The sequence below is a fragment of the Hesperophylax consimilis genome, chromosome 7, assembly GCF_061612785.1.
Source record: "Hesperophylax consimilis isolate HC1 chromosome 7, BYU_Hcon_1.0, whole genome shotgun sequence".
Lineage (NCBI taxonomy): Eukaryota > Metazoa > Arthropoda > Insecta > Trichoptera > Limnephilidae > Hesperophylax > Hesperophylax consimilis.
The window spans coordinates 9,719,000-10,000,000 of NC_142842.1; the positions used below are offsets into that span (position 1 = coordinate 9,719,000).

Sequence of the window (281,001 nt, forward strand, 5' to 3'; positions counted from 1 at the left end):
ATATTAAACGTTTTTAATAACTCATCGGTAATGTTAAATTTATGTAGGTTGTTAACTTTGCTTTAATATGTATTCATTTTTTTATATTTATGTAATACATCGGGCACCTAATTCATGTAAGTCATATTAGGAAAGTTATAGATTATTCACGATAAAAATAAATATACGGATGAGTAAAAAATAATTTTGGCTAGCCAATTGTCAACAGTAACAATATTATTGAGGGGCTATTGAAAATATAAGTACATATAATATTTTTAAAAGACTTAAATAATTCACGGAAGTAAATATCAAATACAATAAACCTTACAAAACATACGGAGATCAGAAATAGCAAATATAATGAAACCAAATACAGATTAAAACCGAAACAACTGAACTGCACTAAAAATACACCATGTAATATATTTATTACATAAAAATACAGATTGAAACCGAAACCACTGAACTGCACTAAAATACACCATGTAATATATTTATTATATAAAAACAAAATACTTTTTATACACGACTATTTAATCAAAAAGGTTCGACATGTTTCCAGGCTTTTTCGTCAGTATAAACATAATATTTATAATGAAAATTAACATATTTTAAAGTTGATTTTGATGAAATAGTGGTAAAAGTATTTTGTTTTCCACGAAGTAATTTTGCAATTATTGGAGAAGTAATATATTTATAATTGTTTCAGAAAACACCCTACACAATATATTTATAATTACTTTACAACGAAATTTTAATAATGTGTAAATGATATATCAACACCAGTGACGATTTCATTATCACTATTTGTTACAAAAAAGGAAAATATATATTTTTTTATTATTATAATGCATTGTACTTGCATTGAGAGTAATTAAGTATTATAATATCTTCCAGCTGTATAAATGGCAACATTGCGCCGTGTTAACAGGGTAGGTAGATACACTAATTGACTTTTTACACGATACTTTTTTTCGTCCAGTTTCGTTACGGGTCGCCTTTTCATGTGGGGTTCGGAGTGACAAAAATAATGGGTTCTATTTTGGTACCAATTTTCGTACAGTTTGAGATGGCGGACATTATTTAATTTTTCATCATCTGTCATTGTTTTAAGTAACTATATTATGTGAAAATATTACATGTTTATTTCGTTTTATATTTAAAATATTGCTAAAATGACTGCAAAATTCTGCTTGTGCACTTCTATCACTGTTCGGTGGGTATTGTGAATTTTGCGTGTATGTTTGATGGCAAAGGAAAATGACAAATATATTATTATCTATGAAATTATTGATAATTTAATTATCTTTGTAATTTAATGAATTGTTTAAGTTCTGTGAAACAAATACTAACCCATAGCTAAATTCCGGACTATTAACGTCAATGATATTATAACTAAAGCACTTCTGGCCAATTACCCTCCACAAATATTGATTTCGAGTATTAATTTAGGAAGATAAGATAATGCAAAGCATCCGGATACTTATACACCAAAGTCATAAAGCTCGTCAAACGAAAACATATTTAATTAAATATTAGGAACTAAAATGTTGTGCATCAATTTGCTTTCAAATCTGCCAGGTTTTTTTCAAATCTGCCAGGCTGCTCCGGTAATATTTTTTTTGTTTTTCTTTTTTTAAATTTTATTTTCCAAAAGAGAGATTGTTGTTGTTGTTTTTTTAAATTTTATTTTCCAAAACAAACAAAAAACTTTTTACATACTCGTTCACTTAGCCGAGTAGATGTTAGAACTCAACTGTCCAATAATATCTACAAAAAATGAAATGTTTTAAATTTTTTTTAAAGTTATAATATACCTTAGTGTCAATCGGTTTAATTGTTGGCAGATGAATCATATAAATGCGTTAAATATCGACGATTAATTTCATTCATTCATTTAGGATATACTAAGGACGGGTTGTTTCGGAGAATTTGAACAATTCATCAAATTTCAACTTTCATTTTCGGGTTCTGTGAAAGTCCTATTCAAGTTCTGTTATTGTATCATTGTAGGCTAGTTGCTTGACAAAACTGAATTAAAAACAGAACTTGAAAAAATCTTTCACAGAATTTGAAAATGAATGTTGAAATTTGATGAATTGTTCAAATTCTCCGAAACAACCCGTCCTTAGAGATACTTGCAGAACTTAATAATTATATTATCAAATTTGATTTTAATTAAATTAAAAAAAAAAAAAATGGATTTCAAGGAATTAAACACAAAAATAATAAATATTTAAGATGTATATCCAGTTTGGCCGCATATTGCACCCGTGTTCTAAAATTAATATAAAAACCCACTAATATTATAGAACTTCCTTCTTCTTCTGGCATTAGTAAAATTAGATTGTTAATGTTAGTTGTAAGTTATATGTCATTAAGATAGTAGTTATAGGCCTTAGTCGTAAGACAGTACTTATAGGCCTTAGACGTAAGTCACTAGATATAAGTCTTATATGTAAGTGACTAGTTTTAAGTCAGTAGTTCCAATATTAATTATTTCATAAATATATTTTTACAGCGTCCTTGAGGTGATTTTTCACGAAAACGGCGCTATATAAATTAGCCAAATATTATTATTATAGTGTCATCTACATTTCTTACTCCAAATATCATCAGAAATCACTGATTAAATTAAGTTAGGTACTTCTCTTAACACCCTTTTAAAGTTTTCATACATTTTCACTCGCCTAACACTCTTACATAAAAAAGTCTATCATAAATATAAACAAATAATAATATGAACGGGTATAGATTAACACCGTTTTACACGCTCCCCTGATTTATTAGACTATTTTTCCAGCCTCGCGCCGTGAAGATCAAAGGCTGTATCTTCGTATGGGAACCGGCGCTATTGGCTGGCAACTTTGATCGTTCCATGTTCCATTGCCTTCAGTAATATCGTATTCAGTATTCGTTCTTCATTCAATTTCAGTTTCGCGTTGCGCGTAGTCCGAGTAGGACGTGTCGACTTTTTGTTTCCTATATTGAGATCCACAATCGTATCGCAAGGTATGCGGCATTACTCTCGTAAACAACTTGTCAAGACTTTCGTGCGATGACAGTGCGCTATTGAATATAAAATAATTTTAACGATTTGCCATGCTCAAATAATTTATTGTAATATTTTTTACGGACGTGGTTTTGGTGTACTTTGATGTGTATTTTTTTACAACTACAATCTTGTACAAATCAATGAGAACATTGATTGATTTCACTGATTTCGTGTAACTTTAAAATTATTGGACTCGTAAAAAATGTATATTGACGTCAAACTGTTATTTGCTTATTAAAAGAGTTTTTTTAGTATTGTTTATGTGGTTATAGAATTCAAATAAATACCCATAGGTAACTAATCCACACAATTTTAATTCTTGAAGTATCAAATTGTAATTCTTAAGTATCAAATTTTTATTCTTGAAGTATCAAATTGTTATTCTTGAAGTATCAAATTGTTATTATTGAAGTATCAAATTGTTATTCTTGAAGTATCAAATTGTTATTCTTGAAGTATCAAATTGTTATTCTTGAAGTATCAAATTGTTATTCTTGAAGTATCAAATTGTTATTCTTGAAGTATCAAATTGTTATTCTTGAAGTATCAAATTGTTATTCTTAAAGTATCAAATTGTTATTCTTGAAGTGTCGAATTGTTAATTTTGAATTATGAAATTTATATAAATGAATATAAACAAAACAATATTTTTCATCAATTTTGTTATTTTACTATGAGCTAGGTTTGATTATTACTCTACGATTATTTTTCCGTTAGTTAAAAATCCTTTCAACTCTCAATAAATTTTAGCTACTCAATTTACTGAGTGCAAAAATTAATAATATGTTAGGATACCAAAATCACCCCTAAACTTGTCAATAAATTCTAAGTGATTTTGCATTTTACACCAAAATCTCTCCACAACGTCGTGATTTTCGTCGAGGACAAATCAATATCGTCCTTTAGTCCTCCACTTTTTTTTATTGATTTTTCAGTTTTTTTATCGACAATCGGTAAGTTTAAGATTTTGCGTTGATTTCTATTATAAATACAGATAGTAGGTACATTAATTGTAGGTGTTTTGCTAACAATCGGTAAAAAAGTGATGAAATTCAAGTGTTCACTCTTCATAACCTGATCTGATCTGGTTTCCACACTACTCAACTTTTCCTGGCTGCTGACAGGACCTGAAGATCTGCATCCATTCCTCAAACTCCCGAATTCTTCCGATAAAGCATTCCTCAAACTTCAGGTGAGATTCTAACATTTAAATAATATGTTAAAACAGTTTTGATACAAAACTATCGTAGACCCTTGAAATTCACGGGTGATGAGAATACGGCTGGTATACGCATTCCCTGCGATTATTATTATTTGGTTTTACGTTAGAGTGAGCTTTTCGAACAAAACTGTGTCCCAGGAGTGATCATTTTTGAAGTACACGAATAAAAAAAAAATTATGTGCATAACCATTGTTTTCTCAAAATCTAGCAATGTAAAAATATCATTATTTATTCAATCATAATAATCAAGGACTTTATAGTACGGCCATACTCCTTGTGGAGTATTTTGTTCTGGCCGTAATAGTACGGCCATACTCGCCGAGAGGTCAACATGGATTATAAGAACAATATACCCAGTGAGCTATTGAAAGCAGGTAAAACAAGTAAAAGTAACATAAAATAAAATAGAAACTAAAACAATAATTATGAGTAACGTTTTCCACTATCAAGACCTTATTCTACCGTATAATATTTATACCGCGATTATAAGTAAGACGGTGAATGTATATTTCTAATAATAAAATTTGAAGGTGTACTTCGCCACCTTTTAAAAACAGTTTTAGTTTTCTTACACATTAAGAAATATTCCATTTATTTGAATTTTATTGCAAAAGAGATGGGAAGTACTCTGACCTTCTGACAGAATATGCCAGAGGCCTGAGGGGTTAAACAATTTGTCCAAACAAACGTAATTCTAGCAGATATCGAAATATAATCTCCCAAATAAACAAAATAACATAATAATATAAAAGCGAATAAGAAAGTTCATATAAATACGACAATTTCACTTTTGAAAAAATTATATTAGTTGAACCATTAAGATGGCCACCATCTTGAACCGGAAACGGAAATTAGAGACAGACAAAATGCAAAAAGATCGCTTTAAAACAGGACTTCGCTACGCTTTGATAATAGGTAGTAAAACGTAAGGACGCTTTTAATGGTTGAGAACCGTAGACATGATTTGGAATGGACTTAAACGTTGTTTTCGCCGTACGATATAAAAAGTTATGAACTTTCTACCCTTTCTCTTCCTTCTTAATTTTCTTTCAACCTACCTATTGCTTGCGCGAATTGACCACCGTCCTGTAAACTCAGTTCCACCTCACGGCGTGTCCATATTCCTGGAGTAAGCTCAATTATTGGTAAAGTTTCCTTACTCCGCTTACTACTAAATACGCCAAAATTTGGGTTATTAAAATAATTTGTGCATATTTAGATTGAAGCAGAACCTTTCGGCAAATGTCACTTCATACTAATAAAATCCAACATGGTGGTTAAAGATGTAGTGAAAAGGGACATATTAAACTTTAAGGCTTCGCTATAAGCGTTCAAAAAGAAGAATAAGATTACCTAAGATTGTTTGAAAGGTTGATATGTTTTGAAAGGGTGATTTGTAAATACGAATGATAGAAGGAGCGCGCTAATATAATGAAAAACTCTTTTGTTAATTGACGAATATTTGAGACATTAAAATAAATTATTTAATAAAACACTGCTTATTTAAAATAAAGCAAAAAATCTTTTGACATCTGAGTTAAGTAACATTTAAAGACACATGGTGAGATTTTTCATACGTATAATGTTAAATAACAGAACCAGATGGTTTTTTTTTTTTAAATTTTTGAAGAATGCTTTGCGATTTTTAACATAAGAATAACATATATTTTTAAGAGCTTAAATATTCTTAAATATTAAATTATTTTTTACTTAACATATTCGCTTTCGTTACCATTGATATTACCGATTGGTCCGCCCATGGGAGTGATAGGCAGTGAACCGGTAAATTTTTTTTTTAATAAGTACCCCGACGTAAATAGTTGTATATTGTAGTAATTCAATAAGTTTGGCGTATTTAGCAGTAAGCCGAGTAATGTAAACTTATCTAGGTACTATTAAATTATATCGTATTGCTCAATTAGACAATACTTACAATTATAACAGATTCTAGAGGCATCGCATTATTAAGAAAAAAAATTATGGCAAATACTAGATTAAAAAAATCAGTTTATTTATTTATTTATTTATTATTCATTAACGCCCTATCGGGCTTTTACAGAGTAAATTGACAGTTTATGTATGTAAGTGTAATATAACACATGGATAATAGCATAACTAAATACAAAAAATAAAAATCAAATGCTAATACTAAGATTAACATAAAATCCAAATAAAATAATATTGTAAATAAAGAAATGTTTCAAGTATAAAGTAAGTATGTACATTGTACATTCATAATATATGCATTTAATTATTCATGTTTGTTGCAAAACCATTAAGACTGAAAAGAGTAAAATAATTTACTCGTCAGGTAAATAGAAAATAAATATAAATAATATACTGATATGTATTATAAAACTAATGTTTTAAAAAAGAAGAAAAATAATGTTTCTATAGAGAAAAAAACTAATAAGTAATGGAAAAATACCAACGCCGTAATTAATATCGAATTTAAATAAAAGTACTTGAATTGGTAAAGTATATCAAAGTATAATATACATATCAAGTATGACTGTACATGCATACAGTCATTAATATGCGTCCAAAAAATTTATAACAAATAAACTAAGGAGTATGTGAGTTCAACGTAAAAAGGTATAGAGACAAGACTTTTTTTAAAGCTAATAAATAATACAAATTAATAACTAGCAAATAAGTCTGAAATAAGTCGCCTTTTGAAACTCACAAAATTATTAACACCAAATCTATCAATAAGTTCACAGTATTTGTTTGCAAGGTGATGAATTCTTGGAATTGGTGAATACATAGAGTAGTTGTTACATTTAACAGTGTCTTTGCTTCTAGTTTGTCTGGCAAGTACATTCATATAAATTAATTCCAATAATTCAGGGCTGTCAATGAGGGATTTGATAATTTTGAATAAAAATAATATATCAGTTAAAACTCTTCTATCTGATAGTTTGAGAAGTCTCTTTTCGGCACGTATGTTATTATAATTTATAAATTCGATGGAAATATTCATTTTAAAATTGATGTACCGAAGAAATTTATTTTGTACCTTTTCTAAGGCTTGAGAATGGACTTTGTAGAACGGTGACCATACTGTTGAATTATATTCTAATTTACTTCGTACTAATGAGCAAAATAGATGTTTTAAAGTTAAAACATTTTTAAACTTTGCCTCCATTCTCAAAATAAAACCGAGCATTCTCATTGCATCGCTTGTAGTTTCATCGATGATATATATATGAAATCACTATTTACATTAATTTTTACTACGAATCGGTTTATATTATGAACACCAAAAAATATGGTTCGGATAATTTGAAGCTTTTCCTAACATTTCGCTTGAGTAGAATTAAAATAAAATAGTTAATTACTTTAAAAAAATATGAGCGTAATATCTATTTTTTTTGTTTTCACTAGAAATGTATGTACGGATATAAGAAACAACTTAAAAATACGATATTATGGTTGAGATTATCTGTGACAGTTTCCCTTTATTAACTTTTTTCTTTCTTATAAAATTATTAACAAAATAAATTAAAACCACTTTTGTACTTGAAATCGAGCGTTTCTAAACTCCGTTTGCCAAGCGATTTTTGTGCATATTGTCTATATTCGTGACGATATAAGGTACACTAATAATATACAACATAACACGGGCATGTGCCATGTGGTCTAAACATGCCTAAAAATTGTAATAACCATGTCAGTGAATAAAGAAAAATTAAAAAATATAAATATACACATTTTTGGCTGGTGGGTTCCTCTTAAAAGCCAAAAGAAATTACTACCGATTTATTAAAAGTATCTTTAAGTTATTGAAGATATCGATACTTTTGTTATACCGAAACGTAAATTATATTAAATTTAAAAAATCGCATAGTAAGCTCCGAAAATGATTTAAAACACGTTTTATTCTGTTCTTTAATATGTTATAGGCATGAATAATTCACAGTGTATTTTTAAATGCAACAAAAGCATTTGTTGAGAGATTTGCTCTATATTTTTTTATTGTTATTAAGTTTAATTTGTAGAACTCCATTTTATTTTTTTATTTTTTATATATACAATAATATTATTATTGGGTTTATAAAAACAGTTTATTTTTAAACAAGTTCTGCTGTGTAATTATTATTACGCGTGACAGCTGTTTCGCCCTCTGAAGGCATTATCAAACTGTTTGATAATGCCTGTTTGATAACAGTTTGATAATGCCTTCAGAGGGCGAAACAGCTGTCACGCGTAATAATAATTACACAGCAGAACTTGTTTAAAAATAAACTGTTTTTATAAACCCAATAATAATATTATTGTATATATAAAAAAAAAAAAAAAAAAAAAAAAAAAAAAAAAAAAAAAAAAAAAAAAAAAAAAAAAAAAGATTTGCTCTATTTCAAACGAGTCGTGTTTTATTAAATATTTTCACAATTTTCGCTTAAGGCGATGCCATACGTAGTAATGCAAAATTATGTGTTTTTTGTTTGAAAATTTCGTCGCCTAGAAATGTTTCAGATGCTTTAATTCAATACTGCGAGTAGAATACATCTTGGCCTTTAATCGAGTATTTTTATAAGCCCAGAAAAAATAATGTAATCCGTACCTAATAATTTCTGATTCTCACCTCCTCGTCCTTGCTAACTATTTTCGAAAGATTACATTCTGTTCGGTAACCATAATTTAGGTGCTTATATACACACATATTTTTTTCTTAATTATTTCCCTATAATATTATAACTTATATTTTTAAACGTTTAAATTACATAGTCGAAATTAAAAGAATGAAATTGGCGTATATGCTGTGGTGCAATCATCAGTATCTTATGGAATTATTGGATGGGGGGCGTGTATAATACGCATGTTAAGCCACTAGAAACAACGCTAAAAATAATAATAAAGATATTGTTGCATACAGATACTACCCCTGCCTGCAATTATTCCAAGAAGCTAAATTGTTTGAGATAAGAAAAATTTACTGTTTACAATGTTCAAAATATATATTTGCTCGAAATATCCTTTTTACAAAAAATGAAAACCGATTTAGTAATAGGTTAAATAATGTTTTTAACACTAAAAATGTATAATGCTCTCTATTCGACTACAGAAGTAAAAATAAATCCTTCTACAAAAAATATAAAAATGTAATAAAGTCTTGGATAAAAACAATTGATACAAACATTTACTTGCTGTAACATCTGAACTGATGCATCTTAACATTTTTCTTCTTTTTTTCTTCATATTTTTCTAATCTTATTAATGTATGTATGTGAGTAAAATTCTCAAGTTTAACAAATGGTTGGTTTTTTGGTTTTGTTGTTTTTTGGTTATTTTGTTAAATGAGTTTTACTTTACTTTTTAACTGTTTGATGAATCATATTGAGTCTTGGATAAATACCATTGATACAAACATTTACTTGCCGTAACATCCGACCTGCTGTAACATCTGACCTGTTGTAACATTTTTATTTTGTTTTTTTTTTTTTTATATTTTTCAATCATGTCTTTTGAATTGTAATTCAGTAAACACTGATTTTTTATTTTTTCAATTTTATTTTCTAATCTTCTACAAAGATAATGTATGTATGTGAGTAAAATTTTAACTGTTAATAAGCACAACTATACCCACGAACTGGCGATACCTATGTGGGATTTTTTTGGTTAATCTGCTAAATGTATTATTCTTTACTTTTTAACTGTTTATATAAAAAAAGTGTTTCCTTTATTGTAAAATTATACCAATGTATGTACCAGAAAAATATTAATAAAAAAATAAAATAAATGCAATATCAAGCAAGTTGTTATGTAAATTTTAATGTTACGGTAAAGTAATGTAATACCCATGAGGTGATTTATTCACAAAAACAATAAAAGTTATCTAATAATAATAATTATTATATAGGTATATTACCTATATCCATCCCGCTGTAAAACTGCGTCCATCTCATAGTTAGCAATAAGCAGTTTCCCGTTGATCTCGCCAGGCGGCTTTCATCTCGTCATGATTCCGGCCCTAAGAGATTCCTTGTCTTATTTATGTTGATGGTTTTAATCGGGGATGCAATGGACCTCGTGCGTTTTTGATGTCTTTCGCTTTAACGACCAAACCCGGTAAGAGTCCCCCCCCCGCCTGCCGCGCATCTCGTTTATAGCGCCTTCTGTTTGCAGTTAAATCTGCAATCTGCGGCCGCTCGCCGATAATTTGCATCTCTCGTGTTTGGTGTTCGGAGGTCGCATGGAGGACTCTGGCTTGGTCCGCTTTGAGTTTTGACCGAATAGTTGTTACTTTAAGGTATAACTTAAATTTCTCTTCAGTCATTGTTTTGATGGATTTACCTTGATTTTGACTACGGCATGCCTTTGAAAGGAAATATGTTCGTTTCGAGCTTTGACTGAGTAGGGTCTCCACGCTACTTTTCAATATACTCAAAAATTCAATGGTCGTGTTTAACCTTCATAGATGAACGTCGTTTGACTTTCTACTTTAGACTTATTTTTAAAATTCAAGCTTTTATTTGAATTTAACTTAATCAAAGATATTAGAAGAACGAGATGTGCTATAAGCAGTTCATACTGTGTGGAATTGTTTTGCTCAGTGTCGCCGGTTTTGTTCACCAATACTACTGCACACCTTCGCTTATGCTAAGGTATCCGCACTAATACATAGAACAGATTTCTGTGCGTACACGTCCCGATAGTATTCAAAGTACCCTAATTAGGTAGTACTCCGCCTACGGTCCGGCGGCCAACATAGCATATCTCGTTCTTCTAATATCTTTGGGTTTAATGAATGAAGTTTGGTTCAGTTACTATTTTTCTTCAATTACTTCCAGTTATTTAAACTTTTACATAAAACCTTTTAAGTTTTGTATTCTACAGTAACTTAGTTTGCCAAGAGACTATTACGATAGAAGGTTTTGATTTCTATTTGACTCTGATGTATCGTTCGCTGGAGTGGGTTGGGTTTTGTGTTTTTAAAATTGATAGAATGGAATGAGCTGGACGCCTGAAATCTTTGAAGCTACGGAGAAGAAAGCACTTGCAATATATATCCCTTGATCCCTACGTCAAAACACAGAAGTTATCCCTGCATCATAGATCCCGTATCAGCATCAGCCCTGTTTTGGCTTCTCGGAACATTCAACCGAGTCTCGGATAGTGTAATAAAACCTCGTCCAGTCGCACTCGGTGTGAAATACGATACTTTAACCGCGACAGGTTAATGGCGAACTAGTTTGGCTGCTCTATGCTCTGAGAAGTTGTGATTTGTGAAGGGATTAAATATAATCTCCGCCCATTAAGAACATTTAATATTGTCTCAGTTTGTGCCGTTAAAATAATAGTTTCGGGAATTAAATGCGCCATTATAAAAGTGCAAAAATTGAGCTTACTCTTTCCGAATGTCGGTAGGTACTCAATAATAATAATAATAAAAATTAAGCTTACTCTTTCCGAATGTCAGTAGGTACTCAATAATAATTATAATAAAAATTGAGCTTACTCTTTCCGAATTTAGGTAGGTACTCAATAATAATAATAATAAAAATTGAGCTTACTCTTTCCGAATATCAGTAGGTACTCAATAATAATTATAATAAAAATTGAGCTTACTCTTTCCGAATGTCAGTAGGTACTCAATAATAATTATAATAAAAATTGAGCTTACTCTTTCCGAATGTCGGTAGGTACTCAATAATAATAGTATAATAATCTATGTTATTACTAAATTATGTTAGACTATGTAATCTCCTTCACATTCTTCTAGAAATGGGAATAACAATTTGTTCCATGTTATTTGAGCTATATTACATGTAAACAACTATGTCACGTGTAAATAGCTATATTTTCTGTAAACAACTATATTACTTGTAAACAGACATATTAGAAGTAAACAGTTAAATTACCTGAAAGCCGCTTTACTACCTGTAAGCATCTATATTACATGTAACAGTTATATTAACTGTACAGACCTGGAAAAGGAATAATTTTCAAAACTATCTATCTTAACTACGAATCAGAAATTTGTTTTAAAAACCAAAAATCTCTCGAATGTGAAATCTGGCATCATGTAGACATCACATCTTTTTGTATCTGTAATTTTTCTAAGTTACTATTTTTTGTAGCAACGTAGTCCAACTTTAAAGCTTTGAAATTGATTTTTTTCTCAGTTGTCCGTGAAAAGTTGTGAAGTCCGTTGATAAAACTTGGAATAAGTTATCTATACTAAATAAATAAATAAAAAGCGAACTATTCCATGGATGCGATTAACCTTCCAACGGCTTTATTATTCATACAATATAGTCGCATTCACTCAATCAATTGACAATCCTGACAATGGACGACTTATAAAAAAATCTAAGATGGCGGCATCGTGTTTTGACAAAATCTTTTCGTGTTTACATTATTGTCTGGCGCCCCGCGCATTTTACATTATTCTAATGATGCCAACAAAAGAAATAATGATTAATGGACCACTCGCACTGACAGCCATTGGAAAATCATAATATATTATTATTGCACCCATTATTTGTCTATGATTTAAAACAGTTGTCAGATTAAAACTAAAAAACTATTTATTAGACTCGCATGGGCAGGCACTGGGAATTAATGTACTACTAAGGTTAAAAAAGTAAAGAGATAGAGTAGGTTCCTACCCGTAGTTTTACATTAACGATTGTTAGGTAGTTAAATAGTCCCAGATTCAGTAAGCAAATCACACCAACATTTATAAATACAAAATAACGATTTGCAACACACTTTTTTTAGAATTTCAGACATTAAAAATTCACGTACTGCGACACTATTTTTAGAATTTAGGTTGGTTTTTGATTTTATTCTGCTGATTTTAAAATTTATTATTATTAAGATTTCTGTCGTCGAGAAATGTGTAATAAGGCCATTCGCCTAAGATACTTACAAGCGACTCAAGATTTGTGCGTGTAGCATATACGGCGCTCTGAGTATCCGCCATAATATTTTGCTAGTATTCGAACATAATGCGACGCGTCGACAACGGGTTTGACGTCTGTTGCACTCTACGCTGGTTGCATACGCATCTACCACTCGTTTGACAGAAATGGGGTTTGAGCATGATTTAAATGTTAAATTTGCTCTGGTGGTGGAAAAATATCCATGTTTATATAGCTACGATTTACCAGAATAAAGAATTTAGCGGAGAAGGCGTGGATTGAGGATGGAAAAGAGTCAATTTGAAATCATTCTCAAGTAGTTCCTTGGCGGCAACGAATGTCCTGAAAATAATATTAATTTAGTTGTGTGGGTGAACCGAAAAACTTATTAACATATTTTTTTATACTTATAATAATGAAGAATAACAATATTGTCTTCATCGCTAGAGTCACTTAACGACGTACTCGTAGTAACTCCACGGCTGCACGTGGAAAAATGATCAAGTTCAGTATAATTCGGAAAGCGCTGTGTACGGAAACCAGCTTTAAAAAGTAGCATATCAGTAAGCGACATGTGGTTGCATCACAGTGACGTAGCTTGTAAGTATATCTGTGTACGAAGGGCCTAAGGGAATGAAACTAAGGGAATTTCATTGCCTTTCCGCGTATCATCAATGTACAATACCGAAGCCATTTTATTTCAAAATTTTAACACCTTACCTACTGTTTGTTATGGTTTTATTACGTGCATTTTCATCATTATTCTGCTTCCACAGCTTCACTATCCACCATTATTAGGTACTGCTCGTTGATAGCTGTCTCCGAGATGCTGGCATGCTAAATAAATAAATAAATAATGTTTTGACACCGGCCTGTCCTGCTTAGGCTAGCAATTAATCACAGAATACTCGAGAGAGCGTATCTTACAATGTACGGGGATGTGGCTTAATCGATGTAGGAAGGTGGGTGGCTCGCATTATCATTTATTTACTCTGAGACCTGAGATCTGAAGAAGAAATGTTTTTTGAAAATTGACATACACGATATACAAGTAGGTGCATAATTTTTATGCCGCTGTTTTTGATAGAGGCGTAAATTTTTTTGGCGAAATAATACTAAGATCTACAATTAAATTTGAGGTTCTACCATTGCAGCGGGATTCACATTATGGGATCGAGTTAAGTCAAGAAGTCTTAACTTCCTGCTGCTCTTGTTTGAAATTTTTCACTTTCGTATTTTCACATATATTCATAGTTGACATAGTGTATTATTATTCACAGTTAAATTGTGGCAGATTTAAAGATTATTTTTCCGATTATAATTACCGTAGGTACTACAAACACGTAATATTAGTATTATCATTCATAGTTATTAATTTTTTGAATAACGATCTAAAACCGCACATTCTGAAACGGTTCCAACTGGCTACAACGTCATTATAACGTATAAAACGCCTGCGTGACGTCAACGCTGCCATATTCACGAACGAAAATGAACATGTTGTTTTGGCGGCATATTTAAAATAGAACATTTTAAATCGTTAAAATGAATTTATTCGTCAAAATAAAGATAAAATAAAAATACTGATTATTTTTATCGTAATTTAAAAAAAAAATGGTAATACCCTATTCAGGTAGTTTGGGCGTGTGCTCAAATAAATGTACCAAGACAAGATAATTCTTCTTGTTCTTGGTGCCCTCTCCTGTAGGAGGTTGGCTATCATTAGGTCCACATTCACCTTACACACGAAGAAAACTTACGGATATAAAATATTGCCAATTTATTAAGAATCTCTCCAAATTATTCGTAATCCGGTAAAAAACCGGATTGCAAGGCTTTAATGAATGAATTGAATTTCAGTAAAATACGAAAGTCTTATCGTGATTCCGGAACCCATGTTCTTAAAAATTCTAATATTTTCGCATTTCGAAATTGTATATTATCAGGACAAACGCATTTACATGAACACGTGTTACTATATATTATGAATTAACTAAAAGTATATTAGGAAACGGCCTGCAAACTCGTTTTTAACAGAATTTCAATAAATTGACAATACTCATTTTTCTTCGTGAAGTCTGCAGTCCGGGACAAATGCGGAACTGCACTCGGAACACGTAGACGAAGAGCGACGTTTTGAAGGCAAGAAATTTACAAAATATATATTTTTTTAATAATAATAATTGGATAATTTATATAGTTTTTTTTTGTGAAAAATCACCTCATCGCGCTGTTTATTAATTATACGCTTCGTAAAATCACGGCGTTTCTTTGCGGCAATAGTTAAGCTGTTTAGAGCAGTCGCACTCTTTAAAATGCGATCGCTGGGATTTATTTTCCTTTGAATAAAATCATAAAAAGTCGAGTTAGCAAACTTGCACGTCCACCATCAATGTGCAACACAAGGCACAAGTAATAGGTCTGTGTGTGACCATGATGTTAAAAGCATCTAATCTTATATTATTCAAGTTATTGTGTGGCTACGATCTTGATAAATCAGCCCTTTGTTGTCAGACCTCAAAGATGTCTCATTCAAAACCAAAACACCAGATAAAGAAACCTACAAATAAAATACAAAGAAACGCTTTGAACAACTTCATTATTCCGGACTGTATAGTAATATAATCAGTAAGTATTGATAATTTCAAAGAAGGCTGGAATAACTTACAATATTTTTTTATATTTTGAATAACTTATAATATTTTATTTTTTAGTATATAATTGGTGGATTTATATAATATTTGTTCAGTGTCGAGTAACATTGTGGTACTGCTTTTTTTAAAACTAGCGCTGGCCCGTAAAAAATCACGTATGCATATAAAATATCAAATAATAAAAACAAAAATCAAAAAATGCCACGAGAATCGATTCCCGATCAACTGCTTGGTAGGAAACTGTGGTCACCATTACACCAACAAAAATTTTACGAACGGCAGCATGAATTTATTATGTGTATAAAGGTACTGAAAGTAATAAGATTTACTATTTTTTAAAATTTTACAACGTTTCGTACTCATTTCGATAACACACAACATATATTATCGCATAAATTATGTTATTTTTACATCAGGCGGGATAATCCAAGATCAATACGAGAAGAACGGGTGACTAAAATCAAATATTAATAATATTTGGATGATTTATACAGCGCCTTTTTTTGTGCAAAATCACCCCAAGGGCGCTGTACAAATCTATAATACATTTCTACAATGATTTATGTTATTACTAACTATATATGCAGTAATATACAGTACAATACTTACCTGGTAGGTCACTTGATATTAACACTTAATTAAAATTAACTAATTGTTTATTATCGAAATTCAGATACAGGATTCAGTTCATAATTGGAAAATTGGATATAATTGGACTTTTCTGGAAAGGTATATTTAATTTAAGGGTATGACATCTTAAAGGGGTAAGTTTTTAGTTTAGGCTTGAATTCCGTTGGACTTCTTCCGGAGGGAGTTTATTCCAAGCCTTCGGCCCAGATGATCACTTATGGTATTATTTTTTACAGTAATTTAAATAAAATATTATGACTATATCAAACAAACTTTGAAAACGCATATACTTCTTTAAAAACTTGGTCAAAAATAAATTATTGAATATATAAAGAAAAATCAAAAAAAAAGAAAAATACATAAATAATAAATGAACAGTATTTCATATCAGTAAGTTTTCTCCGTGTACATGTTTTTTACCCTTTGGAGGAGAATATTTATTAATGTGGTAATTCATGTCGTCTCCCAGCTCGCAGCTGATCGGATCTGCTTCGTCAATTAACCACGTATCTTTACGAGTTTTATCTCGGCTCTCATCTCGCTGGAACTAACGAATCGGAAATAAAATCATGATCTGTCGAATGAATCACTGCCGGTAATAATAATACTAATATTTAATCATCGAAAGAGATAATATCAATAACTCTCAATAAGAAAATAGTATAATATGAAATACATAAAGACACAGAAAATTTAAAGAGTTATTATTAAAATCCAGCGGGTTTCAAACTTTTTAAAGGCGTGACCCCCTTTTAATAATATAAAAAATTACCTCCACTCGGAGAAAATTCACTGATATGAAATACTGTTAATTTATTAATTATTAGGACGGCGAAAGACGTGTTATAAATATTGATATTGTCGCGTTTCGTCATGACATTTATTAGGAAAATAACACGTGTTCTCCATATATTCTGAATGACTAATATTTTAAAAGGAAATTGGAGCGCTATCACTTTTTTAAAACGATCATTTTTCTCCGTGCATGCGACTCCCCAAACAAAAACAAAAAATTTGGAACACGACCCCCTACTCTGTCTAGAACATAGAGCCAAAGTTCAACAAGTTAGTTTACAAGCGCACCCATCGTATTAATTTTGTATTACTTACTTACTTGGGCACAAGTTTCTATATTGAAGTCGCGCGACATTCATTTTGAAAACCACTGCTGTAGTTTTACCGGGACTGGCCTCATTACCCATTGAGCTATTTCCAATTGTAACCTAAGTAAATTTCGTCAATTTTAATTTTATACTTGAATTACTTACATTATCTTCAATAATTTTTTGTACTGGTCTAATTTATATTTTTTGAACAAATTTACCTTGAGACATTACGGCACCTATCCGATGACGTTATAAAAATACAAGTCACGTTATACAGGGTGTATCGGCACGTACCCGACAAACTTTAACCAGCTTTTCCTTAGCACATTTGGAGTAAAAAATGTTATGGGCACTTTGCTGTCCGGTAACATTTTTTCTCAATTAAAAACAAAAAATGATAAAAAAATCCACACTCCGTCTCTGTCATTGGCATTCTTTCTCGTGTTCAACAGCTGTTATTAGCAAGTGTGTCAAAAAGCGTGTTCGCTCTTTCATACACACTAAATAAAAATGAGACGAATGGTGCCATGCCATTTCGTTGTGATCGTAAAAGCGCGCTAATGTAGGTACGTACGTATATTATTCAACGAAACTCGAATAAAATATTGCCAGGTGGGTTTCCAAACTTTGACAAAGGATAAAACAGTGGTGACATGTGGTGAAAATATGAATAGTAAATTTTTTAGTAAAAAAAAATGTTACCGGACAGCAAAGTGCCCATAACATTTTTTACTCTAAATGTGCTAAGGAATAGCTGGTTAAAGTTTGTCGGGTACGTGCCGATACACCCTGTATTAATTCTAATCGAGTAAAATATTCTGATGAAAAATAAAGCCATTCAACAAATATGTATAAGGACGGACCGCTAAAGCATGTCCACTGGACCTAGTTCAGTGAAACCACACGCCTTGTCTCAGTAACGTATCTTCACCATTACATTCATCTGTGAAGCATCGGTGAAATACGTGAACAAAACCAACACACATTTCTAATAAGGAATTATTAAAATTTATTGATAAAATTATTTGGGTACCTACTTTATGGCTTGTCTGATATGATGAGTAGTTCCAATTTTAAAAACTAAAAGTTCCTTTTTTTTATAAATGTTTCCTTCATAGTTTGCATTTTTCGAAACCACTCAAAACAATTGAAATCTGATGGGGGTGTGCATGACGTCATACGTACTTCGGTTTTGTCGGTTATGAAATCAACAAATCCCTATTTAAATATTTAACAGGATTTAAAAAAAAATCTTTTCAAATAATTACGAGTTTACGCTGCGCAACTTTGGACAAAATTGTCTGCATTCTAATGCACGCGGCTGACCGACCCGTGAGGCAGCGGTGTAAGTTTTTTTCACAAGCCGCCGACCAATAACAGGGCATTTTTTACGGTTCTAATCGTTTTGAAATGACGATTTATTATTTCTACATATACAGGTTGTCCGGGGGTAAAGTGCACTAACTTCCGGGGATTCTACATCATTTTAGACGTAAAAAAGATACATAACCTTTTAAAATTCCAAATGTTTTCAAACTGTTGAATAGTTTCTAAAGAAAAACAAAAATTCTTCTATTGAAAAATATTTTTGAATGGGAAAAAACGGAATTTCTTAAAAAGTTATTTTTTTTTACTTCACCCACCTAACGTATATATTTAGAATCAGCGTTTGTTGATCTACATGAATATATGTAGGAATTTTAAGACAACATATTTTTCACACATGTTCCGTATTGCATTAAGCCCAAAATATTTCACAATTCTTACCCATGCACCAACAACCGAAATTAATGTTTAATTTTTCAAATTCACTACAGAAGAAGCCGGGCAAATTAGATATTTATTGAAATTTGGTACTACGTTTGTAATCAGGCTCAAAGTTTTAATCAAAAATCAAAAGCTCTCTTACTGAGTTGGCCACCTCCTTCCTCCTGACATCGAGTGCCGGAACAAATAAATTCTTTTTAGTGTCAACTTGCTCACACGGAGCTGTAAAATAATCAATCACTTTTAATAAATTGAGTTCCTCTGCATTGGTGGTGGTAAGTTTGGTATGCTCCTCGGTTTAATATAATTGAAAGTTGTTTTTTTATCAACGATTTTATCGGATTTTTACATTGCATGTTGCTTCTATATCGAAATGAGTGATTTTTTTTTCATTTTGGAAGCTGTGCATTTATTTAAATACTATTCTCACCCCGCCAATCGTTGCTGTGGTTCAGTCTATCAGTGCAGATAGAGAAACAATAGCGAGTGTTGCTTTTACGTCCAATAGATGGCGCTGTTTTTTTTTTTTTTTAATTTTAAATCATGTTTTTACCTGTTACAAGTGACATCTATATAATATAGGTATATAAAAACACATGCGTATTCAAATGCAACAAAGTTGCGCCATAATTTCAAAGCAATCGATGAAGAACTTTAGGAGATTTAAGATTTTGAACTAAAGAAGGTTTTTATTTATATAGATAGATAGATAATAAAATCGTATAACGCTTCAATACTGCCGATAAATTTATAATATCTATCTATTATTGGTCACTGAATGATAATTCGATAGAAGCGTAGGTACTGTGGGCGTGTCTGATGCAGTTTGGTTAATTTCTCTTACTTCAACTGGAAACGCCTCTGAAATCATAAAAGAATGATTTAATTAATGTTTATTTGTTGTTTTTTTTTATGTTTATCAATTAATTAGTTTACAAAGTACAATAACGTTTGTTATCAATAATTATAAACCATACCTATATATAATATAACGTAACATTTTTTTAGAATTAGGTATTAATAATTTGTCAAAAAAACGGCTTTATCTCAATGAAAATTCTTTTTTCAAATATTCTTCAAGCAGATAGATTCTATAATATTTAAAAAAAAATGCGATTATGAAAATCTAAATAAACACGTCTATTTCTCAATTGAAAAACGAATCTTTACTGAACCATTATAAAGACCACCATCTTGAAATAGAAACGGAAGATACAAACGAATTAACAGACATACGAAATGCAAAAAAGTCCAGTTTATCAGTTTCACAGGATTTCGCTTAGTCAATAAATCGTTCTCAAGTGTTCCTGATAAAATACATATATTCAGTGTGGTTAGGTATTTTGGCCATAATCCATTTTTTGTATGAAAATGGCCGCCTAGCCGTTTCTCTTGAGTTTTCAATATGATTTTTACAAACAACATTACAAAGGTAATAATTAAAAAAAATATATAATTTAGCATGTATTGTACATGAGTATCGTAATTTTTGGCGTCCTGTATTTAATTTGTATCACATCATGAACACCGTACATCGTTAGAAGTAGGCACTTACTAGGTGTGTGTATGATATCATGAAGCCCGCATAATCAGTTATCAGATGAATCTAATAATGTCGTGTGAGGCATGAACAGAACTACCTACCTCCTATACAGGTCCGTATTTAGGATCTATGGACCCCGAGGCTGAAAGTATAGTGCCGGCCCTACTGGGGGAGTCTGAGGGTATTTTATAATCCCCAGTAAAATAAGGGGGTCCGCCTCAGTTCAATTTTTGTAACTATAAACCTTAAAAGAAAAAAAAATAAGTATCATTATTATGATTATTGATATATTAGCAATATTTTTGTAAGAAAATTATTTGTTAATGTGAGCCTCACCCGTGCTGTGGCCTCCGTTTTACAATTTTGTAAGATACAAAATATGTATGTAAATTAAGTGGACTACTATTGAAGTTCTTTTAAATTCAAATATGATTTAAGATTTTCACGGCCAAAAGTATTTTTGCTATTTGTTTTTGGGGTGTTATGCCGTGTTGCGCTAACTCCTTCTTTAGCCAACGTTTCGGACAGCATTGCAGTGTCCATCATCAGGGCAGATGTGTTATTACAATATGCTGATGATGGACACTGCAATGCTGTCCGAAACGTTGGCTAAAGAAGGAGTTAGCGCAACACGGCATAACACCCCAAAAACAAATAGCAAAAATTCTTTTAAATTATATGAAATAAACGAACTTAAATAAATATTGGGAAATAAAATCAAAAAAGTATTTTTTGGCACTGTTGTGAATAATATGTTATAATTAACCATATTTAAAAGTTGAAGATGTGTTGGGATAAAAATTAAAAGATTTGAAAGTCATTAGGTATTCAACACGATTTGTTGACATCGCCACAAACAACTGTATTAAAAAATAACACCAAGTTGATATTCATGTCTCTGTTCGCAAATCTGCAACAATCTGTATATAATTTTTAAATAATTTGTAATAAATTTCGTAAAAATGCATTGATAAGAAATTGTTGTCATTACATAATATAACTTAATTTGGAAATAGCTTAGTAGCTAATTGGTTTGCGCCTACACTTTATACTGATGGTATCTTCACAACTTAACTTTAAACAATTTATGGTGCGGATCCCTTTGTGGTGTGGGCCCATGTGCTGCAGACTTCTGAGCCAGCGCGTAAATACGACCCTGCTTCCATATACCAACACACAATACACAGTACAGTTCTCAGTCTCCTCTATGAATAATAGGAACACGACAATCATTTTTTATGATTACCAAATTATACGTGTCTTCTATCCAATTTGTCGAATTGCCGAATGCACGGGACGATGCTAGTTAAAAAATAATGATTACATTAGAAACTGACTAATAAATAATACTTCTACGTATATTTTTGGCCATTGTGATTTTAAATTGTCGTGTTATTATATGATATTGAATTTTTAAGAAATCTCTCCTTGATTTATGAATTTTTATTGGAAAATAATGTCATACCTAACGATGCAGGTGAATAATAAATGATTAGAAAACATTTGAGTGTTGTTTTAAAAATTTATTTTGTTATAGTGCATATGGAAAGTTTTTTTCTTTTTTATATCTTGAAGAATTCATTCGTTGTACATGTTATAATGTCCAGATGTTTATAAAGTTATGACAGCTGAAAAGCATTTTAAGGTATTTAAAATAATTACTTAGTAGCGTAGTAAAGCATCAGGAATGCCCTAGTTAAAAAAAAACATTCAATCAATGTCTACATGGCCCTCTGCCAATCACTGTTAGAATAAGGTATTATCGGATGGGGCAGCAAAATGAGATTCTAAATCCACTAAAACCCAAATAGCCATCATGAAAGTCCCTGTAAGAACTAGCACTGACGAAATCATCAATAATCTTAAGATCATGTCAATTAAACAACTCTGATTCAAAACAATACTTCTTTGCATTCATAAATACAAAACACAAGCATGACAACTAACACGTATATTGCAAACATTATATCGCAGGGTAAAAAATGTATTTAAACCCGGGAATGATAGTCTTTCTTTAAAAAAAAGAAAGTAAAATACAACATTTTGATAATTTTTTAAATTATGGTACTGAGCTCTATAACAAAATCCCACTCTCTTTAAAAAAAATTATAATATTTAAAGATCAAATTAAAAGCTGGATAGGGAGATCCAAATACAGACTGAAATCGAAACCACACAACTGCACTAGAAAACATACCAAAATGTATTTTTAATTACTTCATATTATTTGTACTTTTAAATTATAATATGTAAATGAAATTCTCAGCACGGCAGATCCGAGTGAGGATATCATTATCTCCATTTTTGTTACAAAAAGGGAAGTTAATAAAACATTTATTATTATATAGGGGATAGGCAATAGGGGAAAAGTACCCGTGATAAAATGGGATGTAGCCCAGTGGCACAGCTCGCCCCTTCATAATATTTGAAGTGTTTCCCTTGAGCCACTGCTTTCGCTCTAGTTCCGCTTAGTTAAACAATATTATTATAATACTCCAAAGAAATGGTACAACCTCAGAACTCCATTGTACCTTTCTATCAAATCAACTGGAATGAAATTAAATTGAAGCTAACTTGAGTCAATTCGTTTGTTTTTATTGTCCAAAGGAGCTTAGAAATTTCTATTTTAGACCAACTTTATTTCAGAAAACCTTAGTGGTGGAATATTCTTATAAAAGCTCAACATACGCCATTACGCCAAAATACATTAATCATTTGAAAAGTTTTATTAGGGCTTTTAAGCAATGTGCGAAATCCCTGAAATGTGTTTCATTCACTACCAAAAGTTGGACAGATCTTTAATCAGACGCGTTTTTTAAATTCTTTGAATTCCGTCAAATTTGACAAGAAATTGGCCTTATTTTGTGAATTGAATTGCTTTGCTCAGGAGCTTTCCCTCGGTTCTTGCCCAAAAGTCTCTACTTCCCAGGTTCTGCATAAAATATAGCGAGTTCCTGACTTCTCCCTTTACCCAAAGTGTCTTTATTTTAAATATACATTTGTCGGAATTTCTCCCGGATTCGTGATGATGGCTCCGGTAAAAGTTCCGCTCACTGCCCGCGGCCTTCCGACTTATGGAGGTCGTGACGTCATGATCTTAAGTAAATCGTCAGGATCACTTGACTGCCGTTGTTCTCGGCTGATGACAATTGCCTGTTGCCTGCAGGTAACGGTTTCACAATTCCACAGTTCCGCTGTGATTGTGGAATCGTGTCAATGCAACTGGTCATCACCAATTCCAGATTTAATGGGACTGCGTGGCGCTGGTTGAGGTATTGGCAGATCCGTGACCGCTGCCAGATGGAATGACAGAACAATCGATCTTTTTACTATAGGCTAAGATTTATTCGTATTATAAGTGGGTTTAATTGAATCATGACGCATAGTGGACAGGTATTTTATAATGCCAAAGGTTTTGCAGAACTCCAAAGTGTAATGGTGTTTTATATTATTTATACTATTTGGTAATTACATTTTTAAAAGACTGAGAAATTTCATGTACAATCTAATCATGTTTTTGTCAAGTCGCTTCCGACGTTTATAGCAGGTATGCTGTTAAGACGTTTTTTACTTTTGCAGTACAAACGCGAAAATATTTTCAACGCATTCCGCATCACTGTACACGTCAGAACTGTGGGTGGAGTACACTGCATCCCAATGTCATAAGCTAAAAGTCGCTTATAATAATGCTTATCGCCAACTATTCCGCTTACCGAGATACTGCAGCGCTACGTAAATGTTCCTGGAGAGACGAGTGTACTTATCATTTAGATCTCGATAACCGATATTTTCGGAATTTTCGGAAGTGTTAAATCGGACAGCTCAAAGCATTTTCTCAGGGCCGATGATTACTTTTCCTACGCTAATGAATTGGTGTATAATTAATATTCAGATATTATTTATTCCGATATGTTTAAGACTTGCCGTATTTTATTTAAAAAATATGAAGTTTTGGAAAAAAACACCCTAGAAATAAATTGTTTTAACTCCAAACCACTTACACCATAGAGATTGTCATATAAACATAAATATTATATTCGTTATTTCAGCTCAATAATTGGTCACTTGGCAAGTGACCACCATAAACGTATATAAGCTTAAACGAAGCAATAAACCTAGCCGCCAAGACCTAGCCTATTAAAGTAATGCGATTGCACGTATCTGTTAATTGAGGTTATGTTTTCAACAGGATTAACGCCATCATCGTCCCTCGAGATGGGATTTGGTGTAATTACTACGAATGAGTAACAATACTTAATAAGCGGACGGAAACAGTGGGCGGGAAGGCTCGCGTGCTTATAGTTTTAATTAATACATTTCTAGGAATTAACTAGTGTCTTAGAGCAGTCAATTTCCACTTTTACAGAGGCAAGCAACGCGTGGTAAACGTGTCTCTTGAGTTCACGACCCATGTAACATCAGTACACTGTATACTATTTTAAAGGTAGGTACTAGGTACCTACCTTTATCGCTTGTATAGAGTTTTCCAATAAGAGGTGTTATTTTGAATAGCCCGCTATTACGGTAGATGTTACTTTTGAAGCTGTCATTTTTTGACATTTAACAAGTAGAAACTACGCCATTAATAAAAATGGAACGATACACGCTTCAACAACGCATTGAAATTATTAAAATTCACTTTAGTGAATCAAATGCAAATCATCTTGAGTGATGAGGCCCATTTCCACCTCGGTGGCTTCGTCAACAAGCAAAATTGTCTCATCTGGGGCTCGGAAAACCCAAGAGTTATTGTTGAAAAGCCTCTCTTTCCTCAACGTGTGACTGTTTGGTGCGGTTTATGGTCCGGCGGAGTCATTGGACCTTACTTTTTTCGAAAATGAGGCTGGAGCAACAGTTACGGTGAATGGATTGCGCTATCGAGAGATGATTAATGATTTTTTATGGGCGGAATTGGATGGTATTGATCTGGACAACGTTTACTTTCAACAAGACGGCGCTACGTGCCATACAAGCAATGAAACCATTGATCTTTTACTATTGAATATCAAAATAACACCTCTTATTGGAAAACCCGTATTATCTTTGTTCTTCACACAATTAGTTGCAATATCTAAAATTAAAGACACTTAAATTCAAAGCATGACTATGAATATGAAGCAAAATTGAACATGATAATTTGACTTCGGAATAACGTACATCACATACAACCGAATTTAGTGTGTTTGATAACATGTACCTATGTATGTATCGTCCTTTTTTAAGGATTTGCCTAAATCACTGTCATCCCTCAATTTACATATTGTGAATAACAGTGAATCCAATTGCATTTCACAAAATTTATAATTAACAACACACACATTTATAACATCAGTTGAGACGCAGCCCTGTGTTAAAAAAAATAATAGTCTTTTTTTATTACTGTTTGAATTTTGAAAAATGTTGTGGTAGACGGAAGAACACATATTTTCTTTAATTATTTAAATAGGAGTTTGTCTGTAGGTAAAATCTTTGATGCTTCTCTGAAAAGTGAATAGAATATTTTTAGAAAAAGTTTGCACGCTTCTGATGAATTTAATTATCATAATAGTAATCTCAATACGTAATAATTAAAATCTTGCATTATTTAATTTGCCTTAACGATGTTTTATTCAATCCTTAATACTATAATGTTTTGTTGAAGTTCCTGGTATAAATTGTCAATGGGAAAAAACAGATGTTGGAATGAACTATTTTTAAATATTTTTCTTGGGTTTTATTTCATGATAATTAATTTGTTTAAGAGATTATAACGCACATCCCGGATGTTCTGCTTTACAATCGTAATATTAAATTGTTCGTCGCCGAGACATAGTTATCAATAAAAAATTACGTCATTGTCAAAATTGATTTAGAATCCAGTGAAGTACTGTTAGAGGAATAAATAGTTTATATTAACGCCCTTGTAGTTGCGATATAGGGGCAAATGCATCGCCTTTAAATCCTCTTTACGTAGATGAGACTTACGCAGGTACTTACAGGTCTTACAGCAAATGCATCGTCCCGAAATACTCCTTACGTAGATGAGACTTACACAGGAACTTACAAGTCGTACAGCAAATGCATCGTCCCGAAAAACTCCTTACGTAGATGAGACTTACACAGGTACTTACAAGTCATACAGCAAATGCATCGTCCCGAAATACTCCTTACATAGATGAGACTTACACAGGTACTTACAGGTCTTACAGAAAATGCATCGTCCCGAAAAACTCCTTACGTAGATGAGACTTACACAGGAACTTACAAGTCGTACAGCAAATGCATCGTCCCGAAAAACTCCTTACGTAGATGAGACTTACACAGGTACTTACAAGTCGTACAGCAAATGCATCGTCCCGAAATATTCCTTACATAGATGAGACTTACACAGGTACTTACAGGTCTTACAGCAAATGCATCGTCCCGAAAAACTCTTTACGTAGATGAGACTTACACAGGAACTTACAAGTCGTACAGCAAATGCATCGTCCCGAAATACTCCTTACATAGATGAGACTTACACAGGTACTTACAGGTCTTACAGCAAATGCATCGTCCCGAAATACTCCTTACGTAGATGAGACTTACACAGGAACTTACAAGTCGTACAGCAAATGCATCGTCCCGAAAATTTCCTTACGTAGATGAGACTTACACAGGTACTTACAAGTCGTACAGCAAATGCATCGTCCCGAAATACTCCTTACGTAGATGAGACTTACACAGGTACTTACAAGTCGTACAGCAAATGCATCGTCCCGAAATACTCCTTACGTAGATGAGACTTACACAGGTACTTACAGGTCTTACAGCAAATGCATCGTCCCGAAATACTCCTTACGTAGATGAGACTTACACAGGTACTTACAGGTCTTACAGCAAATGCATCGTCCCGAAATACTCCTTACGTAGATGAGACTTACACAGGAACTTACAAGTCGTACAGCAAATGCATCGTCCCGAAAATTTCCTTACGTAGATGAGACTTACACAGGTACTTACAAGTCGTACAGCAAATGCATCGTCCCGAAATACTCCTTACGTAGATGAGACTTACACAGGTACTTACAAGTCGTACAGCAAATGCATCGTCCCGAAATACTCCTTACGTAGATGAGACTTACACAGGTACTTACAGGTCTTACAGCAAATGCATCGTCCCGAAATACTCCTTACGTAGATGAGACTTACACAGGTACTTACAGGTCTTACAGCAAATGCATCGTCCCGAAATACTCCTTACGTAGATGAGACTTACACAGGTACTTACAAGTCGTACAGCAAATGCATCTTCCCGAAATACTCCTTACGTAGATGAGACATTCACGGGTACTTACGGTCCCCCACACTTTCGACCATTTTTTTTGTAAAATATGTAATTTGAGTCAATGCTAAAAATCGTTAAAAGTCGGATATTAAACTTTGCTTCCCTGACATCTTGTAAATAGAATTTTCTATACACTTCCATGTTTTAATATCTAATTTATATTCGCTAAACACCTTATAATGAAAGTATTACAATGGTGACTCAGAGTTAGCCGGTGATTTTGGGTTAATCAGTGCGTTGTACTAGCGCAGACCCGTGAAAACTATTGCATACCAATATCTCGACGAAACGTGTTCCACTATTATCATGTGAGTAGCAGTGGGGATCAATAGTTTCCGGTCGTTCGGCGTTAGTGAGCTGGTAGCGTTGCGGGCCAAATTGAACAATTGGAGGTATAAAAATGGATCAATTTTTTCGTATCTGTCTCATCTAGAGAATAGTCTGAATTCTCTACAAATTAGTTCCAATTTTGAAAAGGGCAATTAAAATATTTTTATTTTAAAAATATTATATTATAAGTATGTGCTTTATTGCTTGTCTGAATTCTCAAAACCATTTTTTTTTTAATTTTCAAAACGAATTTCTACCTAATATGAAAAAATTCAAAGCTTCATTTGCATCGTTTATTGAATGATTCAGTTCATTGTACCGGAGTTTCAGACATAGTCACAACCGAAATTAGTATGTTTATAACGGTTCCATGATAACTCAACACAGTGAAAATTCAACACACTTTTAAAAAGTGATATAAAGTCATTAGTAACGATGAAAAAAAAATTTAAACCTAACCTAACCTAACCTACTTAAGGCGATGCCATACGTAGTAATGCAAAATCATGTGTTTTTGGTTTGAACATTTGGTCGCCTATAAATGTTTCAGATGCTTTAAATAAATACTGCGAGTAGAATACATCTTAGGCTTTGAAATAATCGAGTATTTTTTAGATAGGTCTTTTTACTAGCCCAGAAAAAAATAATTTTTGATAACTACTTTAAAGTTCTAAATCTCCTACTTACGAACCCATTTTCGCTTATTATTTTATTGTATAGTGTGGCAAATTAAGTTATTTATAAAACGATCGAAAAAAAATTAAATATTTATGCCTGAACTCCACAAAATAAAATAAAAGGCATTTTTTGCCATGTTTTTTTCTTGCATAAATCAAAACAGGCGGATGGTGTTAAGCGGGAATTTAAACCTTATCGCCATCTACGTAAGGGTTGCTATTGATAGCGGCTCATTTTAAAATATTACACGACGTAGTGTGTCGCCTTAACCCAGTTAATAAAGTTTTTGTTTCATCACTTTCCATGACTTTATATAACTTTTTAAGGATGTGATGAATTATCATTTTGACGATTTATCCGGTCATCGTTTATAACGAACATATTTCTTTTAATAATTTTCACATTAATTATTAGTTTGCCATACTTTTATAAACCTTCTTGTACAAACCTTTCTCGTATTACATTGTTGGACTTTTCCCTGCAGAAGTTTGGGTTAAAACTGCAATTAATCCCGGTGATAAACGACCCTGTCGCTGTATTTACCATATTGTGATTAAATGCATTAAATAAACTCATGAGTGTTCTTGCATAAGGCGCCTTCGTTGCGTGCAAAAATCATTTATCATAAGATTAATGCTCATAAAAAGAACTTTAGACATTTTTACAACTGCGGAACACTGAGAATATTCACGTCCAAACGCATTTTCCTGCCTTGTTTTATCACATTACGTACGTATTATTATTTATGGACCAAAACTTGTCAGTATCGAGCCTTCTACATTATTAGTTTTTACTTTTATGTTATCTTTAGTATTAAAATCGAATATGTAAGTGTTGTACACTTCAAGTGAAGATCGTTTATCCCTTGGGTAAAATGCCAATCGCCAGCTGACACTATTTTCGTAATAACTTGCTTAATCTCTAAATAGTATAAAACAAAGTCGTTATCCGCATCTGTCTGTGCGCTTAGTTCTTCTAAACTACGCGACGGGTTTTGATCAGCTTTTCACTATCATTTAGTGAATTTCTTCCGAAAGGTTTATGTCTTTTATACATGCATATTATATTTATAGAATGTAGAGAAAAGTCAAGAGCAACGCCGGGTACCCGTCAGCTAGTGTGTTTTATATCGAACCTACGTAGTTTCCGCACAATTTATGTTCAGAGAAATGTATTTTTTTTCTCTTGCTATTATTATAAAAAATATGAATATAGATCTTCACAATAAAAATAAGTCATGAACATTTCCTCTGAATAAATAAGTACACTTTTGAAAATCTGAATTATGATTTTTCGCATGAAATTTTTCATTCGTTTTTCATAGATAAAACAAACATGTCTGCAAGTGACGAAACTACAAGCTAGCATAATATTTAGATGCTTTTTTTCTTACAAAGTAATTAAAATATATTTTAGTATGCTAGCACAATGTTTGCGGGGGGTTTTTTAATCAATCTACGCCGTAAAGCGGGCAATTTTTATCATGTTCGCGCGCAAAATTCCGTTTCATGTAAAATAGCTATAACTTCTGAACTATTGATCACATTTAAATAAAATTTTCAGTATTTTACCTTATTCAAATTTTTTTATTATGATCTGGTCACAAATTTTTATATTTTTGAAGAAACAATTACGATATATAAGTTTAAATTTAAAAAAAAACTGCACTTTTGTCGTATTGTCTATTTAGTCATTTTATGCACATTCAACATAGTATATATATATTTTTAAATACACACCACTAAACACTAATATTGTTTGAAAGTATGAAATCGTTGGAAACAATTCCCTTCATGTAAAGGTACATCATAGAATTTACACATGTACCGGGTTTCGCTAAGTATTTTGTGTACCGCGCACACACGACATCGCTTTCGCAGATTCTTATTTTTACCAGGGCCTTCAATCTTTTCCAATATATGTTTTCGCATATCCATCGATAGTCTTCCTGGAGGATCAGATTTTGAAGATTTTTTTTCGGATACCAGATGTTGATGGTGTTGGTTCCGGGTCTTGACTATTATCTGACGAAATCTGATCGGCCACCCAGTGCTCTGCGATTTCCTTAAAAAATTGTTTATATTTTATTTTCCTTTCTTTTACGGAGTTGTACACAACAAATGAGTTGAATAATGCACAATTTATTATATACATCGCTAGCCTTTTTGTCCATTTGGTGGTTTTTCGTAAAAAAGAATAATACGAAAGATATTGGTCTGCTAGGTCAATGCCTTTCTTATATTTATTGTAATCGATTATCATTACCGTAGTCCATTTTATAGGGTATTTTTTATGAAAAAATATCCCTTTATTATGTAACAAATAAATTTTCGAGCACAGCACACAAATACTTTGTACGAAATTTTTAAAGCGGAATGTAGACAGAAAAGAAAATAGAGAACGTCTTGAACGAAACAATATCGCTTTAAAACTGAAGAAATATAAAGATTTAAAAAAAAACGAAACATTTATCTTACAGTTATTTTATTTCAAGTGCATGTTTTATGACCACAGTCGGCCAGCTACCCGACCCAATTCCACGAATTGCCAGGTACCTAGTACACGTGTCACGAGAGCTGACGCATAATTTTTACTTCACAGAGTAACCAACATCATACGTTACTCGTAATATATTGTTACTCTAAGTGTGCCTACAACGCATTTTGGCGTCTCCCGCGCTTTACCAATAGTGTACAAATACGAAAAACGCTTTTAAGCGTCTCCCGCTCTCTACCAACAGTACGCAAAAGACGCTTTTAAGCGTCTCCCGCAAACAATGTGCTAGGAGTATTATTTAAGATTTAAAAAACTTAAAATCTAGGCACGTGCGGTGATCTAATGGCAAATATACGGTGAATTAGTGGCACACTAGGGGTTGTTTATAGATATTACCTAGGTTTCTGTTTTTTGTTTTAAAACGTCAACAAAGCTTGACGTAGTTAAAATACATGAATTCTGATGGTGGTATATTTTTCTTGGTTCCATGATAACTAACTCAACACAGTGAAAATTCAACACACTTTTAAAAAGTGATATAAAGCCATTAGAAACTATGAAAAAAAATAACCTAACCTAACCTAACCTACTTAACCAAGTTAATAAAGTTTTTGTTTCATCACTTTCCATGACTTTATATAACTTTTTAAAGATGTGGTGAATTATCATTGTGATGATTTATCCGGTCACCATTTTTCTTAAATGTTGTTAATAATGTGGTTAAATACTTTTTCTGCATTTTGTTTAAGTGTTTAAGGCGTTTTAATGTATGTAGTAGTAAGTAGAAGTGTCACACCTAATATTGTTTGTTTATATTGTTAACAAGATCGATAAAGACATAAAATATATAAAACCCTTCATTGATAAATGTTTTAGTTTCTAGTAAAATATCTTCGATTTTTCGCATGTCTATGACACTCTCAATTGGGTTATATTATAGGCTGAAGGGAGTGGGAGGGACCGCGGTTGAGGGAGGTTATGAAGTACCTCATCTAACAAACTGGTAACTAAAACAACCATGGCTATTTCATGCTTCATTTCGATTCGATAGAATAGTGATCTTTCAGCAGGGTGATACTGATAGTATAATATACTGCTCTGCATATCATCTGTCCTGAGATAAATGAAAAAGCAAACAGGCAATGGGGTATATAGATAGAGTCAGCTTTCGCGTTCGAAGTGTGGGTCACGCATATCGGATCATTGTCCGATGTACAAGCGCTCGCCGAGCACAGGTTACCTTTCATCGGTAAGTAGGTGTAAATTGACTTATTAATGTTAAAAACTCGTGGAGCATTTGCAAGGCGGCGGGCGGCCGCATGTCACCGTCGACTCGTTCGTTGAGTTCGTTCGCGGTCGGAAGGATTCGGGCGACATCGACAGCCGCCACACCCCCCTTCCTACTTCCCGCACGGCAACAATATTTCACACTGATATTGCAAGGCATGTAGACTCTATTTATATACAGGGTGTATCGGCACTAACCCGACAAACTTTAACCAGCTATTCCTTAGCACATTTGGAGTAAAAAATGTTATGGGCACTTTGCTGTCCGGTAGCATTTTTTATTTAATTAAAAAAAAAAAAAAAAAAAAAAAAAAAAAAAAATTCCACACTACATCACTGTCATTGGCATTGCTTTTCGTGTTCAACAGCTGTTATAAGCAAGTATGTCGAAAAGCGTCTTCGCTCTTTCGCACACACTAAATAATAATAGTTAAAAATGAGACGAATGGTGCCGTGCTATTTCGTTGTAATTGTAAAAGTGCGCCAATATAGGTACACACGTACATTATTCAATGGAATTCGAATAAAATATTGCCAGATGGGTTTCCAAACTTTGACAAAGGATAAAACAGTGGTGCCATGTGGTGAAAATATGAATAGTAAATTTTTTATTAAAAAAAACGTTACCGAACAGCAAAGTGCACATAAGATTTTTTACTCCAAATATGCTAAGGAATAGCTGGTTAAAGTTTGTCGGGTACGTGCCGATACACCCTGTATAACTCAATGCATATAGGCAGATTTTCTGTAACCATACATGCTGCACATATATCATAAAATTTAAACACATAAACTCAACATGACTTCGCGCCTTTTAATATTCCTCAGTGCATCTTTAAAAGGTGAATCTCTATCGATGGCGATTGCATTTTTTATGTCCTGCCCCGGTTCAGTTTTACGAAGAGACTATTATTTGATCGTCTTGTCTTCTCGAGTTTGTTGTTGTAAATGTCAGTCTTATTGAATGAGAAAAAACCGATCGGGAGATAAAGGTACTCTGCTCGAGAGGAGATAGTCAGTGCTTTTTGGATTCCTCCGATTATGTTCTTGGAATCATTATGGCGCGTTTAATGGACAAAGCGTCATTGTTCTGAAAGCTGATCACGATTATTCTTGAGGGGAACGGCTGCGCGGCCTTTTTAGAATAGAAAACTTAAATTTGGATTTTAGGCCAACATACCTAACCAAACTGTTTTTAAATCGAAAGGCATAGCAAATATCTAATACAGATTAGTGCTATATTTTTAATTTGGATTTTTTAACTGTAGAATTTGTGAAGCTGTGGGGTGCGTTGGTCCAACGCTCCTTAGCGATAATAAAAAATTCTAATTTTTGATTTCAGGGGCAACTTTTTTTTTTCCATTTCAGCAACAACGCCTCCAAGACTATCGATATTTTTAATAGTAGCCTTGAAGAATTCAAGAGGCATGTCAATGCCAAAAATCACTATTTATAACTTGTTATTTCTATTATTTTTTCTTTCATTGTTTTGTATCATCTATATGTAGTTAATGTTACATGTGTATTGTAAATGGACACACAGTCTGTAATACACAAAAAAAAACTTTGAAATTTTTTGTGAGTTTATGATAATTATTAAAAATAATGATTTTACTATACTTACCATATAAATATGATAAAATTTAAAATAAATAAAAATGATTGAAATGGATGGTCAAAAAATTTAAATCACAAACGACCGATTTACGGTGGAATACAAATTGGTAGCAGATAAAATTAAATTTCTATCCAAAAAACGCTTTTTTAAGATGTCAATGTTTCATTATATTTACGCAGTAGGTGGGGCAAGATTATTTAAAAAAATATATATTAGAATTAACTCACAAAAATGCCAAGTTTGTCTCCAAAATCCAGTAGCCTATATCAAATTTAAAACACAAATTAACAAAATAGCACATATCCGTACTAGATATTTGCTATAACTTTTGATAAAAACAATAAATATTTAGCTTGGTTGGGTATTTTGGCCTCGAATCCTAATTTATGTTTTGTATGAAAAGGCCGCGCAGCCGTTCCTCCTATATTAATTAATTTATTATAAAGGCATTGCATTAGGTATTTATACAATAACGTTTCAGTGTTCATCGTCAGGGCAGTTAGTTAATAGTAAGTACCTATTCAATCCCGCAATGTTCCTTTGCTAGTAGTTGGGTTGGCTGTCCCGATTGGTCGCGTAACTGACAAACTCCGTTCGGCATTATTGTGAGGGGTCCCATTAATCTCGTCGATTCGGTGTCTCATCAATTATGTTGTTAGTGATAAATATACGGTATAAAGTATTCAGCCCACTGCTGCATTCTCCTTCTCACCTCTCGCTGAATCCGGTACTATAAATATTCCCCTCTCGCCTCGGATGCGTTGAGGTGTCGGGGAAATTGTTACGGCGGCTCATCGAATTATTTTCTCAATAGAAGATAACAAATTGATGATACTTATTTGAGTACTACGTTTGTAAAAGTGACTTTGTTATTTTTAAAATATTTTTTTTATTTGTATACGTGCTTGTAAATTTAAAACTATGTATTCGCAGGCGATACTATGCAAATGTAGATTCATTTAGAGTTAATTAAAAAAAACTCACGGGACGCCTTGCAGATGTATGAACATCGTGATTGATTTTTATTGAAGGAAGTGAAAATGTAAGTAAACAAGTATTTTATTTTGATAGTAAAACAATTATTTGAATAGGTAAACAATGTTATATATTACAAATTAAAAATATTAACATTTATACAATGTGGTTAACTTGTATCGTAAAAGAAATCATTTTTTAATAACGAAATACCAGAGATTATTCAAGAAAATATCGATGATTTCAGTGAGAATATTTGGTTACATGCTAACTCAACACAGTGAATATTCAACACACTTTTAGAAAGTGATATAAAGTCATTAAAAACGATGAATTTTTTTTTAACCTAACCTAACCTACTTAACCCAGTTAATAAAGTTTTTGTTTCATCACTTTCCATGACTTTATATAACTTTTTAAAGATGTGATGAATTATCATTTTGATGATTTATCCGGTCACCAAAATATTTATATTGAAGTTATAGTCGACTTTACCTTAAGGCGCGCCTAAAGATGTTTCACATCAACATTATAATGATTATTTTAAAGAATTACTGAAAACAACTGCATTTTAACATGTCCACTTATCGCCACGATGCAACTCAACTTTAATTTTTATATACTGAAACATTCTCAAGGTCTTATTGATTTACAGTAAATTACCCAATATTCCTGATAATCTAAATATTTCATTTATATGACAGACAAAATATTTTTTTTAATGTATATAATAACAGTACTAAATAAAATAAATAACTAAATAAGAACTAAGATACTCATGGCCAATTATTTTTGACAATTTTTGGGATGTGCTAAAAGTTAACCAATATGTGAATCTAGATAACTCCTTTAAAATGTGTGGCCCCAAGGTAATAGACCATTTCATCCGATTACCCCGTGTTAAGGTGTCAAGGAAATTGCCGGTGATCTCCGAGTTGTCCAGCGACGTTGAAGACAATAGATGAGCACTCGACTAGCGAGCAATCGAATGAAGTTGACTGTGTCAATTAGACACCCGCTCTTTCAAAACGATGAATTTTATAGGTATATATTAATATTACATGCTAAATTCGGGGATAAAAGAGGGCAGGTCTTTCCGGAGTTTTGTTTGGACACATTCATTTGTCATACCGGACAAGGCTAGGATTCATTTTTATGGGTATGGATTATATCTGTATTGATGGATTCCGCGAGATTCGATAAGGGAACTTTCGAATCTCGATGTAATTCAAGGCCTTAAGGCGTATATTTTTTATTCCTTGGTTTGCCCCCATCTTGAATATTCTTGTGTTATCTGGTCTCCTTTTTATGATGTCCACATTCGATGCATTGCATATGTTCAACATCGGTTCTTAAGAGGGATTGCTAGGAGGCTATGATTAGAAAAGGGCAAATACTCATATGATGAAATTGAACTAACTCTAAACCTCTCTCCTTTGGAAGTCCGTCGGGAAAGAAATGACCTCATTTGCTTCTTCAAAATTATAAATGGTATTATTGATTCACCTACTCTACTGCAACTCATTCCCTTCAATATCCCCTCGCACAGACTCAGAAATAATGAACTGCTCTTCCTCAACCATCATTCGACAAATTATGGATATTATTCACAACTGTCCAGAATGTGTAGACTGGTCAACTCAAGTCAAAACCTTAACTTTTTTGGGATAAGTCTGAATGATTTTTGCCGGTCGCTAAACAAGTGACGGATTATTATAAGTGTCCTGTGGTCCTGACCCACGGCGTAGTCTTGACTTGATTCGACTTGTCACTTTATTTTCTTATATTATATCTGCCTTATATCTTTGCTTTTCTGTACCTTTGTCTACTCCTGTATTTTTCATTTTACTGTATTCGTGTTATTATTTTGTAATTTGGACGATGTCCGTTAATAAATGAATAAATAAAATCCAGCGACAAATACCGTAAATATAATGTCAGATCCTGTTTCGTCTGTTTGCTTGGTCTGGGATCCATTATTATTTTTACGTTGTTTAATCTTTGTATGTATGCACGTGACAATTTAAATTAATATTTGTGTGAAAGACTTTTTTCTTACTAATAAAAATAATCCTTTGAGGCCTCAAAATAATCAAAATCAATTTAGAAAAATATCTGAATTACCAATCAAGAAATAAAAATTATACTCCAAGAATTTTAAAATTATTATCTTTATTGTTATCAAGCATAACACGTTGTCTATGTGTCGAAGCAAAATTGAGGTGATGAAGGGATTAAGGTGCACCAATGAGGCTTTCATTTCCTTTTTAAGGTCTTCAGTCAACAAAAATGATATTTCGTAATATCGTTTTTGTTGACTGAAAATTTAGTAAGGAAGCGTTGACATGGGTTTTCTTTTGTACTACGAACTCCAATCTAGTGCATTATTTTTCGATGGAGTTCCTCTTTCTCCTCCATCCGCTTCGCATGATAATAATTAACTGTTGGAATCGATAACCAGCGAGTTAGCGAACATGTCGTTCTATTTGATAGGCCGATTGACCGCGGCAACTGTTATTGGTACTTGTCTGGTTCGTGCCGTTGTCTCGTGTCTTGTTGTCTTGTAGTCACTGTCTTGTTGTGGGATATTCGGATTTAGGTCTTGATAATATTTGCAGCTTCGGCGGCGTTTTACAATCAGTTTGCTGTGTCCATTATCAAGAGAATTTATGTTGATGCTGTAATGTTATTTTATACGTATTTTGTTGTGGCACTATTTGTTTCGTTTTGTGTTTATAGTAAAAATACAAAGACGCCTTTAATTTTATAACACTAGATACAATGATATTCGGATAAATGAGTAAAGACCATAGAGCTATACAATTAGAGCGTGTTCTACTAGAGATAATCGGTGCGTATTGCATGTAGACCGGATTTTGTAGTTTCGGGTCACTCGAACCAGGAACGTTGCACGTTGTACCAAGCAATCTTTACTATAAACTCCTTTAAGAGGAAGTTACAAGCCAAAAATGTGTTTATTCTTGGTATACCTTATATCGTAAGTAATAGGCATTAAAATCGCTTGACAAACGGAGTCTAGAAACGTTCGATGTCAAGCAAAAAACTGGTTTTTATTTATTTTGTAAATAATTTTATAAGAAAGCAAAAAAGTTAATCAAGTTTAACTGTCACAGATAATCTTAGCTATAATACTGTATTTTTAAATTGTTTCCTTTATGCGTTCATACATTTATATTGAAAAAATATTTTTTTAGAAGATTGCATTTATATTTTTTATTAAGTAATTTATTTTTTTATTTGTATTCTACTCCTGCGAAGCGATAGGAAAACCTTCAATTTATCTAAAGTATATTTTTTGGTATTTATAATGTACATATATTCGTTGTAAATATTAATCAAAATAGTGATTTGGCATTAAGCTTCGCCTTAAGCATAAACATCTGTGAGCTCTACGAAAATTTTTCGAACGGTGAACTTTGGCATAAGATAACTCAATGATAAACAAAGTTTTAGATTTATATTAAAAATAACAATAATCTCCCTTCTAAATTGCGCTGTATTATCAAGTAATCAGAACAAATATATAAAATTAAACAGTAAGAAAAATAAAAATTACCTTAAAAAATATATTTTTTATACAAAATATAAAATCAAAGTAAGAATCGTGGCTCCCTTACGAAGCACAATTATTTCTCTTTTCTGACATGACCTTAAGTATAATATTTTGTTAAATATATGTGTAAATGTATCACATATTCTTGATATTACAATAAAAAAATAAACAGCCTTTTCTGGTCGATCCAAGTCGGTTTAGTCGCTTCGAAAGGGCGAAACGCAAATCACGTGAATGCGATGGTGGGATCCCTGCTGAAAGCTTTGTTTCAGAAAACTAAACAGAAAAATCGTGGTTTTTGTGAGTTGTTATCGAAACTTAAAGAGTCTGTCACTTACACCACCCATTTCGCATGGAGTCATCTCTGCGATAAAACACCATTACAACCCCATACTGAGTTCGGCGTGCCACTTCCAGGCAATAAAAACGTGTTGCAAACCCAGTATTTGCGTCTTCAGTTAACTCTGTCACATAACTTGTGATAATAGTTTTATCAATCGATGGTTACCAATAATACTACGTGCGCTTTAGCTTGTTAGCGCATAAGAGAAACGGCTGCGTTCCTTTTTTAATACGAAACTTAAATTTGGATTTGAGGTTAAAATACTTGACCAAACGGAATCATTCATTTTTTAATCAGAAGATAATGAAATATCTTGTACGGATATGTGCTACTTTATTTGTTTGTATTTTAAATTATAAAATATGGGCCATTAAATAATTCAATTCTTCACTTTATAATACTTGACAATTAATGTAATTATTAAAAAAATAATCTTGCCCAATCTCCAATTTTAATATAATGAAATATAAAATGGAAAAAAACCATATGAAAGCGTTTTTTTGACCTAAACTTAAAATTTATATGCGAAAAATTTATGTTCCAACATAAATCAGTCTTTTGTAATTTAAATTTAAGCCCATCAAAATACTATTTTTTATTTATTTTACATTTCAATATATTTTTTGTAAATTATTGTCAAGTCACAAATAATTGCCTAAATAACTAAAATCGTGAAAATCGATTCCTACAATAGAAAATATTTTATAATCTGAAATGCTAAAAATAAAGTAATATATATTCCTACAAGATATTGACTTTTTGGCAAAAAAAAAATATTCAGTTTGGTAGAGAATTTTTGCCTCAAGTCCAAATTTAAATTTTGTAAGAAAAGGTCGGGCAGCCGTTCCTCTTAAGCAACTGAATGGTAGAAAAATAAAAAATATATTTTTGGTGTCAGAGGCCGCAGCTTCCTTTTTTAATACAGTAATATAATTTAATAATATTATTTTAAAATGTTTTATTATTGTGACAGCTGTATCGGCGTTAAAGGCTATTTTAAATGTGATTACGCCACATTGAAACGACTTATAATGTGATTTTATTTGCCCCTTCCTATGTTTAAATATTTTATTCATATTTTCAGTAAAAATCGAATTACCAAATTAGGAAATCAATTCTGTGATGCACTTACCTACCTTTAATCATGATGGTAGGTTTTTCTTAATTGTTTTATGATGAAATGAATACTATTAAAATCTAATTTAAATAATATAAATAACTTTGTATTTACAACTATTTACTGAAAAGTGTTTCAAAACTAATGGTTTCTTCGTCAGGATGAACGTATAATGAATGTTAATAAATTTAAGAATATTCAGTATGTATAATATTATTAATTACCGGATATTATTTTTAAAAAGCCATCTCTCAATTTAGGAGGCGGGTATGGGTACCACCGCCTAGGGAACCATTTATTGAATAACCAACACCCCTGCCATAGGTCACCCCAAGTGGTTTTTTACGTTTGCTGAGTTTGCAGTGGTGCCCTGGTTTATGGGGTGAGGTTTATCTAGGCCTTTGGAGGCGGGTGCGGTTGCCCACCTCCTGTCTGGAGGGCCGGATCGGGAGAGACTGATTAAGGGAGACTCTTTTGACTTCTCCAGCCAAACTCTCTCGACCAATCGCATTACTCCACCGAAGAAGGAGGGATGGATTCATACGTCCATCACTCCTGGACACATTGACCGCCAGATTCCTACCCACGTCTCATTCATTTTTCCTTCCCAGAACTCTCTTTCATTTCCTTAAAAATACCCTCCACACAGCATCCCCAAAGATAACATAGGCTCTCAGAGAATTTGTTGTGTGGAGCCAATGTAAATTGCAAGTTATGCTTCAAAATATAAAACGTTTGTTTGCGCCTTTCTTTACGTACGGTATAAATTGTATCGTTGACTCAATTCAATATTGTATTTGCATGCTTTTCTTGAAAGAATTGAGTTTTTGTGCAGGCAACATTTATTCATTTTCATATTACGTATGTTCAGACGCTTACCACTTGTTTATCTTAAGGCAATGCCATACGTAGTAACGCAAAATCATGAGTTTTTGGTTTGAAAATTTGGTCGCCTAGAAATGTTTCAGATGCTTTAATTAAATACTGCGAGTAGAATACATCTTGACCTTTGAAATAATCGAGTATTTTTTAGATAAGTCTTTTTATAAGCCCAAAAAAAATAATGTAAAAGGCCTATCAAAACTGCTTTTAAGTTCAAAATCTCCTACTTACGAACCCATTTTCGGTTATAATTTTACTGTATAATGTGGCAAATTAAGTTATTTATAAAAAGATCGGAAAAAAATTTAATATTTTTTTCTGAACATCCACAAAATAAAATAAAAGGCACTTTTTGCCATGTTTTCTTCTTGCATAAATCAAAACAGGCGGATGGTGTTAAGCGGGAATTTAAACCTTATCGCCATCTACGTAAGGGTTGTTATTGATAGCGGCTCAATTTAAAATATTACACGACGTAGAGCATCGCCTTAAATTTATTAATACTGAAAATAAAAGTTGCGTTGACCTTAATATTTCCATACAAAAGAAGCTGTGGACATTTCAAAAACTAAAAGCTCACCGTTTATGTGTGCGTGATAAATAAACACAACACAAGGTACCGAAGATTAGTTTTTCCACTTTTTGTGTGTATATTATTTTTACACATGGCACCCATTTACCCTTTGCAATAATGCATTTCGAAATGGCACAATTGGATGGCAAACGTTTAAATAATATAAAAAAACAAAACAAATAACCTTTAAAACTGTTCTGTTGTGTATAGTGAAACTGCGTATTTTAAAGGCTATTTTACTAATTTCATTAATGTAAGTTTTTATATACTTAATTTTACCTGGTACGATTATTTATTGAATAGTGAGGTAAAAATAATTGCATCTATTTTATTACTGACCATATCTGATACGTTGAACTGATGCATAAATGCTGCAGCAATTCTGATGGATTCGTTCCCAGAACATAATGTAATAAGCAGATACAGAGATTCGCACGCTGTGTTTCGACTACCGCATCTACTTCGTATATATCAATATGTCTGTCTTTTAAATCTTGAAGATGCGTTGATCAGTTGAAGCGTTAAACAGTTTGCAGCATAGCCTGGGACCTTTCACCGCTCGCTGCTAACTGAATGTGGGAAGAATAGACAGTTCTATTCATGATTTTCAACTTTCCTTTTTTACATTCTCTACTAGGTTCTGGGGAAAATAATTTGCTTCAAGGCTATGTTATCATTGTGACCCATTTTGTAGGAGGGAGGAAACACAGAGGCCGGCAAATCATTCCACATCAGAGCTGTTGAACCCAATAATGAGTTGTAGAAGTTACAGGTTCTCAGGTGACAATCAACTGTATTAAAATACTTGACGCGCGTTTGGTGCAAAATCTCGCAGTACACTTTTTTAGTTTATACGCCGCCTTATGGTACGTATACATTTGCGAACCTGAATGTGAACCGAGCCACGAATTACGGGAAAGGTACGAAGCAACTGCAAGCGGCGTTTCGTGCCCTTTGCAGTTGCTTTGTTCTTTTCCCACAAGTTGAGGTTCAGTTCGGCAGTTCGACTCGCGTATGTATACGTAGCATTACATGTTAGTTTGCATGTTGAATTGCACATGTCTGGGCGTGGCTTAATACTTTAGGTACAGGTATAGTTTGACGTTGGTAGAGCATATATTTTGGCATTAAGAGGAAACCCGGGCGCTGAGAAATTTGAACAATAGGTATTTTAAAAATCACTTGCTATTTCACTCTGCTCAGCGAGCGCGCTATCAATGTGTAGGTACTCACCCAACTAAGAGTGTGTGGGTGCATGTTACGCTCGACTCCCGCCTCTCCCGCATCCCGCCTCCTCCGCCTCCCGCATCTCCCGTCGTCCGTCCTTCGTCATGTATCTGGTGTTTGTGGTTATCTTTCCAACTTATTTCTCCGTTACTGATTTTGTCTCGGCGTATAATCTCGGCGAAATGGATTTTGATAGGATTTTCACTATCATTTAAAGATTTTCTTCCGAAAGGTTTACACACGTAATTTATAAATATGTATTATATTTATAAAAAGTAGAGGAAAGTCATTGTGTAATCAAGTGATTTAAAATATATTTTCGGGCGCTTAAATTGCTAACGCTGGCTAAACCTTGTGAGATACATCAAAATAATGTACTACTAATTGATTTTATTGCTCTTACTTACTTGACCGGTCAGTGGCTGAGTGGGCATCGCGTTTGGGTCCCACCCGGGCGTCCCATGTTCGATTCCTCGGCTGGCTAAGTTCTCCATCACAACACAAGCAATACCTTCCGCTTAGTGTGGTGGTAGTAGGAGTTTTTCAAATGTTAGGTTATTCGTAACCAGGGAATGTTTGTCTTTCTTTTAAAAATTAAAAAAAATCTTACTACCCATATAGGTACACCTACTAAAATATGTAGGTGCGTACATTTGAACTGCCTCCGTGGTTGAAGGGTAAGGCTCTTGGCTACGAATCCGCAGGTCACGGCGTGCGCAAGTAAATTTTATTAAATTAATTTGTGTCGTTTTGCTAAATTAATCCATTAATAATAATATAAAATACTTGTTTGGACAGATAGTTACCTTTTTTGTTTATCAAAACTTAACTAAACCATTCAAGTTGTTTGAGACAGGGAAAAGTATTAAAATAAAATATTTATTTTTTATTTTAGTAAAATTCCTGAAATCAACAGGTTTTAATTCCCTTGCGATGTTTATTTGGCCAAAATGACCAATTTTTACCACATAAACATCGCAAGTGACCAATTTTCGATATAATATTGCAATTTTTTGTTCACTATTTTGTTTTACGAATCTTATTATTGTGGTTTTTTAATAGAGCCAACGCCAATGCCATTCGTGGATGTCTGGAATTCGTGGAAATGACATGAATGCCATAACACCCTTGCCAATCACCACACTGCAAATCGGATGGTGTGGAGGAAACCTCCATTTTTTCCACTCTACCTCCAGACATGTCGGGGTTCTGAAAATCGGATCATGTGTAAAAATGAACTAGTATTTAAATATCCATGTAACTCGAAAATAATAGAAAATGTCATGACTAAACGGCGCAACTTTTCCTACTATGTTTTGTTATAACAGATCACCACGCAAATGGCATCTTTTTAAAAATGTATATTTAAAAAAAAATTATTTATTCATTGTAAGTTGAGGATTTTTTGACTTTCATGCTAGGTACATGTCCGTGTTACGACCAAATTCTGTATCGGGTTGCTACAGGGTTTTGTTATAATACTCGTCCAAATAAGTCGCGTCTCAACTTGAACGCGCACATACAATAGTCAGGTGGCTTCTTGCTGCTAACTCATCTTCAGTCGTGTCGCGCCTTGAGCGTGCGTTTAGACTGGTCTCCCGATCCGGCCTGCCACGCAACTGGCGGACCGATGCATATATCGCCAAGACCCGGACAATCCAATAACAATACAATAGTGCATATTTTGACGTTGATAGTGCATATTTTGGCGTTGGTAGTGCATATTTTGGAATTAGTACTTCATATGTTACATACGTTGTTGAAAGTGTATATTTTCGCATTGATAGTGAATATATTTGCATTGGTGCATATTTTGACTATGATAGTGCGTATAGTCTGTCTACTGATAATATTAGTAAGTTCTTAGTTCCCGAAGTATAAAAAGGTAAGAGAAATTAAAAAAAAATAGCCTGATACCGTACCTATGTCATATCATAAGATCATCAATGCATAAGTACCTACCTACAAAAAAACTATGTAACAGAAACATAGCACTATCCCGTGAGGCACTTATTCCCTCCTTTCGTTTCCTCGCAGACTGCATTGTTCCAATTTCGTATATCCCAGATTAGATATCTATGTGCTATGGCCCGGTTTACAAGCTTGCCCCGAGGCCTAGTAGTTTGTTGTATCGTTCTACGCCACTGGCTGCTTATAAGTTAATTAATCCTTTGGGATATAATTTTAAACCTAATTGCAACACTTTCCATAATGATGATAACGTTAACCTTACAATGTAGGTGCTACGAATAGAGCGACCACATGTCTATACCTTGTACCACTGAACAAAATATCTACAGAAGTGTGTTCTGTACCTATTTGAAAGAAAAATCATGTCGCCAATTTATATGAGACCCTTCGACTCCTTAGCCCCAGACAGGCCAACAGAAATTGATTTTCTGTTCAGGAAAGAATTTAATAATTTTCACCCGAAGTAAGATAACGTTGACCTTACCTACCTACTTACCAGTGAGAAATATCGAGTAATATCTTCATTAAGGTTAAACATATTTTTTTCATAAACTCGTCGTTCATAGATAGCGATAAATTATTTAAGTATAAAAAATCGCAGTGCAAGTTATAAATCAAAATATTAAGATAAATTGTTACAATTGTTATATATACGAGATAAAGTTCTATGAAAAACTCAATTCTTCAAAGAAAAGTATACAAATACAATATTGTATCGGTGATTCTATTTTATTTTAGTTTATCGGGGAAACAAACAGTTCTTCAATTTTTATATAAATAATTACATTTTACATTAACCAGTGAAGTTTCCACATGTTACATACAGAAAAAAAACATAAATTAACAGAAAAACATAAAAACACCTTAATGAAAATAACTGAGATATCCTAGATATCTTACACACCCTATTGAAAATAACTGAGATATTTTAGATATCTTACACACCTTAATTAAAATAACTGAGATATCTTAGATATCTTACTCACATTAATAAACATAACTGAGATATCTTAGATATCTTAGACACCTTAATGAAAATAACTGAGATATCTTAGATATATCACACACCTTAATGAAAATGACTGAGATATCTTACACACAGCAGGGGAGAGGGTACGTAATTAAAAATTTGATTTAATTTTCTCCCTATGCATTTAGTAAACTGAACTAAGGACAAATGGAAAATATCGGCGTCTGAAAATATATTATTGTATTTTGTGCATGTCTTTCTGAAAAATGAATGTTGTGTGTAGTTAGTTTTTGAGTGTGGGATGTGGAATAGTTTGTTTGACTGTGTGTTTCGAGCTGGCCAGTGGAAATGAACATTTTCCAGAAGGTAGTCAATGTCAACAGCTTTATGGATAATTTTGAATTTATTTTTCTGGTCGAATATATCTCTTCTATCTTCTAATGTTGATATTCAATCCAATACTGTATATGTTGGCCTTTCTAGATATAATTGAGTTTTTATACGGTTATACTTATTCATATCGCTTGTGTATCGTGAATGGTAGCAGAAGTCGGGGACGCCCGAGGAAGACATGGCACGACCAAGTGAATCAGATACTTGAGTCGGGCCATGTCAAGAGTCAAAACAATAGAAGAGTATGTATGAGACGATGTATGAATGTGAATGAGGCAAGAAATGTGTGCCAAGACCGAGTTGTTTGGCGGTCCGTCCTCTCTGCCTACCCCTGCGGGGAAACGGCGTGATGGTTAGTTAGTTAGTTAGTTATATCACTTATATACGGGCGCAAAAAATGATAAATCCTAATATTTTAAAGCGTAACTTGCAAAAACTTTCCTAAAAATAATGAAATTAGCGTCATCTATGAGAGAGCAGATAATGAATTCTTTTACAAAACCCACAATTTCACTAGCCTGTCGGACATAGGAGGCAAAGGTTTGTGACTTGTGATATCAGTTTTCTTTCAAATCGGTAAATATAGATCACATTTCTGGCGATTACTTGTTCAGTGGAATTCTGCATGTTGTAACTATGTATGTTGGGATGAAGCAAGGTGCGCCTGGATTCCACACGGCTCTAAATGCTTTCCACTGGAAGATAATAAATATGGAGATTATTGCTTCGTGTTCCCCATAACTTCTCCACCTGACAGACTCTTACAAATGGCTGCCCGGTCCTTATTCTCTTACTAATACTTATCGCTTCTCGTCCCAAGTCTATCGGTTCGCTTTATTATTATTATTATTGTTATTGTGGCGTATTTTGATAGCGAGGTGGTTTATTGCCTCCTTGGCTAGAAAAATCTTATTATTTTAAGATAAGTAGGTTTGAATAAATTTAATATTTATCCCTGTGAGCTTGGAAAGCTTTGAGAAGTTTTCATCTGTAAATTAACATATATTTTACGTATAGTTTTTATTTTTAGGCCCCGCTTCCTGTGTCCATTAATAATAATTTTATTAAATGGCGCTAATTTAATTATTTTAGGAAAAAAATATTTTTGCAAGTTATGCTTCAAAATATTAAACGTTTGTTTGCGCCTTTCTTTACATACGGTATAAATTGTATCGTTGACTCAATTCAATATTGTATTTGCATGCTTTTCTTGAAAGAATTGAGTTTTTGTGCAGGCAACATTTATTCATTTTCATATTACGTATTTTCAGACGCTTACCACTTGTTTATCTTAAGGCAATGCCATACGTAGTAACGCAAAATCATGAGTTTTTGGTTTGAAAATTTGGTCGTCTAGAAATGTTTCAGATGCTATAATTAAATACTGCGAGTAGAATACATCTTGGCCTTTGAAATAATCGAGTATTTTTTAGATAAGTCTTTTTATAAGCCCAGAAAAAAATAGTGTAAAGGCCTATGAAAACTGCTTTAAAGTTCAAAATCTTCTACTTACGAACCAATTTTCGGTTATGATTTTATTGTATAATGTGGAAAATTAAGTTATTTATAACATGATCGAGAAAAATATTAATATTTATGCCTGAACATCCACAAAATAAAATAAAAGGCACTTTTTGGCCATGTTTTTTTCTTGCATAAATCAAAACAGGCGGATGGTGTTAAGCGGGAATTTAAACCTTATCGCCATCTACGTAAGGGTTGTTATTGATAGCGGCTCAATTTAAAATATTACACGACGTAGTGCATCGCTTTAAGGCGAAACACTATGAAGTAATGCAAAATGATGTGTTTTTGGTTTGAAAATTTGATCTCTTAGAAATATTTTTAATGCTTTAATTACACACTGCGAGTAGAACACAACTTGACCTGTACCTGAACTTAAATTAATAATTAAATAAAACAGTATTTTTTACGATACTTTTCCTTGCATAAATCAAAACAGTGTTAAGCGCGAATTTAAGCCTTATCACCATCTGCATAAGTAGTGTTATTGTTAGTGGCCCGATTCCGAATGTTACACGACGTGGTGATTTTAAAGCATAATTTGCAAAAAGTATTTTCAAAAAAAATTCTAAAATAAAAACTCATTTCAGTTTCCACAAATCTCTAAAATAAAGTGGGAATCTAAACGACATAAGTGAAGAAGTTGTGTCAAAAAAAATCTCCGCGCGACCTGACGTAATGGATTAAGCCACGGTCGATTTTGCGCTAGCAGGCCTAAAAAATAATCTTTCCATGGGTTTCATTTTAATTATTTCTGATGAACGTATTAAAATCTCAAATGTTTCTAAAGGAATACCTCGGGAAGTTACTAATTCATATTCTAGAAAAATAAAATTTGGTGCCTACCGCTAATTTTATTAGTGAAAAACGTTTTATAAAATTTTCAGACCGTTTTAGATACAATACTTTAGTAGTAAAGTACTGTTTTTATTAATCTCGAGTATAAATAACATACATCAGTAGGCATCAGTCTAAAAACAAATATACATGTAAATATTATCGTTACGAATTCGTCGGAATTAATTAAAATGTGTGCGTCGAGCAAACCTCGTTATTAGTCTTGTATCGCCTTAAGAATACCTATCAAATTAACTTATTACCTACGAGTATCTTATTAATTTTCAAACGAGGTTACATTAAATTATCTTTGGATAGACTATTGATGCAACGATTATTACGTCTCCGATGCATCGTATCGACCGATTCTGGTCATATTGTAATGATCTCGGTAATCGACTTAATCGTAATCTGTGTTGCAATTTGAATAAACGACAGAATTTTAAAAAAATGTAGACACCTTTCATACTGTAAGTAATAAATATTCACAAAACTGTGTCTATGTAATATTATGTTATACTGCTGTTTAACTGCTACTAACCTAATATACAATACTACCGCCATGAGTGGAATCTCAAAGACGATGCTGTGTTTTTACTTATGACGGCATAATAACACTTTATCCTAATCATCTATAAACAGCTCAGCGCAGGATCTCCTAGTGAGGTTTTCTCAAAACAAATTATGTAAACTGTATGTGGGTAGAAACGAATAAATAAATAAATAAAATAAATAATTCACTTCGTTGAAATCAAATAGAACGAGGACCACGAAATTTCTCCGAATCTAAAAAAAGTATTTAAGCTCATACAAAAGTTATTTTTATAAATAATATCTGTACATTAAATTTTCCGAGCTGAAAATGTTATTATAAGAAAGTCGCATGATAGAAAAAAATCGCAAAGTATGCTCCGAAAATTGAAAAAAAAAGAATTGGTTCTTTTAATTTACATGTTATAGGTATGAAAAAAATCACAGTGTTTATTTAAATGCTACTGAAGACATTAGTCGAAAGATTTTTGTTCTATTTTAAATAAGTTAAGCTTTATTAAATATTTTTGTTTACGCCTATATTTGTATTTACCTATCTCCCTTTACAACTATATTCTTCTTCTATTTGAACGCTTACGATCAAAATTGTATATTATTATTCCGGTCGTAATTAATATATACAACTTAAACAATCTAGTTTTCAAAAACAAATAAAAAAAAACTGGATCAAGTCAACAAAAAGAGATTTAATGAAAAACGAACTGGAATATAAATACATATAAAGAAGAATAGTGTAATACAATAATATTGTAATATATAGGCCTCGGAACTGGAATAACAGCTAGTGAGGTTTCTATATAAAAATAAATTCATATAAAGAAGAATAATGTAAAACAATAATATTGTAATATGTAGGCCTCGGAACTAGCATAACATCTAGTGAGGTTTCTATATAAAAATAAATACATATAAAGAAGAATAGTGTAAAACAATAATATTGTAATATGTAGGCCTCGGAACTAGAATAACAGCTAGTGAGGTTTCTATATAAAAATAAATACATATAAAGAAGAATAATGTAAAACTCTCTTTTGAAGCATTTTTTTAACACATTCGATAACGTTCTGTTAGATTGTTGGAATAAATGTTTATAATAATTTGTATTTTTCATCGTATTCAAATCCTTTTACGACACATAATTAAAACCATTTCAAGAAACGCTTTCGAGTTTGATAGTCGCAGACGGTTTGTTTGCAGAGATACTGATAGTATCTTTGCATGCAATTTATTTATACTGACTTTTGAGCTGCTGTAACCAAGTAATGTAACCTCTAACCATAATGACACAGATTTCATATCGACTAAATAAATAAATATGTTTTATATTTTACCTTATTCTTTAATCGTTTAGGATAATTTATGATTATTTCACTTTCATGTACGCTTTAAACATGTCTGCGTTGAAAGCCTTTCATATAATCAAAAACGCGAAGAAACTGATCGGCGCCCCGAGCTTCAAGTAACCTACGACCATAATCCATAATATTAGCCTATTCCGTAAAATCCGTCCCTGTTTGTAGCTTGTATCAATTTTCTCCTTTTATGGTAGCCAAGTTGTGGCCGCGTGCACCTGTAAGTAATACCTGTTTTATCAAAGTCTAAGATAGGAATCGCGGGTTCGGCTATGGATGAGAATGGAAAGCAATGATTAGTTTCCCATAGCGCGACATCCCAAGGTAATTATCTAACATTGCAGCGGGCGATGCCTCCGATATGCCCAACAAGAGAAAGCCTCGACTAGGTGTTCTAACCCAACCTGCCCAGAAAGTCGGCATTGTAAGCAACTAGGATAGCTGTAAGTATCCCGTACTTGCAAACTTTGATTGTGAATTGCTATTGACTTGTTCATTTCTTTGTTCAATACTATTTGTTTTACATTGATTCAAACTCTTTCTACCATCCATCGTTTCAAAAACATCACAGAAAGCTTGTCCTTTACATAATATAGAAATGTCGTAATATCCTGTAGTTGCACAGTTTGTTTGCCTGTTGACTTTGGGCTGGAAAGTTAGCAGTTTGGTGTGAAATTACCATCATTTCAGCTTTTAAAATTTCATAACCGGCCTCGAATACCAACTTATTCAATTTTAAAACAATCGTTGTTTCATTACTGATTAAGAATTATTAACTGTTACTTGTAATGAGTTACTAAGTATATCAATTCTCTGTTCTCATTTATTCTTAATTCTATATGTTTTTCTTTTTAGTTTCATTGAGAATTCGTCGTTTGACTTTTAATTTAAAAAAAAATGGTTTTATGGACAGCCCTGATTCAATCACACTAATTTAAATTAAATCATACTAATCTAAATTACTTTCCAACAACAACTTTTCAATCGAAAATTAATTTTAATCGAAACAACAAAATCGGGACTGAGTCATTTAAATACTAGCTTGTACCTAAATTGCACGCAGCACTTTTGCAGAAATAGTAGATATGTTCAACTGCACTGAATATAGTTACAAGAATGCTATAATAATATACTCGAATATTAATAATACTATCATAGTACTTTTCTTTTGCTTGAGTTCTATATAATTAAATAACAAATTTTATGTCATGATTATTGTTCCACTAAATTATTATTTATATCACATGTTTATAAAAGCCCGTTTGGGCGTATAATATAAATAAACAAAGATTTGCGTTTGTCATAATTCTTCTGGCATCCAACTTTGGACAATGGCAATTAGGCGTTCCTAATTTGTCTCGAGTTTTGCCGATTCTTGATAGCTATCATAATTCGAAGTTTTCAGTTAGTTATCTTTAGGTAGTCAGCCCATGCCCTCTGAAGTCCTCCGTTTCTCTTTCCCGATCAAGGTCGATAGGTAATAGTCGCAAAATGTTCTTGCTTTAACACAATTAGCCTTGGAATTACATTATAAATGTATAAACCTCAAGTAAACTAATTGCATAAGCATTATAAATTATAACACTACTAGCTGCATGAGTTTTGAGTAGGTATCGTTTTCAATGTCTCCCGCTAAAAGCTAAAATAGCCAAGTAATGGAATACCTGGCCCCGTTGGTCAAGTCTGTCTGATGGATTTATCGATCGTATCAAGGAAGATTTGTTCTTTTCTTTTTAATTTTGTCAGGTGATCAATATGGCTCACATAACATAGGTTATTAAACGGTGGATTATAAAACCAATCTTTATGATATCATGTATTATTAATGGATAATTATGTATATGTATATTTTTTAAATGTTTATATCGTTTTCTAACTAGTTTTAGGTTCATATGTATGTAGATAATAATCAACACGTCTTTGTATATCTAAAATTCTTTTAGAAACAATTATGTAAGTTACCCTAGAAGGTCCAGGGAGATGAACCAGGAGATGATCAATGTAATCATAATAGATAGTTGCGATACCATACTAAAGGTGCATTTGGAATTTATATCTATGAAAATTGAGCCAATTTTATGGTACACGAAGAAAACTTAATGATATAAAATATTATTTTTATAAGCAATAATTGTTCGCCTGAAACACTCATCCACATTGAAAAAATCTCCTGATAAAAAATACATGACGCCAACGGGACTCGAACCCGTGTCCATTCGATTTCCGGTCGAAAGCTCTGACCACTGAGCTATGGAGGCTTATCTCTTACCCGCGAAATTATTCAATATATGCTAGTGTTTCATTCAACAATTACTGCTTGTTACATATATAGCACTTACAATGCCTTTCTCATATAAAATAAAGTTGGTTGTTCTCAGGTGAAAAATGTAAAGCAGTAATTTTTGAATGAAACACTAGCATATATTGAATAATTTCGCGGGTAAGAGATAAGCCTCCATAGCTCAGTGGTCAGAGCATTCGAACGGAAATCGAATGGACACGGGTTCGAGTCCCGTTGGCGTCATGTATTTTTTATCAGGAGATTTTTTCAATGTGGATGAGTGTTTCAGGCGAACAATTATTGCTTATAAAAATAATTGTTATCCTTTGTGCTATGCATAAATAAAATCTTGTCTTATAAACATTAATTTATCAAAAAAATAATAATTAATATAAAATATTGCTAATTTATTAGAAAATCTTTTTAAATTATTCGGAATTCTGATAAAAACGGGACTACAGGCCCTTAAAAAATGAATTAAATAATGATTGGATTATTTATATAGCGCCGTTTTCGTGAGAAAATCACCTCAAGGGCGCTAATTGATAGGTTTCATGTAAAAAAGAAATGTATTAAGGCGACGTTAAAACACGTGTTCTTAAAAATCATTATATTTTAACAGGGCGAACGCAGGTGCATACTTACATTTTATTAGGAAGTGGCCTACTGTCCCGTTTTTAACAGGATTTTAATAAATCAGCAAACTCATTGTTCTCCGTGTAACCGTAGTTTATGGTGAGTTTTTTTACAAATGTTGAGAATGCTCCGGTTACGATATATACCTATAATTGATTCGGACTAACATCGCAAGCTTTTGATACAATGTAACTATCAATTGAATTGTTTTCTCGCTTTATTCTGTTTCTTTAGCTCTTTAAACATTCGCACAGCATCCCATTGGGCCTTATGATGCTTAGCCGTTGTGCTTTTATTCAGTCCCCTTTCTTTTACAAGTAACAAGGCACAGTGTTGTATTATGTTTCTCATAACGTTGTCTTTGAAGATGTGGTCGGGTGGAGGTGGTGGGGTGGGTTGATCGTGATTTGTATGACGTGACTTAATGAGTAATTAATTGTCCGAGCGAGCTGACTTCCTCATTAACGGCAATCAGCGGGATTCGAACCAACACCGCATCAACCCGTTAGACCTTGCACTCAGACTGGAGCTCTCAATTATTATTATGATTTTTTTTAAATTAATTTCACCCACGACCGATTCGTAATATTATGTCGTAATAGTATGCCTGTATATACAGTTGCCCTTTTTAAAGAAATAACTGAATTTGTTGCACGTTTTCGCTAGTGATTTGGGTTATTTTCATTTGTAGACGGCCTCCGTTGTTACGATTCTTGGCAACGAATCCGGGTTCAAATCTCGGCGTGGCGCTAGTTAATTTTATTTGATTAATTTGTGTTATTTCACAATTTATTAATGAAAAATAATATAATACTAGCGGCGTTGCCCGGATTTTAGAGAGTTTTTAGGAATTAGTTATTTTCCTCTCATTTTGAACGTCAAGTGTGAAATTTTATATCAAGAAGTATCTAAATTCTGTTTTAAGGCGATGCCATACGTAGTAATGCAAAATCACGTGTTTTTGGTTTGAAAATTTGGTCGCCTAGAAATGTTTCAGATGCTTTAATTAAGTACTGCGAGTAGAATACATCTTGACCTTTGGAATAATCGAGTATTTTTTATATTAGTCTTTTTATAAGCCCAGAAAAAAATAATGTATAAGGCCTATGAAAACTGCTTTAAAGTTAAAAATCTCCTACTTACAAACCCATTTTCGGTTATGATTTTATTGTATAATGTGGCAAATTAAATTATTTATAAAATGATCGGAAAAATATTAAATATTTATGCCTGAACATCCACAAAATAAAATAAAAGGCACTTTTTGGCCATGTTTTTTTCTTGCATAAATCAAAACAGGCGGATGGTGTTAAGCGGGAATTTAAACCTTATCGCCATCTACGTAAGGGTTGTTATTGATAGCGGCTCAATTTAAAATATTACACGACGTAGTGCATCGCCTTAAGGGGTGAGAAAACGGGGTGGGGGTGATTTTTCGAAATCTCATGTAGACAGTGACCTTTATTCTGTTTTAAAAATCAAGTGTGTAAAATTTCATCAATCTCGGAACAAAACTGTAGATTTGTATAAAAAACACAACTACACTGCTACAGACACTCTTCTTTATATATGTATTCATATATACGATATGAATATGAAATGTGCCGCAAATCTTTCGCTTTGAGTTTCAGTTTACCGAGAAACGTATTTTAGAATACGTTATAGGCAGACAGTTGACTGCCTGTTTTGGATGAGTAACTAACTCTTCCAGAATGGATGGATTGGTGCCCATGACTGCCCATTTGATTTTAGTCTTAACACCAAGTCCTACTTTAACTCGACCTTTTTACATTTCGTCTGTCTCTAATTTTTTTATACGCTCCGTTTCCGTTTCAAGACGTTGGTCGTTTTAATGGTTCATCAAAGATTATTTTTTTTAAATGTGAAATGGTTGTTTATTTGGACATTTTTGTTTCGCATTTTTCCAATATTATGGTAGGTACCTACCTAACTACCCGCTTTGAAAAATAAAATGTCATTTAGGTAGTGAAGTTTCTTTTGCACATAATTAAAACATAAACAGTACATAATTACATATAGGACAATAGTTACAAAGTTATACAAGTTAGTACAATAATTGGTACCAATAACATGTCGCTGACATATATACATATGTGGTATATTATACATTTTACGGTTAAGTTACATTTTTAAGTTAAATTAGTTAGTGTGCTGGGAAAGTAGAGAGGTGTGTGTGAGTGTTTGTGCGTGTGTACGGTGTGCAAGGGTGTGTGTGGATGTGTGTTATGTGTGCGAATTCAGTGAAAAATGTTACCTGAAATATTATGGTAATCTTGTTTTCAGAGTAAGATTTGGTTTTGATTTATTATGTACCCGGCTTTGCTCTGAGACTTTTTTCCACTTTCTGTAAATATAATAAGCATGTATATATAAACCTTCCGGAAGAAATTCTTTAAATGTTAGTGAAAACACTATTAAAATCCGTTACGTAATTTAGAAGAACTAAGCGTACAAACAGACAGACGCGGATAGCGACTTTGTTTAGTACTATTTAGAGAAGAGAAAATTAGGAACGTACCTTTTTGCACTCCAAGTATAAACTGTTCACAGAACTATTAGTTATTTTATTTTGATTTATTTTATCAATGGACGTTACAACAGCTGAAAAGCCATTTTTGTAATCTTGACACACTGACCAGTGGCCGTTTAATGTTCCCAGTTAATTGTAATAATAATGATTAGTAAATCAACTGCCGTATGTAATTTTCCAATACCGCTATGCTGGTTTGTATGCACAAAGTGCACGCGCAATTTATTTTATTAATACAGCAACAAATTACCTGTCGTCTGTAATGTGCTGTCAGTTCTTGTTCCTTGTACTAACGCCAAGTTAATATGTTTATAGTGAACTCGGATTTATCGACGTGTTTTCTAAAACATCTTATCTATGGAATTTATGGTTTCAGCAACCACCTTGCCACACTTCTCAAGCAACTGAAAGTGCTCCTCCCTATCTTAAACTCCTTTATTCTACCTACACGGAGAAAACTTACTGAAATAAAGTATTGTTGCTTTCGTAAAAATCTGGTCAAATTATTCGTTTTCCTGTTAAAACCGAGACTGCAGTCCTTTAACTGATGAATTGACGGAGTTCCTAACAAAGTATCAATTAAAAGCGAATGTTTTATGAGGACGACTGAACGCGTGTTTATGCAAATATTGATATTGATATTGACATACTGATATTGTCGCATTCCGTCATAATGCAGGGTTTTCAAATAAGAGGTGTTATTTTGATATTCAACCGTAAAAGATCAATGGTTTCGTTGCTTGTGTGGCACGTAGCGCCGTCTTGTTGAAAGTAAACGTTGTCCAGATCAATACCATCCAATTCCGGCTATAAAAAAAACATTAATCATCTCTCGACAGCGCAATCCATTCACCGTAACTGTTGCTCCAGCCTCATTTTCGAAATAGTAAGGTCCAGTGACTCCGCCGGACCATAAACCGCACCAAACAGTCATATGTTGAGGATAGAGAGGCTTTTCAACAATAACTCTTGGCTTTTCCGAGCCGCAGATGCGACAATTTTGCTTGTTGACGAAGCCACCGAGGTGGAAATGGGCCTCATCACTCAAGATGATATGCATTTGATTCACTCAAGTGAATTTAAATAATTTCAATGCGTTGATGAAGCGTGTATCATTCCATTTTAATTAATGGCGTAGTTTCTACTTGTCAAATGTTAAAAATGACAGCTTTAAAAGTAATATCTACCAAAATAACGGGCTGTTCAAAATAACACCTCTTATTGGAAAACCTTGTATTTATTAGCTTAAAAACAAGTGTTCTCAATTTATTCTAAATGACTAACATTTTATCGCGAAATTAGCATGCCATCACTTAGCATTATTTAACAGGATCTTTTTTTTAAATATGTTTATTTTCAACCGATCAACATATGCCAACAATGTCTTTGCTTTTCACGATCATTATTTTATTATTCTAGAGAAGAAATAATATTTTGGGACGGTACTAAATCGTCAAGAATGGTACCACCTTGAACATAACCATATTTGCCTTCGTCGTTGTCGTCAATAAATCATTGAAAATACACGCGAATTTCACAATACCGAACACACGACGTTCACAATCAGTAAAAAACATAGTAATTTTATCAAAATTTTACATCTAAAACTAAATAAACATGAAAAATTTCCACATTTATAAAAAAATATATAATACGTAAAACAATGGCAGACGGCACAAGGAGAAAAATGAGTGTCAATTTATGAATGCTTATTTATTAAATACTCGTCTAATTATTCGTGATTCGGTTAAAAACGGGATTGCAGGCCGTTTCCTGGTGAAATTTTAGTAAATTCGTAATATATCGGAACACGTGTTTATGCATCTGCGTTTGTCCTGAAAATATGACGAAATGCGAAAATGTTAAGATTTTTATGAACACGGGTTTCGACATCGTGATAAAACATTACTATTTTACTAATAGTTTATCAGGCAACCTATCAATCCATTCGTTAAGGACCTGCAATACCTTATTCAACCGGATTGCGAATAATTTGGAGATATTCTTAATAAATTAGCAATACTTTTTATTCTCCGTGCAGTTTTGAATTGAAAAGCGTATTTGACGAACCATTTGAAAACTGGACGATAAAAAGCATGTTTTCCTCCTCTCAATACTAATTTTGTTTGTTGTTTAACATTGTTTACGAAAAACTGACATTTATTATAAAATTCTTCCTACTGTCGTCTATAAACATTGATAATTGTTGCTTGCACAATGATGGAGGGCTTTCATAGGATTTAACCCGCAATACCAGGAGACCAACCCCTCACTTTGGACAACTCAGTTACAGACAGGTTTTTAAAATCTATATATTTTTTTTCCTAGATATATGTTTTATGAATATAAAATGAATGACACCTGGAAAAAATAATATTGTGTTGACAAAAACGACGGCAAAGAAATGTGTTTCAGTAGCATAACTGGCTTTGCGTTCTGTTGCATAGAGAATGGTTCCAGTTAGAATCTAGGTCACAACGTCATCTTTTATTTCTCCAAGTATTTAATTTTTTTTGCATATTTTTTGCACTGAGCGTAGCGAAGTCCTGTTTTAACTCGGCCGTTTGAATAACGGATGTTTGTAAATTTGTTTGTGCGTTCCGTTTCTGTTTCACGATGGTGAATAAATATTTTTTCAAATTTGAATTCATCATGATTATGTAGACTTTTTATTCGTATTTTTTTTCAATATTATGGTACCTACCTTAATATTGAAAAAATTGTAAAGAAATTGAGATTATGACGTTTCTTAAAATATATGGTTTACAATTAAATAGGTACATACATTTTCAACGTGGGGTCCACTGTTCACAAAACTACTAATTAAAATTGTTTCAGTAGTAATATCCTTAATAAACGAAGTTTTTAAAAAATATACCCTTGAAAAATCCGGATCTGATTTCACTTGTCAAGATTACCCTAAGAAATTTAAACTAATTTTAAATACAGAATTGAAATAATTTCGTGTTAAAATATTTAGGACGGGTTGTTTCGGAGAATTTGAACAATTCATCAAATTTCAGCGTTCATTTTCGGGTTCTGTGAAATACTTATTCAAGTTCTGTTTTTATATCATTGTAGGCTAGTTGCTTGACAAAACTGAAATAAAAACAGAACTTGAAAAAATCTTTCACAGAACTTGAAAATGAACGTTGAAATTTGATGAATTGTTCAGATTCTCCGAAACAACCCGTCCTAAGTGTGACTGAGCGTAGAGAAGTCCTGTTTTAAATCGACCGTTTTGCATATTGTTCTTTTCCGGTTCGAAAATCTGCTGCATCCGCTTTATTCTTAAAGCAAGCTTTACTTTGAATTGATGGCTAACTTTGAATGAGCTTTAAAATATATATAAGCATACTTTTTTGGACGCGAGGTCTACTGTTCACGAAACTACTAATAGAGGTAGGTACTTAATCGCTTGTAAAAGTGAAATTTAAGTAAATCCAATTTTATTGAACTAAAGTTACATGACAGACAGACCCACAACCGAAATTAGTATGTTTGAAAATATACCAATTTATAAATCGACACCAAGACCAAACATTGAAAAAATGTTTAAACACCAGTTTGTTCACCATTACAGCAGTGAGATTTAATTAACTTATAATAACTAACCAGAATCAGCTTAGACAATTTACATTCGTTAACAAGTGCATGGCTGTTAGCTATTACGCCTGCTGCTTGGTAATGATCAAACACGATTACGGCATTCCTTGTTAATAATGAATGCACATTGGCATAAAGACGCAAAGTTAATGCAGTCGCCACCATTGAAGCAAAATTCATGAGATCAACTCTTGCCATACAAAAATGTTTAAGAGGAACGGCTGCCCGGCCTTTTTCGTACAAAATTTTTATTCGGATTTTAGGCCAAAATACCCAACTAAACTGACTAATTTTATTTGTGTGTTTAAATAATAAAATAAAGGCCATTAAAGGATTCAAATTTCGCGATTTTAGAGGCAACCTTGGCAATTGTCAGTTGAAGATAATTATAAAAAAAATCTATATTTAAAAAATAGATTTCTGAAATAATAAAATATTAAGGCGATGCCATACGTAGTAATGCAAAATCATGTGTTTTTGGTTTGAAAATTTGGTCGCCTAGAAATGTTTCAGATGCTTTAATTAAATACTGCGAGTAGAATACATCTTAGCCTTTGAAATAATCGAGTATTTTTTAGATAAGTCTTTTTATAAGCCCAGAAAAAAATAATGTAAAGGCCTATGAAAACTGCTTTAAAATTCAAAATCTCCTACTTACGAAACCATTTTCGGTTACGATTTTATTGTATAATGTGGCAAATGAAGTTATTTATAAAATGATCGAAAAAAAATTAAATATTTATGCCTGAATATCCACAAAATAAAATAAAAGGCAATTTTTGGCCATGTTTTTTTCTTGCATAAATCAAAACAGGCGGATGGTGTTAAGCGGGAATTTAAACCTTATCGCCATCTACGTAAGGGTTGTTATTGATAGCGGCTCAATTTAAAATATTACACGACGTAGTGCATCGCCTTAAAAACGGCGTTTTGATAGTATGATAATTTGTATATTTAAATTACAAACGAGCTGTTTATATTGGAACACATTTCTTGCCTCATTCTCATTCATACATATTCTTCTATTATTCTGACCCTTGACATGGCCCGACTCAAGTATCTGGTTCACTTGCTCGTGCCATGTCTTCCTCGGGCGTCCCCGACTTCTGCTGCCATTCACATTTGCATCATATATTCTCCTTACACTACTTTCTTCGCTCATTCGCTCTACATGGTCAAAACCATCTAAGCGTCCCTTTCTTGATCTTCCTTATTACGCTTACATCAGCCTTGCACTCTTTGGAGATCTCCACATTTCTCACACGATAATACATGGTTTTACCACACATACGCATCAGGGATCTCAAATTAGTCTTATGAAACAAATTAGTCTTATGTAACAAATTAATCGTATGTAAATTAATATTTCCAATCAAAAAACGCCTTTTTTTACAAGCATTATTATTTTTTTAATAATTACATTTAATTCACAAAAAATTACAAAGTTGCCACTAAAATCATTAAAAACTGAATTCTTTAATGGCCTATATATCAATATTTAAAACGCATTTTTTACACCTTTTGGTAAAAAATAATTATTTAGTTTTCTTGTGTATTTTGGCATCAAATCCAAATTTAAGTTTTATTTGAAAAAGTCCGCGCAGCCATCCCTAATGCATAATACATGAAGTATCATCTCTTATCAGCGCTCCCCAAATGTGTTTTAAACTACTAAATTTGTTGCCATGTCGACTTCGGAATTCCGAAGAACTCGTCCATTTGACAATGACGCACAAAAGAAAAGCACAATAATCCAGGTTTTTGGATTTGATGCGAAATTTTAACAAGTGTGTGCAAAGTTATAGAAAAGTTTGAAAATCATAAATGAATTTCGGAAACACAATTTGTTTTTTTTTTTAAACCGAAGCGAGTAGGTAACATATAAATATAGTAAATATATCGTGTTCCAGGGTCGATATCGGCTTGCTGGGGGTCTATGTCAGCGAGAAAAAAAATTGGGGGTCCACGAGATTCAAATGGGGGTACATACGAGCGGACCCCCATTTACCTCAAGTCAACATTTAGACCTAACACAAATATAATAGACTGAGAAATTACTTATTTGGTAATTGTATTTTTATATTTTTTAAAGTTGTTAATTGAGGTTTATAATTAGAGTCTACGTTCCTTTTCTTGTCAGAATTAATATACTCAAGCAAAACATTGCACATTGGAAGCCGCGAATTTTCCTAGTTATCCAACTTGTTTTTGAAAAATGTCCAGGGTAATAATAACGTTCAACATTTAAAAGCATTTCACACAGACTTGAAAACTAAGTTTGAGGACATTTTGACTATGGAGATGGAACGTTGAATAATCGGTATCATGTGACAAGAAGAACTGACCGGAATAAGCACTGACAAATAACTTAAGGGGCAGTTCTGTAGGGTCAGCTACAGAAAGAAATTCCCGTTGCTTATCCTGCTTAATTTTCATTTGGTGTAATACCTCACAAGGGCGCCCCTGTCTGCACAGTTTAAAGACAGAGGAACTATACCGCCACCCGGTCGTTGGACAGGCAAGGGAAGGGAATCTTCTTACGAAAAAGAGAAATGATTATCACATGGGACGTTAATAGTTTTAGGAAAATCGGCAGGCAGGGGGTCTACGGAAAAAAATATATTTGGCAGGTGGTCTACGGGGCAAAAAAGTTTGGGAACCTCTGCACTAGACTAAGGGTAAAACTAATCGAATAGTGTTTTGGGCGTGTTCGTGTGCCCGAAGTAAAGTTTTATTTTCCTAAGTTACCTTAGTCTGGTGCAATTGACATCGGTATAAATCACACTTGTAATGTTATTCGGTGGTTTTATGCAAGCTAGAATTTTAGTTTAGTATGGACCTCGCAATGCTTCGCTATTGCTAATGTCTTTCTGCGATGTCTGACTTCTTCCACCGTTCAGTACTGTATACCAAAATGTTACTGTTAAACTACATTACGTCGAATTTGATCGTCGAACACTCCTGGCATTAATAAGAACAAACTAAAATTTTCAGCGATATCGGTAGACTACTTTTCGAATTTTTTGAGCGCAAAAATCCGCACACATATTTTTTATTTATTTAGGTTCTTTAATTTTATTTCTTGGTTGATGATTTTTCATAACAAATTTCATTCAATGCTTTCGATATTGTGAATTTACCTAGTTGGATTTGCGTCTATGTCTCGCAACAGATTTTCCTTGTGCCTACTTCGGGAGACTGAAAGCAAATTAATAGTAGTGATTTCTGCACAATAATTATGCCTGTCTGTTTTTGTGTGCATAAATCAAACAGTTTAATCAGTGTAAACTGTAAAGCATTTCACCTACTACTGATATTACGAAATATTACCAACGGAGTCTAAATACTCACCTCGTACTCACTTTGTATTTGAGATTAAAATTCCCAACCCACAAATTAGAAGCATGGCAAATAATAAATAAATTCATGAAATTTATAATAAATATAATAATGTGTGTGGACCGTATTCTATTAAATGAATGGACTGTAAACCAAATCAACAAGGATGCGAAAATATAAAGCACATTCACTTGGGTTTGAAAATCACGTGGAATGATGGAAACAGCTTATCTCGAATTCCCATGAATCCCTGCAGTATGGCTCTCGATGAACTGGCACTGTAACAGGGTGAAAATTTCCTCCAAAACGAGATGATAATTTGCAAAACAGAGCACAAAGCATGTGAATATATATGACTCCAATTCACGACGACACAACGAATGCAACTGCTTGCCACAAATGCGAATAATGTACTAACTTGCGACAATTTACAATGCAACAAAAATCATCCTTTTCTTTCCAATGTGGGGGTAAGGCTGTTTTAAGGAAGGAAATGGATAGTAGGTAGATGGGAAATGATGGTAGGTATTATCCCAAACTGTTTCAATAGTAAACAGTGCGCGTTCATCTTAGAGTGAAATCTTCTTTAATTAGGTAGGAACCTAAATACATATAACGTTTCCCGGCTACCTCGGAGAGCCAATCGAATTAAGATGCTTTTTGTTCTTCAATGCTTCTTTTTTTAAATTGTAAATTTGGGACTCGACTGTTGCGAACTAGTTGGGTCTAGTCAACTTAAGAGTGCCAACGCGATACACTAGATTAGGCATAAGGTTCCTTTTCAATGTCACCGTTCACAAACAAACTATGAAGCAAACTTGACAATTGCATAGTTTAACAAACGAATATACAAAAAATGATTTCGACATTTTTAGATTAACTTCATTTAATTTTATCCTAATATAATAAAAAATATGTGCATTAAAAGGCGTCTAGCGAATTGGGTACATTCGGAATTGAAAATAGAAAGAAAACATGTATTTTTTTACAGTAACCCAGCTGAATTTTCGATTTGTTGTCAATTTGTATCTTAGATCAGTATTTTGTTCATTTCTTCAGTACGCTTCAAAAATAAATTAAAGATTTAAGTAATGGGTATGATTTGAGGCTGAAGTAATTGGGATATGAATAAAAAATCTTCACAAAGAAACGGATTGAAAGAGCTGCAGTTAAAGATGAAACTAATAAAAATATTGTAGATATTTTATCATTCGAATGTTTTCGTTTTCTTCCAAAAAAATACTTTAAGAAGTTTTTTAGTACTTAAAATAATTGAAACCTGTATCAAGCGTAGAATCAAAAGAAATGCGAAAATTATAGGTACAATAATAAAATAATATTAATCATACCAACCTTACTGAAAAACGTGGTGTAAATATTACGCGGTGCATAAGGTCAGAATAGTGAAGAAATTGACTTATTACCATGGTGTTCAAACGGTCTGAAACCAGGCTCAAGCCCGGCTTTACAATACCAACGTTGAACGGACGAAATTGCTTTCCGGTTAGGCGAACACCATACTGTGCGAAACACTGGCTTAGATATTTGATTGAATCATTGAATTAACAAGGCCCTGTAGTAAGCGTTAAAAGATGGTTTGAAAGGGAGATATGTAAATTCGAATGTTAGAGGGAGCGCGCTAATAAGCGAAAATGGTGAAAATATTTAATAAAACACGACTCGTTTGTAGGACAAAAATCTCTCTACAAATGCTTTAGTTGCATTTAAAGATACACTGTGATTTTTTTCATGCCCTTAACTTAATTATTATTAAATAACAGTACAAAACGTGTTTTTAATAATTTTTGGAGCTTACTTTGCAATTTTTTTATATCGAAGGAATTTCATATAATTAGCGTAGAAACTTGTTATAAATCGGTAGTAATTGGGAATCCGGGAGCTTGACAAAATTGTTTTAAAAAATTGTCTATAGTGTGGAGCGCCATCATCATTGCGCACAATAGGTATATAGTATCGCGGTTCACCCTACACACTGTACGGTGTGTGTCGCCGTGTCTGAAGGTGTGAGCTTTGGACCAATAGCACAATATCTTCCCAGTAAATCACTGGGGCCACCCGGTTGCCGATTAATTATTACGGCTTGTGGCTTGTATGTCGGGAGGTGGTGCACACACTGCGCACACTTAGGACGGTGTATCAGTTGATGTTAAAGCTTTTTTCCAAGTTTAAGGCTCCGTTATAAGACTTTCAAAAAGAAGAACATTACTGTGAATGATTTGAAAGAGAGATATTTAAATGCGGACGATAGAGGGATCGCGCTAATATTTTAAAAAACGAATATATTGAACGGGCGTAAGCGACTGCTGTAAAAATATTTTATAAACCACGACTTATTTTAAATAGAGCACAAATCTCTTGATATTTTATTTTATATGTTTCTAGAGCAATCCCGATGAGTTACAAAACTCATTGTAGAACGAGAGGAACTTACAATACATAGGTGGGAGTTATTAGGTACAATTTTACACTGGTAATTTCGCTGTCCGGTATTTTAGTTCAGTGTTGACTTTTTTAAAACTTTTTATGTTTAATTTTAAAATTTTAATTCTTTAAAGTATACTTTTAGAATTATTCCATTTATTTGGATTTTATTGCAAAGCCGAAAGACCTTTTGACAGAGTGCCAGAGGCCTGAGGGCTTAAGATTAAGACATTATCATGAACCGAATGGCATCCGATAAAAATATGATTAAAAATACTGTAAACCTTCTTTTCAATCGTAACGGTTTTATAATGCCATGGTCTTTTTCAGGTTGGTATAATTTTTTTTAACCGCCAATCATTGTTTTTTTTAAAGCCTTAAAACTTGGAATACCAAACATAACTATCTATAAAAGGGCCCACATTTCAACTGATGGACGATTGAATTACATTTTTTTAAATTTTAATAAGGTTTGTAAGTTGAAATTCTGTCGCAGAATATAATAAAGCAGCACACATTTCTATCCTGGCTTTCGTCTCGTTCTCATAACACCTAACGCTTCCACCATTCATCACTTGCACCAATATGTAACATGTCCAGGCCATTAGGTTCGTTTAAAGATGCAGGGAAGTTTAATCCAGGGTCGCGTTCCTTACTGAAAAGAGATCAAGATTAGGACAATTCCTTATCCTTCCTATTACTCTCAAATCCTTGATTTTAAAGGGTAGTAAACCCATCAATTCATATCTGTTCTACCAGTATTTCAATTAAAAACTGCTCGACTGTTCTTAACACAAGATTTGCGAGTGAGACAAGCACAATACATATCGTAACGTAAAGGAAATAAAGTTTTAAATTTCCTCTAAGGACATAAATAAGACATCAGATAGGTACATATTAAAAACTTGTATTACAATGTAACTGGATATTATATTATTTGTATCTGATTAATACCTTTAATACATCAAGCTTTTACTGCAATGTTATTTATGAGGCGATGCATGCACGTGAATGAAGCAAGGAGTGTGTAACGAGACAGAGTTGTGTTGTGGTTAGTTAGTTGCTTTTACTATAGTACTTTCTTACCAAACTTTAGAATGGGTCCCAACATGGTACCTTGCGGAATGCTATAATATGATATCTTCTATGTACATCGATGAAAGCAGGCATGGTGCACGGTGCAGTATGGTATTTAGGGCCGGCCCGCGGTCCGGTTAGGGCCGGTCAGATTGCTCGACGGGCAGGGAAGTGGGAGCGGGGACCGCGGGCGCTGGGGGCGTTGGAGCGTCTACTTCATTAATCGCCGCGAAACCGGGTTTATCACGCTCGGTTTCGACGGGACACGGGTTTCATTCATGAAATTCTATTTACCGATTAATAATTGAACATCCACAGCTTCTTCATCCCAACACAGATCTTCCGGTACTGAAGTTATAAAGAAAAGTTTTTTCACACTTCTTCCCTATGTTATTTTTTGTTTCTTCCTTTTCTACTAGAGTGTGGATATCTTCGCCCCAATTTATGTTTGATAGTAGATTACAATGATCTCAATTGTGGAATCATGCTGCTACTCTCTTCTCGATATTTCTTTATCCAGGAAGGCATTATACTATGCATCAATCTTTTTTTTTTGTAATTGGTCTTTTCTACCAGAGATAAGAAACCAACACCACAGTTTGCTTGGGAGTATAAATACTCTAAATTCCCTGTAATGTTCTTAATCCAGAACATCCTTCTTCTACCACCAGCACTTTGATTTCCTTTGGTTTCACAGTCGCCATCTTTATTTGTCATATTTCACTATATCTAATAATAATAATATTTGGATGATTTGTATAGCTAAAATATTTTTTTCGTTTATGGTCATGAAGTCTTCCCGGACTTAATCATTACTGCTGCAGTGCCATTTACCGTACTTCCTATATTCGACTGGAACTTTTCAAAGGATTGTAGCGCCAATGTTATTCGTTAGTTTGCCAAACTAAGCCAATGTTATGCCTTGGTTTGTGACCTGTGAAGGCATTTGTATAATTAATTGATTGAGCATAGCGAAGTCCCTTTTTAACTCGACTGTTTGTCATTTAATCAATATGTTAATTTGATTGTACGTCCCATTTCCGATTTCAAAAATCTACTGCATCCTCTTTATTATTCAAGCAAGCCTTACATAGATAGACTAGATGGCTAACTTTGACTGAACGTTTCGATATTTTAGTACCTACCAGCCCGAAGAAAGTTAAAAAAAAAATGTCATAAGAGTTTGACGTTTCTTTGGACATAAAATAAGTATTTAAGTACTTACTTAGAAATCTTTTTATTCAGAGAAAATGTTGGTTTTGATTTATTACATAAGAGAAAATTGGAAACAAACTTTTTTGGACGTGAGGTCTATTGGTCACATAACTACTGGTATCGAATAAATTTCCCTTTATCCTGAATATTCATTTTAAATTCCTCTCCACCTTTCATGCAGGTAAGAGCACACTTGCTGCCTCAAACTACTATTACACACTTCTTGTTGCCTCACTCGCTGCCTATTGCCGCTTTCTAAGTTCTCCTTTGAGTTGCTCTCCGTTCTTTGATTATAGGTTAAGTAAGAATGTGTTTGGATTATTTAATTAATTTTGTATCATTTCCCATTCCTGCCTCTATTTTATTGATAGATTAATTTCTATAATTTATTAGACTCCGATAGAAGTGCCAGTCCCTAATAACGCTGGCCCTTATGCTTATGCCTTCTACAATGGTACAACTCGGTATAAGTCTATTTTTGTTCGTTTATTAAACGCCACGGGGATAAATTACAAGGAGACGTGTACTAATATGTCCGTTTAAGGACCGACGATGATAGAGGGCGTTTTTAATGCGATACAAGAGAGAAGAACGCTGGATGAAGGAGGATACAGTATGCAAAATGCAAAAGATACGTTTGCAGAAGAGAGTGGAAACGTCTTGTAACTTAGGGTAGTATATATAATCTCTTTCATACAACTTTTGAAGGGCTAGTGTAGTCACGTAGGGTAACCGTACGCGATTGTTACATTAATATTTTTTGTATTATTAAGATTTAGATCATTTATTCCATTCTTTTCTTTACTTATATGATTGATTATTAACGAATCTCCAAAAACGCAAAAATCTCATACGGTTATAAGTCAAAAAAGTTGTAATATAAAGTTCATATACATGTCGATTGCGTACACTTAATCCATACACCGGATAAGCATACGCATATTGTAGTGTAAGTGTTCGCAGTCTGCTTTCAATCTGCTCTTGAGTGCAAAATGATCTCGCATAAAATGTGATGTCTACTTATGACTATCAAAAGATGTGAACTGTTTCTTGAAATGTAATCGCAAATAATCATTGATTTTTGCTAACTTACCTATGAATATTTTAGTCTACCGGTACCTTATTTTGACACTGTTGAAACTCAGTACTCACAATTGTGAGTATTACTTTTCCCAAGAAAATTTGATAAATAATATTTTTATTAAAAATTCTTATTTTGTTGCCCTTATTCATATTATTATAATTAAAAAAAAACTTTCTGATAAGTGATTAAATATTTGCTTGGTAGATCTTATACACACATAACATATAACCTACCTACCGCAAAGTTCTTTAACCATAAAAACAGTGAGAAAACAGAACATTGAAGAAAAGTGAATAAAACGAAGAAACAATAAACCTAACCTGTTATTTTTTCAAGTTTAGTTTTGTCACTGTTCTTTTTATCCGGTTACCGTTACCGTTACCATATTCATGTAATATTTTTAATTCTTCGTCAATATGGTATTTTTACTGTTCTTTTTTTAGTAAAATATTAAGCTAAAAATTACGAAAACGAAGGTATTTTATTTTGACCAATAAATTTTGTATAAAAATTTAAAATGTGCCATTTTCGTTTGGCGCCAAAACGACATGTTCATTTTTATTCGTGAATTCGGCGGAGTTGACGTCACCCCTGGCAAAGTAGATGACACTCTGTCTTACCAGCCAGTGGCGATTTCTGACGTTGCAGCAAGTTGGAACCGTTTCGGAATATGCGTTTTTTTTCAAGTAAATGATTGGGAATGAAATTTGAACATTTTTAGAACAATGATCAGAATCAGATAAATGAACTTTAAAACTTCCACACATTTTTAACTGTATTCATAGTTTGAAAATACCGAATTCTGTGATATATTCCATTAAGTGTTGACAATTTTCGTGTTTCACACTTCGTTAAGTGAATTAAGCCTCATTCGCCAGGGAGTGAATTGTTCGGCGCTGAGACTTCTTGGCGTGGGAGTCGGCTCTCGGCCATTCACACCGAACGCTTTATTGTTTCAAACGCACTGTCACTTTTGTCAGTTTGACATTTACGCTGTTAGTACATACGATCCTCATGAATTTTCAAGCACATGTGGAATCCAGAGTATCTAAATTCATGTTTGTTTCTTTTTAAATGTAAATTATTTTAAAATTCATCCGTTGATTATAATGAGAATTTTTTGAATTTTCGAAGCTTGAAGTTGAATAACTGATGTTACGACTTGCAAGTTACGACTTGCAAGTCGTAACATCAGTTATTCATGTTTCTTATGCAAGTTACGACTTGCGTGAGTCAGATCTACTCTCCAAACTAACTAAGGTAACATTTCTACGATGGTTTCCGTCTTCTTGAAATTTGAAGATTTTTCTAATTTAAAATATGTCAACATAATTTTTTTCAGTTGACAAAATCCTTTGAAACATCCATTTAATAAATTGTTAACAAAACACGTCAGACTGTTTGTTCATTATTTTTCTATTGTTCGATTTGAAAACAGAAGACGAAGCGCTAACTTCACATGGACATTATCATGTTGGCGATAATTGCGTCACTCAAAAATACTCCCTTTGTGTATAAATCCTATTATTTAAGTGGGATTCGCTTGGAACGCTTTAAGTAAAAACACGTATACTTACATATATGATATGACATTTATTCATACCTTCAATAATATTTTTACTGTCTAAACATCGATATTTTTTTGGAGTCACTGCCCATATTTAAAAGGAGTATCATGTCAATGATATAAACTGTTCAATGCGCACTTACACATACCTACAACTATACACTCCACACGTCACCCGGTAATTAATAAATATATTCAGACATACCATATATTATAAGACATAATAAAGAAACATATCATAGGTATCCGCCTTGAAATATTTAATACCTGTAAATTGTTTCATTACTATATGTGTTTTTTGTTTCTATAATACATACCTATACACATATATATTATCAAACATACTAATTTCGGTTTTCTGTGCGTTGTTTGCTCATGTGAAATCTGGTTCAGTAAATTCAAATTTCCTTTGAATTTTAAGCGTCATTTTCAAAATTGGAATTGATTGTGTAAATGATTCAAACAAGCATTAAAGAATATAGGCAATTTTTTGAAAATTCTCATTATACAATCCTATGATTTGTCAAGGATCTGCGGTGGTTTGACATAATTTTGACGCCAGGAATCTAATATTGTATTTCTTAGAAGTGATACAAACTATTGATCTGATGCACGATACATTCATAATTGTTATTTCACCTAGAATATACTGTACAGGGTGGTGTTAAGGGACATACTTGACTTAATTTAACCAGTGATTCCTGACATAATTTTAAGTAAAAAATGTCACATGAAATTTGGGTCTCCGGTGACTTTTTTTAATGATTTTTTTTCTTCAAACCAAATTACAACGACAATTTTTTTTTCCATCACTGGTCGCTCAACGGAGTAAACGCCTGTCGGCCCTCATATCCAATACCTACTGATTTTTCTGTGTTCAAAAAATATATCAAAATGTCACCGGAGACCAAAATTTCGTCAACATTTTTTTTTCCTAATAATGTCAAGAATCACTGGTATCAAGGAATCACTGGTAAGTCAAGGACGTCCTGTAAGGTGACCGGATAACTCATTAAAATGACAATTTAAAACACCTTTAAAATGTGATATAAAGTCATGAAAAGATATTATGAAAAAAAAACTAAGTTAAATAGAATAGAAATAATTAGTTTTTGTCGCTTTTAATGACTTTATATCACTTATTAAAGGTGTAAGAAATAATTATAAGCAATAATTAGTCGCCTGAAATATCAATACAAATTGAAAATATCTCCCGAGTAAAAATAAATGCCGCCAACGGGAATTAAACCCGTGCCTTTTGATGTCCGGCCAGGTCCTCTGAAACCACTGAGCTATGTCGGCTTATTTAAACATAAAATAAATGAATATAATAAACATTAATTTTTGATTGAAGTAAACGTACATATTGAATTATTTGGCGGGTAATAATTATTTGTTATCCTTTATGCTATGCATACAACCTTGTCTTATAAACATTAGTTCATAAAAATATCATTAAAAAAATAAATAATATTAAAGGTGTGTTGAGTTATCGTGGAACCGTCCCTTAACGTTGTTATTTTGTTGAGTTATCATGGAACCGTCCCATAACGCCCTGCATACGTAATTATCTTGACCGGAAGCTTTTAATCAACAAGTAATGGATCTTATTTATTGATGTTCTCGTGACACATTGTCCTGAATCTATGACATAATAATGTATTTATTACTTAGTAGAATTGGCCTAGATGACGGTGTGTACTTATTGCAAATGACACACATTTGGTCTGGAGATGAATCGCCTACCATTTAATCAATATTGATTACTTCCTTCGTTCGTGTAATTTCAACTGATGAAACAATTTAAATACAATGTTACGTTTTTTTTGCACTTAAATTTGAGGAAAATTTCTTTGATAAGGATCAATGTTGGATTGGTCTAGGTAGGTACGTCACTTCATTATGGAATTATTATATCTGCTGATCATTTAAAAGTCACGACGGCTTTCTACCAATCTAACAATCTACCTTCTACCTTCTACCATATTATGAGATTTAAAAAATATATTTTACAAGAATATTTAAAATGCACTGCATATCAGTAGTAATAAGCGAATGAAATTTGTCATATATTTCGATAATATCAAACATACTAATTTCTGTTGTTAGTTAGTGATGTGAGATTTTCCTGCGTAATGATTTTCCAAAGTGAGACTGATCAATTCAGACAAGACGATAAAGTAGGTATCAAAATTGTAGTAATTTAAATATAAAAAAAAAATCAATGTGTATTTCTTTTGTTTACATTTTTGACAGATCTAAATCTGAATCACAAATGGTTTTTAAAGTTTAACTCACTAACGGTGTTCATTCTAAAGGTTATGCTGATTGTTTGTCAACAAAAAATGGAATGTTGACAATATTTTTATTTATTTGCATTGATTCTGAGGCAAATAGTTTCAGCTTCACAAATCATACAATTATTATAATATCCCGTGATTTTTCACGTGTCTGCGCTAGTCGATGATGATTTTCGTCTCAATAAGTCGGTTGTTTTATAATCAAATGATATTTCGAATTAATCTCTTATCTTCGTGAAATGACGGGTTAATCACGTGCAATGACGGGTTAATAGTTCCAAAATTTAACAATAAGTACGGACAGATATATTAATATAACATACCGAAGATATTTAATTTATTACCTAACACCATAAAGCAATGTAAGTTTATTAATAGGCTAAATATATGGTGATAAATTGGCTATCGGAAAAAAAATTACATTAATATGAATGAAAAAAATGTTGAATCTGTAGATATAAGATGTAAATTTTAACTTCTAAAATGTATATGTAACTAAACTTTAAGCACCTGTTGACAAGCCAATTCAATTGGTTTAGCAGTTGTTGTGTTGATATGTATTAACTATTCATTCAATAAAAAAAGGGATTATTTTAATGGATTTGTATTGAACTTTTAAATGTTGTGTAAATGATTACTTATTTTAATTAAAGCCCCGCATTCCGAATTTCTACCGATTTATTTATTTATTTATTTAAGAGAAAACACAGATACAGACAGTTATTAAAAGATAATCTTGTAAAACAATAACTTGAGAATTCGCCTGCTTCCAAAATATTTCTCACAGATTGACTGGTAGATAATAATTTTAATTTATTTTTTACATGTAAATAATGAGAAATTATAAAAAAGAATTATTTTGTATATAGATAATGCTCAGTGTCAAATAAAAGTGTACAAATATTTTTATACAAGGTTTATAACACATTTCTCATGAACACTCAGTTTAATGTTCCTAAAAAAAATGTTTTGTTTTTGAAAATAATATTTATACATTTGTAGGGTCGAAACGAAAATTATATGAAATTCCCTCGACAGAAAATTATATGAAATTCCCTGGACCGAAAATTATATGAAATTCCCTCGACAGAAAATTATATGAAATTCCCTCGACAGAAAATTATATGAGGTGTTGGAGGTGTTTTTGCACAAAAACGGCGCTATACAAGTCATCAAAGTATTATTATTTTATTATTATTATGAAATTCCCTCGACAGAAAATTATATGAAATTCCCTCGACAGAAAAAGTTTTATTAAAAATTTTTGTTCTGTTATTTAACATATTAAAGAAATAAAAATCAAAGTGTATCTTTAAATTCAACTTTTGTCGATTTCTATTCTAAACTAGTTATGTTTTATTAAATATTTTAACAATTTTCGGTTAATTAATATAGTTTTTAATGTAGGTACCCTCCTCATAGCATTCGTATTTACATACCTCCTTTTCAAACCATCTTTTTTTTATCCTTTTACAATAAGACGATATTTCTGAAATGATTGTAGGTATCTAAAGTTTCACGTATCTTGAAACTAATAAAGAATCTCTCTTCCAGCATAGTTCGCAACTGTTGTGGAATCTAATAACAATAATGAGTATTATTACGTCGATCGATACGCTTTAATTGTCCATTGTGCTCTGCGCTCTCGGATCTGGCTCGTGGTCCATCGCTCATCTTGCACGAAGCTGCCGCACTAATGCTGGTTTAACGGCGCGTATACACGTGCGAGCTGAAACAACGGCGGTTTGTTTCTTTACCATGATTCGTTGTTCGGCTCGCGAGTGTATACGCGCCATAGTGCTACACTTACTGTTCCTTCCGAGAGCTCTTGTGCTTAGCTTTAGCATGATGTAAAGGCAACTATGCAACCTTTTTTTTTCGATTCTTCTTCTTCGATTATCAAGAACAAAAGTACTACTGTGACTAATGTTTTGGGTTATTATGCCTTGTTGCGCTTCCTCCTTCTTTAGCCATCCATCGTTTGGACAGTGTTACAGTGAAAATAAAGGATAACCGTCAAATAAAGGATACAAAAATACGGTTACACCAAAACTGAACGCCGAAAACTAAATTAATTTCACAAATTATTATACTAGATATAAAGGATAAGGATTAACGCTTGCATCACGGTTATCACTTCTTCTTACACAACACACTCTTTACCACAATCTACCCATTTGTCAATCTACCGTAGATTTGTAACAGGCGTTTAACAGATCCCCTTGAAACCAACAACTACAATTTGCCACACACGGGTACCAGAACAAAGTTTTAATCTGTCCATTGTTGCGCTTTTTAATTTAGAAACAGTCATAAAATTTAATATTGCGGCCTGCTAATTAATTCCTTAGATAATAATATTTATGATAGGTAAATTACATGGGTAAGTCCGTCCTCTATACAAACTGGCCCCGCCTCGATTATTTATTAGTTATTTTTTATGGGTTGATAACTCCATTAAATTACTTTTGAATTATTCGACTTACCTGCATTTACTGTTTCATTGATCGAATTAATACGTATCTTTATGATTAAATAAAATACTATGTCTTTATCACACGATGTGATGCTTACCCATTTCCAAGTGCATAAAAAATATTGCTCGAGCTTATTGCTGTTCTATAAATATAACTATGTTGATTTATTGATAATTGCTATCAAATAGTTGTTGTCGTTAGTTTCGTTGCTCTATAAATATGTCTTCATAGCATTCTTGATCTATCGAAGTTGTCTCTCTTGTTTCTCTCATATCTTACCATATAATAGTATGTAACCAACACCTCTGCCATAAGTCAACCCAAGTGGTTCGCTCCGTTTGATAAATTAGCAGGGGTGCCCAGGTTCATGGGGGGTGAGATTTGTTCGGTTTTTTGTGGCGGATGCGTCTGTCTACCAGCTGCGTTGCGGGCCGGTTCGCGTGGGAGACCCTTTGACCTATATAACCGGACTCTCTCGGCCCAAAGCATTGCGCCGTAGTGAGAGGATGGAATCATACGTCACTCCCGGACACATTGACACCCTGATTCCTACCCCTCATATCCCGCTCCTTCCCCGAACTTCCTCTCCTTCCTTCCGCACAGCATCCCAAAAGATGCCGTATGCCCCGTGGGAAATTTTTTTCCTGCTTGGAGTTAATGTTAAAAAACCACAATAATATGGTTTAGTTTGTTATTTTATAATATTGTTTTATAAATTACCTGACGACATCATATGTCTGTGCCTGACGAATACTAATATATTTTACCAATCTACCAGACTGCCCCACGAAGAAAAATGAGTATTGCTAATTTATTAAAAATCTCTTCAAAATTATTGTTAATCCGGTTAAAAACGGGATTGCAGGCCCTGAACGAATGAATTGATTGGTTTCCTTATAAACTTTTAGTAAAATACGAATGTATCTTCATTCTTCACGATGTCGTAACACGTGTTCATAAAAATTCAAATATTTTCGCATTTCGTCATTATATATTATATGGCAAATGTGTTTCGATATATTGGGAATATACTAAAATGTTTATCAAGAAACGGCTTGCAATCCGGATTTTTAACCGGATTACCAATAATTTGAAGAAATTCTTAAATAATTAGCACTAGTCATTTTTATCTGCGCACATAATAAGAGTGCAGGAAACACCATTGCAACATAAATGGCAATATAAATAGAACTATAAAAAGTAACCCATTAGAAAACATCAAACACATGCAAAATAACTCCATCATTATAATAATAATTATATTGTCACTACACATTAAATATTAATATTAAGGTATCATAAACATAACACATTTTTGTGATCTTTCTCTTTTGAGGTTTGTGCTTTTTTTATTCAGGTACTGCGATTTCTTTTACTGAAGTGATTATTATCTAATACATCTAAAAGAAACATGAAACAGAACAAGACACAGAAAAATAAAAAAAGTTCTCAACTGAGAATCAGTGTTTCAGTAATCAATATTATTCATTTATAAACTTTCAGAATTTCGAAAGATGTCCTCCATTAGTGGACATTAAACCAAGCTATTATTATGAAAATGCAACAATTTGAAAACAGTTAATGGGTTTTAATAATTATTAAGCATTGATATTATCTGGCTCCCTTTCTCTTCCACGGAGCAGAATGGCCACGGAGTTTAATAATTATAAGTCTAGAATATTATTATTCATTGCTTTTTCGTTTTATTATACGAATACACGAACTATTGGTAAATTAATATTGTTCAATGCGAAGCCATTGCCATTGTGGGAGGTTCGAACCACGATTTTTATAAATTAAACTTCTCCTAATTAATGGTTATATTCTCGTGAAGATGGTGCCTCTTATTCACTTTTGTTTACCAATGCTAAGAATGTCGTTCTAAGATTTTTAATTATTATAATTAGTTATAATTTTAATGTCCGTTTTTAATTATTACGTCAATTTTCTGTTTATTATTTTAAAGTAGGTATTTGTCATCGTTCTGTATGCGAACGTGATTGAATTCTATTGACAGTCAACACAAAATATTCTTGTATATGTGTTTGATGTAGTGGTGAGAGTTTATGCAAATATAGGCACAAAATACTCAGTATAAGTGCATTTTTTATGTATTTCGATTGCTGCTTCTAATTTGTATAGGTAGGTGGTAGATATATCATCTGCTCTTTGTTTTCGAAATATTTTGTGAAGGTGGGTACATTGATTCTTAATTGTAAAAAGCATTCACTTTGTGGCTTATCATAATTTATAATAAAAACACATACATTTGCTAAATGTTTTAAATATTCTCCTGACGAAGGAAGGGATCTTCCGAAACCGGTAGAGTGAAAATAAAACTATCGTGGTCAAAAACAAATTTATGTGTTTTTATTATACATAGACTCTTATTTGGATACGTAATACTCAGTATAAATTCGACATTCAACACTACGTTGGGGGGACGTAGATGGGGTAGATGAAGGTGAGATGTCACTAAACCTAGCTTAAGCCATTTCCAGCAAATTTTCGATTCTGAACGGTATTTTCCCAAGAGTGTGATATTGGGAATATTTTCCACTCTTAAACGAGCTATAAATTAATGCATTGTACTTTAATACTATTTCTGTTCGAGTTCTAAGCTTAAGCCCCGCATTCCCAATTTCCATCGATTTATAAGAAGTTTATCGTTAAGTCTTTGAGTTTTTAAATAAAAAAATCTTATTTTCGAAGATAATAGCTATACATTTCTTATGCCGAAACGTTAATTATATGAAATACCCTCGATAGAAAAAAATCGGAAAGTAAACTCCGAAAATTATTAAAAGCACGTTTTGTTCTGTTATGTAATATGTTAAAGACATGAAAAAAATCACAGTGTATCTTTAAATGCAATTAAAGCATTTGTCGAGAGATTTTGGCACTATTTCAAACGAGTCGTGTTTTATTAAATATTTTCACCATTATCGCTTAAGAGGAAGCTACAAGCTAAAAATGTGTATATTCTTGGTATAACTTATATCGTAGGTAATAGGCATTAAAATCGCTTGACAATGAGTCTAGAAAGTTCGATTTCAAGCAAATAACTGGTTTTTATTTATTTAATAAATAAATTTATAAGAAAGCAAAAAAGTTAATCAAGTGAAACTGTCACAGATAATCTTGGCTATAATACTGTATTTTTTAAAAGTTGTTGCCTTTACGCGTTCATACATTTCTATTGAAAAAATGTTTTTTTTAGTAGTTTGCATTTATATTTTTTATTGAGTAATTTATTTATTTATTTGTATTCCACTCAAGCGAAGCGATAGTACAACCTTAAATTTATCTAAAGCATATTTTTTTGTATTCATAATGTACACCAATTCGTTATAAAGATGAATCAAAATAGTGATTTGGCATTAAGCTTCGCCTTAGTTGTTATCGTATTTTTATTAATAGCGCGCTCCCTCTAAAACTCGTATTTACATATCTCCCTTTTAAACCATCTTTGAACGCTTACTACGGGGTCTTAAGAGCCAACTCCAACACTCGTGGCACGTTGTTAACGTATTGTATACTGATCCACACCATAATGTTTCTATCTTTTATTTAGAAAAATATATTATCACTATGTACATTCACTGCTAACAAAACTGGTGTAGGTACATGTAAATATTTTCGCTGGCATCGTGCTCCTTCGCTCAGGTCCCCGCCCGGGCGGCACACAGTGGGCTGAAAATCGCCTTTCATAGACATAGAGACAATAGTATGTCAAAAAAATACAAATAAATAGTAGTATATCTGTGTGTAAGGATATAATGGTCAACGTTATGATTCCAGAGATAACCTCATTTTTAATGTCGGTGCCATACAAATTTTTCTTAAAAAAATGATAACTCCTTCATTTGCACACGCAATTGCTTCGTACGAAATTTTATAGCATAGTAATGATCAGCAGAATCCATTTCTAGCCAAAAAAATACCCTGAAAATTCAAGTCTCTATGTCTATGAAAGGCGATTTTCAGCCCACTGTGCGACAGTACCGCTTTGCTCCGTTCCCGTAACAAATTGCGCAACAACGCGTTTATCTTTCATATCAGTATGAATTATCAGGTATTATTAAATCTTTTAGGGCCGCTATATAGTGCCGGATGGTGACCGGATAAATCATCAAAATGATAATTCATCACATTTTTAAAAAGTTATATAAAGTCATGAAAAGTGATGAAACAAAAACTTTATTAGTTGGGTTAAGTAGGTAAGGTTAAAAAAAAATTCATCGTTTTTAATGACTTTATATCACTTTTTAAAAGTGTGTTGAATAGTCACTGCGTTGAGTTAGCATGGAACCGTGCCGGAAATACCATATGCGCAAATGGAACATATTACCAGGGCCCAACATTGTAAAAGGCCCTAGGAATACTTAATTATTATTTGTCCAAAATATCGCAAAAGTGCATCAATTCTCTATGTTAATTATTGCAATCTATCATCACGAACCTTAAAATAATTTTTTTATATGTATTTCTTTAAGTTTTGAATCCAGTAGGACAGCATGATAGGTGGGAAAATGATAAAATAAATAAAATAACACGTAAATAAGTTTAAAAAACATTTGATAATTAAATTATCGTCCATCAGGGAGGTCGCGGCATCATCTGCATCCATTGCTTATTGAGTGGAGAGGGGAGACAAACAGGAGCCAGGGAGGGGATGCAACCACGACAATGACGTCGGTTGACTTCCGTGTCCTGCCCCAGGAAGCTGGCTAGTCGGTGGCGAAGTAATCCGGGGAATGAATGCACCCTTCTGTGAACATCGTAGAGGTTCTGCAGAACCTTGGTAGTTGCATAAATTTACAGTTGAGACAAAACGTTTGTTATATTTTTATTATTTACCAATAATATACCGGCCGCATCGGCATCCATGTAGCCATTGCGTGTTTTGCCTAAGTGGTAAGGGCTGTAACATTATATTACGTATGATATTGATTGCATCGTGAGCTCTCCGAGGAAATTGAAATAGATCGGTGTTTATATAAATTCGTCTGCTCGTTTGTAGCAGAGATGTTTTAAAGCGAAATTATGCAATTTGAAATGCAAGTACCTACGTACCGACTTGATGATATTATTGTTTTACCTCGAAAATCGTCATTTTTAAATGATAAATAATTGATAGTAGGTGTTGTTGAGCAAAACTGTAAAAAAGCCGCTTTGGGAAGCTGGATTTATTGATAATTGTGAGGTAGGTACTTGTTATCTTGTTTTATTATGCCTTCAATATTTTTCTTACTTTTTGTGAGCAATTATTTTTTTTTTTTTTTTTAAAGTATATTTTTACTATAATAATAATAATAATAATACTTGGATGACTTGTATAGCGCCGTTTTTGTGCAAAAACACCTCAAGGGCCCTGTATGTTATTTTATTAGATTTAAAGTCACCATGAGGAAATCCATAATTGGTTTATTTTGGCTATATTACACGTATACAAAGTGATAAACTGTATACAGTTAATTCCCGAAAATCTATCTTCTATGTAAATAAAAAAGTAAATTTTCGTTTGTTCTAAATCTTAAATCTCCGATAGTCCTACTTCGATTGCCTAAAATTTTTGACATTGCATTCGAATGTGCGTGTGTTTTTGTGTCATGTGACGGGTAAAAACAAGTTTTTTTTAAACAGTGCCATCTGTTGGACCAAAATGCTTATAAATATCTCAATCTATATGGACGTAAAGCAACACGCTCTATTGTTTCTGTCTGTGCAGATAGAGAGAGATATTTAGTGGATGAATTTAGTAAATTTCCATGAAGTGTTTTGTAGAAATGTTTAAGGCGATGCCATACGTAGTAATGCAAAATCATGTGTTTTTGGTTTGAAAATTTGGTCGCCTAAAAATGTTTCATATGCTTTACTTAAATACTGCGAGTAGAATACATTTGGAATAATCGAGTATTTTTTAGATAAGTCTTTTTATAAGCCCAGAAAAAAATAATGTAAAAGGCACTTTTTGGCCATGTTTTTTTCTTGCATAAATCAAAACAGACGGATGGTGTTAAGCGGGAATTTAAACCTTATCGCCATCTACGTAAGGGTTGTAATATAGCGGCTCAATTTAAAATATTACACGATGTAGTGCAGCGCCTTAATACGCGATGTCAAGATTTTACAGAAGCTTTTTAACTGAAATTATTTTTAACATCGACGTAAATCGTGACCTCTTTCATCTTAGAGCTTTGACTTGCCCGTACGACGTGAAAAATTAATATTTTATTTTTGTATGTAGGTATTGTAGGTGCCTACATTTTTCACATAAAATGCATTTTTAATCTTTGGGATTTGTCGCTTTAAATCGCAATATTTAATATTTCTTCAGAAATATTTATGTTCCATCCCATTTTAAGGCCATATTGACTTAACTATTCTTTCTGGTGTGTATAGGTACAATATGTATACTGTTTTTTTTCTATTAATATTGTGTTGTATTGACTGAGCGTAGCCAGTTTAATTCGGACCACTGTAGCGTTTTGCATTTTGTCTTTCTATCAAAATTTTTTTACGTCCCGGTTCCGGTTAAAGATGGTGGCCGTTTTAATATGTAACATTTCTCTGCATATAAGTAGCTATATAATCCGCTTATGGTGGATTATATACTGCTTTCATAAAAAGCACTATCCTGTAAGACGGTACAATTTACAAAAACTTAATTTTTTTTATGACGCATGGTGAAAATTTATCGTCAGCACACGACGGGTTAGTGGTAACGATCAGTAGTTCACAGACTAAAAACAACTAATAGAAAATATGGCCTCAGTCTGTGAATACTATATGCATTCCTCCTAATATCATAATAAAGCAAATTTCCCGTTGCTTTTATGAGAAATCAAAAGTTCACCATGGTGCGGCACATACCTATTAGTAATCATTTACAACAACACAACCTGAGGTGGTGTTAATGTGTCCAAAAACAACATAAGGGGCAATAAAAGCAAACACCTGATTTATAAGCAAATTATTCAAATGAGCAATTCAGGAAAATAATATGTACCGGTTGATTGAATTTCTTACTGTTAATAAAATGGTCTCGTCCATAATGCTAAAAACATAAAATAGTTATAACACTTCTTTGTAATTTGAGTGGGTCGAATGGGTTGGTTAAAGGTTGCAGGTACCTTGGGTACCATTGGGTGTGCCGCCCAGTTTTTTCTAAAACGGTATTTAAAAAATGTATTTAAAGAGAGAAAAGCGTCTGTAACTCTCCATCTCAGTGGGACCGTGGTATCCCAAATTTTTCTATATTTTGAGGCTAAAGGGAGTGAGAACGGAAAGAGATTCGGTTGAGAAAGGTTTGGAAGTACCATGCTACTCAGATCTGGTCTCCAAACGCGGTTAAAGCCATTTCAAGTAACGTTTTGATTCTGAATTATGATATTTCACCATGGTGCTAGTGAAAGTACTTTAGCACTTTGGAACGTACCACAAGTATAGTAAACATACACAGACCCTTAAAAAATCACAAGAAATATAGGGTTTTCCAATAAGAGGTGTTATTTTGAATAGTCCGCTATTTCGGTATATGTTACTTTTGAAGCTGTCATTTTTTGACATTTGACAAGTAGAAACTACGCCATTGATAAAAATGGAACGATACACGCTTCAACAACGCATTGAAATTATTAAAATTCACTTGAGTGAATCAAATGCAAATCATCTTGAGTGATGAGGCCCATTTCCACCTCGGTGGCTTCGTCAACAAGCAAAATTGTCGCATCTGGGGCTCGGAAAACCCAAAAGTTATTGTTGAAAAGCCTCTCTATCCTCAACGTGTTACTGTTTGGTGCGGTTTATGGTCCGGCGGAGTCATTGGACCTTACTTTTTCGAAAATGAGGCTTGAGCTATGCGCTATGGAGAAATGATTAATGATTTTTTATGGCCGGAATTGGATGGTATTGATCTGGACAACGTTTACTTTAAACAAGACGGCGCTACGTGCCACACAAGCAACGAAACCATTGATATTTTACGATTGAATATCAAAATAACACCTCTTATTGGAAAACCATGTATAATTCCAATTTTAAAATGACAATTAATAAAATAATTTTCTGTTAAAATATTATATTTTAGGTAGGTACCTTCTTAATTGTTTGTCTGAACTGTTCACACAATCAAGTTCCAATTTAAAAAATGACACTAAATTCAAAGTTATTTGAGTTGAATACCAGATTTCATGCATGATAAAAACACAGACAACCAAAATTAGTAAGTTTGATGATTTGATCACTACGGCGATACTTTTTTTTATTTTTTTTATAGTGAATACCTCACAAGAGTCCCAACTGCTCCCGTCTGGAGCCAGTGAGACTATGGCATCCCCAATTGGGGGATGTTGTGAGGCTGAATGTAAGTGGGGAAGGGAAAGAGGAAGGTGGGGAAGTACCTGGCTATTCAGATCTAGTCACTAAACACGGCTAAAGCCATTTGGAGCAACGTTTCAATTCTGAATGGTGGTCTTACACCAGGGCGATACTGGTAGTATCTTCCACTCTGGAACGTGCCGCAAATATACTATATATTATTTTTAATTAATTAATTGTGAAATAACACAAATTAATCAAATAAAATTTATTTGCGCACCCCGGGTTCGAACCCGCGACCTTCGGAATGGCAGTCGGCATAGTCCAATGCGTTACCACTGGACTATGCCGGCCGTCAAAAGGGCATGTTCAAGAGTAGTCTATTATATACTGAGAGTATATAATAGACTACTCTTGAACATGCCGCAAATACAATAAATACTTTACGTTCCATAAATAATGAAAACAAATTAAAACATATGAATAGATATCTAGACTTTAACTAAAAACTAAAAGGAATCGATTTTTCGGAAAGCCGTGGACTTTTTCTGGGTCTACCGGTATATCACTTTAATCATATAATAATGAAGAACAATAATGTAATCCTTCTGTTTATGACGCCGAATATAAAACACCTAAAACTTACTTGAATTACAACTACCTTTATGGCAGACAATCGCTTGCTATTTAATAAAATAAACACTATTAGTTAAAACCCCGTTAATACACCGATAAAATAAAGAATTGTTCGTACAAAAAAAGATTTCTCAATATTCGTGTACATTAAAAAAAAAAATTTTCAGTGTGTGGCAAGCCTACGCACGACGGAAGTGAAACTTTTAGTATTCTTCTCTCTCTCTTTTCATTCCATTCTCTCTTTTTTTCTGTCTATTGACATATTTATAAGTAGCATGTGATAAAAAAATTAAAAGTTATAAAAATATGGGATTCGAACCCGGGTCCTGCATAACGAGTGTCGAACGCTCTGCCTCTAGACCGCGGTTATTACGTATTCGACCAAAATATCATATAGTCAAAATATCTAAAAGCCTTATATCACTTTTAAAAAAAAGCATTTTATCACTTTAAAAATTATTATTAAAAAAATCACAAAAAGAAAAAAAAATAGTTTAAGCGGGGATCGAACCTCGGTTCTTCACGACGAGAGTCGCGCCCTCTGCCTCTAGACCACGAAGCTGAGTTTAGAGAGTGTCCTAAAAAATGTATATAATATTGGCTAGGCTCCTATAGCAAAATGAAATATACATTTTTTAGGTCACTCTCTAAACTCAGCTTCGCGGTCTAGAGGCAGAGCGCGCGACTCTCGTCGTGAAGAACCGAGGGTCGATCCCCGCTTATACTATTTTTTTTATTGGCTAGGCTCGTATAGCGAAATGATCACGGTTTTTCATGACGGTCATGAGTTGGTTTTACTCCTGTCCTCGAAATTGCATAACGCGCGTAAAGAAGTTTCACTTCAAAAAATTCACTGCGTATGCTTGCGATCACAAAACTCGAAAAGTAGTCATTAAAAAAATGTTACCCTACAGCAAAGTGCCCACAACATTTTTTACTCCAAATGAGCTAAGGAATAGCTGGTTAAAGTTTGTCGGGTACGTGCCGATACACCCTGTATATAAAGTAGCACATATCCGTACTAGATATTTGCTATACTTTTGGATTAAAATAATATTTATTCAGTTCAGTTGGGTATTTTGACCTCAAATCCAAATTTAAGTTTTGCATGAAAGGTGCCGCGCAGCTGTTAATCAACCCTTAATATTGATTATTCCAGGATTTGTCAGGTACGTGCCGATACATCCTGTTTGAATCACATATTTTACAGTAAATTAGAATCGACGTTTGCAGTTCTATCTAAATAACATATTTTTGTATTAATTTAGAATCGACATTTGGAATTCTAACTAAATCACATATTTTTGTAAAAAGTCATCGTATTTTTAATAGGAGTTCCTTATTATGATTTGTGTTGTTTATTTATTTGGGTATTTTCTAGGTACGCACGCTCTTAGCAATTCGGCTGTCATACTCAATATTAATATACGGTGTATATTTTGAGTTGAGGGGCTCGGGTTAAGAATCACTTTAGAGATATCAAATATTACTCATCTTCTTCTGATAGCCCCCATAAAATGTGAAGATAGCTAAAACTTCGTGTATTTATGATACAGTATTTCTGAATTGTTTATTCGACACCTTCGCATTATTATTATGGTGGTTATAAAAAGACAGCAGACAGCGCAAGTTCTAATATTATAAAAGTAGTGGTATTACTAAATCCATAAAATTATGGTTTAAAAAGAAATGGGCTCGGAGGAAATACAAATCTCAAATTATACCGAGAGCATAGACAATATAGACATCCAAATTATTGATAGACCAGCCCATCATTGAAACGGGGAACAAACGAAGTTGCGGGGAGGTGGCGTGACCGTCTACTTTTATGTGATTTGTCAATGAATGAATCTGACAGTATACAGGAAACTCGCATTTTAATAATATCACTGAAGTCCTCGAAAATAAAATCGGCATACGAATTTCAAGTCCTTTTTTACAGTGGCGCGCAAATTGCTGGCTGCGTAAAACACTTGACGTAAAAATCCCAAAGCCCTGAGCATACGGATTGTGGAACAAAACGAGATCTTTCTTCCATATGCAGTACGTAGTATATACGTATTTAAAAGAATGACAAATATTCCGGTGTTATGAATAACCTAACAATATTTGTTAACTTATTTCTTAGTAAGTGGAAAATGTTGCTTGTGTTGTGATGGAGGACTTAGCCAGCCGAGGAATTGAACACACTACGCCTTGGTGGGACCCAAACGCGATGCCAACACAGCCACTGACTGGACATAATATGTAGATACCTGCTTCCTCTTTCGGGAACCTAGTTTGAGATTTTTTTTCAAAAAAACAGTTCATTTGTTAGAAGTTGGTGATGATTGATTTGGAATACAATTACGTTTTTCATTTATTTTAGTTTCACGTACAATGTGTTAATTGACCATTATTATAAATAGGTTTTTCAGTTTTAAATACTCGCTACCCGAAGGATTTTCCAGCGATTGGAGTTAAAAATGTTTCATCACACTGCCACACGTCGCAACAGATCACGTGATAGGCGTTCTGTCTAGTCTGTACGGTGCTGTTGGAAGGAGACGGAATACATATCACGTGACTCGCTAGGCTGTAACCAGTGGCGACGTGTGATGGAAAAGCATGTTTTTGTGTTTTATTGAAAAAAATTAATATCATCGGATAGCAAAATGACATTAATCTACATTTTTTACTTCGAATGTGTTCAGGAATCGCTGATCAAAATACTTCGGGTACGTTCAGACTTATTATATAATAATTTATTGATTTCGCTTGTGATTTGTGATAATGAACTAGTTAGTTTCTTATGTCTGGTAAACAATGTTTAAAAATTGTATCGGTAGATTTTGTTTGTTATGCTTTCTTAGCTTTGCTTTGACCATTTTCCCATCAAACAACTTAGCTTTCCCCATTACTTCCTCCGCTAAACAACGCTTTTGAACAAGGGTCAAGCGATGTTCGGATTATACAAGCATTATTTGTGTGAATGTTATTTCCTCGTTGCGTAACTTATTTCTTATTCTTAATATGTTCCGGCGCCCTGTCCGGCGTGGGAGCCAGATAATCTTCACTTTGCAGTTAATCCGGCAATAAAGGGTGAAGTGTCCAGTACCGGGTACATATAGGTTGTGGAGTCAGAGGCGTGCATTCGTAAGCACTGCCTACTTTACCGTTCTCGCCTAAAAGGATAAATAATTGGGCAATTTAGGAAGCCGTTCTCAACAAACACCCGTAGAATCTTTTTGGGAGATATATCTCCCAGCCTGACACGGTTTCATAAAAATTAATCTCATTTTGTATTACGGTGAGATAAAGATATAGTTTACTACAGACGCTCCCGAAAAATAAAATAATTATTTGAAACAACATTTGAAAAAAATGAGACAATAATTTTTTAAAAACCTTTGTCTAATTATTATTTTTTTTAATTTCGTGTAAAGTGGTAATCAGTAAACGACTATTTTAATAAGTACATATTTTTATTTTTATATGTCGATTTATAATATCTACTAATATCTGAAATAGTCATTCATTTTATTTAAAAAAACTATTTTACTTTGAAGTACGTTAAAAAAATAGAATTTATCCAGAAACTAATGTAATTCGAAAATATTTTCCGTGCAATCTACATTCTGACAGTTCATTTAAGAGAAGTACATTGCAAAATGTCAGAGGCCTTGGGGGTTAAATACTATACCAACATAATTTAAAAAAATAAGTACACTTTCAAAATGCGCGTGAAGTTCCATCTGCGAATAGCACCACGCGCCGGGCGTACCCTTCTGACCGCCCTTAACGTAAGGTTTCAAAAGGAAAGAACTAAATATGCCAGAATGCCGCCAACGTCAAAGTAGATTGGGTAGGTACCTATTCAATGTTTACTTTTATACTTCACAAAGTATATACATACATATGTGTGCTGTGAACGCATTCAAGTAATACTAACACTTACAGCCTTACTGAAGAAAAACCACTTTTTTTTTCACACAGTGTATAAAGATTGTGAAAGTTAAGATTCTGGTTGGTACCAATAAAAAATATTTTTAACTGCGTTTTTTTTTTAATTTAGCAAGAATGTTTTTTGCAACTTCACGCATGCGCATTAAAATATTCTTCGACCGCCAAAGCCGCGGTTGACAGCTCTTTTTATTTCTATTGATATATCATAACAGATCGTGTTTTGTTCATAAAATGATCAATTTACTGTTATATTCGTGTTATTCAACATATTAACTATATACAGGATGTATCGGCACGTACCCGACAAACTTTAACCAGCTATTCCTTAGCATATTTGGAGTAAAAAATCTTATGTGCACTTTGCTGTCGGGTAACGTTTTTTTTTAATAAAAAAAATACTATTCATATTTTCACCACATGAAATTTATCCTTTGTCAAAGTTTGAAAACCCATCTGGCAATATATTATTCGAATTCCGTTGAATAATGCACGTGTGTACCTATATTGGCGCACTTTTACAATCACAACGAAATGGCACGGCACCATTCGTCTCATTTTTAACTATTATTATTTAGTGTGTGCGAAAAAGCGAAGACGCTTTTCGACATACTTGCTTATAACAGCTGTTGAACACGAAAAGCAATGCCAATGACAGTGATGTAGTGTGGAAATTTTTTATTTTTTTGTTTTTAATTGAAAAAAAAATGCTACCGGACAGCAAAGTGCCGATAACATTTTTTACTCCAAATGTGCTAAGGAATAGCTGGTTAAAGTTTGTCGGGTTAGTGCCGATACACCCTGTATTTACCCCCTGTGAATAGAAATGCAATGTACATATCTTATATATCTTTCCATGAACTATTTTATGTCAGTTTCAATTAGTAAGGTTTTCGCATATACGTTCGTTTAGCAATTGACTAAAATTTTCACCACGTTTTTTAGTAAGACCGTTAGTGTCTAGGCACAGCTTTTCAGAACAAATTCAATGGCAATCAGTGACATCTGTTGGTAAAGGTAACCAAAATATTATTAAGTAGTAATTAATCAAGGAAGGCCTTTATTAATTACTACTTAATAATTAATAAAGGCCTATCTTTAATAGTAACTTTCTTTCATACACTTGAGAGGCCAAAATATAATCTTTGTTTATATTTCTACAATTAATATAATAACTTTACACAAGCTACTAAAAATAAAATATCTTTGAAAATCATATAGAGTAGCTTAGGTATTCCCGACCGCTATAGTCAGCAGCCGTAAACTTGTTGTAATTCTTTAACTTAACTTAACTTAACTTGTTGTAATTTTTTAACTTAACTTAACTTAACTTGTTGTAATTTTTTAACTTAAGGCAATGCCATACGTCGTGCGACATTTTGAATCAAGCCGCTAACAATAACACCCCTTATGTAGATGGCGATAAGGTTTAAGTTCCCGTTCAACACCATCCGACTTTTGTGATAAATACAAGAAAAAAACATCGCCAAAAATATGGCTTTTATTTTATTTTGCGGACGTTCAGGCACAAATATTTAATTGTTTTACGATCATTTTATAAAGAACTTAATTTTCCACACTATACAATAAAACCGTAACCGAAAATGCGTTTGTAAGTAGGAGATTTTGAACTTTAAAGCAGTTTTTATAGGCCTGATACATTATTTTTTTCTAGGCTTATTAAAAAACTTATCTAAAAAATACTGGATTATCTAGTAGGCCAAGATGTGTTCTACTCGCAGTATTTAATTAAAGCATCTAAAACATTTTTAAGTGATCAAATTTTCAAACAAAAAAAACATGAATTTGCATTGCTACGTATGGCATCGCCTTAACTTGTTGTAATCATATTCGATATTCGCGGTTTTCGTGCTGAAAAAAACTCTGTTCACGTCACTGTGTAGAGGTAACTGAGTAAACTGAAAAGAGAGTAACTGAAAAAGAGTCACTGGGGTAGATGTATAGAGGTGTCGCATGGGCATGGAGGTAGGTGCACATGTGTCGCGTGTAAACTGTGAGCATATTTAATTAAGTGCAGTGTCAGCGCGACCATTTTAGGAGCGGGACTTGGGTGTAATTCACATTCACACGAGATAAGTGGTGTAGCTCCATGGAACTAGGATTCAATGGAAGCGGCATAATTTGTCGAGATGTATTAGAATACGCAAAACCAATGAAGCTCCCATAATTGTCGACGCCCTTGTGGGAGGGGATAGAGACGGGGAAGAGCGGTAAGCGAGCGCGGAGGGGGTCATGGGTCAGAGATAAGGGCCGAACTGTGAACGGGCTGCACATTATTTTATTTATTTTTTATTAAAAAAACATCCATAATTTTTTATCACATTTTGGGCATACAGCGCATTACGCATTATTTGCCAAACAAAGAATGGTGGTAAAAATATAAAATTAACTAGTGCGGAAAGGGAAGTAACAAAAGACATGCATATTGTTTATTTATTTATTGGACCATACATGTTATTGTAAATTACCTAAATCTGATTTCAGGTAATTTTTTTTTGCCAAATCAAGATCAATCGATAAATCGGTTCAGGGAATGTATCTAACAAGTGCAATTGGGTAAAAAACTAACGTTTTGAACTTGCTGAAACTCGCAGCGCCATTCCTTGGTGCTAACATTGCGCAATTCATCAGTTCATATAGATTTTTTTTCTTTATTAGGTAGAATTATTTTAAATAATCAACAGATTTGCAGAGTACAATTTTGTGCATTTTGGAATTGTATCAGTTGCCGACTGAAAATAAAAAAAATTAACTCTGAACCTATAACCAGCTCATTTCTGAATACTTTGAGAGCGTTATTTCAATAAAATATTAATTACCTGGTCAATAGAAAATGAAGGTACCGCATGTCTGTGCAATTTTATGAATCCTTTCGGAGTTGAATAAAAATAATCTTGCGAAAAGTGATGGGAACAAACGCGGCTTGTGTTGTTTGGGAACCAGTCATCATTCCGATTCAAGGCATCAACCCAACTTCTTTTTCTATTAGAGTCTTATGGAAACTATCAATAAGACTAAATAATATTACATTATATACGCCAATGGGGCTTTTACGTAACAATATACTGATTATATAGTTTGAACTATCTGTACCTAGATCGTACTTAAAAATCGAGGTTTTCTGACAAATTGCGCACGTGCGCGCGTCGGTATCACCAGTTTTGAATCACAATTTTAGGTTTCCGCTGGTTTAATGGTGCGTCCTACAAAAAAAACTCTGGATCTTTTGTAGAGGTTTACTAAATCTACACTAATGCAAGTGAAGACAATTTTTTTTTGTAATACGAACTTTTAAGAGTTATTTATCGAAAACCTAAAATAGTGACACACATCTCGTCTTACCGACGCGCGCCCATGCGCGATTGTTCAAAAAACTAGGATTTAAAGTACGACCTAGGTATATATACAGACGGTTCCCTGATAAATCAACACATCGACAATTCAACACTTATTTTAAAAGTACATTATAAAGTCATTAAAAACGAAGAAAAAAAACCTAACCTAACCTACTGAACCCAGTTAATAAAGTTTTTGTTTCATCACTTTCCATGACTTTATACCACTTTTAAAATTCGTGTTGAATCTTCGATGTGTTGATTTATCAGATCACCATACAAGACAACTCATTATAAACGTGTGTTATAATTAATAAAAAATAAAGGTTTGTTGGTAATTTTTAATTATTATAAAATAAGTTGACTGATTCGGCCCATTGACATTCGTCCGCCGCGTGATTCCGACATGGCCGTGCTGGCCTGATGGCGGTTGAAATGAACTCGTCAAAAAATTAACTATAAAATGTCTAATTGAGCGGTGTTTAAATACTTATATGTGAAAGGTAAGACCGTCTTTCTTCTCAATTTTCTTCACAGAATTGCTTTTACACAATTTTACGGCGCAGTTGACCATTTTTCTATGTTTTATCAACGTTTTACTAGGAGCTCAATACGCGACCGAGGTGTAAAAGCTAATGTCAGCCGTCTTCGTAAAATTCCACAAAATTCACACTTGGAGCGCGCGGGCACACTTCACATGCTGTCTCTCTAGTATCCATACTCTTTGTGTAGCTCTGTCGCCCAGTAAACTGCAGCCGGGAGGTGCTACTGTTCATTGCTCCCACATTCCTTTCTTCTGGGGTTCTTTCTCCTGGTTTCTGCCTTTTTGATAAATGTGCACACAGGGTAACGGGCCGATGCGATGGGGCCAAATGCCCGTTGACCGGTCGGTAGCTGAGTTGACAAATGCGTTATTTCCAACCCAGACGTCGCAGGTTCAATTTCTCTGCTAGCAGGTTCGTCCATCGTTGCACAGTAATTAACTTGTAAACTGAAAATGTTTGTACAATAAATCGCACACCCTTTCATAAGCTTACCTATTACATCAATCGATTGGCGATCGATCACACTGTAAAAATATCTTAAATGATTCATTTGGGAGGTGGGTATGGATACCGCCGCCCCGGTAATTAATTTGATAACCAACACTTCAAATCATCACCCCAAATAGCTACGGCTGGCGACTTATTGTTCATTGGGTGAAGTTTGTCCAGGTCTTCGGGAGAGGCCGGTTGAGGGAAACCCGGGATCTGTCCACCTGGACTCTCTCGACCAATTTACTTGCACGTTGACCCCTAAATTCCTACTCCCTCCTCATACCTTTCTCCTTTTCAGAACTTTCTCTTCTTCCTTTAATTAAAAAAATGCCCCCCACACGGCATCGCCATAGATGAAATAGGCCCCGAGGGAAATTATTTTGCCCAGGAATTAATAAATAAAAGTAATTTGACAAAAAAAGTAATATTTAACCCTGTTCCGAAACCGGTCGGTCAACCTTTTTAGCTGGATGGAATAAAACAATCATAGAACGCTAAAACCAAGCACGGCAGACAATTCTTTCGATCTAACTAATTAATGCTGTTTATCATTCGGAAAGTTAAACTAAATTTAGTCAAGAAAATTTCTGATATTTTATAAAGTGGAAACCTTTAAAATGCATCAAACCATGTTTAGTGACCAGATCTGAATAGCCAGGTACTTCCCCACCTTCCTCTTCCTCATCTCCTTCCCCTCCCCACTACCTTCAGCCTCACAACACACCCAATTGGGGATGCCATAGTCTTACTGGCTCCAAACGGTTGGGACTATTGTGCGGTTTCACTTAATAAAAAAAACATAGTTCTTATAAAAAAGCGTTGTGCTGCCAGTGGCGTAGCTAGGTAACCAAGGGCCCTGGGGCAAATTAAAAAATGGGGCCCCACTGCTATGTAAACTGATTAGGTTTTATCAAATAAAAATATGAAATATACAAACACTTTAAAAATGCTAAGCTACTTAAGCTCTTTTTTGTGCACTGCAGGCTGCAGGGCAGGTAATTAAAATATTAAACAGTAACAACATAAATTACAATACTTGATGTAGGTTTGGCTAATAAAACGAAATAGAGAAGATTCAAGGGTTTATTATATAAAGGTCGGGCCTACCAACTGACTAAATAACAATTATATTTACAATTTTTTCCTAGCTTTAGTTTTCGCAAAAGTATCAATGACTTCGTTTAAATCCGTTAAAATCGTTTAAATCAGAGTGGAAGATACTACCAGTATCGCCCTGGTGTAAGACCACCATTCAGAATTGAAACGTTGCTCCAAATGGCTTTAGTCGTGTTTAGTGACTAGATCTGAATAGCCAGGTACTTCCCCACCTTCCTCTTTCCCTTCCCCACTTACCTTCAGCCTCACAACATCCCCCAATTGGGGATGCCATAGTCTCACTGACTCCAGACGGGAGCAGTTGGGACTCTTGTGAGGTATTCACTATAAAAAAAAATAAAAAAAAATCCAGGCTTGATGCGGTTTTGTTTTCAAGTGCTATTAGCGATAAATGTCGGAGTCAAGTTTGGCCCTTCTTATTTCTTAAATAATTTTTTAAATGACCTTTCAGCTGCTGCAGAAGTGACAGGAATTGTAAAGAATAATAACATTAGCATTCCATATTTGCTCATTATTTCCTTACATAATTGGTGAACAGTCCATGCTTGAGTTAGTTGAGGTAAAACTAGATGGTAAATATTAATAAATTGAAGTGAAAAACTAGGGCCTATTATATCTGAATATTTTCTTTGGAATTCAAAAACACACTTTTGTAATAAAGTTGCTTCATCAACATGTAATAAAAATGTTGGTGTTAGAAAATCGAATATATGACAGACTGCACTCATACCAATAAAACGTGTATCTAATTGCGATATTACTGTGTCTAGTACATTATTGAAAATCTCAATTTTAAATATTTTTTCTCGGTTTGGAAATCGGTGATCAGCAGCTAATTCATCAAAATGTTTTTTAACTTTTCTTTGCCTTTTTTCTTGAAAATGGGTATCAATACCATATTTTTTTGCAGTTTCACTGGCTTTGCACTTGAATAATTCGAAATCATTTCTATAAATTTGCAACTTTGCTTTGGTCTCTGCTAAAACTTTACTTGCCTCGCCCAAATTGATGTCGCATTTTTGTAAAGTTTTGGATGCATAATTGATGCCGTTCAATACACTGTGAATGAATTCGCAAAGCAACAGGAACTCGAAATTTAGCATTTTTGTTTTAATACTCTCTGCTTCACTACGCTCATCTTTATTAGGACTCTTTAGAACTATTTCTGATAATGCTTTGATAATATCAAAATAACGAAGTTTTATTGCAGATATCGTATTGACCCTACTGGACCATCTAGTCGGATTTAGTTTTTAAATGTAGAGGTCTGTGGTTCCTCCAAACCCTCCGCTCTTATGTGTGTCATACAAACATCATCCACGTTCACATGATCGACGGCGGAGGTATCTCAAACTGCAATAATTGTCGAATTTTCTTCAGTAGGCTTCTCAACCAACACTGCAGTTACCACATTATTTGAGTCACTATCAATAGAAATATTTTGGCCAGATGTACTTGCAGAAGGCTGACTAAAAAGCTTGTCAATTTTGGGCAATTTTTGTTTACTATCTTCTCTTTCTTGGCGTTGTTTGCGTTTAAATACACCACTGGGTTTCTTCTTTTTATCCATATTTTAAAACGCTACAAGTGTCGTTGGGAAATGACGCACTATCCGTCAAATTGACAACACTGCCAACCTACAGAAAGAATTTAGGGGAATTCCCTAGGCATTACTATTGAATTTCTCTCAACTGAGTTGTCATGATTAAAGTGGGGTTGCAAGTTGCAGCCTGTCATATTTATTTTGAAAATGGGAGAAATTTCCAAAAGTTCAGTTCGATCGAGATTTCAGGTAAGGATTCGAGGGCCCCCTGAGCTTGAGGGCCCCGGGGCACTGCCCCGCGTAGCCCCTAGGTAGCTACGCCGCTGTGTGCTGCGAAGGTGACAATTTTTCTACAAATAAGGTCGAGCCACGAAATTATCTTTTTAAAAATATGTAAAAAAAGCTTTTTATTTTGAGTGGCTAAACCTTTTTGTAAAACAGAGCAAAACCAAAGAAACCGTTGAATATTTTTATCGAACATTTTTTGATATTTTATTTAGCCATGTCCGCCGTATGAAAAGGTTCGCGGGTCGTACGGAATGGTATTGCGGGCCGCGTTTTGCAAATTACTGCTCAATAAAGTGGTGTTACAGTAAATATTTTTTTTTTTTGTAACACGTAGAATGAATATCATGTAAGAATATAAAAGTTGTGTAAATGTTCAGTTCTCTTTAGCAAAAACGTCGATCTTTCAACAAGAAAACAAAACAGATTACATCAGAAATTGGCCCTAAGATAAGAATGGGTGGTGTGTTATATTTTATCTAGAATTATGATAAGATTGTGTAGTTAAGAATTCAACCGCCATCATCGTAGACCGAAGATTATTAAAATGTAAAAGAAATAAGATTATTATAAATTTATGGGTCGTATTATCTGTTATATGATATTTTTCTACATCCCTTATCTTACCGTGTCGATTGATAAACTGAGGGCAGGGGTTGCTCTAGGGCAGGGGTCGGACAAGTCTTTTGGGTGTTTCCCACAAAAGAACCCATGTTTGGAGGAATTTATTACAAATTGTTCTTTTCTTAAATTCTTTGAATCTCGGAAAACACAAAGGTTTTCAAAAATAAGATAGTCACACAAGCCACAAAGTTACACAGCTGTAAATATAAAAACCTTATTAAATTATGCATTTAAAAAAAAAAAATTACAGTCGGACGTTAAATATTTCACTGGTGTTTGAACTTTACTCCCGAGATTTTCATTTTGATCCAATTTTTTTTTAACATATTATATTTTAAATGTTCAAAGAATATTTATTTATTTATTGAAGGATAATACATTACAGTATAATAACAAAGTTATAATGTATTATTCCCAGTGAGTTTACAAAACTCATTTCGGGGAAGACAACATTAGATTACAATTGCAATTACAATTACGATTGAAAAGTCAACATAAATACATAAAAATAAATAAACGCAGATGTTATTATGGAGTTCCAAAGAAAGATGGTGTTAGTCATTAATAAAACTGCTGAGAAAATAGCTTTTAAGAGCTTTTGCCAATGTTTTTTTGTTCGTTGCCGGAAGTTTTAGATTACTAGGTAATGCGTTGCATTGCTTATGTGCAATATAATTATTTTAATTTTGTCATTTTAAAAGGATGTCATATAAATTTTCAAATATAAATGTGAAAGAGACGTAGAATATATTCTTAGTCTTCCTAACTAGGAGATCCTGTGCCGAGGAATGTATCCTTTAGAGAAATTTATTGTATATTCCGCCACAATGTAATTAATTTAGATATAAATAATATTATTTTTAATTAGACGGACCGTTAAACAACTCGGTCTTGGTATACACTCCTTTGCCTCATTCACATTCACATATACTCTTCTATTATTCTTGACATGGCCCGACCCAAGTATCTGATTTTACCCTCCTTTAAACATCGATTAAAAAGTTTGCCCAACCGGGTAAGAATTATACGGTCTCTCCTTTAAAGTATTTAGCGGCAATGTTGTCGAAACCAACAGCCTTGCCATTCTTCATACATAGAATCGATATTTTTATCTCATCCATGCTGATTTCGGTAACATTCGCCGCTGGAATCACTGTTACTCGGGTCGCTTTCGAAGATTTCCTAGAAATATTTCATCCATCTCTATTTTATTTCTTCCTCATTCGGCAACATTTTTTATACCAACAATAATAAGTATGATTTCAACATTATCTGTAAAATAATGTAAATATATCTACCACACGCTATTCAACATACTCTCTCTATAATTTTTACGACGTTTTCAATTTTATCGACACTTATTCTGAGAAACGAAAGATTGCGTATTGTGTTCACAGTATTATTGTAGGAAATACGATTAAGTTTTATCGTGTAATTTTGCATCTTCAAGTAAAAAGCATTGTAAATGATGATACTTACAAATAAGATAAATAATACTTTTGTGTGCAGTGCGGACTATTAGTAAGATATTGACTATATGTACTTAGGCAATCATTTTTTTGGTTTGTATTAATTTTATACATAGTGTTGAAATGAGACTACACGAAAACGTGTAAATAGAGGTTTTTTTTACTACAACTTGCATTGAAGCATAATGTGTTTACATCTTATATATTTTTTGATAGCGAATTAAATTGTATTGTGATTTTTTTTTAATATTTAGGAATATGGAAATTACATCTTGAAATAAGATAATCCGTTTAAGTTCCTTAAGTCGTTTGTACACAAGGTGTTCCAGGTTTCAGAACAAATTCAATAGCAATCGGTGACATCTTATAAATAAATAGAATACTCCAAATATGTTCATGAATCGCTGGTTAAACTCTTAATACGTGCTGTTACACCCTTTATGCTCTGTTACCAACGAAAACAAAAAAGAAAAAAATAATTAATACAATATTATTCTAAGAGCAGTAAAATAAAATGTTTTAAATTCCGAAAATGGTTTCAGATTTTCACGACCAAAAGTATGTATTTATGTCGAAAATATTTATACATCTTGTAAGGTAGGTATTGTATGTTTTTCAGGTACGACCTTTTGCGTATATTTTCAAACTCACTTTTGGAGTGGATTGTCACGTGCAACTTACCTCTTTACATTACGTTTATTTTCTTAAAAATACCACCTTTGAAAAAAGGTAAATTTATGTATTATTCATTGTATTCTCTCCACCTGTTACGTAATTTTAATATTTTACTCAAAATAATGCAGCTAGGTACTCCAGTAAGTGATCTGGTTACAGCTTGTCACGTTTAAGTGTGTAGTCAGTGGTTGATTCAATAAATGGACGTGATTAAATAATTACAATTCCTACTTATTTTTTATGTCCATGTTATGACCATAGCACACACGATCACTGAAATCGCGTCTCATTACAGGAAACTATATGTTTTATGACCGCTTACATAACGTTAGTGTTTATCTCGGTTTGATGTATCAACATCATCAAAACATGAGCCATTATTCTTTATATCGGTAAAGTAGAAACATATATTTTTCACATAAAGTTTTAATATTCTTCAATAGATGTCTCGTGTGTAATTGGAGCTAGGAAAAAATTCGCAGAATATTATTGAAAATATTGGTTAAATTTGCGAAAACAGTTTTCTTCTATTGCTATACTATGAGGAATGTATTTTATCTTTATCAAATGAATCTAGGTAGTGTTATTATGATAACATTGGTACTAATGATAACTGAGCCGAAATACGTTGGATCGTCTTTAAAACTTTTCTGTTGTGCAATTCTTAATTTATTGGGATATTTATTAATTTATAATTATAATATTGTTACAAAAGTGACTGTAATATGCCAATAAAATAGTGTAATATATTTATTTTTAAAGTATTTTTAAGCCAATTGTGAGTTTTAGGTTTTTTCTAGAGTTTTTTAAGTCAGAATCTAAATATCACTTAATATATAGCTTAACACTTGTGTTCAAGGGTGTATGGTAGAAATTCAGAGTGCAGCAAGTAAGTAGTGTATTAGGAAGTGTGGTAGAATTTCAGAATGCGGCGTCTTCAGCAAATAAATAGTGCATTAGGAAGTGTGGTAGAAATTCAGAATGCGGGTCTTCAGCAAATAAATAGTGTATTAGGAAGTGTGTTAGAATTTCAGAATGCGGGTCTTCAGCAAATAAATAGTGCATTAGGAAGTGTGGTAGAAATTCAGAATGCGGGTCTTCAGCAAATAAATAGTGTATTAGGAAGTGTGTTAGAATTTCAGAATGCGGGTCTTCAGCAAATAAATAGTGCATTAGGAAGTGTGGTAGAAATTCAGAATGCGGGTCTTCAGCAAATAAATAGTGTATTAGGAAGTGTGTTAGAATTTCAGAATGCGGGTCTTCAGTAAATAAATAGTGTATTAGGAAGTGTGTTAGAATTTCAGAATGCGGGTCTTCAGCAAATAAATAGTGTATTAGGAAGTGTGTTAGAATTTCAGAATGCGGGTCTTCAGCAAATAAATAGTGCATTAGGAAGTGTGGTAGAAATTCAGAATGCGGGTCTTCAGCAAATAAATAGTGTATTAGGAAGTGTGGTAGAATTTCAGAATGCGGGTCTTCAGCAAATAAATAGTGTATTAGGAAGTGTGTTAGAATTTCAGAATGCGGGTCTTCAGCAAATAAATAGTGTATTAGGAAGTGTGTTAGAATTTCAGAATGCGGGTCTTCAGCAAATAAATAGTGTATTAGGAAGTGTGTTAGAATTTCAGAATGCGGGTCTTCAGCAAATAAATAGTGTATTAGGAAGTGTGTTAGAATTTCAGAATGCGGGTCTTCAGCAAATAAATAGTGTATTAGGAAGTGTGTTAGAATTTCAGAATGCGGGGTATTCAGCAAATAGTTAGTGTAGAAAGTATGGTAGAAATTCAGATTTCAGAATATATAAAAATCAATCGAAAAGTTTCTTATTATTTGTAATTTTTCTTTAAAATCTTATTATTATGATGTATGAGTATGTGTAACTTAAGATTAATTTGTTTTCTTTACAGGTAAGACAAGTTTGCTGAAACCGATGAAAAATAGAAATTTAAATCACTTTGTGTTTAAAATTCTCATGCACACAGGTAAGTTAACATTTAAAAAAATATATACAATCTACAGTTTAAGGAAGTGATGTTTCTGTTTATTTATTATACCGGACATTATTTTGCGGTAAAATCATTTCTAATTTGCTAATTTAACTATATTTCCCTATCCGGTACCAATTTCCGGAATGTTGTGAGATAAATCCATTTACAGCACAAGATAACGTTTTTGAAATCTTTTTTATCATTGTAGCTTTTTACGTCAAAGAAAAAGCCAAAGACATACTACTTCCTAAAATAATGCTTTACAGCTGCCATTAGAGGCATTCATAAATCTACCTGTCAGTTAGCTATCTAAAACACCGATTAATATCTATCAATTACGTTTTTTTTTGTCGGACGTGACTAGAAAAGCTTCGAAAGAAAACTAAATATTTCTTGGCCTACGCATGTTAAAAAAGGAAATTAAAATATCTTGTAATAATTATGACAAAGTGCCTTTGCTTTATTTATGTTTGAGATGATATTTTTGACCCCGTTAATAGCATTCCTCGACAAACGGCCTGCATATATTATAAAATATCTATATATCACTCGATAATGACGTAGAGACTGTAGAGCTTTTTAAAATGGGCTTTTGCATTATTCAGAAACTATTATTTTATTTGTAATGTTGGTTGTTTTAGTGGTACTAAGCTGCGTTTCGCTTTCTCCCCTTTTAACCTACCTAACCACCTAACCTAACCTAACCCTTTAATTGCCGAAAAAAAAAAAAAAAAACGGAATATTCAAAAATTAAAAAAAAAAGTTTTTTGCTTTAATAGTTTATGTGTTCTATTCCCCTTTACCGCTTGTACCACTAGTTTCCAGACACGGTATAGAAGCGCAATTGTGAGATACCACCATACAGAATCAAAGCGTCTCTTAATCTGATATAATCGTAAACTGATATTTGTATTTGGATGTGGGTAATTGTATCTATCACAATTTTGTGACATTCCTCCTCGAGTGCGGTTTGAAATGACGTTAACCCTGTTTAGCTACCAGATCTGAATAACTCGGTACTTCCCAATCTTCCCGTATCCTTTCAATTTATTTTCTTCTCCCTAGAACTTTAGCCACGCAATGCTTCTCAAAATGGGAATTTCAAAAGCCATTGTTTCCCTGCTTCAGTGAAATTGATTCATTGCGAGTCAAACTGAATATATTACCGTTACGACAAAACTGGCTGTGCAGAGTTAAAAAATATACATTTTAATCTAGTGTTCATCTCAAAGGCGTTTAAGAAAAGTTACTTTTTAAATACATTTATTTGAATTTCACGTTTGTTTTCGGGAATGAATTAATGCAAATCTTGGAAGCGGAAATTAACCCACTTCCTGACATCCGATCCATCTGAAACTAAACAGATATACTTGTTGTCGATGAAAATGCATTCTATCAACTTTTGGTGGCAATTGCGTATACGCAAAGACGTATACGCATTCCTGTGAAATCAGATAACATTACAGCAGTTATTATACGAAATAAATGTCGGTCCTATCCGATCGGAATTCGGTGAGGTTGATAGAGTTGTCGACTCCAGTTTCTGGGTAAGAAGGTTCAATACTCAGTCAAACCATTTTTTAAAGTTTTAAAAAACATTTATTACAGTAAAAAAAATATATATCATTATTTTTTTTTAACATTCATAGAAGAGTTTTAGATGCGCCGAAAGTTGATCCGGTAATTGTTTAAACACGAGTCAATTTTTCAACGTGACCGTGCGCCTTAATGATGCCATCTTTAACATACATAAATAATAAATAATAATAATAACATTTAACACGGCTTTCGCGCGAAATGTCAAATGGGACTTAAGTTGGTGCCCAGCGGGAAGCCTAAGATCGTGAACGCAGTTCGAGACTTTCCAAAAACAATACTTATCTCTCCTATTAGCGACTGTCTCGTTAAATTAGTGAGGCATTAATCATAGCTCGTGGAATATCCTATTCCGGCGTTAATATTAGATATATTGGAAATTATTATTAGTTGATATTATTTATCGATTCTTTTCTAATTAGTGAGGTTATCCATTCGGTTTTGGAGTTTACTGAAATCGTGATTAAAAAGAGTTTCAATGTAATGCAGTTCAATATAAAATTCTGCAGATATAAATGAATTAGCAGGTTTGTTTTTGTTCCCGAACGCCGAAATATCGAAATCTTGAATGGCCTGTTTACAAATATTCGCGAAGAAATCCTGAATGACCTGTTTATAAATATTCGCAAATAAATCCTGAACGACCTGTTTACAAAGAAATCCTGAATGACCTATTTACAAATATTCGCAAATTAATCCTGAATGACCTGTTTACAAATTTTCGCAAAGAAATCCCTAACGACCTGTTTACAAACATTCACAAAAAAATCCTGAATAACCTGTTAACAAATATTAGCAAAGAATTAATAAACCGAAAGTAGAATTTTTAATAATAAATAATGCAGTTTTGAACACAGGCGTTTTTATGAAGAAAATAAAATGTTAATTCAAAACTAAATCTATTCATAATGTTTAAATTTTTACCCCTGACCAATGGGCGTGTTTGTGCAGCTGGGAAACAACCATTTACTCTACATTCATTGTTGGTTATCAGTTGCGTAAGGTTTGAAAAGCGTTTATTAATAAGGTCCAAAATCTTACATTATATTGATTAAATTTTATACAAATTAACTATAATGTATTGGTCACCATGAAATAGGCAGTTGCTTAGTATGGTGATTCAATGAGTCGGTGCTTTGTAAATGTCAATTAAATATCACGTATCTACAGGGTTTTCCAATAAGAGGTGTTATTTTGAGTAGCCCGCTATTTCGGTAGATGTTACTTTTGAAGCTGTCATTTTTTAACATTTGACAAGTAGAAACTACGCCATTAATAAAAATGGAATGATACACGCTTCAACAACGCATTGAAATTATTAAAATTTACTTGAGTGAATCAAATGCAAATCATCTTGAGTGATGAGCCCCATTTCCACCTCGGTGGCTTCGTCAACAAGCAAAATTGTCGCTTTGGGGCTCGGAAAACCCAAGAGTTATTGTTGAAAAGCCACTCTATCCTCAACATGTGACTGTTTAGTGCGGTTGATGGTCCGGCGGAGTCATTGGACCTTACTTTTTCGAAACTGAGGCTGGAGCAACAGTTACGGTGAATGGATTGCGATATCGAGAGATGATTAATGATTTTTTATGGCCGGAATTGGATGGTATTGATCTGGACAACGTTTACTTTCAACAAGACGGCACTACGTGCCACACAAGCAACGAAACCAATGGATTGCGATATCGAGAGATGATTAATGATTTTTTATGGCCGGAATTGGATGGTATTGATCTGGACAACGTTTACTTTCAACAAGACGGCACTACGTGCCACACAAGCAACGAAACCATTGATCTTTTACGATTGAATATCAAAATAACACCTCTTATTGGAAAACCCTGTATTTTATAGATAAATAAATAAAATGAAAATAACATTATTATAGCCCAGTTCAACAAAGTAGGCATAATTTAGTAACCCGACATTTGTTGTCGATTTTAGATTCAGATTCAATTTTTCTTACCTATTCAATTTTAGGCCATTTATACACGGAGAGACTTACAAGCGACTCGAGTTTTGTGCGCGTAGCATTCGCGTCGCTCGTGAGTATCAGCCATATTAATTTATTCGTACATAACGTGACGCGCCGACTACGGATTTCACGTCAGTTGCACGCTACTGACAGCGCTGGTAGCACGCTACGCGAGTTGCATTCGCATCTACTACTCGTATGTCAGAAATTACGTCCGAACATGATTTTAATGTAAAAAAATTTCTGGTGGTGGGAAAGTATCTATATTAACATAACTGTAATTTACCTGAAAACGTTTGAAAGGATTTAGCAATGAAGGCGTCAAGGCAATCTGATGTAGTTCCTTGGCGGCGGCGAATTCCCTACAATTTTATTTTGTTGTTTGATTGAACCCAAAATCTTCTTTTAGATCGTTTTTAATATTTGTAAATATAAAGAAGAACAATTTTACTGTCTTCTTTGCTAGAGTCACTTGATATCGTATTAATTCCACGGCTGCACTTGAAGAAATGGTCAAGTTCAGCATAATTCGGGTAGCGGCGTTTACGGAAACCATCTGTAAAGAGTATCATATCGGTAGGCTACTTGTGGTTTCTTCACAGTCTTCACAGCCTGTAAGTACATATATCTGTGTACGAAGGGCCTTATAGCTTTCCGGAAATTGGTCATTCGGTAAGTTTGCTATTCCAACTCTTTCGACTTGCTCGGGATTGCTTGGTACCTCTTACTACCCCCTTTATCATGTTTGATAATAATGACCTACCTACATAGTGTTTGTGTGAAAATTAACTAAATTGTGTACTCGAATAGTTTATGCTCGTAAAGGACTGAACTGCAGAAGACTTAATTATTAATTAGTTCAATATTACCTAATTAAGTAGTAAAGATTGCTATTTTTTTAAAACCTTTTGTATCCAACTGTTTTGTCTTCCCAACAACAATAATAATTACATGTATTCTCTGTTCTCCAATTTAATACCTTAAAAAAACCACCGATTCAATTAAAAATCGTTTGAAGCGGTCCAGGGCGTGATTAGATCTCTACATTTCTTTTCTTCCGCACGATTGAGAAATTAAACTGTCGAATAATAATATTTGAAGTCATCTCCGGGATTTATGTGCGGCTGCAGATGCGAGATGCCTCGCGTATAACCGTACCGGATGATATTAAAAACAATTTCCCGAGTACCTTGTTCGTGAAGTCCCTTGTTATCGGCTGACACTGAATGCACTATTCCAAGATGTGCCATCCATGCCGATTTGAAATAACACTGATGCCTACTCCAAATCAACAATAACGCCTAAACTAAATATTCAATCCCAATTTGGTCATGGATTTTATGGCGTTATGACACTAGCAACAAAATTTCAAAAATTAAGTCTTCCGGTTGACCCTGGGAGCTTGAAAATTGTTGTTTCCCCGCTTAAATTGAAATCCTGTGGAATCCTTCTACGCTAAAAAGCGTTCATAAATAGCCTCGTTCGGTATGACGAATGTGTCCAAACAAAATATAAGGGTCAATCAAATCCTCTGGAAGGATCAGCCTTTCAATTTTTGTACCATCGTCCAGGGAACTATTCGTTGAATAACCCTTGAATCCAGTTGAGAGGGACATTTTGACCTCTCTTGCTGGACTTTCTCAACCCACCCTTCATACCTTTGTCCTTTCCAGAACCTCTTCTCCTTTCTTTCTTTCCAGTCACAGCATTCCCAATGATGACATAGGTCACATGATAATATAGAGAGATTTTTTCCCTCGAGGCTGGTGCGGAGCTAACGTAAAAAAACCGCCATCTATCAAAAAGTAGGCAGAAGAAACAGGCGAAATGATTTCGATATTCTGTTCATAAACGATTTTCAATATTTGAAAGAGTTTGACCAATTTCATCAGAAGTAAATAAATATTAAGCTTACTTCGGGGAAAATAAAGGACAACATCACACTTCTGTCGCTTTATTAGTTCAGTGTCGTTTGGTTACGGCAACAAATAACTGGCAAAAGGTATCGTTACGGCAACAAATATCCAGCGGGGGGAGGATTTATTGCCCTCTCAACGGATAGCGTTAAATAAATATATTCCAAGTCTTACCGGCCTTACCGTTAGCGGCCAACGTGGACTGTTGTCGGGGCTTATTATAGTGGCTTCCCCTCACTGGACACTGGACACTGGATACACTTCTGTTTCACTGGATCCTCACAATCCGAATGGAGATTGATTAATGCATCGAGAATTGGGTTTTAATTGCGAAAATTCCCAGATATTTCTAATCTTAACTATAAAGCAGAAGACATTTGATTGTCAATCAATAAAAAATATATTCAGCTCAAAATGTTATTTTTATAATGATGTATGAAACCTTGAAATGTCAATTTCTTATTTATAACAAATCTCAGGATCATTGCGTTTCAAAAGAAAAAAATACCCTTCGAATGTTAGTGTACTTGAAAAATTGCAGTATCTATCTAATGACATTTTAAAAATATAAGACACGTTATATTAATTATATAAAAAATGTATTAGAACCGCTAACGGAAAGTATAGCCATTCAAAGAATGTGTGTGCGCGATTGAGATGGCTACGTGAACGGCCCTCTAAAATATGTTCACTGTACATACTTTAGTTGTCACAATAATGTACTTCGCTCTATTAATTCATCTAAGCATCTTTCAAACATTTAAACAAAAGAAATACACATTTCAAATAAAGAATTATTAATTAATAAAATGATGACCAATCGCAGGCTGAGTTGGCATCGCTTCTGTTCGTCGTGAGTTCAATTCCTTGGCTAGCTAAGCCCTCCATCACGAAACAAGCCACATTTTCCGCTAACTGTGGTGGTAGTAGGAGATTTTCAAATTATTGTCAGGTTGTTCGTATCACGGGAATGTTTGTCTTTCTTCAAAAAAAAAAAAATATATATATATATATATTTTTGGTACATTGGTATTTGGTATATTGGTATCTTCTTTATTGCTTGTCATATTTATGATTTAATTTTTATATATGAGTTCCGATTTTGAATATTAAAAGTTTATTGAAATTGTTACTGGTACAGCAAACTCGACCTCTATGTGCAATGCGACAAACTTTATTTTGGACTGGTACAGCAAACTCGACCTCTATGTGCAATGCGACAAACTTTATTTTGGACTGGTACAGCAAACTCGACCTCTATGTGCAATGCGACAAACATTATTTTGGACTGGTACAGCAAACTCGACCTCTATGTGCAATGCGACAAACATTATTTTGGACTGGTACAGCAAACTCGACCTCTATGTGCAATGTGACAAACATTATTTTGGACTGGTACAGCAAACTCGACCTCTATGTGCAATGCGATAAACATTATTTTGGACTGGTACAGCAAACTCGACCTCTATGTGCAATGCCACAAACATTATTTTTGACTGGTACAGCAAACTCGACCTCTATGTGCAATGTGACAAACATCATTTTGGACTGGTTCAGCAAACTCGTGCAATGCGACAAACATTATCTTTTTACACTTTATATGTCTTTCAGTAAATTGAAGAAACCTGCGCGGCCTTTTTCCTTCAAAACTTAAATTAAAGATCTTTTCACGGGAAAAATTAATTGCTAAGAGTGTTTTTTTTAATCTATTAACTAACCCACTACGGATCGATAAATGAATAAATCGTCTTTCGTTCCTAACCGCAAGTATCTCATTGAAATGACGTATATTTTATTGAATTTAATCGTGTACTGGAAACATGTGTCGTGATCACCATTATTATGCAATAAAGGAAACAAAGCGATATGGTACGTTTTAATTTAAAACAATATTATTTGTATATGATACCGGATTGTGATTGTAAAAAAAAGTCTTGAATCGTGTTCCTCAACACTCGCAAATAATATGTTTACCAATCGACTGCGAGATTTATTGTTCTGCGGCGTCGAAACTTCGTTTTATTCACAATAGTAATTATTTTTATTGAATATCTGATAAAAAAGTGCACACTCGTGAACGGAGTGTGTGGTTTACCGTTGTTATTGGTGTTGTTAACATCTCGATTGTATCGATAATTGTGTGGTAAATGTGCAAGTCTTCGTTTAATCATGTAAGTTGGATAAGGCAGATGTGGGTTATTTCATGCCAAATCAGAAAACTGAAAATTACCATGTAGGTAATTTTCAGTTATACTTTCAGTTATATATAGTTATATTTCAGGTATACACGTTTGTAACTATGATGTAGGAAATATCTGGGTCTGAAGCAGCTAAAACTACCGACCGGTGTGCTCTGCAATTTGCACAAATTTTTCTAACTTTTAGAAGAATTTCTAGTTCAAAGCAACTATTTTGTGCTCGCGATTGTCATTTTAACCATGTGTAATGGAGCTTTGAAATATCACTACCTATTAGAGACTTAATGCAGTTTCAGTTAATACAAAGTCAGCATGTGAAGGTAAGCAAGTGAAGGTAAGCAACAGAACTCTGACCAAAACTGACAGCTGACAGTGATGTACGAAACTGGCAGGAGGAACGAAACTACAAAGAAAGTATAAAAAATAAAAAGATGAATTATTTGTTTTGATTTTCATTTCAACATGTTTATCTCTAAGTACATATAAATGAGTATAACATCATAAACGAAAAAAATCTCTACAGTGCAAACATGATAAATACGAGTAGTAGATAAGGAATGGTACAATAAATAAAAATAAATAAGTCGAAGCAGAGATAATACTAGGAACGAATATACTAGGGCAGTTTGTTTGATTTGTTGTTCTGCTTGCCTTGATATTCTACTAAGACCTGTTTTTATTTAGTGATTGATGCTTTAAATATGTCAACAACATCCTTATAATCATTACTCAAATTCTGTATACGGCGAACAATACGGTAGATATATGATATCGATGTTGGTTTGCAAGGTATATGGAAAGAAATCAAGTATAATTACAATCCGGGGCTGTCAATTATTGAATTTATGATTTTATATAAACAAGTCATTAACTTATTCCACGTTCGGATAATTTTAATAGATTTGGTTGACACAGTAGATAATCATAATTGACACATTTTCTTGTAACACCCATTTGCAAGTTGATAATTTATTTTGAATTCTTTGAAATCTAATGAATGGCATAACTTGGTGCCCACGCCGTTGAGATGTACTCGATTTGACTCCTAAAAATTCCGTGTACAATTTTTTATGGTTTGAAAATTTAAAATTTGGCTGCATCTAACCTAATCCAACATTTTCAAACCTTTCTTTGATAAAATTTCAATACGATTACTAAAATTTAGTTTTTGATCTTAGTACACACCTAAATCATTTACCTCGGCTACAGTTAGTACAATTTAGATCCCTGAAACTTATGGCAAAATTATAATTGATCAAATTATTATTAGGCTATCAGCTTGTTAATGACGAGAATGTGAAATGATGGGATTCTCAAATAATGCATGGCCGGTGAAAACTTAATCAACATAAGCTGGTAAATATTCAAACGAAAGTTGTATCTGCGCAATCCCATGAATAGCGCATCAGTATTTGATCAATCACATCCCAAATACATAATTCTTATTTCACTCTCGCAAGTATTCGCCCACAACAATGCCGACACTATTTATTACAATTATCTGAAAAGGAAAGTACCATTAAATGACCAAAGTACCTACCGTCGGTCGATACAATACAATGGATTGAGTTGTGCCATTAATTGCGCCATTTCGGGGTATAAAGAACGGCACAGATGCTGCGTTATTTATATTTTTTGATTTGTATTTATGCTTTCGGGATTCCGCCATAGAAAGTCGGAACCGGGGTCGTTTGTTCATTCATTCAAATTGTTTATTGTTGGTCGGTTCGAGAATTCTTTGATTAATGAGGTTCTTAATCAAAATGATGAATGCACGACGGTAGAAACTGCAAGTAAGAAAACAGGAAGCAGTTAGATGCATGCCGTATTGATGAACAATTTATATTATTGGCCAACAACAAATTGTCTGATTTTACCTATAAAAAGGTGGGTATCTACCTACTACAGAGTCTTCCAAGAAATGGTCAAATTAAATGAAAGACAGTCCAAAACCCAAACGCTCTACTCAAGACAATTACTCAATATTCATAGATTGACATTTGAAACGCACTGCAGGTGCTGTTGGGACTATTAACGGGACACTGTTACCTCCTGAGACAGAGCTTTTGGAAGATGAACACACATAAAGCAATGTGAGTGAGGTGAACAAACACATATTCATCTATGGTGTCAATGTTCCGCCCGGTGGGAAGTAGTCTTAGTAACCTTGGCAGCAATGTTTTGGAAACAGACACCAAATAACAACCCCGGTAACTTTACTAACTGGTCCGGACTACACAGCGGAATAAGAAATATGGGATTCAGCACAATGGGACAGATTGCTTACAGGAACTTTACAGAAAAATAGGTAGATATCATAAAGTTTGCTTTTATTTTTATTTGCCAAACATCTCCTAGATAAAAATCAATCACCCTTATGATAATAATAATAAGCCAACTCCGTTACATATACAAAATAAAGGCCGTAAACTCAATCTTTTAAAGCAGTTGGAAATTAGTGAAAATTTTAATAATCCTAAAGCTGGTTTGATAAATGAATGCAAAATTATAATTCGCTTGCCACTCTGAGATATATTTAAGCCGAGTTCAATTATTGTAAAACACAAAAATACAAGTTAGTATAATAATTATGCAGGGAAAAATTATGATTCGTCCAAATTATTAGTTTGGAAACACATTACTTTAACGACCCTTAGTCTAAGTTAAATAATACAATATGTGAGGAAACTTTGAAGGGTAATTGATAACAATTACTTATTTCAGATATTGATATCATTGAATAAATATGACAATTATTATTTTTAGTTATTTTTTTTTAAACTTTGAATGTCTTATATTAAGAAACATTAACATCTTCTTAAGGTCCCGTAGTAAGCGTTCTCAGATGTTTTGAAAGGAAGATATGTAAATACGAATGTTAGAGGGAGCGCGTTAATATTAAAAAATGATAATTATTGTGAAAATATTTAATAAAACACGACTCGTTTGAAATAGAGTAAAAATCCCTCGTCAAATGCTACAGTTGAACAAAAATACACTGTGTTTTTTTAAATGCCTATAACATATTAAATAACAGAACAAAACGTGTTTTCAATAATTTTTGGAGCTTACTTTGCAATTTTTTCCTATCGAGTCAATTTCATATAATTAACGTTTCGACACCATACAGCTTGCCAACTTTTGATTGAAAGGGTAAGAAAGGAAACAAAGGATAAAATATGGGATGTGCAAGGTGCTTTTATGAGTGGAAGGGGGTGCATGGACCAGATCTTCTCATTGCGTATGCTCACCGAGAAGTTTCTGGCAAAAAACCAGAAACTTTTCTGTGCCTTTGTAGATCTACAAAAAGCATACGACCGAGTCGACAGGAAAAAGCTATGGAAGGTGTTGTCCAAGTATGGAGTGAATACGAATCTGACTCAAGCAATTGCGTCTCTGTATGAGGGAAGAGTTGCATGTGTTAGGGTGAACGGTGATTTTACGGGGTGGTTTGATATCACAAAAGGTGTTAAACAAGGCTGCGTAATGTCACCATGGTTATTCAATCTATACATGGATTTGTATGCAAGAATTGAAAGAGGTGGGATTGGGGGCGAATTTGAGTAATTTGAAAGTATGTTGCCTCTTGTATGCTGATGATGCGGTGCTGATTGCTAATAGTATGGATGATCTGCAGTCTTTCGTGTCTAGGATGAACGAAGTATGCATGAAGAATGAGTTAATGATGAATGTAAGTAAGTCTAAAGTAATGGTGTTTGAAAGAGAGAGTACGAAAACAGTGTGCAATATAGCTGTGAATGAGGAATACTTGGAGCAGGTGGATGAGTTTGTGTATTTAGGAAGCATGTTTACGAGAGATGGGAAGGCTGACAGAGATATTGAAAGAAGAGTAAATGCAGGTAACTCCATTAATGGAGGACTGAACGCAGTTGGCGCTAACAAAAAATTGACCAAAGAAGCGAAGTTAGCAGTCCACAATGGAGTGCTGGTACCTACCCTGATGTATGGAAGTGAGGCATGGAACTGGCAAAGAAAGGATGAAAGTAGATTGAATGCTGTTGAAATGAGGTCCCTGAGGCACATGTGTGGTAAAACCATGTATGATCGTGTGAGGAATGTGGAGATCCGCAAAGAGTGCAAGGCTGATGTAAGCGTAATGAGTAAGATCAAGAAAGGGACGCTTAGATGGTTTGGGCATGTAGAGCAAATGAGCGAAGAAAGGAGTGTAAGGAGAATATAGGATGCAAATGTGAATGGTAGCAGAAGTCGGGGACGCCCGAGGAAGACATGGCACGACCAAGTGAATCAGATACTTGAGTCGGGCCATGTCAAGAGTCAGAACGATAGAAGAGTATGTATGAGACGATGTATGAATGTGAATGAGGCAAGGAGTGTGTGCCAAGACCGAGTTGTTTGGCGGTCCGTCCTCTCTGCCTACCCCTGCGGGGAAACGGCGTGATGGTTAGTTAGTTAGTTAACGTTTCGACACAACAAATGTTTAGATATTATCTTAAAAAATAACGTATAATTTTTTGGTACTTTGACTTAAAGAGTTGACGAGAAACTTGTTATAAATCAGTAGAAATTGGGTACGTGGGTGCTTAAGACACGTGCTATTCTCTTGGACTGCAAGACGCTCCGTATCGGAAGCGCTTGTGCTTGTTTCTTGTTCGCGTGTAGTGTATCCGTTCCCCAACTTGGTTTATTGTATCATTGAACTTGTAGCGTATTATTAAGTCCGTATTACAGCCCCATTACTGCGCCACAATGGAAACTGAATCATGTTACCTGTACGAGTGTACGCGCCATATTAAAATCGTGATTACGTATTTCATTTTTCATTTTGTTTATTAGCCCGTGTTACCATCTTGTATTATGAATATTGCGCTTAGGTATCTCTCTTTTCTTTTGCTCACGTTTTGTGTGTTCTCTGCCTCTGGGCACATCGAATGTTACCGATTTGTTTGCCCTTGTTAGGTGTTTTGTTTTGGATTGGGTTTCTATTCCCGATAGTTGTGCTATAATATATATAACTGCTTCTTGTGAGTGCTATTTTTGGACCAATTTCATTATGAGATTAATTAATAATAATAACAATTACAAGATCCTATTCCCTGCCACTCTCAGTTATGAGGACCAGGCTTTGGATGATTTTTTCGGATCTCCGAGAGAGCTTATAATTTGCCACATCTCATTTTAAATCAATGCTAAATAAATTATGTTTTCTTTGATAATTGCAAAATCACTTTAAATAAAATAAATAACTTTGTATGTAGGTAAGACTTCTAGAAATTTTGGAGCTAGAGTCAAGGAGCACATAAGGTATTTGAATAATAATTACATTCTGAATTTGTCAATTACATTTTGGAAAAAAATAATTCATTTGATAAAAATAAAAGGTTAAAAATATAACATACTAATTCAATGGGTTTACAATTAGATCATTTAATTTTTTTTAAAATTACTAAAAGTGTTAAGGCGATGCCATACGTAGTAATGCAAAATCATGTGTTTTTGGTTTGAAAATTTTGTCGCCTAGAAATGCTTCAGATGCTTTAATTAAATACTGCGAGTAGAATACATCTTGGCCTTTGAAATAATTGAGTATTTTTTAGATATGTCTTTTTATAAGCCCAGAAAAAAATAATGTATAAGGCCTATGAAAACTGCTTTAAAGTTCAAAATCTCCTACTTACGAACCCATTTTCGGTTATGATTTTATTGTATAATGTGGCAAATTAAGTTATTTATAAAATGATCAGAAAAAAATTAAATATTTATGCCTGAACATCCACAAAATAAAAGAAAAGGTACTTTTTGGCCATGTTTTTTTCTTGCATAAATCAAAACAGGCGGATGGTGTTAAGCGGGAATTTAAACCTTATCGCCATTTACGTAAGGGTTGTTATTGATAGCGGCTCAATTTAAAATATTGTACGACGTAGTGCATCGCCTTAAGGGTCAATTAAATATTTTATTGATAATCGACTATTTATCTTAAATTTATTTCCACGTATTGATAATAATTTATATTTTTATCATATTTTTTTATTATTTAGATATCTTAGTTACTCCTTGATTCAGTTCATAACAGATTTATAAACTTGTTAATTTCTAAATGTTTTTAATGCAAACATAAATGTGTTAGTTTATATAATTTTTTTCATGTAAACATAAATGTGTTAGTTTACATAAGTTTTTGATTTATACATAAATGTGTAAGTTTGTATAAGTTTTTGATGTAGACATAAATTTAAGTTTATAAAAAAAAACTTTATAAACTAACACATTTCAGATTAACATTTTCACATCAATGTTTTTGCTATACACTCGTACATAAATGCAATAATTACCTATTTGGGGATAATTTTATTTATTATATGCAATGTTTTTTTTAGTATTATAATGATCGCTCATAGTAATATTTTTGTCCATAGGTACTTATTTTTCTATTCTTAATTTGCTTATTTTCAGTATAAATTTATCCCGCCATAGAAACCATGACGATTATTTTTATTGAATAGAGGTAGGTATATATTTATTTTATTATTATTTTTTATTTTTGTTTATTGCAGAAACAAACAGTACATAATTACGTAGATGACAATAGTTACAAAATTATAAAAGTTAGTACAATAATTGGTACCAATGACATGTCGCTGACATATATGCATATGAGGTATATTATACATTTTACGGTTAAGTTACATTTTAAGTTAAGTTAAATTAGTGTGCTGGGGAAGGAGAGATGTGTGTGTGAGTGTTTGTGTGTATGTGTACGTGTGCATGTGTGTCTGTGTGTGGTTGTATGTGTTATGTGGGCGAATTCAGTGTGCTAAAAAAGTTTTTCTTAAATAGAGGGAGAGAATCAAAAAATATATCGGTATTTGTGCTTGTTTGAATTGAGTTGAATGTTTGAAGGATACGAGAAATAGGGGAATTGGCTGCAGCGTTTGTATTATTACTAGTTGTGTAAAAAAGGTTGGTGTGTCGAGTTCTTTTAGATGGGGTGTTAAAATTTATTTGGGATAGAAGTTCTGAGCAGTCTATTTCGTTGTGTATTATTTTATGGAGAAATGTCATGTCAGCTACCGTTCGCCTGGATTTCAAGGATTGGATATATAAAATAAATTATATGTTAATCGTAACACTGAATCGTTATACCGCAAACCTTTATATTTACAGGTGTTTTGGATACCAAAGCTTTCAAGTTCTACTTATAGCTTCAAAAGTGATTGCAATCTCAGCATTGTTTTATCTGAGTCATGAAATATTATCTTATTTGCTCCTCTGCCAGACCATCTGTGCTTTATCATAACCGGATGCACTTAAATCAAGTTTCACGATCTATTTATTATACTCTCCAGTTCATTTCTAATTAATTTTATCACATTTTCTCTAGGATCTAACTTGATTGATATGTCCACAGTAGAGTCATAGCACGCTATTATTTGATTTCATATTTAATTGACTCAATAAGCACTTAATGCACATAACCGATCAATGATGGGCATAAAAATACATACAGCTTTTTCATATAAATAAAACCCATAAAGTATTTTAGTGTAATTCAATTATCGCTGTTCTCATTTTGTACTACCTGTAACCCGTCATGTGTTTATGTGGCTCAGTCTGTCTGTGCAGATAGAGGAACAATAGCGCTTGTTGCTTTTACGTCCAATAGATAGTCTTTAAAAATTAAGAGTTTTTTCCTGCCACAGGTGACAGGCTTCTTTCCCCTAGGTTCTTTAGGGTTTTATCCCTCTTTTTCCAATACTTATCTTCAGGGCACCACCGGGTGGTCGGCTAAGGGGTGTGGAAGTCCTGACCTGCACCAGTCGCCCCAACCACCACCAATTTCTCAACAGGACTGCCAGTCGTGGTTCGGCAAAACTCCCCCGTCACTCTATTGTTTACTTTACTTTTATGTGTTTACAGGTACTGGAGTGTGGGTCCCCTCCACCAACTATCTGCCTGACACTTGAACTTGATTGTTTTGTTGTTTATTTTTCTGTGTTGTCCTTAGTTTAGTACTTGTAAGCGCTTGCATAACGCTTCATAACACCGTATGTGGGGACATTGAAGGCCTAGCTTCATTTATATAAATTGTAGAGCCGTTTATTCAAAAAAATTAGATTCATGCGAGAGCTCCGAAGGGGTGACCATAAGTCACCTATACCGGGGTGGGACAGGGTGGGTGTACCTTCAATGCCACAGGTGACATCTATATAATAATATACGTGTATAAAAACACACGCTTATTCGAATGCACCGTTGTATCAATATTTCAAAGCAATCGGTGAAGAATTTTCGGAGATTTAAGATTTTGAACAAACGAACATTTTTAATGTTCATTTGTTCATGGTGTTCTGAAAACGGTTTACAGTGTGTTTACTCATAGACCAGCGTTTTACCGATTGCTTTTTCACTATCCTAGGTATTCATGTTGTTTTCCACAAATTTGCATATGATTCAGAAAGTTAGTAGACGATTGAATAATCACGTTGAAGTCCTGTTTCAACTCGATCATTTGGCATTTCGCCTGTATGTAAATGTGTTCCAAAATGGTGGCCGTGTTCGGTACTGTATTTTTAACCAGCCATATAATTCGTGTGATTCTTCTAAGAGCTGTCAAATCGGAATAATCAATATTAAGGGTATCAGCTGCGCTGCACCTTTCATGCAAAACTTAAATTTGGATTTGAAGCCAAAATACCCAACCGAACTGAAAAAATATTATTTTAATCAAAAAGTATAGCAAATATCTAGTACGGATATGTGCTACTTTATATATTTTTGTTTTATATTATAAAATATAGGCCATTGGAGAATTAAATAATAATAAATAAATAAAAAAATACTCTATTTCCTGTGAACATATGATGAAATATAAAATAAAAATGAATAAAAAAGCACTTTACTAGGCGTACATATAAATTACAAACGACTGATTTTCGTTGGAACACGAATTTGTCGTTTATTAATTAAAATTTCAACCGACTGATTTTCGTTGGAACACGAATTTGTCGTTTATAAATTAAAATTTCAACCGACTGATTTTCGTTGGAACACGAATTTTTCGTTTATAAATTAAAATTTCAACCCACAAAACGCATTTTTTACTATTCAAACAGGCAACATTATTATTTTAATACTTACGATTAACTCGCAAAAAAATGCCAAAGTTGCCCCTGAAGTCATGCTAAATTGAATTCTTTAATGGAATTTATATCATAATTGAAAACACAAATAAATAAAATACCACATATTCTTTTTATATAATGTTATATGTTTTGGATTTAAATAAAAAAATCAGTTAATACAGGTATTTAGGCCTCAAATATAAATTTAAGTTTTGTATGAAAAAGGTCGTGCACCCACACCGAGAAAAATGAGTATTGCTAATTATTAAGAATCTCTTCAAATTATTGGTAATCCGATTAAAAACGGGATTCAGATTCCTGATAAACTTTTAGTAAATTCCGAAGATATCGGAACACGTGTTCTTGATAATTCATCATGACAAAATGCGAAAATATTAGCATTTTTATGAACACGTGTTCCGGAATCATGATAATACATTCGTATTTTACTAAAAGTTTATCTGGAAACCTATCGATTTATTCGTTACGATCATAAGTCGTGATTTAACCGGATTGCGAATAATTCAAAGAAATTCTTAATAATGAAAAAATGCCTGAAGAAAGTTTGAAAAAAGAATTGGACAATTTTTTAAAATTATTTATTTGAAATTAAAAAAAGTTTATTGAACTAAACGGTTTTATAATTACGTAGGTAGGTAGGTATTTTAGTACCTACTTACAAAACTTATGATTTTCGATGAAATTTAAGTTTTCATTTATTATATAAGAGAAAATAGGGAACCTAGTTTTTTGGACACGAAGTCTACTGTTCACAGATATATTGGTAGATAATTATTAATTATGCTTCGAGCACATTGTTAAGATATTGGGATGTCTCTCGAGCAATGGGCGCTAGGCTTTAGGCAGCGTAGGACGTTGGTAGTCGGGTCAGCTAATCAGCTAGTCAGCTTGCTGCCCGTGTTCCCATTATGGCTCGGGCGACACGTCAATTTATTGTCTCTGCCCATCCTCTGCACTACATACATTATGCTTATTAAAGTCTCCGGCCGGGCTTGTTAACTGTCGGGCCTGCACGAAGTCACTACAGGCACAGACCACAGACTCCCTAAGAGGAAGAGACTGCGGAAGGGCAGGGTTTGTTTTGTCGTAATGGTCTAGGTGCACAAAACTTGACGGGTTCATTAAACCGATCTCGTGTGATGCCAGAAAACCACATAATTTGAATATAACTTTATTTAGTTATCGAAACAATCAAAAATACCAATTTTAGTTTGAGCTTGTAACTCCGATTCGGTGTTCTCTGAAAAAAATCACAAAGTTCGCGTTAATTTGAATTAACACTGGGGATGAAAGGGTTAATAAACGTTTCTCTCTGGCAATTGAAACAGATGGTGACTGTTAGAGCGTTGAATTAACGTCATTCAAACCCACGCATTGTTTACATGCAATTTTAAAGACGTCATGAATGGTTTTCAATACAAAATAGTAACTTACCTAACTAACTAACTAACTAACTAACCATCACGCCGTTTCCCCGCAGGGGTAGGCAGAGAGGACGGACCGCCAAACAACTCGGTCTTGGCACACACTCCTTGCCTCATTCACATTCATACATCGTCTCATACATACTCTTCTATTATTCTGACTCTTGACATGGCCCGACTCGAGTATCTGATTCACTTGATCGTGCCATGTCTTCCTCGGGCGTCCCCGACTTCTGCTACCATTCACATTTGCATCATATATCCTCCTTACACTCCTATCTTCGCTCATTCGCTCTACATGCCCAAACCATCTAAGCGTCCCTTTCTTAATCTTACTCATTACGCTTACATCAGCCTTGCACTCTTTGCGGATCTCCACATTCCTCACACGATCAAACATGGTTTTACCACACATACGCCTCAGGGATCTCATTTCAACAGCATTTAATCTACTTTCATCCTTTCTTTGCCAGTTCCATGCCTCACTTCCATACATCAAGGTAGGTACCAGCACTCCGTTGTGGACTGCTAACTTCGCTTCTTTGGACAATTTTTTGTTAGCGCCTACGGCGTTTAGTCCTCCATTAACGGAATTACCTGCATTTACCCTTCTTTCGATATCTCTGTCAGCCTTCCCATCTCTCGTAAACATACTTCCTAAATACACAAACTCATCCACCTGCTCCAAGTATTCCCCATTCACAATTATATTGCACACTGTTTTCGTACTCTCTCTTTCAAACACCATTACTTTAGACTTACTTACATTCATCATTAACTCATTCTTCATGCATACTTCGTTCATCCTAGACACGAGAGACTGTAGATCATCTATACTATTAGCAATCAGCACCGCATCATCAGCATACAACAGGCAACATACTTTAAAATTATTCAAATTCGCGCCCAATCCCACCTCTTTCAATTCTTGCATACAATTATCCATGTATAGATTGAATAACCACGGTGACATTACGCAGCCTTGTTTAACACCTTTTGTGATATCAAACCACCCCTTAAAACCACCGTTTACCCTAACACATGCAACGCTTCCCTCATACAGAGACGCAATTGCCTGAATCAGATTCGTATTCACTCCATACTTGGACAACACCTTCCATAGCTTTTTCCTGTCGACTCGGTCGTATGCTTTTTGTAAATCTACAAAGGCACAGAAAAGTTTCTGGTTTTTTGCCAGAAACTTCTCAGTGAGCATACGCAATGAGAAGATCTGGTCCATGCACCCCCTTCCACTCATGAAAGCACCTTGCACATCCCATATTTTATCCTTTGTTTCCTTTCTTACTCTTTCAATCAAAATTCTACCATACAGCTTGCCAACTGAACTAAGCAGGCTAATAGCCCTATGATTCCCACATTCCATACGTGACCCTTTACCTTTGTATAATGGCATGATCACAGCCCTTCTCCAATCTAAAGGCGTGTAACCTTCCTTTAAACATTGGTTAAAAAGATTGCACAACCATGTGAGAATTACACGGCTACCTCCTTTAAAATATTCAGCAGCAATATTGTCAAACCCAACAGCCTTACCATTCTTCAAACATTTAATCGAGCTTTCTATCTCATCCATGCTAATTTCGGTAACATTCACTCCATCGTCATTCATATCTGATTCGCCACTGGAATCACTGTCATTCACTTCGCTTTCGAAGACTTCCTCGAAATAATTCATCCATCTCTCTTTTATTTTTTCCTCATTCGTCAACATTTTTCCATCTTTTGATTTTATCACTTTCATGCTTCCGTTTTCTGGGCCACTCCGGGACCTTTTGACTTCTTTCCAAAACAACTTAATGTTTTCTTGGAAATGGTTTGTCATTTTCATTCCTTCTTCCTCTTCCAGGCGTTTCTTTCGTTCTTTCACTCCAACTCTTACTTTTTTCTTACATTCCTTATATACTTCTTTCGCTCGATACTTCTCTTCGCTGGAAGCACTGCCAGCCGCAATCAGACACAACCATGCTTTCTTCTTTTCTGAGACCAGTGCTTTAATCTCATCATCCCACCATGCATCACCTTTCTTCCTACCTTGCGTACTTATTCCACAAACCTCCCTAGCAGATTCACAAAGACACACTTTTATGTGGTTCCATGTTTCGTCTATGCTTAGACCATCCATTTCCTTCGCATTCAATCTTATCTCTGCACAATTCACATACTTACTTCTCACATTATCGTTTTGCAGTTTTTCTATTTTGACTCTTGTCGGAGCTGGTACCGTTTTCACTTTAGAGCGCCAACCGCGAAAGAGGTTTACTCTCGACACTACAAGAAAGTGGTCAGTTTCGACCTCAGCCCCTCTGAAAACTCTTGTGTCCTCGGTAACAGCTCTCAACCTAGAGTCAATTACTACAAAATCAATAATTGACCTCTCATTTCCTCTTTCCCACGTATATTGGTGGATACCTTTATGATCGAAGAAAGTATTCGACACAAACAGGTTCCACTCTAAACATACTTCAAGCATTCTGTTCCCGTTGTCATTCGTTCTTTTATCCCCAAACATACCTAAGACCGAATCAAATCCGTCACGTCTAATTCCCACCCACCCATTCAAATCGCCTGCCATTATAATCCTTTCGTTCATATTTTTTAGTCTCATTACAACATTCACACCAGTCCAAAAATCATCTTTCACTTCATCGCTTTCAGAATTAACAGGGGCGTAGCAAATAACAAGAAACACCCTTGTCAAACCGATTTTAAATCTGATCCACATTATTCTCGGACTTACACATTCATACTGCAACATACATTCAATCATTCTGGGAGACAGTAGCGCTGCAACACCTTGACAAGCCCTCTCCGTATCTGGTCTCCCAGACCAAATGACGAGCCTATCATTATGCTGCATTGTACCGCTACCTTTTTTCATACTCTCTGTTATACAAAGTACGTCCAAACATTTGCTCACCATAGTATCACACAGTTCGTTCATCTTTCTTTCCATTCCTCCTCTAATGTTCCATGTACCAATTCGACATTGATCACGTTCCGTCCTCCTCTTTGCGCCACCGAAGGGTTGGCGATGTGATGGATAGCGAACCTCATCGACATCTTTGTCGGCCATTCCCTTCCAAGTACTACTTAAACATCTTAATTATACAACTTATCATATCGTTACACACATAAAACAAATAATACATATTTATACGCTTAATATAACATTTAACTTAACAAATAAACTACCACTAAAAATAGTTATTTTATCACTATATAATTGTTTTAAAACACTCCATGTAGACAGCAAACCAAAGAGCGCGGGTTCATTCCGATTTCATCCTTCATTTCCGATGTCATTATTCCACGCGCGGAAGGGCACGAGCGGTGGGGAGCGGAGGTTGCGGCAGGGGTTGCATGAGTCGCCAAATGACTCTTTTCTTGTGCGGGTTCAGGGTAGATTCCGAGAAACGATGATTCTGTGGCCTAAGCAATGTCATATGGCCCACATTCTATAACGGCACTGAATAAGCACTGTATGCGTCGGACAGCGGGGTTTGCAGTATTGGTGCGGGTGGACGAGGGGCAAGGGGCAAGGGCCGAAGGGATGATCACATCTGGTGAATGTTCAAAGCACTGATCTCGTATTATAGGCACAGGAATTCACACATCTTAGGATTAACAAAATTATTTGTCACCTTTCCTTAAAGTCGTTATACGTCCACACTGGTCACAGTAAAATTAGTTTTTAGTACACTTAAGCAACTTAAATACAGTAAGGAACATTTATTGACACTTTTAAGGGCGGAATATATGAAATTTCACTTGTAATTGTCGAAGAAAGACGAGACCGACCAAAACGCGTCAGGCTGCTCCGAGAGAGCCCGACCTAAACTTACCTACTGCGTAGCATATTCAGTTTTAGTCCTTATGCGATGCACTTAGCCAAACAACTTTTGGTTTGGATTTATTAGAAACGTTACACAAAACCCGCGAGAAAGAGATACAGGAATGATAAAGCAATACATCATGTATTGCTTTATCTCTGTATTTAACTCGTTGGAGTACTGATGCTACTTACGACAGGTGGAAACACCGTTTCTGTCTAATGGATGCTGATCCCGAAATGGGGCAATAATAATAATTTGTTTATTTTTCCATTTCGAGATCGGTGTACAGTCGGAAAACACGGCAAAAGAAAGTTGGATATGCACTGCATATTATATGGGCTGCATATTATGCAGCCCCCGAATACAGGTAGGATATCAAATAAAAATCATAATTCGTTTAAGATTAAATGATACATTTCGGTTTCTTTCTACTGCAGCATTGGGCTCTTCTTGGGGTTTGCCCCTTAATTATATTATTGATCCCTTGTCCGGAATAACATTGTATCCAACAATATTCTTGTTTTGAGAAAAATGGAAAAAAACGAAACTAATACAGTAAACATACAATTCTTGTGAAGTGGTGAGAAAATGCAGTTAAATTAAAATACAGTACAAGAATTTATGCTTAATGCGTATGAAAATGTTGTAAATGAAAATTTCTCACACAATATTATTCCACAAAATGTTTTTGTTTGTAATATTTAATGAAAAAATACACTTTTATTGAATTGATAAATGACAGCCAACCAGGTCAAGCTTCATAAAGGAAACCATTTATTGTATAACCAACAACCCTGCCATAAGTCACCCCAAGTAGTTCGCCATGTTTGGTGACTTAGCAGGGGTGCCCGGGTTCATGGGGTGAGGTTTTCTTAGATCTTAGCGGCGGGTCGGATCGGGAGAGACTGGTTGAGGGAGACCTTTTGACCTCTCCAGCCGGACTTTCTCGACCCATCGCCTTGCACCGCAGTGGGAGGGATGGATTCATATGTCCGTCACTCCTGGACACATTGACCCCAGATTCCTTTTTCGTTCCCTAACTTTCTCTACTTATTTCCCTTTCCACACACCATCCCCAAAGTTGACATTTGGATTTTTTCCTCAGGACCTCGAGTGTGGAGCGAATGTTAAACAAAAAATATCTATATTACAATGAGAGAAAGAGGTACATAGAAAAGAAGACAACTTATTGGTGACAGAAATATACACAAATAGAAAGGAGATAAAAATTATATCAGGTGGGGTAGGTAAGGGTAGACGGAAATAGTTTCAGAAGAGGTGAATGTAACAAATTAACCCATCGGCATACCTGCCGCCAAGATTGGGGGTTGCACTTCTTTCGTATGAGCATATTGCCCGCCCCATTTAAACACGAAATGCCAACTATAGTATAGGCTCTAGCGCATGACCGTCAAATCACGACGTCAGCTAAGTAAACTTCACTATTTAAAATATTCTAAACACTATATATATTTAATATGTTTGTGGTAAAACAACACACAAATTAGCAGTAACAACGAGTATCCTCAACAATCGCCGCCATTTGCAATCTTTTGTTGTTCGATGGCACTGATTTGAACATGTTACAGACACTTCAAAATACATTTACTCTAGTCAGCCTTGTGCAACACGCTACGGTTGTCGTTTTCAATAGCTTTTGATGCAGCGCATATAATGGTTTCTTTAATTGCGACAAATTTCGCATTCGATTAATCGTGGTTTTTCATTACAATCTATAATAATCACTGCTAACGTGCTCACAAAAAGACATAACGTAATAAATAATTAATGAACAATGGCCATGGGATATAGATTTATTATTATTGTGACATCCTTTCACTATTAATGGAAACCCTAGACGTATAGCAGTACCTACATCTTATTATCTACGGTATTAGGTTTTATCGAGTCGAGATTATCAACTTACCTACCAAAATTAATAGATAGGTATGAAGATTCTCACAGCCAAGTCTCATGTTGTTTTTTTGGCTGAACCGAGGATGAAGTGAAATGCTGAATAATCTTTTTTAGTATTTTGTACTTATCTTTAGCTTCTAAAGCTTTTATTAGCCACATAGATAAAAAAAAAACAACTTGGACCGGGTAGTGGCTGAGCTGACTTTGCTTCCGGGTCCCACCCAGGCATCGTGAGTTCAATTCCTCGACTGGCTAAGACCTTCAACACGACACAAGTATAATAAATAACAACTAAGACGCATATTAGAAACACTAGATCTAAGTTATTTATTTTAGGGTATCGTTCTGTGTTGCGCTATCTCATTATTTAGCCAACGTTTCGGACAGCATTACAGTGTTCATATTCAGGGCTGATATGATGATACCCCAAATATAAATCACTATAACACTTTTGGATGTGAAAATCTCAAATCATAAATAGATCTCAGTGTCAAAAACATATCCAAAAAGCAACTATAAATATAACATACGGGCAAAAAAGCATCCTATTCTATGGTACTTTGGGAATGTGGTAAGGAAACGAATGAAAGAGGTTGTGAGTTCACAGCGTTTATTGAGTCAGTGTAATGGCGAGCTGACTCCGAACTGATGCTCACGCAGTTGGTGGATGTAGTCGACGGTGAATTCTCCGGGCCGAAGATCTACACCGCGTCGGTGGATGTAGTCGACGGTGAATTCTCCGGGCCGAAGATCTACACCGCGTCGGTGGATGTAGTCGACGGTGGATTCTCCGGGCCGAAGATCTACACCGCGTCGGTGGATGTAGTCGACGGTGAATTCTCCGGGTCGAAGATCTACACCGCGTCGGTGGATGTTGTCGACGGTGAATACTCCGGGCCGAAGATCTACACCGCGTCGGTGGATGTAGTCGACGGTGAATACTCCGGGCCGAAGATCTACACCGCGTCGGTGGATGTAGTCGACGGTGAATTCTTCGGGCCGAAGATCTACACCGCGTCGGTGGATGTTGTCGACGGTGAATTCTCCGGGCCGAAGATCTACACCGCGTCGGTGGATGTAGTCGAAGGTAAATTCTTCGGGCCGAAGATCTACACCGCGTCGGTGGATGTTGTCGACGGTGAATACTCCGGGCCGAAGATCTACACCGCGTCGGTGGATGTAGTCGACGGTGAATACTCCGGGCCGAAGATCTACACCGCGTCGGTGGATGTAGTCGACGGTGAATTCTTCGGGCCGAAGATCTACACCGCGTCGGTGGATGTAGTCGAAGGTAAATTCTTCGGGCCGAAGATCTACACCGCGTCGGTGGATGTTGTCGACGGTGAATACTCCGGGCCGAAGATCTACACCGCGTCGGTGGATGTAGTCGACGGTGAATACTCCGGGCCGAAGATCTACACCGCGTCGGTGGATGTAGTCGACGGTGAATACTCCGGGCCGAAGATCTACACCGCGTCGGTGGATGTAGTCGACGGTGAATTCTTCGGGCCGAAGATCTACACCGCGTCGGTGGATGTTGTCGACGGTGAATTCTCCGGGCCGAAGATCATACACCGCGTCGCTGGACGTAGTCAGCTGTAAATTCGCCGGGCGTAGTAGGTCTACCTACTTTACGGAAAAACTTTCGGAGATTTAAGATTTTTTACAAACGAACATTTACATTTTTATTTATATAAGATAAAAGAAAGAAGAAGATAGATGCAAGTGTTCAGCAGACAGAGGGTTGAAATTAGGAAGTTTCAAAGTAATGAAAAAGTATATGTATTGATAACAATTATTTTACAAGCAATAATTATTCGCCTGAAACACTCATCCACATTCAAATGTAACAAGCAGTAATTGTTGAATGAAACACTAGTATATATTGAATTATTTCGCGGATAAGAGATAAGCCGTTATAGCTCAGTGGTCAGAGCTGTCGACCGGAAATCGAAAGGACACGGGTTCAAGTCCCGTTGGCGTCATGTATCTTTTATCAGGAGATTTTTCAATGTGGATGAGTGTTTCAGGCTAATAATTACAAACCATAAATAAGTACAACCATAATATGTTCTTTCAAACGATATGCATAAGCTAAAGATACAATATTTATTTATTTTTAACACTGATTTTTTTTAAATGCATACAATATTACATAACCAAATTAGTTTGAGGTAAAGTGTATTTTAAGTTATCTCTATTTGATTATCGAAGGAAGCAAACACTTTGTGGCTTGACATTATTACACAAATGAAAGAATATCTTTGTTTTAAACCACTTTATTACATTTATAGACGTCGACCGGTTTCGGTTGAACTCAACCTTCATCAGGACAGTACAAATATAAACTAAAATATAATACAGAGGAAGATTATTAAGTAAACAATAAAGAAAGAGAAAGTATATAAATGTGAGGGAGAGAGCATCAGGGCAGCGGAGTAGGTAGTGGGGTCGGGGAGGGGTGGGGATTACCCAGGGAGAAAGGAAACATCTTTAAAATAGGGCTTTTAGTGACGAAACCGGTCGACGTCTATAAATGTAATAAAGTGGTTTTAAACAAAGATATTCTTTCATTTGTGTATCTCTATTTGTTCCAAAAAAGGAAGATACTAATACATTTATAATTATAATAATATTATTTTCCGCTTATTGGGGTGGTAGTAGGAGATTTTCAAATATTTATTTATTGATTTATGTGTTATACGCCCATACAGGCCTTTACAAACATTTACTATACATAATAGTTTAGTGCAACAGCAATCAAGAAATAAAATTTTAGATAAGTAAGCAGAAATTCAATGCAGAAGAATATTATAATGCCTAGCTGAGTTATTAATATTATTAAGGCATGTTACTATAGCCTTCTTGTAACTATATTCTTTGCAGTTGAACACATCCACAATTTAGTCCTAATGAATTTTCGATCGAGTACTTCTAGTTGGTGTCTTGAAGGTGGTTAGGCTTAATAAAGCAGGGCCGTCTATAATTCCAATAACAATTTTAAAAATAAAAGTCAAGTCGGAAACGAGTCTTCTTTCTGAGAGTTTTAATAATTTTAATTATTTCATCAAGTTGTTATAATTTTTAGTTTCTACTGTCAGATTATTCGTAACCCGGGAATATTTGTCTTTATTTCAAAAATAGTCTTGTCGATTCTCAAAAAGAATTAGTTTAGTCAAAAAAATTAATAGTTTTTTGATGCGTTTTTAACATTTATTTGCTAAAATGTAAGGACAAGTTTTCGCACAGCGCTCCACATTAATATGTACTTGCTATAAGTAGCTACTTAAACCACCTCGCTGCAAATAAATGAAGGTTGATGCCTCTTACCAGGTCTGATGATTGCTGCGAAAGCTCAATGATTAAGGCAAATAATGTCCCAATTTCAAACTGATCCAACAATACAAACCGTTGTTCTCGGGTGTTATAAGATTTAACATATTGTTTCAGTGAAACAAAGCCAATGAAATTGTGCTTACGAGCATTTCTCTAAATAAAGAACTCTGGAATTATTAAGTGTTTTTAATTTGTTTAGAATCCTGTGGTAGAATATTTCTAAAATAAAAATGAAGATGGATGTGAGCACGAGGGCTCCCCACAAGATAAAGATGAACCTAAAGTTTGTCAAGATGAGAGCAGGGTTCTTTGAGGTGTCTTCATAAGACCTGTTTATCCGTTTCAACGTGAAGCCATATTTCTTGCGCGCCTCCCAGTACTCGAGTAGACCAGCTTCCGTGAGATGTTTGTGAATTTGTTCTAGTCTACCAAGCAAGGGCCATCCACTTCTAACTACTTGAGAGGAATACATCGTGTTTACTGGTTCTTTCATTATGTGGAGTAGCTCCTTCCCATCTGCGGATACAGTATCCACCACCAGGGAATCAGCAACGTCAAGTGGAGCGACTACACAGGTGTCCCTCTCGTAGCCGATCCGATAGGTTATATTTTGAGCTATAGGATTGTAGATAAGAAAGATTCTTTGTGCCAGGATTTGACGCACTGTGAGTTCACCTCCATTCGAAATGCCAGCATCCATTTCTCCACAAGAATCTTTCATACACCCAATCTTCAGTCCAGGGTATCTATTCCAGAGTCTCTACCACGAATTACTCGCTATGCGCCATCTACTAACGAAAATCTCTACGACTTTTGTCATAAGTTCTATATTTATACATTCTTGAGTGTCGCACGGTTGAAGAGATTACTCTGTTGGCAACTCTGTGAATATTGTCTATGTTTCTGATGTGTTTGAGGTAATCGGCGATTTTCTATGGAGTTAATTTGAAATGTCAAAAGCAAACCGTTGCCGCGTCGTTCTGTCAACGTTTTTATTTGCTACCGCACTTTTTCTGAAATGAATGGCGGTGGTGGATACATATCGAAATGCCAGAAAAATGGTTAAAACAACTTTGCAGAACTAAACGAATCCGATACCAACTTCGAAAAGCGCGCGGGAAACGATCTTTTTTTTGTATAAGGCAATTCACCAGGATGCAATGAGATTTTGACAGTTTTGCCGATCTCTACTGCTTTGACCCACTCGTTGTTTAAGTCGAATGAATTTTGACGTATGGCGTGTAGTATGTACTTTCGGTGAGACTCAAGAATAACAAACTCTACCAGTGTATGTACTTTCGGCGGAAATTGCGAGCGATCGAGACTGGGGAATAGATACCCTGATTCTTTGAGTTGTTCTAAAGTTTCGATATCCGTACTCTTACGAACCGCGAGTCTCGTCATGATCGTCCCCGTGTAGATGTTTGTTATCGCCATAGACCAGACGCTTAAGCTGACGTAAAATATATTTTCAGAAAAGTGTTTCGGTAGCTTAAAAGACATGTTGGTCATAAGACAAATGCAGTCCATTATCACTTGCATGAGGTTGTCGGCTATGGTTGTCCGAGAGAAAATTTTTCCTGTCGTTTTTAATTTTTGCATGCGATTTAATTTGACAGTTGTCCACGATAGTATTATGAACACAATAAACGAGAAGGATATAACTGTAACATTTGCATCTAGAACACTGAACTGAGTTCCGATGATGTTGATTTGAGGAACGCCTTTTGGTGCTAAGATTATTAGGGATGTTTGATATACCGTTCTTAGAAATTTTGAATTATTAAATACATCCTCGGTGAGCATCTTCCGATTGCCAAACATCTCTACAACCCCATCTTCTACATCTCTCATTCCGCCGGTCAAGGACCCATTGGCTATGAACCCTCCGTACATGATTCCGTCTCTGGGATAGCTATAGATTGGAGTAAAGTTGAGGAATTTGACATATTCATTAACGATGTCTCCTTCACTTCCTTTAAATGCAACTATTTTTCCCGATGCATCTGTGGTAGCTTCCGACAGCCCTGTGAAGTTCTGCATTACTATTTTAACCGGAAAACCTTTCAGGTCCTTAGTTCTGTCATCGATGTATGAAAGTAACATCTTCCAATTAGTTTTAGAACTTTTGGCAGTAAATAAAAAAGTTCGAAGAGAAGATTCTGACTCCTTGATAGAAATGAAATACGGGTTATCCACGGCAACGCACAAAAGCACAGATGGATTGTCTAATGATATATCAGCAATAAACACATTGAAGTAAAATAGTTGGTTCCAAGCCTTTTTCAGAAAAATGGCAGATTCTATAGTGTTGTGATTTGGTGGGGTAATAACAATGAATGAATCTGTTCCTTCTTGATTCGGAAAGACCGTCCTTACAATCTCCAGAATATTCCAAGCGTCTTTCAAATTCTCCGCATAAATGATAACATTTCCTTTACGTTTTTTGTCCAACGAACTCTTAGAGATTCTGAAATTTTAAACGTTGCGTTGTTTAGTATTCTAGAATCTATCAAAAATGTATACAGTATATCAGAGTAAAGTGTTTCTATAACCCTAGACCTTTTGACTGAGACGTCGCACAATTTTTAATTTTAATTTTTTATCACAGATTTGAAAATGAAGTCAAGAGGAATAGGTGCACGGCCAAGAGTCCGGAGTCCGAGATGAAGTGGTGCTGTTGAGCTAAATGTTGGCGATTTTGGCCTTAAATGTTCTACGGCAAGACTTATTTTGCCTTTCTGCATTTATTTATTTATTTATAAATTCACGCCCGGCTGGGCTTTTACAAGTTATTTTTTTACAAAGAACATCTAAATAAACACAACAAAATCAAAAAACAAAATCAAAAAGAAAATAGAAGACATAATAAAACACAATCTCTTAAACAAAAAGAATGTCAAAACGAAATAAAGTGCAAACTAGACACTCCACCGTGCAAGATGGAAAATATAATACTAGGAAAATTACTATTTAGACATACATCCGTAGAAAACACAGAAACACTTAATATTAAATAAATTTAATTTTTTACCTTCTACCAATAGAGGTTTGCGTAACTTTTAAATTACATTCATTTTCAGATATATTTAGCATCATGTCCACAAGTCTTCCGTTCATTTGACTTGATGTATAAAAATGTAAAATTTTATTTTGATTTCCAAATAAATTACAAATAAAGCTTGACCAAACAAGAAAAAAAAGGTTATAAACTTCCATATTACTATACGGATCAATTCTCAACTCCAGAGATATTAAATTGTCCATGTTTTAATACTGAAAAATACTAAGGCACCCAATTTCGTTAAAGAGCTTTGTTGAACTGAGGCCAAATCAAAAAAAATATCCCTTTATATACCCATCGTGCTGTATCAAACATTTTGCATATTTAATTTTTATAAAATTAAATGGAGTTCTACGAATTAAAAACAAAAACAATTTACAAAGTAAATTAATTCAGGATTTAGGAAAAATGCTGCTATTAAAAGCAACGTACACGCTAACCTAATGAATCGCTGTGCTTTACTTCTGGGAAGGATTATTAATTATTATTGATAATTTAATTAATCACAATCATCGTTTTATAGTGTGTACAACAGTGGCGCAGCGGTCACTTGTAAGGGGCTCCTTCCATGTAATATATATTATTTAAATAATATTTTTTAATATATCTACCTTACGCATTATTTTTTTTTCTTTTATCTTTGATACTCGTTTCTACCTTTATTTTTTTGGTGCTAACTATCTAAATAAAAGTTATCAATTTCTGAAAACTTTTTTTACTAAAACTTTCTTACCCTACAGTTTTCCTCCCTTTTACAGTAGCTTTGCTCTTTAAATAAGGTTGTAACACGATATATTTAAAAAAAATCCTTGCCTCACGCCTCTGGCATACTTTTGGAGCGTGTAAATAGCCCCAACAAAGGCGGGTTTTATACCCTAGAAAATAAAACAAATGATGATAAATATTCGAGATCGCTGTCCACGGCTAATACGAAATATTTTTAAATAAAACCTTTCGATTCACCGTAATTATTATAAAAGGAAACTGACCACATTTTGGAATTTTTGCATTTTAATTTTTAATTATGTAAAATGAAAATTCGCTTTCTTTGTATGCGATGACAGCCAGAATAATTTCTGTTGATGACATTTTATTATGTTGGTATTCCTGATACTATATGAGTGGCTAGAATTTTTTCCATATACTCCATCAACATTAGGTAGGTACTATTTTGGTTGAACTCGGAAAATAAAATAAAAGTGTTTAGACCTCTCTATGGGATTACTATTATAGATCAATGCTAGATCCTTCCTCAAAAACAATATATGAGTAAAAAAAATTCCAAAAGATCACAATATTGGAAAGAAAAGATTGACTTGAGGGAACAAACCCACGACGTCTCTGGAACTCAATAAAGATTTTAATTTCCGAAGTCACTGTTCCAACGAAGATATATATTACCCCGGATGTCTTCTCAAAGATTTTTCGGGAAAAAAAATTATCCATTCGTAGGTACCTCCACGCCCGTCCGCCAATATTCATTCACTGCTAATTCTAATGAAATTTTGTCTTCCTTCAAACCCACAACGCTGAAAGAAGTTAAAAAAAACAAGCTCGCCAAATGAGCAATGCAGTCTTGGTCCTATACCGACATGGTTATTAAAACAATGTTTCATCTTCTTAGCTCCCTTCCTATACGTTTCCGGGACTTTCCAGAATCACTCAAGTCAGCGGTAGTTAGACCAATACTGAAAAAGTCGCAACTAGACGACGATAACTTAATTATTACGATAAGGAAATTATTGACCCGTTTCAAATTTACCTTTCATGTAAAATCCTGGAGAAAATGGCTGCCGCACAAATAACCATCACTTGAATTCAAATAAATTATTCGAAAATCGTCAATTTGCATACAGAAAGCTCCGCTCGGCAGAAATTGGACTACTACGTATGCTGTCAGACATAACTCCGATGAGTTAGCACGTAGACATGAGTAGCATTTGACACGATTGATTATGACTTAATTATTTAGATATTAGATGAAACATTTGGTTAAATTCTGACATCAAAAATTTTCTGGCATCCTAACTATCCAATCGCTTACCAAGCCGTGAAGGTTAAACTGTCTAACTTCGCAACATTTTCTTCAGGGGTACCCCATGGATCCGTTTTCGGTCCACTTTTCTTCATCCTTTTTACAAATGATGTCGCCAAAATACTTGTCTCACTTCTACGCTAACGATCAAAAAGTTTATTGTTACTGCACTCCAAATGAAATTCATAGTCTCGAAATACGTATAGCTGAATGTCTAGAAGCAAAAACTCGTAGGATGTTTTCACACAAGCTGAAACTGAATCCATCTTTGACTGAGTTTCTCTGGGCGGTCACAAACAAACGTCAATATTTCATAGACCATTCACCTATTTCTATTTCCGGCAGCGTTATCATCCCAAAAACAACAGTCAAACTTCTTGGTGCCAATCTAGATTCGGACTTTTCGCTTAAAAATCATATTAATAGGACTGTAAGCACCGAGTTTTTTCTCCCAAGAAAGTCTTTCCGAAGAATCTTCCTACAGAGGTAACAAAACTACTAATCAACTCTTACGTAGTCTCACGTCTCGACTACTGCGACGGTATTTATGCCAGCCTTCTAAAATATCAAACTGACAAACTTCAATCAGTGTTTAATGCAACAGAACGGCTCATAATCGGGGTCTCTAAATATTCGCACGTTTCAGAACACCTTCGTAACCTTCACTGGCTCAAGTGCCCTGAAAGAATCCAGTACAAATTGTGCTGGATGGTATTTAAATCCAGCAATGAAATGGCCCCATGCACCTTACATCTCTGAATCACATGAATCTATGCATCACAGAAAACACTGGTCTGAGGCAGTCAACTCTGGATGGAAATTAAGCGCAAGCCCAATACTAAGCCCAAATAGAATTCAGGTCTAAACTAAAATTTTGCCATTTTAGGCTCTCATACCCTTAAATTAAACATACCTGCCTGAGAGTAGCATTCTTGTATTTCCTAAAATACGTCCTAATCACACTTTTCTTATTGTATTTACATTATTCGAAATCTGTCTTATACCGAGGGACGAATAACATTTAGCAAGATAAATTCTGATTTAAACCTTGTACTGTTTGCTGTACCGTTCAACATAAATTTTGCTTTTCCTCTCCTAAACACGCTTATTAAAGAACATAAATACATATTATTAAAATAAATACCGGAATTAATAATGGCATTTCAAATTGCATGTGTTACATTTATGTCCTCTGCGTGCGAACCGTATCTAAATTTCTGTAATAAATAATATACAGTGTTAATTTCAAGTTATCTACCAGGTAAGTATGGTCCTGTATATGTACAAAATATAAATAAATAATTATAATAATGTTTTTACATTCTAGCATCACGTTCATTTATCAAATGCATTGTACCTACATAAAGTTTTGTATTAGTGATCGACGAACCGGTGGACGCCATAAATTGATAATAGTTTGACTACTCTATTGTGATTAATAATATAAATCATTAAAAACGGCGCTATAAAAATCATCCAAATATTATTGTTCCTTTCTTTTTGATCGTGGCTGTTCTTGCTATAAGTGTTGTGAGTCCTGGAAAACGTGTTTTGAAACTCAATCAAACATATAGTTCTTATTTTTTTCCATACCATCCAAAACTTTATTATTTTTAATTCATTCGTGATATTTTCCTTCTCTGAATGAGCTATTTACGTCTCTTTCGGAGAACAGAACATCTAAAAAAAGAACATGATAGGCTAAAAATTTTAAATTGAAAAGGTCATTGCATTCCCTTACAATTTCCAATCAACGCATTCGTGCAGCTTGCCAAACCGAGTTGTTGAACGTATTAAGTAGACCAGACACAATAACCCTAAGGGCCGTCACGAGGTATTTCAATCATGAGCCATTAACATTACAGCGGCTGTACTGTGCCGGGTCAATTTAATAATATTATATCTCGCGTTATCCGGCATAAGTGTGGACGGCCCTTAACCCCTGAATGCTGAACGGTCGCTTATTGGTAGCATCGCCTCAATTGCTTACATAATATACAGGGTGTATCGGCACTAACCCGACAAACTTTAACCAGCTATTCCTTAGCACATTTGGAGTAAAAAATGTTATGTGCACTTTGCTGTCCGGTAACGTTTTTTTTTAATAAAAAATTAATTAAACATATTTTCACCACATGTCACCACTGTTTTATCCTTTGTCAAAATTTGAAAGCAACATCGCAACTCTCGCGTGTTGCTGCGAACGAAGCCCGTATTACATAATCCAGTACCAGAAAAGAAATATTTTATTTAACAATAATGATTATTCACATTTTTCGTATGCGAATCACTGATTGTCTTCTTGTATTGTACACATCAGTTTTATTTTTGTATCTAAATTGTTTCACCTCTGGAATGCTTTGGTTTCACCTCTTACGCGTTTCACGTATTAAATAGTCTAATTTTGAAACTAAGAAACTAATTAGTAGATTTCCTGAATTTATAATCGAAGTCCAATAATTCTGAGCACTTTTAAAAACAATTTTCCTCACTTAGGTACTTATCAATAATAATAATTGGATTATTTGAACAGCGCCGTTGTTTTTTAAATCACCGTAAGTGCTCTGTCAAAATGTTACTTGCTAGGCTATCCTACAACGTATATTTTTTAATAAATTTAGTTATTTACAACTTCGCGGAATGTGATTTATGAATATTATTGCTTATGTTAAAAGCCTTCCAGAATTACCGGAATATAACGAGCAGCTTGACACACTTAAGTTTATTTCCACTAATTTGAAGGTACAAAGAATGTATAGTTTTAAAAACAATCCCGATGAATCAAAAAACGGTTCATATAAAACTGCTGCGCAACACACTGAGACAAAGGAAAGCACTCACACAAACGTCATGACTGCATTGGATTGACCACCTGCAAATGAATGCTGCCAGATTGCTAATTTATTTAAACAATAATTATTAAATTTTATTTAAAATATCGCAATTTTTTTAAAAAATCGACAATAAATTACAACTATAATTTAAAAAAAATATTCTTAACCCCACGCTTTTTCGTAATTGATTAATTAATTCAGAATTTAAACGTTGCTTGAAATGACTAGCCGTATTTGGTGACCAGATCTGAATATCCAGGTTCAGAATTTAAACGTTGCTTGAAATGACTAGCCGTATTTGGTGACCAGATCTGAATATCCAGGTTTAGAATTTAAACGTTGCTTGAAATGACTAGCCGTATTTGGTGACCAGATCTGAATATCCAGGTTCAGAATTTAAACGTTGCTTGAAATGACTAGCCGTATTTGGTGACCAGATCTGAATATCCAGGTTTAGAATTTAAACGTTGCTTGAAATGACTAGCCGTATTTGGTGACCAGATCTGAATATCCAGGTTCAGAATTTAAACGTTGCTTGAAATGACTAGCCGTATTTGGTGACCAGATCTGAATATCCAGGTTTAGAATTTAAACGTTACTTGAAATGACTAGCCGTATTTGGTGACCAGATCTGAATATCCAGGTTCAGAATTTAAACGTTGCTTGAAATGACTAGCCGTATTTGGTGACCAGATCTGAATATCCAGGTTTAGAATTTAAACGTTGCTTGAAATGACTAGCCGTATTTGGTGACCAGATCTGAATATCCAGGTACTTCCTCACCTTCCACTCCTTCCCTTAGCCATAAAACTTACCCCAATTCAACATAAAAATTGTTTAAATTATCGGATGTAATGAAATGCATAATAATTAGACCCCAAAATACTTAATTATTCAGGGAAATAAACCCCTGAGTCATCAGTTGGAAATACCAACGACATTAAGTGAAATTAACAATGCAATAATCCTATTATTGCATTGTTTAAAATTTCACTTAATTATTAGCATTAGCAAATAATATTGGGATTAGCAAATAATAATTTACGACAATTTACTCGGAAATCAATAAAGCCAGAATAATAAAAAAAGAAAGTTATCACTTACGTCGTCTGTAAGTGGCTTTACCAAAGTTTGATAATGCCGTCAGAAGGTGAAACAGCTGTCACGCGTAATAATAATTACAACTAGCAGAACTTGTTTATAAACACACTGTTTTTATAAATTTTTTAATAAGACTGTTAAAATAAAAAAAATCTCTAAATTGAAATGGAGTTCTACAAACTAAACTTAAAATCAAATAAATTTATTGCGAAGGTTCAAAGTACTGTACTGTAATATTATATTAAATAATTTTTACGTGTTTAATTATTGTTTAAAGTCAGATTAAAGCGATTAAAAAACCCACCTGGCAATTCTTATTCGAGTTTCGTTGTTTTTACGTATTGGCGCGCTTACAAGCATCAGTCGTCTCATTTTTAACCATTAATATTTAGTGTGTAGGAAAGAGAGAAGACGCTTTTCGACACACTTGTCGAAAAACTTGTTGAATGCCGACGGGCATACTCTTCTACAGATTTTATTAAATATTGATATGTAGGTAATATTGATGTGTAAATGAATGACATTGTGAGAATTTTACCAATAAATAATAAATGAAAATGCGGACATGTAGTTTATGTTAATTTTTTTATTGGAGCATTTGTTCGAAGTGACTACCATTATTTTCGATGCAAGCGTGTAGTCTTGTTATATTTTGATTATTTAAGTTTGCAGGATTTGCTTTAATTTCTGCAGCGGCTTCCATCACTCGTTCGAGCAGTTGCTCTCTTGAGGCTATTGGCTTAGCATACACTTTTTCCTTGAGAGCCCCCCACAGGTAGTAATCCAGGGGGGTCAGGTCGGGTGATCTTGGTGGCCAAGCAATGGCCGGACTTCCACGGCCTATCCAACGACCAGGAAACTCGACATCCAAGTAGTTCCGCACGGCAATCGAATAGTGTGGTGGGGCTCCATCGTGCTGGAACCACATTCTCCGTAGTAATTCGAGGTTCACATCTTCCAGAATCTCGCCCAGTTGCACTTGTAAGAACTCCAAATACATCGGTCCATTTAGTCTGGGAGGCAACTCGATTGGACCGAGTATTTGATTTCCCAGGATTCCTGCCCACATGTTGATGGAAAATCTGTCCTGGCTCGACGACTCCCGAACAAGCTTGGGGTTTTGTTCAGCCCAATGGTGCAAGTTGTGCACATTTAGCACTCCTGTTTTAGTGAACTGTGCTTCGTCGGTAAACAATATGTTTTTCATGAAGTCTGCATCTCTTATGACATTATGCAGCATTCTTCTGCAGTACACGACTCTGGAAAAGTGGTCATTCTCCATGAGGCCTTGGCAGCGCCTATAGTGAAAAGGTTTGAGCCCGTGCTTCTTCAGAACTCTCCATACCGCCATGTGTTCCCTGTGTCCTATCATCAGAGCGACCCGACGCACGGACAGCGTGGGGTCTTCGGTAATTAAGTTCAGGATTCTCTCCTCAACTGCCACAGGAACGATGTTGTGTCCTCCGCCGGCGCCTTCAATCCGTCCGATGCCACAGTCACGCAATTGTTGATACATCTGAAACAAAACAACAAATAACAACTGCTTTTATTATTCAGCTCAGTAATAATGTCAAATAAACAATCGCGGGCTTTTTCACTCATTTTATTTTTAAAGAACACTTATTTTAGGCACATATCAGAAAACTTACGTTTTCTCTTCATTTATTTCATTTTTTTATAGTAAAATGTATAACAAAGTGTTTTAAATTATAATTTTCTTAACTAGGTACGGTTGATATCTTGGATTCACAGGGGTGAAATTGAATTCAAGTAATTTAAATAATCCCATGGTGAGAAAGGGAGTGAATTCAATTGCAGTGAATGATGCATTTATTAGAGATTAAAATTAATTAACTTTTTAAAACGCCGTTTAGTGACCACTGAACACAAATCACCTAAAGTACAATTTACATTTTTAAAGTTGGTGGCCCCTTGTTATGTTTTTAATGTTCCCAGTTTAAATTTCAAAAGCGCTTTTTGGCATTATCAATGAATGTAAATAGTTTCAATAAACAATTGATAGGGTACAAACCTGGACAAAGGTAGCATGGTGTGGGACGCGTCTTCCAGGAAACCTCATGCGATACTCCCTTACGGCTGCTCGTGAATTTCCATTGCAAAATCCATAAACAAAAACAATATCTGCTTGCTCGGCAGGTGGATAATTGAGGGGCATATTTCAACAGTAAAAACTTAGATAACAAAACAAAAACGAAACTAGAAACTTGATGACATGCGAACTCCCAAAACAGCACTGACCACTGATACGAGACGGGGTGGCGGGAACCACACGGGACTTGAGACAGAATATGTGTGAAAGAGATGACAGTAGCGCGGCGTTGCCAATTATTTTACCCCTATACTGTGGGCAGTAGCGGAGTGTGGAAATTTTATTTATTTTTTGTTTTTAAAAGAAAAAAAATGTTACCGGACAGCAAAGTGTACATAACATTTTTTACTCCAAATGTGCTAAGGAATAGCTGGTTAAAGTTTGTCGGGTTAGTGCCGATACACCCTGTATATTAAGTACTTACCTAACAAGTACTATTAATTCCTTTCTTGCAATTTCATGTCGAATGTGTGCTGGCACAAAAACTACCTTAAAGCGTTGGAATTGCGAACAAAGTAATTTATCTTTTCTACTTTTAAAATCATGTAGAATCACCCCCTGAAGTTAGTTCACCTTACACTCGGACACCTGTACATTTAATAGTAATATTATTAAATAAGTTCTGCTGTGTAGTTATTATTACGCGTGACAGCTGTTTCGCCCTCTGAAGGCATTATCAAACTACTAACTTCGGGAGGTGATTCTGCATGGTGGTAAAAGTAAAAAATAAAACCTTTTTAGATATTCCAATGTTCATTTTGAAGTCCGTATTTTGTTAGTGGTTAGATACGCCACTGAATTTAATTCTTTTTTAAATATCTTCCAAATATTAAACTCCTCCAAGTTCATTTTGGGGATTTATCAAAAATTGAAGATTTGATAATGTGGAAGTGTTATTTTTATTACTCGTGTAACTTATCACGTTTAATGGTCGAAGTTTATATTTAATTTACAATCTCCTCCTTATATTATTACAATATAATTTCATTGACCGTTATCGCTCTTCCCCAAAGCACAAGTTGAAATAATATTTCTGAAAAAACACTTCGTATCAGTTCCAAGTCGTTAGTGCTCGAGTCCTCAAGTGAGTGTAGTGCTCTGTAAAATCTCCGGGGAATATTTTGCTTTGAATCTTCAAAACATTATTTGAGGTATGTTTTGAGGTTTTATGTAAAAGATTAGATGTTTTTACACCTCTTTTAAATTTTTATATCAATGTGCCCTAAAGTTATCTATCTGTATAGCTCTTAAATTCACAGGAATCTAAATTTAAAGTACCTAATTGAAATTTTCAAGTGTTATAATTTGAGTATCAATACAAAAAACTTGTTAGATTTTTCACTTCTATCAGAATAATGTATTGCAAAAAAAAATAATAAAAGTTCCTATAAAGTACTAGCATTAGTTCGTCTTTTGACCGCCCAAGTAATGCCTTGTTTCTTACTGGGGGTAGAAAATCTCCCGGCGACTTTTGTCTTCCCTGTAACACTTTAATAAGCTTACATTCGTCATAAAAAGATTCTAGTTTGATTTTTTTTAAATATGTTTTAATCTCAGTATAACAGATTTTCGGATGAGTGTTCTACCAATTGGTGAATGTATTTTCTCGTCACATATCGAAATTATTTATCTGCATATAATTAGGTATTTAAAGGAACATACGTAATATTTGTTTTAGTTTCTTTCAATAATATTTATTGTCTAGAGATAAGAAATGTTTTTACCCAAGATTTTAAATATATTTTTACCGCATTCAAGGTCTTTAAGTTTTGTCATTGTTATCATCTTCATTGTCTATAATGTATTCAATATCTTTTCGTTGCTTGTAAACAACTGTGACCCATTTTTTCAATATCTCTAAAATTCAAGAATAATTATTATTGAATTAGGTAATTCTTGCACTGGTCATCATCCGTTTTGGTTTCATTTTAGTGATTGTTATATTAGCATGTTCATGCTATTTTAACATAACAACTGTCTCAATGAACAATGTCGAATCTGCAAACTGGTAACTTTGCATTAAAACTATTTAGTGGTTGTTATGCTAACATAACAACCGTCTCAATGAACAATGTCGAAGTTGCAAACTGGTAACTTTGCATTAGAACTATTTAGTGGTTGTTATGCTAACATAACAACTGTCTCAATGAACAATGACAAATCTGCAAACTGGTAACTTTGCATTAGAACTATTTAATGGTTGTTATGCTGACATAACAACTGTTTCAGTTGAATTTGCAAACTGGTAACTTTGCATTAGAACTATTTAGTGGTATTATGCTAACATAACAACTGCCTCAATGAACAATGTCGGGGGATGCCCACTTCCTTACTGTGTGGCCGGATTTGGAGAGTCTCATTGAGGGAGACCTTTTTACCTCTCCGGATTCTCTCTCTCGCCTGCACCGCAGTGGGAGGAATGAATTTAAACGTCCGTCACTCCTGGACACACTGAACCCCAGATTCCTACCCATCTCTCATAGTTTTTTTTCTTCCCAGATCTTCTTTTCCCTACGTTCCCTAAAAAACCCTCCACACAGCATCCCCAGCATAACATAAGCCCTGCGGGAAATTATTTTCTTCAGGGCCTCTTGCGTAGAGCTGATGTAAAAAAACACATTTCCTATAATTTTTAAATTTATGAATACCTATGTCTTTGTAAATATATAACTTGCACAGGGTGTACGGGGGTAACGTGCGGTAACTTCGGGAGGTGATTCTGCATAATGGTAGGAGTAAAAAAGAAAAATAACTTTTTTAGAAATTATAATTTTCATTTTCCTCTACAAAAATGTTTTTCCTTAGAAGAATATTCATTTTGCCATACGAACAATTCAACGTTTTTTTAAAATACCTTAAAACGTTGGAATTTAGAAAAAGTTAGCGCACTTTACCCCCGGACATCCTGTATATGAAAATGACGTCGTTTAAAATTAACTCATGCTCTCAGAGTGTCAAGTGCACTAGGGAGAGAAATTTTTAAAATATCGCGGGTGCCTACTCCTTGTGAGAAAACAAATTATAGGTATCCGTTGGAGTCTATCTTTTAATTAGTTTTGTAGTGGGTCATTATTGTATTTATTTGTTGGCATCTTTACCATGGACATGAATTTAGCAGCATTCAGACGGAACTGAAATCGCAGCCCGGAGTCTTTTTCGTTTTTGCTCCCGTGTAAACGCAGCTTTGAAATACTGTAAAGTTAACAAATTGCAATAATTCTACCACCTCTACTTTTTTTTCTCATTAATGAATTGCTCATTAATCGCAACTAGTTTCTAATATGTATGCATGGTTGCAACATTCTCCGAGAGAACTCGTGAAATGTGCGGCTAGCTCGGTTCATTTATCAGCTTTTTGCATCCAAAGTGCATTTTCTCAGACCCATTCATCTTATGCTCTAATCTCCAGTTCTTAGAATTAATGGAAAACAAACTGGCGCGATAAGGACCAATCGGTACAGAAAATAATATACCCGGAGTATTTTTTGTCTCAGTCTTATCTATTAGTTGATAAGTCCCACGGCGGAGTAATAAATTATTTAAAGTACGTTTTTCATTAAAATATATTTTTTTGATTATTCAAGTACAAACTTTCAACGTTTATTTTATGGTAGCAAGATTTTTGATACTGCCTTTTTGATGATTTTATTTTTCAGGTTCTCAAGAAAAAATTACTATTACCAATTCTCCGGAATAAAATTCATCAACTTCTAAGTCACGTTTTCGATGATCTGGCGTTAAAGACATTTTAGTGAAATTCAAGCAAATAAATGGTCAATGAAGATAGTGGTAGAAAGGTTGAGATGTTTCGTATTCCGGGGAATTAAATATTCGATTCATGTTGAAGTTTTTTTTTTATTTAGATATCATCAGAAATTTACCTTTCGAATAAAAACCGTTGGTAATTTGAAAAATTACTACATCCGTCAAAAATTTAAACAAAAGAAAAGCTCATTTCAAATATAGAATTATTGATTAAATAATTAAAATAATTTTATCGCTCGTTTGAATTATTCAAAAAAACAATTCCAATTTTGAAAATGACACTAACTTATTTAAAGCAAATCAAAGTTCTAGTAAAGTTCATTGATCGGGAGTTACAGACAGAGGCACAACCAAAATTGGTGTTTTTAATAATGAACATAAACTTTTCGAATTATTACCCAGAGCGCTTTGGGGACGATTTCGCGCCCTTACAAAAATTGGTGACGAGAAGGGTTTGTTTTCTAAAAGCTGAATTCTTATCTCATTTTACAATTAGCCATTTTTTATTTTAAAAAAATAACTTTAGGTACTATACCGTGACGCGTGATCGCTGCGTGTACTAAATTATCAAGTTGATAAGCAGCCACGTTTTTCCCCAGTTCAGGGGCGTATTCGGGATTATTTTTTTGCGTATTTTTTTTGCCTGCTAATTTTGGCACCCTTAAGATAACGTCCTTACGACTATTACCGTGCTGGCCCCACCCTTGTTTCGACTCTGAACTTCAGTTAGCATCTGTGTATTTTGGATATTGAACAATGATGTCTTGCAATATTCTAGACTCGGTCTGTTGAATTTGCAACCAGAAAATTTGATGTGCAACGTAATACATTCATTTAATGGCCCACCAAATATTTTAAGCCAGATGAAGTTTTTTAAACGCATACACCTAACAACCATATATTTTTTGAGTGATTCACTGATATGATCAAGTAAGTATGAGAAGAAATTTAAATTAAATGACTAATAAGATTAGTTTTTTATTACTGGTACCCATGGTATTCATTTGTATAGTAGAATCATTCTTGCAAAAATGCGTTTTTGTAAATTGTTCCGTCCTACCTGATGTTTTTTTTTATATCAGGTAAGAATATTTGTGTGTCTGTCTTATGTATTTTCCCCAAGATAGCTACATACATTCAGAGAAATGTTTTTCTCTCTCTAATATTATGAAAATATATTGTATTTTCCATAAAGTAAATAAGTGAGCTTCACAATAAAACATAAATGAGACTCTCCTGTAAATACATTATATGAGACTATCCTATAAATAAATTTATGAGACTCTCCTGTAAATAAATTATATGAGACTCTCCTGTAAATAAATTGTATGAGACTCTCCTGTAAATAAATTGTATGAGACTCTCCTGTAAATAAATGGCTTTGGAAATCTGAAATATTTTTCAAAACACAAATATGAGATTTCTATGTTAAAATGAATATCTTTGCAATCGACGAAACGAGAGTCTACAATAAATAGTATGGATACATAATTTCCTTCCAGGCGAATAAATCATATTTTATTATGCTATTTATTATATTACAAAATATAAAAAAACCGATGAACTACTAGCGAATCTACGGTAGATAGAATATGGGTACAAAAGTCAAATCCACGGTGAATTCCACATTTAGGCGAAGCTTATTGCTAAATCACTATTTTGATTAATCTTCGAATTGGTGTACATTGTGAATAATAAATTAGATAAATTGAAGGTTTTCCTATCGTTTCGCTTGAATAGAATACAAATAAAAATAAATAAATTAACTACTAAAAAATATAAATGTAAACTACTAAAAAATTTTTTCAATAGAAATGTATGAACGCGTAAAGGAAACAACTTTAAAAAAACAGTATAATAGCTAAGATTATCTGTGACAGTTTCACTTCATTAACTTTTTTGCTTTCTCATGTTTTGTGCTTGAAATCGAACGTTTCTAGACTCCGTTTGTCAAGCGATTTTAATGCCTATTACCTACAATATAAGGTATATTAATAATATAAACATTTTCATAGATTCCTCTTAAGGGTTAATCTATAAAAAAAGGTCACATTAAAATGGAATTCCACCGTGAATTCAAAGGTTTCAAAAATAGACATAATTGAGTTTAATATTTGACTTCTTATATCTTGATTGTTTCGTGTGAATCATTTTTTTTTTTTAATTAAGTTTTGTTACTGTAACTGTTATTTTTTTAGATTATTGGGGAAACTGTATTGTTGCATGTTTCTACATTGCTCTTGTGATTGACACTATTCAGAAATGATATGACTGCAGCTGAGAGATCTGATCAGTCAGGTTTTCCCAACCTTCAAAAAAGCATCCTAACGACCTAAAGCTACACAAAAATTGGCATATTTGCTATTTTTTTTACTTCCATCTGAACGCATTATTTTAATCATGTCAAAAATTACCATCAATATTGGTAAGTTATTTATTATTCCAGTGCCTTAACCTATCGGAGGTTGTCTATCACCAGATCAATCTTCACCCTGCCGGGATAAACCAGTCACGTAAATTACGAACCCACGAAGTTGATAAATTTGAAAAATTCAATGAACACCGAGATGTCTGTGTAGCTATTGCTATTTTTTAAATAATTTAATAGTAGATCCGAAGTTAGCGTAACCCTGCTCGATATAATTTATGGATATCTTTAAAACTTATTTTATAACGTCGTAATCAGTGTTATGAAGTGCGATGAAAAACATGGAAACTCAGTCATTTTATTACTGACACGATGTGTTATGACATCTTATTTATTTATAACTTCATTCACTATTATTGCAAAATGTATCCATTGGAAGTAAATCATAATATTTAATTGCGTTTCTTAGAATGTTGATATTTTAAAATATATAATATCTGAGACTATCAATATTATCATTGAGAATATTTTAATATTGCATTAAATTAGTTAACGCGTTCTGGAATTCCATTGTAAAGATATAATGAAAAAAACTTAATTTATATTATTTTTATATATTCTTCATTATCCGCTAAACTGCCAAAGCAGTTTGTCGGAAGGTTAATTTAAAATAGTATTATAACACTAAAGCAAAAATATAATTAGAAACCACAATATAGAAAATGAAGATAGAAGAATAACATTTCAAGCGGCTACAAAACAAAGACATTGATATAACACAGGCAAATATTTATTTATTTATTAATTAATTAACGGACTTCGTCCAATATATAACAAAGCCACACGAGATTTAGGACAATGTACAATTCAAGCATACAACATACTCAAACACACTGATAGGCATATTATACATAAAATCGATGGATGCTAATGTATAGGTGCTTAGAGACAATATCAATATTAAAAAACGTATAGGTGCTTAGAGACAATATCAATATTGAAAAATATATATGTGCTTAGAGATAATATCAAAATTAAAAAATGTATCGGTGCTTAGAGACAATATCAACATTAAAAAATGTATCGGTGCTTAGAGACAATATCAATATTAAAACATGTATAGGTGCTTAGAGAGAATATCAATATTTAAAAAATCTTGATCTATAAACCACTTTTTCAGTATTTGTTTGAGTTCAGTCGTGTAATTTGATTCACTTTTAATATGCATTGGCTTTGTATTTAATATTGTAGGTACAAGATAAGTTAATGTTCGTTTCCCGTATTTTTTTTGTAATTTTTAGAATGGCTTTTTTATATGGAATCAAATACTTACCACTTTTGAAATTATAGTCAGTTAACCTTAATAGATGAGCTAAAGTATTAATTCAAATTTTTGAAGGTTATCCCGATATGCTTTCTTTATTTTATGTGAGTCAAAAACCTCAACATCCTAAGGGCTTTCTTTGGGAAAGGCTTTCGCAATTTTGAGTATCTGAGGCTGAATCAGGTGGGGAGTGAACGTAATTGGGGAAAGTAAAAATGGTGGTTTTAAAGTAAAGTCTGCCTATTCAGGTTTGTTTAAATGTTAATATATTACATTTTTATGTGATGTTAGAATCCCAACTGCTCCCAACCGTCTGGAGCCATTCCGAGTATGGCATACCCAATTGGGGTATGGTGTGAGTCTGTTGTGGCTTGTGAAAATACCTGTCTATGCATATCTGGTTACCAAAAACGGCTAAAGGCATTTCAATATCAACGTTTCAATTCTGAAAGCATCTTCCACTCTGGTACGTGCCGCAAATATATGTACAACTAACTAACTAACTAACTAACCATCACGCCGTTTCCCCGCAGGGGTAGGCAGAGAGGACGGACCGCCAAACAACTCGGTCTTGGCACACACTCCTTGCCTCATTCACATTCATACATCGTCTCATACATACTCTTCTATTATTCTGACTCTTGACATGGCCCGACTCGAGTATCTGATTCACTTGATCGTGCCATGTCTTCCTCGGGCGTCCCCGACTTCTGCTACCATTCACATTTGCATCATATATCCTCCTTACACTCCTATCTTCGCTCATTCGCTCTACATGCCCAAACCATCTAAGCGTCCCTTTCTTAATCTTACTCATTACGCTTACATCAGCCTTGCACTCTTTGCGGATCTCCACATTCCTCACACGATCAAACATGGTTTTACCACACATACGCCTCAGGGATCTCATTTCAACAGCATTTAATCTACTTTCATCCTTTCTTTGCCAGTTCCATGCCTCACTTCCATACATCAAGGTAGGTACCAGCACTCCGTTGTGGACTGCTAACTTCGCTTCTTTGGACAATTTTTTGTTAGCGCCTACGGCGTTTAGTCCTCCATTAACGGAATTACCTGCATTTACCCTTCTTTCGATATCTCTGTCAGCCTTCCCATCTCTCGTAAACATACTTCCTAAATACACAAACTCATCCACCTGCTCCAAGTATTCCCCATTCACAATTATATTGCACACTGTTTTCGTACTCTCTCTTTCAAACACCATTACTTTAGACTTACTTACATTCATCATTAACTCATTCTTCATGCATACTTCGTTCATCCTAGACACGAGAGACTGTAGATCATCTATACTATTAGCAATCAGCACCGCATCATCAGCATACAACAGGCAACATACTTTCAAATTATTCAAATTCGCGCCCAATCCCACCTCTTTCAATTCTTGCATACAATTATCCATGTATAGATTGAATAACCACGGTGACATTACGCAGCCTTGTTTAACACCTTTTGTGATATCAAACCACCCCGTAAAACCACCGTTTACCCTAACACATGCAACGCTTCCCTCATACAGAGACGCAATTGCCTGAATCAGATTCGTATTCACTCCATACTTGGACAACACCTTCCATAGCTTTTTCCTGTCGACTCGGTCGTATGCTTTTTGTAAATCTACAAAGGCACAGAAAAGTTTCTGGTTTTTTGCCAGAAACTTCTCAGTGAGCATACGCAATGAGAATATCTGGTCCATGCACCCCCTTCCACTCATGAAAGCACCTTGCACATCCCATATTTTATCCTTTGTTTCCTTTCTTACTCTTTCAATCAAAATTCTACCATACAGCTTGCCAACTGAACTAAGCAGGCTAATAGCCCTATGATTCCCACATTCCATACGTGACCCTTTACCTTTGTATAATGGCATGATCACAGCCCTTCTCCAATCTAAAGGCGTGTAACCTTCCTTTAAACATTGGTTAAAAAGATTGCACAACCATGTGAGAATTACACGGCTACCTCCTTTAAAATATTCAGCAGCAATATTGTCAAACCCAACAGCCTTACCATTCTTCAAACATTTAATCGAGCTTTCTATCTCATCCATGCTAATTTCGGTAACATTCACTCCATCGTCATTCATATCTGATTCGCCACTGGAATCACTGTCATTCACTTCGCTTTCGAAGACTTCCTCGAAATAATTCATCCATCTCTCTTTTATTTTTTCCTCATTCGTCAACATTTTTCCATCTTTTGATTTTATCACTTTCATGCTTCCGTTTTCTGGGCCACTCCGGGACCTTTTGACTTCTTTCCAAAACAACTTAATGTTTTCTTGGAAATGGTTTGTCATTTTCATTCCTTCTTCCTCTTCCAGGCGTTTCTTTCGTTCTTTCACTCCAACTCTTACTTTTTTCTTACATTCCTTATATACTTCTTTCGCTCGATACTTCTCTTCGCTGGAAGCACTGCCAGCCGCAATCAGACACAACCATGCTTTCTTCTTTTCTGAGACCAGTGCTTTAATCTCATCATCCCACCATGCATCACCTTTCTTCCTACCTTGCGTACTTATTCCACAAACCTCCCTAGCAGATTCACAAAGACACACTTTTATGTGGTTCCATGTTTCGTCTATGCTTAGACCATCCATTTCCTTCGCATTCAATCTTATCTCTGCACAATTCACATACTTACTTCTCACATTATCGTTTTGCAGTTTTTCTATTTTGACTCTTGTCGGAGCTGGTACCGTTTTCACTTTAGAGCGCCAACCGCGAAAGAGGTTTACTCTCGACACTACAAGAAAGTGGTCAGTTTCGACCTCAGCCCCTCTGAAAACTCTTGTGTCCTCGGTAACAGCTCTCAACCTAGAGTCAATTACTACAAAATCAATAATTGACCTCTCATTTCCTCTTTCCCACGTATATTGGTGGATACCTTTATGATCGAAGAAAGTATTCGACACAAACAGGTTCCACTCTAAACATACTTCAAGCATTCTGTTCCCGTTGTCATTCGTTCTTTTATCCCCAAACATACCTAAGACCGAATCAAATCCGTCACGTCTAATTCCCACCCACCCATTCAAATCGCCTGCCATTATAATCCTTTCGTTCATATTTTTTAGTCTCATTACAACATTCACACCAGTCCAAAAATCATCTTTCACTTCATCGCTTTCAGAATTAACAGGGGCGTAGCAAATAACAAGAAACACCCTTGTCAAACCGATTTTAAATCTGATCCACATTATTCTCGGACTTACACATTCATACTGCAACATACATTCAATCATTCTGGGAGACAGTAGCCCTGCAACACCTTGACAAGCCCTCTCCGTATCTGGTCTCCCAGACCAAATGACGAGCCTATCATTATGCTGCATTGTACCGCTACCTTTTTTCATACTCTCTGTTATACAAAGTACGTCCAAACATTTGCTCACCATAGTATCACACAGTTCGTTCATCTTTCTTTCCATTCCTCCTCTAATGTTCCATGTACCAATTCGACATTGATCACGTTCCGTCCTCCTCTTTGCGCCACCGAAGGGTTGGCGATGTGATGGATAGCGAACCTCATCGACATCTTTGTCGGCCATTCCCTTCCAAGTACTACTTAAACATCTTAATTATACAACTTATCATATCGTTACACACATAAAACAAATAATACATATTTATACGCTTAATATAACATTTAACTTAACAAATAAACTACCACTAAAAATAGTTATTTTATCACTATATAATTGTTTTAAAACACTCCATGTAGACAGCAAACCAAAGAGCGCGGGTTCATTCCGATTTCATCCTTCATTTCCGATGTCATTATTCCACGCGCGGAAGGGCACGAGCGGTGGGGAGCGGAGGTTGCGGCAGGGGTTGCATGAGTCGCCAAATGACTCTTTTCTTGTGCGGGTTCAGGGTAGATTCCGAGAAACGATGATTCTGTGGCCTAAGCAATGTCATATGGCCCACATTCTATAACGGCACTGAATAAGCACTGTATGCGTCGGACAGCGGGGTTTGCAGTATTGGTGCGGGTGGACGAGGGGCAAGGGGCAGGGGCCGAAGGGATGATCACATCTGGTGAATGTTCTAAGCACTGATCTCGTATTATAGGCACAGGAAATCACACATCTTAGGATTAACAATATTATTTGTCATCTTTTCTTAAAGTCGTTATACGTCCACACTGGTCACAGTAAAATTAGTTTTTAGTACACTTAAGCAACTTAAATACAGTAAGGAACATTTATTTATTTACAAAGTCACCTATATTATTTTTAATGAATAAGTTTAAATAAAATTTAAACCCATGACCTCCGAATTACCTCTCGACCACGCAGGCAGTCTTAACGATACTGAGAGTATCTTCATCACCTTTTTATCATCTCCTGTAACGTGTATACCATAGTTAAAAAAAATAATAATCCATATTATAAATCGCCTAGATCCGAGGATATTGGCCCCGAGTCACGGATGTACCTAGTTAGACCTTTAAGATTTTTATCAAATACTATTTATTCCATTTACGGCATGTGTTTGTGTTCTGGTGACAACGTAGTAAGTATTTTTATTTACCTCTGTGGTCTTGTTTCCTGTATTAAGTACTTATTTCACCGATATTTGTTTTAGTAAACCGCAAGAAACGATATCCACATTTTTACCAATAAATGATTCCTACTTTCGCAAAGAATTTAAGGTTGCTGAAAGTCAAATATTGTCATTCTGTTTTATTAAATATCTCTCACTGCCGTACAATGTAGGTTTTATGAAAAAATCACACTCCTTACCGATATTAATTATTTATAGTTAAGATTTTCACTATAAATAAGCAACAAAATATGAGTTATTTTTGGTGTAATTGTTAGAAAATATTATATCAAGGGCTAATTTCCAGCTATGTCCAATTTTGCGAGCAACTGCGGCCAAGCTTAGGCACTACTGTGAAGTTGTAATTGAATAGTAATTATAATTTTTATTTACGTTACGTCTTTGGCAGAGCAGGTGGGCTGTGGTACCTGTTGTAATTTGTTATTTTTATGGCTGATTAATATAGGTTCTTAAATTATTCTGTTGACTGCCTTAGTAACTTCGAAATTCCGATCAACTAAACATTTTACATTTAGCTTGGTAAACCTAAAACTACTGCGTAGGAACCCTGTTGCTTCCAACAATATGTCATAGGAAATATATACCTATAACCTTTATCAAGTAATTTTTTTAAAGAGTTTTCTTTGGTTCCTGGTGGCTGGGACATTTCTGACGTCTTAAGATCAAATCAACGATCAAAGCCATTTTGTTTTTTTGACATTCGAACGATCCCTGTTAAACACATTTTCTCGGTCGTTTCTACTTTTGATCAAATCGAGTTACGCAGGTATGTCTGTCTGTAACTCCGGTTTGACCGAACTCGTATAATATAATATGTTTAACAGAAAATTATTTTAATAGCCATTTTAAATTGGCAATTGAAAATGAACTGATTCGTCGAGAATTCTGACTATCCGTAATTTTTCACAGGTCTGCTAGTAATATTAAAAATATATATTATTAACAACCAGGTACCTACATATAAGCTTTTATGTCGTGTTATATGAACTAAGTCAATAAATAAATGGTTTTATGTTCTATAGGGTAGACCGAGGCTATTCGGATCATTTTTTATGTTTTCTTGAAAAAAATTAAAACTAATGCATTTTCGAAAAAAAAAATTATTTAATATAAAGACATTTTTATATGTTTTAATTTTAATGATCATAACACAAAGTAACTTTAAAAAAACATATGTCTATTACTGTAGACCTCTCCACTGATCCGAATCACCACATATATATGTGGTGATTCGGATCAGTGGTGGGGCTACTCGGATCAAACCCGAAAAAATAGTTAAGTATGAAAAAAAAAACAAAAACCAAAAATAGGTTTTAGAACCCATAACTTTTATGAAAGTATCATGACACTTATTACACTCTTATTGGCTTACCCACCGCACAAATAAAAACTTTATTAAAAACTTTCTTGTCGCAACATTTTTCGTGGCACCATTCTTCGCAAGAAGAACATTGAATCCAATCTTCCTTTGGAGAATGTACAAAAGCTTCATTGCAATAAATGCAAAACTACTTTCTTGAAGCCCCAGCCGATGAAGAAGCTGTTACGGAAGATTTTTAACTTAAGTCCCGGGGTACCTTTTCCTTTGAACTGAAATTTTGGGTGGTTTTTGGCGAGAGATCTTTTGATTTCCTTTGCGTTCGAGGTTTTTATTTTTTCAGTATCTTTACGCAATTTGGAAACGTTTACTGGAGATGTAATATGAAAAATTGGCACCTTTGCAACGCGGGAGTTCTTTTTAGTTCATCCTTTTCAGGAGGATGTGCCAACTAAAATTGTCGTGTATGGGATTATGTAGCTCACAGCAGCACTGCGTTATCCCATTTCACCGGATTTTACTTTCCTAACGGTTTCATCCATTGCAATTTTCGACCATGATTGATTAGTCGTCTTTTTCACATAGTTGCGCACCATCTGTTTCAAATAAGAATATAAAACAATTAACGCATCGAATTTTAAAAGCATTAAAATATGATCCAAATAGCCCCCCACCGTCGGTCCGTTTAACCTCACATTTATTAATATGATATTTACTCAAAGTAAAGTACAAAAACATACAAAATGCAATTTATTGAGCTTTAATTCTGTTTACTGTGCATTTGATTGATAAATATATAACATATGAACATGACTAAATAGCTTACCTTTTCAGAAAAAAACACTAAGTACGCAGAGAACAATATTACATCAGGCATTTATTTGAGGCGTAACTTGTACGATCTTCACACATATCGATTTTTAGCAGTCAACCCACGCAATCTGTAATATCGGTAATTTTACTATTATGACATACGGTAGATGGGGATGCTATGTCCAAATTCGTTCATTGTAATTTGGTTATAATAGCCGAGATATATCCATATTGCTTAGCTTGATCCGAATAACTCACCTGATCCGAATAGCTTCGGTCTACCCTACTACACCTACATACCTAATATTAACACACAGGTTGTTGTTATACCTGGTTTATCTACTTTTAATAATATTATTATGTTTCTGTGGTCACCTAGTTATATTGTATATAATTACGAGTTCCAATTTACGTCTGGGAATGCACACCGCACTGAACAGAGATAATCCCTAGAAGTGTGATTTATACCGATTTGAAAGAAAAATAACAAGACCTATCGACTGGCGATGTAGCGATGGGTCATGACTTACTTCATTAACTTCGGTACGGCTATCCCGGTACGGCTCCCATGATACCGCTCCCGGTACGTACGACTCTTGGTACCGGAGAAGATGATAAGATGCTAGATAGTTAGGTGCAGGTACATACGTTCAAGTGCAGATGTCGGACTGTCAGACGCTGTTCACATCTCTGAGTATTTTTCTAAAATATCTCCTGATAAACAAAGAGTAACCGTTCAATTGAGCCGTGGTTCGGTTACTGGGAGTCGTACGAATACCGCTCATCAAAAAGAGCTAGCTCAATTGTGCGGCTCGTTTATGAACGACTCATCGCTACTATCGACTCTTATGGTAAGTACCCACGCTAGTTCATGCTCGATTGTATTACGTTCATTCGAACATGTCTCAACGTGTATACCATCTTGCTCGATGCTTTTTTGTTCGATGTCGAGCGAACGGCTCGATTCAAAAAAGATTCAAGGACCGTAATTCTTGCTCGAGATTCGACAGTATTTTACGGTTTGACTGAGCGTCTTGGTAGTATATCTATGGCGTCTTGTTTCGAGCTGCTCGAGCGTGTGGACGCAACTACGATCATAGTTTTAAGTCAACATGTTCGATCAAGCCAAACCGTCGAGTATGAATATACGTGTGTACATAGCTTTAGACTCCAGTCAGCCAACGTAATAATTATTGCAATCAATGTGGTATTTCGATATTTTAAAAATTTTCACCAGAAATAACGAAAAATTTCCCTTACTTCGGGCACACTGTCACCTTCACTACAGATCTTTCGAGTATTTTTTTTTCACGTTGTTGTACGCAAATATAAGCTTTTTGTTTAAAAAAATATAAACGTGTTAAAACTGGGCGTAAATAAGTTCCGTTTCGCACCTAGGAATTAGCACCTGTTATGATAATAAACTCAATAACCAAGAAACAATGTGCATTAATTATTGGCAACCCTGACCAACAAATTCATAAAACACATTAATACGATTTGTGTCAAAGACGCGTTGCGATTGGTTGACGAATGCGTAGTTCTCAGCCAATCACCTTGCGGGGTGATTAGATAAGGAGTCATTACTAGTCGGGAACCAAGACTTGGCGTTTCGTTAGCACCAACAACAGTACAAGACCATTTTCTTGACGATATTATATTGTATTTTACTATATTGGGTCGCGTCGATCACATACACTGATGTTTAACTCACCGAGTGTGTTTATTTTAGTGCTTGCTTTTTGTGCTGTCGATGCGAAGGTTTTGTGCAAAACAGACACCAACTTGATCATATCTCCGAGGTATTTATTTATTATTTACATTTTTTTACTTTCAAAGCGCGTAATTAGTAAAACAGCAGTTCTAAAGCAGACAATATAAAATATTTCCGTCAAAATTACTTATTTATGCGATGCATTAAATGATCGTTTACAGAAGCAAGTTATTGCCATTTGAGACTTATATTGTCGGCGAACTATAAGTTTTGATTAAAACTTTATAGAATTTATTAAATTATCATTAAAAAAACGTGAAATCCTGGGAGACACAAACATTTTTATAGATCAATATTTCATCAAAATGAAATCATTATTACTATGAGGTTCTTTCGCCAAACGTTCGTGGAATTTATCGTTTGATCATGATTGATCACCGCTCACGGTGGGGACAGTGAAAAAAGTTATGTATGCAGGTGTTAACAAAACTGTCTACCAGATGTATTTTCGCCCCGGCTTCGACATTGATCATTATTTCCCCTTACCCTTTAAATGTAAAAGCCTTTTTCACAACTGCCTGTATACGAGTAGCCTTAGCCAGATCAACTTGTCTTTTGGTTTGCACCATCCACTTGGTACTCTGCTCCAACATAGATGAAAAGTGTAAACTATATGCTTGCTGAAGGAAAATTACGGTCAGTTAGAAGGCTGATTCAATTAGAATAATAATTACGTGTGGCGTGGCCAATATTTATTTTTTAATGCGCCTACCTCTATGATAAAGGTCAACAAATTCGCAGTTTGAAACATAGACATCATAAATGGTAGACTTGCCTTAACTTGAAATCTGGGCATCATTTCGACGAGCTGGATGCCAACTACGTGATTATATTTTTGGAACCAGGAGGGTTCGAGAATGTTTTGGAAAGATAAACTACGGCATCTATCGTATGTTGACCGCTGACGAGCGCACATTGAAATAACCAGACCCTGCACAAAAGATAAAGTTCGTTGAAGTACAAAAGTTTTCAGCGCAGTACATACTGTGGATCTGAATGTTCGTTAAAAATGAGTGAGGTGGGTAAATTGTAACACATTTGTAAATATTGTAACACAATATTCAATTTTGGAAACAAGCCCGATGTTTTGTTTACCCTATTTGGGATGTGTAGTTAAGGCGATGCCATACGTAGTAATGCAAAATCATGTGTTTTTGGTTTGAAAATTTGGTCGCCTAGAAATTTTTCAGATGCTTTAATTAAATACTGCGAGTAGAATACATCTTGACCTTTGAAATAGTGGATTATTTTTTAGATAAGTCTTTTTATAAACCCAGAAAAAAATAATGTAAAGGCCTATGAAAACTGCTTTAAAGTTCAAACTCTCCTACTTACAAACCCATTTTCTGTTATGATTTTATTGTATAATGTGGCAAATTAAGTTATTTATAAAATGATCGAAAAAAAAAATATTTATGCCTGAACATCCACAAAATAAAATTAAAGGCACTTTTTGGCCATGTTTTTTTCTTGCATACATCAAAACAGGCGGATGGTGTTAAGCGGGAATTTAAACCTTATCGCCATCTACGTAAGGTGTGTTATTGATAGCGGTTCGATTTAAAATATTACACGACGTAGTGCATCGCCTTAAGTTTTTTAAGTAGCCGGAAATTTACACGCCATTGTAAAAAGGACCAGTAATTCTTAAGCAGTGTATCCCCCTTCCCTCGCTGACTGGTCTATCAATTTTAACGTCTATGGTTGGTATCTGAGAAAACATTGCGGTTTTACACTAGTAGTAGGTATCTACCCACATACGGCCTGACTGCGTGATTGTAAAACTAATTATTATTTTATTTCGACCAATTAATGGCGCTATCAGTGCAGAATAAAGGACTACTCGTGTTCAAACTAAAGTCAAGCTATAATTTAATTATGTTACAAATATTATTGCTTGAATTGATGTCGTCTAGGTCCTTGAAATATTATCGTTTACTAAATTTTTACCGATAATTTAATAAGACTGAAATTTGTTTACTTTTTTGTGGTTGAAACCGGATTTCCGATATTTTATTGAAGTTGGTTTTACGCGTTATCGGACGTTCGTACCTGTTGAAAAATGTCAAATATATCTAGGCTAGGAGTGCAATATATATGGTTTTTATTACTTTAAAGTAAGACTTTTAATTATGGTTCCATGATAACTCGACACAGTGACAATTCAACACGCCTTTAAAAAGTGATAAAGTCATTAGAAACAATGAAAAAAAAATTAAACCTAACCTAACCTAACCTAACTTATTTAACCCAGTTAATAAAGTTTTTGTTTAATCACTTTCCATGACTTTATATAACTTTTTAACGACGTGATGAATTATCATTTTGATGATTTATCCGGTCACTTTAATTACAACATATATAATATATATACCTGTTCTTATTTCTATATACCTCACTAGGTAATATACCTGTTCTGAGGTCTATAGACCTCACTTGATAATTTACCTGTTCTGAGTTCTACAGAACACCTTTTTACTGGGCCTATGTGTGTAAAGAAGAGAGAAAAACAACGACACATGTGCGGTATTACCTACATCAAATTTTCCATGAAATCATTATCACTATTCACATTTTAATATAGAGGTATATATATTATATTTATACTCTAAATATATCACCTGTTTTGAACCTCAGTGGTTTATAATTACATATATAAAGACTCTGTACTTCTTTTATGCCGCGCTTACATTCACCCCAAATTAGAACACCGCACGCAGATCTGGACTCCTTTTATACCGCGCTTATATTCACCCCAAATTAGAACACCGCACGCAGATCTGGACTCCTTTTATACCGCGCTTATATTCACCCCAAATTAGAACACCGCACGCAGATCTGGACTCCTTTTATACCGCGCTTATATTCACCCCAAATTAGAACACCGCACGTAGATCTGGACTCCTTTTATACCGCGCTTACATTCACCCCAAATCAGAACACCGCACGTAGATCTGGACTCCTTTTATACCGCGCTTACATTCACCCCAAATCAGAACACCGCACGTAGATCTGGACTCCTTTTATACCGCGCTTACATTCACCCCAAATCAGAACACCGCACGTAGATCTGGACTCCTTTTTTACCGCGCTTACATTCACCCCAAATCAGAACACCGCACGCAGATCTGGACTCCTTTTGTGCCGCGCTTACATTCACCCAAATTAGAACACCGCACGTAAATCTGGACTCCTTTTAAACCGCGCTTACATTCACCCCAAATTACTTATTTAATTTGGTTTGAGGAAAATCTTTGTGTAAGACATACCTACCTAGCGAAGAAAAAAAAGTAGCTATTCTTCTAAATTCTTCCATATGAATCAATTCTTCGCGAAAATGTGTTTGGCAGTAATTTTCATTTGTTGAATCTCAATAAAGGTAGGTTGTAAAAATAATTGGTCCACTCGCTTTTTTTGCCGAATTTATCATTTGACTAGCTGACGTGTACCCCTATAGTAAATTTTTAAAAATACACACATCTATAGTACTTACTTTATACTTTTTTTTAATAATTCGTACAGACAACACGGCGTCAAAAGTTAATAACAAACAAATTACGTTACTTATAAAATACATACATTTTCCTGAATTTAATTCATTTTAACTAAAGACGAAGTTAGCCTATTTCAATAGTTGATGGACGCTGGAAAATCGGAATCAGGTAAAATATGAAATAGAAATAACCAACTCTCAACTTGAGGTACAGCTCTCAATACCTACTGATTGTTCTGACAAATAGGTAAACAAACCTCACTTGTTAATAATTTTGAAACTTAGACGATGTAAGAGTGTGATTTGTGTCGAATAGAGGTTTACGACATCACTGTTTTCGTATGTTTTTGAAAATTTAAATAACAAATCACATAGGTTTTTATTGCATTTTAACCATGTTATCAATTGAGCAGAGGTTAAATTTTCTCCCGGTTACAGTTTTTCCCGTATTTAAATAACGTTGAGTGCGTCATAATTAATTTGTCAGATTGTTATCACGAATTTCGTAGTAAAATCAAATGAATTTCCCGCCACTAACATATAATTTGTAGATAACGTTATTACAATTTCCTGGAAAAGTATGACTCGGAAATATTAGTACAATTTGCTAACTATTACCGGGTACCTAATATTAACTTCCTAGTGATCCGGTTGTTATCGTAATAACATGACTTACGGAATATCAGTATTTGCATAAAAAATGCGTAATTTTCTCACGCGTTGATCATGATTAAAAACCGTGATTAACCATTTGTCGAAACAAACAGCAAATAATACAAAGATAGGATTACATAAGTTGCTTAGAGATGGGAGTTTCAATGTGTTTTAAAACTAATTGTAGGTACAGTGGAGAGGAAGAGGAATATAGGATAAGGATAAGGATAGGAAATGCTTCCGATACAATTCATACTCACGTAATAATGTATGATCGAACGCTTTACTTCTGTTTGGTATTTCTTAAGGTTGTTGCTATGAATCTTTACATTGTTTATTTTTCTGATTATTACTTTCGTTCTAAAAATATGTTATTTTATTTTTTTAATTCATAATTATCGATTTAAAAAACGATCTGAAACTGCACATTACGAAACGCTTCCAACTGACTACAACGACATTCTGACATAGAAAACGCCACTGGCTGGTTAGACTGCTGTCACCAATGTCGCCCGGCGTGACGTCAACGCCGCCGAATTTCTAATAAAAATAAACCTGTCATTTTGGCGGTAAATCGAAAAGGAACATTTTAAATCATTGTAGATCATTTATTCGTCAACATAAATACAAAATAAAAGTACCTTCTTTCTCGTATTTTTTTCTAATGTTGGCTCTACACGTGGGCAAATGAAAGAAATTGGTTTATCGTGTTTATTTTGACGGTATAGATTTTTTATTAAATTGGTAAGCTCGGGCGATATCGGGCCATTATTCAGAATTTTAAATAACAACATTTGATCAAAAGTTGTTTATTTGTGTTTAAAAAGAATTCTTTAAATTCTTTCGATTCAGAAAGGAGTCCAGATGCAGATCGCACCATAAAGCATACTCCTGCCTGTTCTAATTAACTCGAAGACGATAATCCGCGGAATAACATAATATGCCTAAATGTAAAGTGAATACTGAATAGGAATAGGAAAAGCGAAGTACACGTCCGGACATGACTGTGCGAGTACTGTTAAGAAATGCATCCAGGATCGGGGATCGGGGAGCCATTAAGGAGTAACTCGCCGCCAATTAGCCACTGGTGTAACTCAATCTCCGGGGCGATTAATTATTGCGCCCGCCCGCAGATCCAATCCGCTAATTAACAGTGCCAGTCTCACGATGCGCGATGGGCGATGGGCCCTTCTGTCTTGTTAATCCCCCTGCCTTTCCCTACTTCTTTCACCTTCCACTAGTCCAATCTTCAAGCGACTGCAAGTCTGTCGGTGGTACAAGGTTTAGAGAATGTTTCTTTAAGTATTTGTTTCTATTTATTTGTTTCTGTGTTTCTGTTTCTCTATTTCTCTCTATCTCAGTTTCTTTATTTTTTTGTTTCTCTATTTTTCTGTTTCTCTATTTCTCTGCTTCTTCGTTTATCTGTTTCTTCTTTGTCCATCTCCATTTATTCCTTTCTCCGCTTGAGTTCATGTTGTTACACATCGGATATGTTCATTTTAGAGGCTTTTAAGAAATGTATTTTTTTATTTTTGTACGTATGAGTAGTCTACCCGCTAATATTAAAAAAAAACCCATCATGATAGAAGTGCTAAATTTACGCTTTTATTTAACTTTTTTCTTTACTATTATTAGTCATTCTTACGGACCTCTTTACGGGTTTCTTGTTGTCTCGCAGTTGTAGTGGTTTTATGTCTTATGTTCCGACTCTCGGCCCTATAAATCCTGGCGTTTGATTATCCCGGAGATGCAGAGATAATGCTGCCTTGTTTATGCCGTTTCCAAGGAATTACATTATTTGAGCTGCTGTTAAATGCACCTTGCAACCACTAGGTAGGCACATTTAGACAGCTATTTATATTACATAGATACCTATTCCCCAATAGTCAATACCTATATTTAATTACCAAATACTTGAGAGTCATAATAACAGAAGGTATGTATGCAACGATGTATGGATGCCAATGAAACAAAGAGTGTGTGTCAAGACTGAGTTGTTTGTCGAGTTCTGTCTTCAGCCTACCCCTGCGGAGAAATGGCGTTGATATTAATATTCGTGTATGATTCCTCAATCTTCACATTTACATGTAAACGTTGTTCGATTATCGCTCACCCTCTCAATTCTGCAGGCCACTACATACGCCACGAAAGTTGCCAATAAGAAATTTTCAGGGATCTACTGTGAAAAAAATGATTTATGATTAAGATCAAAACATAATTGACGCAAAAGACAAATGCAATGAACAATTAAGCGCTGTATTCTAACGAATTGGAATTAATTTTTGACATTTTAAAACTTAATTTTCCACTAACATTTTTTTGTCAGTGGCTGTAGTCACTTTCCAAATTTCGAAATTTGATAGTTAAGTAGAAATATTACGCTTGAAGGGCTTAAATTCATAGTGTGACGAAAGCACTACTTAGTAATGCAAAATCATGCATCTTTGATTTCAAAATTTGATCGCTTAGAAACATTATATACTGCGAGTATAGTATTCGAATTTTTATAGGTCTTTTTATGAGTCCAGAAAATAATTTATATCGGGACTATAAAAACTGCTTTAAAGGCTTATGAAAATTATGGTAAAACATTTAAATATTTTTTCAATAGTCAAATAAAACGCACTTTTTCGCGAAGTTTTTTTTTCTTGCAATACTTGGCCTTTTTCATACAAAACTTAAATTTGGATGTGACGCCAAAATACCAAACCAAACTGCAAAATATTTTTTTTATTCGAAAAGTATAGTAAATGGTCGGATATGTGCTACTTTATGTATTTGTGTTTCAAATTATAAAATTTGGTCCATTAAAGAAATATATTTTTCATGATTTGATAGTCAAGTTTGGCAATTATTTGTGACTTAATGGTAATTTCTAAAAAAAATAAGTTTGCCTTACCTAGTATGCAAATATAAAATAAAATAATATATGAAATGTTAAAAAAATATATTTTAATTGGTTAATTTTAATTTTCATCTGCGAAAAAAAATTGTCGTATATAAATCTTAAGTCAGTCAGACAAAAACTTTTTTTTTGCAATTTTTTATTTTTTAATTTATATAGAAATTAATTTACATTGGGAAAGATTATTTTTTAAATAATTACCATTAACTCACAAAAAATTGCAAAAAATTTAATTCTTTAATGGCCTGTATTTTTAAACTTAAAATACAAATAAATAAAGCAACATATATCCGTACTAGATATTTGCTATAAATTTGGTTTGTAAAAATAACTATTCAGTTTGGTCGAGTATTTTCAAATCCAAATTTAAGTTTTGTATGAAGAAGGCCGCGCAGCCGTTCCTCTTAAGCGGGAATTTAAACCTTATCGCCATCTACATAAGGAGTTTTATTGTTAGCGGCCCGATTGCAAATATTACACGACGTGGTGCCTTGAAAATTTAATAATATAATGTAGGTACTTGAGAATGAAATTTCCAATGCTTATCAATCCTTATCTTTTATTTACCTTTATTCTAGAAAACCTTTTTATTCTAAAATTTGTGACACATTTATAATTTACAATGTTTTTACTTCTCCTTGCTTAAATGCATTAAGTACATTTTATAGATTTATAGTTCACATTAAGTATTTAACTATGTTTCTTCTTTTGATGATACAATAACATCTCTAAATAGTATAAAATAAAGTCGCTATCCGCGTCTGTCTGTCTTTGCGCTTAGTTCTTGTAAACTACGCAATGGATTTTGATAGGGTTTTCATTATCATTTAGAGAATTGCTTCCGGAAGGTTTACATATATAATACATGCATATTATATTTTAAGAAAGTAGAAAAAAGTCGATGTTTGTTCGAGTCGTAAAAATATGTTTTCATATAAGGTTTAAATTCTCGCTTAACACCATCCGCCTGTTTTGATTTATGCAAGAAAAAAGAATGGCCAAAAGTGCCTTTTATTTTATTTTGAGGATGTTCAAGCATAAATATTTAAAAAAATTTCGATCATTTTATAAATAACTTAATTTGCCACATTGTACAATAAAATCATAACCGAAAATGGTTTCGTAAGTAGGAGATTTTGAATTTTAAAGCAGTTTTCATAGGCCTTTACATTATTTTTTTCTGGGTTTATAAAAAGACTTATCTAAAAAATACTCGATTATTTCAAAGGCCAAAATGTATTCTACTCGCAGTATTTAATTAAAGCATCTGAAACATTTTTAGGCGACCAAATTTTCAAACCAAAAACACATGATTTTGCATTACTACGTATGGCATCGCGTTAAGACAATTTGTATAAAAGTAACAAATTTATCATGGTTCTTCATTTATTTATTTCGTTTATTTATTCAACGGTATAAAATATACAATGACATCAGAAAATATACAATTAACAGAAACTCTAAATGGATATAAAAAGTTAGAGATACTATCACATGCAAAACTTTTAGGTAGACTAGGTTAGATTAGTATTGATTGAAATATATGATAGTATAAATACATGATATAATATATTACAATAGCTTAAATGTATGCATTTATTTTTAGGTTTTGGTTGAAAGTAGGAAAGTGCCAATCAAGCTGTTGGTTCACCTTATTGACCCAAGTTTCCTCAGTTGCCCCAGGCAGTTCATTTTATATACATATTTATTTGACTTTTTACGTAAGTGTGAGTAGACTTACATTTTATTGGTCATGATTTAAAAGATATGATATTAAAGCCTTTTTGTACCTACCTAGCTTCTGTGCAGTTAAACAGATCCGCTACATCTGCGTACCTATTACTAATTTAATCCATGCAAGATAAGTCGGTTAAAACGAGTAATTTCATTAAATTAACATGATTACTTTGGTCAATGGGTATGAATAGTTAGAAATTGATAACCCTTCAAAACTTGTGTTGAACATGTTATCAGTGTGAAATCACTAATTTTGTACAGCAACAAAGTAAAGTAATTTTTTTTAACCTCCAGAATAAGAAATCAGCAAGTTTTCCCCGGCCATATCAAACAGTAGCTTTTCATCTCGCATAAATCTCGAGATGATGGAATTTTCGTGAGTCCGCGCCGGAACACATCGGTCGTGATCATCGACCGCATGCAGATATGTCCCCCGATCGCTATCTGAATCTCAGATCCCGAAGATAACACCCGTCACGCTCTCGAAACGTTTCTCGGCCGGGCCCGGCATACCAAATAAGACGCTCCCTTACGGCGATCAGTGTTCACTGGGAACTGGTTGCCTCTGATAGACCGGATTTAATGCATCAGCAGACCGATTCTCCTGTAATCCGGCCAATAAATTAAATCGCAAGGTAATTGAATTGAAAGGCTTCTGTTTTGGACTTGCCAGGTTGATAGTTAAGGCTTTGTAGTAAGCGTTCAAAGTGAAGAAGAAGATGGTTTGAAAGGGATGTATGTACATAAATAGGAATGTTAGAGGAAGCGCGCCAATATTCGAAAACCGATTATAATGAATATGCCTAAACGTAAATATTGCATACAAAAAAATAACAAAAATCTCTCTACAAAAATCATAAGTAGCATTTAAAGAAACACTACGTTTTTTCATACTTATACCATGTTAAATAACAGAACCAGTTGTTTTTTTTATAATTTTCGGAGCATACGTTGCGATTTTCTATTGAGGGACTTGTCGTTTTTTTAATCTTGAAAACTTTGTGTTTATAGAAAATATATTATAAATCGGTAGAAATTCAGAATGAAACGTAGTGGAACATTTAAAAAAAATGTTTGTTAGGATTTGATACTATTCACTGATACTGATTAAATAGAATCAATGTTAGCAATCCACAGTGCTGTAATCAAAGATATTAGAAGAACGAGATGTGCTATGAGCAGTTCGTACTGAGTGGAATTGTTTTGCCGAGTGTCGCCGGTTTTGTTCACCAATACTACTGCACACCTTCGCTTGCGCTAAGGTATCCGCACTAATACACAGATTTCTGTGCGTACACGTCCCGATACCGTTCAAAGTACCCTAATTAGGTAGTACTCCGGCTACGGTCCGGCGGCCAACATAGCATATCTCGTTCTTCTAATATCTTTGGCTGTAATGATGCCAACCCTGATGTATGGAAATGATGCATGGAACGTGCATTTGGCAGAGTAAGGATAAAATAGATTAATTTATGCGTTTCGCACAGATATCGAAGTGTTTAACACGAACTTCCAAAAACTCAAAACATAGTTATAAAAATAAAATTCGATCAAATTATATCATAGAAAAGTTATTATTTTATTGTATTTTTTCATATCTTTCCTTGCTTTTTTGCTTTCAGTAGTTTGAATTGATTAAAATAACTGTCTCTTAGGACGGGTTTTTTACGGAATTTTTACAATTCATCAAATTTCAAAGTTGATTTTCAAGTTCTGTGAATATTCTATTCAATTTCTATTATTATATCATTTATGGCCAGCAACTTTACAAAACTTAAATAATAACAGAACTTGAATAGAACCTTCACATAACTTGTTGATCGACTTTGAAATTTGATGAATTGTTCAGTTTCTGTGAAACAACTCGCCCTTATTGTTGATATTAATCTGTTTTTAAATGTAAACAGGGGCATTATTTCATAATTACATTTTTTGTAGCAACTTCATTAAAACTGTTATAAAATGTATATTGTTATTCTATTTTTTTGTCTTCCGTTTTAAATGTTGTTATTTTATTGTTCAATGATTATAACCTCCATAACTGTATAAAAAAGTATTTATAAAGTAAATAAATTAAGTAATGAGATCCTTGAGGTATATGTGTGATAATCGCGACTTGGCCCAAAGCCAAAGGTCCTACCGCTCTGCTCGTCAAAACGTCAAAATGCATTGCACCAATGTAACTTGAATATTCCTCGCATTGTTCGCTGGATGTTTTATTTAGGAAAATACTGGTATTACTGCTTATTGCTGCGGGCATGTTACTTTGCATTCTCATTCAGCCATTTGCAGACTATGAGATGCGTGCCCCGGTGTCGTGAACTTTACTTTTGCATAATTCATAGTATCGCCGAAGCAATTCATATATCCTTGGATAATAACAATCGCTCTGGAATAATAATTTCCCAATAATCATATTGTGCTTCGGTAAACACTGTCACGTGTGCAGGGGTGCCACGAGTTACAACGACTTCACGATACGACAACTTTCCGATCCGACCACTTTTTTCAACAGCTAATGTACCTACAATAGCGAAATCAGAAAAAAATCTCGGTGCCTAACGTAAACTTTATGATGGTATTGATGTTTTAATTGTTTTTTAATCTACCGAAAACAGTGCGAATTTGTGTGTAGGAATATACAAAGAGAATAAATAATATTATTATTATTGGATCATTTCATCACTTCAAAAGTAAAAAGCAAGTTGACTTGTATTTGGCGGTTTACGCGTATAATAGCAGCGTTGTATTATTTTTTCTTAGATTAATTATCTTTTCCCTAATTAACTGTGTTCTTCATACATTCAATTAAATCCATCGACATTTTTTCGAATTCATTGCCTAAAATTAAAAGTAGCATCATGTCAATAATATAAACTGTTCAATGCGCATACACACCTTCACCTATACACTGTACACACACATATAAGACATTACAAGGAAACATATGACAGGTACACCTTGAAATTTTTAATATCTGTAAATTGTTTCATCACTCTAACCAAATTACGTACTGTTTGTTACGATAATATAAAATAAAATGAACAAAAGTTTATTGCCATTTAGATATTAAATATTATGCAATACTATCATGGTAATATAGTAATCTCGCTTATTTGGAAATTATTTCAACTTATTGCTTATAAACGATAATCAATCCTCAATGTCTTACAACTAATCCTTCATTGTTTATAATAAATTGTAACCACCACCAATTGTAAGTTATATTAGTCAAACATATAATATCATATTTACATATATAAATTATAAATGCGACATAATATTATAACATAATTTAAGATTTTACTCAATAAGTTATTAAAAAAAGAATATTCATCCTAGACTTCAGACTAGACTAAAAATCAATCAATATCATTTATTATATCAGCGCCCATGAGGTGATTTCTCACGAAAACGGCGCTATATAAATTAGCCAAATATTATTAAAATAAAAAAGGATGTATCCATCCAAAAACACAATTTAATTCTTGTAAAATCTTGCAGTCATGCATTAAGATTGCAGCCAAAATATATCGTTCAGAAAATTAATATAATGTTGGAGTTCTTAGTCGAAGTATGATACTGTTAAAAATGACGGAAGTTGATAAGGTCGGAATACCCCTGCAAAACAGAGGTACAGGGTTCAATTTCCAGATGCGACCAAATATTTTTCCGTCTTTTTCGTTTGGGAGTTGTTCATATTGTTCGCATCGATTAAATATAATATTTGTATATTATAAACAATTAATCTGTGTGAAATTTTATTTAAGATGGCATTGTAATTAAATTGTGTTAAGTACAAAGAATAAAAAGAGGTGTTTTAAGGTAAGATTACTTACTGACAACACACCATGATTCGTCTGCATTTAGTACAGTATTAACCTGGTCATAACACATGGCACGCCTGGAAATTCTATTTTAACCTGGGTCTTTGTAAACTTAATTATGTACATTTCAAGTAGTTATGCATTATTGAAATTTTGTGTTGAATTATGTTATTAATACACCACTCGTTGTGTTGATTGTCTGCTGTGATGTATTAAGATGTATTTCACCTTTTATTATTAATGAACTTTAGAGCTTGCAATATTATATGATTTAGTAGACAACACTGACATAGTCCATGTATTTTCTACGTTGTTTAGATTCAGTATGATATATTATGCGAGTTTCACTAACACACGGCTAACACGACAACTTTCCTTGTTTGCATACAATACTATTTAGTATGTTAGAGTTGTAAGTTTTGTTTATAATACCAGCTATAAATTGTTTGTTGAACAATAATATACTCGCAATAATAAGGTGTACTCGTAGGTAAGTATATTGGCGTAAATTACGGACTCTGTGCAATATATTTTTGCGTACAGCTAAAAATTATTTTATAAAGGTGATGAGTTTTTTGGGAACTTCATAACCACGAAAATCATGATTTGTTTTTATCTTCCAAAATAATTTTAGTAAAATATAGCGTTAAGTGAGAAAAAATTAGTACTGTTAGTTTATTAAGAATTTCTTCAAATAATTGATAGTCCAGTTAAAAACGGGATTACAGGCCGTTTACTGATAAACTTTTAGTAAATTTCTAATATTTTGGAACACGTGTTCGTGCACCTGCATTTGCCTTGATATTTAACATGACGAAATGCGAAAATATTAGGATTATTACGTACACGTGGTCTAACGTCGTATTTTATTAAATCAGGAAACCGATCAATTCATTCGTTAAGGGCCTGTAATTCCGATTTTAAGCGGATTACGTCATTTTTCTCCGTGCATCTTGCCTGAACGCTAATCGAGTAAATTTTTTATACACCTTTTCATAAGCCTAGAAAATAAATTTATCTAGCAATGAAAATTGAAGGCGATGTCGCATTTTATCAGGATAAGTAATGTTTAGATTAAAATTTTCTAATTCTGATCGGATATTTTTTTTGGGTTTGAGAACGATTTTACACGATTGAATAAAATACAGTTTTGAGCTATATCTTTGCTTAAGGCGATGCCATACGCAGTAATGCAAAATCATATGTTTTTGGTTTGAAAATTTGGTCGCCTAGAAATGTTTCAGATGCAATTAAATACTGCGAGTAGAATACATCTTGACCTTTGAAATAATCGAGTTTTTTTATATAGGTCTTTTTATAAGCCCAGAAAAAAATAATGTATAGGCTTATGAAAACTGCTTTAAAGTTCAAAATCTCCTACTTACGAACCCATTTTCGGTTATGATTTTATTGTATAATGTGGAAAATTAAGTTATTTATAAAATGATCGGAAAAAAATTAAATGTTTATGCCTGAACATCCACAAAATAAAATAAAAGGCATTTTTTGGCCATGTTTTTTTCTTGCATAAATCTAAACAGGCGGATGGTGTTAAGCGGGAATTTAAACCTTATCGCCATCTACGTAAGGATTGTTATTGATAGCGGCTCAATTAAAAATATTACACGCCTTAATTCGAATCAGGTGGTCGATGTGATGATGAAATGTTTGTCTTATCGTAACAGTGCAAAAACTATGTGAGCAGTGTGAGGACTTCCTAAGTGGATGGTCATTTCACTATTAGATTTGTGATATTGGATTGATACTTTATGTCTTGTCAATGTTGTTATATTTTGCGACAAAATAAACCAACTACTGTTTTCTTCTTCAGAATGGTGCTCGTGCTGAACGGCGTCCTGCAGGAGGAGTGTCCGGCAGACACGCGCTCCCTGTTCGCGGCGCACCCCGTGTACCGGGACACGGCGGCACAGCTGCTGGGCACCCCCTCCAAGGTGGTGGGGCCCGTTGGTCTGCTGTACGTACAGCAGCGGGAGATGGCCGCCACGGTGCCTCACGACAGTGAGTACAGCTTTAGATTACTACCCCTATACAGTCCTTTCACTAAATGGTGCTTGTGCTGACTGGTACCTTACTAGTCTACTACTACCCCCATACAGTCCTTTCACTAATTGGTGCTTGTTCTGACTGATACCTTACTAGTCTACTACTACCCCCATACAGTCCTTTCACTAAATGGTGCTTGTTCTGACTGATACCTTACTAGTCTACTACTACCCCCATACAGTCCTTTCACTAAATGGTGCTTGTGCTGACTGTTACCTTATTAGTCTACTACTATCCCCATACAGACCTTTCACTAAATGATGCTTTTGCTGACTGTTACCTTATTAGTCTACTACTATCCCCATACAGACCTTTCACTAAATGATGCTTTTGCTGACTGTTACCTTACTAGTCTACTACCCCCATACAGTTTTTCTGATTAAAGCTCCGTTGAAAGCTATTTTTCTATTATAGATATGCGGTTCCATGACTAAACGGAACATTTAAGAACAGTTAGCGAAAAGAGCAAAAACAACAAACTTAACCTAACCTGACTTAACATAACGCAATCTAACGTACCCTAACGTATCCCAAACTAACCTAACCAAACCCATTAATTTATACCTGTTCTATTTTATCCATTTACTGCGTTGTTTAAATATATTTTAAAGGATATGAAGAGCTTACAACCGAGCTATCAACAACGCGGTTTTTTTGCTGCATTTTGTTAAATCAAATTATTTATTAAACTTAACTAAACCATTCATTGGTAAGTACCAATTAAATATTGTGTTAAATCTGCTTACAGTTTCTTACAGGTACACATATTTTTTATTTGGTACAATATTTTTAACATTTCAAAGTTTTCCAGTAATGTTGGCCTCACTGGGTGGCTTGCCCACTTTAGTGAAGGTTCTCAAGACATAACAACAAAAATACACCTTTATGTAATTATTCACGCCATTTTTAACCGTGTCAGTTAAAATATAAGAGACAATATCAAAGATTCAAGCTATTTCCAGCAACTTTCAAAAGTGAATGGTTGTTCATAAGTCATATGCCGTGAATTTCACTATACTGTGATATTTGTCTTCCGTGTTGTTTAAAAAATACATAGTTATTCTTATTTTTATTGTGAAATAGTTTGAATTCTTATTTAGTTCACAGAATTATAAACTGTTGGCTATGAATGCTATGTTCCTAAAATTATTTTTTGTTTCAGAAAATGTTAATATAATGGGATCCGACGACGCCACATCGTGTATCATCGTCATAGTTCGACATTCCGGTAAGTTTCATTTAATACGAATATTAAATTACTAGCGCACACCCATGGAAAATCACGGGATATTATAATGAAATTGTAATAAAGCTGAGAGTAGTTGTATAAAAAAATATTTGCCTCGGGATTGCCTTTCAAAAGAAGAAATTAAATTTTCGAATGTTAGCAAACTTGAAAATCAATGACATTATTAAAATAGTTACCAAATAAAATTAAAAAAGGTTTATATTATAGCCTCGTACACTCACATTTAAACTACTTGGTTGAAATCTGGGGAAATACATGTGAAACATATATAAACGAACTACAGGTAACACAAAACAAAGTAATCAAAAAACTATTTCACTTCAAATCTAGAACATCAACAAAAAAATTATATATGGAAACAAAACTATTAAAATTAAGAAAATTATATGAATATAATATATGTCTTCTTATTTACAAAATAAATAATAAACTCATACATACAAATACAGAACTCATTAAAACGTCCCAAGTACACACACACTTTACACGGCAACACGATAAAATACATTTAAACACCATACATACTCATTATGGCAAGCAATCCATTGGTTACGAGGGAAGCAACATATACAATTGCCTCCCAGACGAAATTAAAAATGAAAAAAGTATAGGTACATTTAAAAAAAAATTGCTCAGTTTTATGCTCAATCAACAAAACAATGAAAGTGAATAATATCAGTGTGTAATATATTTATGCGTAATATATATGTTATTTCTAGTTAAATAAGTGAAAAATGTAATTTTCTTTTATCTAGAATAAAAAAAAATAAAAAAAATAAAAAGACAACAATACAATCATAAGACACCTTACATTATTACTAATGGAACAAAACATGTAGAACCGCTTATGAAAACGATAGCCATCCCAAGAATGTGTTGAGAACGGACCGCTAAAGTACGTCCACTGGACCTAGTTCAGCGAAACCACGCGCGTTGTCTCAGTAACGTATCTTCAATCTATTAATTCATCTTATCATCTGTTGAAAATTAAAAAAAAAAGAAATACATAATTCAAATAAAGGCTTAATAATTCATAAATTAATTTTGGTAGTTATCTACTCTATTGCTTGTCTGATAGGGTGTACACTTATCAGGTCCAATTTTTAAAAATTAAAATTCGTTTAACTTGAATAATTTTACGCACTACGCAGGAATGCAATTTAAAATCACGCACCCATGCACCGAAAACCGAAATTATTATGTTTTATGAGGTTCTTTGGAAAGATGGAGAAGATCAATTCCCTTAATTTTTTTTCTCCCATTCAACTGGTCTCCATTCCGTTAAATTGATATTTGAGTAATTTATTACATTTTTGGTCAGTTCTTCTCTGGTTGATTTAATTATTTATTGTTGTTAGTTTTTAATATCTTTTCCGATAATGTTTCCTTACGCTAATTTTCTTGGTTCCTCGCAATACACAATAAATTATATCCTTTTAGCGTTTGTTAACGATTGTGTCGGATGGTCGATCATAAATCAAGCGTTAAGTTAATAAATCTGCCTGTTTAGTACTTTAAGTGCGTTTCCCGGTGATGTGCTTACGGAAAAGGCTAGTTGGGCAAGAAAAAAATACACTTTTGCGCGCTCTCTGATGCGGATTTAAAAACAATATTTTTTATTATTCCTCTTTGGAGAAGGGGTTTACTTCTTATGACTGAGCGTAGTGAAGTCCTGTTTTACTCAACCTTTTGCATTTCGCCTGTAAATGTCGTACGTTTTGCCGACATAATGTGGCCGTTTTAACGGATCCATAAAGATTCTTTTTTCAAATGTGAATTCGTCGTGTTTAATTGTACTTACTTATTCACGTATATGCGGTATCTACCTGCCCGAAGAAAGTTTGTAAAAAGAATTTTCAGGCGTTTATTTGAAATTAAAAAAAATTGCATGAAATATATTATGATTTACAATTATGTAGGTAGGTATTTAAGTACCTACTTACAAATCTTATGATTTCAAAAGAAATTTTTGTTGTGATTTATAAAATTAAAGAAAACTACAAACATACTTTTTTGGTCCTTCAAAGAACTACTAGTAATCTATAAAATATGTTTTTTCTTACCCTTCTTATATTTATATTATATTATACTATTATACATAACATAATAATATTTATATTAATATTTATATGCGTTCATACATTTCTAGTGAAAAAATTTTTTTTTTAGTAGTTTGTAATTAAAAATTTTACTGAGCAATTTTATTTTTTGTATTCTACTCCAACGAAGCGATAGGAAAACCTTCAATTTATCTAAAGCATATTTTTTTAGTATCCCTAATGTACACCAATTCGTTAAAAAATTAATCAAAATGGTGATTTGGCATTAAGCTTCGACTTAAAGATGCTACTCATGTGCGTTAATCACATTTAAAAAATATATTAGGTAAGGTTGATACAATATGCAAGATAGAGAGGTATTCACAAACTATGAACAACGTTAAAAATATGTGGAAGATTTAAAGTTTAATTTTCTGATTCTGGTCATCGTAATAAAAATGTATAATTTAAATATTTTCATTCATCATTATTAATTTTAAAAACTGGCTACTATGACGCACAAACCGTCACTGATTGGTAAGACGGCTGTCATCAGCTTTGCCTGGAGTGACGACAACGCCGCCGAATTCACGAATAAAACGAACATGTCGTTTTGGCGGCAAATCTAAAGTGGCACATTTAAAATTGCTATAGAAAATTTATTCGTCAACATAAAAATAAAATTAAAAATACCTTCTCTATCGTAATTTTTAAGGCGATGCCATACGTAGTAATGCAAAATCACGTGTTTTTGGTTTGAAAATTTGGTCGCCTAGAAATGTTTCAGATGCTTTAATTAAATACTGCGAGTAGAATACATCTTGGCCTTTGAAATAATCGAGTTTTTTTGGATAAGTCTTTTTATAAACGCAGAAAAAAATGTATGAGGCCTATGAAAACTGCTTTAAAGTTCAAAATCTCCTACTTACGAAAACATTTTGGGTTATGATTTTACTGTATAATGTGGCAAATTAAGTCATTTATAAAATGATCGAAAAAAATTAAATATTTATGCCTGAACATCCACAAAATAAAATAAAAGGCACTTTTTGGTCATGTTTTTTTCTTGCATAAATCAAAACTGGCGGATAGTGTTAAGCGGGAATTTAAACCTTATCGCCATCTACGTAAGGGTTGTTATTGATAACGGCTCAATTTAAAGTATTACACGACGTAGTGCATCGCCTTAATAAAAAAAAGTAATAATACCCTATTACGTCAATCTTAAGATTATGGAAATACTTCTCGTTACAACCAGTTGAATTCGGCGATGTATAGCTAGCAAAATGATGAATATCTTCACTTTACGACCATTTAAAATACGACTACGTTAAAACCAAATAACAGATTAAGTGAACATTTATTTTCCCCTTTTATGTTATAATATAAATATTATTTGGAAGGCATTCCGTCTTCAAGCAATCAAATCCGCTCTCAAAACTTTCAAAACAAAATTATTTAATATCAGAAAAGAGGAAAATAAATATATGAAATGTACATGTTCTTCACATTTTTCTGAAATAATTATAAATTATTATTTTTACAAACTGAGAGATTCTGTTTTTTTAGATGTTTGCAAGATTTTTCCATACATCTAATAGGGAACAATACATTTCACAATAAATTAACAATACAGTTTTGTAAAAAAAAATTTTTTTTTTCGCTCGAGCATTTAGTTTTTTTTTTAATATCTTTAAATGCTTGGAAGCATAGACCAGGCTCCAAGAGTTTTTTTAAGCTCTTTAGTTGCCGAAAATAAACGGATAAGTAATCACTTTTTAAAGATGTGTTGAATTGTAATTTTGTTGAGTTATCATGGAACCCCAATATGCCTATTTCCGGCTCCAGTCGATGTCATTGTGTTGAGTTATCATGTAACCCCAATATGCATTTTCCCAGCTCTAGAATTGTCATTGTGTCAAGTTATAATGGAACCCCAATATGCCTATTTCCGGCTCTAGTCGATGTCATTGTGTTGAGTTATCATGTAACCCCAATATGCATTTTCCCAGCTCTAGAATTGTCATTGTGTCAAGTTATAATGGAACCCCAATATGCCTATTTCCGGCTCTAGTTGATTTCATTGTGTTGAGTTATCATGTAACCCCAATATGCATTTTCCCAGCTCTAGAATTGTCATTGTGTCGAGTTATCATGGAACCCCAATATGCCTATTTCCGGGTCTAGTCGATGTCATTGTGTTGAGTTATCATGTAACCCCAATATGCATTTTCCCAGCTCTAGAATTGTCATTGTGTCAAGTTATAATGGAACCCCAATATGCCTATTTCCGGCTCTAGTTGATTTCATTGTGTTGAGTTATCATGTAACCCCAATATGCATTTTCCCAGCTCTAGAATTGTCATTGTGTCAAGTTGTAATGGAACCCCAATATGCCTATTTCCGGCTCTAGTTGATTTCATTGTGTTGAGTTATCATGTAACCCCAATATGCCTTTTCCCGGTTCTAGAATTGTCATTGTGTCGAGTTATCATGGAACCCCAATATGCCTATTCCCGCTATAGTCAAAGTAATAAACTTTTATTTTTTGAAAGAGGCTAACTTGTATGTGCCTCACAACTACCTTTTTAGACTCGTAATGTAAATCTTTTGACATGTCGCAAAATAGTAAAACTGCCTCCATGACCTTTTATTCTTACATGTACCTCAAATTTGTAATCTTCTCCCTAATATATTGGTGCAAACCCGTTTTATGGAGAACATGAATAAATTAATAAATACATTATATTACTGCTTATTTGATTAAAAGATGTCCTTGTATTTATATCAATCATAACTTGTTTTAATCCAAGCAAGGAATAGGATTATATTGCGCTGTGAGATTGTATTTATGTAGGACGTCATTGAAAACAAGGTAGAACAAAGTACGAGAATTTCAGTAAATTACGCGTGTATTTGCTTTCAAACGATACTTTCATTGTTGTATCTTCAAGGAAAGCCATTCATTGCGTTCGTGTTGCAAATTTATTGCCGTCATTGATGTGCCTGAGATCATCCTCGCGGGTTAACTGTATTCATGTTATTATAATACACGATAGATAATGAATAGATAGAGCTGTACTAATGCTCAGAATGTGCTTCTACATAAAGTTGTCGTATTTTAAATGGTCGTAAAGTGAAGATATTCATCATTTTGCTAGCTATACATCGCCGAATTCAACTGGTTGTAACGAGAAGTATTTCCGTAATCTCAAGATTGACGTAATAGGGTATTATCACTTTTTTTATTAAGGCGATGCACTACGTCGTGTAATACTTTAAATTGAGCCGCTATCAATAACAACCCTTACGTAGATGGCGATAAGGTTTAAATTCCCGCTTAACACTATCCGCCAGTTTTGATTTATGCAAGAAAAAAAACATGGCCAAAAAGTGCCTTTTATTTTATTTTGTGGATGTTCAGGCATAAATATTTAATTTTTTTTCGATCATTTTATAAATAACTTAATTTGCCACATTATACAATAAAATCATATCCGAAAATGGGTTCGTAAGTAGGAGATTTTGAACTTTAAAACAGTTTTCATAGGCCTTATACATTATTTTTTTTCTGGGCTTATAAAAAGACTTATCTAAAAAATACTCAATTGTTTCAAAGGCCAAGATGTATTCTACTCGCAGTATTTAATTAAAGCATCTGAAACATTTCTAGGCGACCAAATTTTCAAACCAAAAACACATGATTTTGCATTACTACGTATGGCATCGCCTTAAAAATTACGATAGTGAAGGTATTTTTAATTTTATTTTTATGTTGACGAATAAATTTTCTATAACAATTTTAAATGTGCCACTGTAGATTTGCCGCCAAAACAAATCAACGAAAAGTTGATGACAGCCGTCTTACCAATCAGTGGCGGTTTGTGCGTCATAATAGCCAGTTTTTAGAATTAATAATTATGAATGAAAATATTTAAATAATACATTTTTATTACAATGACCAGAATCTGAAAATTAAACTATAAATCTTCCACATACTTTAAACGTTGTTCATAGTTTGTGAAAACCTCTTTATCCTGCATATTATATCAACTTAACCTAATATATTTTTTAAATGTGATTAACGCACATGAGTAGCATCTTTAAGTCGAAGCTTAATGCCAAATCACCATTTTGATTTTTTTTAACGAATTGGTGCACATTAGGAATACCAAAAAATATGCTTTAGATAAATTGAAGGTTTTCCTATCGCTTCGCTTGAGTAGAATACAAATAAAAAAATAAATTACTCAATAAAAAATATAGTTGCAAACTACTAAAAAAAATATTTTTTCACTAGAAATGTATGAACGCATAAAGGAAACAACTTTAAAAAATATAGTATTATATCTAAGATTATTTGTGACAGTTTCACTTGATTAACTTTTTTGTTTTCTTACAAAATTATTTACAAAATAAATAAAAACCAGTTTTTTGCTTGAAATCAAACGTTTCTAGACGACTTTTGTCAAGCGATTTTAATGCCTATTACCTACGATAAAAGGTACACCAAGAATAAACACATTTTTGGCTTGTAGCTTCCTCTTAAGTGGGGTTATGGCCTCCCCAGTTTGGGGTATGTTGTGTGGTTGAAGTGAGTAGGGAGTGGGTAGGGAAGGAGAAGTGAACGAGGAGGGTTGGGAAATACTTTTCTATTCATATATGGTCACTTAACATGTCTAAAGTCAATTCAAGCAACGTTTTTCGCAGGGCGATTCTCAGAGATCTGCCATGCTGGAACGTGCGTAAACATAATACTATAGTATGAATGGTAAGTAGGTAATAATATTTTTTTGCGCACGCCAGGTTTTCCGGTTAACTAAGGGGCTTAACCTCTTGAGCAATTTAGAGAAATATTCTTCGCAGACCACAAATAATTGTAGTCTTTTTGGGAGATACATATCCCAGCATGACACGGTCTGATAAAAGTTATGCTATCTCGTTTTGTATTACGTTGAGAATTATAATTTAAACAGTGTTAGAAACAGAGAATGCCGCGCTTTCAGTTTGTATTTAAAAAATACCATAAACGCTCCCGAAAATTTTAAAATAATTTTATGAAACAGTGTTTGAAAAATATATTTGTTTAGCTTTTAAAATGTTTATTTTAAACGAAGACAAGTGAAGTGACAATAACATTTATAATACCTTTGTCTAATTAAATATATTTTTTTGTTTCGTGTAAAGTAGTAATAATTGCAGTTTACACGATAAAAACCATCTGTAGGCGATTTTGAAAACTTCATAATAGTTTGCGTTCATAATTTTAATATTTTTTAATTGCATACACAAAATTTGTACTACTAAAATCAGAAAAGGTCTTTCATCTGCATTCAAATCAATCTGTAAACTTCATCTGCTATAACGTAGAGACCTCCCTACTAGCATAGCGGGTGAAATTTGAACTACTAAAATCAGAAAGGGTCTTTCATCTGCATTCAAATCAATCTGTAAACTTCATCTGCCATAACGCAGAGACATCCCTACTAACATGGCGGGTGAAATAATAAAATAAATAAAAATATTTGCTTTACATTATTTTTTGCATGAAATAAAAAAAAAAACAGCGAATTTATCCAGAATCAAATGTAATTCAAAAATATTTTCCGCAGAACTGTATTCTGACAGTTCTCCTAAGCGAAGTACTAAAACTTCAGAGGCTCCAGGGGTTAACAGCTCGGTCACTGAGGTCTTCAGTATTGTTAAAATTTTGCTAGCGATATTATCACAAAATTTGCCTGGTTTTATCGTAGAGCATTTATGAAATTGTTGGATTGATGTAGGTAGCTGGAGATTTGTTTATCTCCTTCTTTAGACGCTTAATGGGCCTTTTGTAGAAATGAGATTCCTGAGGCGTATGAGTGGTAAAACATGTATGATAGTGGAAATTTGCAAATAATGCAAGGCTGATGTAAGCGTAATAAGTAAGATTAAGAAAGGGACGCTTAGATGATTCGGGCATGTAGAGCGAATGGACGAAGAGAGGAGTGAAGTAGTGCTCTACCTACCTCTGCGGCGAAACGACTGATGGTTTGTTAGTTAGTTAGATATACACACAAAAAAAGAAAATAAATATCTACGTAATAACTTTAGTTATTATGCAACAATCATGAGTGATTTTGATCAGTTAAGGCGATGCCATACGTAGTAATGCAAAATTATGTGTTTTTGGTTTGAAAATTTGGTCGCCTAGAAATGTTTCAGATGCTTTAATTAAATACTGCGAGTAGAATACATCTTGACCTTTGAAATAATCGAGTATTTTTTATATAAATCTTTTTATAAGCCCAGAAAAAAATAATGTATAGGCCTATGAAAACTGCTTTAAAGTTCAAAATCTCCTACTTACGAACCCATTTTCGGTTATGATTGTATTGTATAATGTGGCAAAATAAGTTATTTATAAAATGATTTAAATTAAATATTTATGCCTGAACATCCACAAAATAAAATAAAAGGCACTTTTTGGCCATGTTTTTTCTTGCATAAATTCAAAACAGGCGGATGGTGTTAAGCGGGAATTTAAACCTTATCGCCATCTACGTAAGGGTTGTTGTTGATAGCGGCTCAATTTAAAATATTACACGACGTAGTGCATCGTCTTAAATCTTATTGCATTTATATTTGCTTTTTAAAGTAAGCAACGTTATTGAAATTAAATATATATCAACGGAGCAAGTTTCATTGCAATTTTGTAATCTCTGTGATTATGAATTATTGTAAGAATTTAAAGTTAGAGCCATAATTGCATCAGCAAATTATTACAAAATCGGGGCCACCCGAAACCGACGCCTGTATAACTGAATATTGCGTATCTCAACCCAACCTAATCCAATTTAGTCCTTAAATTTATTGTGAACTATCATTTTCCCATCTTTATTTCTGAATCGTCTTCGGGTCATATTATTGGCTTAGGCCCATTGTCCACGTAACCGCACGTCATACGCACGCTTTCGTCAATTCACGATTACAAGACGAATGCTTGCGTCTTGCGTAGAAACAATGAAATCTGTGTCCACGAAGCGGCAACGTCACGTCAGCCGCTCGTCGTGCGTTCGTAATGCGGTGCGCGCGGCAACATGTCACTACTCGACCGACCGAATTGCAGTATTTTGTCTTTGTATCCGTGGTCCAACAGTAGAGACTAAATTTTGGTACGTATGTTTAGTCATTCGGTAAAATGATTGAAATACAGAATCATCTTCTGATAGATGCTCTCTGGCAGCAACAAAAAATCTACAATTTATATTTATTTCGATGTATGGATGAATCCAGTACTTTCTTCGCCTGTTTCGTCGTCTTCTAATAAAATTGTATGCTATAATCACTTCATCGTCATCACTTGACATTTTCACAACAAAATACGTGCTTTCTCGATGCTAGTTGAAAGAAAACTGAGACGTTTTGTAACGTGACTGACTATTGCATGAAGCAGCGTGGACACAACAAATATGCAAAATACGCCTATCTTCATTTGTAGGTTACATGCATCCTACCAAAGACGACTGTGTGGACAATGGGCCTTACTTGCGTATCTACAAAATTTCATCCGATTGGACCATCAATGTATGTATGTTGGTTGATAGGTTTGACATATGGGGTTCTTACTTAACCTGACATAAATTCGGTTTTTTATTTTGATTTGGAAAAATATATTCATATTTGTAATTAGTCGCATAATATGTTTAATAAAATAAAATACTTTTTTGTTTTAAAACCACGATATTAAATATCGTGGTTTTAAAACAAAAAAGTATTTTATTTTATTAAATATGTCAAACCACAAAGTGATTGCTTTCTACAATAGCATAATATGTTCCTTAAAAATTATCAACTTTATGTAGCGCCGTTTGGTTATTATTCCATTACACCTACCCAGCTACTTTTTAGACATGTTTGGCCTAAATTGAGTTTTGCTCGTAAATATTATGAATCCGCTTCTTGTAAGTCGAGATAACACGATGTCCGTGTAGTCATTTCGTGCAATAATCATTACTATTACTAAAATTATTTTAAAATTTTAATAATAATATGTTGCTAATAAAACACAATTAATGATATTAAATTATCATTAAATACTATTTTTATATTATTCGATAGCGCCAGAAATTTAACATTTAATTGAACAATTAAATTGAGGAGTGTTTTCACAAAGAGAAATATCTACAAAACATTTTTTTAGTGAGAAGATTTTAAGTGTATAATCTCTCGGGGTTAATATTTTATGATAATTGTTTATGCAAATTTAATTAACTGTTAATTACTAATAAGAAAACTCAATTCGTTTCTGAAGCCGTATTTATTTAAAAAGAAGTTGAAAATTGCGCATTGACAAAAGAGAAATATTTACGTATTTGGAAAAATAATTTTTCCACCAAGCGAAATCCCAATACATTTTATTTTTACACCAAAATTATTGTTTTTTTTTTAATATGATCAAAAATATATTTTTATCGTCGGCAAGCTAAGAGAAGGAAAGTTGCTGTAATTTTGTGATTGCCGTGGTTAATGGCAACTATCGCAAATTTCCCAGTACCGAAACCGACGCGAAGTAAGTAAGAAGCTATGGAATGAAAGTATGTATGGAGAGGATGGTAAGTAGCTTAGTCCACTTTAGACCATACCTGGCTCCAAAGTACAAATGTGGAAAAGCTTGCACAGATGTCATTCTGTTAACTGTTTGTTCATGAGAGGATGCACGAGTTGTCTTCTGTATTTTGTTTCTGTTTGTGAAAAATGATTTTGCGTTCTGTGATTTCATGTTCCAACATAAGCAATGAAAAATCTAAATCGAATAGTGGTATTTGTTTCATAATGGAGTATTTTTTTTGGTAAATTTTACTTACATTCTTAAAAAAAAAATATTTTTAATATGCTCGTAGATTACATTCCTGGAAAATGCAACAATATTATTTGCATTACCTCTTTTATTAATCTTCCCACCTCTTCTTCCTTGCCACCATCAGGAGGGAACCCCCCTCCCCCATGTGAATGCTATAGGTACGCCACTGTTCATGCTAGGCCCCCGTAGGTGTAATTTGTTTGAGCATACCGGCAAACGTCCCGATTCAACGCCCCTGTTACTGCAGCACGCACCGACCAGCAACGGTTGCAAGCAAGATGCAATTCAGACTCCGATGATCTCATGATTTACCGACAAGATAAACACATCTCCCTGTGCGACTGTAATCCTGGTTGGTACCCTCTGCCTGGTGCCCATGCCGTCCGTATGCCGCTGATATTTATGACCGCCGCTGTGTCCGCGGAACGGAACCTTATCCGGCAGGTTATTATATTAAATTTATGAAATGTTTGTCCCTTTCGTGTACCGTTGCCTGTTGACTTATGAGCGCTTTGCTTTCTTGTCTGAATCAACCGTTTGGGAATGAATTTACGCGAAGTTGACAAAACGAAAAGCAATTCTGTACATATCCAGAAATCTATGAAGTAATGTGTAGTTTATAGCTTTGTACCCGGATTTATCCTATGTACACCTTGTTATGCTTGACGACTGACCACAATTTGATCAAAGCTGAAATAGGCCGGGAATCGTCGTTTCGGGTGTTGATCATATGTCAAAATTTCAAAATGGCGCTGATCGTCAAACACATGTGACGGCAGTTGAAACATCCAATCCTAAGCTTTTAAAATTAATGGCAAATGAGAGTGGTTTATTTATGGCATAATGTAATGCATATTTTTTATTCTTTTCATCTTGGTCCTTTTTAACTTAATAGTTTATTATGTTTTTTACAGTCAAAAATCAACACATTGTCAACCTACATGTTTACTACGTTTTATTATAACGAATTGGCTGGAATTAGCTTAGTAGGTACCCAATTAGAAGAAAAAGTAGAAACAATATAGTTCTCTCAGTAAATAATTTTTGAGCCATTTTTTATTATTTTGTAAAATTATTATATAACCTCGACATAAGCTTGTCGTAGTGAGGTTAAAAATTCTAATGTAAACAATGATACAATGTAAAGAAACAATAAGTCAAGATCCCACATAAGTAAGCAATAAATCAAAACCCCCATCGATAGTCCGAGCCTTACTTGTTATGCTTACGCCGGCTAAGCACATATATATATATATATATACAATAGTGAGAGTGAGACGGTTATACTCTGAGCAATGACCAATCGAGTAATCGTACACTATTTAAGAAACTGTTTGTATGGTTTACTCTTGTTAGCATTGATGCCATTCTTACCGAAATTACCGAAAAAAACCGAAAAACCTACCGAATTCAGTTAAAAATTCTCTAACCACCCAGTGTGGCCCAGTTAAGCTCATTTGATTTGGGCACCCCTGCCCTAAACAATCCTGGAACCAATAATAACAAAATTTGAAATTTTAAAAACAATCAATCGGTCTAGTAGTTTTTAAGTCTATAGGGCACACACATAGAAATGTCCTGGAACCATCACTTCCTCTTAGAACTCTGAGGCAACAAGGAGCCAAGGTACTGGTATTACCTAACACTTGATACAATTGAATTTTATGTAGTTAACCTAGGTATTTTATTTCCCTTCCAGGTTCAGGCGCTGTAGCCCTAGCTCACTTGGATGGGTCCGGAACAGAGGAGGCCGCCACGGCTATGTTGAACCGTGTGCAGGAGCTGGGCATGGCATACCCCGGGGGGCGCATCGAACTGCAGCTGGTTGGCGGCTTCTCAGACCCGCACCGCTACTCCGAGGATCTGTTTGCTTCCATCATGCGTGAGTTATACTTACCTAATCACTATATATATACACATATATCTATTCTAAAAGAGATAGGCATCCACTATACGCTATCTACCTATCTCGCTGCCTATTCTGTCTGTATCATCTGTCATCATGCGTATGATATACCTTAAACCGAATTTAGATTACGAAACTACTTTTATGCACGTTGGAATTAATTTCATGACACCAAGCAGTTGGGAAATTGCATAATATTTTTTGTTGTGAAATCTTCAGTATCACAGCAACAATGGCGCCATCAGCATCATAGCTTTTCTTGCAATGCATAACAAAATTAGTTGCACGACACTATGTTGCCAAAAAATCGCGTGGGGGGGTAAAACTAAACTAAAAGAAACCAAACTAATGTTGCAGGGGGCCCAGTTTTTGTATTCTCAGTTCAACTTAAGAATGACCTGTGGGCCGGCATGTCTCCCCCCTGCCGTTACTTAAACGCTCGCTAACACATTCATGCCCACTATTTAAATTATTTTTTTATTTTTTTATTTACCTACCTAGGAATAAAATTTTATAGCATTTTATTTTACAATAAAAATAATGCATTTTATTTTTGGTATCAGATTTATCAAATCGGCTACAACACTAGTTTGCTCAGAAATTGTGCGAATGGCACAAGTTTGCGAGATATCAGGTTCTACAGATATCTATTTTTAAATATATTAATTATCATTGCGGGTTGAGGTTTGTATTCCACCTATAAAAATTTACACCAGATGAATGGACGACTTCTCCAGCACAGCGCTTGGCATACTGACTGGGGAAAGGTAGCTGTACAATGTACACGGTCCTACCGGCAGAACCCGGTACTACAATAAATAAGCCTATCACAACATCAGTTCATTTTCTTTTGGGTACCCCCTATGTATGTTTACAAAACTACCAGTGAAACTATTTGGCGCAACTAGTTTCGTAATGTAAATTCACTAATATGTTTTCATTCTGGAAGACCCAGGATCCTAACATATCTTTACAAGTTTCTCGCCGAACTGAGAAGGCTTTTGTTTTAGGTAGATGTTTGAGTCGATACGGAACAATTTATATTTTTGTGTAATTCAGCTTAATCCTTTTCTTTCTGTTTACAGATGCGTTCCACCGCCAGCCAGTGGAGGTGGACCTGACATTGGCCTGCGTGGGTGAGCTGAACACGGTGGTGCGCGGTGGTGTGCACTGGCCCGCGCTCTACGGCGTGGGAGTCAACGTGCGCACGGGGCACATCTTCCCCGCCACCTTCCCCGACAAGGGGCCCGACACGGCGCTGAGGTACGCTCGCTACCTGGCGGGCGGCTCGCAAGTCAACCAGGTAAACATTAGACATTTGATTATATTGTTCAATCCTGGCAGATTAATAATAATAGTAATAACATTGCATTTATATAGCGCAGTTTAGTGTCATTTCACTTCAAGTGCGCTTAACTACTTGTATAACAAACTTTAAAAAAATTGTAATTCAGTATTAGTGGTTCTTAAAATTATTCCTACAGTGTGCCTTACCCAATACAGATCTAATATTATAACATTAAATACACTGTTTATACAAAGTGATGACAAAACTTAGAATAACAATAACAGCAGGACAGGACAAAACACGAATATTAAAACTAAAACATAATGTAAAACAGGAGGCAGTTTGTGCTCAGAAATGAGAATTTTCTGAGCAGACACTTTAAAAAGGTACAATAAGGAGACAACCGAAACCAAACAATTACCGGAAGTTTTAGTATATGGCTTATTATAAAATATTGAAAAGAAGTTAAAATTTATGAATGGTTAGATTTTTTAAATAATTTTGTTTTTAAAGCCCGTTTAAATTCAGGAGATTAGTAAGAGCTGAGGGAAGTCTATTCCAGATGAGAGGGCCTGTTACACTAAAAGAACGATCATAGTAAACAGCTCGATTTGACCTAGAAAGTTCAATTAGACGATTACTAACATCTAGATCTGCTGACCTTAGAGTAAACTGTCTATTGCTTAAGTTTTGTCGGATACATAGTTCCGATATATAGGCTGGCGCCATTCCTTGCATTACTAGCATTTGTAAAGCACAAAATTTTGTTGTTGTGAAAAATTGGGTAATAACGATATCTTATATTTTCTTTTTAGTGGAATGTGAAGAATGAGATCCAGTGCTGTTGCATTAACATTAATTTGTTTAATAATCTTTTGAAATATTTCAGGTGCTCGACATCTATGACTCGTCCCTGGGGATGCTGCGCATCGGTCCATTCAACTATGATCCTTTGAGGGGAGTAGATCTGTGGCTGGAGCAGTCTGACGACTTCATTCTTCAGCATCTATCCACATCTCCGCAAGTGGAACCGCCACACTTTGTTATGACGGTAAGCTCGTCTAAATATTCCCCCATTAAATGTTCATTGTAATTTTATTTCAATTCTGTTATTCATTTATTTATTTGTGTCAATATCAAGATAATAAATTCTATTTATTGATGGTCTGCTAAGCTCATCAGCGTAAGTATTGAGCCATAGGCCCATTGTACTATTTCCTACTTTTCACCATATTCGTCTGACAGTAACCAAGTTAAACACAACTAACATTAATATACTATTATTTATTAATTTTCTTTCTTATTTACACTTTATCTGACCAATCTGTTTCAGATGATCTTAGATATTGTCATTGATATTATTTAAACTTTATTTGACTATTAACTGTTTCAGATGAGGGCAAAGCTAGCACATTAGATTGTTTTCGATATGAATTTAAGATTTTCTTCTTAACCACTCAAAACATTAGAACGTCAAAAGACGTAAATATGATAATAGCAGTCAAGACATTAGAACGTCTTTTCACGTAAACGCGCGAGATTTTATAAAAATCGATTTATTTCCATCACTAGTAAACGGATTACCATGATTTAAAAAACAGAGTATCGATAATGAATAACGCTACGCGTCTGTATTCAAGGATATCTATGGAACGTAGAGTTGCATTATCTAAGCCGATTGAATCTGTCATCTTGTTCGTTCATAATTTATTGCGTTTCTAAATAATTTATTAAAAATATTTTAGTTTGGACGGTTAATATTTTGAGGTGACTAATAGTTTTTAATTATATTTCTTCAATATATAAAGTGTTATTTCTTTATGATACTCAGTAAAAAGTACATTTTTCAAGGCTTTGAAATAATTGTAAGCGATTTTTACATATTTTTGACGTTTTCATAAAATGTATATTTAGAAACGCAAATATTTACGTATAACACATTACGATAGTGGATTTCATAATCTTTCCAAAACATTTTTTAGAATGAGGCTACGTTTCCCAAAACGTAAGTTATGAAGCTTTTAGCAAAACTCGTAAATAACACAAAAATTATCACGTTTTGACAGTTCTCAAAGGAACACATAGTAGATAAAAGTCTTTGTCTGAGAGGTTAAGGTGATGCCCTACGTATTAATTTAAAATCATGTGTTTTTGGTTTGAAAATTTGGTCGCCTAGAAATGTTTCAGATGCTTTAATTAAATACTGCGAGTAGAATACATCCTGGCCTTTGAAATAATCGAGTATTTTTTAGATAAGTCTTTTTATAAGCACAGAAAAAAATAATGTATAGGCTTCTGAAAACTGCTTTAAAGTTGAAAAACTCCTACTTACGAACCCATTTTCGGTTATGGTTTTATTGTATATTGTGGCAAATTAAGTGATTTATAAAATGATCGAAAAATATTTAAATATTTATGCCAGAACATCCACAAAATAAAATAAAAGGCACTTTTTGGCCATGTTTTTTTCTTGCATAAATCAAAACATGTGGATGGTGTTTAGAGGGAATTTAAGCCTTATCGCCATCTACGTAAGGTGTGTTATTGATAGCAGCTCGATTCAAAATATTACACGACCTAGTGCATCGCCTTAATTTTTATTGTTTCAGATGAGGGCAACGCTAGCACATTAGATTGTCTTTGACAAAATTATTGACATTCATTATTATTATTTGACAAAATTATTATTGAGTTGAGAATTATATTGAGATATCTTCCATTTCACCTCATTCCTTTGTTCCTGTTTTCCCGAGAATGGATCATTTGGAGGATCCTGTAGCGGTAAGGGTTTTCTCATCAGAAGTCCCTCTTTGTTGGGTGGAAAAGTCCACCGAGGTGGTCTCGGCTCTCCTCTCCACTCCCCTTGGTTCCCTGTAGGCCTCAAGAGGGAAGAGTCCACTGAGATGGCCTCAGCTCTCCACTCTCCCTAGTTTCCCCAAAGGCCCCTCATCGATGTTAGTTTTTTTATGTGGATGGTCCATTTTTGGTACCGTGAGTATACAGGGAAATAAAAGTTCCACCCCAGAGGAAGCCCAAATGCTGGGGTAAGATCTAAATACTCTAAATTCCCTAGCTTGTATTTAAAGTTTACTTTACCTTGTTATTTTTACTGTTTCAGATGAGGGCAACACTCAAGTATATTCAGGATAACCAGTTCCCAGCCGTGACAGTGTTCCGGGATAATCGGCCGCATTATTATCGCAGGGATGAGCACACCGGGTACTGGCAACCCGTTAGATATTAATCACTAACTATTATTTTATTATTAAATTTAAAATCATTATTGTTACTGTTTAAAATCTATGGTTGATTTGATGGTTGAATGATCAGTTATGGTCGAAATTATGAAGGAAAATCTATCAGTTTGATTAACTTATACTTCTCGGTATTGTACTGGTGATAGAAGGCCATTGAGCATCCAAGTGGAGTTAGAAATCATTTAAGATTTTTTTAATAACTAGATCTAAATACCGAGGTACTCCAAAACCTTTGTCTTCCTAATTCTCCTTTCCTTCTCATTTCTTTCAAATTCTCCTACTAACCTTACGATGCCAGTTCACGTTGGACCAATGTCTACAGGACCATTTGACGTATATTGGCTGTCGCAACTCGTTGGCCACCAATCTTGGCCGGCCAACCAATTAGTGTCGATTTTTCATGCACACATCAAAGGATCTTGGCGCCAACCTTCGCCCAACATGACCTGGTAGTTTTGAGGTAAAGTTCCGAGGACATCTACACTAACCTTAGTGACGCAGCGACAGTGTTACGCACTATACAAATGTAAGGGAGTATATTCGAATACAGCAGTGGTAGCGTCAGACCTGCGTTTGCGCACGCTACAGTGGTTGATTTATATGTTATGTTTTCATAATTATTATATAAGAAATGGAGGGTTTGAATATGATGAGCTTTTTATAACTTGGGGGTCACAACATCCATTATTGTTTGATTTAAGTACAAAATAATACAAAACAAAACAACACAAAATAGTTTGGAGCAAAATTGCAAATCTATTAGTTTAATTAGATAAAATTTATAAGAGCAAGACAAGACATCTAGGTTGGCGATCACGTAATGACTGATTCCGCCTGCGATAGTTTTGCGGCCCTTGAAAGTGACTAGCGTAAAGTGACACGGCAACACTGACACATTGTCACTGACACTACTATTTGTGCTCGGAATCTTTAGATAAACAAAGTGTTTGTATTCTGCATCATTTTGACCATAACTGAATCTTTTTTAGTCATATTTAAAAGATGTTTGTTTAAGTTATTAAATTTAAATGTTCGATTATCACAACTTTCCACTTCCACTAGAAGAAAAAAACAATATAAGAAAATTAACGTCACAAAAAGCATTATTGTTATTTATCCTAGAATATCGTGCTTTTGAATACATACACATATTTTTTAAACCATCAATATGAAAATAATTTAAATATCAGATTAGAATTAAGTATCTCTTGTGATATGATTTTTTTAATGATGTAAAAACATATTTGAGACATATAAATTAATTATTAATTATTGTTATCTTGCCATATTTGGAAAACTAGCGAGTTATAATATTAACTTTACTCTATTTATATGAATATTGTAAATAAATCAAAAGTAATATTAATTACAATTCTCCAACTAGATGTGTAGACGGATACTTGATTATACAATATTAAACTATTTTTGAAAACTATCTTTTTAATTCATTGCTATGAAAATCTGAAATTGTTATGTTTATTATGATAATATTATGTTGTGTATGTTTTACTCCCATTTGCTCTCTGGATCTGCTTTTATTGAAAAATACATATTTATTTTTTGAAAAATCATTGTTTTATTCTAGCATTCTGACTAACCCTATAATATGATGATAAAAAATATGTCTGTAATAATATTTTTATTATAATAATTAAAATTCATGAGATAATAATTAAAAGAATGACAAATGGAAATGAATTATGTATCATACATAAATCAATAAAAATAATACAGTTAAAAAGTATGGATTTTTACACGAGTTTGATAAAACAATATGAGTATGTAAGTCAATAAAGTGTCAAATAATGGTAATATGTATTTTTAACCCGTGCGTACACGATAAGTCGTGTGAGAATTAGAATGTATGGGAAATGTCAGAAGTTGGAGGGATTTATAACTATTTAATGTATTTACTATGGGTAGTGTAGGAATAAACAAATTTTTTTTTTTTACATTCTGGAGTGATTTTCATACAAAAGAACCAATCTCCCATTTTCATATACATTATGTACTGCATATTTTACACAGTATTCTATGGAACACATTCCCCATGTAAAAACAGAATTAATGTAGGTAATTATGAATTAATCTTTAGCATCAGCTATGCCACCATTGGTGATAGCGAATGTGGCTTCATTCTCCGGCAGGTCGGGGGAATCGTATACCTTAGCGATGCGTGTTTCCCCGCGTCCCTTCTTGAGGGAGATGCGTGTAGTGGATGCGTGTGCGAGGATGTGCCCCCCGATGGGCTTCTTGGGGTCTGCCTGGAAGGACATGGTGGCTCCGGGATCTGACGTCATCTGGTTGGTTATGAACACGCTGACGTTATACTCCTCGGATATCTGAATAATTTTATATTGTTGTAGTTATATACATATCACAAAATTACTCAAGTCAGAAGAGATGCTATCTAAGTCATCAAGAACATCAAATCATAAAAAAAAATCAAGTTTTTAAAAAACAACGTAAATACCGCACAACTGTCCGGAGCTAGTGTGACTATTGCAACTCGAATTGGGGTATGTTGAGATACTAAAGGGATACAAATCCAGTAAAATATTGGCAATACTTGTATTGGCTGGCAACATTGGCTGCCTGAGGCGCAAGTGTAGCACGTTGAATTCCTTCCAGAAAATTGCGGAAAATAATTGAATATACATAGTATTTGTTGGCTGTGGTAGTTTTATACTGTTAATACAAACCTAACTGCCACATTAATGTTTTTTTTATGTATGAGCACAAAAACAGTAAGGTCTCATGTTGGTTACCTAATATATATTTTAAAATAATTTATTAACCTAAAATAAAATAAAAAAAATATTTCACATAAAATCCATTAAAATGTATGAAAGAAAACCATGCATCGTTCGCACGCGCTAGTGTAGCATACTGCCATCAGGATGTCTGGGAAATGTCAGAAGTTGGAGAGATTTTTAATTAACTTATGTATTTGGTATCACCGTGGTGAAAGACCACCATTGAAAATAGACAAGTATTCTCTCTCTCTCAACTCTCCACTGTAGAATAATACCTTATTCTTCTGACATTTCCCATACCTTCTGATGGTTATATGCTACTCTAGTGGTTCCTAGTGGCACGTGTTATGAGGCTTGGTTTCCTTTCATAAATTTGAATGGATTTCATGCATGATTTTGCCATGGTACACTAGCGCCTCTAGCGGCCAGAGTTGCCAGCCAAAACAAGTAAATACTGCCGATATTTTACTGGAGTTGAATGCATTATTATTATTCTGGGTATTTGGTATCACCCAGCGTTGGCTTCACAGTGTCCTCTTTGGTTTGAACTAACCAAACTGTGTTTAAAGACTGTATTTGAAAACCACTTTCAAAAATACCACCTTTACTTTCTCATTCTCTTTTATTGTTGCCTAAAACTCTCAAAATTTATTGTGGCCTAAAAACATTTTTCCGTATTGGAGATGAGTTGACAAATGAAAAAATAGAGTGAGAGCCGAAAAGAAATGCCAATGTAAAAAGCTGAACATAGGAAGGCTCATGAAGAAGAAAAATAAAAATATTGTCTGGCATGGTTTTGGTGAGATTCCTGATAGTAGCGCCACAACACGTAAGCAACCTTTGGAAAGCATAATAGAGATTATCTCACTCAAATAGTTGATGAGATTAACAAACGTTTTACCTTTTGCAAGCGCGACAATACTTGCGCTAGTTTCTGCTGCCTGTCGGCCAATTCTCCCCTTCCGGAGAAATCCACCCGGAAGAGAGCCATGATGGAGTCGACGATCAGTAACTTGAACATTCCTGCTTCCTCATGGAACTTTGCGGCTACGAAATCCAGGAGTTCTGCCTGTTAATGTTAAAATGTATTTTAAGTAATAAATTCAATATTCACTAATTTATATCTTGATTGTGTTTATTGTTCTAAAACAAAACATTTCAATTAGTTATCTTGATTAATATGAAGTTTATTTTGGTAATAAGTATACCCTGTGTTCGGAATCTAGTGGTATACGTGGACAATTGGAGAATCTATATGACAATAGGGGTTTAAAAGGTTTTTGGATTTGAGCCTTTGTTTTCGAGTAAATCGAGTCCGAAGATGGAATTTTTGGAGATATTGAAACACTGATTTTGATGTTGTAATTAAATCTTTAAAAATCATATATTTTACCAATCTCTAGACTATCTCAATCTATATTTGAAATATGTGTAGATTATGGCTTAAGCTGGGATTTTTTTTTACATCCCACGCAGGAGGCCATGGGGAAAATAATTTCCCTCGGGGCCTATGTTATCTTTGGGGATGCTGTGTAGAGGGTATTTTTAAGGAAAGGAAGGAGATGAAGTTCTGGGAAGGGAAAAGGTATGAGGGGTAGGTAGGAAAGGCAATGGGTCAAGAGAGACCAGTTGGAGAGATCAAAGCGTCTCCCCAAACCAGCCTTCCAATATTCATAGGCAGGTGCATCCTGAACACACCTCACCCGATGAACCTAGGCACTCCTGCTAAATCACCAAATATAGCGAACCACACTACCTATGGCAGAGGTGTTGATTATCCAATAAATGGTTTCCAGGTCGGCGGTACCCAAACCCGCCTCCCAAATTGGGAACTATCCCATGGACCTAAAAAGTCCTGGACAGAGCATTAGTGCGATGTTGTATGAATAGCATTGAAAAATGAACTATTATTATTTTATTTTTGTGTTGTTAATGCAGTTGTAACAGCTTATGATTTTTTTTGGGTATTAAATAAGACAAGGAACTTTGGGTTTCTATCCATAGAAAAGCTTGTTCTGTCTGAACTATGTCATAGATTCAGAAGTGATCCCAACTTTACTTTTGTGCAGTTTATTTTTAAAAGTGGAACTATGTAAGTCAAGTTACATCTGTGATTGTTCGCAGTTATCCTACTACATACATACTTTATATGTACGTACAGATTAATGAAGATTATTTTTTGGGGACGATAATAATATTTTGATCAATACAAACAAAATATTGATCTGTCTTTTGATGCTAGATTAGTTATTTTATTCTCACCTGATGTTCGGAAGTGTAGGCTCGAGCGTAAAGAACATTGTCCAATACGGCGTTTTGATCTAGATTGAATCTGTCTGCTATTGGTCGCAGGCGATCAGGACGGCTGGCAAGTGTTTTTAAGGAAATATACCTTTCAGATATTATAATGCTAAAAAACATGTCCTTCAAACTAAAGGCGTATATATATTCCACATTATGAGATTTTACAAGTGTTGTTGTAATTCACACTGATTCACCAACAAGAATCTTGGTGGACAAGAGCGGAAAACCCGTTAACAGTTGATGTCGCCAGCATAAGAACAATTCTGAACCCATTTTCATGTAAAATGGCATGTATGTATAACGAATTACCTGGGACCACCTTCTTTCCCTCAGACAGGGGAGTTCTTGTGCGGTTTCACATAAAAATATTATAGATATTCATAATGTAATCCCCCAAAATATATTACCAAATTAACAATTCAAACAAGTGATTCAAACTAACTACTGCTAAAATTTCAAGCATTATGACTCATGTTTGTTCTATGTGATGAAGTTATGATATAGTATTTAAAGGATACAAGGTGTGCTCCGTGTCCAGAAAGATGACTTTCCCTCCCGTGTAGCCATTGGCTCGTGGTATCTGACTGGTGACGCAGAGGGTGTGGGACAGTTGAGTCTTGCCTGTGCGAAACTCTCCAAACACTTCCGTGATGGCCATGGATTCCACACCTCCTCCCATTAACTTGCTGGAAGAGCAATAAAATAATAATATTATTGCCTATTATTAATCTAAAATTTATGTATTAATAATTCAAGAATAACTTATTAACAAATCTAATTTTCTCAAATATTTCACAGATCAATTGTTAACATTTATTTATGATACAATTATAAGAACTGGATCCGTAAATCATTGAATTTTACCTTTAATCTGTTGAATTTTGACTAGAACTTTATTATCTTTTGGGAAAAAGCATTATCACCAATCAATGAAGTAAAATAATGTAGAAAGGAGGCAGCCATCGCATGATTTTTTTAAATGTCCAATATTTTATTTAACATGTACTCACTCGAGTTCTTCACTTCCTGTGCTAATCTTGAAAACATTTTTACGACGATCACTGACTTCCAGCGCTGTTAAGAAACCAATAGATGATACCTTTTGGCACGCCTCTTTGATTTTATCAACTTTTGCCTCTGAGAATCCTTTTATATTGCAGAGTTTCTTTCTTGTCGTCATCTGAATACCCTTTACAGTGCATATTCCAACACCTTTCAGTTTTTTGATATCTGCTACATTTATGCCATGCTGCTGAAGTATATCCACATCTTGAAAAAAGCTTTCTTCCTCGTCAACTTCTGTTAAATGATCTTCAGTCAATTGATTTTCCATTTTTATTCCTTTACTGTGAGGATAACTTTCAATTTCAATTCAAGTTTTTACCGCGTTCAGGCCATAGACAACAAGCATTTTTTTAAAAATATTAAATAAGGCTGATTACGGAAAATATATTCATTTTCAAAATAAATAAGTTAACATGCGAGTTTTTATGCCAAACATATGGCAATATAATATATTATGAAGGTTATTGTTTGTAAATCATTTTACTCCGATTTCAGACAACCATTTATTTAAATCAATAAAAGTTTAGTTTGTTAATTTAAGAAAAAGTATTTAAAAAATCTAACGAGAAAATAAGTCCGTGATCAATAAATTATGAAATTACACTATACACACATAAAAAATAAATGCGTAAATACATACACTTTTTTATAATATTTCAATTCATGTTGACCGATTTAGATTTATTTGGATTAATAAGGAATTATAATGTAGGGTAATCTGGAAATCTCGAAACAGACGGCGCTTATGTGATCGGCGTTATTCGCACGACTTGCAGGGATAGTCCTGATCCAAATGGCGCCATTTATCAAAACAGTAAACGTTAAGGTTGGTGATTAATGTAATTAATCATATTTGTATAGTTTGTATTTTTGTGTAGCGCCGTTTTTTATAAAAATAATCTAATGGGCGATATGGAAGGTGTAAGGTATTATCAGCATTTGGCGCATCAAAATTAAACGGTATAAAAACGCTTCATTAATGATTAAAAATGCGCCAATGGAAAGGTCCACACCAAAAACATCTTCAATTAGATTTTGTAATTAACGAATTATTTGAATAATTCAGTACCTGATTTTGTAATTTTCAACGAAAAATATGAAATAATTGTTTGAGCATAATAAATATTAAACTTCTGGTAGGTACTGTCTGAAAATTTATATTATCTATGATTTTCCTCTCCAATATGATTTTTCCCAATGATACCAACATTATTTGATTCAACGGTTTGAAATTTGTTTGAAGTTCAGATTTAGTTCGGAATTCTGAGATTTGAAATATGGTTTGTGTTCGTTAGCTGTGATTTGTTATAATTTAGTGCTCATACTAATGGTGTATTATATTAAAAATCAAAAATAATTAATAACTTATTGTGTCGCATACCTTTATGAATTTGATTTAGAATTAAAACGCAAATATTTTCGACAATATATAAGTGATGGCTTTCCAGGGTTACGAAGATTTTGTGAAAAGCGTTTATCAAGATCAACACAAAGCTAAACCAATTAATTTAACATCAGTGGAAGAAGGCAAAAATTTACGCATTAAAAAGCAAGCCAAAGAACGTTCGAGCAGAAGAATAGACACCTTCTATTCGAACAGGGTTATCGAGGACGATAATGACAGTGTTCCGCCGACGCCGAATTTGGAAGGAAAGGCACCGAAGCAAGAAAATGGGCCTTCAGACCTCAGGAAAAGACAAATGCTGCAATGGAAACAAGAGCGTATGAAACGAAAGAAGTTAGAACCTAAAAAACCGCCTCCGTTCAAAGTTGGCGTCGTGAAGCATGCTATTGCACCTTTCCAAGAGGAAATATTCCAAAATTGTAAACATACTGTGAAAGCACCCCAAGCCTCTAACCAGAGAGTCACAAGAGCTACAACCCGAGCCAATACTAGAGTTATACAACAGGCTACTACTCATTCTCACAAGACACAAGTTCAGCAAAAGTCATTTGCTCCAGCAAATGCAATGTTTCACCCACCCAAGGTAAACATTGTTGAAAGGCAAAAACCCAAACTTAAATACACACCTAGGAAAGCAAAGCGCGACAACAGTGCCAGAGTATTCGCTGCTAACCTATTCCAAAGTACCAGCTCGTTAAAAAACATGAAAAAATCACCAGCTAAGGCAAAAACAAATGTAGCTATCGAAAGTAAAAAAACAGTTAATGCCAATGTTCCAATGAAGAATAAGCAAGCTCTGTTCAGAGCTACCCGCAGTAAGGCTGTGGATCTAGATGAATCCTTTAATATCAAACAGGAATCACCCATTAAGAGTTCACCCGGAAGAAGGACCCCCATTAATGTTTCAAAGACGAGTGAAAGTGGAGCATCACAAACAAGCGAAAGTGGTGGAAATTTGTTCTCTAGTCCAGATCCGAATTCAAGCACAGATCTGGTGATTTCCAGCCCCTTTGTCACAGTTGGGAGAGGCAAATCATCTAGGCAACAAGAGTCTATGGTTAAAATTAAATTCGGTAGGTTAACCCTGTTCTCGCAATACACATTTTTACCACCTTTGTCTTTATGGGTTTTTGAACTTGGTTGGTTCTTTTTTTATATACTTTATCTTAATTTCGAAATCTTTAAGATTATGATTGAAAAATTTATCATTTATTAACACATAAGCGCACAACAAAGTTAGCCATGATTTCTTTTATGATGGAATGAAGTGAAAACTGCCAGTGAAGTGAAGTCAGGTATCTCACCAAAAACATTAAATATGAGACTTTCTAAGTAAGATTCTTTCATCAAAAGAGGATTTCGTTAAAAAAAATGGATTCAATGTTACTTTATTCATAACATTTCTCTCTATTACAAGCATTATTAGAAGGGATTGAGGTTACAATGTAGCTTGTAGGGTTATAACATCTCTTTTTACTAGGCTGGTCTTCGGTTACAATCATAAATAAACCACTCACTAGATCGATATCTTCGGGCTTTTTGTATTAAACGAATTGGCCCTAAAAAACGATAGATATGCCAATATATACACAGCAAAATTCTCATTCGGAGCCTACTTATACTATACACCAATGAAAAACTCTGAAAGTTTATTCCATAGACTTTCAGAGTTTTTTATTGGTGGATATTGTTAGGCAATCATATGACGTCACAATATTTCGGTTCCAATTTTCGATCAGAGTTATACTCCCTGGTTACAATGAAGCTTGCAGAGTTTTAACAACTCTTTATATTGCGTACATGCATCATTAGAAGAGGAAGAGGAACTTATAGAGCTGTAACGTCTCTTTCTATTGCACTGCCTTTATTTACATTCATACAGCCCATAGAATAACCGTCGCTATTATTTAGAGATGGTGAATCATTAATTTTTTTTTGTGAAGCTTGCACTGATCACAAGAGTCTCGGAAGTGTTCATTCTGAACAATTTATAGATATTTGCTAAACTGCTTGCGTTGTTTTCATATGATTCCCTTCTGTTGGCAGGCTACTCGCAGATGTCCCCGGAGAAGTCGGCCCAGTATTTCCGGATGCAGCTGGACAGGCAAGTGGCCCGGCTCTCGGAGCTATGCAAAACATGGAGAACTTACGAACAGGAGCATGGGAGTGAGCTGGTTGAGGACTCTACGGTAAGTCCACATATTAATTAAAAAAAAAGTAATTTAATGTGATTTCCGCACTAAACTCCCAACTGCTTCCAATCGTCCGGAGTCTTTGGGACTACGGCATCCCCAATTGGGGTACATCAATTTAAAAGCCACTAAACTAATCAATAAAGGTCCAACAATAACCAGTGAACTCACAAATGTTGAGCCTTATGTACTTTTACTTCCAATAACTTTTATATTATGTCCTTATTACCAATACTCATAATTAACCACTCAGAACATTAGAACGTCAAAAGACGTAAATATGATAATAGCGGTCAAGACATTAGAACGTCTTTTCACGTAAACGCGCGAGATTTTACAAAAATCGATTTATTTCCATCACTAGTATACGGATTGCCATGATTTAAAAAACAGAGTATCGATAATGAATAACGCTACGCGTCTGTATTCAAGAATATCTATGGAATGTAGAGGTGCATTATCTAAGTCGATTGGATCTGTCATCTTGTTCGTTCATAATTTATTGCGTTTCTAAATAATTTATTAAAAATATTTTAGTTTGGACGGTTAATATTTTGAGGTGACTAATAGTTTTTAATTATATTTCTTCAATATATAAAGTGTTATTTCTTTATGATACTCAGAAAAAAGTACATTTTTCACAGCTTTGAAATAATGGTCAGCGATTTTTACATATTTTTGACGTTTTCAGAAAATGTATATTTAAAAACGCAAATATTTACGTATAACAAAACAATACGATAGTGAATTTCATAATCTTTCCAAAACATTTTTTAGAATGAGGCTACGTTTCCCAAAACGTGAGTTATGAAGCTTTTAACAAAACTCGTGAATAACACAAAAATTTTCACGTTTTGACAGTTCGCAAAGGAACACAAAGTAAATTAAAGTCCTTTTCTGAGAGGTTAACTCTTTTTCTGGTTATCATTCAAATGTTATTGAATAAGTTAACATTAAAATTTAAAAAAATACAATTGTAAAGTTGGCTGTCGGAACAGATTCTAAGGAGCGCCCCTGTCTGTACAGTGTAATAACGGGAGGAATATATCGCCACCCCGTTGAGGGGGGTTAACGTAGGGTCTGTAGGAAAACATTTATTAGTGTGGGTCTTGAAGAGGTCCGGATTATATTTATATATACATATATATTTTTTTATTATTAATTATTAAACTTTTGAATATAATATTACAATTCAGGTTTTACATAGCTTCTGTTTTCTATTTATACTACTCTTCCATTAAAAGCATTTGCTTGTGGATAGACATACTTGATGGATACATTTGCGAAAAAATAATGGTACATATAATGCATTAATAAAAATAAAATAATGCAGTAATATAATGCATTATTTTGTGAAATAATTAACATATTTTAAATTAAAGATTTATGTTACATCAAAGTTACGGTTACAAAGTAAAAAAATAATTACTAAAAATTATTAAAATCCATACAAATTGTTGTATTTAGAAAGAAGAAAAAAATATTATGGAGGATAAATAGAGAATTGTAGGATAATTTGTGAGATTTTCAAGTGAAACTAGGGGAAGCAGTTTTTTTGTTAATGATTTCCCTAAAATATTTTTTTATTGAGTTTAATATTTGTTTGTTTATCATTAGACATCGGATTATATGCACTAACAAAGTGCCAAAATATGCATGCAAATATGCACTAAAAAAGGCCGAAATATGCACTAAAAACTCTTGATTTGCCCAAAATATGCACAATCAAAATCAAAAAACAATTTATATTTTTATATATTTTAATTAAAGACCGTACAAAAACAGCGAAATATTCTTAAAATTATGCATAGTTTTTGTAAAAATATACAACTAAGTATTTTTCCAAATTTTCGAGCTCAAATTTGTGACGTTTGTCACCCAGTATTAATTTGTACGCCGAAAACGACGTCTCTACGTCAACTGACGTCATTGGACAAAAATTAAAATTTGGCGCCATTTCTGGAGATATCTGTTTAGGCAGGGTATGACCTGTGTCGTTGATGTAGGCATTAATGTTCTTCATATCTTCAAGACTCGGGTTTTTAAGCAAAATAGAGTTTAACTTTTTACGAATCTTTTCTGATATTGAATTAGGAAGGGCGTTGGCGAATTCGATCATTGTTTCCAGTATTTCTATTGCTTTAATTAGAGGAAGGTTTTTTGTTACCAATTTTTTATGGTATCTGGTAACTTGTGGAAATGTGTTGAGATGAGGGCGATATTCTGTTTAATGGATGCGTCTTCAAATGCTAGCTTGCTTGAATGAATCGCAATGGTCTCAGAACTGTCAATCGGTATAGCTTTTGTAAGGTGATTTATGCATAACAATCCCTACCGCGTTTCAGTCAGTCAGCCACCGCGCTCGTGCCCCTAGCGTCCGAGTCACCTAGCTCCCTATACGTAGATGATACCTCCCGCTATCAAACGAAATATGCACGATTTGGGAAAAAAGGCTGAAATATGCATTAACGTCGTAATTAGAGAGTTATATGCATTTGCATATGCAAATATGCAAATGCATATAATCCGATGTCTATTTATCATTAATGCTTCTGATTTCTTCTGGGAATTTATTAAAGAAATGATTTCCTTGGTGGTTATAATGGTGCAGGGCAAAAGAAGTGTAGTTTAGGGCATGCAAATATATATTTAAGTCTGGTTCGATATTATATGAAGGAGGAAAACAGAAGACAGGAGCTCTTTCCACATGCAAGCCGACTTACACAAAAACAAGTTGAAGAAACGACCCATTCTCAAGAAAGCCAACATCGACTGTGATATATAGAATATCCGTAGTGAGACGGGAACAGTAAAATATATACAGATAAGAAATTTATGAACTAATAAATAAATAAATGAAGTTATCAACAAATGCTAGCGACCTACTAATAAATCATGCCCCTTTTCTTTGGGGCCAGCTATAATGTGCAGTACATTATTTCAGGATCTCATCAGCCTGGCTATCGGGCAGACTCAGCTGCTGATCAGCAAAAAGTTTGAGCAGTTTCGCGGCCTCATCATGCAGTGCGAGAACAAGGATCGGCGAGAGGGGGAGGGAGTGGTCACCGTGCAAGACCTGAGTGGCTTCTGGGACATGGTCTACATGCAGGTAACAAACTTCACACATCATTCAGCCAGAACATGGAACAATCAGAGAACACTCTGTCACTCAATGGCAAAGTGCACCCCTACATCATAGACGGAGAGTTTCTCTCAAGCCACCTTAATACAAGTGCGTAAACTTTTTCATAGCTTTCCTGATAGGACAACGGTTGTACACCACACTTTTTCCAATACTCATATATTTTTTAAGAAAATTAACGCCCAAGTATGTGGGTCGTAAGGGCATAGAGATTAATGCACATATTTATACATTTTTGTATGTATTACTTTTTAAACTTTATTTATTTCTTTTTACATTATGTACTCTCATATATTACTCAGAGTATTACACCCCCCACCCCTCTGTTCCTCTGAAGCCGAAAAATCACAACATTCTGAATTCTCGATGTTTCACTAAAAAAAAATTTGTGATGTAGATTGTCATTGTCGAAAGATACGATTTTTTCCAATTTTCAGAATAAGGAATTCCAGTCAGTAAAATTTTTTTTTCTTTCACTTTCTAACTACATATACCAATTTTTTTATTAAAGTTTGATTTCTTAGTTATTAATTATAAATAATTTTCAAAGATTGCATCGAGATCTGATATCTAATTCAACGGTACACACCCTACACTAACAGAGGAGGAAATTTTAATAGATCTAACAAACGATCCTGTGCACAAAGCCTCGTTTTATGAGCATTGGATATCGCTTTTTAATATCTTCGTTTGGCTACATCAATAATTAAATTGCTGTTGCTGTTTGGATCGTCATATATTTGCGAATTTGGTTTTTTACTCGTAGAAATGAAATTCAAAAAATCAGAGCGGTTACAGATAGTAGATGGGGTGTCTGTTTATCCAATTTAGAGTAGTGTTTTGTCAGAAACTCACTAGTAAAATTATTACCACCTATGTGCATATATGTATGTTGATAAAATAATAATATATTTAAAAAATTTGTTACCCACCCTATGATTTCCTTTATTCCTATTAAAAGTACATTTAGGATACGTTGTTTCATAGAATTTGCAATAATTCATCAAATTTCAACATTCTTTTGCGAATTCTGTGAATGTTCTATTCAAGTTCTGTTATTATATCATTATAGGCCAGTTACTTGACAGAACTGAAATAATAACAGCACTTGAAAATTAACTTTGAAATTTGAAGAATTGTTCAAATTCTCTGAAACAACCCGTCTTTCCTTTTTTTGGAAGACACCGATGCAAATGAAGATATGTTTTTTAAGCTGTAATATTTTTCACTCTTCCCTATTGCAAGTTATTCATTCGCATAAATGATAAATAATATTGGACCTAGAACTGTTCCTTGTTCATGTACCTTTTGTCAAAATGTGTGGCGTTGTTGGGAAAAATAGCCTGCATCGAAAAATATTTTTCTTACTTTAGAAAGCCTGCGTACTATTTTACATGTACAAAACTTGACTGAAGTGTAAGTTATGATGTTTCAGGTGGAGAATGTAGATATTCGATTCAACAGACTGACTGAATTAAAAGCTAAGAATTGGAAGGAGGATGAGGTGGAACTGAAGGTGACCAAGGCCAAGGCTAAGAAGAAGCCTGTGGGAAAGGGCAAAGTTGCGTCTTCCAAATCATCCAGTGGACTGAAGGCGATGATCTTGGGTAACTTCGATTTATTATTATTTTTATGTTAAAATATCATGTTGTCGACTGTGGTTTGGCAAAAAACCCACAAGCCACAAAAAAAAATTTCTGCAGACGTTAAAAACAAAAACTTACAAATTCATAAAAGTTATTAAAAATCTTGAAGATTTTATTTATGAAAATGTTTATGTGTTTTTAAAAATTTTGGAAGTAAAATATTGCAATTATGAGGAAATCCAATAATTTCATACACGGTTTTCTGGAAATAACCTAAAAAGAATTGTACACATATATTTAGTTTTTAGTATTAACCCTTACCACTCCATTATATTTTAATATTTTTTTTCAGCCAACTCTAATTTAAAAAATGGCAAAATACTAATTTATTGATAGGCAGTTACAAAAAAAATCGTTAAAAATTCATTAATTTATTCTTCAAATAAAAAATATTTTACAGAAAACATTATGGACTACTTATATTTTTGCATAGTATGGTACTTTTTCCAACATTCTCCAGGATGGAGACCAGGTTTTCTGGAAGAGGTCTCACAAAACCACACTGTTTCGTGACTTTCGACATTTGTTGTACTGTCATCATTATCATTGTTATTTTCTGTGCTGTTAACACTATCAGCATCAGGATCTTCAAGGCTCGTACTCACTGTCACTTTCATAAGATTCATCTTCCGAAAACACTTAGGACGGGTTGTTTCGGAGAATTTGAACAATTCATCAAATTTCAACGTTCATTTTCAAGTTCTGTGAAAGATTTTTTCAAGTTCTGTTTTTATTTCAGTTCTGTCAAGCAACTAACCTACAATGATATTTAGAACCTAATATATATACATATACAGGGTGTCCGGAAACTCGTAGTACAAGCGGGAAACTGGTGAATCTACATCACATTTGGAGTCGATTTTGTAGTATATTTTTTTTTTATTTGAGCTTTCGTTATCGAGTAAATCGAGTTTGAAGTTGATTTTTTTTTTTTTTTTTTTTTTTTAATCAAATTCTTATAAATTATTACTGAAGATCAAAGTACCCAACTAATTAAAACTATTTGAAAGTAAAACAAATGAAGAAACTCGGATTTGAAGCATTATTTTGAAATCACCCTTCATTTAACCCGGTGTAGTCATAAAATATTTCTGCTCTGCAGGGTTAAAACATCTGTTATTCAACCCTAAACACCAGAAAAAACTTTAACCCTAAAATAGCCGAAAAATATTTTTTTTTGGTTTTTTTTTTTTTTTTTGAAAATGCTCAAATCAAAAAACTTTATGTTTTTTTGGGTTCCCCATGTGGTGTAGATTCTCCAGTTTCCCGCTTGTACTACGAGTTTCCGGACACCGTGTATACATCTAAATACTATATACATCTAAATACTAACCTTAGTATTTAGATGCCATATCACGCGAAGTTCCCGCCATTTTAGGTTATGTGAATTTGCAAAGGTTATTTTATAGCAGAATAAAAACGGAAAACAGTGAGTTTAAATGTTTTTTATCGAATAATCACAAGAAACAAAGTCACGTGTCAAGTTTTGCGCACGAAAATACACCGCACGCTCACGTCTTATCTTGTCGGCCGCCAGCCGACAACTGAGTTGTAGCGTACAAATAGTGATGTTGTTTGGCACCCGACAAATGAGTGGTAAGGGTTAAAAATGAATTAATCAGCAAAAATTACTTTACCATGTAATTTATGTATTTGAATTATTTAATATATTTGAAGACTATTCTATTTACCAAAACACGGTCAATGTGATTTGATTAGAGCGTGAGCACACAGAGAGCGGTCAGGAGTTCCGAGTTCCGCGTTTGGCGTTCATTAGAATGTACTGATACTATAACAACAACGCACACAGCGGGCAGTCAGACCGCGGCGGTCAAAACGGAACGCCGCATTCTAAGAGTTCTTTTGCCGCCGAGGCAGAGAACGCCAGAACGCCGCGATTTTTGAGGTTACAAACACAGAAAAGTTAATTGAATTGGTTAGGGAAAGGAGTTTGTTATACGATTTAAGTGATGTAAATTATAAAAAAATGCGAAAAAAGAGTCGAAGCTTGGTTTGAAATTGCTACTAGTAAATTTAAATTTTAAGTAAATTTTATTATTAGTAAATTCGCCTTGTTCTTCTCGCGTTGTGTTGATTGGGTGCACCCAATACTTTCTTTTCTTTTTAGAAACTGTTAAGCTCCACAAGAGCAATATATTTTCACGGATGATGAACTTTCTAGTGACATGTTGCATATGCAAAGACCCAAACGAAACTAGAACGCGAGAATTTGAACGCCGCTTGTGTGCGTTGGAACTCTTGAGCGGTCAACGGTCACTAGAACGCAGAACTCTGACCGCTCTCTGTGTGCTCACGCCCTTAAGGATTGAGTCAGCGCAGGCTTTTTTTTAAATGCGTTACTTGTTTTAGTTAGTACCTTACAAAAGTACCAACTATCTGGAGACAGTGCGACTATGGTACCCCTAATTTGGATATGTTGTATTGGCCGAAGATAGCGTTGAGTGGAAGGAATGAGGAAGAGTATCTTCCACTCTAGAAATATACTAAATTGTGAATATTATTTTTAAATTAATTAATTGTATCAACACAAGTGCGCACGCCAGAATTCGAACCCAGATTCCTAGTCGAGAGTCTTACCCTTCAACCTTGCAGGCCGTCCATAAAAGTATCATTTACGAAAGCTCGACTAGTAACTGTCCTTTCGGATCTAGTCACTAATAAAGCAACATTTCGATTCTTCTATGGTGTGGTGTTGGCATATACAGTAGAACCCCGTTAATTCGAACCCCGATAATTCGAAAAAACGCGTAATTCGAAATTTTCGCCAAAAAAATTTCCGCAGAAAAATTTTTTCATACAAAATTTTTTTTAATTCGAAATTCGTTAATTCGTAATTCGAAATTTATTTTTGTCCGCGCACGAAAATTTGTTCATGTAATTCGAAAAAAAATTATTTTTGCGAAAATAAATCATAATATTTCGTAAATCTGAATCTAAAAGTCAGCCGTGGCGGTAAAACGCCGAAAAATGTATTTTTACGTGGTTATACATCGTCCTAATTAGTATTATTATTTTGTAAATCTGAATCGATTTACACTGGAATGTCATACTTTTTCAAATTTATTTCGAATATCCGAGTTTGAAGTGCCGAGAAAATACGTTTTACGCGGAAATATGTCGTAGTTTTACGAGTTTACATCAAATATCTGAATTTAAAGGGTCGGCTGCGACGAAACTCAGCCGCGAAATTTCGATTTACGCGTAAATGTATCATATATTTACGAGTTTATTTCGAATATTTGAATTTTAATGGCCTGCTGCGACGGAAATCGGCCGCGAAATCTCGATTTACGCGTAAATATATCGTATTTTTACGAATTTATTTCGAATATCTGGATTTTAAAGGGCCCGCCGCGAAGGAAATCGGACGCGAAATTTCAATTTACGCGGAAATATATCGTATTTTTACTAACATTACTTCGAATATCCGAGTTAAAAAATACGGCGCCGCGGAAATCGGCCGAAAAATTTCGATTCACGCCGAAATATGACATATATTTACGAATTTGCTTCAAATATCTGAACTTAAAAGGCCGGCCGCGACGAAAAACTGCCGATAAAATTCGATTTACGCGAAAATGTATCATATTTTTACAAATTTACATCTAATATCTGAATTTAAAGGGTCGGCCCCGACGGAAATCGGCCGCGCATTCTCGATTTACACGGAAATATATCGTATTTTTGCGAATTTATTTCGAATATCTGAATTTAAAGAGCCGGCCGCGACGGAATAGGGCCGCGAATTCTCGTTTTACGCGGAAATATATCGTATTTTTGCGAATTTATTTCAAATATCTGAATTTAAAGAGCCGGCCGCGACGGAATACGGCCGCGAATTCTCGTTTTACGCGGAAATATATCGTATTTTTACGAATTTAAATTCAGATATTTGAAATAAAAGGCCGGCTGCGACGGAAAATTACCGCGAAATCTCGATTTACGCGGAAATACATCGTATTTTTACGAATATCTCAATTTAAAGGGTAGGCCGCGACCGAAATCGGCAGCGAAATCTCGATTTACGCGTAAATATATAGCATTTTTACGAATATCTGAATTTAAAGGGCCCGCCGCTACGGTAATCGGCCGCGAAAATAAAGAAATAATTGGTATTAATACGAATTTACAACTGAAATACCATCCGGATTTGAAGAGGCCGCCGAGAAAATCGATTTTCGGCATATTTTTTTTCATAAAATTTCGAATTACGTGGGAATTCGTTAATTCGAAATTTGATTTTTGATGTCCCGTGGATTTCGAATTAACGAGGTTCTACTGTATTGTGATATTGTTTATGTGAAATAATGTCTTATAAGTCATTAGCCATAGTAATCTATAAAGTGCATGTTACCAAAATGTTGCAGCTGCCCGTATGAAGTCCAAGGTAGCGACTCCCGTGACTGAAGCTCCGGTGATGACCCACCTCACCCCTAAGGACACCATCACCTTCAACGGGGGCTTCTTCTCTGTCACGTCCCCCGTCAAGAACCGCCACGAAGAGGAGGCGGTCAGGACACCAGGCAGGCGGGTGTCCATGTTGAAGACTGTCATCGCTTCTGAGGCGAAAAAGAGGCTGTCTACCAAGGTATTTTATCTTGAATCTGCTGAAAAGCGCCATTTATCACTGATTTTGGCAACGATCTTTGGTCACTGGGCAACTCAGAAAAGTGGTGATTCAACACACCCTTGAAAAGTGATGAAAAAACTAATATAAATAGTTTCGTTAGATTAGGTTTATAAGACGATTTTTTGTTTTCTTTCATCTCTTTTTAACTGTGGAGAGCCAGATCAGAAAATCTTGGACATACACTCGATTGCCAGATGAATATACGAGGAGTTGTGCAAAAATTATCTTGACGAGTTTTGCTCAAAATTCGGACTAAACACTACTACACATATATTTTTCTATGTTTTTTTTTGTTTATTAGATAATATTTCTTATTATTAAAATATATTTCATGTTTATATCGTAACATGTTTGTACAGAACAGCTAACATTATCTAAAAAAACTCTTGTTTTTTGGAGACAACTACTGTCAAAAACTATATATTTATAGCAATATATAAACTGGTTTTATCATGTGAATACATGCCCTGCATGAAAAACAACAACAAAATTAGTTTTCAAAGAAATAATGACCTTTAACTTTTTTGAAAACTCAACTATTGTCATTTTTGCCACACCATTTTATGTAAACAAATTTTGGACAATCGTAGACAAATTATTTTATAAGCTCTCACAGAGGCCAAACTCATGAAATAAACAGTGACGTTAGTGCAAACGATTCTGATTTTTTCCTTTATACATTTTTCGAAATGTAAGGGTTAAAATTCCATCACAAAAAGCACCAGCGTGGACGGTACTAGAGTTAACACACGTGTGCAAGCGCCAAATACGGTCATGAAAAGTGGAGCGCACATGAGCAACAGTCCACTGAAGTGTCGAAAAACAAAATACTGTCCTGTAAACCTAACCTAAAGTAACCTAGTTTTTTTTCCATCACTTTCGTGACTTTATATCACTTTTGAAGTGTGTGTTGAATTGCCACTGTCCTGAGTTGTCCGTTTACCATATCCTATGCAATTTTTCTGGTTGTACCACTGTGACGTAACACAATACATATTGTCACCTCTTGCATGTTTTTTTAAATACCGATTATCTTCTTTAGTATGTATTACATAATAATAATGATATTTGACTGATTTATACAGTGCCTTTTGAAAAATCAATATTTTAAACCACCAATGTACATATGTTGTGTAGGTACTTACTTCCACTATTTTTCACCACATCTACTTGTTTATTTTTATTTTTTTTACCATTTCTCGTTTACTGTAACATTTATACTATGTATGTTCCACATCACTAACCCATTTTCTCATCTATTTTTCTTTTTGGATGATTTTTAATATTGTTTTAATTACTATTTATCTACCAAGCTGTTATGTAAATTTTGTTAAATGTTCTTTATTTTTATTTCAGACACCTCCCAGTGCTGCTGCCATATTGAGAGCATCTTGTTTATCCAGAAATATTGGCACAAAGAAAATCTACAGTGTGGAGGAAGCTGAGGTATATATCATTTTGTTTTATTTTTACTATGCAGTGGTAATTTACTGAAAACATAATATGTAGTTTGGCTTGAATGTTTTTGAAAATAGTGCATCTAGTATTTTGATTAACGGTTGTTTTCAGTCAAAACCTGATTATTTGGTCTCGCCGGTTGACCTAAACAAAACACCTGGTAAAAGTATCCTCAAAACCCCCGGAACCAACAAGAAATCCACCACACAAAACTCAAAGAAAACAATCAAGGTATTATTCATGGGACAGTCGAGTGATGAAGAAGTGGAAAATACATCCAAGTCCAGACGCTCCAGCAGATTTTCGACCACAAAAGATAACAAAGATAATGAGGTTTACACAGAAATTAAAGGACAAGCAAATGGGATAGATAAAGAGATCAAAGTAAAAGCTAATGAGACAAATGAAGAAATGGAAGAAGTTAGTGTACCAACTCCAGCTAAAAGGTCACGGAGGTCCAGACTGAATGATGAAAACCAATCGCCAGTAATCAATATGGAAGTCTCATCGACAACTAGAAGGAAGACTCCTAAGAGAAGGAGTGGGAAGAATAATGCGGTGGGGGAGGAAGCGGGGGATGTTGCGGTTGGGAATCTGATTGACCTCGGGGAGCCGACCCCTCTGCCCAAACCCGCCAGGTCGCGCAGAACCAGACTGACCCAAGAGTTCAGTCAATTATCAGGTGAGAATTATGTTCATTTTCAGGGGTCACCATTCAAATCCAAATGAGCTGTAGATAATAGAATCAAAAGGAGATATGGCATGGAAGCGTGTCAACTTTCGCCGAGCTACCACCAAACTGCAATGCAGCGCAGCCAATGAAAGTGTGCATTTAGTGATTTAGTGTAGAGAGTATGACGAACCCATTGCACGGGAAGTGGACACACGTCTTGCAAAAGCCATCCCAAGTTGTGAGCTACCGCGCGCAGGGCTGAATGGCAATGGGGAACTTTGTCGTGAACGGTGCCTTTGAAATATAGGGTCGCATTTCGAACTATTTAGACCTTATCCCAGCACTCAGGCCTCTACCGGGGTGGACTTTTTACTTCCCTAGATATTCATGGGACCAAAAATGGACTATTCGATTGAAACTTACATCAATGAGTTTTGATCGATGATGGCCTTTGGCGAACCTAAGGGAAGTGAAGAGAATAGCTGAAAACACTTCGGTGGACTCTTTTCCGTGTGGCTTTTAGGGAACCCAAACAAAGAGGGGCTTCCGATGGGAAAACCTTATCGCTACAGGATCCTCCGGGGGATCCATACTCTTTAAAACAGAGACCCTCATGGGAACTGTAAATAAATTCAAAGGAATGAGGTGAAATGGGAAATAGCATAATTGGCCCAAGGACTGAGAGACTGAGGAACTACCCGTAAACCTTCTCCGCTTTAATAAATAATAATAATTACAATAAAAATAATAATATGGTGTGCAGATTGAAAAAAACACGGGGTGCCGCTGTGAATAGATGGTATTTGCAGTATTATGGGTGAACAATGTTGGCGAGACTTGAGGACACGGTTTTGTTCATGGCCCATCTCCCTTTTTACTATTATCTATATTTTTTTACCAATTAAATCCGAGTGAACGATAAGTTTGAAATCTAATGTCGAATTGATTAAACATCCGTCATATTGGAACAAGGGCAACTGCTGATTCTCGGCCAGTTTCAGCATATAATCAGCCGTCAAGTATAATTATCATGCTGTTACGCTTGAGAGCACAATTTGATCACGAGCTGAAAGGGCCGCGAATCGATGATCGTTCAAATTTCAAAATATCTATAGTGAGATTTCAAACATCCCGGCCTGAACTCTTCATTCTTCTTTTTCACAATAATAATATATGAGTTTATTTATTACACTGTTATACGTGGTGGAATTATATACATAGTATTAAAATAGAAAATAAAACATTTTTTAACTTATTTCCACTTGTTTATTTTACCAGTACCGGTTCGTCCTATTATGGACATGAAGATGACATGACATGCCAGCCTGAAGATGTCCATAATAGGACGAAACCGGTACTGGTAAAATAAACAAGTGGAAATAAGTTAAAAAATGTTTTATTTTCTATTTTAATAATAATATATCTTTATTTAAGAAATTTGCAACTCTAAGGACGGGTTGTATCGGAGAATCTGAACAATTCATCAACTTTCAACGTTCATTTTCAAGTTCTGTGAAAGATTTTTTCATGTTCTGTTTTTATTTCAGTTTTGTCAAGCAACTAGCCTACAATGATATAAAAACAGAACTTGAATAAATCTTTCACAGAACCCGAAAATGAACGTTGAAATTTGATGAATTGTTCAAATTCTCCGAAACAACCCGTCCTAAGAATACATGTTAAGAGTCATTGTGCACATTTTTTTTATAAATTAGGTAGTAAATAGAATTATCAACAGAATATAATAATATCAAAACAATATGTAGTATGTAATAAATAGAAAAAGTTGAGGTTTCTCATAACCTAGCCGCTAGCCTAGTGAGGCAGTCATTTTAAAAGTTAATTTAAATATACAGCTCGACATTTAAGTGTAGAAAACAAATGATGGCGCTGCAATCGTTTTCTAGGTTTTAAATGGCAACACCAAGATGGCTCATAGGACAATGAATGTATGTTAAAAAAAAAACACTTCAGCCAAAATGCATATTTCATAACGTATTTGTATTTTCAAAAATTTTGCACAAAAAACTGTAATTTAAATGGAAGTAAAATAAAACAAAACAAGTCTTAAGTGGGCGTTTATTTCGCTATAAAAACGTAGGTACAAAAGGTATTTAAAAATCTGAGTCTATTAATTCAACACCTGACATGTAATTATTATCTTCGTCCTCATGCGATTCTTCTTCTTCCGTATCTTCATCTTCATCTAAACGTATTATCAGTTCATCGATATCATCATACAGAGTACTGCCTCGTGCATAATATTCTGCCTCAATTTTCATCACGTGTTTGCAACAATTTTTCCAATCATCAGCACTTATGCTATTAAAAGCATTTTCTGTCAGCTCTTTTATATTGACCGTGTTTCCAATATTCTGAGATGCAACTTTTCGTTTGGCCTGTGCCCAAATTAGCTCAATCGGGTTAAGGTCGCAGTGGTAAGGGGGAAGCCTTACAACCGTGTGACCATGCTCTCCTAATACTTCATCAATATCATATACAGGCTCTGGCTTATGCATTTTAACCAGAGCCAACAATGATGGTTTCCTTAATGAATTGTCAAAAACAATGTTGTTATGTAATAACCATGCTTTTATGTCATTAACTCTCGTTGAGGTTGTTGGTGCCTTGTTTCTCACAACACTGTGATAAGGCGCATTATCCATGACAATAATGGAGGGCTCTGCTATATTGGGTATGAGCTTCTCAACAACCCACTTTTTAAAATTATGTGCATTCATTTCAGAATGGTAATCCTCTTTTTTGTTTGTTCCACTAAAATTTAATAGGGCATTAGGGACAAAACCCATTTCACTTCCAGCGTGAACAATGATCCAGCGCTTACCTTTTGAAATATCGTGTTGAACTCCTGTCACATCCATAGATTGCCAGCATTTCTTTAGCTTGTAGGATGAATGGATATAACTTTCATCCAAGTAAATAATATTTTTTTGCAGTTCTTCAGGTAAATTTCGGTTATCCATGATAATTTTTAAGTAATGCTCTCTTTTCGCCGCAATATTTGTTTTTTCAATAAGAGCACTTCTGTTTGTTTTGCACTTTTTATAAACAAAGCCGATGGAATGCAAAATTCTTCTTAAATATTCCCGGCTACCATCAAATCCAATGTCTTCTTTGAGTACAGTTAGTAATGTTCTTAAAGTTGGGACTTCTTTTCGCACTATGTAAAAAAAATGAATTTTTTGTCGAATGGCACAAATATCAAAATCATCCAACTCTTTTTTAGGGCGTCCTATTTTCCGTTTTCCCGGTGTTTCAAATTTTCCGTCTGCCTTTTCCCCTTCCTTGACGATTCGTCTTACCGTTGATTCAGATTTTCCTGTGTGTGAAAAACATCATTAAAATTAGTATTATAGAAAAAAATTATAGTTAAAAAAACACATACTAGATAATATTCATTTAGAAAGAAAGAAAGAAAGATAAAATTAAGAAAAAAGTTACTTTTCTATGAGTTTAAAGAAGTTGCAAATTTTTTTTTTTAATTGAGTTATTCCCTTTTTCCTGTGGCCTCATATGAACTGTCAAAAGGAAATGTCAAATTCGGATTGTTAAGCATAACCTCAAATCAGATTGTAACGGTTATAATCGCTCGAAAATTGGCATAAATCTTCTAATACTAATGAAATTTATTAAAAAAACTATACTACGTACCAGTCATTTCTGCAGTTCGTTTGTAAACATCTTCTAAATTAGATAGGAGCATCTTCGCGCGATATTCGGCTAGGCAGCGTTGAAAAACGCTGTATATAACTTCTCTTGCACCACTACGTATCGGTTTGTTCATTTTAATTAAATTCAAACAATATACAGGCAAACAATGAAAAAATAATTATTAAATGAGCGGATCATACACGGATTTAAGACAGTAAATCGGAGCAACATGACCATAACATGACAGACATACGAAACGTCATAGACAAAGCAACTAATTCGGTGTTGCCATAGTAATGAAAAATTTAGTTCCAATTTAATACATTTCTAGACATGCTGGATTCACTGTATATGAATATACCTACACTTATTATAATATAATCACTCAATATTTTCGTTAGATCAATAATTTCGAATTTGGGTGAGGGCACCACCGTAAAGACCCTATTATTACTTTTGATCCAAATTATAATGTTCTTTTTGAAATTTGTTTGAGTATCACATATTTTATGTTCTCTGGAAGAGTATTGTATAATATTGTTGTGATGTATCTAAAATTTCTTTGACCGAAAGTAGTATACATTACAGGAATTTGGAGATGTCACTTTGGCAGTTCATCTCTAATACTAATAATAACATGGCATTTATATAGCGCAGTTTAGTGTCATTTCACTTCAAGGGCGCTTCTAATAATAATAATAATAAATAATTGGATGACTTGTATAGCGCCGTTTTTGTGCAAAATCACCTCAAGGGCGCTGTACAAACTTATAATACATTTCTACAGTGATCTATGTTATTACTTAACTATTTATGGAGATAATATAAAGTACAATAATTACCTGGTAGGTCACTTGAGATTAACACTTAATTAACATTATCTAATTGTTTATTAGCGAAATTTAGATACAGGATTTAGGACTTAATTGGAATTTAGGACTTAATGCTAACTTAAGTATACGAAACTGAGTGAAGAATACACTCAGCGGCGGTTGTGTCGAATCAATTTTATGTCTCGATTGGTGGAATCGTCCTAACAAACCAACATTGAAATCATTATTTTGGTGTCACAATGAATTAAAATGATATATTTAATTATTTTCAGCACACAACACTCGTTATGCCCTAAAAAGAATGTCAACCAATACACCCAACTGAAGACTACAATTTTTTATGTTTTAAGTTTTTGTTAATAAATACAATTCCAGTGTCAGTTTTGTGTTTTGTCTCTTTTTTTTATAGCATATACTCTCAGTGGTTATGTTTATTTTACCACGGTTGACATTACAAATTATTATACTAATGGCTATTAGAAAATACTATATCAATTTATTATGTAGTTAATTATGTTTGTAGTACGTAAAACTTTTTATGATTATTATTTGTGTGAATTTTATCGGAGTGATTTGATCAGGTATTATGTTATTTAGGGTTATTTATTTTATGTACTGAAATAAAACATGATATTAACGAAATGCACAGATGAAGTTTTATTCAAAAGTGTCTAAGTTCCGCCTTGACGGAAATGTTGTGTAACGAGGAGACATCGCCAAATAGTCGGACACTCTCCCACCTTCCTCTACTCCATCTCCTCCCTTCCTCACTCCATTGGGTCACTCAATTAGCGATCAGCGATCGTAATTATTCCGGCAGTCCCAATTTTTTAATATCTGTTATAAACTAGTCCCCTGATGTAAAATCCAAGTTTTCGACCTTGACTTAAATCACAAATTTTCTAGAATATAAAATTACCTACTACTTTTGTACAAACAATTTTCTTTTATCTCTAATTAGTGTCCTATATAAAGTCATAAAAATGTTGGTTTTTTGTAAGTATCTAGTTTCCAGCTCAATTTTGTGAAAAAATTACTATCATTGTTGTAGAGAATAAAATTTCATAAAAGACTTATATATGTATATGTTTTTTTTTTTAATCTCAGGTATCCAGGTTCTAACCCACCAAAATCAGGTCAAAAATTGAAACCGAGGTGTAGTGTTTTAAGAGTGGGTTATGAGGCAGAATGATGATTTGCTGGAAAACGGCTCTCTAAAACGGCTTAATACACTACATATCGTATGTCATTCTCAGACTTCATATTTTTTGATACCAATTAATGGACTATTATTTTTCAGTCTGCCTATTTTTTTTTGTAGTTGTAGGCATTCGACTATTTCAATTCAATTCAATTTGTTTATTCCTTTAAAAACATTACAAAATTACATTTTATTTCGTTTTTAAGTATATTTGTAAAATGGTATTACATAATAGTTAGCGGTGTATAAACTATACCAGCATCAATAGAGCTTGCCTTTTAAAGGCAGCTTCACCGATGCTAAATATGTCGATATCCGAATTAATTCTGTTCAACAGCAAGACTGCTCTCCCCACCGGCATGACCATTGGCAAGTTAGTCCTGCAGGCTGGGCTATAAAAAATAAAAACATTGATACACCATACAACCCACTTTTAAAACTTCGATCCATGATTATCGCATTAATAACGGTTTTACACAATATTTTTAATTTAAAATATGTATATAATACACACATCTGTAGAAGTACGGCCTCTTATTATCGTTATGATATCTGTGGATATTAACAATTAAATAAATACTTCATCTTGCACCAAATTTTCAACACATTTCAAGGTCTTTAATGATTACGGGAGAGAAGCCCCCGATAACGGTGGTGAAACTATCGCTCCCTGTTTCACGGCGTATATATTTCTAAAATGCCATCAAAATGTTTCATTTCTGGGTCTAAAAGTAGAATACCGACTCACTTAAAGCATTGCAATAATTTAAGGAAGCTACAAAAAAGGTAAGTACTCACAAATACTCTTTTTTCACGTAAATTTGTCGCATTGTATTTTTTGAACTGTCACATTCTTTGAAACGCATAAAATACAATATTCAATGTGCGTTCCTTTTCCTAACGGTTAGCACGAACGTCACAATGTTGATTTGCGTGCCCTTTATGCAAGTGTGTGTGAGAATTCACTGTCGCTCTGATTCAGTTGTGAGAGTGAACATTTTTTCATAAGGCGCGTTTGGTAATCAAACCAAAAATTACCATCTCACGCCAAATCATTTTTAGTTTGGTAAAATCGGCAATTTTAAGTGATAACAAGTCAAGTTTTTTACTGTTCCGACCTTACATGGTAAGGCGCATTAATATAAGGAGTAAACAAGTTTATTACCGTTTTTTTTTATCTTTAGATTAAACAGACAAAAAAACTTTTTAAGTAAATTTACGATTATATCACCTTTCTGCATATACACACGTAACCATTCACACTTTGTCAAATCAAAGGTATTCTATCTATGTATTGTGTTGTAAAGTTCCAAATAATAAGGGTTTTTTAGGAAACAATTTTTTCCCTACCGAGAAAACACAAGGCCTCTAAGTCTATAATAGCCAGGTAACATTTTAAACACCCAAATGAGGCAAAAATTGTGAGGCGCATATGACGCCGTTCTATTTGTATAAAGAACAGTAACTTTAAATTCACTAAATTTAAATGATTCACCATTTCATATATTTATTACGCGTCAATACATCAACAATAGGTCGAATCGTGGATTCGTTGAATAAAATTTGTATTTAGGTATTATATTTCAACCCATTGACGTAATTTTTTTCAATAGCGTTGGTCGTTAAATGAATATAACTATTATTTCCAACGGCTAGTTATATTTTGATACAGTACTAGTATGGCTTGCACGATAGCTACTGCCATGGTTGAAACAGATTATTGTTTAGTTAACACTGAATAATTTAACAAATATATAAATTTAAAAAAAACTTTCTTTTATTTTTCGAGGTCAATATTATTAATATGTATAGATATTCTATCAAATATAAAATTTTTAAATCTATAAAAAATAAATCTATAAAATCTATAAAATAAATCCGCCTTCGATTTTCTCGAAAACGAAAGTTCAAATAAAAATCATAACCCAAAATTGACTTTAAATGAAAGGTAGATTCATTCACAAGTTATACCGTTTATACCACGAGTTTCCGAACACCGTGCAAAACAACCTTTCTTTGTATAGGAAATGTTTCTCAAATGCGATTCGTAAAGCCAAAAGCCGTTCAAATCTAATTAGATTTAACAACAGCAAGTGAATTATAAACATTTATAAAAAATGTCAAAGTAAATGCTTTACCAAGATAGTAGGTTCTGCAAATAAGTCATACCTTTTTACTAATCTGTTTGTTTTACTTAATATTTCCGATTGCTTACGTTGATTAACGCACATTTGACGTTGTATTTTGACAAGTTCATTAATGTACAACTACCGCCCTCTAGCTACAAAAAAATGAAGAGATTTTGACAGTTTGAGAAAATCCGCTGGCATATAACAAGCGCTTAAGGTTAAACGCAATGCTCGTTGTATTCTACATGTTCACAGATGGTGTTAATTAATTAATTTTGTTTAAATACGCTTTTGCAAGGTATTGCTTTACAATATTAAGACTAATTATTTGTTTGCGCCCTCATATACGCAATATGAATATATAGTTTTGTCCATATAAAAACTCAATTCTATCGAGAAAGGCATACAAATACAATATTGGATTGAATCATCGGTAAAATATTGTATTTGTGTGCCTTTCTCGAAAGAATTAAGTCTTTAAACGAACAAAACTATTGATTCATATTCATATTGCGTATATACGGGCGCAAACAAATAATTTGTCTTAATACTGTAAAGCAATACCTTGCAAAAGCGTATTTAAACAAAATTAATTAATAAACACCATCTGTGAACACGTAGAATACAACGAGCGTTGCGTTTAACCTTAAACTTGGCATTCCTTGTTTTTTTTTTTTTTTTTTTTTAAATTATTTTATAATTTTAGGTAATTAAATATATTATAAAATCTTGGACACTTTTGGAAGTTCGTGTATTATTTAAGTTTTACTCTTTGAAAATGGCGGGTGATATCAAGAGATGCGTATTCGTCAGAGATTGCGTCGAGAAGAGACCGCCAACCAAGGATAGAGAACCTAGCTACCCTTCCAGCCGGTCCAGTGTGGCCACCCGCAGCATATTATGAATCTTCCCTTCGCCAATCTGTGTAGTGTGTCTGGAGTCGGTTGTTGCTTTTACAATATATAAAATACACAAACAAGTTCATACACTGAGTAATTCTCGAGAAGAAAATTTCAAAATTTGTATTTGCTTTGACCGAACGGAGCACCAGTTGTATCGCAACCAATTATAGCGTGAAGAAATAAAATGTTTTCAACTATTTCAATGTGTTTTAAACATTAATTGTTGGAGTACAACGCTAGGTGATTTATCAACTTTTTGGTAATATGCGTTGGGAGATGAGAGAACTGTGAGGAGTACCAGTAGGTCGAATTCTGATCAATGATTATGACTGTATTTTAGTTATACGTAATCGTTTAAATGTGGTTCTGGGTAAGGAAATAAAACGAGACTTGTTCTTCTCATTTCCCAGAATGTTGTACAGAAGTTGTAGCTATGACACGCCGCGCTCTTTCCATCAAAGACCACTATTGCATTGGCTCCATAATGATTTTGTACATCCTGACATATTGCTGGAAAATTGCCGAAAAAGGTTGAGCGCCAACATACAACTTTGTGCAGAAAATATACTTCATCAACTATGTGTATTTTACTCTTTCCCAGGTAAGACTTACCTATATAAATACACTAAGGTGACCGGATAACTCATCAAATTGATAATTCATCACATCTTTAAAAAGTTATATAAAATCATGGAAAGTGATGAAACAAAAATTTTATTATCTGGGTTAAGTAGGTTAGGTTAGGCTAGGTTTAATTTTTTTTTTCATTGTTTCTAATGACTTTATATCACTTTTTAAAAGTGTGTTGAATTGTCACTGTGTTGAGTTATCATGGAACCATATACTACATGCTGTCAGAAAAACAATTATTCATTTTTGAAGCCGAGAATCAAACCTTTAAATAGAAGTTTGCGGCATCCATTTCATATATTTTCGCCAGAGGACAGCGCTGTAGCGCTCTGTTTTAAAACCAATGTTATTTTTCGCAGAAATTATTAAATAATTGTTTCTTGTGCATTGTGAATAATTTATAAAGTTCGTCATGAAGTTTAATAATGAATTACTTCTTTACGAATTTCTATTATTGTATTATTACTAAGTTACAAAGAGAAACATTCGGACGTTCCATTGAAAGTCAGCTCCACTGAATATTTTAAAAGTTTGTTTTGAAACATTTTAACTTTCCTTTCAGTACCTCCCAGATGCCTCCCAGCAGACCCCTTGTACCGATGTGGAAGCTAGACATAATTTCAACAACAGCTTCTTTATTGTTTTTAAGGATTATTTTACTTTTAGCATTAGAAACATCGGTGTGCTGGGACAATTTCGACATTTATCAACAGCTTTTTCACTCAACAAGAGTTTTTCTATATTGCATTTACACGGGTCGTCGGAAATCAAAATATTTCATAATCAGATTCAAATGAGAATTAAAATGAAGTTTCTGTCAAATGAGGGTTTCAAAAGTACATCTATTTATACTGTTTATACTTTTACCCCTTATGGGCGTGTTTTAGATTTTTTGCCGGCCCTACGTGGGCGCAATTGGAGCATTTAGCTCCGGGCGTCGAATTGTCAAGGCGCCAAAGCTCTAATACCTAGCACCTAACAGTCTCAACACATCGCCATTGAGATTATATTTCACAAAAATACAAATCATCATATAATTATTGATCACAGTGATAACTTACCTACTACCTATTACCTGGTCACCGGATAAATCGTCACATCTTTAAAAACTTATATAAAGTCATATAAAGTGATGAAACAAAAACTTTATTTACTGGGTTAAGTAGGTTAGGTTAGGTTAATTTTTTTTCATCGTTTCTAATGACTTTATATCACTTTTTAAGAGTGTGTTGAATTGTCACTGTGTTGAGTTATCATGGAACCCTATTACCTAGGGCCCAGGCGTCTACTTGTTTTTACAAGGGTCTCAAGTTGGCTCAGGGCCTTGACCTGAGAAAAATCCATTACTCTACATCAAGGGTTGGTTATCGGTTGTGTAGGATTTGAAACACGTTTATTAGTAAGTCCCAACATCTTACATTATATTGTTTACACTTTATAAAAATTAACTATAATGTATTTGTCACCATGAAACAGGCAGTTGCATAGTATTGTGATTTAATGTATCAGTCTTATAAATATTAAGTAAATACCACGTACTAAGTGAATAAACTTATGATGTTGCGGGCTGAAAATAATTGCGTTGAATATGAAAATCCTAACAGCCTAGTGTCTGTAAACGATTAAATAATTTGTCATATTTTACGTGTTTGTCAAAATATATGGGAGTCTGCGGCTTTGTTTTACGTATTTGTTACATGCAGAGGCGGATTTGCCCTTAGGCCTATGTAGGCCCGGGCCTAGGGCGGCCAGATATTAGGGGCGGCCAATCGTGACAAAAAAGTCACAGATGAAAACAAGAAATTACTTCCTAAGTACCTAAATATTCTACGTACGAAATAGCGATATGCAAGAGCGTGTTCACACACAGCACACAGCGCACGACAATCGACAATTATACAGTAATTGAACTAGCGAATTTAGCAAGCGTATTTTTTTACATTAATTCCACACAGGAGGCTTTGAGGAAAATATTTTCCCTCACGACCTATGTCATCTTAGGTGATGCTGGGTGGAGGGTCTTTTTAAGGAAGGGAAGGATAGGAAGTTCTGAAAAGGAAAATGTATGAGGTGTGGGTAGGAATCTGGGGATTAGTGTGTCCAGGAGTGACATACGTATGAATACATCCCTCCAACTGCGGTGCAAGGCGATGGGTCAAGATAGTCCGGCTGGAAAGGTCAAAAGGCCTCCCTCACCCAGTCTCTCTCCCGCCACGCAGCAGGTGGGCAGACGTATCCGCCGCCAAGACCTGGACAAATCTCACCCCATGAACCATGAATGATAATGGCAGGAAAATTAAAACGGTTTTGACCCTAGGAACTTGAACTGAAAAGTTTGGATACTCCTGGTCAATATGATGGGTACTGAGAAAGGGGCGGCTACATGGTCTGGGGCCTTAGGGCCTAGGGCGGCCAAGACTGCAAATCCGCCTCTGGTTACATGACACAAATTTGACAAAATGTTGATAAACACGTAACATTTGTCAAATTATTTGATCGTTTAGGGAACCCGAGAAAAACTACCGTCGCCAAACAAGAAAAAAATATGGCAGAACTCATAAATCAACTATCTACGAATTGTCACATGAAATTTTTAAAACGCATGAAATTATGAAACTTCGACTGACAATAAATAGGACTTTAATTTAGTGCATTTTTTACAATTTCCCCCGACGTAAATAGTTGTCAGTAATTAAGTTGAATCGAAGTGTTATTTCAAAACTATCATAAAATTTTACCGTTTTTTAAAGTTTTATTTTTCGTGCTCGTTTTTTACGCATAGATTAATTATTGAAAGAATCAATTATTGAATCTCATAATATTACACTAGCGCAGACCCGCAAAAAATCACGAGATATAACATTAAAAATGCATTTGTTTTAATAAAAAAATTGAAATGCCATAGTGCAAAATATATTTATAAAAAAGCCATGGCCGAGAATCGAACCCAGATTAACTGGCTAAAATCACAGGTAGAATACAATTTTGCTGAATGCTGACCATGACATCACCAACTATTGTAAAAACGGCTGAATAAATTCATGATATAACGAAGTACACCTACTTAAATTACACCAAGTATGTAGGTACTGAAAATATAAAAATAATCTATTTTTTAATTTTTGAATTACGTACAATTTTAGAATGATAACCGAAATTTTCTGGTTTAATTTTATTGCCATACATACAGTATTTACCAATTACATTATTATTTATGTATATATTCTGTATTTGAAATGGCTATTAATATGGCTTATTTTCAGGCAATTTTTAAAAGCGGAACAAGTTTGGAACTGCAAGTCTAATTGCATCACGTGATTTTTCATGGATAACAACTAGTATCTAAAAAAGTACCTACCTACATATCTTTCTATAACAATATTATTCGGATTAGGTACATGCCTACTTTGATGTCATTAGTATTTGGCAATCCAAAGCGCCGCATGATAAATCCTCGGTAAACTAATTTCGTTTTGCCGGCAATTTCATGCAGTGGGTAATCTTGTTATGGGTAGGTATCACGAATAAGGAGGAAGTTATCACTTACCCCTGTTTACCCCGCTCACGACTGATCTTCCTACATTAGGTACCTACTTGCCCAAGTGTTAAAGTGCAAAGTTGCCTCACATTACCAAGTTTTGAAGCGGGATAATGGGGTAATAATTTGATTTTAAGCACTAAAAAAAATGTGTGTTTATTTGAAAGTAGGTAGGTACCTAATATATAACCACGAATTAAACTTTTTTTGTGACCCTTTGACTCCTCCAGCCGGACTCTACTCTAAAACCCAATTTGCCTTGCACCGCAGTGGGTGGAATGAATTCATACGTCGTCACTCCTTGACACACTTATCCTCAGATTCTTACCCATCCCTCATACCCTTTTCCTTCCCAGAAATTCCTCTCCTTCTTACATAAAAAGACCCTCCACACAGCATCCCCAAAGATAACAGGCCCTGAATGAAATTATTTTCCTCGAGGCCTTCTGCGTGGAGTTAATGGAACAAATAAACATATCAGAATGGCGAAATCTCACCAGGGTGATACTGAGAGTATATCTTCCACTCTGAGTGTATGGGGCGTTATACAAATTTCACTAATTTCGTTCAAAGTTTTAGTGAAATTAAACTAAACGGTTTACTCAGAAAGTTAAGATGGACGAATTAAGTAAATTTGCAACTTCTTATCTTGATAAATAAAGTTTTTGAAATCTAATTAATTTGGGCTTTGCCGAGCATATTTGATTTGGGGACACCCTTAAATCACCCACTAAGTGTGTCTCTAAGTGATGGTTAGAAGGTTGCAAGCCTTTGTAGATGCAGTTATTATAATTATTATAACTCCCTTGAATATTTTCAAGTACCTGTTACCATGCACGCTTATATAATTATAATCCTAGTACTTACCTACAATAAGAAACTCCAGTCCATTTTATTTGTTTTTTAATCAATAGGTAATGATGACTATTATACAGGGTTTTCCAATAAGAGGTGTTATTTTGAATAGCCCGCTATTTCGGTAGATGTTACTTTTGAAGCTGTCATTTTTTGACATTTGACAAGTAGAAACTACGCCATTAATAAAAATTGAACGATACACGCTTCAACAACGCATTAAAATTATTAAAATTCACTTGAGTGAGTCAAATGCAAATCATCTTGAGTAATGAGGCCCGTTTCCACCTCGGTGGCTTCGTCAACTCGGAAAACCCAAGAGTTATTGTTGAAAAGCCTCTCTATCCTCAACGTGTGACTGTTTGGTGCGGTTTATGGTCCGGCGGAGTCATTGGACCTTACTTTTTCGAAAATGCGGCTGGAGCAACAGTTACGGCGAATGGATTGCGCTATCGAGAGATGATTTTTTATGGCCGGAATTGGATGGTATTGATCTGGACAACGTTTACTTTCAACAAGACTGCGCTACGTGCCACACAAGCAACGAAACCATTGATCTTTTACGATATCAAAATAACACCTCTTATTGGAAAACCCTGTAGTTAGTTTTAATAGTTACAATAATTTTCAAATTATTAATATTTAGATTCTCGACAAAACGCACATTATCTGTGGAATGTCTGAGTGACGTCACCAGTTACAAGCAGCTTACTTTAATATTCGACAGGGTGAATTTAGTAACTAAATAATTTTTATTACTCAGTACCGAGACGTTATTTAATAAAAAAAACGCTTTTAATTGAAGAATTCTTAGTAAAATGTCGGCATCTCGTCACTATTGTTATTGATTTGGACCAATATGTAAAAACTTTTCCGTTCGTCGATTAAATTTTTCCGTTTTGTTAACCCCCATATATTTTTCGCGTATTTTAATGCTCAAACTGAAACCTACTCATAATAGTCGTTTTATCTCCTTTTGTACTCGTGAGATACGAGTATATGTAACACGCTTTGTAATTGTATTCATAAGTTTATTTCCAAATTGTAATATATTCCAAAAAGTCATCTATCCTAAAATTTTGCTTGTTTGCGAAAGATTTGTCAAAGTTTGGGAATTTTTTATTAATTACTTTTATAGGAAACGAAAAAAAAGTGTAGTGACAGTATTCTTTATAATTCATAGATTAATTATTTTTGTAATAAAATATGTTTTTATGTTTCGTATAAAGTGGTATTTTTATAGTTTAAAAAAAATCGACGCATGCGACAAAACACTCGTAAAAATGTCCGCTATTTTTGAAATCAGAATTTTAATACTTAAATGAAATAATAAAAAAAAATTCCAAAATTTCAAAATATCCGCTCTCCGGAACAGCGTGTTTTTGAGGTTTGATTCACAAATTTCCGATACGAAAATTAACTTTACCTCATTATTTCGGTGGTTGGTTATTGATTTTCTCATGATAATATTCTAAATATGCGTTATTAACAATACTTTTATTTATATATTAACAAAGATATACATCTTAAAGTCAACTTAATGAAGTTTTAATTTCGTCGGAAGTAAGGTAGATATATAAATATATAATATGAAAACGAAACTCTACTTTTGTGTATAGTAATAAAATATAATAATCAGCGATTGTTGATAAATATGAATGCATTCAAGTCATAATATTTTTCAGTAGAGTTCCTTATTACTTATCTCCGACGCAAATTCAAAATATGTCGTACTGGTAAATCAGTAATTATTATAGTTCAAGCTGGCTGACATTTTACTCAGGGATACCTAGGGCTAGGAGATTTAGTTAAACGCAATAAAAACGATTAAGTTTCAACGGAACAGATCGCAGCGGTTATGCCCTAAGAAATTAGACCCCAGAGGTCGGGCCAGGTAAGGTCGGGCATAATGTAATTTCATTAGTGTCGGTTTTACAGTGTACAGATAAATGTAACCGAAAGCTGTTCGTACGATAGTTTTTACCTGTAAATTCAGTAAAATGGGCTAATAACGCGAATGGTTGTATAATGTTATGATATTATGCTATGCTTCATAGAGTACCTACATATGTACATACTTAGTTTCAGTCTATGACGTAAACAATTGGGATTCACGCATTTAAGTTTGTGCTGCGAATTAAAGTTTTGAAGACTGCCATAAACTTAATATTTATTTATTTATTTAACGCCCAGAGGGCTTTTACATGGTTGGTAGTATAATTTTAATTTGACAGATACTTTAATAAGAATAAAATTACATTTGATAAAAGCTATGCAACGGCCGGCATAGTCCAGTGGTAACGCATTGGACTGCCATTCCGAAGGTCGCGGGTTCGAACCCGGCGTGCGCAAATAAATTTTATTTGATTAATTTGTGTTATTTCACAATTAATTAATTAAAATAATATATAGTATATTTGCGGCACGTTCCAGAGTGGAAGATACTACCAGTATCGCCCTGGTGTAAGACCACCATTCAGAATTGAAACGTTGCTCCAAATGGCTTTAGCCGTGTTTAGTGACTAGATCTGAATAGCCAGGTACTTTCCCACCTTCCTCTTTCCCTTCCCCACTTACCTTCAGCCTCACAACATCCCCCAATTGGGGATGCCATAGTCTCACTGGCTCCAGACGGGAGCAGTTGGGACTCTTGTGAGATATTCACTATAAAAAATAAAAAAAAAGTCATACAAACACAAGAAACAAAAACAGAAAATTACAGCTATTTGTAGGTTTACATGATGTGTTTAGGAGTATTGTTGAAATAAATGTTTTAAATGATCCACAAAACTTGTCAAGTTGGTATTGAATATGTCAACATCACCCAAGTAATGATTTCCCATGGTGTGAAGTCGTTGTATCGGAGAGTGGGCAATGTAGTTACGTTTATGTGTGCTGCTGTAGAATATTGTATTTTGTCGTGTTGTTACTGTGGGTGTATGTATGTTTATAAGTTGCAGGAGTTCACAACAGTCGAATTTAGAGTTAAGTATTTTGAATAAGAACGTTGTAGATAATACTTACAGAAAAAATTGGCAGATTTGATGGAACCGAATAATGAAGCGAAAATTTCTTATATAATTTATATCTTTGATCTTATATCATAAATCTATAATTTTGTCAGAACATAATGTTTGTTTATTGGCTATAGGTTGCTTTTACTTAATTTTAGTCAATTTTTATTTACGAAAATTCACTTTTTAACTTAAATTCGAGTATTTTTTTCCAAATGTCGATTTTTAAAAAAATAGTTTTAAATATGTAAGTTTTCAATATACATTAATTTCTGAGTGAAAATAATTTTCAAAGTTTGCATTTTTCGAAGCCCGCCAAAACAATCCAAATCTGACGATGTACGCGTGAGGACATACATGTATAGGTTTTGTCGGTTAACAATAAGGTGGATCCCACTGGAGTCCATATGAAATCAACAAATCCTATTTTTAATATTTAAGAAGTAAAAAAGAAAAATAATTCTTTTGAAATTATTTGTATACCGTGTGTGCAAGCAGCGCAACTTTGCACAAAAGTGTCCGCATTCTGACCGACGAATTATAGGGCGTACAGTTTTAATAGTTTTTAAATAATCAAAATATATGTAATAAAAAGTGCATATTCAAAATCAGTCTTGTATAAATAAATGTTTTTTATGCTATACTTTTTTACTAAAATTCCTTACTCTACCGAATTCTACAGATAGCACGATTTTATCGGCCAGATAACTGTGTGATAACCACACCGATACGTTATAAAACCTAGTTCAGATTGCGATTTTTAGGGGTTTTCTCTTTCGGCAATTATAATTTCGGCTTTTTACCTGATAAGCGGATAACTGCATCACAATATTATTATATTTGTTATTTTAACGACTTACCTCATACTTAACTGTCGCTTATTATACATATTAATTATTAACTCTAGGTTTCACAGTTGGAAATCTGATAAAACCTTTGTTTTTTAAGTTTTATTGGAATAACTTTTTGTAATAACATTTGAAAGTTATACCCATCAATGTAATACAACATTGAAGAATAAGATAATAATAAATCTAAACGAAACATCAAACAGAACAAGACAGAAGATACGGCCTCCGTGGTCGAAGGGAAGGCTCACGACTAGCAATCCGAAGGTGGCGGGTTCAAATCCCGGCGTACGCAAGTAAATTTTATTTGATGATATTGTATTATTTCCTAATGTATTTATTTAAAATAATATGCCATCATCCTCTTACCCAACTCCTACTCCTCCCCACTAAATTCAGCTATTGGGTATGACATGGTCTCACTGGCACCAGACGGTTGGGAGTAGTTGTGACTCCTGACTCTTAAAAAATATGTAAAAAATAAAAAAATGGTCTTAACTGGGAATCGAACCCAGCGTCTCTGTCTTACCGGGACAATGTCTCTAACCACTATTTAATATTTTTTATTTATCAATAATGTATCATTGTGTAACATTACATTTAAACAGCGACATCTATTTTAAATTAATATCACTGTGAAAGTATCGGGTACAATGATTGCCGATTAAAACGTATCGCATTGGAAGTAAAAGTTGAGATAAATCAAAAAGACAGAAGTTCACATCTTACGTCTTTTCGACGTTTCATTGTTACCTTTATTAAAATATATATCTTCTCATACAAAGTCGTCTATCATTCTCCTCGCGTTTACCTCCAATTTTCTAGGTCGTTTCTACATAGTTACCGAGCTATTGTACTATAAACTTCCTTACAACACCTCAACAACACTTTCAACAAAACTAAACGAAACATTGTTGGGAGTTGCGAATTCGCCAAGAACCAAAAAGCATTAACCCCCGTTTCTTACATTGAGGCAGTTCTGTACGAAACACTCGTATAACTATTACGTACTACTTCCATAACGGAATTTATTGTCTTACCACGGTTCCGTTTTTTACTACGCTTTTATTATCTGTTGTATATCTCCCATTGTTTGAAACACTGCAAGAGGGATTTAGTGTGAAAGCTAGTTTATCACATTCATATCAACGTAATTTGCTTTTATGAAGGTTGTAAATTCTTTCGCCTGACGCTTTCACGTTAGCGCAGAATAGTAATAATTGATAAAATACACATATTTAACTTCCAAATTTAAGCTTTTTGTTTTTACGTTATTTTTGATGCTACCTTTGCTATCGAAATAATATACATGGTCGCGGCGTAGGGACCTAATTACTACAACTACATAAAGGTAACTTCGAAATCTACTTTTTTAAGTTGCATATAAAACGATTCTCTTATTTCCTCGCCCATGTATGCCAAAGATGTAAACATATATGTTTGTGGCAAACATGTATGCCCATGTATGATACAAACACATTATATATGTATTGTGGCACACATAGGCGAATAAATAAAGTAATGGTTTTATGTGTAACTCATAAAGGGAGATTTCGGAGTTATTTTTTTTTAATTTTATTTTATTTTTTTTATTTATTATAAATTTTTTAAAGATTCAAGATTTATGCAGTCCCACAAAGCTGTCACACATGAAGGCTTGTCTGTAGGTTCTAAAAATAATATATATAAACATTTTTAATACATGTATGACACAAAATTATACAATAAACAATATCACAAAATAATATATATCAAAGTACCTACCTATATACAAATTATTTAGGCAGGTACGTTGAGATGTTCAGGAATACATCAATAATAAAGTTCAGAGATACATTGATTCGTCGCTTATTAGCCAACGCTTAGTGTTTTTGGGGCAGGGTCTCTCATTATTCTGAGGTTTAAAAGAATTATTAAATTTATTGAAAATCTCTGGCATTAAATATTTAAGCGTTCGGCTTCCATACTTATTTGTTACTCTTGGAATAATGAGGCCCTTATTTTCAGTGAATCTTGTTGTGTGATTATGCACCGGTTGCTTTTTATATTTGCTATCTCGCTCATTATCCATTATAATAATGTACCAAAGAAGACCCTTTATTGGAAGTAGGCCCTCAGAACCATACAGTAGTTTTAGATTACTTCTTTGTCTGTAGATATTCGGTGGTACAATTTTTTTTATTATAGCAATTTGTAAGTTTTGTATATATTTAATATAAATATTGCTTGAGTGCCCCCAAGTTCGTATGCCATATCTGAGTATGGATTCGACTATAGAAAAATAAATTATTTTAAGAGTACAATGAGGCAAAACAAATTTCAGTTTATAAAAATTACTTGCAAAAGATCGGAGCTGGTTACAGATTTTAGCCACTTGTTTATCCCATTTAAATTTATTGTCTACTATTAGTCCCAGATAAGTATATTCGTTAGTAAAGTCAATTGTTTCACAGTGGCAAATATTTTCAATTTTTCTATGAATACATTCAGAATTATGAGCAATTATTTTGGGTATATTCCATATTCCCAGGCTTGGTGATTTTACATACATACATTTTGTTTTTTTAACATTAATAATTAAACCAACATCATGAGCCCATTTAAGTAGCTCGTTAAAGTCACTTTGCAATTGTTGAATAGCTATGATAGGATTTTCATTGGATACTACAAGTGCAGTATCGTCAGCAAAAATGAATCTAAAGGCCTTTTTAAAGAGTTTTGACATAACAATAACATATATAATGTACAATTTTGGACCTAAAATTGATCCTTGCGGTACTCCTGATTTAATATGTCTTCCTTTACTCATATCATTTAAAATCTTTACGTTCATTTTTCTATTAGTTAAGTAGTTTTTAAAAAATGAGAGGAGTTTACCCCGGATTCCAATGTTTTCAAGAACCTCAATTAATTGTATATGGCTGAGAGTGTCAAAAGCTTTTGAGTAGTCAATAAAAAGCACCAGTACATGTTTTTTAGAATTAAGTTGAGAATTTATAAAATCAGAAAATTTTTCCAGCAATTTATCACAACTTTTTTTTTCTGGAACCCGTACTGGCATTCATCTATAATATTCAAATTATTCAAATATTTATCTAAATTTATCGAAATATATTTTTCTAAAATTTTTTCTAGTGCCGGGAGAATAGAAATTGGCCTGTAATTGTTAATTTCGGAGTGATCTCCATTTTTGAAAATAGGTCTTACAATGCTATTTTTTAATTCATCGGGGATGAGGCTGGTATCGATTATTCTGTTGATAAAGTGAGCAATAACAGGGCTAAGTAATTTGACATGTTTTTTTAAATCAAACATACGAATTAGATCTATGCCCGGTGACTTTGAATTTTTCATACCTCCGATAATATATTCAATTTGCTTAGCATTAGCTCTAGGTAAGTACATTGAATGCGGTAGGGATTCTTGCAAGTGATTAGACGCTCGGAAATCACATTCATGTAACAACTTATTAACTCCTTCATCAAAAAAGTTAGCAAAATTTTCTGCCACTGCATCAGAAGATTGTGACTTTAGGAAATATTTAGATAAGACTTCATCGCAACCAGATTTATTTTTCCTACCTATTTAGTTATAGTTATTACCCCAAAATAATAGGTACCTGTGTATGTTTATGGTTTACGGGAAAACGTTTTCGTTTACGTATGATAAAATTATTAAAATGAAAATGAAAGCCATTTTTTCTTCTTTAGTTGAATGTGTTGAATACCTAATTACAGGTTTTATTTTGCTGGCATTTGACATTGACGACTATTAGTAGGCTAGTTCTTATACCAATCAAGGTAATTAACGTTGGCAACTTTTATTTAACCACTAAACTATGTATCTGTCTTATTTATCATTGTAACGTATATCTTAAAATCTGATTAATCATTTATACGTGCTTTTATGTGGTCTTTTCTCTTCGTTCTAGTAGAATATCGTATCATTTTTTCAATTAGCAATGAGATATGTAATTAAGTTACTTCAGACGATACGACCTTTCTTGATTAGATTTCATAGAAAAGAAACAAGGAATTCAATACAAGCTCAAAGAAAAATAATCCTGCCAAACCTTGTGCTGAATCCAATTTTATATCCATTTCATTTTTCTATTTACTAAGAAAAAAACTGATTATTCTTTCTTTCCATTCTTGACAATCTAGATAAATTTCCAGCTCACTTTTCATAATGAAAGCACAGCGAAGTTGGATATTGAAAGTTGCTTTAGATTAGTGATGCAAAACCCGCGGGTCGTTTCGTGCAACCCATTTGGCGAAATAAATTAAATACAAATCAACAGCATCAAATTATTGGTTTGTTCTCGGCCTGGAAAATTCTTCGCCAGTGGCACTTAATTTGTAGGCCCTATAATTGATGATTTTAAAAGGTTCTATTTTATTGGGGTACACTACAATATATTTTTTCTGAAGGTAGAAGTAACGAAAGTGACTTTTGATATTTATAAATTCATATATGTTTTAATGTGAATACTCCACTTGTCTTTCAATTGTTTTTAACCGTCTGGAGCCTGTGCGACCATGGCATCCGCAATTGATACCATTATGAAAACCTTTAAAATGTGTGGAAAATTTGTAGTTTAATTTACTGATTCTGACCATTGAGCATGTAATAAAAATAATAAAAGGTGAAAGGTAATAAAAATGTGTAATTAAAATGTTTCATTAATAATTTTTGATTTTAATGAAGATCTAAAACCGAACGTTTCGAAACGGTTCAAACTGGTCATTATGACGTAGAAAACGCCATTGGCTGGTAATTTTCTACGTCATAATGACCAGTTTGAACCGTTTCGAAACGTTCGGTTTTAGATCTTCATTAAAATCAAAAATTATTAATGAAAAAATTTTAATTACACATTTTTATTACCTTTCACCTTTTATTATTTTTATTACATGCTCAATGGTCAGAATCAGAAAATTAAACTACAAATTTTCCACACATTTTAAAGGTTTTCATAATGGTATCAATTGCGGATGCCATGGTATATATCGCCAAACGAAGCGAATTAGTTCTCAAATTCAAAATTATTTACACTGACAACCGACAACATGAACAACTTGCTTCCATGGTAGTCAGAATTGGTCAGAATCATTTCAGAATACTACATCTTAGTCCAAAACAAAAACACTCGAACTTGCACAATTTTATTTGCAATAATATGTTCCATTATTTGAATAGTTTCCAGCTAGTGGTTATGGCTAGGTAAAGGTAAGAACTGTATAAATGATATTCCGGTAGGGACCAACCATATTCTCATTTCAAGACAAAACATTGTGAATTGAAAACGGTTGCTATGATTAAAAGACAGCGAAGGATTTCATAACGGCAGAACTCTATTCGATATATTTTCTTGTTGCTTCAGCACACATTTTATGCTTTTAAAATAGATTTTCAAAATGACGAAACTATCATTGTAATTAATTATAAATTTTAATATTCATAATTCATAATAACACAAAATATTCTACGTCTTGATACTCACTGCTCTTCTAGACATAATCGCCAGCTTCTAATGAAGAGGAACATTAAAAAATCAAAAGCATTGAAAACTAATTGTACTAATTGTATGAATTATTTTTGTTAACATTATTGATTATACTCTGTAAATTGATTAATTTTATAAATATATTATATTAAAAAAAATAATAAATAACATAAATTATATTTTTTGTGTTTTCTATGAATATAAGAAATCACTCATGACATTCAATAATTCAGTTTTTAACCGAATAATTTTAATAATAATAATAATGATTTACTGTCTTCTTTTCTTAGTAACATATAGAGATAATGATATCCTCACTGGGATCTCCCGTGCTGAGGATTTCATTTACATATTATAATTCAATTATAAGAAATTAATATTACAACAAGGTAACATATGAATTTTATTCTAAACATTTTTTTAATTTTCTAAAATTTTATTACTTGTAAATTATTTAACATTATAAATGATAACAATATGCAGACTTATATATATAATTTTTTCGTTTTTATTCTACTACTCCATAAGTTGAGCTCCAGGAGCTCGTGTTTATGGGAGGAGTATTTACCTTTAGTTCTAGTGATTTTTTAAACAATAATCAAAAACTTTTGATATAAATACAAACATAATATTAACATAGGTACACAAATTAGAAAAGTGTGTTTTAAAAGATAATTAAAATAATATATCTTCTCACAGATTAAGTAAGCGTGAGGAAATTAAGGGTACAATATATCAGGTACACAAATTAGAAAAATAGTTTTTTAAAGACAATTAAATTAATATATATATTTTTTAAATGTGAATACCGCACAATGGGGCTCCTGGGGAACCCCGGGGCCAATGGCAGTATGGCACCCCATTTTTTACATTAGATCCACACAGGAGGCTGTGAGATAAAAAAACCCACAGGGATTAAGTCATCTTTGGAGATGCTGTGTGAGAGGTCTTTTTAGGGAAAGGAAGGAGAGTAAGTTCTGGGAAGTAAAAAGTTATGAGGGGTGGGTAGGATCAGTCAGTCAATGTGCCGAGTAGTGGTGGGTAGGAATCTGGGGGTCAATGTTTCCAGGAGTTACGGACGTATGAATCAATCCCTGCCACTGAAGAGCAAGGCGATGGGTCAATTTGGATATGGATTGGACATGGTTAAAGCCATTTATGGTAGGTTTTTTTTGTAATATATAACGTTATTTTTAAGCGGTTTCTAGTAGTCTTTTATTTTGGGAAACCAGAACGCCCATCTCTAGTACAGACTGTGCAGCTACCTTTCCCCACTCAGTATGTCAAGCACAGCGCTGGAGAAGTCGTCCTTTCGGCTGGTGTGAACCGTATACAATACAGACTGTGCAGCTACTGCGCTGGAGAAGTCGTCCTTTCGGTTGGTGTGAACCGTATACAATACAGACCGTGCAGCTACTGCGCTGGAGAAGTCGTCCTTTCGGCTGGTGTGAACCGTGTATAGTACAGACTGCAGCTACTGCGCTGGAGAAGTCGTCCTTTCGGCTGGTGTGAACCGTATACAATACAAACTGTGCAGCTACTGCGCTGGAGAAGTCGTCCTTTCGGCTAGTGTGAACCGTGTATAGTATAGACTGTGCAGCTACTGCGCTGGAGAAGTCGTCCTTTCAGCTAGTGTGAACCGTATACAATACAGACTGTGCAGCTACTGCGCTGGAGAAGTCATCCTTTCGGCTGGTGTGAACCGTATACAATACAGACTGTGCAGCTACTGCGCTGGGGAAGTCATCCTTTCGGCTGGTGTGAACCGTATACAATACAGACTGTGCAGCTACTGCGCTGGAGAAGTCATCCTTTCGGCTGGTGTGAACCGTGTACAGTACAGACTGTGCAGCTACTACGCTGGAGAAGTCGTCCTTTCGGCTGGTGTGATTTTTTTGTGTGATTTGTGTGCTCATCGTTTTTGCAATGGCTTTCTATTAGTCTTGAGAAAAAATAAAGTATCAGTCCTCTAAAAAATACTTGAAGTGTAAAATCTCCTACTTCACAACTCCCTTTCAATGTGGCAAATTAAGTTCTTAGATCATGATCTAAAGTCTTTTTCAGTCAAAGACAACGGAGGATCGAAGAAATGGCAAAATGGATAAATTAATTATAATTTATGAAAATTGTGGTTTTCGCCAACAAAGATTTTGTTATTGAGAGATTTGCGACTCGTTTTTCTTGCTTTACGGTTCTCTACACTAATTATTATCTAGCAAATTCAGGTATCTGTAAGTTTTCAGTTTTCTAAATTAAATTACAATATCTGACTAAGATTCGCTAAATACTTTATAATAAACTTGTTTGTTGAATGAATTAGGCAAATGTTACGATAATATTCACTATAAGAAATTATTAAATTTAATAATTACATATTTAGAAAAAATTAATTTGTACATAAATCTGAAAGAAAATGTATTTATGTTAACATGGCGAAGCGGTATTATTTTGTCCCTTAATGATATAAATCTCCGATAAACATTGATTCTGCTTTGCTTTCATTTAAATTCGGTCGCTAGGGAGGGCCGTCAAGACACAAGTATTCTCGAAAAGATATTTTTTAGCGTGATAATTATAACCCAAATAGTTACAAAATAGCCCGGAAAAACAAAGGATTTTTACCGATCACAAGCTATTTTCAACAAGGAGGTAATTTTGTCTCAGAGTCGAAAATGACATTTTTACAATATTATCAATGACTCTGTTTATTGATGATAGGGGCTGGTAGAATACTTGGTCGATGGCTTGTAGAAATGAAAAGGTTTGTTTTTAAGCATGGAAGTAGTCTCTTCAATATCTCTGAAGGTTTAATAAACCTTGAGAAAGAGTCCCGTCATTTCTATAAGTAGGGACTGTTTTAAATTAACATTTTATATTTAGGTAGATACTGTGCCAATATTAAATTTAACAATATATTATTTAGGACTTATAATAATATATAACAATATATTATAGACGAATTCCGTTGCGTGTATTGAATTTTTATTAATAATTAATTAAATAGTTATTAATGACGTATGTTCCCCATTACTTCACTTATCCCAAGTTCCCCTCCCCCACCTCTCTCCCACGACTAACGTTCTGTCCCACTCTAGTATACTGTCTCTTTCTTCTTTTTTGATAATATGTGAATATATATATACTACTTGTATAACTGTCCTGATGATGGTACGTAGGTACCGAAACCGGTAGACAGTAAAATTTATCAATAAAGTGACTTAAAATTATTTTTATTTCATTTATTTTATTTTTTTATTTACTCATTTCTATTCTGCATAACTGAACTAAAAAAGGCTAAAACAGTGGTTAATGGATCAAGATTTTCCATATTGATATTGTTTACAAGTATCCACTGATTGTATGCATGTAACAATCTTCGTCCACAAAAATAAAAACAAAACGATAACAGTCGATCATATAATAGATAATCATCACACCAGAAGTAAGAGCAGAAACGACCTTTCTATTCCAACTAGCAATACTGCGGCTTATCAAAAAGTTTTCTCATACCTGGGACCAAAAATATACAACAAAATCCCCTCTCAATTTAAACTATGTGAATTATCAGCCTTCGGTACTAAAATTACTAAATGGTTATTAGACTTAGGTAGGACAGATTCCGAAAAATTATTAAAAAACGTAGTCTGAGTTGATTTCCTCGATTTTGTATTTTGTATTTACCTAAAAAATATTTTTTTTTATTTTTCTTTCTTACATTGATATATTATATTTTTATTTTATATTTTACATGTACCTATCTGGATTTTATTGTTCATTACTGCTAAATTGTATTTTCCTAAAAAAATATTTTCTTTCTATTTTTCTTTCTTACATTTATATGTTATATTTTAATTTTATTTTATATTTTACATGTACCTACCTGGAATTATGTACACGCAACCTGCCAATTTGACTGTCCTAAAACGGGAAACTTCCTAGTTGGACAGTCAAAGCTTCCTTTTATATTTGTATATCTTGTATGTAATAAATGTAATAATAATAATAATAAATAATAAATTGTATAAATATGCCTATGAGAGTGTGTTTAAGTATGATGTATGCCTTTGAGTGTATGTATGCTTATGAGTATGTTGACTGTCTTATGTCTATCTGTCTATGTACCGTAATACTTTGTATTGTAGTCCCTTAAAATGTTATTCTTCCTATTATTATTATTTGATTGTGGCTTCTCGTTATATAATTAATATGGTAAACATGACCTGCTGACAAACTGCTTTGGCAGTTTAGCGAGTGTTGAAAAAAATACTCTTATATACACTTTAAATAATACGTCCAGTAATACCGATCATGTTAATAATCAGTAACTGTATGGGTTAGTAGTAGTGCTTTGTGACCTATTCACTAGGAAAACCTATGCTGAGATGTTCGCATGTTTTTGAAAAAGTGTTATTATGCTGTCATAAGTAAAAACATAGCATCGTCCTTGTACCAATATTACCCAACTTTACATGGTTCATTCAATACTGAAGGAATTGATTCCCAATCGTTATAGGCAGGATTACAAAAAATAGAGGCAGATTCGCAGAACCTGCGCTGAGCCGATAAGGGATGATTGGATATAGGGTTGAAAAGGCCTCAACTTTCTACTTGTCTGGTCACTTAACGTGGAGGTTTTTTTCGCTCTGGGATAACACTTCGCATAAAATGTCTATTGCCTACTAGGCGCGGACAGAAAGTATTGTGTAATAATATATGATTATTTTAAATGCTTAGGTAAGTACATGTGATGTAATGGCTGTAGGTTTTTAATCAAAATATTAAGAAGCGGGAAACTAAACCCAAAATCCCCGTAACTGTGAAGTCGAAATTTAGGAAAGATTGTTTTTTCATTTGATAATTTCCACAAGAAATCGATCGCATCGGACAAAGGAAACTACCTATAATAATAGGTTCTTTTGTTGTTTTTTGCTACTGCAGACCCGTAAAATCACTGGATGTTATAATTTGTAGGATTTGTAAAGTATTTATAAAAAATATTTGTCCCAGTATCATTAGGTACATTTTGAAAACAAATATTAATGTTATTATTCGTTGACAAATTAGAGAGATGTCAGAAATTAAAATTTTGAATGAAAACCGTTAATAAACTTGTGAAACATAATTATATCTGTCAAAAATTTAAACAACAGAAATTTTTTTTAAAAAACAAATGGAAAAAACTATACCTATTTAGGAATAAAGTATTTCAACAACCTTCCGATTGAAATAAAGAAATTAAAGGATATTAACATACTTAAACTAAAACTGAAGTTACACTTTCAGTAATAATTAGCTAAATAATTGCCTGTTTTTCCCTTTATTGATATTTATTACAAGTCTATTACCTACTCATCTCCACTGTAGTATTTAGATGTTCCCAATTACTCAATAATTAGTATGTAACAGAATACTATATATGTACAACTAAACATATAGATAATCCAGAAGTTTCAATTGTTCCTACATACGTACCTATAGCATAATGGTATTTTATTTTTCTTATAATTAGTGTTGTAACTCGCTCACCAAGCACAATCACCAGTTTCTTCATTGGTGAGATTGCGAACATAAATATATTTGGGAACCATATGTACTTATATAAAATCCTGTACCCACTTATACATATTAAATAAAAAAAAATAATAAAAAAAGGATTCTTATAAAAATTAAATAATTTGGGTACCTACTTTAACGCTTATCTGATATAATTGATACTTTTCAGTTTCAAAGAAAAATTAAAAGCTCATTGAACGTGAATAATTTTACGTCTCACGCCGGAATATTTCACATCACTTGACACATGCACCGATGCACCGACACCCAAAATTAGTATGTTTGATTTTCTTCACATAAGAATAAATCAGGTAGGTATAAGGGCTTGCTGGATTAAATGAATAAATTACGCCTATTTTATACAATCATTATTCTAACGTAACTTAACGTAAATCCTATTTAGATTATGTGACCTGGCGCTCAGGTCTGAGGGTGATGACGTATGAATACCAAACAGGCGAGGAGATGAGGTCGGAAAACCAATAATTGCACTCGCCGACTGGTCCCTACAGGATAACATACGAGTATAATGTAGCGGGATGATCGATCAGCGGGCCCACGGCTCTCCACTCTAGACGCGCTCTGACAAGGAGGATATCGGGGTGGCCAATGCATCACAAAGACAGGACACACATAATAATGGTTGCAGGACTCGCAAACATTAATTACAATTATTTTCAGTGCTCGTTCCTTAGAGTAACACATCATTGGAGGGGACCCAACACTTTGCCAACGGCGTTATAAGGAAACATTTGATTACCTCATTCGCCACACAAATTTGAACAAACTAGATGTTATACAGAATAGAGCTATGAGATGTATACTGGGAAAAAGCAAATACGCAAGCATTAATCAAATGAGAGTAGCTAAATTGGATTCTAATAAAAAAGAGAATGTTATTTAATGCGTTAATTTTTGTGTATAATATGAACAACCAAATGCCAAAATATTTTAAGGATGAAATTGTTTTTAGTAGATATGTTCATAATTACGAAACCAGAAATGATTAGATTTATTTATTAGATTTATTTTAATATAATTAGATTTCCACATATGAATAAATCATAATCACAGAACTGCCTAATGTACAAAAGACTAAAGATGTATGATGATTTGCCTGAAAGTCTGAAGAATGAAGGAAGAATGAGTTTTATGTTTATTGTAAAAATATTTAATGTTACAAAATGAAATATGATCTTGTTTATATTAGTTTATATTCAAATGTTGTGTAAACTAACTCAATGAATAATACTAAAAAAAAACACAAAAAGATTTTTTATTTTAAACACTTACAAAGTTACTTAAAAAGTTACATTTAATTAGCCAAGGACGACTCTAGATTCTCCAATGTCCCTGCGTATGGAGTTATTCAGCAGCATGCAGGTCCTCACATAGTAAAATAAAATAAAATAAGTCAGAAATTCCTCAGTGGAGCCATCTAGAAAGTAAGATTATAAGAAAGTGGCCTGATAAAAAATCACGACATTTTTACAAATCTTGGAAACAGTAACATATTACTCACAGTAACCTCGTATAAGTACCTGCGTAAATAAAAATCTAAATAAATTAGCCCTATCAGTCCAGTGGCGGCTCGTGACTTTTGTGTGTAATAAAGTGCTAATATGACAAAAAATGGCATTATTGATGTTGTTGTAGCTGAAAACGATATATTTTTTTTCGAATATCCGATATTTTGTATGAACATTTTCAGGAAATCTGTGCGGCGCACGGCCATACTGAAATTTCCTGAAAATCTTCATACAAAATATCGTATATTCGAAAAAAATAATAAATCCTTTTCAGCTGCAACAACATCAACAATGCCATTTTTGTCATATTAGCACTCTATTGCATACAGAAGTCACGAGCCGCCACTACCTATCACGTAGGTCCTCTAACAAAAACTTCCATCAATAATATAATACTTAATAAAAGAAGACAATAATAATACCAACGGGTTGTAATAAATTATTTAAACCAGACGTTTTTTAGTACTTAAAACGAAGCCTAATGCTAAATAACTATTAGGCCAGTGCAATTAGCGATTCGCGATCGAAGTAATTCCGGCAGTCCCAATTTTTTTATGTGTTATATAAACTGATCCCCTGATGTAAAATCTGAGTTTCCGACCTTGGCGCACCTGTGCTCGCGCCGCTATTTTGAAAAAACTGGTCGAAATCGGGCCAAAATCTAGTTTTTCCCAAATATCTCATTTTCAATGCAAATTTTGGCTAAAATATCTTAACAAGTATAATAGAAAATAAAATAACCTACAACTTTAGCAAAAAACAAATTTCTTCTATCTCTAATAGGTACCGAGGTAGAAAGTCGTAAAGGTGCGTTTTTTTTTTAAAAAACAAGTTTTTTGCGCGACTAGGTTTGGTTTTTTATAAATACCTCGTTTCCAGTACAATTTTGTGAAAAATTTATTGATAATAATTTTGTAGAAAATAAAATTTCGTTAAAGAAATAGGTATATAATTTATATTTTTTATCTCTATTACGTATCCAAACTCAAATCCACCAAAACCAGGCCAAAAATTGAAACAGAGGTTAGGTGTTTTAAACTTGGCATTCCGTGATTTTATTTTTCTTTAACAATTATTGTTCTAAGAACATATACGTTGACAACAATCGTCATGCCCGTGTCAGACCTAGCTATAAATATAGTAGATAGACTATTTCAGCATATCGGTCGCCATACATTTCCAATGGGAAGACCACTAAAATAGGCCAAGCCACTACATTTGTGCTCGCAGCTTGGTCTGACATGCCTATCAACGTAATCACACCATACATTTAAGATTATTAATACAATTAAGATGATAAGGTACATAAAAAAGATAAAAAATTGGTATTTTCGTAAAATTAACATTTATCAGTACCTATTAGAGATGGAAGAAATTTGTGTTAACAAAAGTTGTAGGTTATTTTATGTTCTATTATATCTGTTAAGATACTTTACCCGAAATTTGCATTGGAAATGAGATATTTGGGAAAAACTAGATTTTCGCCCGATTTCGGCCAGTTTTTTCAAAATGGCTGCGCGAGCACAGGTGCGCCAAGGTCGGAAACTCAGATTTTACATCAGGGGATCAGTTTATATAACATATAAAAAAATTGGGACTGCCGGAATTACTTCGATCGCGACCCCCTTTTTGGCGCTAATTGCACCGGCCTATATGTTCGATTAATCTTTATAACGAATCGGCTTACATAATGAGAACCAAAAAAATGCTCTACAAAAAATTGAAGTTTTTCCTTTCATTTATCTTGAGTAGAATATCATTTTTTTTAAGTACCTAATTAATGTAAACTATTAAAAAATATTTTTATTCAATTGGAATGTATGAACGCATAAAAGAAACAACTGATGGCTTTGATTATCTGTGACAGTTTCTCTTGATTAACTTTTTTGCTTCTTTATAAAATTGTTTACAAAATGAATAAAAATAACTTTTTTGCTTGAAATCAAGCGTTTTTAGACTCCGTTTGTAAAGCGATTTTAATGCATATTACCTATATTCGTGACGATATGAAGCATACCAAGAATATTCACATTTTTGGCTTGCTTCCTCTTAAGTCAACAAGTGGTTGGTAACTATAATAACACAGTATTATAAAACAACAAAATTAACAGGTATTTAGTGGGACTAATCATAAGTTATTTCAATTTTGAACAAAACCTACTAGAGACCGACTTTTTACGAAAAATGAGTCTTTGATTATTATAGATAGAGTACCTACATACCTTCAATTATTTAAAAAAGTGGAATTTTAATAACAATCAATTTTTAATTTATTCATACTGTAAAAAAACGTCTCGACAAACCTCGGTTTTACATTTTTTCAAAATAGTTTTAATAACATAACAAATTATGAAATTCTTCTGGTTCGCTGGTGATTTGCATGATAAAATTCTAAGCCGCTGCACATAAAATATTTGAGTCAAACAACCGCGAAAAAATATACGCTACCCCCGATGGTAACGTTGCAACCTCATCCCTGGATTCGCAGCCTACCTCCCAGGTTTATTTGTAAAACTGTGGACTTGCACCCCTTGAGGGGTGAATTGAGGGTTGGGGGTTCGGTGGTTTCGGGGGCGGACTGAAATTTAATTAAGGCCTGATTGAATTAAAAAAATATCCTGTTTTAACTCGACCGTTTTGCATTTCTGTAATTTTTTTATGTTCCGCTCCGTTTCAGGACGATGACCGTTTTGATGGTTCTTATTCGCATTTTTTCAATATCATGTTACCTACCTGCCTAAATTGAATTATTAATTAATTAGTTACAAGGGCAGTTCCAAAAGCAGTCTCCCAAACAAGCTCATATGCACCTCACTGGAAATATCAGTTTAGTCTTGGCAACCGTTTGTAATGGAGCTCTCGCTGTGTTTTACTGCCAAGTGCAAAGTTAACGCAGTTATTTGACATGGAAATTTCATTACCAACTGACGGAAGCGTATGGCGAATGGTGCATGCAAGCCAAAAACTTCCGTAAGTGGTGTAGGAAGTTTGCAGCCGATTGCAATAAAATTCATGGCGAAGAAACAAGCGAAAGACGGTCATTTTGAGGTTGAGCAAACCATGCGTGAAGATCGGTGGGTCACCCTGGATGATCTCTGCAATTTGGTTCCTGGGATTTCCTGAAGCAGCATTCAAAAGATTTAGACGCAAAAGTTGCAATATCGGAAGGTGTGCGTAAGATCAAAATGCTCACAAAAGATCACGAACACGTGAAAGATGAGGTTCAACGCTTCTTCAGTAACATGGCGGCGCACAGTGGGCTGAAAATCGCCTTCCATAGACATAGAGACTTGAATTTTCAAGGGTATTTTTTTGGCTAGAAATGGATTGTGCTGATCATTACTATGCTATAAAATTGGCTTGCAGTGTAAATAAAATATTGTAAACTAGACAAAGCGTACTCATATGTAAAGCATTTAAGCATTAAAATGAAACATCAATATAAAAAAGTTTTTTTCAACTTTGAGGATTTAAAAAAAAAAATCGCATTTTGCGCCACAATACGAAGTATGTCAAAAAATACAAATAAATAGTAATATATCTGTGTGTGAGGATAAAATGGCCAACCTTATGATTCCAGAGATAGCCTAATTTTTAATGTCAATGCCATACAAATTTTTCATAAAAAATGATAACTCCTTCATTTGTACACGCAATTGCTTCATACGAAATTTTATAGCATAGTAATGATCAGCAGAATCCATTTCTAGCCAAAAAAATACCCTTGAAAATTCAAGTCTCTATCTCTATGGAAAGCGATTTTCAGCCCACTGTGCGGCGTGCTGGTATGACATGGGTAAACAAAAATTGCCACAGCGCTTACAAAAATGCATCGATCGAAATTGTGTTTATCTAGAAAAAATAGATTAATGTTCGAGCTTTAAAAGAAGTTAAAATTATGATGATACCTACTTTATCGCTTGTCATAACAGTACCAATTTTGATAGTGACACTTAAATTCAAAGAAAAACGTAGAGTTCAATGAACCAGAGCTATAGACAGAAATTAGTGTTTTTAATTATATATTTGTAGCTGGCTGGGACAGTCCGCCCCTGGTACAGGTGGAAAATATGTGCCACACGACATTATGGGGTGTGCCTCCAACCTCCACAGGGGCGGAGGAAAAGTTACCCCACTGCGAAAATTAAAAACTCAGTGTTTCACTTTTAAATTTAGGATTCAAGTGAATTTTTAAAGGTTTCGTTGTCATTTTCTCATTTCATAAATGAATTTTGAAAGCAGGGGTGAATATAAATTATTTTTCCAAGAAATGTTATCATTTATTCCGCTTTGGTTAAATTCTAGTTTTTCTATATCTACTAGCAATTTTGTGAACAGAGACTTAGACCTTTAGAATAGCGACCAAAAAAGTATGTTTGTAATTTAACAATTCTAAGCCGAAATTTCATCCGAAATCATAAGATTTTTAAGTGTGTACTTCAATACATACCTACTTAATTTTATAACGTACATTTTTTATTATTTCAAATTAGGAGCTGGCAAAAAAGGATGAAAGTAGATTGAAATGAGATCCCTGAGGCGTATGTGTCGTAAAACCATGTTTGATCAATGAGGAATGTGGAGATCCGCAAAGAGTGCAAGGCTGATGTAAGCGTAATGAGTAAGATCAAGAAAGGGAAGCTTAGATGGTTTGGGCATATAGAGCGAATGAGCGAAGATACGAGTGTAAGGAGAATATATGATGTAAATGCGAATGGTAGCAGAAGTCGGGGACGCCCGAGGAAGACATGGCACGATCAAGTGATCAGATACTAGAGTCGGGCCATGTCAAGAGTCAGAACAATAGACGAGTATGTATGAGACGATGTATGAATGTGTATGAGGCAAGGAGTGCGTGCCAAGACCGAGTTGTTTGGCGTTCCTTCCTCTCTGCCTATCCCTGCGGAGAAACGGCGTGATGGATAGTTAGTTAGTTAGTTAGGAATTATACAATTTGTCCAAAAAAACGTCACTATTTAAATAAAAATTCTTTTTTCAAACTTTCTTCAGGCACATACCTAATATAAAAAAAACCGAATGAGACAGTCTAAACAAACACGACAATTTCTCATTTGAAAAAAATAATCTTTAGTGAACCATTAAAATGGCCAAATGGCCACAAATTGCACAAAATATTGACGCACAGTCGAAATGCAAAACGGCCGAGTTCAAACCATTAATAAATTATATTTATTTATTTACGTCTTGAAGGCTTTTACATGTATACCATGTTTAAGGTAATCTGATCAGGAGTAAAATAATGACTGTATATTACATAGCATAGTAGGCCGAGTACAGACAATATAAGTTATATAGTTGTTCAATAAATAATAATGAATACAAGATAGGTACTATGAAAGCAGTAGCGGAACAATATTTAAAAACAATGTTGATGTTGGTAAAATAAATATGAATTGTTTATTGTTAAGCATGTTAGTATTTAGCAAACCTTTATAATGCCAGATTGGGTATTATACAGGAGATATCTTAACATTTAGTATAGGAATAAACAAGAATAGTTTGTTGTAAAGCAAATTTGTAATCAACAAAAATTTAGATGAGACATGAAGCGAAAAAATAGGTTCCACTTTTATGGGTCCAATTGGTCCGATTTGTCCTCCAACGCTATAACGCTGAACGACCGGAAACTACAAAATCCGTTCTACGCGCAGTACGAACCGATTATTGCTATTAACATGTTTCGACGAAATATTAGTACCCAATAGCCTCTGATTGTATAGCTTTATGGTTAAAACGAGACTTGAATATGTTTCGACTTCAAAAACTTGAAGCATATTCTAAGAAGCAAGAAGATGAAAATCATTCAAGTCGTGGACCAACTACAGATATTTAATTTTTAATTTCTGTTCTGTTACAGTTGTTTCGTGACGCTTAAACAAATTGTAAATTTTTATAATACCTACTTACAAGATTATTATTATATTGATTAGATAAGTCAAGAATGCAATACAAATAATCATTTGGATAAACAATATTTAAATGGTAAGGGTAGCATCAATTTGGGAGGTGGGTTAGAACTTCCTCATCTTCATTTCCTCAAAAAGACTCTCGACACAGAATCTCCATAGGTGACATAGTCATTGAGGGATATTATTTTCCTTTAGTGGGGAATATAAATATGCATATAAACAAAATTATCTTTCAATGGTGAATAATTATCACAATTTTTTTTAATGATAAACTAATGTTTATAATACAAGGTTTTTATGCATAGCACAAAGGATTATAAATTATTATAAGCAATAATTAGTCGCCTGTAATATCAATACAAATTGAAAATATCTCCCGAGTAAAAATACATGCCGCAGACGGGAATTGAACCTGCGCCTTCTGATGTACTAGTACATATTGATTTATTTGGCGGGTTGGAAATAATAAAGTTGGTTGTTTACAGGTGGAAAAAATATAATAAGCAGTAATTGTTGATTGAAGTACTAGTACATATTGAATTATTTGGCGGGTTGGAAATAAGCCGACGTTGCTCAGTGGTCCAGAGCGTCTGACTGGACATCAGAAGGCACGGGTTCAATTCCTGTCTACGATATGTATTTTTACTCGGGAGATATTTTCAATTTGTATTGATATTACAGACGACTAATTATTGCTTGTAATAATTTATTTTTTTATTTTAATTTCTTTTATTTATTTTATACATATACAGTGGTGCCTCACACAACGAACGCCTCGCACAGCGAATGCTGCACACAACGAACTTCCTTTTCGTTCATTTCACGATTCATACAACGAACTTCGCTTCACACAACGAACTTCGCTTCACACAACGAAGTCGCCCGATCTTCTACGATCACTGCCGATTAATTGCATCCTCCCGCGCAGGCAGTCGTTAGACTCGTTAGTCACTGCGTAGTACGCTTAACTTACGCACGTATCGCAGCAATCGTTCTTCATTACGAATTAAATCGCACACGTATCACGGCAGTCGTCCTTTTAAGATAAACTCAACATTTTTTTTATATGATATATGATATGAGCAACAATCAACCAATTCCAACTGCTGACATCAAGAACATCCTGGTCAAATGGAAAGCAGTTCAGGAGTTTACCAATGCCCACTATCCGGATTCCGCTGAAGCAAACAGGATCAACGACCTGTACTCCGATACTCTTGTCCGTTATTTCCGGCAGATGTTGAAGAAAAGAGAGAAACAAACGACTTTGGACAGGTTTTTCACTGCACCATCGGCGGAAAATGGATGAAGATGTGCAAGATTCGATTATTTCTTAAAATTAAAAAATGTGTGTTTTTTTCATTATGTTTTTAGATGTATCTAAATAAAAATAATAACAAAAAAATTATCTTTTTTTTATGTCATCTTACCATATTTTATGCTACAGAACGAATTATTTTTTTTAACATGTATTGTTATGGGAAAACGCGTTTCACATAACGAACTTTTCGCATAACGAACTTGCTCCTGGAACGAATTAAGTTCGTTGTGTGAGGCACCACTGTATATAAATTACAAACAAAATGAACCTTTGTCTGTCCAACTGGGAAGGATTCCCTTTTCAGGACAGCCAAATTGTGTATTTAGTACATAATATTCTTACAATGGAATGGCGATGGTGTCAAAACAAATTTGAGAACATTGTTGATTGTATTCGAAGTGACAGGATGGTTTCTTTGTCCTTGAAAGAATCGCAAAGATGTAATTTATTACCAGGGTCAATTTAGATAACATTAGTAATTGCATTCAGAACAGATGAATGGTTTCTTTCGGTACATCACAAGTCTGAGATTCTTTCCAGGGCATTTTGGAGAACATTTACAATTGTATAGTTAGAATTTCCACATTTATATATCAGTATAAGACATATGAATCCTATAGTACTATATTTTTTAGAATTTCTTAGGTGATAGAAATTAGACATTACTAGACCAGTATATATGCCGCATGACATATGAATTTCCAATTTTAAAATTTCGAATCTTTATTTATTAAATGGCTAGTCATTATTAAACAGTAATTGAAATAAAACCGCGCAAAAGATTCGTAAATTTAAATAATAAAAACAATGAAGATGAAGTGTTAGCAACAAAAATAACCATTTTTAAACCTGAAATAAAAAGTGACTTAATTAAATTATCACAAAGTTTTCTTCAGAATAAAATAGAGGCATAGAAATTTTATAAAGGCTTTAACATCTGTGTTATTAACTCAGTATTATAATGTGTGTCTAATAAACTTAATTTTGTTTTTAAATAATACTTAGTTTTATTTATTTTTTTATTGTGCGTTTAAACTACACTTTTAAGACTATTTACAACTATCATAAATCTATAAAACCAACTCCTCCTCCCCATATAACATAACTAAAACATGAAACTGCAGACTTCAAATGAAATGCGCATTATTTAATTGAAGAGAAACCTTATATTGTAATAATCAAACACCTCTTCCTGATTTATATTTCAGTATACTAACGACAACATTATTTAGAATAAGAAAACAATTTATCTTCTGTTTGATTTCATCCACATCGATCTTCAACAAAATAACCTTTTATTCGCCTCCCGATACGAAGCCCCTTTCACAAAAGGAGTCGCGCGAATGTGCGCGCGAAGCAAGTATCTCCATGTATAAATATCTAAGTATAGATTCTGACGGGACATGAGACAATGTGTAACTTAGGCGGTTGTTAAAAAAATCAAACAGAATACAGGTAATGTAAAATGGTCAATTTTATTTAGCACATTTTTAGAATGTCGCAATTGTCAAAAAATATGTCCAGATATGTAGGTACACATTTGAGTATCATTTTTGACCACATTTGACCACATATAGACTACATTTCACCACATAGCCTACATTTGATCACATGAACTACATTTTACCACATTTCACCACATAGACTACATTTTACCGCATTTGACCACATAGACTACATTTTACTACATTTTACCACATTTGACCACATATACTACATTTGATCACATTTCACCACATAGACTACATTTTACCGCATTTGACCACATAGACTATATTTTACTACATTGTACCACATTTGACCACATAGACTACATTTGACCACATTTCACCACATAGACTACATTTTACCGCATTTGACCACATAGACTACATTTTACTACATTTTACCACATTTGACCACGTAGACTACATTTGATCACATTTCACCACATAGACTACATTTTATCACATAGACTACATTTTACCACATTTGGTCATATTTTACCACACTTTTTAAATACATTTATTTTGAATTTCACTTTTATTTTCGATAAAGAATTATCGTAAATCTTGGAAACGATAGTTAACCCACTTCCCGACATTCGATCGATCGAACATCCCGGCAGATGTTGTCGATGACAATGCAATGCAATGCAACCTCAACACAGGCTTGTCCTAGTGAGGTTAAAAATTCTAACCTAAAAAAAAGATACAATGTAAAGAAAAGATAAATAAATAAAAAAAAATGCTTTTTGTGCGGTCACGTATGCACACACGGATTTCTCTGAAATAGGAAGACGTTACAGCAGTTAATATGTGAAATAAATATTGGTCCTACCCGATTGGAATTTGGCAAAGCTGGTAGAGTTTTTGACTCCAATTCTTTAGTAGGAAGCTTCAATTCTGCAATTTGCGGCAGCGATTACCACTGTTAAAATTTCACGTATAAATTATACATCTAGAAAATTCTTGACGAAAGGCAACTCATTCTAAAAGTGTCAGTATCGATGGGTTAAAAGCCAAGCTATTGTATATCCTTACACTATTATATCTAGATTATTAAAACGGATAATAAAAATTACTACGGAAAAATTTGATTTTTAAGCGTTGAAATCTGTAGGTTTCCATCCAAATAACTTTGAAATAGTGTGACTTTGAATTGCTATATTTGTAAGTTTACAAACATGGGTTAACCGTTGTAGATTAATTTTAGTTCATGATTCACTAAAAAATGTGGAGATACAATGTATTAGCTGTAATACGTATTTCACAATTTTTATTTCTATTTTTAATTGACCGTTTGGCATTTCATCTGTCGGTAAATATGGCTGTGTGTTCCATTTCCGTTTCATGATGGTAGCCGTGTTGGACACTACATTTTTATACCGCCAGAGTTCGCATGAGCGTGGATCCTACTACGAGCTGTCAAATCGCAATAATAGATATTATGGTACTTCTGGAAGAATATTTGTATAATTAATTGTCATTCAGATAGTGATTATCATTTGGACAAATTTATTTAATTATTTTATTGAAAAAAAAAAGTTAAATGACATTTATGGTTTATAATTAAGGCGATGCACTACGTAGTAATGGAAAATCATGTGTTTTTGGTTTGAAAATTTGGTCGCCTAGAAATGTTTCATATGCTTTAATTAAATACTGTGAGTAGAATGCATCCTGGCCTTTAAAATAATCGAGTATTTTTTAGATAAGTCTTTTTATAAAAATGGGCTATTTTTTATGGGCTTATAAGCCCAGAAAAAATAATGTATGAAGCCTATGAAAACTGCTTTAAAGTTAAAAATCTCCTATTTACGAACCCATTTTCGGTTATGATTTTATTTTATAATGTTGTAAATTAAGTTATTTATAAAATGATCGGAAAAAAATTCAATATTTATGCCTGAACATCCACAAAATAAAATAAAAGGCACTTTATGGCCATGTTTTTTTCTTGCATAAATCGAAACAGGTGGATGGTGTTAAACGGGAATTTAAACCTTATCGCCATCTACGTAAGGGGTGTTATTGATAGCGGCTCGATTTAAAATATTACACGGCGTAGTGCATCGCTTTAAATAGGTAGGTAATTAAGTACCAACTAACAAATCTTATGATTTTAGAGAAAATTAAGTTTTGATTTATTATTAAATAAGAGAAAAATGATTTTGGACGCAAGGTCTATTTAATATTGTTCACAGAACTACTACTATTTTCAAACTAACAACCTAACAACTGCAAAAAAAATGCGTATCTCTTTGAATTAACTTAACTTGACCGAACAGTTGAAACCGAACATTATGAAATGGGTGCAAAATTAAGTTTTCTTTTAACCGCATGACATGTTCAAACTAATGTTAAGTTGTATGAAGCTTCGTTAACCGAGATGATACTGTACAATGGTTTAAGTGGGTAAGTACCGGTACCGAGTGTGTCGGAAGAAAAACTACAATAATAAATCAGGAGAGGAAGAACTAGAGAAAACAGATACAGGGTGGCTATTTCTCATCGCAAATGTTCACCCGAGGGAGCGCAAAGAATGATTGCTATAAACGTATTAAGGGCAGTTACACCCCTTCCTTGGATGTTGAGTTTATTTCGCAAGCGGTAATTTAATTTAATTTGCTTATGTTGTTTATGTATATAGATACTATATATATATATATATATATATATATATATATTAGATACATAAGCCATTACAGTTTGAAAGAGACAAATAATAAAATTTTCAATTAAAATATTATTATTGGTAGGTTACCTACAAAGGGATGGTTTGGGCATGTAGAGCAAATGAACAAAGAAAGAAGTGTAAGGCGAATGTATGACGCAAATGTAAATGGTGGAAGAAGTTGGGGACGCCTGAGGAAGACATGGTACCATCAAGTGAATCAGATACTTGAGTCGGGCTATGAAGAATAGAAGAATATGTATGAATGTGAAATAGGCAAGAAGTGTGTGCCTAGACATGGTTGTTTGGCGGTCCGTCCGCTCTGCCTGCCCCTGCGGAAAATGGCGTGATGGTTAGTTATTTTTTAAATAGTTACCTACTTTATCGAAAAATTTACACTTAAATTCAAAACAAATTTATGTTCATTGAACCAGATTTCACATTTTAAGAGGACAAACAATCAAAGAACCGAAATTAGTATGTTACTACAGCAGACCCGTAAAAAATCACGGGATATTATGTTAGTAAATCTAGTTATTTAGTAAATGGTAAAAAAGCACAGAACCCCGAAAAAACACGGGATTCGACTTTACTTGTTAAAGCTTAACCCTAAAAAATTTAAACCAAAGAAAAACACATATTATGTACCTGTAAAATTTATATTAAAAATATTTTCCTGGTATAAAATATGATATTATTATAGGTAGGTACTTTAAGAGCTCAAAGAAGTTCTTTTGTACAGAAATTTGTACAAAAGAAATCTGATAAAAAACTCCATATTATATTTAGGAACTTTATCGATTACTCGCTTTATTACAATCATGTCCAATTTTGAAAACCACACAAATTCAAAGCATTCCGAGCTTTAGATTGAATTTCATTAAACCAGAGCTACAGACTGACACACGACCGAGATTAGTATTTTTGATGATGATCAGTCAGTGGCAGAGTTGGCATCGAGTGTGAGTCTCACCCAGGCATCGTGAGTTCAATTCCTCGGCTGGCAGCTGACCATGACCAAGTCCTTCATCACGACACAAGCAACATTTTTCCACTTACTGTGGTGTTAGTAGGAGATTTTAATAATATTGTCAGGTTATTCGTAATGTAGTGGGATGTTTGTCTTTCTTTTTTTATTATTTAGAGTAAAAAATTATAAATAAATAATCGAAATTTTCAAGTAGGTACATTGAAAAGTTAATTTGATTTTTAATGTTTTAAGGGCACAGTGGAAAATATCAATATCCCTTAGGGATTGATAAGATTTGCAGATACGTCCGAGTAAATATCAGCAAGCAGATATGAATTCAACAAAGGTAATAAATTATGTAAGTGGGTAATATTTATTATTATTATTATTTTTTTATTTTTTTATAAATTTAATTTAGATTAAATTTGATAATATTATTATTAAGTTCTGCAAGTGTTTTAGTTTTTTATTATTGTGACAGCTGTTTCGGCTTACAAGGCCATTTTCAAACTGTGGTTAGTCCACATTGAGACGACGTTTTTATACTATTTCAAATGTAAATTTTGAAGGTGCATACATTGATTTATTACTGGTTACACCGATGACATGATCTATTGTTGGTTAAACCAATCTATATGATTTAAGATTTTCACGGCCAAAAGTATTTTTGTTATTAGTTTTTGGGGTATTATGCCGTGTTGCGCTAACTCCTTCTTTAGCCAACGTTTCGGACAGCATTGCAGTGTCCATCATCAGGGCAGATGTCTTATTTGAGGTTGTGTTAAAATGTGAGCTTAAGTATGAGGTTGTGATACCGTGTTGCCAGCTCCAACCCTCTGAGCTAACATTAACGTATATTTTTTTTATTTTTTTATTTTTTTTTATTTAAAGTGGTTTTCTTCGTTTAGCTCTGGTGTATCCGTCAATTACCGGATACCAAGAACTATTAAGCTTAGCTCCATCGTCTCTATTAATGTTTACGGGATTTTTATGAATTTCAATGGCCTCCGTAATCAGCCGTGCTCTATAAGTTTTCGGTCTCCCCAGGATTTCAGGAACAAATCCAAAGTAATGCCCGGTGTCAATCAAATGCTCGGCAATTGCCGAGTATGCAATATAGAGCAGAATATGCGAAGAACATAAAATCGGAGCGGAACTTACGAAACTGACCGATGCACTGGAGCGTAACGGCTACCCAGCAAGTCAGACGAGGCAAATCATAAGAGCCAAATCTGCACCAAACGAAGACAGAGTTGAACAAGAGTCGAAAGGCTGTGCCTTCCTGCCTTATGTGCACAATGTGACAGACAAAATTGCCAAGCTTTTGAGAAAGGAAAATATCAAGACTGTCTTCGGAACAACAACAAAGATACAGGACTTACTGAGGTCTGCAAAGACTAAGTTTCCTCTGGAAACAGATGGAGTGTATAAACTCAGCTGTTCCGGATGTGACAAGGTCTATGTAGGCCAGACAGAGCGGACTATCTCCAAAAGAATTTCGGAACACTTCAGAGCTTGTAAACTCGGCCACCCTGACAAATCGGCAATTGCCGATTTGAGCAATTGGAGGGAGTTGCGATGGGCAGTCCGTTATCGCCAGTACTAGCCAACTTTTTTATGGAGAAGTTTGAAGAAGTGGCACTCGACACAGCTTCGGCTGTCCCTAAAGTATGGTGGCGCTACGTCGACGATGTCTTCGCCATTTGGCCTCATGGAACGGAGAAACTAAACGAATTCCTGGACCATCTTAATTCTCTCCACAGCAAAATTAAATTCACAATGGAACTGGAAAACGAAGATAAAATCCTGCCCTTTCTAGATGTGGAGGTGATGCGGAAACACGATGGTAGCCTAGGGCATACTGTATATAGGAAACCAACCCATACGAATCGGTACTTACACGCTGATTCGCACCACCACCCAGCGCAGAAGAGAGGACTTATCCATACATTGGTGACCCGAGCGACCAGAATATGCGAAGAACATAAAATCGGAGCGGAACTTACGAAGCTGACCGATGCACTGGAGCGTAACGGCTACCCAGCAAGTCAGACGAGGCAAATCATAAGAGCCAAATCTGCACCAAACGAAGACAGAGTTAAACAAGAGTCGAAAGGCTGTGCCTTCCTGCCTTATGTGCACAATGTGACAGACAAAATTGCCAAGCTTTTGAGAAAGGAAAATATCAAGACTGTCTTCGGAACAACAACAAAGATACAGGACTTACTGAGGTCTGCAAAGACTAAGTTTCCTCTGGAAACAGATGGAGTGTATAAACTCAGCTGTTCCGGATGTGACAAGGTCTATGTAGGCCAGACAGAGCGGACTATCTCCAAAAGAATTTCGGAACACTTCAGAGCTTGTAAACTCGGCCACCCTGACAAATCGGCAATTGCCGAGCATTTGATTGACACCGGGCATTACTTTGGATTTGTTCCTGAAATCCTGGGGAGACCGAAAACTTATAGAGCACGGCTGATTACGGAGGCCATTGAAATTCATAAAAATCCCGTAAACATTAATAGAGACGATGGAGCTAAGCTTAATAGTTCTTGGTATCCGGTAATTGACGGATACACCTGAGCTAAACGAAGAAAACCACTTTAAATAAAAAAAAAAAAATAAATAAATAAATTATACGTTAATGTTAGCTCAGAGGGTTGGAGCTGGCAACACGGTATCACAACCTCATACTTAAGCTCACATTTTAACACAACCTCAAATAGAGGATAGGGAGGATATAGAGGATAGGAGATAGATTGATCGTTTTTGTGGTTTGTGACACAACCACACAAGCGTTTTTGTCTGGCTTGTGCACTCAGCCAGGCCCCGCTACTTTTGCCGGCCGGAGGAATCCCGCCGGTCCACTGAACAGGCGCTCGCGCCCACCCAACTGCCTTTATCAAGGCAATCTTTCACGCAAAACACTCAACTTACGAAGATCCACGCTGGCCCCCACAAACCGCCCGCAAGCACCCGAGACGTGCTCCCTTTTTAAGAGGAGTCACCGTTCGACACAGATGACCATGTTCCCGACCCGGATGCTCCCCATTGACCACGAGGACTCCCCGGTCGTGGTACCGCCCGGCGCTCGCCAAATTGCGCATCGCACTAAGACCGGGACCGTGCGCCTTACGGTCCCCGCACCACAGCCCCGCCCCGAGGACCCAAGGACCCGGAGACCATCCACCACCACGGCTCCCACGACGCCCGACGCCACCGAGATGACGGAGCCCGCAGCAGGCCCCTCTTGGGCAGCAGGACCCAGTTCTGCCCCCACGCGCCCCCCGATAGGCCCAGCTTCGGCCTACGTGGCGCCCCCGAGACCGCAGCAGCCGATGGAGACGGCTGCCCCCCAGGATGGAGGCTGGACTAGGCCGTCCTTCCCCGTGAAGAGGCCCATGTCCCCACGGGGACCACAACCGCTCCAGTGTGGCAACCGTTTTGAAGAGTTGCCCGAGGTAAGCGAAGGCGCTGGCGCGCCGCGTATAAAGCGTGCCAATACTAATACATCTTTCTCTCCCGCAGGTACCGGCAGGAGAGACCGCGTTCCCCCGGTTGTGATGACCCTGGGGAACATGACGCACGCGCAGATCACAGCTGCGGTGCAAGGACATCTGGGAGCTGGTAAGCTCTTCACTTTCAGATACAACAGGGGCGGCACGGCTAACATCTTCGTGCGCACGATGGAGGACCACCGCGCCCTTACCAACGGGCTGCGAGCGGAGGCTCGCGGCTTCCACACGTTCACGGCCGAAGCGGAAAAGATGAAAAAGGCCGTCATCAAGGGCCTGCCGCTCGTCGAAGTGGAAGAAATAAAGGCAGATCTGGAATCACAAGGATTCCCAGCAGTGAAGGTGGTCAAGATGACCGCCTCAATTGAGTATCCCCTATACTTAGCGCACTTCAATAAGGAAGTCAACATGGGACAGCTGCGTGCGGCCGTCAAATATCTGTGCCACTGCCGCATTCGCCTCCAGAAGCACAGGAGCAACCATTTACAGCACGGCACCCAGTGCTACAGGTGCCAAGACTTCGGGCATGGGTCCCGAAACTGCTCGCACACAGCAAGGTGCGTAAAATGCTTACTGGAGCATGCTTCGGCAGAATGCCCCAAGAAGACAAGAGATGAGCCCGCCGCATGCTGCAACTGCTCAGGCCCGCATCCCGCCAACTACAGAGGCTGCCCCAAGCGGGTAGCGTACGTCGCCTCAATACAGCAGCGACCTGCCAGAAGGGCCCAACGACCGCCGGCAGAACAGAACCCGAGCAGGCCACCTCCTCAGCCGAGGACGGATGGACGCACATGGGCCAACGTAGCCGGAGGCACCGCCCCCGCCCAAGAGCAGCGCGAGACCGCACCGCCCCCACAGCCACGCCCCCAGCCCCGCCCGCAGCAGGAGCCCGCGCGCGCGTCCACCTCTTCAGAAGACAACCTGGACTTGATGGCCCTGCTCCAAGGCCTCCTGAGGATGCGATCACAGCTCGCCCGCTGCGCAACAAGAGCAGACAAGCTCGTCATCCTGATTGAGCTCCTAGACACCCTCGATGCCTAATACCGAGACGGTGAAAGTCCTCGTATGGAACGCATTTAGCGTGCGCAACAAGACAGACGAACTGCTCGCTTTGGCAAACGAATTACACACCGACATTATTCTCCTATCAGAATCTCACTTGAATCCAAGCGTACCGCTGAGAGTGCAAGGTTTCGAGATTTATCGTGACGATCGACAAGGAAGATCAGGCGGAGGAACCGCAATATTCGTTCGGCAATCTATGACGTCCACAAGAATACCTACTCCGAAGTTGAAGCACGCTGAAGCCACGATTATCGAAGTCACCATAGAGGGTAGAGCGCATACCATCATCTCCGTATACTGCACCCAAAGTAACCTAGTGAGAGAAGATCTCAATAAATTGCTCAATCTGGGACCAATTGTTGTGATGGGAGGCGATTTGAACGCCAAACACAACTACTGGAATAACTACAGAGGTAATGCGAACGGAAATACGCTCTTTACACACATGCAGACGAATATCTATTCGATAATGGCGCCCGACAGACCTACGTACTACTCGCGACTATCTAGATATCCGAGTACATTGGATATAGTACTCGAGAAAAATGTTAAGACAATATCTCCACTGCGCACATTAGACGAACTGTCTTCGGACCACCTGCCCGTGAGCTTTACTATAGGCGGCACAACTTCAAGGACCCCCAGAAAACAGCGCAATTACAAGGATGCGAACTGGGAAGGATTCAAAAAAGAAGTCAACGAACGAATTCATCTCACTTCGGGAACTCTGCGCTCGCCACAAGAAATCGACGCAGCTACAAGCACTCTCACAGAGATTCTTCAAACAGCACAAGATACACACATTCCTCTCAAAGAAATACACCCATACACGATCAAGCTTCCCGAGTACGTTCTATCGCTCATCAAGGAGAAAAATCGCCTGCGACGCATGTTTCACCGCACACGCGACGAATATTTCAAGACAGCGTACAACTGCATGCAGAGGGAAATCAAGACCGAAATCGCAGAACTCAAGCGCGAACTCTGGGACAAAAAAGTCGCATCACTCACGCCGAAGGATAATTCCCTATGGAAAATGGCAAGCGCGCTGCGACATAAAGACTTCACAATCCCCCCGCTACAGAAATTGAACGGCCCCGGGACGGCGCTTTCGCTACAAGAAAAAGCTGAAACACTCGCCGACGGGTTCGAGAGAGCCTACGCCGCTACAGACGGCCTTTCCGACCCGGCTACGGACCGGATCGTAGCTGACTCTCTACGAGACTTGAACGCAGCAGAGCAGACAAACGCTGAAGATATTCATTTCACAACGCCGAGCGAGATTGCGGTCACAATCAAGCGACTCAGAACGAACAAGGCGCCGGGAAGCGATCAAATACACAACATTTTACTCAAACATCTTCCTCAAAAAGCCATCATCTACACAACAAAATTGTTCAATGCCTGCCTCATAACCGGGCATTTCCCCCAGATTTGGAAATCGGCGACCGTGCTGCCTTTCGCAAAGCCGAATAAAGATAGAACGCAGCCGACAAGCTACCGGCCGATTAGCCTATTATCTACGCTGAGCAAGGTATTTGAACAAATTATACTCAACAGGCTTGTACCACACCACGACGACAACAAGACTTTGCCAGACGAGCAGTTCGGCTTCAGAAAGAGGCAATCCACGACCCATCAACTCACCAGAGTAGCGGAATTTATCGCAAGAAAATTTAACGAACATCGCTTCACCGCCGCTGCGCTCATCGACCTAGAGAAGGCATTCGACACCGTATGGATAGACGGGCTCGTGCATAAGCTGCACCGCACTAACACGCCCATATACCTAACGAGACTGATACAGGAATACCTAAAGAATAGATCGTTCCTTTTCTTTTACATAAGCTTTATTGTCATTTGTCAAAAGGAAACGATAAAAACGATCGCGATTAATAACGGCTATGAGGCAAATAACATTGAAAAAATAATAAAAAATAAGAAATATAAAAATAAAATCAATTTAATATATCCGGTAAATAACAAAAATATAGAAAAATTTGCATGTCTCGAATTCCTCGGCCCAATATCTGAAAAAATTGCAAAAGAAATTAAAAAATGTGGTTTAAATATAGCTTTTCGAACAAACAATAATTTAGGAACAAGCCTTAAAAACTCTAAAAGTAAAATCCCTATACTCAATAACAGTGGCATATATGAATTAAAATGTGACCACGCCGATTGTAACGCCACTTACATCGGACAAACGGGGAGGGCATTCTCAACTAGATTCCAAGAACATATACGATGTTATAATAATAAAAACACATCCTCAAAATTCGCAGAACATCTCTTGGTGAATAATCATACCCCACTTAACAACAAGGGTCCTAAACCATTGCATATAGAAAAAAAGGGCATTAGATTAAATTTACTTGAACAATTAGAAATCAATAAACGAACGAATGACCCAAATTTAACACTAATTAATAAAGTACGGAAAATAATTTACTCACCACTTCTCAGTATTTTCACAAAACCCAAGCAGTATAATGCACCCAAATAATTCATAGAAATAAAGTCATTAGTAAATAATTAAGAACCCATTACCATTTACTGAGGGGAAAACATAGATTGGTTTAACCAACAATAGATCATGTCATCGGTGTAACCAGTAATAAATCAATGTATGCACCTTCAAAATTTACATTTGAAATAGTATAAAAACGTCGTCTCAATGTGGACTAACCACAGTTTGAAAATGGCCTTGTAAGCCGAAACAGCTGTCACAATAATAAAAAACTAAAACACTTGCAGAACTTAATAATAATATTATCAAATTTAATCTAAATTAAATTTATAAAAAAATTAAATGGAGTTCTACGAATTAAACACAAAAACAATAAATAATATTTATTATTATTAAGTGGTTGTATAATAAACAAGGTACATAAATTAAATCTAAATATTAATAATATTACAAATGGTTGTAAATACAAGGTAACCAGGTGGAATATCCGCAAGATGGCGTCGTGTTCCCTGATCTGTAATAATGTGGCGGAAGACCTCGTTATGTATTATTTTCAGTCGTAATTTGTGATCCTAGCCGCCGAGACATCTGTTAAAATACAACGGGTGAACGGGTTCATTCTCGCTTCGATGCTGCGGCTGCAGTACAAACGGGAATAAGGTATAGGATAATAGGATGCTGAGAGCCAAGATTTTTTCAAAGTATGTAAAAAAATATTCTATGTGCTCCAAACTTGCTATTTATCTTTGAAAGTTATCCCAAAAGCGATATTCAATCTTCAATTGGTTAGAATGTGCCATCTTCGACGAGTTTGACGAGGTAACTACGTTTTCCCCCACACCAACCCAATTTTACCAAATTTAAAAAAAAAAAAAAAAAAAATTAGAAGCAAGAAAGGGCTATGGGAAATAATTTACTAATGCGGCCCTTAAAGATGCTCGCTAAAGATGAAAAACATAGGCCAGTAGCTCGTTCCACATACAAGCCAACTTACACAAAAACTAGTTGAAGGTATGACCTGTTTTCATGAAGTCAACATCAACTGTGAACGGGTGTTCTCGTGTTCGTTATACATAGTATCTGAAGCGGCAAGCAACTAGTTCTAGAACATCGATAATATGTGCACCACATTTGGAACCTACGAGATAAGCGGCGAAAACGCGTAGAATCTACATCCTTGTGACTGCCAGAATGTTCTCGAATGCGTGTGTCCTATATAAAGCCGCGCTACGTCGCGGTACCAATTCACTTACAATAAAAATCTTATAAAATCATTCCCATCATTATAAAGGAGCTAGAGCTTGTAAACCAAGCTAATTACTCTATTTGCCATTATATCAAAGTCAAAGTCAGTCAGTGAGCGAGTCCTATTCGAGCATCTAGCTACAACTGAGTCGGGCGCACCTGCATACTGCAAGACGTCCGAACCCCGCTCTTACCTCACCTCGCCGCCATGGGCCACGGAACCACTACGCCCAGCATTGCAATTTCTGTAATGAGAGGCTACAATTAATCATCGACTCCGCGTGATATTACAACAACGCCTAGACCTTGTGATATCTTTGCTGGCCTGCGCCTTGGCTCCGAGAAATCTTTACCGGCCTGCATCTCCCGCGCAGCGAGCCCATCAGTGCCCATCAGTGCTTGCATCATCAGCCGACCAGGGTATCTATTCCAGAGTCTCTACCACGAATTACTCGCCATGCGCCATCTACGAACGAAAATCTCTACGACTTTTGTCATAAGTTCTATATTTATACATTCTTGAGTGTCGCACGATTGAAGAGATGACTATGTTGGCAACCCTGTGAATATTGTCTATGTTTCTGATGTGTTTGAGGTTTCTATGGAGTTAATTTGAAATGTCAAAAACAAACCGTTGCCGCGTCGTTCTGTCAACGTTTTTATTTGTTACCGCACTTTTTCTGAAATGAATGGCGGTGGGGGATACATATCGAAATGCCAGAAAAATCTTTTAATAGAGCTGGTTGGTGCAGACGCAGAGTTGATGTCTGGCAAATTTTCATCTATTTTCACTGTCAGGGAATCCAGAAGAAGGTGGACAGAGATCGCCGAGAAGCTGTGTATTGCAGTCAACACCGCCGGTAAATCAGCCATTATATTACCTACAACTATCTATGTCAGGTAATGATTTTAGCAAAACAAACTTATCAGACCCGAGTGGTTAAAATAACTTTGCAGAACTAAACGAATCCGATATCAACTTCGAAAAGCGCGCGGGAAACTTTTTTTTTTTTTTTTGTATAAAGCAATTCACCAGGATGCAATGAGATTTTGACAGTTTTGCCGATCTCTACTGCTTCGATCCACTCGTTGTTTAAGTCGAATGAATTTTGACGTATGGCGTGTAGTATGTACTTTCGGTGAGACTCAAGAATAACAAACTCTACCAGTGTATGTACTTTCGGCGGAAATTGCGAGCGATCGAGACTGGGGAATAGATACCCAGGTCTATCGTATTTTCCGCTTACTTCATACTAGAACATCAGGAAGACACGTGGGATTCACCAGTGTTAAACACTACCCACAATTCCAGTCTTCACTCCACCACCGTACACCTCCGCTTCATTTGGTGTTGACCATTGACCTGGAGGATTCGCCGTCGACTATATCCACCGACGCGGTGTCGATCTTGGCCCTGGAAAATCCGCCACCGATTCATGCCCACTAACTGTGTCGAGCATCTACATTGACTTCAATAAACACTCTGATACTACACAACATCTTTCATTGTCAAGTCTCACCTTACCATCCCAAAATATCAAACAAAAGCTTACTTTATTTTTTCTCACGGTAAGGATTTTTCTGGAAAAAGAAATCAAGAGTGCAAAAATTTAATATCGATTCGAAACTAAAAATTAAACAAGTGACAGCTTCGTTCTTAGCAGTACTGACCTTTCAATTTCCTGATAAATCGGCAGAGAGAATATTAAGTTTTAAAATATCACATACAACATCAACTAAACTCTTCTACCAAGCCTAATCTATTCTTACATTTATTTCATAGAATTTATGAAATAGATAATTTAGAACAGGCTTTTCCATGGAATAGAAACAAAACGTGTTTATTTTAATTTTATTTTATTGCGAATACTAACAGTTTCAGTGTTTTATAATGTATGGTAAAATATGTATAATTACTAAACAAATAACTTGTTTTCACTGATTCATCTTAATTTAGTGTATATAAATGAGAAGAGAGTTACATTAGCCTTGACGGGATGGGAAAGTGAGAGGGAGGGGAAGGAGATAGATTTAGTCTGAGTGGACTGGAGCGTTATGCTATATAATCAATTTCAGCCTTGATAAATTTCTCGCTCTCTTTCAAAAAATTATATCTCCGAATTTTAATGGAAACATATAAACTGCTTATAGTGCTATAGAGCTATTGAATGCACCATTTGATTGTTTGTCGCATATTTTTACCTCAGTGCATTTGGACCTCAGTATTGCGTAGGAAAAAAAGAAAATAGTACTCGTAGATTATATTCCTGAAAAATACAACAATATTATTTGCACCATCTCTTTTGCAATGTGAATTAATAAGAAGTTTTGGTAAGTGGAGTTTACCAAAAAAACTTTCCAAAAAAAGGAAAAAAATGAAAAATGTATTATTTTTTTAAATAATCATCCACCTCTTCTTCGGTCTACCTCTGAATAAAATCTAATGGGGCACCCATTTGGTCATAATTTTGACGTCCTATCATCTGGCTATCTTTCAACATTACCATCCCTTAAGAGTCTTATAATGGTCTCATGTTAGATAAGATTTTGGAGTACCTACACGATGTATGTTCCATTTTCAAACGTCTATTTCAAAGAACTCAGCTATTTTGGAGCGCATGTCTATGTTATTGATGACTATCTTATGCTACGTCTTAATACACGAGCTGAACTGCCGATCTAAACCTCAACTTATGGGAAAGGAATGAAGAAACCACAAATGGTGCGACCCGCCGTTTGCAATCCGAGGCTTGGTTTGCGTTTCGGTTCGCAAATGTAAACGTATAATTAGACAGCGTCGTTACAGACTATTGTATCTTCTGCCTATGGGACCAAACTGCCAATGGTTCTTCCGATGGGGAAGAGTTCGTATAAATTGCTCCTGAATCAAATCTCTTCCTGTATATCAAAAGATAAATCCTAATAATTCTTGAAAAAGTCTCAAAACTCTGACGCCATTATAACCACTACCTGATTTTTTAAAAAATTTAGTTTTTTTAAGTATTTGTAAACATTTTTTTCACAAATATTATCTACATGTAATTTCTTACAACTATTTATTGAATTTAATGTTAGTTAGCACAATGTAAGAAATTTAATGAAATTGTATAAATATTATTAAATAAAGATCTTTTATTGAAATACTTTACCAAAAGAAATTGTTTTTGATGTCTTTTAAAATTACTAGTTGAAAATACTAATTGAAAATACTAGTTGAAAATACTAGTCCCTAGCGTTGCTCGGGCTTTACGCATAGTTTTTCAAAATCTCATGTCGATAGTGACCTTCCTCTTGTTTTGAAGGTCAAGTGTTCAAAAAATAAGAATCAAATACACGCATAATCTTCTTTTTATAGTGATACGTGAGTCTAGAAATATAGTGGTATCTGATAGTATTAATACTCTTGCGTCTGGAAGATGTAGGCCCTCTGATTGGTCAAATGTAAATTGTCTGTTTCGGTTAAATTCCGCTAACTTGAAAATTAAGACACGATTTCATACTAAAATAGGATCGCCTCATGATAATACGAGATTTCTTCAAAAGCATCGTTTCTGCTCATATAATTTTTGGATAATATCGAAGAAAATATGTTTTAGAAAGTTCATAATCCATTGGATTAATTACATTACAACGAAAATTATCCACAGTTACGTGATTATGTTTGAAGTTTATAAAAAAATCACGCTATCCTCCAATGGCCGATACGCACGGCTATAGATGGCCGACAGAGCGCACCTCTGGCGGTTTAAAAACGAACCAAATGAATGGCGCGAATATTTAAATATGCAGCTCACAATATTTGACTACTTACGATTAACAAGCGTTTACTAAGAAGATTTCTTCTGGAAGCTTATCACTTTGTAATGGCATTTTTCATTATTATTTATATTTTTTTGTTTATTAATTATAACTGATTTTATATTGACATGTTTTCTAATTTCTAAAATTTCAAAATTATTTATTTGCGGTGCTTTATATCCTGAGTGAAGTATTTTAAGACCTGAATTTTTTATCGAAAGTGTGATCATTATTCAAAAGATGATTTGCAAACTCAGATTCACTATTTCCATTTAGAGCCCTGCGATATTTTTTAGTTCTGACTTCAAAGTTTCTATTGGTTCTACCTTTGTAAAATAAATTACAATTATCCCAATTGAGTTTTTAAACTCCTGATTTTTTTGTTTGAATTTTGCTATCTTTATTATTAAGAATATATGTCTTCATTGTTATTAGTGTAAAACGCCAGTTGAATAGTACCAGGATTGTTTTTATATATAATTTTAGAAGTTCAACTATCAATATATTAGAATAACCGTTATTAAATGCTATTTGTCTTATGAATATATTGTTTTATGGTTATATGCTATTTGTTTTTTTTTCAGGTCTTAAAATACTTCACTATAAATAATTTTGAAATTTTAGAAATGAGGAAACATGTTAATATAAAAGCAGATATAATTAACAAGAATTTTTTTATAAACTCTCTTTTAAATATTTTCCCACTCAACTGGTCTTTCCCGTCTAACGATATTGTAATTCCTGATTATTATAAACCCAGCCTACTCTTACCCCTCCCCCCTCCTTCCATTTCTTCTTTCCCAATTGCAATCTATATTTAATTTTTGACTTCGGTGTATACACAATATAATGTAAACATTATATTTATTCATTTATTGGACAATTTGCATAGCGCCGCTTTTGTGAGATATCACCTCAGGGGCGCTATATTGTAATAATCTACCTTTATATATAAATTTTTACTCTCCTGATGATGTTGTATATATAATCTAACTTTAAACTTTATTAGATACAGTAACAGTTGTAGGTAAAGAATTACCACCAGTTGGAGTAAAATTAACACCTTTTAATTAGACCGACTGATAATCTCATCGCACAATTCCCCTCCTTTTATTCATAAACACGGGTACAATTAATAAATATGTAATAATCTATTATTTAAGTCAACTTTGTTATAACTATCTTTAATTGTGACAAACTAAACGATATTGATTCAACTTATAGACATTGACAGTTGTAACACATATTTAAGCACTGCAAGTCTCCTATGAGCTAATTATATTAGGTATGCATGCTTCATTCTTTTGTGAAGTAAAGAGGGAACTTTTTTAACATTCTGGAACTGTGCATACAGTACAAAGGTGTTTCAAAACAATGTTTCCCTTTTCCTTATCGGAAGATCCCCCTATTTTCAATTCCTTGTGTTGTGGAATTTATTTTAAATATACACAGTAACTTATCCAAACTTCATTCTCCGATTAGATCTATTCCATTCCTCTTTCCTCTTCTCCATAACTGTATTCCACTGTAGGTGATTTTGACTATAAAAAAAACAAAAGAAAATATTCTAGGATGTGTGGAGGTTGGTGCAATCCCATACGTCCCGTACAATAGATATGTGAAATATATCATACAATAATTTATCGTACAATAGATATGTGAAAATGCAACAATAGATACAGAACAATTAATTAGAAAATAAGGATAATTATGTAGGGCGTGGTCTTGAGATAGCTTGGGCCCTGAGCTCACTCAGGAGTGGCACTTGGTGTTGGTAGGTTGTGGTCACCACCGTGTTGGCGGAGGCCATTAGCCGCATCCTGGCTCCAGTGACCCGGTGTCTCATCGGGCAGGTGAATCCATTTAGTCCTAATGCCGTAAACATTATCGATGCGCTGCTATATCTCCTGTATCCAAATATGATTCTACATGCGTCATTATATTGGATTCGGAGTCGTTCCATCAAGTTCGGTAGTGACACCATGTCTCACACGTATACAGGCCGGTACAGAATGCGTTGACCAGTGTTTTCTTAACAGTATTGCAGCATTTGCAAAATCTGCGGCTAATAATATTAGACACTATGCTTAGGCTTCTCCTTTGTCGTTCGATATCGCCATCGTCTGATAGGTCTTGATTAATAATGTGCCCCAATTTTACGTTCGCACATGTATTTATTCTTACCTTAAAGTATACCTTAAGGTGTACTTTAAACTTTAAATCTTAACTAGTAATTTTTCAGTACTGGTCGCCAAAACAAAATAAATTAAACATGTTCACCCTCAAATCGTCAAGGTGTTTATCATATCATTTGTCACTCTTACGGATAAAACAAATTCTTTAAAAAATCCTTCCCTTATGACGTGTTCCGCCCGAAATTTTTTCCCCTAAGAGAATTTGTCACAAACAAGCAATGAGAAGCGTATGAGTTTTTTTCTATCCCTTTTTCTAGAAGGTTCTGGGAAACTATTTCAACCCCTGTAGGGTTGTAGTCTAGGTACGTGTCTTTTACTCGTGAAGTTTCAGGTTCGGTTATTGAGACTCGTGTGGTATTAATATAAAACAAAAATAACCCCTCAAATACCTTTAAGCAGGTAAATAATTTCTCTTAACCTGCATTCATCCCATTTGTCCGGAGCTAGTGAGACTATGGCACCCCCAATTAGGGTATAAAATGTGGGTTTTGTATTAAGAATGTTCAGCCAGTTAAAAAACATTCAAACCATAAAAAATGTACATGTCATTAGTTAGGAGTAAATCGCGTACAACTCAATGGTGTAGGCACCAAATTAAGCTATTCATTCACTTACGACAGAAATAACTCAAAATAAATTCTTAAGATTTACCAACTTCAGAATGGGTATAACAATGAAATGTGTCATTTATGATTATCTATTGTGTAAACTAAATTTATTAAAATTATCCGAACGTAAGTAGTTAATGTTTATTGTTTACATAAAAACATAATTAACAGACTCTGAACTACGAGTATTTATAATACTTGATTTCTTTCTATGTATCACGGAAACCAACATCGAGGCAATATCTGCTGTATTATTGCGACAACTCCAACACGGAATCACAATTGTATACTCCTGTTCACCGTACACAGAATCTGGGTAATTATAAGGATATTGTTTTCGTATAAACAGGTCTTGTAGAACTTATGTCGGCAGCAGATCAACAATTCTAATTAAAAAACTGCTTAGCTCAGCTTCGACTTACGTAATTTATTGATTGAGTATTTTGTGCTTGTAACGTTATTTTTATTTTGATGTTTTTTGTATAAAAATATAAACACCGATAGCCTGAAAACGGAGAAACGAAGAACTTTAAAAAGCTCTTTAATCTTAAGATTAGTTAGCAACATGATAATGTGGAATAATTTTTAAGATAAGATATTATATATTTTTGTAATATAAGTAAAAAAATTATTGTTTTATTTATATTACATAGCTATGAATTATGTTGTTAGTTAGGAAGCGGAACATTTGTATTTATTTAACTATATGAATAAGAAAAAAAATAGCCCTGCGTCGTTGAAACTCTAACGCAGTCACCACAAAAATAAACAAACAAAAACAACACCCTGTTTGAATGCATAATATGTAGGCATTTTGTTTTGGCCGAGGCTTCATCTCATCATCACCCATGGTCGTAGGTTTACCATTTTCCAAAGTGTATTATAAAATATTCATTCATTCATATGCGCTAAAATTACGTTTCATCCACGTGCATTACCATTGTAATTTAAAATATAGGTAGGCCCCACACAAAAACCGTAGATAACAGAAACAGGAGAGAATTCAGAGGCGGTTTAATAACTAAGAATAACTACGCCAAATACTACTCACTTGGATTATAATTTTACTACAGTTTAAACAGCTCGCTACTACTCAATGGTAAAAAAAATCCACTGAAGGAATCCACCCCAACTCGGATTCCAGAACGCACAAGGAAGATAAAAATACCTATGGCGTATTACATACAGCATAAAATCTGTTATCTTAATCTTGTATCTAAGGGCCAAAATTCGTTATTCGTGTGCGCCGTGATGCCTTTGTTGCTCTCGGAACCCACAGACATAGGAATTAATAGACGAGAAGATAATGGCGAGGGGTAAAATCAACTGTTGAAGAACGAAGGGAGTGAAGCTGACTGTGATTCGTCAAAAAATCAATCTGACAGTAAATAGGCATCTCGCATTATAATATCACCATTTACTTCTTAAAAGTAAAATCTGCTTTTGAATGAATAGACATTTTTACATGGGAGCGAAAATTACTCGCCACGTTATGAACAAATTTGCGAAGTCCAAATTCGGCAAAAAAATTCGGTTCCATTTTCAGAGTCGAATATTTCGTTTAAGTATTTAGTTAAGACACTTTTATAAATGTTCATAATTTACTTCCCAGCAACCAACCAGCTTTGTGTTTCGCGTCCAGACGTTTCTCGATGTGATAGTAACAACTGATTCATATTATACGATGTGAATATGCTTAAAATAAAGTAAAATAATGCTTATATATGGAATGTAATACGACAATTGGGTTTATTCTCTTTTTCACATCTATTTTTACAAGTTTTCATAGTACAAGTCAACATTTTGCCGTGTTATTTCGTAAAATGAACCGATGATGCCTCGACCATAGTTCGCACAAGAATGATGACGTCACGTTTTCAAATTTCACTTGAGGCCATACGCGAGCACAGCCGGCTCCAATGGAACCGGTACGGGGAGTGGGGATAATACGCTTTTAATCACTTAGGGCAGGTCTACTAATATTCATATGTCTATGTCGGAACCGAACATTATACCAAACGAATTCGGGTGACATATTTGCTATGACAAAGGTGACGTTTAGTTGTTTGACCCGACACAATTCAACTTTTTGACATTAGTGTTGATTTTTATTCAAAATATTTTTGATCTATTATGTTTGAATGCACTTGTAAACTGTGAGGTCAGGCGGTACTACTGTGTCAATTAAACCAGTATTTTAAATGAAGGTGCTTCAAAGAACTAGCTTTATTGATCACTGCGGCACAATGGCCTATATTTTAATATATGAAAATCAAAAACATATTTGATTTTTAAATTATTTTGGTTGGGTATTTTGGCATGAAATTCAAATTTATGTTTTGTATGAAAAAGGCCACGAAGCCTTTCCTCATAACACCCCAAAATATGACATAGACGATTGTATTTTTATACTGTAATACATATTTCCAGCCAAATAAAAAATTGTAAAACAGAAAAAAATATAAATTCATTAAAAGATTACTTTTTAATACAAGTACATACCTTTAAATGCATAGAATAAATAATGGTTCAAAAAATATAAAACAATAAGTATATACTATGATTTAAAAACTTTACAACGAGGCTGTACAAAAAATCGTACTTCTAGTATGACATACTATGACATATTTATGACATACCAAAAAATGCCATTCTGAGATAATTGGATTCAAAGCTTTGATTCAAGGTAAGACATCAAAAAAAGTGTGTGGCATTTTCTGTTTTCAAAATTTGTATAATTCGCTTAAAGGTGTGATGTTTTGATCAGGTATTTCATGAAATCATTATTAAAAAAATTAACCCGTAAAAAAATACATCTATTTTAAAATTGCAATAATGCAGACCGTCAATAAGGGAATTAATTAATTAATTAATTCCAATTCTGTATATTATATATTTTGTATCTTTTATTAAATACATTTTTAGACATGTAAAACACTTTGTATATGGGGATGATACTACTTTAGTGATTTCTAGCAGTGATTTGCGAACTTGTATAGACCTTTTACAAAAAGACTAGATTGACTAAAATGGTCTCATGACTCTGGCCTAATCATAAATGCCAAAAAAACTAAATTGTTACACATAAGATCCCCTAATGTTAAGGTATATATTACACCAGAAATAAAGACCCATAACTCAGATTGCTTACACGATGGTATTCCTGCAATATGTACATGTGAAAATATGGAACTAGTTAAAGAATATGTTTATTTAGGTGTCGATATTTATTGCTTTTTCATGTGGGATATACAAATAAAGAAAATTTGTTCAAGACTAAGATCTATTGTAAGCAGATTGTATAAACTAAAAAAAATTGTTCCAATCTGCACACTTCGAATAATTTATGTATCTCTAGCTGAATCTGTTATAAGGTATGGAATAACAGCTAGGGGATTTTCCTGTAAAACTAATATCAACCATGTTCAATACGTGCAAAATTCATTGATTAAATTTTTAGTTGAAAAAAATTTATACAAAGAAAGGCAAAATATTCCATACTTCTATCAGAGTCTCAAAATTCTTTCAGTAAGAGCAATTCTGTGGAACAAAATTATATTTCAGCACATAAATAACCCCTTACAGGCTTAACAGGCTAAAACACAATCATAATACTCATTTTAACTTTAATGAAGGACTTATTGTACCTAAGCATACAAATAAATATGGACAAATAACGTTCAACTATATGATTCCCAGTTGTTTTAATATGTTACCTGCTGAAATTAAAAACAGTGCCCTAAACAAATAATTGGTGAAGTTACTGAAGACTTGGCCTACTGAAAGAATTAATTTGTATTAGCTTACAATGATATATTATTCTAAAATTTTTTAAAATTGTTATTTGATGATGGACACTGCAACGCTGTCCGAAACGTCGGCTAAAGAAGGAGTTAGCGCAACACGGCATAACACCCCAAAAACAAACAACAAAAATGCTTTTGGCCGTGAGAATCTAAAAACTTACCTGTTATTTATGTTTTTCATAATTTTTCTTTTGCAATATTTTTTTAATAATTTTTAAAATTTAATTTAAATTAAATTTTAATTTTTAAATAATTTTCTTCCGTAAAATTTTTAAATATTTTGTTTTATACATACAATTGTAAAAATGTAACTGTAAACTCACTATAATAAGATTTATAGTAAATGAACCCGTTAGAAAAACTGCTAAAAAGCAGGACTTTTTACCTTATATTTGTAAAGTGTATAATAAAAAATAAATTTAAAAAGAAAAATGACTCCAGTTACCAACCTTCTGTCAGACAGCTTTTTTAATTTTAGAATTTTTATTACAGTTATTCATTAGGAATATTAAGTTCATAATTTATACGTCTTGAAGTGTGCAGTGTTTTTTCAATATAATCTGAGTGAACCGATATGCAAATAACTGACCAAACTGGCAAATATTGAAAACAACAGAGCAAACAAAAATACTAACATCTGCGTATTTTCTAAAGACCAAATGCTTTATTTTCTATAGAAACCAATACGGGAGCATTGGAACAAATATCAAATGTATCGGAAATATTCTGCAGTGTTCTTAAAAAGAAAATGATTGTAAGGTAACGTATTTGTTGTAAAGGGTATTCAGGTCATGAAAATCGCGGTGAAAAATGTAGTGGAACTGAAAAATTAATTATTGTAATGACTCTTTTATAATAAAGTTTTTACTGATATTGGGAAGGTGAAATAATAGTCCAGAGAGTGTGATTAACACCATGTCTCCGATGACAGGTGATGACACTGGACAACCTCGTACGCTCTGTGTAACAACATATTTGTCACTTTTTATGCCATCTCTCTCATACAATACATAGCGTTTCGTCGTTTGTTACGCTAAATGATAACGTTAAAACATTATTTTCCTATTCATGAAAATAAACTCGTAATTCTAAAATTGTATTATTGATTAAGCTGTTAATTCGGGAAAATCAATACTACGGTACCTAACTCCATGAAGAATGTTTGAAAAAAGAATTGTCATTGAGATGAGTGATGTTTCTGTTAAAGTAGATAAATTTTAAAATTCCTAATTTGAAAAAAAAAAAAAATATATACACTACTCACAAATCTTATGATTTAAACACGCGCCTTCAATTGAACACTAGTTTCGACATGAACACTAGTTTAGAAAGAGAATTAGAGTAACAAACCCGTGCGTGTTTCAAGGCAGTACTACCTCCAATTGAACACCGAAAAGGAAATATGTACACAGTCCTTTTACCGACCTCTGCGGTAGAGTGGTTAAGATCATAGACTACTCTCAGTATTGCCCTGATGAATCTACCATTCGGAATTGAAACATTGCTTGAAATGGCTTTAGACGCATTTGGTGATGAGATACGTATATCCAGGTATTTTCTAATAATTCTTGGGAAGACATATACCTTTGCGTTCCTCCCTCCCATCAGGCTCACAACATAGGTACCCCAATTTGGGATGCCATAGTCCTACTGGCTCCGGACAGTTGTAAGTAGATGATTTAGGTTATGTTAGGTAAAGTTTCAAACCTTCTATGGGAAGACCCCATATCCTTTCATTCCCCATTCCCTTCAGCCTCACGACATAAACATACCCCAATTTGGGATGTCATAGTCCCACATGCTCCGGACACTTTTGAGTAGTTGGGACTCTTGTGCGGTTTTCACATTATGAATTGTATTTTGCACTAGCTTTTATTTGCGTATAAGAATACTGTTTATGTCCAAATAACCTCCATAGTAGATAAATATATTTAATAGGTCGTATTGTAATTGTTTATTGGGGTCATTTGACTACTGTATAGATTGTAGTGAAAGAGGTTCATGTGCGTAAATGCGCCACCCTTTACAATTTTATTAGACGTGTTCAATCACGCGCGCCTGTTCGAGTCTCCGCCCTTATCAGCCGTCTTACCCCTATTATGTTCCTACCCTTAACATTACTTAGAACATTTTGCTATCGCCATTTTGTTTGTATCTGATATTTGGCCGATGTTACGAGGTGCAGTGTAGTGCGTTACTTTGGTAGGATATGTTTCTAGCTTCGCGTTACCATGTTCTGAAGTGTCAACCTTTTTACTAACAAGTATCAGTAAAAGGGTAGGCATTACCCTGAATTGGTCTTAGTTACATCTAACAATTTAATTTTAAAATTTCGTTTATAAAACACTCAAAGGGGGCCCCGAGAAAAATAATTTCCCTCAGTATTTCGCAATCTTTTGGGATACCGTGTAGAGGGTTGGAGAAGCAGTCGATTTAAAATTTAAAATTAGTGTGAATTAATTTTAAAATATAAACATGTATGAATTAATTAATTTTTAATGTAAATAATGGACAAAAGAGACATCTCTGGTCAGTTTTGGATAGATTTTGCTCTGCAGGTAAGTGATAATGAATTACAGTTACCTTTGCATTGATCAGTTGGATTCATCCCGGATTGTGTCATTTGTCAAAAGAGGTCTATTTAAGACAAAAATGATTGAAATAATTTTTTTTTTGTCACAATAATGTGACATACGTGTGGAATTGCAAATGTGCTAATTCATCATTATTAATAATTCTACTCTCTTGAGAGCTGGTGACATATATAATCTCCTAGTGCGAACTCAAATATATTATTGTGCTGATTGAAGATCAAGGAGCAAAACTCATTGCAAGTGGGATTCTCTGGTGAGTCTTTCTGTTTATATGGCTGGTTTATAAGTTGTCTTCTCCTGCAGAGTGAATTCATTGATCAATCCATTTTTTTTCATAGGGATTTAAAATATTCTCTGATGGTCTGTGCTATTTACAAGCCAGATTATCACCAAGGGTCTTTTTTAAGGAAAGTAATGAGAGGAAGTTCTTGGAAATTGAGGGCTGGGTAGGAATCTAGGGATCAGTGTGTCCAGGAGTGATGGACATATGAATATATCCTTTTTAGGCTCTAACTGGTTACATACGGTTATATCTACACGTTTAAATATATTCTAAAATGTTAAGTATACGTTTTATTTTAATATTTTCCTTTAAAATATGTTAAACTAAGATACTTCACACAAGATTCAATCTCAAAATTGGAAGTTGGTTTAACAAATTATTAGAAAACGTCTATGGAAACTCTGGCATCTCTGGAAACTAGACCCCTATCTAAAAGCAGCTTATTTAGTTACTCGCAGCGAATACCGCACGAAAAGATTTCATCGCTACTATTATATTAAATAGCAGTGAAAAAGTCGCTTTTTTGTGATTGAGACTTTATTGCTTAAACGGACCAATAAAATATCTATTTGCCAGAGTCGCTGAATCCATTGAAATCACGACCTGATGCGAACGATAAAACACATCACAAGGCATAAGATAAGAGAATAGAATACTGATTCAATTAAATTAACTAACCTCCCTCCGACTCAAAAGTATGATATAAAGATCACCCCTAATTGTTAAGGCAACATAAGACTCTAATAATGGGGGTTTGCTCATATTTTAATTATTTTTGATGAACGTCTTACAAAAATCTCAAATGTTTCTAGAGGGATCCCCACGGATGTACATTTTTTTTCTGTTAAAATATTTAATGCAAATCGTTTTGACAATTTTTTAAAACGTTTTTCAACTACAAATTTAGCGATTTTATTTTTCAATGTGATGAATCAGTAACTTCTCCAGAGATTTTTTTAGAAACATTTGTGGTTTTAATAATACATTCATCAAAAATAATTAAAATAAACCCCACGGAAAGATCGATTTTCCAGGGTTGCTAGGGCAAAGTCGACCATAGGTCCGTCCAATACATCAGGGCCGCGCCTCGCATATTTTTGTGCACGGCTGCTTCACTTACGTCGTTAAGATTCTGGCTAAATTTTAGGGTATTGTCTCGAATTAAGGGTTAAATCGGGTCGTATTAAATTTAGGAGATAAAAAGATTATTCTAAGGCTGCAGATTTTTTGAATGCCACGCTAGTAGCTGTTATTTATGTTCTAATATAATGTTATTTTTACTTAAATTATACCGGTAGTTCTGTAAACAGAAGACCTCAATCATAATAAACTACATATTTAATAAAACTTTTTTTTAAAAATTTTATATAAAGAATCAAATTATTTGCCCAAAAAACCTCACTATCTTAATGACAATTGTTTTTTCAAATTTTTTCAAGCAGGTGGGTACTATAATATTTTAATGGACGATTTCACATTTGAAAAAATAATCTTTACTGAACCATAATCAAAGTTAGCCGTCTAGTTCAAGTAAGCCTTGCTTGAATAATTAAGTGATTACTGAAGAAAAGTTATAAATCACAAATATAAGTATTCTCGAATCACAAAGAGGCCATCGGTATTTTTTTCATCATTAAATTTATTTCTAACAATTCTGTTTTCCCTGAAAAACTTATGAAATTAAATGTAGCGGCTGTGCGACGTCGCGCTTTCCCCTTAAAATTATCTATATCAACACATACTAACCACCGACCAAAACAGTTACTAAATGGAATCTTCGATAAACATACGTATTGTCATTGTATTCTCCTCGAGATTGTTGAGGCGCAGATGAAAATTTCACACGTGGATGAGTTATATCTCTTATATTCTTAAAGCAGTAGGAAAACCCTTCCTTTATTCACCTAAGAAAGTTTTCCAACTTGGTGTCGAGATAATTCAGTCGGTTGTATAATTGTATGCAGAAACTACACACAGTACAGACACGCGAGCTCTCACGAGGACACGAAAAACGTTTTCCAACAGTACGGCTGTCATAAACAAAAAGGTAGCAAGGAATTTCCAAGTCATATTCAGATGTGGGTACTTTTTATGATAATAGTTGGAGAGATTGCAACACTGAGGGAATACAAAAGGACGCTTAAAAAAACGCAATACCTTTGTGCGATGACGTCGTCTCTCACACTGGATGGAAGGAAATAGGCTCCTCCGATTTCCTCTAACTCCAGAAGATAGGTAGAAACTTGAGTGACAAACGGCCGATGTAAGAAATGACCATCTCGTGCATGACCCTACTGAGAGATGGAATTAGGATAAGGTCTTCGAACATGTGGTCAAATAATGCCCGCTAATGAGGTAATAATTAATGAGGTCCACAGGGCAACGCTTGGGGATCAAGATTGGCTCACTGATGTTCTCCTCTGCCCCCTCACCATACAAATGAAGAAGATTTATAATAGTTTGATAGTCATCAAAATTCTTGTACATCAGAATGTGACTTGCTAATTCCTAGATGCATTTATGCTTATGAAGTCAAATTAGTTTCTAACAGGGATGACTGTCTTTATAACCAACATTAGATAAAATGATCTTTGAGCTTATTGCACCCTGATGAATTTACATAGAAACCATCAGAAAAATATTCAAACAGTCCCAGGTAGTTATTTCTACATAGTTCAATGCCTTTATTTTGTGTGTGTGTTTTTTTTTAATTCCAGAGGTAAAATCACATTCCCTTTACACCCAGGTTGGTTTGAGAGCAAATTGTTGAATATAAATTCATTAAATCGAAAGCCAAAACGGTTAATCACATTTCAACAATGGAAAACGATATGTATTCATTGTTTCGCTGAATAAAGCACCAGTATTGATAAATGGCACGTGCACCAAAAAAATATTTAAAAGAAACGTAGAAATAAAGAAACAGGGAATTCGAGAAGGAAAGGAAAAACGTTATTTTGACACAATTAATTGTGCTGCGTGTCAAAAAAAATTATACCTGTTCTGAATTTTTCACCAGTGTTTTAAGCAGATTTTTTCAACCTATTTCAGAACATAACGTGCGTTACAACGTCGATTATAAAATAAAAAAATCAAAAAGCGCATAAATTTCACCGCCTGTTGGAGATTCGCTACTACATTCACTCTTCAGACTGTATTCCGAAATAACACTTGCGGAACTGCACTCGTACCAGTCTCGTGTGTTGACTATATCTTCCATCAATCTTCCGTTGGTATCAATTGGGTGACCTACAAGTTGTCACACCTAAATCATGCGTGTTTTTATTTAATTAAATTATTTTGTTATTCCGAAGCAGTTTTATCAGCAGGTAAATCTTACAATTATAATTATAACAACAATAATAATGATTCGGGCATCACTTTTCTATCAAATCTTTCATTTGCTAACCACATTAATCAGCGTGTTTTATAAAGGGCAAAATATTTATAATAACCCACCAAGTGCCGTAAAGGAAGCCTCATGTCTTGACACTTTCCGTAAAACATGTGCTATATAAATTAAAAAAAAAAAAGAATTGTATACACTCACAAATGATGTGTCAAATGAAATGAAATGTCACCTTAACAGGAGTTAAATGTATTTCTCAAACTCTATTTCTTAAACCGGGGTATCTTTTTTTCTTTTTGTTGTACTGTATATTTCTTTTTCCCTATAATGTTATGATTCTATTTGTTATTTTATTTTGTATTTTTTATATTTTTTTATTACTAAATGTATGATAAAATTTGCTTACATCTAAGTAAAGCTTCAAAAATAAAACAAAACAAACAAACATAACGGAAATCTCTAACAAGGGCCTAGGACTAGGTTTACTAGAAATTTCAACAATAATTTGTATTAATCCGTTATAATTTGCCTTTGATAGAAGTCAACGTGAGTACAATTCTACCATCTGGAACCCACATTACAATATTCATGTACAAGTATTTGAAAGAATACAAAAAAATTCTTACGTTTTCGAAGTTTTAAAACGGGTATTAGAGCAATTTTTTTCTCTTTTAAATTAAATTGATTTGTTTGAATTGTCTTACAGGAAGATTTTCATTTAAAGGTATTTCCATATAAAAAATTCTAAATGATGCATTTGACAGTCCAGAATTGCTTGCATTGATAATTGAGTTTTCAGATTCCACTACGTAATATTATTCAGTACAGAAATTCTAGGACTAACAACCATACGAAATTATCATTGCTTAGAATATATATAAAGGGAAATAATTATACAGAGTCATAATAATATAACCTAGCAAATACAAAAATATTGTTGCTGAAGCAGTTTAATGATGTATAATAAATACTGTATAATTTTTTTACTCGTACCTATGCAAAAGCCCCTAAAAATGGCGTTAATAAATACACAATAACACTAACGCACAGATTTAATGAAAATAAATGAATTTTCTATGTTATACAGAATTCTCTGTGATACAGAAAATTGAGAGTTAAAATAAAATAAATTCAGACTTAGAGCGGGTCAGAAGAATTGAGAATACACACCTTTAAGAACCAAGAACGAGTTGAAATATTTGAAATAGGTATGTATATTTGTAAAAAAATGTTTCTCAATTATAAATTCTCTTTTCTATTTAAGAAAGAAACTAGCGCAGACCGGTGAAAATTATTTTTCTCAGGGACTCCTGTGTGGGGTTAATGTAAAAAAATATGTTTGCCTCAGGATTTGCCTTTCAAAAGAAGAAGTTTACCGTTCCAATAAAGAATTATTATGAGCAATAATTATTAGCCTGAAACACAAATATAAATTGAAAAATCTTGAAAAAGACAAGGTAGCACAATGGTTCCGAGCACCTGCCCCGCAGTCAGAAGGTGCGAGTTCAATTCCCATCGGCGGTATTTATTTTCACTTGGGAGGTTTTTGGAATTTATATTTGTGTTTCAGGCTAATAATAATTGCTTACAATAATTTGTTATCATTTGTGCTTTGCAAAAAAACCTTATCTTGTAAACGTATTAATTTATTTATAGAGCGGAGACGGTTTACACGTAGTTCCCGTTACCACTTAGGTCATAGGCCCATTGCGCCTCTCCCTCATTCCTTTAACAGTCACCCGGTCCCTTTTATAAAGTTCACCAGGGTTGTCTTGTAGTATGTGGCTATGTCTTCTGGTTCCACAATATGTCTTCCCAGGTCTCATCTCTCTTCTCCAATCTCCCTTTATTCCCTGAAGGCCCCACAAGGGAAGAGAGCTTCATCTGTCCTTTTCATTCCCCTTTGGGAATGAAAACGACAGATGAGGATCATATTAGATAGATTATTTTACAGATGATTGGAATCTGACAGATTTGGCTCCACAACGCAAGAGTTCACAGAGGTGGCCTCATCTCTCCTCTCCACTCCTCTTTGATTCTCTAAAGGTCCCACGAGGGAAGAGGATCTTATTTCTCCTCTCCACTCCTTCTTGGTTTCCCGAAGGCCCCATGGGAGAAGAGTCTACTCCCTGTTGGTTCCCTACAAGTCCCACGACAAAAGAGTCCACTCTCCCTTGGTTCCCTGAAGGCGACACGAGAGAAGAGGGTCTCGTCTCTCCTCTCTACTCCTCCTTGGTTCCCTGAAGGCCCCACGATAAGGAGTTTACTTCCTCCTGGTTCCCTGAAGGCTCCGCGATGGAAGAGGACTTCGTATCTCCTCTCCACTCCTCCTTGGTTCTCTAAATACCCCACAATGGAAAAGTCCACTCTCCCTTGGTTTCCTGAAGGCCCCACAAGGGAAGAGGGTCTCGTCTCTCCTCTCTACTCTTCCTTGGTTCCATGAAGGCCACACGACGGAGGAGTCTACTCCCCCTTGGTTCCCTGAAGGCACCGCGAGGGAAGAGGGTCTCGTCTCCACTCCTCCTTGGTCCCACGAGTGATGAGGGAGTTTTCATGAGGATCTAGGGAAATAGAAGGTCTATTCCAGCAGAGCCTCAAGTCCTGGAGTAAGGTCTAAATACTCCGAGATCCGACCCTGTTTCTCGGAGGCACCGTTCGTGACGTTCCCCAGGTCATTCAGCCTGAGCACGGTAGCACACACCTTAGCTTGGAATGGCTATTGCAGGTCGTGTTTCCACTCCCTGAGCGATGGGTCTGTAAACATAAGTTTACGTTTCATAAAAAAAAAGATTGATTTATTTAATAATTGTAGTACCTACATTACCGCATGTCTTCTATAATTTATACTTATCAGTTGCAATTTTGAAAATTAAATATCATTGAACTTGAATAATACGCCTTACGCTGGAATTCAAATTCAAATCACTTCCCGTATGCCCCCATGCACCGGAAACCGAAATTAGTAAATTTAATAATAGTCACATGCTCCACAAAAAATGCCGATAACTTAAATTGTAGTGTGTAGATCTTCGTGAAAAGTTAAGTAAGAAGGATAGAGTGCCTAGCACACACAGTCACAGGCCTGATATATGTGTAGTAAGCTTAAGGTATCAGGAGTAAATAATTACGAGGAGTATCTTCACGTTTTCCAAGGGCTTAATTCCTGAATTATTGCGTCTTACTCTTTTCCTTTCTTTCTTAACCCTTTCAATACCACAGTTAGAAAAAAAATCTCTTGATTTTGCCAAACAAATAGCTCCGAAGTGTGCCTATCGCTTGTGAAGTGTATTCCGCATGGCGTCTATTTTTTCTGCTAGGTTGCAATCTTTATTCCACCGACAAACACCGTAAATATAATGACAGATCCCGTTTAGACTGTTTTGCTTGGACTAAGATCCATAATGATTTGTATGTTTTGTTTATGTTATCTTAATAGTTATATATTTTACAGTATGAAATAATCTTTAGAATATTAAAAAAATGTTTGTATGATAAGATTTATTCCTTGCCAATGAAAAATAACCCTGAAAATAATAAAATTAGTAAATTAAACAAAAAAAAATGTTTATCAACCATAAAATGTGTACTATATATGGGAACAAATGTGCGGTTCTGAAAGAATTGAACCCAGAAAACAATCAACAACAACAAAAGCATATCAAAATACGTATCAAAATCCCACCGAACCTTATTTAATTCTTAGTTTATTCACCATAGACGATAATTGAAAATTCAATCCTGATCGATTTTCCACATTTTTTTGCCAAAAAGGCTGAAATTTTGATTAAGGATTTAAAAAAAATGTTTATTGTCTTCTTGAACAAAGTGATTGAAAAACACAAATCGATACCAGATAGAAGTTTCGAGTAACGTCTGTTTCAATTTACGGAGATTGCGATCAAATCTGATCCGTATACAATTGATATTGCTTTATTGTGTTTACATTTAAATAAACCTTTCAGAGTTAAAACCCCAATTGTATAAATAGAACATCGATTTATATAACGGTAGTAAATCTAGACAGATTATCCGAATCGGGAGGTGGAAACGATAGACAGGATTCTAGAAAATTCTAAATAAATTGTTGGACAATT

The 281,001-nt window shown here is 34.3% G+C and overlaps 3 protein-coding genes across 5 annotated transcripts; 2 read left to right on the forward strand and 1 right to left on the reverse strand.

Moving 5' to 3' along the window:
- Positions 1-3,987: 3,987 nt before the first annotated feature.
- Positions 3,988-189,624, forward strand: Ntan1 (N-terminal amidohydrolase 1). Of its 3 annotated transcripts, none has more exons than XM_089633702.1 (7): positions 3,988-4,229; positions 169,288-169,475; positions 170,683-170,748; positions 183,350-183,532; positions 184,642-184,859; positions 185,734-185,895; positions 187,963-189,624. In XM_089633702.1, exons 2-7 carry the CDS (start codon positions 169,289-169,291, stop codon positions 188,086-188,088), a joined length of 942 nt encoding a protein of 313 aa, XP_089489828.1. In that variant the 5' UTR covers positions 3,988-4,229; position 169,288; the 3' UTR covers positions 188,089-189,624. The 3 variants fall into 3 exon arrangements, with proteins under 3 accessions (XP_089489828.1, XP_089489827.1, XP_089489826.1); XM_089633701.1 differs by lacking the exon at positions 3,988-4,229 and adding an exon at positions 139,914-140,040 and having other exon boundaries at positions 187,963-189,622; XM_089633700.1 differs by lacking the exon at positions 3,988-4,229 and adding an exon at positions 154,687-154,868.
- A 528-nt stretch (positions 189,625-190,152) lies between these two features.
- Positions 190,153-194,494, reverse strand: LOC149422286 (meiotic recombination protein DMC1 homolog). Its single transcript, XM_089633703.1, has 5 exons — positions 194,172-194,494; positions 193,680-193,847; positions 193,120-193,222; positions 191,759-191,926; positions 190,153-190,443 (listed from the first exon to the last, which is right to left on the reverse strand). Exons 1-5 carry the CDS (start codon positions 194,492-194,494, stop codon positions 190,186-190,188), a joined length of 1,020 nt encoding a protein of 339 aa, XP_089489829.1. The 3' UTR covers positions 190,153-190,185.
- Positions 194,495-195,487: 993 nt separating this feature from the next.
- Positions 195,488-214,491, forward strand: mars (guanylate kinase-associated family member mars). The gene is made up of 8 exons (XM_089633704.1): positions 195,488-196,704; positions 197,678-197,820; positions 200,768-200,932; positions 202,401-202,572; positions 207,000-207,220; positions 208,619-208,708; positions 208,832-209,402; positions 214,171-214,491. The coding sequence occupies exons 1-8, from the start codon at positions 195,663-195,665 to the stop codon at positions 214,221-214,223; spliced, it is 2,457 nt and encodes an 818-aa protein (XP_089489830.1). The 5' UTR covers positions 195,488-195,662; the 3' UTR covers positions 214,224-214,491.
- Positions 214,492-281,001: the final 66,510 nt, after the last annotated feature.

What these genes read in the sequence shown, in the direction of transcription:
- mars (XM_089633704.1), top strand. Translation starts at nt 195,663, where the DNA reads ATGGCTTTCCAGGGTTACGAAGATTTTGTGAAAAGCGTTTATCAAGAT. An exon ending in AGCTGGTTGAGGACTCTACG is followed by an intron (nt 197,821 to 200,767) that starts GTAAGTCCACAT and finishes ACATTATTTCAG; the next exon opens with GATCTCATCAGCCTGGCTAT. An exon ending in GGGACATGGTCTACATGCAG is followed by an intron (nt 200,933 to 202,400) that starts GTAACAAACTTC and finishes ATGATGTTTCAG; the next exon opens with GTGGAGAATGTAGATATTCG.
- Ntan1 (XM_089633700.1), top strand. Translation starts at nt 154,768, where the DNA reads ATGTTTAACTCACCGAGTGTGTTTATTTTAGTGCTTGCTTTTTGTGCT. An exon ending in TCTGTTTGCTTCCATCATGC is followed by an intron (nt 183,533 to 184,641) that starts GTGAGTTATACT and finishes TTCTGTTTACAG; the next exon opens with ATGCGTTCCACCGCCAGCCA. An exon ending in GCGGCTCGCAAGTCAACCAG is followed by an intron (nt 184,860 to 185,733) that starts GTAAACATTAGA and finishes GAAATATTTCAG; the next exon opens with GTGCTCGACATCTATGACTC.
- LOC149422286 (XM_089633703.1), bottom strand. Translation starts at nt 194,494, where the DNA reads ATGGAAAATCAATTGACTGAAGATCATTTAACAGAAGTTGACGAGGAA. An exon ending in ACAGGAAGTGAAGAACTCGA is followed by an intron (nt 193,848 to 194,171) that starts GTGAGTACATGT and finishes TTGCTCTTCCAG; the next exon opens with CAAGTTAATGGGAGGAGGTG. An exon ending in CCTACACTTCCGAACATCAG is followed by an intron (nt 191,927 to 193,119) that starts GTGAGAATAAAA and finishes TAACATTAACAG; the next exon opens with GCAGAACTCCTGGATTTCGT.